General features: G+C 40.9%; 5 protein-coding genes and 3 long non-coding RNA genes across 24 annotated transcripts in view; 3 read left to right on the top strand and 5 right to left on the bottom strand.

Annotated features, from left to right (window-relative positions):
• RBPJ (recombination signal binding protein for immunoglobulin kappa J region) overlaps positions 1 to 3,198 on the top strand; it is a 215,287-nt gene extending 212,089 nt beyond the window's left edge. For all 7 annotated transcript variants that reach the window (XM_015072420.3, XM_015072417.3, XM_015072423.3 and 4 more), the window contains one exon: positions 1 to 3,198. This exon is cut by the window's left edge and continues 1,056 nt beyond it. The gene's annotated coding sequence lies outside the window, so the exon portion shown is untranslated.
• Positions 3,199 to 9,398: 6,200 nt separating this feature from the next.
• Positions 9,399 to 47,037, top strand: LOC128314576 (uncharacterized). Of its 2 annotated transcripts, XR_008296374.1 has the most exons (5): positions 9,399 to 11,041; positions 13,367 to 13,500; positions 39,455 to 39,640; positions 45,775 to 45,884; positions 46,879 to 47,037. It is a non-coding gene; the product is annotated as an uncharacterized LOC128314576 (long non-coding RNA). The 2 variants fall into 2 exon arrangements; XR_008296373.1 differs by lacking the exons at positions 45,775 to 45,884; positions 46,879 to 47,037 and adding an exon at positions 43,817 to 44,211.
• CCKAR (cholecystokinin A receptor) lies at positions 40,483 to 54,653 on the bottom strand. Of its 6 annotated transcripts, none has more exons than XR_008296372.1 (7): positions 54,198 to 54,645; positions 53,237 to 53,488; positions 50,012 to 50,273; positions 46,562 to 46,689; positions 44,710 to 45,202; positions 44,342 to 44,548; positions 40,483 to 41,184 (listed from the first exon to the last, which is right to left on the bottom strand). XR_008296372.1 is itself a non-coding variant. In XM_053217491.1 (7 exons), the coding sequence occupies exons 1-6, from the start codon at positions 54,307 to 54,309 to the stop codon at positions 44,369 to 44,371; spliced, it is 1,113 nt and encodes a 370-aa protein (XP_053073466.1). In that variant the 5' UTR covers positions 54,310 to 54,652; the 3' UTR covers positions 40,483 to 41,184; positions 44,342 to 44,368. The 6 variants fall into 6 exon arrangements, 5 of the variants coding, with proteins under 5 accessions (XP_053073466.1, XP_053073467.1, XP_026907463.1 ...); XM_053217491.1 differs by having other exon boundaries at positions 45,024 to 45,202; positions 54,198 to 54,652; XM_053217492.1 differs by lacking the exon at positions 40,483 to 41,184 and adding an exon at positions 42,340 to 44,144 and having other exon boundaries at positions 45,024 to 45,202; positions 54,198 to 54,653.
• A 78,058-nt stretch (positions 54,654 to 132,711) lies between these two features.
• On the top strand, positions 132,712 to 278,116 carry TBC1D19 (TBC1 domain family member 19). 4 transcript variants are annotated; one of them, XM_015072411.3, is made up of 21 exons: positions 132,712 to 132,959; positions 157,676 to 157,748; positions 158,713 to 158,758; positions 164,729 to 164,804; positions 176,516 to 176,590; positions 177,834 to 177,897; positions 179,090 to 179,136; positions 183,605 to 183,715; positions 191,430 to 191,502; positions 197,977 to 198,015; positions 199,714 to 199,826; positions 211,617 to 211,691; positions 215,075 to 215,137; positions 246,047 to 246,131; positions 249,000 to 249,044; positions 259,351 to 259,383; positions 262,759 to 262,868; positions 265,083 to 265,174; positions 271,734 to 271,849; positions 276,804 to 276,874; positions 277,907 to 278,116. In XM_015072411.3, exons 1-21 carry the CDS (start codon positions 132,861 to 132,863, stop codon positions 277,979 to 277,981), a joined length of 1,581 nt encoding a protein of 526 aa, XP_014927897.1. In that variant the 5' UTR covers positions 132,712 to 132,860; the 3' UTR covers positions 277,982 to 278,116. The 4 variants fall into 4 exon arrangements, with proteins under 4 accessions (XP_014927897.1, XP_053073458.1, XP_014927898.1 ...); XM_015072412.3 differs by lacking the exons at positions 157,676 to 157,748; positions 158,713 to 158,758 and having other exon boundaries at positions 132,811 to 132,959; XM_053217484.1 differs by lacking the exons at positions 132,712 to 132,959; positions 157,676 to 157,748; positions 158,713 to 158,758 and adding an exon at positions 169,556 to 169,680.
• LOC128314575 (uncharacterized) lies at positions 164,647 to 173,259 on the bottom strand. The gene is made up of 3 exons (XR_008296371.1): positions 172,775 to 173,259; positions 170,648 to 170,746; positions 164,647 to 165,001 (listed from the first exon to the last, which is right to left on the bottom strand). It is a non-coding gene; the product is annotated as an uncharacterized LOC128314575 (long non-coding RNA).
• Positions 215,614 to 232,874, bottom strand: LOC106975116 (uncharacterized). Of its 2 annotated transcripts, none has more exons than XR_008296370.1 (4): positions 232,824 to 232,874; positions 230,734 to 230,917; positions 228,312 to 228,636; positions 215,614 to 215,833 (listed from the first exon to the last, which is right to left on the bottom strand). It is a non-coding gene; the product is annotated as an uncharacterized LOC106975116 (long non-coding RNA). The 2 variants fall into 2 exon arrangements; XR_008296369.1 differs by having other exon boundaries at positions 215,617 to 215,833; positions 228,312 to 228,788.
• On the bottom strand, positions 218,202 to 222,788 carry LOC128310911 (endogenous retrovirus group PABLB member 1 Env polyprotein-like). The gene has a single exon (XM_053217485.1). The coding sequence runs from the start codon at positions 220,866 to 220,868 to the stop codon at positions 219,447 to 219,449; it is 1,422 nt and encodes a 473-aa protein (XP_053073460.1). The 5' UTR covers positions 220,869 to 222,788; the 3' UTR covers positions 218,202 to 219,446.
• LOC128314574 (small ubiquitin-related modifier 2-like) lies at positions 222,792 to 223,731 on the bottom strand. Its single transcript, XM_053217486.1, has one exon. The coding sequence runs from the start codon at positions 223,362 to 223,364 to the stop codon at positions 223,077 to 223,079; it is 288 nt and encodes a 95-aa protein (XP_053073461.1). The 5' UTR covers positions 223,365 to 223,731; the 3' UTR covers positions 222,792 to 223,076.
• Positions 278,117 to 288,358: the final 10,242 nt, after the last annotated feature.

The following is a 288,358-nucleotide window of genomic DNA, read 5'->3' as shown; positions in this document are numbered from 1 at the left end:
GCAAAAGCTTTAAAAAAAATGCCTCTGCCTTGCCTGCAGTACATGCAATGTATGTTAACTTAGTCTCTATTCTCAGACACTGTTGGTAGTTCTTTCCTTGTTTTCCTTTTTTTGTTGTTGTTCTAAATGTATTTATAGTGGTATTCCAAGAGGTTCTAAAATTTCCGTGGAATTAAATGTGGCCATTTAGTCATTAATGAATTCATGGTGCAGAACATGTTGGTATTTGAAGTGTTCTCTCCCCTTTGCCCATGTGTAAATGTATCTACATGTTCCAGATTCGTTCAGGTCCCCCGCCCCACTCCTAATCTTGTACATAACTTGTATTATGTGTAAGTTAAACATTTTATTTTGAACTTGGAATGTTCCCAGTGATCTCCTTCAGCAGGGTTTTTTCCGCCTTGTTAGCATAGGACAAAAAAAAAAAATATCATGAAAAGTATTTGCTACCAGCTGGTAGATGGTGCCCTTATTGTATAATGAGAAAATGTCAGCAAAAGCATGTGTTTGTTTACTTATTTTTTTTATTTTATTATTATTATTATTTTTTTGGTAGCCTAGGTCAAAACATCATTGTAACCTTGAAACAAGATGCTTTTATTAGATGACCAACTCAAATAGCTTGGAAGACAGTACTTTAGAACAGATAGTGTTGAGATTGTAAAACTGAAAATGCAATTAATCTTTTCATCTCTCTCCTGACTCCTCTGTCTTCTCTTCCCCAGTGCTGAGTGTCTCCACAGATGTCTCCTACTCAGAAGACATTTCTTTTCCATTCAGTTAAGATTTCGTGGCATTCGGGTTGTGCGTTGGCCCTTCCATGCTGTAGGCTCACCGGTTTTTCCTTGCTTCCATTCCTGCACTCTGGTCAGGCCTTTGTTCAGTTTCTTAGAAATTGCAGCCGACTCACTGGGCTACATTTAGTACAGGAACCGTGTGTGTGATGTTCTAGGACACAGTCTAGTACTACAATCATTCTTTCTAGAGTTCAAAACTACCTCTAGAGTGTGGTAAGCTTTTACTGTCCCATAAAACAGGAGCCACAAGTACCTTATGAATGCAAAACTAACTTCCCACAGTGTTGCCATACAGAACATTGTCTTTCTGGTGTCATGGGCTGTTTTGAAAACGTCTTCATGGGTAGACTTTGTAAACATTAGTAGCTTTCCCCCTCTCCCCAGCTTTGTTATCTTCATCACTCATTCTTTTGCTCAGACTGTGTCATTGTAAATACAATTCCTAACTTCTCTAAATCACCTTTTCCTCAGTTTTCAAGGAGGAAGTCACTTGTAAAACACATTACTGGTTAAATCAGAGTTATTGTGGTTTTATCGTACTGCAAGCCTTTTTAATTACTCACAGGCTGCATTATTCTATATGTATAGCCTTCTCTTCAGATCTGCTCCAGTCACTAGCTTCTCCCGTAAGCTGACCCTGCCTCACACTTCAAATCTGATCCAGTGATCAAGGGCAGAATTGTGGCCTTACCTTTCTTTGTTTTAACTGTTTACTAGCTTCTTCTTGCAAACTTGCTTATTTCTGAGTAGTATTTATTCTTCTCTGTTGAGTCATGGAAGTAATCTTTACACTGCTTTTTGTTCGGAGCGTGGAAATATTTTCAGTGCCGCTTTACTTCCAATGGGCCACAAGTTTCCTCCACTTCCCAGTTTGATGTTTAGTTACATACAAAACTGTGTTAAATTAACCGATAACAGATGAGATACTTTTGAAGAACAGACTATTCCTTACATAGCTTTGCAGCTCAAATTAATTCTTCAAGTTTATGGCTTTGTTAAAATGAACTTTGCTTTTTTACTATTTAATTATACCTTATTTTGGCTGTTTGTTTCTTTTAATAAGATAATTTTGAAATAACTAGACTGTAAAGCCTTTTCCTGTTTGTTTTTTGTTTGTTTGAAAAGTCCACGAATGTACTTCTACAGACATTTCCCTTGCTATTTTATGCCATTCTGCATACCACAAACTAAAGACTGAAATGATTTCTGTTGTAGCTTATTTTTTTTATCAGTAGTTCTTATGTCAGCTGCTTTAAAAAAAAAATCTTTATGGATTTGTAAATCATTTTCAGTGTATAATTTATAGGAGCCTTGTCCTCTGGTTATAGTAGAATACAGCCCCTTCTCCGATGGCATTATTAGAGATGCTAGATGCTCTTCTTAGAATGGTGACCACTTCAGTTAGAAAACATTCGAGTTTTGGGTTGTTTCTGGTTTTTTAAAATTCTGTTTTAGAAGGGTATCTTGTGCTCTCGTGAGCTATGCAATTTCTAAAAATATGCTAGAAGCTGAGTCCATGATCCAGTCTGTTTTTTAGTTCCATTGAATTGATCACATAGATTGGGAAGGCAGTTAAAGGCTTTAAATGTAGAATGCCCTTTTGATTTTGAATGATTTCAGAATCGAACACTAGTATAATATTTAACCTGCTGCTGACTTTTCTTCAACTGTGGCAACTAAAGGCATCCTCATATATGTGTTAGTGAAATATTTATCCCTCTTCTGCACAGACTTATTTGCGATCATAACTGGTTAGTTTTCGTTTTCGTTTTTGTTTTTAATGAAACTGGTACCATCTGTGCCCTCACAGAATATTCCCCATGCAATTTTTGAGAACTAAACTCGTCCTGTTTAACCAGATAATCCACGGGGTGGGGGAGGGGGGTTCCTTTTTTAAACAAAATGCTATTCAATTATTAACCAAGTTACTTACTTTTGATTTCAAAAGCAGCTGTGTTTTCTAATGAGTGCTGAACAAATGTGTGTTCGGTACTTCTGATTTTGTTTTCAAGCACTGTAATGTGGGCTGGATGATTAGAAACAATAATATATTAGGGTTTCTATTTAACCCTTTCAGGACTGAACTGTATCTCCTATTAATTTTTCCCTGTGTCGTGATAAATGTTTGCCGGCATTCAGTACTGTGTTGGTCCAGACGTAGGTTTATATGCTCATTTTTAGCTTATTTCTTGTACCTTGCAGCATGCTGTACGCATTCAGTCCTTAAGGGGTTTATTTTACAAACTGTGCGCCTGTAAGGTTTATTAGCAATAAGATAGAAAATTGAGCAAGTTTATACCATAATTTTGTAGAAAAAAGAATCTGCTCAGTTCCATATTTCGCCCATGAGAAACCTGCAATACGGGCAGTTTCAAGGAATAAATAAAAAAGGAAACGCAAACCATTGTAAAGTCTTCTGTTGGCTGTGCCTGATGCACGTGTTAGCGTCTTGGCTTTCCGAATAGTTCATGAAGTAGAATTAAATTACATATCACAGTTTGCGTATTAAAAATCTTACCTTGCTGTCTATATCACGTCAAAGCGATAGCTATGCTCTTTTTCTATTCAGTATTTGTAACTGTGTAATGCTTTCCAGAGAGATAGTTTTGGGGGTTTTCTCCATGTAAATAATAAATAAGGAAAGGGGCTTTGTCACCCAAGGGGCAGATCTCCCAATCCAGGAGCATTTCAAGCTAATCTCAACAAGATTAACGAGTATTATTTAACAGCAGCTTGCTTTTCCAATATAAAGTTGGTATTTGGTTTGATGCACAGAAGAACATACAATGATGGTTTGTGCTTTTTAGTGGGGCCTCCTGATATGGAGAGAGAAGATTCTGTGTTTAGTACTGAAACAGTTAAAGGGGACGTTACATATTTTTTAAATCCTAGCACGTTTGTTTTTTATCTGACTTCTCCCCCCTTCCAAGAAAAACATGTTATCAGAATTTTTCTAAAGACCTCTTGCTCTAAAAATAGTGATTGTTAAATAAGAGACAATTAAGTCGGAAGCTTTTAAGGCTTGAGATTGATAGTGATTACTTGATTTAGAGTTCAGAAGAGAATAATAAATGTGTATTCCTTGCCATAAACAGTATGTGAGCCCTTTCCAAGCAATCTTACCAAAGATCCATTAAGTGTATCTTACTCTTTTTGTCACTGCACCTCCAGATGATTGCCATTTACGGGGATGGAGAGGGCAGGCTACATCAGGTTCTAGCAGTAAGTGGTCACAGAAGGGAGTCTTTCCCTTTAAAAAAAAAAAATCTAGAATGTTAGACTAAAAAGAAATCCTTAAAAAAAGTTCAGTGCTAGGAAATCATGAAGGAGACCGATGTAGCTGATGTATATAAAGAGGTTATTCACCTTGACCTAAGGGTTAGAGCCTAAAGCATAAGGTCAAGTGATGGCCCTGTAAGTCAAGGCCCAGTCAGAACCTGTAAGAATGTACTTTATACATGTAGTTTTTTGTGTTCAGGATAAACTCGTTTGAGTGCCTGGCACAAAGCTGTTACTCTCACACATGTGGAGTTCATTGAAAAGGCGGGTAAATACTCTCAACTACAGAGAGGGAGAGGGTTTAAACTACAAGAAACATCCATACCAAACACAAATAGGTTATAACTATTGGAACTTACAGAATGGTTTGCTTTGAGGAAGTGGCACTTTAAACTGTGCCGTTCTATGAAAAAATGTCTCAAGGTAAGTATGAAGCTTGGGTGTGTGTCAAGTTCATTCTGGCATTATGACTGTAGTCCCTGCTTTTCATTTCCTTACATTCTGCCCACCTCACTTTAGTACAGACACATAGGTCAGTCATTTCTGGCACCTTTACCTGGTTGATAATTTCTGCTGGGGCTGGACAAGTAGGGTTACTGGTATGTATTTAAATCCCACACTGTCGACCTAGAAGCACCCACCTTCGTCATGCAAAGGAGGAAATAGCGTGACTGGGTGGTCTCCATGGTGGCCTCTTCGGTGACTTGACAGGGGTTCCTTTTACCTAGAACTGGCTTCTCCTTGTACACCTCCTCTCTGTTCTTCTCACCACACAGCACAGAGTAATGATGACTAAGTTCTTTTTTTTTTTATAAAATTTATTGTCAAGTTGGTTTCCATACAACACCCAGTGCTCATCCCAACAGGTTCCCTCCTCCATGCCCATCACCCACCCACCCACCCCCTCCCTCCCATCCATCAACCCTCAGTTTGTTCTCCGTTTTTTAGAGTCTCTTAGGGTTTGGCTCCCTCCCTTTCTAACCTTTTTTTTCCCCTTCCCCTCCCCCATGGTCTTCTGTTAAGTTTCTCAGGATCCACATAAGAGTGAAAACATGGTATCTGTCTTTCTCTGACTGACTTATTTCACTTAGCATAATACCCTCCAGTTCCATCCACGTTGCTACAAAAGGCCATATTTCATTCTTTCTCATTGCCAAGTACTATCCCATTGTGTATATAAACCACAATTTCTTTATCCATTCATCAGCTGATGGACATTTAGACTCTTTCCATAATTTGGCTATTGTTCTTAATATGGCATTCAGATGGTTAGATGATACAACGAAAAGTTTTGGGGAAAAATAATTGTGACTTGGCGGACAGTGATGATTATTTTAATCACCAAATGTCCTAGAGATTTCACAAGCTGAGAATTTGCTGGTAGATTCCAAAGGTGCAAATGGTGTGATTGGGGGGAAGAACTTCAGCTGAAGGATAATGGTATATGCGGCTATTTGCTTGGAAGCATGAATCTCCATCCTTATTTCTGGGTAATGCCGGAAGTTAGAATTTGTTAGGACATAAGTGGGAATTTGTAAATGGCCAGGAATATTCTAGGCTCTGAGCTCAGTCAGGGTGTGGCTATTTCTGAAAATTTCCACTAAGGGCTTGTCTTCGTGTGCTCCAACTGCCATAAGAAAATACCATGGACTGAGTGGTTACAACAACAGAAATGAACTTTCTCACAGTCCTGGAAGCTGGAAGTCAGATCAGGGCACCAGCCAGCCTGGTCAGGTTCAGGTGAGAATTCTTCCTGACTTGCAGACAGCCACCCTCGCTGTGGTCTCACATGGCCCAGAGAAAGAAAGGGAAGACTAGAAGGAGAGCTGGGTCTTTTCAAAGGCCACAGTCCTATCTGACTTGGGCCCCACTCTCAGGACCTCATTTAACCTTAATGAACCCCCTGAAGGTGCCATCTCCAGATGGAGTCACACTGGGACTTAAGATTTCAACATGAATGGAGTAGGGGCACAATTCAGTCCATAGCAAAGCTCATCCTAAAAACCTTCCAGGCTGTAGTGTAAATGACAACGCGGATGTCCACCTGTGTGATGGTATTTGGGTTTACATCATTGTAAGTCCCGGTTGGGGTTTCTCAATAGTTAGCTAAGATGATGAATGGACTGGAGACTGAGGGACAAGAGGTGAGGCAAGATTGTGGGAGAAGTCACTCTGGCCACTTCTAAGTTGTTCGATGGGCACTGTCTAATCCTCACCACGACCCTATGAGCTCATGCCTGTTTTAGAGATGAAGAGACAGGCCCGGATGTGCCCAAAGTCATGTTAAATTTAGCAGAGCTGGCATTTAGATGTGGCCTCACGGGCCCAGGATTCTGCTTCTGAGTGCCACACTAGAATTCCCAAGTCACAGTCACCAAAGGATCTGAGGGACGCCGGTTACTAGGGAGTGCTTCTGTGACAAGTTCTGTCGTAAGGAACTTCATAGGGCATAAGCCCTTCCATTTCAATCCTCACATTTTCCAGTTGAGAAAAACAGCCCTAGAGAAGGTGAAAAATCCAAATGTAGTTCTAGGTTGAAAATGCTTTATGAACTCAAAAGTGCTATTCCGTTGCTAGGTATTAATTATTGTCACTATTTATTATTACTGTTACTATCATGTTAATATCTCCTGGCTAGTCCCCCTAGCCAAGCCTTCCATGTAAATGATGTGCTACATTTCATAGTCCTGGAGGGAATGATCCTGTAAACTTCAAAACATTTTCCATGTTCCAGATGAAGATAATGGGTCTTCTTCATCTCCAATAGGTTTAATGGCCAATTGTAGCTTCAGGAATTTCTGGACCTTCTATGTGGGCGTTAGGGAGACCAGGGTGTGAAACAATGACCTGAGTGGCGCTCAAATCGTAAACCCCATTCTGCCATTGATTTATCTGGGTGGTGGATTCTGCAGCTCTCCACTCTTCCTTTGTCCCATTTGTAGGTGGGGGAAATAACATAGTTATTAGGAAGGGCACTAAGGAAAAGCCCTTAGCTGTGGTCCTGGCTCTGCTTAACCTCAAAACCCAGATACGTGCTGTGGTGTCCTCAGTCGGGTTCAGGAGCCCATTTAGCTTGGTCTTTCAGGGTCAGTGTGAGTTTTGTTCTCAAGCCTGGTTTTTGCTTATTCATTCAAGAAAACAGTGATGTGACTGTTTTGCATATACTACCACAAAGATTTAGAAATGTACACCTTCACTGTGATCGTCATTATTGGAGTTAAAATAGGTTTTAAAGTCAGAAAGCAAGGCTGGTTACTAGGGAAAGGGGATTTGGCAAGAAAAGCGGAAGCCCACAGGATTGAAGGGAAGCCAGAATCATGTTTAGGACTAGAACCCTGTGGATTAAGGAGCCTCCTTCGTAAGAGCGGTCTGCTCAGGGAGCCCCTACCCTTGTGCATTCCCTCTCTTATCCCTAAGTCACCTGCTCCAGATTCAGTTTTGCAGAGAACAGCAACTGGTCACGGGAGCCTAGCCCACTCCCACTCCCTGCATTTACAGGAAGGGTCGGTAAAAAGGAACCTCTCGGGGCTTTTTGGTTCCTGTGCTGAGGCCTGAATTGACAACCAATGGGGAAAGAGATCATTACCCACAAAGGAAGTTGAGGTTGCTACGATGGGGAACAGACGCTAGGCAAGTCACTCTAGGGGGCTACAAACCATAAATTCTGGAATAAAACGTATTAAGTGTATTCTATGTGCCAAGGCGTTTACATGAAAACATTTCTTATTCCTCAAATTCCTATGAGCCCATTTAATAGGCAGTTTTGAGAAGGATGCTCAGATCATGAGGAACATTATGAAAAGCCCTCCCATCTCTGGCCTTTTAGCCTTCTTTAGAAAAGCGCCTTCCATGAGATGGGCTCTTGGGAACTGTGTGCTTGTTTTTACCCCCATGGTAGCTGATAGGACCCCTGAAAAAGCTTCCTGTCAAGTTGCGCCGGAAGGAAATAGGAGATCACGTGGGCCTTGTTTTCAAATAGGAACTGACCTGCGACGTGAACTGGTTTGCAGGGAGAACGAAACAGACACCCCCATTAAAATGAGAGCACTCCCATTTCTAACCCCTTACTGATGCCCAACTAGATTCCTGCCCTTGGGTTCCTAGAAGCAACCCATTATCCTTACCATTTCCCTTCAGTGCCAGAGTTAACTTGAATAGGATTTTATTACTTGTAACTGGCATCCTAACAGGTAAGTGTTGCTGTTGTTACCTTAATTTTACCGATGAAGAAATTAAGAAAAAGGAAGGCAGTTTTCATTTCCAGGACTCCACAGTGTTAAGTGGCAAAGCCATGGTTCAAACCCAGGCCCACTGGATTTGTATTAGTTGGGGGAGTTAAGCGGCTTGGAGGCAGTACGAACATCAAGGAGAGCGTCGAGAAGGTAGCATTTCAATAGTGCTTCAGAGAATGAGGACATTGAGGATTTCAACGGGTAAAAACATGCTGGGGTTTGGACTAATGGAAGAAGGCAAGGAGCTGGGAGGGTCTGGGTATTTCCTGGGTCTGGTATGTCTGGGTCAAGGGCAGGTCCTTCAGTGTAATGGGACCACAGGGTACTTACTGGACCATTGGGAATTGGTTAGTACATGATATTGTATAAATATAATTGTATAGATATAACAGGTTCCCAGGGTCAGATAGGTAGAATCTCCCAACTATGTCTGTTAGGGGAAAAACAGATCTCTGTGCCTCATGTCTCCCCTTGTGGGGTGGAGTGACCTTCCATGAGTAAGTTGTTAGTATCCTTGGCCTCTGTCCCTTACTCAGTATTAATAATCGTGCTGAATTAGTATCCTTGGCCTCTGTCCCTTACTCAGTATTAATAATCGTGCTGAATTAGTTAATTTTGCTCTATATAGCCGGGCACCGCAGATATGGCAACAAATAAAGCTCCACTTACATAGAGCTTCCCTTCTCTATGTGGAAGAAAGGCTAGTGGAGAGAGGCTAGATGTATATATAAAAATCTATTCACACACACATATTGCCCTAATAAGGACTCCTACTGAAAATGTCACTCATTTATTGCTCAGAGGTCATGGAAACTGACCATCAGAAGAGCCCAGCAGCGTCCAGGAGAATCACTGTTGTATCCTAGAGGTACTGAGTTCCGTGCACTATAAAGATCTGTGGTCTTCGATGAGTACTTGACTTTGGACCGCAGCGGGGTGCTGTGCATGCACCACAGTCATGGGAAGCCGCCTGCGGAACCTGTGCTTCTCCCGGCTGTCTTACGGTTTGTCTCGGCCACCTTGAGGTGGCCCCCGGGGTGCTGTTGGCTGGGCAGGGGGAGGTGCAGGGGGACTGCAGGGGATGGGGAGAGAGGGGTGTGAGAAGCCCGTCAGGAAGCAGCCTGGGACCCTGACTTTGCAGACAGAGCGCCCCTCCTTAGGGAAGAGCCGACCCAGCTGGAGGCCGGGATGGAGGCCGAGACTGAGGGGGGGCTTGAGGCCTGTGAGGACCCCAATGCGGCTCGGCACACGGGCCCAGGACGCTGTCTAGGGACCCCACTTTGAGTAGCAAGGGCCTTATCCCCAGACAGAAATGGGAGTGACTGACAGACTCAAGTGCCTCTTTACTCCATAACAGTGGTTGTTTAACATCATCATCGTTTCTCAACTCATTATGAACTCATAATGGTTTGACAATAAGCCTTACTGGCGTCTCTTCTTAAGTAAGCTCTACACCCAACGTGGGGCTTGAGCTCAACCCCAAGATCAGGAGTCACACGCTCTACCGACTAAGCCGGCCACGGGCCCCAAGCCTTGCTGTTTTTTTTACGCAGAATTAAAATCTCTCTTTACCCTTGAGAAGTTGTTCTGTACCAAAAGGCAGATGCTTGTTACAGGGCTGCCAGTGGGGCCTGTCTAAAAATGGAAATGTTCTCAGGCATAGTCAGGATGCACAGAAGACTTGATCACCTAACCCTGTGTCACCTAACCTTGAAACACCCAAGAGGAAACCGCTGTACCCAGAAGTTAGAGGAATGTGGAACAACTCCTGAGTTTAAAACAAACAAACAAACAAAAGAATCCGTTTGGGGGGGCACCTGGGTGGCTCAGTCCGCTAAGCGTCCGACTTTTGCTTTCCGCTCAGGTCACGGCTTCATGATTTCGTGAGTTCGAGCCCCGCGTCGGGCTCTGTGCTGACAGTGCGGAGCCTGCCTGAGATTCTTTCTCTCCCTCTCGCTCTGCCCCTTCCCTGCTCTTGCTCTCTCTTTCAATATAAATAAATAAACTTCAAAAAAAAAAAATCTTTGGTTTGAAAAAAGGCCAACACCCTTCACTTCTAAGCTCCTTGACTCGTGAGAGCAGTTCTGCGAGTTGAGGCCGACTACGTTACGACAAAAACCTACCTGAGCGGCATCCTCACCCAAAGTGGCCAAGCGGCTCCGCGCGGGAACTTTAGGGCCTGGCTCTCAGAAGGCCGCGTTTTCTTCCCACTGTGATTGCAGATCCCAGCGAAACCAACAATGCGCAAGTTCCCGGTAGGGAAGGGAATTGGAGGCGCAAGCCGAGCAGAGAGAAGCCAATAGGAGAGGTCCAGAAAGCGGCCCAAAGGCAGACCCACGCACACCCAGCCAGGGTGGGCCACCACTGTCCCCACAGCCCTGCTCCGAATGCGATACGAGACCAGGAGTCTCTCTCTGGAAGGTGATGGTTGACGTTTGCTGTCACGTGACCCAAACGCGGGCTAAGCGTGTGAGGGGCGGAGCTTCGGGCCAGGGCTGGAGGGAGGCTCCCCGGCCAAAGCCGAGAACGGCCGCACCGAGGTCGGGAGCCTCGCGCGCCCTTGGAGCTCTCTGCTTTTCCATGCCCTCCTTTCTAAGCCTTGTCACCGAAGGGGAGCTGTTGCAAAAGACTGAGGCATCCGAAACACTTTGTCTTCTGAGCTGTTGAAGAACGTTTGCAAACCCACCTCTTTTGAGCTGGATGGAAGGTGCCTCCTTACGGTGTGGCCTTAAGGTATTGCGCCTCTTTTTACTCACTCACGGCTGATGATGGCTCTGGTTTCAGAAACCCTCTTTCACTTGGCTTCCAGGACTCGAGCTTTCCAGCAGCTCTCTGTCAGTCTGCACCATTAATTCCTCCTCCGCTCCCCCGGCCTTCAAACCTGGGGCAGCCCCAGCACGAAGTCCTGTCCCCTCCTCTTCCCCAGCTACATGCCCCGCTGTGGTTGATATCTCCCCATCTCACGTCTATGTGGACATGACTTCCCAGTTCCTGTGTCCTGCCCAGACTTCTTGCCTGCCCTCCAGAACTGTAGATGTAACTGCTTCCTCGGCATCTGAAGGTTTAACTCGTGATTTCCTCCCTTCCCCAATCCCAAACCTCTCCCCCGCTTCACCGGCCCGTCTTGTCCTTTCAGTAAATGCTGCCTCCATTCTTCCAACCGCTGAGGGAGAAACCTGGAAGTCCATCTTGATCCGTTTCTTTCTCTCCCATCCCACATTCAGTCCATCAGTAGAGCCAGTCAACAGCTCCTTCCAAATGTATCCCAACTCTGACCACTTCTCATCACCTCCTACCATTACCGCTGTGAGCCAAGCCGCCATTGGCTGTCAAGTGGGTTGTTACGGTCACGTTCTAACTGCTCCTCCTGCTTCCTCCCCGGCCCTCTTAGAGTGAGTCTTTGAAAATGTGTCCCTTTGCTGCCTAAAGCCACCCATTGACTTCCCATCCTCCTCAGAGTAAAACCCAAAGCCCTCCCCATGACCCTCACCAGCCTTGCTACCTCTTGGTCCTGGGTCCTCTGTGTTCCAGGCACACTGACTTCCTCGTCATTCATTCCTAGATTTCACCAAATGGGCCCTCACCTCAGGGCCTTTGCATTGGCCGTTCCCATGTCTGGAACAGTATCTGGTATTTTTGCCGTATCTTTGCCATAGACGTACGCAAGTTCCCTGTAGGGGAGAGAATTGGAGGCACAAGCTGAGCAGAGAGAAGCCAAGTAGGAGAGGTCCAGAAAGCGGCCCTTATGTCTTTGCTGCACAATTAATTGGCTGTAAAGCAATTTTGCCATAAATTTCCAAAAAAAAATTAATAACTGGCTGACAGTTTGGTTCGACAGTTTGGTTTCATTTCCCCATTGACTTAGTACTCCCATTTTAAAAAAAATTAAATTTATTTATTTATTTTGAGAGAGAGAGAGAGAGAGAGAGTAGGGGAGGAGCAGAAAGAGAGAGAGAGAGAGGATCCCAAGCAGGCACTGGGCTGTTAGCACAGAGCCTGACACGGGGCTTGAACTCACAAACAGTGAGATCATGACCTGAGTCAAAAACCGAGAGCAGACGTTTAACTGACTGAGCCACCCAGGCGCCCTGACTCCCATTTTTATATTATATAAATCTGAGCACTCATAATGGTCTATACAGTGGCACAGAGTTTTGAATCGGCATTTCCCATAAATCTTTGGGACATACGACAGTACACCAAGAACAAAACAGTGTAGAGAGTTTTCACAATGCCGTACAAAACCAGTTACAAACATGCATCCTAGTACTTGAAAACTGGTATCTCTCTTAATGAAGGAAGGAACTTTAATGGGGAAAAGAAAGTGCAATACTGAATGAGATGAATCAACAAACAAAAAACAACGTAGGATGAACAAAAGGCTTCGACCACAAGAGCTTAGGCAGAACCCACAGCATAAAATCTGATTTTCGTGTGGTATTGCCATGAACCCGCACACATTTTAAATGTACTCCGGTCTTTTGTATTTTGCAATGAAGTTTTTTACCTTGTTCGTTTTTCACGTTTCATTTTGGTTTTTTTTAATGAATGTCCCTCTCTGATTTTTCATGATTTTATCTCTTCTGGCAAGATTGCCTTACGGCCGTTAGCTCTGTGGCAAAAACGCTTGCGGCAAAGACGCCTAGCAGTGAAACTACCGCAAACCTTCCTTCTGGAACACTCTTCCTCTGATGGCCCCAGGATCTCCGCCTTCGCTGTCTGCAGGTGACTTATGCAAATTGTGCTTCTATTCCCACTGCCCCTCACTACCTCTGGCCTGTTTTGTATTCACAGTGCTTGTCATCACCTGGCACTTTGTGGATTTATTTCCTTGTCAGCTGGTTCATTTCTGCCCTCCAGCCAGCGTGAGAATTCCTTGAGACCGGGAGCTGTGTTTGGTTCCTTGCTGTGCTCCCCAGGCCCTAGCACAGTGCCTGGCCCGTAGTAGGTGCTCAATAAATATTTGCTGAATGGATGATGAAGTGTTTCTTCGTCACACCGTGGGGATGGTGCGTCCGATCTACCTTGAAAACCCAGACTTACGCTTTAATTCCGCAGCTTGATAAAGAATGACTTACTCTGGACTGCTGCAGTGACAGAGTATCTAGGTGTGACAGGAAGTGCTCAAGACCAGAGACAAGAATATAAACAGTGGGCGTGAAGAGATTCTGGGCAGCCAAGAACACAGGGTGGTAAAAGACGGATATAGTGTTTTTTGTGTGGGTTTGTTGTTGTTGTTGTTTGTTTGTTTTTTCAGTGAAGAGTTCCTTATTCGGTAAAAGGAAGTGGGCAAGACTTAAGAGCTTTGGTGCTTTGGTGGAATTTTCTCCAGTGTGATTTCTTTGAAAGTTCCTTCCCCTCCATTGTCTCTTGTTCTCTCTTTCCAGAATTCCTACCAGTCAGACAGATCCAGTCAGATGACCCTCCCAACCCCACCACCCCCATTCATTCTTTAATTTTCTTATCCTTTATCTTTTTTTATTCCTTTGTCTTTTTGTTTCATTTTTCAGAGAGACTTCCTCTACTTTTTCTTTTAGCTCTCCTCTATGTTCTCACTTAACTCTTTCCTTTTTTCCCATTTTCAAAAGCTCTTTCTTGTTTTTTCATAACATCCTTTTCGTAGTGCATTCGATGGGTACAATGTATTTTTTTAATCTCTCTGAAGTATTTATTATAAGGTCGATTTTAAAAGAGCTCCTGACTCCAGAAGTCTAGGTTGAGCCCAAGAAATTGCATTTCTAAGAAGTCTCTGGGTGATGCTGATAGGATCCAGGGACCCCACATTTGGAACCAAAGGTCAAGAGGTATCGGCCACATCTGTCTTTCCTTTGTAATTTTTCCTCAATCTCCATTTGGTATCAAAGAAAGGAAGAGTTAGGGAGGGAGTGACCTGGAACGCATCTAAGAAGCTTAGAGGCCAAGACGTAAAACCTTCCTTTCTTCCAGAAGTGGGCTTTGATGAACTTGAACCTGTGGCTGAAAGCACGAACACGGATTCAGGAGACCTGCACTGTCAGTCCCAGTCTGTCGCTCACACATCGCCTGACCCCAGGAAGTTCCCCTAAACTCTGTGGCCTCTGTCCCCTCAGCTGTAGAGCGGGGGGTTGCAATAGGTGGTCTTGAAGGTGCTTCTTGCTGGAAGACTCCATGGCCTGACTATCACCAGAAGCTGGAAATGCTGCCACCGGGCATCAGACGTCAGCACTCTTTGCTGAACACTCCTGCGCCATAAACCGCCCTAAGCGCTTTTCCTGCCCGGTCTTCTGTTTAAAGCGCGCGACAACTCTGGGCAGAGGACTTATGATTCCCATTTCATAGATGAGGACGCTGAATGTCCAAGAGCAGATTGTCAATTATGTCAGAGCTGGGGAAGGAAGCACGGTGAGGACAGGAGCACAGGCTTGCGCTCAGACTCAGGCTCCGTGTCCTTTTTTAGCTTACAGCCTTGAACACCTCACTTGATTTCTTTGAGCCTCAGTTTCCTCATCTCTAAAATGAGGATAACGAGATCTGCCTCCCTGAGACTCTTGATACACGTAAAAATGCAGCTGACCATGCCAAGTGGTTGGCATAAAGGAGGCATTTGGGTGATGCTACATTTGATTTGGGTCACGTAGAAACAGCCACGCTTTTAGGCGGAAGGCAGGCTGCTTGGAAGAAAAAAGACAGACCTACATTATGTTTGAAGCCGACTGGATTTTCCTCCCACTGAAATTTATCAGCTGGTGGGGGCACAGGGGAGGGAGTTACCTGTGTCAGAACAGCCTTGGGAATTCTCTGGGAGGAAGGGCCAATGCTCCCTGTTCTCAGCCTCCCAGAAACCACGTCTGTCATCCTGAATTCGGCTGCACGCGATTCGGAGGCGCAGAGAATAGAGAAGCGGAGCTGGGAGGAAATTCGGCAGACCTCTCCATCTCTGCTGTGGAAACAGAACTGTTAGGATTTTGAATTCCTGTAAACACGGAGGCACTTCGGCCCACAGATGGTTCTTAGTTTTTATTTATTTTTTTTTAACTTTATTATTTTTGAGAGAGAGAGAGCGCGCGCGCCCAAGTGGAGAGGAGCAGAGAGAGAGGAGACAGAGAATCCCAAGCAGGCTCCGCACTGGCAGCACAGAGCCCGTAGCGGGGCTCGAACCCATAATCATGAGATCATCACCTGAGCGGAAGTCAGGAGTCAGACAACCCACTGAGCCACCCAGGTGACCCCAGCAAGGTGCTTTTTTAAGGGAAAGAAGGAATCCTGGAGGGAAAGGATCCAGGGGAAAGTCGTGACCACTGCACAGCAGTGACGGGCTGAGTTAGCGCCACGGTGTAGCCAGGAGGTCAAGGACGTGGGAATCACAGAGCCTCTGAGCCAACAATGGGAGCAGCAGGTGGAGACCGTATCGGGGCTCCGCGGTGAGAGCTTCCTCACCTGCAGGGTAGGAGGCTGCCTTCCCCGAAGAGCAGGTAAGTCCCCAGCAAAGCCATTTTTCCAACCAATCCATTGGCTCTTACAACTCCGGCCGTTCGAAGGTCCCCTCGTCAGTGTGAGATAAGCAGCTGTTTGAGGGTCACACAGGTGTGCAGGACCTCACAGACGCGGACCGGGTTAGGGCCCCGGCATCCGGCTGTTCCCACACCGGGCAAGGACAAAGCAGAAGCCAATAGTTACACAAACCAAAAAAAGTTGCAAAAGCAAATGTTGACGTTAAACAGAAGACTCCTTTGAAGCGACAGGAGGACACGTGTAGCCCAACAGGCCGGGCAGTTTGAGTTCCTGCGTCGGCGGGGGAGGCCGAGGGGACTGGCGCTGAATGTCCAGGGGACTGTTCATTTACTTTTTGAGACAAGGCGATTACAGGTGGATTGTAGAAGGGCATCTCCGCGGGTCTGTCTGGGCCCGCCGGGCTGTGATCCCGGGGACGGCTGGCTAAGGCGCACACAGCCGAGGACCCATCTGCCTGTGGACTCGCCAGCCAGGCCCTGTGACAGAAAGAGAAACTGTCACCTCTGAGCCCGGAGCCTGGTGCAAGAGAAAGCAGGCCCCGGGGGAATGAGATTCCGTCCAGGGCCCTGCTCGGGCTCCTTCCTCTCTAAAAGCCCATTTATATACATGTCCTGACTCTGGGAGGACAGGGGCCTGGGGTCAGGGGACGGGGCAGGTAGACCAAACCTGAACTGGCATGAGGCCGGGGCAGAGAAGAAGACTGGTGAGAGCTGGGGCCCGGGGCCTCTGGGCATGGCCACCCAGAGGTGGACAGAGAGACGGGCCACCTCCCTTTCTTGAAGCAGCTCCTGCGTTACGAGGTGAAGGAATGACCCCCTAATCGCACGCCCAAGGAAATGAAAGCAGAGCTCTGTGCAAAGACCTGTGGGGGTTTAGAGCAGTTGCGTTTATGTCCCCACCCCGGAAACAACCCGGATGCCCATCATCTGGCGAAAGAATAAACAAACTGGTCTGTCCATAGGTAGTAGGTTGAATGGTGCCCCTCCCCCCACCCCCAACTTACATCCACACGCTAATCCTTGGAACCTTGTGAATGAGACCTTTTGTTGGAGAAAGGGTCCTTGCAGATGTAATTAAATAAGGGTCTCGAGTTGAGATCATCCTGGGTGATCCGAATTGGGTCCCCAAATCAAAGACACTTGAAAGTGACACACAGAGGGAGGAGACGGCCGTGTGGGGACGGGGCAGAGATTGGAGTGATGCAGGTCCCAGCCATGGAAAGCCGAGAGCCACCAGAAGCCGGAGGAGGTAAGAAACTGAACCTCCCTGGGTGCCTGGGTGGCTCAGTCGGTTAAGCATCAGACTTCGGCTCAGGTCATGATCTCACAGTTTGTGAGTTCGAGCCCCACATCTGGCTGGCTGCTGTCAGCGTGGAGCCTGCTTCGGATTTCTCCGTCCCCCTCCCTTCATGCCCCTCCCCCGCTTATTCTCTCTCTTTCTCTCAAAAATAAATAAACACTGAAAAACAAAACAAAACTGAATCTCCCAGAGGCCTCCAGAATTGTGAAAGAATAAATTCTTGTAAAAAACTTTATAAGAAATAAACAGATTTGTGGTAATCCATCATACAGTGGAACAAACGACTGATTACTTAGGAACAAACTACTGATAACATAAAATAATTGGATTGATCTCAAATGCCCCTTGCTAAGTGAGGGAAGCCATTCACAAAAGGCTACAGACTCTGATTCCATCGTATGACCTAGAAAAGACAAAACTTTGGGGACAGACATCAAAGCAGTGGCTGTTGGGGACTGAGGGGGTCCAGAGAACGTAGGGGGGTAAAGGAAATACTCCGTATCTTGATTGTGGTCACAGATAACCCTATTTTTTTAAATTTTTTTAAATGTTTCATTTATTTTTGAAACAGAGACAGAGCATGAGCAGGGGAGGGGCAGAGAGAGAGGGAGACACAGAATTCAAAGCAGGCTCCAGGCTCTGAGCTGTCAGCACAGAGCCCGACGCGGGACTCCAACTCACAAACCGCGAGATCATGACCTGAGACGAAGTCAGATGCTTAACTGACTGAGCCACCCAGGCGCCCCCCGCTTTTTTTTTTTTTAATTTTTTAAAATGTTTTATTTATTTTTGAGACAGAGAGCATGAGCAGGGGAACACATCTCTTCACCCAACCCATAGAACTATGCACATAAGAAGATTAAATCTCACTGAATGTAAATGTTACCTCAGTACATCTAATTTTTTAAAAAGTGAAGGAATGCTACAATACCGTTCTCAAAATTGTGGTTTATTTTAATTTTATTTCTAAATGATTATTTATTTTGAGAGAGAGAGACAGAGAGACAGAGAGCACACGCATGCCCTCGTGAGCCGGGGAGGGGCAGAGGGAGAGAGAGAATCCCAAGCAGTCTCCGCAATGTCAGTGCAGAACCTGATGCGGGGTTCCATCTCATGAACCACGAGATCATGACCTGAGCTGAAATCAAGAGTCGGACGCTTAACCGACCGAGTCATCCAGGCGCCCCTCAAAACTGTGGTGTATTTAGAGTGTTTACATGGGTCAAATCAACACTTTTGTCACACCCAGCATAAAAACAATGATAGCATACAGCTTTTTGTGGAGTCACGTTGGAAGTCTAAATCTGTGGCAATGAGACTTGGGGTGAATGGCCTTGTGACCCCCCTGCTCTGTCACAGGACCTTGCTGGAGGGCTGCTAGGGGGGCTGTGGGTCACGTCCACGGACTCCCATGGGATGCTATCTTCCTTGGAAACACTAGGCTCCAGGTCAAACATTAGGGGCCTCATCTGGAAGGTACCCCAACCACTAGGATGTGAGGCAGATGCATTTGGCCTTCGATGCCCTTCCTTCCCGGAATTTTGGAGGCTGACTGGCTTGTCTTAGACTGATTCTTTAGGCTCAGATTTCTTCTCAGTGGGTCTTTCATGCCTCAGTTTCTCCCTGGGACTCTAGATCTGGCTTGTATGTGGTCTTTGCTTATGTGTGATATTGTGATTTATAATAAGAAATATATATTTGGTCTTTGTCCTCATTTCCGTGAAACTTGAATTTAACTGGACATGTGTGTGTGTGTGTGTGTGTGTGTGTGTGTGTGTGTGTTTTAAGTTTATTTATCTATTTATTTAGAGGGAGAACCAGCAGGGGAGGGGCAGAGAGAGGGAGGGGACAGAAGAGACAAAGCAGGCTCTGGGCTGACATCAAACCCCATACGGGGCTCAAACCCACAAACCGTGAGATCATGACCTGAGCCAAAGTCCGAAGCTTGACAGACTGAGCCACCCAAGGGCCCTCTTCTCATTTCTGGCGCTGAGTTCCTAAAACCCTTGGAATTTCCTATGATAAGAGAAGTAAATGTTTCTTTTGTTCTGTTAATGAGATGACTTTTCGAAGGCACTTAAGGCTGGGGGCTGGTTACTAGTGGAGCCAACTGTGTGATTGTGAACCTTCAGGTGTGAGCCAACCCCACCCCCACTGCCAGTCCCCCTGTCTGGACCCCCAGGGAGGGGAGAGGGCCTGGAGGTGTAGTTCAATCACCAATGGCCCATGATTTTATCAGTTGTGCCTCTGTCACAAAGACTCCATAAAAACCCCCAAGGAGGGTTTCGGAAGAGTTTCCAGGTTGGTGAATACAAGGAGATCTGGGGAGAGTGGTGCATTCAGAGAGTGGGAGAGAGAGAGAGAGAGAGAGAGAGAGAGAGAGAGAGAAAGAGAGAGAAAGAGAAGAGAGAGGGTGGGGGCAGATATGGAAGCTCCAAGCCCTTTCCCCATACCTTACCCTTTGTATCCATTTGGCTGTTCCCGAGTTATATCCTTGTATATGATAAGCTGGTGAGCTAGTAATTAAATGGTTCTCTGAGTTCTGTGGGCTGCTCTAGGAAATTAATCAACCCCAAGTCGGAGTTCTTGGAACCCCCAACCTATAGCTGGTCGGCGGGTCAAAGGTGATGAGGGATAGAAGCAGAAACATGTTCCCCTTTAGCCCAGAAGGCTGACCTATATAAACCTGCACGGTGCTGATTAGGATCAAATATGTGCCGGATGCTATGTTCTTGAAGGGCCTCCTGACTGCCTGTCTAGGTCACCGATAGCTGATATTGAACTGAATGATAAGCAACAGAGAAATCTTGAGAAAAGAGTTTTATGGGCAGAAATCCGAAGAAAACATTGGTGATCTAATACCTCCTGCGTGTCCCCTCCCCTTTGAGCACTAAAGCTCTGACCTCCAGCTCCATACAGCAAAAGTGCTGCCCTCCTGCTCAAGAACTCTCTCTTCCTTTCTTGGCTGTTGTGCTGGATGCCCCGGCGACAGAAGCACAGGTGATAAACTGGGGTTTGCAATTGACTTCGAAAGTGGGGAGGGCGTAGGGGTGCAGTCTGGTAGGGCTGAGCCCTTAACCTGTGGAATCTGATGCCACCTCCACATCAGAATTGAGTTACCTTGTAGGACAGCTGAGGTCCCAGAATTACTTGGTAGGGGTGGAGGGGTGGTGAGGCCACAGGAGTACTGGGTGCAGCATCTTATTATGACCGCGTCTACTTCTTCTGGGTCTCTGGGTGGGGACCTTCACCTGCATGACCTACACCCATGACGTACAGCTCTCACGGACACTTCTAGGGTATCTTCATCTGTCTCCTTCTCCGTCTCCCTCTGTATTTCGCCAGCCGTCAATCCACCATCTTTGCAGAAAGACATAAATGGTGGGCTAGGTTCCCTCGAAAACCAGAGTCAGAGACCATAGCTTGCAGGCAGAGAGCTTATTTTGTGAAACGATCCCCGCCCTCCCCCCCCCCCCAAAATCAGTAGCGGGAGACTGGGAATGGTGTGCACAGTAAGGGGGGAAAGCCGTGTGAACGTGCGCCGTAAAGCTGATCGCTGCCGTGGGCAAGTGGGGTTCATCCCACTGCGCACCATCCCGAGAACCAAGTAGAACACAACTGTTTCCTTGCTGCGGTGGGGAGAGAGGATAACACTGATCCCTCCCCTGTTGGCCAAGAGGTCACGGGATTCCCTTGTAGCGATTCCAATCAAGACTCATTGGTTCATAATTGTAGATAACCCTCTGGAGCACCTTAGATGTGGTAACTGTGTTTTAAAAAGGTGACCACCTTGGTCCTCTGTAATTCCCATAGGGAAAGGGGTGCCGGGAAAGCCCCAGGGCAGGGGTGTAGCTGAGGTCAGGTGCTGTCACCTGGCTCCTGCCCCAGGTGGCTGTTACAGCAACAGCCAAAGTAAACGGGGGGGGGGGGGGGGGGGGGGGGGGGCGGAGAGGAGGGACCTTGGTGCCACATGGATACAAAATGTTGCATTGCTAACCTAGTTAATTACCCAATGTAACACTCCAATACTTTTTATTCTATTACGTTTTATTTAATACAATAAAATATAATGTGCAAAATATATAACATATACAATAAAGTATCATATTTTATTATATTTGGAAATAACATAGATTTTCTCACTTGGCTAGGATTTTGGGGTGTGCCTGGTGATTGCCAAGAAACTGACAATTTGCCAATTAAATGTATTAAACATATGTGAAGCTAAATAATTCGAAAGGCAAAATTATAAGAATCCTTAAATTTTTTTTTTTTTTTTTTTTTTTTTTTTTTTTTTTACTTCAGAACCATGTTTCTTTAACGTGGGATGTGGGTATTTGATATGAACGTGGGGCATGGCCTCCCAGAAGAATGAGTACCTAGGGCCTAAGACGTCTTACAATTGTTCCGGGTGGGAAGGGGGAGACGAGAAAATACGTTTCTGAATCTGCTCTGAACGCATAGCTGTCCTGCTGTCCTGTGCCCCATGTCCGTTGGGGAGAAGCCCAACTTAGTTCCCATCCCTTCCATCACCAAGTCAAGAAATTTTCTTTTGGCTTCAACCCGGAAATTTTCTGCCCCCTTGGGACAGAAGGTCCTACTAGGCCGTCACACACATCACACATCCATAAAACACCTATTTCTTGAGTCCCTGTACTAGCCCGGACCTAGGCTAGGAGCTGGGGGGGTGAGGGCGGGTGGGTGGTGTGTGAGAGATGACGGCACTGTTCTCAGGAACCTTGAGTTCTAGCGTGAGACAGTAAGACCCAGGTGCTGGCTCCCTCCGCCCCCACCCTCACCCCCAAGGGCTACCCTTTGTCATGGGGCTGTTCATCCTCTGAAACCCCAGACCCACCATGCCCTTGACCTCTGCTGCCACTTTCTCAGGGGAGGCAGGGACGCTGGGGGGGGGGGGTCTCCACTCCTCCATGACAATGCTCTGTGGGGCTGCACAAAGCCATCAGACTCTTCAGAGAAACCGGGTAATTAGGACCCATGGAGCTAAGCGGAGAGGAATTGAAAATGATGCGTGAAGGCAGTCCCCACAGTAATACAAGAGAAAACATAGAACATAGCTTACTGGGGACCCACACTGGCACGCTCTAGGTCCGCGTTTTCGTTTCCTGTCGGCTGATGTGTCCTCTTCTGTAAGTCTCCAAAAAAGGAAGGAAGAGCCAGCCTTTTGGCTGGGTCCTGGACCCACCCTCCACCCCTACTCCCCACCCCACAGGACACACGGTTCTTTCAGGTGATACACGGCAGGTTTGCCTCCTCACATAATGCAGGTTTTTGAAGAGTCTGCACTCCACAGCCAGACTACCTGGGTTCCTTGCTAGCTGGATGACCTTGGGTAATTTCCTTAACCTCTCCCAGCCTCAGTTTCTTCATCCGTGAGATGGGGATAATAACAGGACTTCTCGGGGGGGGGGGTTGTTGTGACGATTGGTTGAGGTTACGCATGTGACGTCTGTTCTGTTGGTTCCCCAAACAGGCCAGGAGGTTTCCACCTCTAGGCCCTCTTCTGCTGTTCCTTCTTCCTGGTTTGCTCTTCCCAGATCTTGGTGTGGCTGTCTCCCTCAGGTCCGCACAAATAGCAGCTCTCAAAGATGACCACCCTAATGAATCTCTCTCCCCCAGCCCCCGAGTTAATTCACTCTTCGTTGCACTTCCTGTTTAATTTTCTACGTAGTACTTATCACTCCTGCATTTGTGACCTTGGGTGCTGCCTCAGTCTCCCACTAGCAGGCGAGACCCTAGAGAGGGGAAAACTGTCTCATTTCACCCCTGTATTCCCAGGGCCTGTTACGGCCCAGCAGATATTCACTGGATGAGTTTGTGGAATGAATGAGGCTATATATATGGCGGCTGCCCAGCAGGTCACTGGGTAGGATAGGGAGGTGCGGGGGAAGGGACTTGGGCAACCCTGCCAGGGAGAAGTTGTCCCAGAGGCAACTCTTAAGCATGCACACACAAAACACACCTGTTCCCGAGGAAAAACACCTAATTCTCCGAGACTCTAAATCTGTTTTCGAGGAGGAGGAATCTGTCCTGGGCTACAGATAGTGTGCCCACCTGTCCCTGAACGGACTGGGCTTTTTGTGGTTCTGTGAGGCAGGGGCCGCTCTGACCAGTCTGGAGAATCAGTCACCGGACGTGGGGTCAATCAGCGTATAAAAATCAGGGCCCATTTCAGGACCGTCGACTTCTTGGTGGCTGTTCCTGAGCCACTTGAGTCTTGGAAGAATCTTGGAAATTAAGAATGCGTGTGAGTGTATGTGTCTGTGCCTTTTCTTTCTGGGGAAATTTTATTTATTGGACCACACTTCCTTCTGATATGCAGCAGGAATAGTGTAAAGGGATCTATTTCTCTGCAAGTGCCCCTCCATGACAGATCAGATGTTTTTTTAAAAGTATAGTAAATTCTCTCTCTCTCTCTCTCTCTCTCTCTCTCAGGGAAAGGAAGATGGGCTTCCTGGCATATCCTCATAAGCAGGCTGTTGCACCTGCCAGACTTCCAAATCTCTCCATTTCTGGGCCTGAGTGTCTTCAGGAGACACATTCAGACCCAATTTGCTTTTTTTCCAAACTCACGGACTGTGAAGGGGTAGCCATAAAACCCAGCAGAAACAGCACCTCCAGGGGCACCTGGGTGGCTTGGTCGGTTAAGCGTCCGACTTCGGCTCAGGTCATGATCTCACGGTCCGTGAGTTCGAGCCTTGCGTCAGGCTTTGGGCTGACAGCTCAGAGCCTGGAGCCTGTTTCAGATTCTGCGTCTCCCTCTCTCTCTACTCCTCCCCTGTTCATGCTCTGTCTCTCTCTGTCTCAAAAAAATAAATAAACGTTAAAAAAAATTTTAAGAAACAGCACCTCCATCATACGAGGGTATAACATAATTTATTGCTTGGAAATCTCACTGAGCTCTAATTTATAATCTAAGCCTTTAAAACGCTTCATCCAAGACAGTTTATACTCGTTCTTTTGAAAATGAAATCGTACTGCCAAGTCTTCTTAACCGATCTTGTTTCCATAATTTTCTGCGAACGTTGTAAGTTTCACATGCGCTTAGTTAAAATGTCAACGTACTCAGGTAAAGGTAGTGCTACGTTTTGGCCAGTAGATGGCAGCAAGTTCGAACTCGGCCTGGGAACTAGATGTTCTCGTTCCACGCGGTAGAGGATGCGGGCCCCGGAAGCACAGACAAGGCTCACAGGCAAATGAACTGGGTAAAAGCAGGATCCACACGTGGCCTCTGGTCCTCATCTCGATGAGCGTCTTTCTAAAGTCCATTCACACCTCTATGCTTTATGACATTCATCAAGCGATGTAAATCGAATGCCCACATCATGCTAGGCGGGGTGGTCGTGGCAGGTGGGATCTCTGCCATGCTGAAGGTGTGTTTCAGCATGATTACTTAGCTTATCATTCCAAAACAGATGGTCTCTAAGTGATTTTTTTTTGTAAGTTTATTTATTTTGCGAGAGAGAGAGAGAGCACGCGCGCAAGTGAGCCGGGGAAGAGTACAGAAAGGGGGAGAGGGAGAACCCCAAGCAGGCTTCGCACGCTCAGCGCAGAGCTGGGAGCAGGGATCGAACTCAGGAACCGTGAGATCGTGACCCGAGCCCAGATCAAGAGGCAGTGGCTTCACTGGCTGCCCCACCCCCCCATCCCTCTAAGTGAGTTTTAATACCAGGTGTATTGAGATGCAAAGCAAAGGTGTTACAGGGCGGTCTGCGAGGCATTCTTGTTTCAGCCCACCGGACAGGCCCGAAATAGTACAGTCACCAAGAATGAACAGCAGGTATCGCGCCTCACTGAAGTCAGTTCTGCGCCCATAGGAGAAGAAAATTTAGTTTCTGGACGGTTTGATCATATCTTAGAAATGAACAACCAAATTTTTTGGCACCCCGGGCTCTGAGTTGATTGATGAACCATGAGCATAGATGGGCCTGGAGAATGTTGGATGGCGTAGGGGGGATCGGTCCTGTGAGACGTCTATCTTTAACGTTTGTTTATGTGGTTGGTGACTCAGCAATGAGGCTGCCTTCCAGCCATTCAGCATCCTGTCCTGCTGTGTTTCCTCAGGCCTAGCAGGGAGCCAGGAGGATTGCAGGGGAGAGAAGGTGTCTCTCGCAGGGAGCTGGGACACTGGTGGGTGAGCCAGCCAGGCTCATGTTGCCATTTGGTGCGATGCTAACTAGACCAGCCCGAGCCCAGCTGATTGGTCCAGCATGGACATCTAATGGGGTGGTCGTCCATTCACTGGGGACTCAGCTAGGAGTAGCAGGTGTTCAAAGCATGACAACCAGAATGGGTTACTGGGGACGTGCAGAGGCCCAGGCAGCAAGCAGCAGAGGGAGAGGATTGGACTCCATGTGTTTGGAACAGTATCAAGGAGATGGGACCTTGGAATGGAGCAAGTTGAAACCATCCCAACTGTTCCTTTGATGAGAATCACCCAGGATGAGGGGCTTGGGTTGTGCTTATTTTTTTTTTAATTTTTTTTAAACTTTATTTATTTTTGAGACAGAGAGAGACAGAGCATGAACAGGGGAGGGTCAGAGAGAGAGGGAGACACAGAATCTGAAACAGGCTCCAGGCTCTGAGCGGTCAGCACAGAGCCTGACGCAGGGCTTGAACTCACGGACCGCGAGATCGTGACCTGAGCCGAAGTCGGACGCTTAACCGACTGAGCCACCCAGGCGCCCCTGCTTATTAAATATACAGATGACTTGGCCTCTCTTCCAGAAACTCTGATTCAGTGGGCCTGGGGTGTGAGTTTCTTTATTTCTAACAAGCTCTCACAGCATACGTGGTGGGCTAGTCCTGGATGACACTTTGAGTAACAAGGGCTTAAAGTCTCTTTCAGTGGGAAATTCTACAATGGGTTCGTGTCTCTGGAACAACTCTTGTTTGTATGTAGTACAGAAAAGCATTTGGTCACCACCATTTCTGTAGGAGTATCCTATGGCAACCTTGTGCTGGGCTCTATCTCATTTAATTCTCTCAACAGCCATCCTTGTGATCGTCTTATAATTTCTACTGTACAGAAAATGAAAGTGAGGATCAGAGAGGTTAAGGAACTTACCCAAGGTTGAACAGGTAACAGCTGAAGGATTTGAGATTCAAACCAACATCAGACTGGTCCAACACTCATTGGTGAATTAAACTAATTCACTAATCCAAAAAGAACTGAATATATCTACGAACTTAGCACTGTACGAGGCGTTAGGACACAAGAGAAGGAAAACAGGGGAGGCACTGGTGCTCAGGGAGCTTGTAGTTTAGCAGGAGGGGTGATGTTGAGATGGGAAATGACACCAAGAGTGAAAACAGATCCCCAAACTGCCACCTGTCGCTGCGCCCATTGCTGCCACCCTGGTCCGTGCCTCCCTCAACGATCTCGGCCCCTCACTGGGGACACTCTTCTCCAGATCTTTACATGGCTGGCCCCTTCCTGTTACTCAGTTTCAGCTCCAACGTTGCCTGCTCTGTGAGGCGGTACGTTGCACAGAGGGCAGAAGGGCGGACTGTGGCCCCAAGACCCGGCCGGTATCCAACTCCTCCACCCTCCAGCTCTGTGATGTAGGGAGAGTTACTTTGCTTCTCTGAGCAGAGGCGTCCTCATCTGTAAAAGGGGAATGATAGTACCTGCCCCATCGGGTTGCCGTGAAGCTTAAATGAGAGAATGAGAATTAAATGAGAAGTCCTTACAATAGTGTCTGTCACAAGGCAAGCAGCATGGAAGCTTCTGCCTCTCTTATCCCCTAACGGCCTGATCTCATTGTAACGCACCCCGTTATCCGCATGTATCCTGTCGTCCTGTTTTGTTTCCTTCACAGTCCTTACGACCGAACAACCATGTGTTTACTTGTGTGTTGTCTGTCTCTCCACCTGCAGAATCTAACCAGGGAACCGGGGCATTGTCTGTGCTTCATGTCTCCGGGTCCTGGAGCGGGGCTTGGCACATAGAAGGTTCTCAACAACTCTTCACTAAAGGAATGAATGCGCGAACATGGCGTCTGGGGCCCCTGGCAGAAAACGTAGCTGTCTGTGTTCTCAAGCCCAGGCCAGGTAGTCAGGAACGGCTGCCTTCTAAGGATCATGATTTCGACCCAACCATGTACTTTATCTGCGACCCGCAAGCTACAGCCTTTGCCATTAAGAACAGATGATGGAAAGAAATAGATGGGCTTTGTTGGCCCCCATTGACCCCTTCCTTGAGTAGTTTGAGCCTTCCCGGAAAATCTTTAAGGGATTTAAGCCTGGAAGGCAAAACTCAAAGAACATGTAGCTATCGAAGTTTCGGGCCAGCCGTCTGTGTTGGATCATGTTGGTCTGTGTCATACCCTTGACATTATATTTAAACATGGATTTTTGTATTTAATAAACAAGAGGGCCCTGAGAGATGCTCTGGAGCCTTCTGCCAACATTAATCATCTTCCTGAACACATGCTGCCATTTGGACTGGGGATCTGGCCAAACTTTAAGGGAGGGTGTGGAGGAAGAGAAGTCCTCATACACTCAGCTGGATTTGCCAACCCATGCTTCAACTTTTTCAGGGCAAATGATAGAATGAAACATATGCCTAGCTTTGCCAAGCCCTTCTTTCAGTATTTCGAGCCTTTCCCCCCCTAAATCAGGTACATGTTGGGGTCTGCCCACCCGTAGCCTGCTAGGACTGTGATGTCAGGAGACCTAAAAAAAGTTCTCCCAGTCTGTAAATGCTTTTCTCACCCGCTAGCTGATTCCTGCGATCCCAATAGCAAAGTCCTTCTTTCACAAAGAGACGGTCCTTTGAAAAGCACATACATTTGGGAGGGGCAGCCATTTTAGGTTAGAAGACTTTGATCGATTGAGGGAGAAGACAGAGGAGAAAGGAGGAGACACATAGAGAGAGGTGGTAGGCAACACGGAAAGGGTGGTGTGTCAGCTATCGCTACGGTAGTGTTGTGTAACAAATCATTAGAAACTCAGTGACATAGGTTAAGCATTTGTTTCTTGCTCAAGTGCCTGTTGGTCAACTTGGATTCAACTGATCTGTGCTCCGCTCTGCTAATCTTGGTTCTAGATCTGCCCCTGTGTCCATCATCTTTCTTGGATGAGCTGGAAACCGAGGAGCGGATGGAAACACCCAATGCTTCTTCCGTCTTAGGCTTGAAACCTGCTCACTACCGCTGCCCCCCTCCCAAATTCTTTTGGCCAAGGCAAGTCACATGCTCAGTCCTAATATCTACAGGGCAGGGAAGTACACGCTTCCCATGGAGGGGACAGTGGTGTCGAGAGAAAGGATATTTGCCGAACAATAACTTGACCTTCTACAGGCAGCCTGGGTGTTGAAGGGAGCCCTTTACTGACCTCACCATGTCCCTTACATGGCGCTGATCCCTTTCGGTTTTACTGGGTTCTCACACAATTAGGACATTGAATCCCAAATGGCGCTCAGGGTCTTTGAGGCATGTTACCTTCTCATGCACCATAATTATATTCTGCAAAGGACTCCCCTCTCCTCATGGTTCCTCCCCTTTCCACCACTCACCGCACGTGCCAAGACTCCAGGCCCCACTTCTCTATTTCTTTGCGCTAAAGTGGATCCGATTCTATTTCCCTCTCTAGGCCTTTTTATTACTGCTTCAGACCCTGAGGGCCAGGGTGAGGCCAACACCACCACCCTCCCCAACAAAAAGAAAACCACCATTGTCGAGGATAGCAGAATTTCTCAAACTTTCCCCGATCCCCTGTAAGAGGATCAGGAGCTAGAGTTTCCGACTCACTTGAATGAGATTATCTTTCCCACCAGAAATTCAATAATAAAGGTTATTTTCATAGTTAATAAGTGTAATTTGTTATTGCCAAGGTAAAGATAAGAATCTGACAGATCAACACGGACCACATCAGGCCTAAACGCCTTTTCTCGTGTGCCCCGCAGCACGCATGCACAGAGCCTCTCACCTTTGGCTTCGCTATTGCAATGTGCCAGCAGCATGGCACCCATTTAGGTAACCAGGAGTGATGGGAACGGTCAGGGGCTGCAGGACAAGGGGCAGCACTTTTCTTACTCTGGTGGTGCCGGTTCTTGGCTACAGTGGGTGAGACCAGTATGTCTACTGCCCATCCCAGACCCTAGTCTATCAGCGGGACCCAGTTCACATCATGAAAACTCACCCAGTGGGGGAGAGTCCTGCCTGACGCCTGGCAGGGGCAGGGCTTTCCTCCTGTGACCTCCTCTCCTTCTCCAATAGCAGCCCAGCGTTCTTGCACTACTTGGTGGTTGGGTGAGAAAGGAGGGTGAGGTCACACTGTTTACCAGTAAGTCACTGGAGTGAGGGAGCCTCCGAAGGAAGGAACAGCAACATTGGCTTTCCAGTGTTTTGGGGAATGAGAGCCTGGTGAGTCCACCTTTCAGGTTTCAGGGGGCGGGGTAGGGAAAACGATATAACTATCCCATGGGATCCATTTCCATCTGGGCTTTTGTTCAAATGGCTTGGGGGCTGGTTGGTGTTATTCACACCCCTCTTGGGCAACCGCTGTACAGAGGACACTGGAGTTCAAAGGGCACCAGGCCTGCCCTGATGATGCTTTGGATTTAAGGGTGGAGACAGGAACGGCAAGCAAGGTTTGCAAATGCAAAGCAATGCTGCACAGAACCCTGTGAGGGGTCAGATGGCGCAGGTGGGGGTGCAGTGGGGGACTGTTAGGTGGAAGTGGATCAGATGGTGGGGGGTCAGATGGTGGGAGATCAGATGGCGGGGGTCAGAAGGTGGGGGTCAGATGGTGGTGGTTAGACAGTAGGGGGTCCAATGGTGGGGGGGTCAGATGGTGGGGGTCAGATGGTTAGGAGTCAAATGGTGGGAGACCAGATGGTGGGGTCAGATGGGGTGGTTAGACAGTAAGTGGTCAGATGGTTGGGGGGTCAGATGGTGGGGGTCAGAAGTGGTGGTTAGACAGTAGGGGGTCCAATGGTGGGGGTCAGATGGTGGGGGTCAGATGGTAGGGGGTCAGATGGGGGTCAGATGGTGGGGGTCAGATGGTGAGGGTTCAGATGGTGGGGGTCAGATGGTTAGGAGTCAAATGGTGGGAGATCAGATGGTGGGGGTCAGATGGGGTGGTTAGACAGTAGGGGGTCAGATGGTGGGGGGTCAGATGGTGGGGGTCGGATGGAGTGGTTAGACAGTAGGGGGTCCGATGGTGGGGGGTCAGATGGTGGGGGTCGGATGGAGTGGTTAGACAGTAGGGGGTCTGATGGTGGGGGGTCAGATGGTGGGGGTCAGATGGGGGGGTCAGATGGTGGGGGTTCAGATGGTGGGGGTCAGATGGTTGAGAGTCAAATGGTGGGAGATCAGATGGTGCGGGTCAGATGGGGTGGTTAGACAGTAGGGGGTCCGATGGTGGGGGGTCAGATGGGGGGTCAGATGGGGGGGTCAGATGGTGGGGGTCAGATGGTTGGAGTCAAATGGTGGGAGATCAGATGGTGGGGGTCAGATAGGGTGGTTAGACAGTAAGGGGTCAGATGGTTGGGGGGGTCAGATGGTGGAGGGGTCAGATGGTGGGGGTCAGATGGTGGTGGTTAGACAGTAGGGTGTCAGAGGGAGGGAGTCAGATGGTGGGGGGTCAGATTGTGGGGGTGATGGGGTGGTTAGACAGTAGGGGGTTCAATGGTGGGGGGTCAGATGGTGTGGGTTAGATGGGGTGGTTAGACAATAGGGGGTCTGATGGTGGAGGGTCAGCTGGTGGGGGTCAGATGGTGGGGGTGAGATGGTGGAGGGGTCAGATGGTAGGGGGTCACATGGGGGGTCAGATGGTGGGGGTCAGACAGTAGAGAGTCAGATGGCAGGGAGTCAAATGGTGGGGTCAGATGTCTACAGAAGATTCTTCTTCCTGCTTTTGACTACGTTACATCCTGATCAGTCCCAGCCTGTGACTCAGTTGCCCACAGTGGCTCATGGACAGAGGCCTTTGGTAAGATCAACAGGGATTCACACCTGAAGAACAGAAAGCTCCAGAGCAGAGATTCTGAAAGTGTATCCTATGAGCCATGGCATAAATATCACCCGGGAAGTTTGTGAATAATGAATCTGCCCGAGCCCCACACCAGCCCCCAGGGATGAGGCCCAGGAATCTGAATTTGTATCCAACTCTTCCCATGTTCTCTTACAAATGAACACTTAAGAACACTTTCTTCCTTTTACTTTTTCACCAGCGTGTCCGTGCAATATTGCCTTGGGCTGGGAAAGTGGCACCATCTATCCAGTTATAAGGGCTTACACTTTCAGAGGGCAGGGTAGGGTAGCATCCGGGAGCTGAGAATAGCAAATGCCAACCCGCTGTGTCTGTGACCTGTGTATATGTCAGGAGTGTGACCTGTGACTTATTTTCTTCTATGGGCACAGGGATAGGTCCCTCTGTCACTGGAAGCTGGCCCCCCCTTACGCTCATGCTTCCCATGTATTAGTCCACAGCCAATTGTTCTCTGGCTGCATCACTTCTTGCACCTCAAAGAATTTGCCAGAAGACTGAAGCACTCACTCAGTTCCCTACAGGGGACTCTGTTTTCCCTAAGGGACTTCCTTTGGTGGGTCCTAGTCCTGCCCCTTGCTCACTTATCCCTCTCTGAGTCGTGTGTGTCTCGCGTGGGACCTCCTGCTCTGTCCTCATGAGTAATGCGGCTCTCGGAAGGTCTCTCGGTGTCTTACTCTCAACCTTAAAATGAGGTTAAGAATACCCACCTCAAGGATCTGTGAGGACAGGAAAGAGATATGCCCATTGAAACTGCATTCTGATGTAAGCTGAGCAACCAGAGGGTCATGCATTGACCTAATCCAATATGCATGCGTCCTAATCCAATATGGCGGGAGTCTTAACAGAAATGGGAAATCTGGGTACGGAGACCTGAGCACAGGGAGAACACCGTGTGAACACACAGGGAGAGATGGGGTGACACATTTACAAGCCGAGGACTGGAGCAGATTCTCCTTCTGCCACAAAAGGAACCGACTTTGCCAACACCTTCATCTTGGACTTCCAGCCTCCTGGACGTTGAGACAGGAAATTTCTGCTGTTTAAACCTCCAAAGCTGTGGTGCTTTCTCACAACAACCGTCACAGGCACAGCCACAAAGATTCTAAAGGGTTGGAGTCCCAGCAGGGGTCTTCAAACAGAGCTGTCTCGAATGGACGATGTAGGTCTGGCTCAAGACTGCCCCTGGGCTGTGATCTTGAGAGGAAATACATTGTGCCCTCTCGACCCAAACCAAGCGAAGCGTGGCAGAAGGTAATATTTGAGGCAGACTTAGAGTATCACAACTGTCCCTACAGGGTAGACCCAGGAGTGTATTCAGAAGGGACAGACCCGAGTGTGTCTATTTTCGCTTCTGATCTGTATTCCCGCTGCTGGTGCTGCCTGTGCCCCCATCAGCCGTTCACGGCCACGCCTAAGGCTGAACCCCTGGAACTCAGCACCTTGATTTGCCAGCACTGTCTCTGCATGTACCGAGAAGCCCTGGATCCTGGTCAAACCCTTTTGTTTTCCCAACAGTAGCCTTGATTGATAAGGTGACACGTGTTGGGGGGAGAAACACCGTGGTAGGAAGAACAATGGCCCCACAAAGATGTCCACATCCTAATCTGCAGAGCCTGTGTGTGTTACCCAGGTGGACCAATGCCATCACAAGGGTCCTTAAAATTAGAGGGAGAAATGAGAGGCAGAGAAGGAGGGGGGGTACCATGGAGGGCAGAGAGAGGGGGGCGGGGTTTCATGAAGCTAAAGCTGCTGGTCTTGCAAATGAAGAGGCCACGAGCCAAGGAAGGCAGATGGCCTCAAGAAAGCAGAAAAGGCGAGAAATGAGTTCTCCTCTAGAATCTCCAAAAGGAACAGTCCCACGGACACCTTGATCTTAGCCCATTGAGACCCATCTGGGACTCCGAGCTCAAAAACTAGAAGATAGTAAATATCTCATAGGTGGCTTCAAGCCATTAAGCCTTTGGTAATTTGTTACAGCAGCAGCAGGAAGCCAATACAGCAGGGATTCTTGGACTTGACTCCAAATTAGGGCTGCAGGACTGGGACCAGCCAGAGACACATCACCCAGAGGCACTCCTTTCCTTCTTCCCAAATTGGCTCAGCGCCTATTATGCGCCCGTGTCTTCCATCGTCTCTGGGTGTGCAGTGCCCCATCCTGTTTGATTTCTCCTCTCCTAATCTCCTGACCTACCCCATGGCGTTCCCTGGATGCGGTTGCTAGCTGTAGCAAACAAAAATACCACGCAGCACGGGACACGCTTCTACCGAAACATTATTCATTGCGCATCTGAAATTCAAATGTTAGTGGCCTCTTGAATTTTATCTGGCAGCCTTAACCGGAAGGCGCCCAGGAAAACACCTGCTGAATTAGGTCTTGGGGTCCGTTGGCCCCAGCCCAGGGCATTTTTCGGCTGGGCTCAAAATCCATCATTTGCCCATCTCATTCATTTATCCCCCGACCAGCTGTTTTCTGATCACAGCTGCTGCTTCTGTGCTTGAGGGATGAAATGAGAGCCCAAGGGGGAAAGACAGAGCAGTTGAGGGGTGGGAAGAGGTCTGGGAGCAGGTGCAAGGACTTAGCCCAAGCTCCATGGGCTCTGGCTGGTGCCCATGGAAGACCATTTCTGAGGTTCCATCTTCTCTGACCAGCTAGGGCTGGTTCTGGGCCGTGGGCAGGAGCTGGGCTCTGTGCCCTTCAGGGAGGGAGATGTGTTAGTCAGCTAGGACCGCCATGACAGAATATAGACTGGCTGCCTTAGACAGCAGAGATTCATTTTCCCACAGTTCTGGGTCAAGAGGGTTCATCCTCCCTCGGGAGATTCGGAGACTATGAAATCACAGTCCTCTAAATGCAGGGGTAGAACCTGGTTGGGGCCTTTATTTTTCAGCTGGGAAGACTGGAAATCTCCAGCCATCCCAGCTGGCTTGAGGAGCAGTGTGATGGCTGCCCGGACAGGCCGGCCTGGGAAAGCTGGCTCTTAAATGGGGCAGGGCGTTGTTCTGATGTAGGAGAGAAAAAACCCCCAGGCCCCGGTCAGACACCCGGGAGCAATGAATGAACCTCTGGCAGGAAACCACCCAGGGACGGTCTGGTGGCATGGGTCTGATGCGCCGGAAGATTGCGTGAAGGCGCTTGTAATTGAGAGCCTCACGGAAAGCGGTCTGCTCATTTGGCAAAGCCAAGGGTGCAGCAAGTCTGGGAGTGAAGGCCCTGAACTTGTGAGGCCAAGCTTTATTTAAGTCACTGGCTAGTCCTGAGGGAAGACAGGCTGATACAGTGCAGGTCCTGGGATAATAGATTGTTAGTCCCAGAATGGAGCCAAATTAGTGGTTTTCAAACCAGGTTCCGTGGAACCCAAGGCGTTCCACTAAGATTTCAGGGAAGTGTCTCAAAGTCCCATTCCTTCACCTGGAACAGTATACCATCATCCCTTTCCTATTTGGGCCTCCCAACAGAATTGCTTGGGGAAAAAGCAAGAGGTTTCTCTGGGTTAAAATTTAGAAATTTTAATTAGTAATTTAGTAATTTAGTCTAAATATTTTATAGATAAGGGATTCATTCATCAAACACGTTTTGAAGACCTTCAGGTATGATGCTCTGTGCTAGATTTGGGGGCTGTTTGTTGTTGAAGCGTAATGCAGTAAAAACCGACCCAAGAAGTCCAGAAACCCCAAGCCTATTTCCCCTTACATTTCCTTGGTGTCTCAGTCTATGTAGCTGCTATGACAAAAATACCATAGACTGGGCAACTTAAAAAACAAACGTTAATTTCTCATGGTTCTGGAGACCATGGGATTAAGGTGAATTAGCAGATTCAGAACCACTTCCTGGTTCATAAATAGCCGAGTGTCCTCACATGGTGAAAAAGACACAGGAGCTCTCTAGGGTCTCTTCTGTAAGGGTGCCAATCCCACTCATCAGGACTCTGCCCTCATGACCCGATCACCTCCCAGAGACCCCACTTCCAAATACCATCACACTGGGGCTTAGATTTCAACATATGAATTTTGAGAGGACACAAACATTATGTATTTAATGATTGGCTAGAACCTGTGATGTGTTCAAATCGGCTTTTATTGGCCTGCAAGAGGCAATTGTTAAATTTCCAGGAAACTTGGTAATAAATACCAAAATGCATCACTTCCTAATTATTTTACTACACTTAGCTATTATCTACACTTTTGATGTTATTGTGTTGGCCCGGTGGAGATACTATAAAATGGCGTGCTACTGCACATCTTCTCTAAGTCCCACGTTCGATAATGTCTCGCTGGTAACCTGATATTGGCCATGGTGGGATAAATGGCACCATGGAATCAGCAAACTTGCTACAAATTAAGGCGCTTGTGTGTGTGTGCGTGTGTGCGCACTTGTGCGTGTGTGTTTTACCTGGAGGGCACCTTGTTAAACATGACAGCAGTTAGCCCTAAACCAATAACCAACAAAAGAGAAGGAGTTTGCCGTGTTTAGCATAGCTCAACCATGATTTATTCCTTAGAACTGGGCTTTTCCCCCCCTGGACATTATACCATCGCTGCCTGTATATGAGGAGCAGGTGGGAGAATGAGGTTTTGTTGGACAACTAAAGGTATACAAAGGCAGTGTTATGGGAGCTCAGAGGAGGGAGAAATCCTTTCCACTGGAAGATTTTGGAGGTTTTTCGGAGCAGATAATGTGTGAGCCGACAGGAAGAATGATGGGGTTTTATCAGGAAGCTAGAGAGAAAAGGAGCACATCACAAACAGGGGGAGGCACTAATGCCAGGAGGTGCTTGAGGGAACAGCAAATCATTCTATTCTGAAAGGAAGAGCAGACTGACTGATAAGGAAGGAAGTCGGAAAGGAGGGTTGACTCAGTTGTTGGGGACTTTCATGCCAAGCGAAGGAAGTTGGGCTTTTAGGCAATGGGAGAGAGGGCTGAACTGCAGCGGGGAGAGAATTGGGGGTTGGGAGGTCAGTTGAACAGCTACTGTGGCTTTTGGGTTGATAAGTACACAGGTAGTTCTGACTGGAGTGTTCTCAATGGCGACTGGCTACACCAGCCAGACTGGGCTAATAATTGACCCAGATGTCTTAGATCTCACTAATGATGGTGAGCATTCTTTAAGTGCATCCTATTTGCCAGGTACACTTCACATGTAACACAAGTGTTGACAGATTTGGATCAGTCAGGAAACTGCTTCATTTTTCGGTTTCTGTCTTCGATCTCTATCTGCTGGATCGGCCACACCCCCCGGCCCCACGCCCGCCATGATTGTCTCCGGCGGCTCCCCCACCTTTGCTGTCTCTTTCCTGTCTCTCTTTTTCTCTTCATTAGAACAACTTGATTTTTAGGTATTAAACACAATATAAATCAAACCTTTTCTCTGACATCCAGTTTATACCTTCCCTCTAAGTCAGACTGGTCCCAGGCAAGACATCCATCAGGAAAGAAGAAGCTGGTGGTCTATCCCCTCCCCCCTCCTCTTTCTCTCTTCCTTACCTCATCCCTTCTTGAGGATATCAGGAGGGGTACGTGGTGAAACGGCAAAAGCGATGCTGTTTGTGGTTCTTCTCCAGTGGACCAATCAGCTTTGTCAGGTCTTTGTCAGCTTTGGCTCTTTCCCTTGTGGGGCAGCGTGGTGGGTTTTCCAGAGCCTTCCACCCTCCTGGGATATACCCGTCCCCCCCAACCACCTTCTGTGGGGGGCCCCGAATACTGCATGATTTTCTGAGGTTGGTGACGCATTCTCAAGCCAGCTCCTGTCCTGCTGGCACAGCTCACATGACCCTTTGTGTCCCAGGACGAGCAAGCCTGGCTGTTCTCTTTGATGTCTGCTGTGTCCCTGGATCCAGGCCCTCTTCCCTCTCTGCTATGGGCTGAATACTTGTGTTCTCTCGAAGTTCACATGTTGAAGCCCTAATCCCCAGCGTGAGGGGACTAGGAGGTGGGACCTTCGGAAGGTAATTGGGGCATGAGGGTGAGGCCCTCCTGAGTGGGATTCGTGCCCCTAGAAGAAGAGACAGAGAGTCCCTCTCCTTCCCTTGGATATATAGCAAGAGGGAATCCTTCCTCATACCACGGAGAGGGGCTCGTGATGAACCAAGTCAACCAGCACCCTGATCCTGGGTTTCCCAGCTTTCAGAACTCGAGGAATACATTTCTGTTGTTTAAGCTACCCGGTTTACAGGATTATTGTCACAGCAGCTCAATCCACCTAGGACACTCTCCATCCTTGGAAACCTGGTTCCAGCCTAGCTCTTTTTTTTTTTTTAAACCCTTTACAACATTAGATACAAGAAACACATCCTGAATCCAGGAGACACAGGTTCCCTTGGAACTATTCCCCCAGATTGAGGTCCCATGAAGAGAAGGGCGAGGTGTTAGTTTTCCCCCTTCTGACAAAAATTCCTCCTTCTCCAAATGTTTCTGGAAGTCTCTCTGGCTTGGTTCTACGGTGAGAGGAAAAGCCAATGACACGGAAATCCCGACCCACTCGGTTTACAACGCTCTTCAGAGAAATCCCCCCTCTCTCTCTCTTTGGTATACGGGCAGGAGAAAGGTGAGGAACTGTGTGTTACAGAAGAGGCTTGGCAAATCATGGGACTGCGGCTGGTTCTTCTTCCGGAATGTTGGCCAACTTGCCACTTCCCTCCACCGCCACAGTCTGAGTCTGAAAGAGTTTCCTTTCATATCCTCTAATACTATTTCAAATTTGGTATCATGAATATCCTTCACACCCCTGATGTAAATACCACGGATGAGGACAGTATGCATGGTGGCTGACCTGCCATCCCAGTGCTGGCGAGTCCTGGGTCTGGGAAAGGAGTTCGAGTATTCCTGACGTCGGAGTCCACGTTCTCTACTGCTCTCCGATAGCACCTCGTCAAAGATGAGTCAGGTCTCGAGTCCGAGAATAACCTGAGAGGGTGAGGGTCCAAGAAGCAGGCAGAGAGAACCGGAAGTGTTGTAGGATGGGGCAAATGGCAGTGTTACAGACGTGACGAGTTTGGGGTTGTGGGGGGGGGGGACATCCGGGCATCCTAGCCGTGGCCTGTGGGTCACAGTAATCTGCCGGTGTCACCAGGGAAGGGTGACTTGGTAAAAAGGGAACAGGTGGAGGACCGAGGCAGGAAGCTTTTCGCGGCAGGCGGGTGGATAAGCTGGCCAGGATTTGCCTCCTTTCCGACGATTCCGAGAAAATAGATCTGTCTTAAAGGTGTCGATAATTTGCAAAGAGGTGAAGGCTTGTTTACTGACATTATCTCTCGGCTTCCCTGTGAGGTGGCAAAGCGTATTATCTTTCTTCTAAAAATAAACATAGGGATAACGGCATCCAGGGCACAGCGTACAAAGCCAGCTTTTAAATCTTCCACATTCAGAGAGCTCAGAGAGAGGACCAAATGTCCGTTGAGGGAGGGAGGAGAGGGGGACACGGACAGGATTTCTCTTCCTCGGGGTTGTTATGGCACAAGGACCGAGAACTGAACGGCGTCACGGGAAACGAACCTGCCAGCTTGACTGCTTAGACTCCTAGCTGTCACCTAATCTCAATAGCAGCCTGGTGGCATTAGGATGCGGCCCAGTCCCGTCTGTCATTTACTAACTGCCTGACCCTGGACACATCACCACCTGCTCTGAGCCTCGGTCTCTTCACTTTTGAGAGGTGGCAAAGGATGCCTCACGTACTTTGCTTTGAGAATTAAACATGCAGGCAACATTCATTCATTCTTTTTTTTTTAAATTGTTTTAATTTTAATTTTTTTATTTTTTTCATATGAAATCTATTGTCAAATTGGTCTCCATACAACACCCAGTGCTCATCCCAACACAGTTATTTATTTTTGAGAGACAGAGACAATGTGAATGGGGGAGGGGCAGAGAGAGAGGGACACACAGAATCCGAAGCAGGCTCCAGGCTCTGGGCTGTCAGCACAGAGCCCGACATGGGGCTCGAACTCATGAACCGTGAGATCATGACCTGAGCCGAAGTCGGCCGCCTAACTGACTGAACCACCCAGGCGCCCCTTTTCATCCTGTTTTTGAGTGTTTATTGTCACCTGCTGTCAGCGGTGACTTGTATGGTGCAGAAAACAGGCTTGAATACATGTTGCTTCCCTCTCACGCAGGCCGAATCTATTTTGGGAGTCGCTTCGTATGCCTGTGTGTCAGTGGGAAGGGGGCTGGCGTTCCAGCAACTAGCTTCCCACAGTTTGCTCTGGGCAGCTGTGGCCTAGAAGGGGCTCAGGGCTTGCAGATTCCTCTCTGGGACCTTTTCTCTCTTGCTCTGGCTGCCTTCTCCCAGAGGCGTTCCGGAGGTGAAGGGCTTCTTCCAAGGTGGTTATGTGCTTGGGTGTCAGGCAGCTTCTCTGATTGCAAGTTCAACGGGGAAGCCAACGAAACCAAAGAGCAGGTGTGGGATAATGAAAGAACCTCGCACATTCCGAGCCATTCGAGTCACACAGCCTCAGAGAGGGATCGACGACCTTGCATTTTGCACCGATACCCAGAGAAGGGGTTGTGACTTGCCTGGAGCCGCACAGCAAGTAAGCAAGAGGGCTACGACTGGGACGCAGGCTTCTGGACTTGGGGTCCAGAGTACATCCGCTTTACCCTCAAAGGAGGCGTTACGGTCAGCGAGCTTGAAAGCGGGATTGGCCAGACGTCACATACGCGTGTATGTGGCCCGTGAGCCACATCCTCTGCCAAGCACGACCGCACACTCAGTGCAAAGTGCTCCCCCCACCTCCAAACGGCCGGGAAGGAAGTAGCATCCACGAACAACTCCCTTCAAATGCATTCGTTCGTTCACTCCTCCATTCATTCCCCCCAAACACTTACGAGCACCTGTATGTGCTCTGGGCAATGCCGGGTGCTGGGTGATCTCTGCTTGTCTGACCTCTCTTCCTGGGCGAGAAAGAAGGAGGAGCTAGAATTCCTCCTGGGCTGGGCTTGTAAGAATAGGGTAGGAGGCTGCTGGCCCTTGCGGTGGGAGCTGGTTTAGGAAATCTGGAACCGATGTTCCGCTTGAGGGTGGCTGGGAAGCCAGAGGGACCAGGCACATCCAATCAAGGAAGCAGAGGAAGGAGTGCCTTGGTTGCAGCAGAGATGCTGTCACAGGCTTCGTACAGGACGGCAGTGGAGGGAGCGAACAGCTAAGGGCGTCAGGTGGGCGCTCATAATGTCAACAGCCTTAATGAGTGAGCCGGGGACTTGGGCATAGGCATCAGGATTGTTGTGATGGTTCTTTACTCGTCCCCTCAAAGCGAATGAGGGCAGAGAGGAGCAAAATCAAGGGATGTGAGAGACTAGTAGTTGCCACCCCCCCCCCCCCCCACTTTTCCAGTTTGCAAAAAAACACGTGATGTTAAATCGACCATCGTAACCATTTTCATTTATTTTTTTAAAAAATTTTTTCAACGTTTATTTATTTTTGGGACAGAGAGAGTCAGAGCATGAACGGGGGAGGGGCAGAGAGAGAGGGAGACACAGAATCGGAAACAGGCTCCAGGCTCTGAGCCATCAGCCCAGAGCCCGACGCGGGGCTCGAACTCACGGACCGCGAGATCGTGACCTGGCTGAAGTCGGACGCTTAACCGACTGCGCCACCCAGGCGCCCCTCATTTATTTTTTTTAAGCTTACTTCTTTTTCGAGAGAGTGAGAGCCAGAGCACGCGTGTGCGTGAGGGAGGGGCAGAGAGAGAGGATGAGAGAGAATCCCAAGCATGCTCTGAGCTGTCAGCATAGAGCCCAACGCGGGGCTTGGACCCACGAACCGTAGGATCATGACCTGGGCAGAAATCAAGAATCAGATGCTTAAAGGACCGAGCCACCCGGGCTGCCCCACATCGTAGCCATTTTTAAGTGTACCGTTCAGTATTGTGAAGTGGTTTCAGGCTGTTGTGCAACAGTCTCTAGAACTTTTCATCTTGCAACACTAAAACTCTACGCTTGCTGAATGCCGAAATTCCCCGTCCTCGCACCCCCAGCCCTGGGTCACCAGCTTTCCACTCTCCGTTTCTGTGATTTTTGACCACTTCAGATACTTCACGTGAATGGAATCATACAGCATTTGTCCGTTTGCTTGGCCCTTTTGAAAAAAAAAAATCCGTGTCTGGCACTGTTCACAGGCACGACGACCTCCCACTAGTAAACATCTCCAATTGTGCACACACACGCACCCAGGAAAAGAGCAAAGGGAAGCGAGAGATGGCAGCAAATACTCACACAGCCACCTCTTGGGAGAGGATCCACATAGAGTTGGAAAAAGCCCTCTAGAAATTCTGATGCTCCCCCAGGAATATGCCCCCTTGCTGCGAATCACTGCTGTGGATAGAGAGAGGGTTCAGCTAACCCTGGGAGCAGGGCAGAGGTCGGCTGTAACATTTATTGGGCACTCCCAGTGGGCAGAGTGCTGGGCAAAACACTGGAAGGCATTGCAGCAGAGGTTCAATAGCTATTGCCACGTGCCTCGTGATTATATTTTAACTAAAGGGAGGGGATACGTGTTAAGCACACACCAGCATGTGTGACCGACACGTAGATATATGCACTGTGCATTCACCACTGCTAGTTTAGCGTGAGAGGTTACCGCAGTAACCAGGGCACGAGAAGCCACTGGGACACACGGACTGAGTAAAGATCGAAGACACATTCCAGCGCGCAAGTTGTAATTTACCATTCTGGTGATGAGCGGAAGCTACCTGAAAACACTAGAAAACTTGGTGTTTTCTTGGTGAACCTATTTTCTTAACCATACAGGCCGCTTGAGTTCACATTCAAATTAGTAGTCCAATTCAGCATGAAATAAAGGCAGTTGACTCAACAATGTACTAGAACAGCTTTATGTTAATAAAAAATGGTTTTTTTATTAAAAAAAATTTTTTTTAATGTTTAGTTTTGGAAGAGAGAGAGAGAGAGAGCAGGGGAGGGGCAGAGAGGAAAGGAGACACAGAACCGAAAGCAGGTTCCAGGCTCCGAGCCTTCGGCGCAAAGCCCGACTCGGGGCTTGAACTCACGAACCGTGAGATCATGACCCGAGCCAAAGTTGGATGCTTAACCAACTGAGCCACCCAGGAGCCCCTAAAAATGTTTATTTTTAAGTAAGATCAGCCTGTTGATAGTACCGTTCCCAAAGGTCAGACACAGATTCTGAAAGTTAATAGCATTTTTCCTCTTGAAAAAAAAAAAAAAGCTTCCATTAAGTTAAAGACCTTCCAATAAATTTAGTGAACAGAGGCATATGACTGTCCTATATCTGGGAAAGTTTATTTATATTTTTATGTACTTTTTAAATTATTTTAAAGCAGGGTTGCCAGATAAAATACAGGATGTATGTTAGTGCATGGGGCATGCTCATGCTAAAAAAAATTATTCGTTGTTTATTTGAAATTAGAATTTAACTGGACATCCTGTATTTTTATTTGCTAAATCTGGCAGCCCTATTTTAAGGTTAATACACTTTTGGAACTTCCAGAAGTTCCTTCAAAAGGGAGGGAGGCTGATTTATCTTTATTTACATGCTCACATAGTCAGAGGGGAAGGCTTATCCCTCTGGCAGCAAAACTGTAGATTTTGTAGAATTGACTTAAATGATGGAGACAATTTCATTTCTTACTTCTTTTATCATGTAGCAGGACGTGCTTTAATCGGTTGAATTTTTACCTTGAAATATTTGAGATGACTGGTTATAAATATTAACATTACGTTGCAGTCTCAGAAATAGAAAAACTAACATCTGGCTTGAAAAGTCCCCCATCATAAATAGTTATGTCCTCAACCTTCCTTCCTTCCTTCCTTCCTTCCTTCCTTCCTTCCTTCCTTCTTTCCTTCCTTCTTTCCTTCCTTTCTTCCTTCCTTCCTTCCCTTCTTCCTCCCTCCCTCCCTCCCTTCCTTTTTCTTTCTTTCTTTCTTTCTTTCTTTCTTTCTTTCTTTCTTTCTTTCCTTCTTTCTTTTTCTTCTTTCCCTTCTTCCTTCCTTCCTTCTTTCCCTTCTTCCTTCTTTCCTTCCTTCCCTTCTTCCTTCCTCCCTCCCTTCCTTTTTCTCTTTCTTTCCTCTTTTCTTTCCCTTCTTCCTTCCTTCTTTCCCTTCTTCCTTCTTTCCTTCCTTCCTTCCTTCCTTCCTTCCTTCCTTCCTTCTTTCTTTCCTTCCCTTCTTCCTTCCTTCTTCCTTTTTCATTCCTACACTGATATGTACAGTTGTTTCTGTCAAAAATGTCTGTGTCAATATATTGAAACAGTCAAGACAATGTTACCCTGAAAAAGAAAAAAAGAACAAGAAAGAAGTGCTTGCGGACTAGATTGATAGGTTCTATTCTAGAAATGCACTTACCGCGATCTAAATTTATAGCTCATGTCTCATTTTAATTGAGATTTCTAAATTAGAGGAGAGAGGTTTCAATCCTAATTTTGCACAGAAAAGTTCACATGAAACCAGCTGTTGTGCAGGAATGTAGAATGATAATAATTACTGAATTCCAACATCCATTCCTACTCGTTTTTTCTTATTTTAAACACCAAAGAATATACTTCTATGTGAAGAGCATACTTATATGTTTGCTTTATACTTATACATAAAATGAATACAATTATTAACAAATGCACAGATTGTATTTGATGGCACAGACAGCTTTGACACTCAAAGCTATTTGAGAATGGAGTCCAAGCATGCCAGTGTTTATTCTGGGACTGACTATACATGTTTCTGTTTCCTCCCTTGGACAGGAACACATCGGTTACAACTCACCTTTGTACCTGGAGTCTTTCTGGAAAGGAGGAAATGCCAGATGAATATGGGAAATCAAGTTGAGGCAAAGAAGCCACGGGGTTCAATATAATACAGGCCATTAAAGTAGCAAAAAAAATGTCTATGTACCTTCTGGCTCTTAAATATTCACTATGGGAGGATAGCACTCCATCCAGCTATTTGCCACACACCCCTTTTCTTTTTTAGAGACATAAATTCCAAATTCCATCTTTTAGACAACAATCCGTTTGCTGTTTTGATGACAGTGATGGCGTAAGGTTGTGTCTCTGAATGTCCTTCACCAACCTCAAAAAGAAAGAGCCAGGCTGTTGGCCAGAAGAGTCTCTGTTTCATGTTACCTTTTGTGATGGTGGTGAGACGGTTGGGTACGGTATGTGAGCCGTAGACTCTCCGGGGGGAGGACAGCAGCCTCCACAGTCCTGCGTGGGCAGATGAGGCAGAGCATAGAAGTGTGTCCCTATGGGGAGTGAGAGCTCGCTCACCTTGGATGTTCTGGAAACTTCTAGAGCTTAAGTAAGGTCCGCATCACCATTTTGAACGTGTGTTTGGCAGTTGCGTTTGTAACACGAGCCTTGCTGGACTCCTGTTACTGGCCTGTTGAGGTTTTTCTGATGGTGAATGTCACTGAGCATTTCCTGCCTCCAGTCGCCCAGAAACCGAGTGCGGGCCCCAGCCTCCGTAGACTTCCCCTGGAACCCGGATGAAGGATGAAAAGCAGACAGTGAACAATTCCCACTGGAAATGGAACCCTCCTTGTCATCTCCCCCCTCCACCCCCTCCTGCGGAGGCATTGGCGCCGGGGACAGCTCACGGGGGTGGGGCAGAGGCGCTCATGTGGCTGTAGGAATACCTGGACAGGGAGGCCCCCGTGGTCCTGCCTTCCTCCTCCTCCCCCACCTCCCCTCTCACCCCTGGGGGACCGGGGTTGGGGCAGCAGGGGAAGGTGGCCATGAAGCCGAGGCGGAACCGTTTGTTCATGAAGCAGTAGATGATGGGGTTGACGCAGGACGAGGTGTAGGACAGCAGGAGGATGAAGGAAATGGGGGTCCCGGAGAGGCGGCGCTCGGCTGAGGCCGTGTCATAGGCCCGCCAGGCGTTGGCGCTGAAGATGGGCATCCAGCACAAGAAGAAGAGGACCACGATGACCATGAGCATGCGAATCACCCGCTTCTTGGCCATTAGGTTGGCCGCCGAGCTGCTGCTCCTGACGCGGTTGACTCTGCTGCCGCCCCCGCTGCTGGACAGCTGCTGCAGCTCCAGCCGGGTGCGGGGCCTGGGCTTCTGCAGGTAACATCCGTCACTGTCCTCGTACCTGCCGCCGCTGCTGCTGCTCGGTTTCCTTTCTGGGGGGGGGGGGGGGGGGGGGCAAGCGACATCACTTATTGTTGGGGATGGGTCACGCGGGACAGAGGGCGCGGGAGCCCCGCCCCCTCCATCAAGGGGCTCAAAGCAGACTTGAACGGAAGAGCTAGGCAGCCACCCTTGGGCCCACATGGTGGGGGTAAGTAGCCATCCATAGTAGTCCTTTCCTTCAAATGAAAAGCTACTTAGGGGCACCCGGGTGGCTCAGTTGGCTAAGTGTCCGACTTCCGCTCAGGTCATGATCTCCTGGCTCATGAAGTCAAGCCCTGCCTCGGGCTCTGTGCTGACAGCTGGGCGCCTGGAGCCTGCTTGGGATTCTGTGTCTCCCTCTCTCTCTCTCTGCCCCTCCCCTGCTCTGTTCTGTCTGTCTCTCTCTCAAAAAATCAATAAACATTTTTTTAAGAAAGAAAAGCTACTTAAAACTAATACAATAACACATCATCTATTGTATGCATAGTATATGATCACAAAATAATATTTCATGCATGTCAATTGTAAGGATAAAAAAATTATGAGTGCACGAATCTGCACACTTTTTCCTCCCTTTCTCCAGACCCTAAGGGGAAAGGGTCTCGCCTGCTGGGTAAGCCTCCACAGTGCATTTACTGAGAAACCTGGATAATGATCAGAAATCAACAAAAACCAAAGAAGCTATAGAGACACGTAAGTTACACACACGATCAAAGAGCTGACCGAAGGGGTAGAGGGAGAAGGGCAAGAAGTTATGTCAACAAGGGTGTCGGCATACATTTTAGTGGATAGCAGATTGTAATGAGTGGGGAGGAAGCGAGGCCTTGTGGCAATTGTAATGTGACAAAGAGGGAGAAGAGAGGCGCCTGGGTGGCTCTGTCAGTTAAGTGTTGGACTCTTGATTTCAGCTCAAGGCATGATCTCAGTTTGTGAGATTGAGCCCCACCTCAGGTACTGCACTGACAGTGTGGAGACTGGCTGGGATTCTCTCTCTCCCTCTCTCTCTGCCCCTCCCCTGCTAGTTCTCTCTCTCTCTCTCAATAAATAAATAACTAAAGAAGAAAGGGAGAGAAGATGGGGGAATTACAATCCACTTCAGTTGCTGAAGGGGTCCATTTGAATATAACAGTGCAGTGAGTGTGGGACACACGGGCCCTCAGCTGATAATCGGGTATGTGTGTATTATGTCAGTTTCTCCATTTCAAAGATGAGGAAATAAGGACACTAGGTCTCATTGACTGTGCCTCATGACGCAGAGTCCCCTAAGAATACTTTCAAAAATCGCCAACATACACCCTCGGTGTATCTATGCTACGAGCAACATGCTTTTGTGATATTTTGGTGTAAATGTACAGCTAAAAGATAGTTACCCCTAGCAGACTTCTTCTGGATAGCATCAAATTTTATTCCTTGGTAAAGTTCCAGAGAGATTAATCCATAGGCCACCATCATCACGATTCCAGGAATAAGAAACAGGATGAGTAACAGGAACGTGTGCCTAATAAAATAAAAAGAAATTCAATAACCATCAACTCCAGTATTTCAAACTCAGATGGGATAAATAGGGTTCATCTCCATTTTAACTGATCTGAGCAAACACATTAATTACTAGTATTTAATTGCCTTAGAAATTCCATGTCTGGTGGTTCAGTCATTCAAAGTTGTTTACGTCTTTCCTTTTTTTCAGATAAAGTCTTTTACGAAGGACTAGTTAAGTTGGAAAGGGTTGGTGTAATTCTGTGCCTGAAACAAGCCTTCATGCAAAACCAAGAAGAACTTAACAACGACAAAGAGTATGTGAACGATCTCAATGTAGCTATTACCAAAAATACCAATAAACATTGACAAGAGCTTACATTTATGGAGGACTTAACCATGCTACACACTAAGCTAAGTGTTATGTATATAATATTACATACATTACATATACATATATGTGCATATATATGTATATACGTATGTGTATGTGTATGTATGTGTATATATGTATATACGTATATACATATATGTGTATATATGTATATACATATATGTATATACATGCACATATGTGTATATACACATATGTATATAATGTATATAATATTACATAAGTTACATATACATATACATGTGTGTATATGTGTATATACATATATACATGTATGTATATATATGTATGTGTATGTGTATGTATGCGTATATATGTATATACGTATATACATATATGTGTATATATATGTATATACATATATGTGTATATGTGTATATACATGCACATATGTGTATATACACATATGTATATAATGTATATAATATTACATAAGTTACATATACATATACATGTGTGTATATATGTATATACATATATACATGTATATATGTACACATATGTATATATATGTATATGTGTGTACATATATACACACACATATATGTATATATATGTATATATAATTAGATTTAACTCCCATAAGAATGTTTGAGGTAGGTACTGTTTTCATAATACCTTAGGTGAGGAAACTGAGGTGTATAGAGATTAAATAATTTGTCCAAAGTCACGCAGCTAGTGAAAGGTGGAATTTGAACCCAAGCAATATGATTCTAGAACCTGTGCCCTTAAGCATCACGATAGACTATTCGTTGACTTTATCACAACAGAATCAATTCTCTAAAATTTTTTTATTAAATTAAAAACATGTTTATTTATTTTTGAGAGAGACAGACAGAATGTGAGTGGGGGAGAGGCAGAGAGAGAGAGAGAGATACAGAATACAAAGCAGGCTTGGTGCTCCGTGCTGTTAGCACAGAGCCCAGTGAGGGGCTTGAACTCACGAATCATGAGATCATGACCTGAGCTGAAGTCATGCAGCCTCCCCGTAACAGCAGAATCATTAAATGCATAGGTAGGAATGATGGAAAACCTCTTAGGTTTTGCAAAATACAGTATTCGGGCGGCTTCGGATGCCTGGCCTGGCAACACACTTATTCTAGTGCCTGGTGGGGCAGAGCTATGCTCTCTGTAAACATGTTTGATTCCTGAAGCACCACAGCCTCCTTTATGAGTCTGGCCCCTAAATCATTTTTTTGCACTCTGGCATGTGTAAGGTTACACGATTAGGCCATAAAATTGTCAGAGGCTCACGGTGGCTGGGCCATTTCTCATTTCAATTGGACATGTTTTGATAAGATTCCTTTTCAAGTCTTGGAAATGTTTCTCTCATTTGCAACGTAATTCTTGTGTGTGTGTGTGTGTGTGTGTGTGTGTGTTTGTTACTTGGTTGAAATGAAAAAGGAAGGCAGAGAAAGCAGAGGTTATCTCCGTTTTGAGCCAGTTTTGGATATCGGGTTCCCTGATTCTAAAACATGCTTGGTATTAGTAAACGTAATACCCTGCGTTTGTGAGACTTTTAAGATATTTTATGACATTTTATACATATACTCTCATTCGAATCTTACAGCCACCCAATGAGGTAGATAAAAAAAAATCTATATTATTAAATCCTTGTATACATAAGGAACCTGAACCTCAGAGAGGTTACTTGAACTTGTCCAGCGTCAGTCAGCTAGGAAGCAAAGAAGGAGATATTAGAATCTCGCCTGTTTCTTTTTTTTTTAATTAAAAAAATTTTTTTTAATGTTTATTTTTGGAGAGAGAGAGAGAGACAGAGCATGAGTTGAGGAGGGGCAGAAAGAGAGAGAGAGAGAGAGAGACAGAATCTAAAGCAGGCTCCCGGCTCCAAGCTGTCACAACAGAGCTCCACACAGGACTCAAACTCGGGAACAACGAGATCATGACTGGAGCCAAAGTTGGACACTCAACCAACTGAGCCACCCAGGTGCCCCTCGCCTGTTTATTTCTAGTGAGGTGTTCTGTTCAAGCACCATAACAGCAGCTCTAAAAAAAACCACATGGGATTTGGGAATCATTCTCTGCTTTAACTTCAGGTTTCATTTATTTAGTTTTTTAATAAATTTTTTTTTAACATTTATTTATTTTTGAGACAGAGACAGAGCATGAATAGGGGAGGGGCAGAGAGAGAGGGAGACACAGAATCCGAAAAAGGCTCCAGGCTCTGAGCTGTCAGCACAGAGCCCGACTCAGGGCTTGAACTCATGGATGGTGAGATCATGACCTGAGCCGAAGTCAGCCGCATAACCGACTGAGCCACCCAGGCACCCCTAACTTCAGGTTTTAAAAATCATGGGTGGCTCACTCGGTTAAGTGTCTGACTTCGGCTCAGGTCATGATCTCACAGTTCATGAGTCTGAGCCCCACATCAGGCTCTGCGCTGAGGGCCTGGTGCCTGCTTCGGATTCTGTGTCTCCCTCTCTCTCTGTTCCTCCCGGCTTGCGCTAGCGCATGCACATTCTCTCTCAAAAATAAATAAATAAACATTTAAAAAGTTTAAAATTAAAAACTTAGAAAAGAAAAGAAAATCATAGCCCTCCCAATCCTCTAGCCAACTCCGCCCCCTCTACCCCCACCCAGACCATCCAGAGGCATTGTGCAAAGCAGGTAAGCAGAGAGGCTCTGTATCTTCTAGTTTTGTGACCTTGAACGACTCACTTCACCTCTCCATGTCTCCATGCCCATAGGGACAAGAATAGTACCTACCCTATAGGGTTTTGAGAGGATGAATTAATTAATATATGCATGGCATTTAAAACAGAACGCTAGGTGTTTGGTATCACTAGCATCCTAAAAGGAAGTTAGAATAATCCTTCTCCGGGTCTCCAGGAAATTGATCCCCCAGCCACCCTGGACAACACATTCCAGTTTTTATAAAAACCGCGAGCTTTAACGAGTTGTCACACAAATAAACACCACACCCCCTTACCAGGACTGCTGCATCATATCATTCGGCAGTAGGAAGCGGCACATGTTTGCGGTCTGGTTGTTATTTTTGGTAAAAGGCACCAGGTTGCTATAAATTGGGTACGGAGTCATGATGGTAAAGGAGAGGCACCAGGTAGTGGCGATCACCTTCAAAGCATGGGATTTTGTCTGCCAGACCCGGGACTGTAAGGGTTTGCAGATTGCACCATATCTTTCCAGAGATATGGCCACCAGATTAAAGGTGGAGACACTCACCGAAGTGCCTGGGAAAGGAACAAAGAAGTCAGTTACGATGGCGCTGAAATCCAGAGTTTATTTGCACATTATCTGCTCTGCACGGGTTTCATATCAAGGGACAGCACTCAGTATGTGCAGACTCAAATGTATGTATATATTTTTAAAAATCACTTATTCTCAGTTTCGTTTCAAAAAGGATTTAAGGCAGTTAAAGAAATCTATTTACAAATACATCTTCTTTCCAATTTTTAGGTAAGTTGATTGAACTTTGATTACAACCTCCCTCCTGCTTAGGCTAATTAATAACCACGGGGATGGACTATGTTCCTATCCCACAGAAGAGGTGTTGGACTCAGCCACAGAAAAGCTCTAATTTTCAACATAACCTGAGGTTAGGTTGACCTAATAACCCAGATTTGTAAGGACTGTGACCCTGAAAGGTCACTGGGGTCTGAGCTGGAGGCATTACAACTTTCTGAAAATTTCTACCACAGACTAGGATTTTTAAGAATGCAATGTTATACATTTTAAAAAGTAGTTTGTGGAAAAAACACCTAGTGGAAAAACACGAAGGGGGGGATTCCACACCGTAACTAAGGGTTGCTGTGTGTGGGAGGACGAGAGCTTCCCTTCCCGTTCTGTTTTGCTCTCCTGTATTTTGCAGAAGGAGCATGCGTCATCATTGAGAAAGACACCAAAACACCTTCTTTAAAATGCTCTTAGGCAGAGTCAAAAAACCCCTTAATTTTCTTTAATTTTTGTATTTTGTGTGTGTATACTTATTATCATGTCCTCTCCCCTTAAAATTCCCTTTCATGACTCATTCATGGATTCTGTCAATTTTTCTGATTATCGTTACCATGATTTCTTAAACCTTAGAATTAATCTAAGCTTGGGAGAACAGACTCTTAGCCTGGGCCTTTTATGGATAGAAATAAATTCTCTGAAACTATATATAAAAATATTCTTTTTTGGGGGGGACTACCTCCAGGGTTCCTTAGAGACTTGAAGGAATCTGCAACCCAAAAGCCATTAAATAAAAACTCATGTTCTGAGATGGGAATACTGTGTTTTCCTGGACATCACCCCAAGGAATTGATGACATTTAGGCTATAGAGTGTAGTCCCGAAGTCCCGGAGTCAGGGTCTGGATAATGAGCCCACCGTTGTTATAAACCTCCTACCAGGCAAGCACTCTTTCTCTTTTTCTTTTCTTTCTCTTTCTTCTCCTTTTTTTTGACTGCATTTTAGGAGATTAATGAATGTTAACTGTTAGGAATAGTATTGAGGAGAACACAAAATCAAGGGAAGAATAGAAATCACCAGATCTAGAAATCCAACAAAACCATTACGATGTTGCAAACACTTTCAGAATTATCTTGCTTTCCATTTTTGCTATTTTTAAAAACATTTTTTGGGGGGGGGGTGAAATTCACATAGCCATTTTCAAGCAGGCACGTCCGTGGCATTTAGCACATTCACTATACTGTGCAATCACACAAGCGCTTGCTTTAAATCTCCTTTCACAGACCCTGGTTAAGAGTCTTAAATCGTATTATCGTTAAGATACATATGGATGGGCCTGGAAAGCTGGAAGCGCCACGAGATGCTAGTAATTATTACCGCTTCATTGTTTCATAATGATCCCTTTCACTGGTAAGTCCATTTTTCTTTTCAGAGTTCTTGGACAAGGACTGACACTTTCTTGGTTGTTTGTCCGTGGCACACAGATCAGTAATTCATCATCGTTCGGTCAGGGTTAGATCCCGCTTCGTCAATTGGGAGAAATAAAGGCTTTGAAAGCTTTCCGGTCATTACTGCCCTGGCCCAGCTCAGCTCAGCTCCGCACATTTTGCAAGGCTTAGGTCAGAACAAAAAAGAGCCCTCCCTCACTTCCCGGCCTCCTCCTCCCCTCAACTAGTTCTCAGAGTGGGTAGGAACGCGACAGTCTGGCAGACAGGGAGACAGGGGACGGAGAGACATCTTTGTTCGGCCTCAGGAGAGCCTCGGCAGCTGGCAAACTGAGTCAGAGTACTCACGCACCACGGTGGTGGCTACCGATCTAGGTTCAAATCTCTGCTCTGTGCTTTACCACCTGTGTGTCCCTGGGCGCATTATTAACCTCTCTGTGCTTCTGTTCCCTCGGTGAGGCGGGGAAGAATAAGCATCTTAGATTTCACAGGGTGGTTGGGAGATAGGATCGTGGGAGTAAAAAAGCACTTAGTACAACATCTGGTGCATAGAAAGTGCTCAAAAACATCAGCCCTTGTGATTTTTCTTTGTCATCGTCATCATTTTGATTGGCAAAGGCAGAGGGCTGCCTATCCCAGCCAGTCAGGGTGAGCTGAATGACCCACAGGCTCCGGGAGCAAAATCAACTCCTCATTTAGTGCCAGAGGCCTCTCTCCCTCTCTGCCTGAGATGGTCCCAGCCCCTGGGGGACCAGGCTGGGAAGTAAGTCCCGACACAGGAATCTAGAGCCGGAAAGAAACGGGTGTTCACAGTAGCCCCTGTTCCCTGGGAAGGCAGGAGCAACAGTAGAAAGAACCCTCCACCCCCCGCCCTCCAACCACCACCCCGAAAACTGCGCCTCGGGTTGGGCAGAGCCCCGGAATACGACCAACGGCTTCCAGGAAGGGGCTGAGCCGCACGAGTGCCTCTTTCTCTCTAGCCGAAGCAAGCAAACCCCACCTCTTCTGTGGTTTCTTAACAACTTATTCCACCCTGAGAAACTGACCCCTGAAACGTACGACTGGGGACTGAGTCCTGGGCGCGCACGAGGACGGACCTGCCTGAAAGCCGGTGCCTGCACCCCTGCGCTCAGCCCCACACAGCCAGGTGTTTTGGGGGGTTTTTTGCACTCAGCAGGACTCCTCTGCTGAGGCTGTCAGGGAGCGGGGGTGGGGGGTGGTGGGGGGGACAGTTGGGAAGGTCTGGGGCCCAGTGGGGTCTGGGGCGAGCTCCAGAAATAGTCACCGGCAGCAACTCACCCATGAAGTAGGTGGTAGTCTTGCAAACAGCACTCCCGAAGATGAAATCCTTGAGCAGGTTGGGGATGAGGTTGAACGGCATGCAGAAGAGGCAGAGCATGAGGTCGCTGACGGCCAGGGAGAGCAGAAAGATGTTGGTGACAGTTCTCATCCTCTTGTTCCGAATCAGCACCGTGATGACCAGGGTGTTTCCCAGCACGCTGAGCAGGAATATCAAGGAATACAGGAGGATCTGCACAGCCAGCTGCCACTCTGCACGGAGCAACAGGGACGAGACAGAGGGGCGGGCGGAGGTTATGGGAGCAGAATGTTAAATCCATAGCCCACGACACCAACGGTTATTTCTTGCAGATTTTTTTTTTCTTGCAAGGGTGCACCTCCTTGAACCCGACTATTCCTGTACTTGACAACGTTTTGCAGAAACCAAGTGAGGAGCCCACAGGGATTCAGTGGCTTCTAAAATGTTGGTTTTGTTCAAGAATCTCTCCGGGAACCACTTTTTCCTCGGAACAAAGCTTCCCCAGTGCATGGTGATTGCTTCCTTTCCTAGCTGCTAAGCATTATTTTACTTTCATCACTTTTTCACGCCGGATTCCCCGCCCCCCCCAAGAAAAGGTGACAGCTGGACTGCCAGAGCACCTTTTCTGTGATGCTGGTAAGTTCCAGCTTCGCCACGTGTGCCCCTTTCTTATTACACTTCGGCTCCTCCTTCCTTGGATTTGCCCCCCCCACCCCCACCCCCGAGTCCTATACCTCCATCTCAACTCTCCCCTGGGGAACCGTAAGGGTATTTGACTCAGTTCTGCTTCTTGATGTGTTATCCAAACTTGTGAACGCACGACTTTCCCCAGCCTTGTCTCCCGAGGACTTTGTTACATTTTCTCTCTCAGCCTCGCCTTTGCTGATTTCTCCCTGAGCTCAATCATTTTTCTGAATGAAAATAACAGTGTCTGACACCTACCTTGGGAAGAATGGGGCTGATCCAAGCAGAAGAGCGTCTCATTTTCGATTCCCAGCTCACAGGGAGGGGTGATGTTGCTCCCATTCACGAGAAGGCTGTCGACCACATCCATCCTTGCCTGCTGTTCTCCAAGTGCCGCGAGCCGGGGAATTGCTCATTCCTCTGATGACCCGAGAGACCAAATGCGACCTGCCGTGGAGGGACAGGGAGGGAGGGGTCTCCAGGTGCGGGCTTTTCCAGCCATTCCTGAAGGCGACGTGCGCTCACCACGCTCGGTCCAGCTGGGCGAGCATCTGCACTCCTGTCTTGGAAAAGGCAGCTCTTGTGAGCCAAGCCAGCTCCACCTTCCGAGCTCACCCCTCCCGTTCCCGGGCCAGTCTTGGGGCCCCGAGCACAGATAGCCTGACTGTGAGTTAACCCTTCCCAGAGTGTCACTGCTCTCACACACCCTTGTGCACACACGGACACACTTGCACAGACACACACACAAACACACACGCTTCCCCGGCACCTCTCTCCTCTGTGTAGGAACCTGTCACCAACCCAGACGTATGCAGAATAAAGCCCGGACTGGCTGTGTGAGACAGGAACAATTAACACGGTAACGGATACGATAATGCAGAGCGTCGTCGGGACTAAAGGACACGGAGGGACTGTGTTTCTACCTCCTTATATAAAAGCAATTAGTGCCTTTTTAGCTTTGGAACCATGCCCGGCAATGTGTGTAGATATAACTGTCCCATGGCTGTTGTTACCAACCACAGTGTTATTTCTTGCCATCTCTGCCCTTGTTAACCGAAAGGAGAGGGGTGTTTTTGGATATAGGTTTCTGGATCCTTAGTACCAAAAAAGTAAGGAAGGTTTTCCATTCATTCATTTATTCATTGGTCCATTCATTCAGCACATACTCGTTGAGTCAACCATCTGCCAGGCACTTTCTAAACACATGAGCAAGGAATGAACAAGATCCTTTCAGATAGTGTTTAGCACCATGAAGGGAGTAAAGCCAGAAGATGTAATGGAGAGGAATGGATTGGGGGTGCTGATTTAGATGAGGTGGTCAGGAAAGACCTCCCGAGGGAGGGGACATGATCTGAGACCTGGAAGACAAGGAGGAGGAAGCCTGGGAAGATCTGGCTGGGGAGAGTGGCTTCTTCTAGGCAGGAAGAACAGTATTTTTGGCAGAGGTCATGGTAAGTGCAAAGGCCCTGTGGTGGAAATAAGCGTGGCCCCTTTGGGGAACAGGCAACAGTAGGAGTGAGTGGGAGGCAAACAGTGAAAGCTAAGGTTAGAGAGGAAGACCAGCCTGGGTGTCTGGGTTTTCTTCGATGCCCTGTAGCCCTCGAAAGCCCCTCTGTATCCACCCTACAGATGGTCTCCTTGGTTCAGACCTTTGAGGAAGCAGATGACAGCTGTGAGACCTGTGTTTTGGACACGCCACTTGGCTGGGCTGAGATCCATTCTATTTGCTAGACGCCTGCGGGGCCCTTGTGTACTGACGGGGCTCTCAGTGGACAGCTATGCACATCTTTGCTGGACGCGGATGAACTGGCATTTTTGCTGGGGAGGCTCAGGCTGTGGGCTGGGAAGACAGAGTGACGCCTGTTTTCTTTGAAACTACGATCACGGACACTAGAAGTGGGAGGAAGGTTGGAGAAGCTATCAGTGGTTATTAAGAGGATAGGCCTTGGCATCAGACAGGCCAGGAATCAAATCTGGGCTCCACGGGTCATGTGCTGGGAACTACCAGGCAAGTTTCTTAACCTAAGACTCACTCCCTTCTGTCAAATGGGGATCAGAATGGCTTCATAGATATTTGTTATGAAAACTGACTGCCTTAAGGCAATGTCAAGGCCTGGCACACTAAAAGTGTTCACCAAATCACAGATCGCAATATTAATAGCCATCAGATCATAGTTGTTATTTTCCTTCTATGCAGGAGGAAACAGGCTCAGAGTGGCTACGTGAGTTGCTGGTGAAACCCAGGGCTGCATACCCGCGCCTGGACCCCGCAACCCCATCCCCATTCTACTTCCTGCAGCTTGGAACCTTCTTTGTTATCCTAGGATCACGCAACCCATGTGTTGCCAGGACCCTCGTCTCTGCTCCTCCTTCCTGCCGCGCGTCCTGTTGGCTGAATCTTTCCAGGATGTGGACCCTGCCCCCGAGGTGGGGGCCCAGTGCAGCCCTGGGGCGGGAGAAACATTCAGGTGTTGAGCCCCGGCAACAGCTAAATTCCACCCTACTGCTTGTTCCCGGCAGCTGGCTGTTCAGCCACTTCAACAGGGCAGACATCAGCAGCCACTGAGGAGGCTCCTGCTGAGGTACCTCCCCTCCATCGGCAGCTGTTCTGGCGGTGGGAGGAGTGTGCTTCAGCAAGTCCAAGGGCAGGAGAGCAGCAGGCTTGGGCTGACCTGCCCTGAACTAACTTCCTTCCTCCCTTCCTCCTTTCCTTCTTTCCTTCCTCCCTCCCTCCCCTCTTCTTTCCTGCCTTCTTGCCTGCCTGCCTTCCTTCCGTCTTTCCTTCTTGCTTTTCTTCCGTTCCATTCTGCCTGCCTTCCTTCCTTCCTTCCTTCCTCCCTCCTTTCCTCTCTATTCCAATTCGGCTCAGGGTATGGCAGGAAGTGAGGGTGGAGTGTAGGAGGGTGGGTGCTAGAGATAATTGTAAACCCACAAGGAGTGAGTGTGGCACATCTGAGTGCTGTCCTTTACAAACATTAGTGCACATCTGAAACACCTAGGTTAGTGTGTTAAAAAAAAAAAAAAAATGAGGATTTTTAGGCTTCCCTCCCAGGGATTCTGACCCTCCAGCCCAAGACGTGGGAATCTGCTTTTTTATCCCTGGGGATTTGGAGGCCAGTGATCTCAGGGTCACCTCTCGGGCAGCTCCCTGGAAGCCATTAAGAGCGTGAGCACAGGCGTCAGACTACAGGAACCCAAGCCTGGCCTTCACCATTGGCCAGCTGTGGAACAGGAACAAATTACCTAACCTTTCTGAGCCTCAGCTTGCGCATCTATAAAATGGGGACAACATAATGCTACCATAATGCTACCCATAAACAAAAACGTGGAAAGCACTTAGAACAATGCCTCACCATTAGTGGATCAGATCAACTCTCAGGGTGCTCTGTTTACCCCCGTGATTGCGGCCTCAGGGGAACGAGCCACGAGCAAAGTTAGTGGGGACCCTGTGCTTGTGAAATCCTCAGTCTGCTGTGGGAGACAGGTGATAATAAACTGGGCAAAATGGGAGTGCCCTTCTTACCTCCGAGTCTATCCCGTGATCGGGCATGAGTTCTAGGCGAATCGATAGTAATGTGCTAAATTGAGTTGAAATAGTTTAAGTGCCCCTCCTCTCCAAGGCACGCACCACCGGGCGGCCTGAGCCCGGCTGTCTCCTGCACCCCACGAAGCCCTTGGGGTCACGGGGACTCTCTTCTCTGGCAAATTCTAGAAAGCCACAACTCGAGCATCCTCACCTGGTTCTTAGGTAAAGAAACGGGTGGCTGTTCCCTAACCCATTCTCCACTTGATCTTAGCCAAAAGGCCGAGAAGCGATATCCCTAACCCGTTCTCAATATTAAGGAAGAATTGTTCTCAAACACACACACCAAAAATGTATGTGTGTTTTTTCCCCCCTCATTGTCACACCAATCCCATGGTCGTTACAAATTTTGTAAAGCAACAGAGATATGTAGAGTTATCGTGAATTTCAGGTCCCGTCATGGTTCACTCTCGGTGCTGTGCCACTTTCGGAGACACAGTCCGGAGTCGGTGGTCCGTAACAGGTTTGTTGTGGGGGCACCCAGTTCACAGGGTGGCCAGACGCTTCTTAACGTTCTCGCGGCTCTGCTCTGAAATTCTCCCCCCACTCTGCTGCTCTGAGCCCTGCTCTGTGGCCCTCTCTCAATTTCTTACTTGTCACTCTCTTCCCAAACAGCCAGACTGCTGCCTGCTAAGCCTTCCTTCTTGTACTTCCTCTAACCGTCCAGGCTTCTGGAACTGGCGGACGGCTCTGGGTCATTCTAGGGGTGGACACGCTGATATGGTGGCGCACCCCTGCTCCCTCTCCCCCCCCTCCCCCACCCCCCCCTCACCGGGAATGCATGCGTCCGCCCCGAAGGTCCTCGCCCTCTGGCCATCCCTGGGGAAATCCCAGTGGCTCCTTTCTGATGAAGGCAGCCGCCTTCGTGTCTGTTGGATGAGGCAGTTGCTTGTCAAGCCACAGCTGGGTTGGGCAAGTTGCTTTGCCTCTCTCACACTTTGTTTCCTCACCTGGCAAATGGCTTCACAGTGGTAGCCCCCAGGTCAGAGGACGGCTGGGACATTACCTGTCACAGTGTGTGTAAAGCATCCAGGGGAGTGCTCGGCATTTCAGGAAGGTCCAGCAATTACTAATAACATTTATCATATTTCATATCGATAGAAATATTAAAAGCGTCCCCGGGGCGCCTGGGTGGCTCAGATGGTTGAACGTCCAACTTTGACTCAGGTCGTGATCTCACAGTGTGTGAGTTCAAGCTACGCATCGGGCTCTCCGCTGTCAGTACGGGGCCCGCTTCAGATCCTCTGTCTCCCTCTCTCTCTGCACTGCCCCCCGCTCATGCTCTCAAAAATAAATAAACATTAAAAAAAAAATTTTTTTTAAAGCTTCCTGAAGGCCGCTGCCTCCAGGTAACATTTGTTCATGGTTAGGCGGAGATTTTTCTAGCCTTTTCCTCAAAACACATCTTTTGAAAAGCAAATTTGGAATCATACTCTATGTATGGCATTCATCCCACTTACTGCTTTCTGAGCAGGTCGGTTTTTTTTTAATTTTTTTTAACGTTTTTATTTATTTTTGAGACAGAGAGAGACAGAGCATGAGCAGGGGAGGGGCAGAGAGAGGGGGAGACACAGAATCTGAAGCGGGCTCCAGGGTCCGAGCTGTCAGCCCAGAGCCCGACGCGGGACTTGAACTCATGGAGTGTGAGATCATGACCTGAGTGGAAGTCGGACGCTCAACCGACTGAGCCACCCAGGTGCCCCTGAGCATGTAGTTTTAATGACAATTTGGAAAATGAGAGATATACATTCTGAAAAAATGTGTGTACTTTTTAAACAGTTAAATGAGAAGAAAGTAAAAAAAAAAAAAAAAAATCTATGACCCCATTACCCAGAGAATTTACAAAGGGTTTACATACATACTATTTTATGTATTCATCTTTTTTTACCTAGTATTATTTCATTATCATGTGTTAGCTCTCCAGTGTTAGGTTAGGGGATGTCGGTTCTTTCATTAAGAACATATATTCCAGGGGCGCCTGGGTTGCTCAGCCGGTTAAGCGTCAGACATCTGCTCGGCTCATGATCTCATGGTTTGTGAGTTCAAGCCCCAGGTTGGGCTCTGTGCTGTCGGTGAGGAGCCTGCTTTCCATCCTCTGTTCCTTCCCTCTCTGCACATCCCTAGTTCACTCTCTCTCTCTCAAAAATAAATAAAACATTTGAAAAAAAAAGAACATATACTCCAACTTACTAAGATATTTCCATACAGTCGGATATTTGGTTATTATTTTTAGCCCTCTGCTTTTTTTTTAAGTTTATTTATTTATTTTGAGAGAGACAGCGGCAACACTAGTGGGGGAGGGGCAGGGGATCAAGGATCCCAGGCAGGCTCCTGGCCAGCAGCAGAGCCTGACGTGGGGCTCGAACTCACAAAACTCTGAGATCATGACCTGAGCCGAAAGCCAAAACCAAGATCTGGGCACTTAACCGACTGAGCCACTCAGGTGCCCCTAGCCTTCTGTTTTTACATACTTACACACGTATTTTTGTGGCATTTGATGTATGTCGGTGACATCGGGGATGACATCAGCCAGCTCCAAGGGCAGCAATCATGCAGGATTCGCTGGCACGTCTGGCCCCTGGAGCTGCCAGTGCAGAGGGCACCCCCTCCAGGGACTGGTAGCCTGAGGCCTGGGCAAATCACTTCCCGAAAGACAGCACTCATTTGTAAGGCTGCTATTTATTGTAAGGCTGGTTTCTTACACTTTTATCAGCATTTGATGTATTGGGTAGCATTTTCCTTTTGCTAATAATTGAAAAAGGCACCTCATTGTTGTTGGAATTTGCATGGCTTTGCTGCTTTATTTTATTTATTTATTTTTAATGTTTATTTCTTTTTGAGAGAGAGACTGAGGGCAAGCAGGGGAGGAGCACAGAGAAAGAGAGAGGGAGAGAGAATCCGAAGCCGACTCCAGGCTCCAAGCTGTCAGCACAGAACGCGACGTGGGGCTCGAACTCGTGAACCATGAGATCATGACCTGAGCTGAAGTTGGTGCCTCAGAGACTGAGCCCCCCCCCTCACCCCACCCCCCCCCCCCCCCCCGGGTGGCCCATCTTTGTTTTAATTTGCATGTCCTTTAGAAAAGGTGCAAATTTGGAGAGATGCTCCCTGTTTTCCCTGGGTTTACTTACCGGTTGTGTTTCCTCTTTTGTTATTTACATAAATCTAAGATAAGCCGAGGTCCTTTATGAATTATTTACGTGCTCTGCCCATTTCTCTATCCAATCAACAAAAGCTTACTGAACTTCTACTACGTGGCGGGAACCATGAAGGTGCCATTCACAGCAGTGAGCTCCCTTCACTGAGCTCTCCGTCTAGCAGGGGACGCACAATAAACACATAAATAAGCAGAGTACTTGATGTCAGACCGTGATAAGTGCCGTGAGGAAAAAAACAAAGCCAGACTAGGGGACTGAGAGGGACAGGTGATCAGAGGCCTTTCGGAGGTGTGGCATTTGAGCAGATGTCCGAATGAATTGAGGGAATGAGTCTCATGTCTCCAGGGGAGAAGAACATTCCAGGCAGGATATCTATTGTGGTCGTAATGTTTTCCTCATTACTTGATAGGAACTCTACTTAAAGAGGTAATGGTGTTTAACTAACAAATTACGGTCATGAACTGCTGGATGGACCAGAGACTGCTTCCCTTTCCCCCCTTTTGTATAGTAATTGGATCCCCAATTTGTAATTGGGTACATGGCTGTCTAGAATTAATGCAATGTTTTCCAGCCTCCTCTGCAGCTAGATGTGGCTCTATGACAAGGTTCTGGCCAATAGGATGTAGGCAGAAATGAATGCGCAGCTCCTGAGAAGTATCTTTCCGGAGAGCAAACATGCCCTTTTCTTTCTCTTCGATCCTGGTTAGGGTGAAGATGTGATCCCTGGAGCTGGAGCAGCCATCTTGTATTCTGAGGTGAGTGGTCGGGTGTAGCAGAACAAGGGACTAAAAGGAATCTGGATCCTTGATGGTCTTAGAATCTATACACCAGTCAGTCCTGGACTACTTACGTTTACACTTCATTTATGTGAGAAAGAAAAATAAATTTATTTTAGTAAGCCAATGTTGTCTGGGGTTTTCTCCCTCTTGCATCTTAACCCTAACAAAAGCACTGTGAATTAGAGTCCCGTGTTTTAGTTTCTTACATCTTCTCAGACTACGCCTCACCTGTGCTCAGAGTACGTCGTCGTAGCTTTCACGTCACTGACTTTGACCGTATTTCTCCGGCCCGCAGTGTGCCCGTCCGATTCCTTAGCACCTAATTGGGATCTACCCCTCTTGAGGGTAGAGGTGGACCCTTTACCCCATCTCCAAGCAGCATTCTCCAGCCCTCACTGCTCTGCCTCTTTTCCTAACTGCCACAGCCCTGCCCCCTACCCTACTCTCTGGGACTTAACCAAATTGTCTTGTTGTTTCTCAGGTTGAGGATACATTTCTGCCCAAGTTTTCCACTTCTCCCCATCTGTCCTTCTCTGCTGGACCCCTAGTCCACGAGACCCTCATCTCTCACATGGAGAACAGTTAAAGCCCCATAACTGATCTCCCCAGCCTCCCTTTGACTTCTCCAGTCTCTCTTCATGCACTAACGTGAGTGGGGCTTTCAGAATGCAGATCAGAATGTCACCGCCTACCTGAAACTCTCCAACCCAGTAAGGCCCTGAATGGATGGCACCTTCCTTCCTCTGTGGCTTTGTCTTCCCCTCTTCCTCATCCCCTCCCCCACTCCGTGGGTCAGACATACTTCCTTCTCCCTCCATGTCATGCTTCGGGGCCCACTTTCTTCCTGGACCCCCAGGGTCTCTGCCCACCTTGTCTTCTCAGCCCGTGCTGTGCTGCCTGCTCCCTCTCTCTCATTAGGCTCCACCCACCAAGAAGGCACCACAATCTCCGAGAACTCTCTCTCCCCTCGGACCCAGACTACAGCAGACTTCCCCACCGGATGTTCGCGTGTCTCCCGGGTCTCTTCTTTTCATTTATTCTGCTCTTACACTGATGATGGCTTGTAGTATTACATTCATGTGTTTGCCCCACGAGCCTGAAGCTTCACCGAGACAAGGGCTGTGTCTGTTTTGTACATCAGTGTTTTGTAACTCAGTGTAAGCATCCAGGACCATTCCTCGTGAAACCGTAGGAAGTTATGCCTCTGTGTTATTACAATTTCCTTTTGCAGAAATTAATGCTGAGGCCTGAGTGAGGTCGGTGCCAACATCTATACTCCTTTCGTTTCACAGCTCCCCCATCAATGCCACCCTAACAACTGTCAAGTCTGATGGGAACAGAGGCCAGTAACTGGCTGACTCCCTGTCTCACTGGGGTCTCTGCACAGTTGCTGAGGGGCTGGTGTGCCTTTAAGACTCAAGGGCATGAATCTCAGAATGGAATTTCGTCGCGTATGATAGACACTGGGGAAGATACTTGTGGCCAGACGTTCTGGTAACTTGAGAGTGAGCAGGAAGACAAAAATTAGCTCAGAATTCCCCCCACCCCTCTTTTAAGTTTATTTGTTTATTGAGAGAGAGAGAGAGAGCACTGAAGGGGCAGAGAGCGAGGGAGAGAGAGAAATGCAAACAGACCTCACACCATTAGCACAGAGCCCCACGCAGGGCTTGAACTCACGAACTGTGAGATCATGACCTGAGCCGAAATCAAGAGTCAGACGCTTAACCGACTGAGCCACCCAGGCACCCCAGAATTTCCCCACTCCCTCTTAGGGTCACTGAGGACCGCTCAGAACAGGACACCAAGAGGCAGCTGCTATGAGGTGAGCAGGCAAGGACCTAGGGGTGTCTTTACGGTGCCGTCTCCACGATCTGGCCTCCACTGGGTTCCACCCTTGCCCTTCATCCCTCTGAATTTCCAGTTTCTCATCCACAAGGTACTGATATACTATGAAACTCACAGAGTTACGTGAGGATCCTTGGGAGGAGGCATTTGTTTGGAAGTTCTGTAGGCACTGTAAAGACCTTTCTGTGTAATACAAGTACCACTTCCTCTGAGCACCAATGTTTCTTCAGTGCCTTGTCCTGTCCGAAGACCCACCCTGGCCCTTCACCTCCCTGCTCTCCTGTGGCGCTCCCCCATCCAAACCTCTTTCTCCTTCCTAAGTTAAAAGACAAAAGCCCCCTGGGTGTGCTTCTCTGGGGGGGGGGTGGCGGCCTGTGTCCCAGCTCTGGGGGCCAAAATGTCCCATTCATTATCATTATCATCATGTCAGTAAGTCTTCCAACGGTCCCAGGACCAGGTCGCTGCCCACGGTTAGGTCACTAAAAACCCGAAGTTCACATGCCTCAGAGGTGTGGGGAGCCAGAAGCAATCCTCTTACGGGAACCTTTTAGAGACTTGAGCCCGCCTGGCATCTGACCCACCCACGTGTCCACTCGCTATTTTGGGATTGTAACAGCTACCAAATCCATTAACTAGGCTAAAAGTAAAAGCAATTGGAAGCACAAGTGCCTTGAAATGTTTAAGCACCATAACGCTGAGCTGGCCTAATGACTGCTGAAAGTAGGGTCAGAAGGGAACCCTTGATCTCCGCCCCCTTCGTGGCCCAGTAGAGTAAAGGAGACACGTCAGATTTAAGGCTTAAAAAATAAAATGTCTATGCCTGTTGATAATAAAAGCTCCAATCTGAAATGCGGTTGTCTTAGGAAGCCCCTAACGGGTCACAGAGTAATTATAGCACCTAAGTTCCCGGTATCAGAGCTCACTCGGCCGAGATGCCTCCACCGGGGGCCCGAGCTCCTGGGGGGCAGGGCTCCTGTCAGCCATGTTTTCTGCAGTCACATTTCCAGCTGTTCCTACAAAGTCTAGCACATTGTAAGCATTCACTGAATGTTTCTTACGTAAAAGGATGAACAGATGGGAGGACTTATGTCACTGAATGTCATTTTATCGTTCTTAGGGGTGGAAGAAAATTTAGTAGGAGTCTGAAATTGTATTATTTTCAGACCGGATGGAATCGTCTCCCTAATTTCGCTTCTGATACAACTGTTGTGAGAACTCAAGTCCCTTGAATGAGGCGCTCTTCCCAAGCCATCAACAGTAGCAGCAACAATGAAAGCAGCAATAATACCTACTGTCCTTTGACTTCCGTTTCAAGAGCTTCATCCACATCAGCTCATGTAATCCTCACCTTAACGTCATGAGGCACCAACTGCTATGAGCCCCATTTTCCAGAGAAGCTGAGGAACTAACTCTGCCAAGGCCACAACAGAATAGGAACATGTTCTCTTAAGGTGGTTCTTGACCTCCGTTTTCCACCTGAGGAAAAATGCACACTCCTCAAAGCACATGGTTGTGCACGCTGTTTGGGGAAGTTCCCAAATTTGCTGAAATCTAACCACAGACCATAGATTAAGAGCCAGTGTGACCATGTCCTTAGGCTCTGGAGTTCAGCTACACCTTGTTTCTTTCTCTTAGTTTAAGTATTGTTAATGAAGAAGTCATACAGGAGTACATTTTCTTTCCTTTTTTTAAAAAAATGTTTGGTTTTAAGAGAGAGAGCAAGAGGGGGAGGGGCACAGGGAGAGGGAGACAGAGGTTCCAAAGCAGGCTCTGCGCTGACAGCAGTGAGCCCGATGTGGGGCTTGAACTCGTGAACTGTGAGATCATGACCTGAGCAGAAGTCGGATACTCAACCGACTGGGCCACCCAGGTCCCCCAGGAGATTTCTTTTAGTGAAAACCCAAACATTAGAGGTAATGTCCCTTTGACCAATTCATTCCAAGACCCTTCCGGGGCGCCTGGGTACCTTCGTTGGTTAAGCGTCCGACTTCGGCTCAGGTCGCTATTGCACAGTTCGTGGGTTTAAGCCCCACGTCCGGCTCTGTGCTGACAGCTCAGACCCTGGAGCCTGCTCTGTATTCTGCGTCTCTCTCTCTCTCTCTGTTCATCCCCTGCTGGCACTCTGTCCCTCTCTCTCAAAAATAAACATTTAAAAAAATTTTAATTCCAAGATCCTTTCTAGAACTAACTATTGTTACCAGTTCATTTCATATCTTTCTTTTATCACTAAATATCCATCCATGTACCTTTGGAAATTACTTGGTATTGTTTGTGTTATTGGGTATTTACTCAAATGATACTGTCTTGCAACTTTTTCTTTTTTCACTTTAGAATCATCTTAGAGGCTTTTTAGCCTGTGTAGATTTGACAGATTCTTTTAAACTACTGTGTAGATGGATGTGCCAAAATTACCATTTGCTTACTAAGTGACTTTAGCTTGTTCTTAGATGTTTGTTCCTGCAGACAAAGCCACAGTGAACACTTTCATACATACTTTTCAAGCACACGAGCAAATGTTTGCCTAGAAGAACCCCCAAACCTGGCATTGCTGGGGCACAGAATATGTGCATTTTTTAAAATATAGAAGATACCACCGCATTTCCCTGCAAAATGTGGTGCTCATATGTACTCTCTTAAACAATGTACCAGACCCATATTTATCCACATTCAACCTTTTCTATTATCAATCTTTTCAATTTTTATTTCCGATGAATAAAAAAAGGTGTATTATTTTGTGCTGAGTATTTTTTTGTATTTGATTGGTCTTTGTACTTTTTCTTTTGTGAATTACCTGCTTATTTCTTTTGCTAACTTTTACGCATTTTCTTTTTGTTATTGATTTATGCATGCTCTACTATATTCTGTTCCTGAACAGTTACTAACTTTGTTACAAGTATCTTCTCTCCATCTACCTCTTGTGCTTGTAATTTATAGACCTGGGTTGGATTGCTGGCATTAGCATGGATTTTCTGGATGACTTGAATACAGCTGACCTTGAACAATGTGGGGATTAGGGGTGTCAGCCCCTTGTGCAGTTGAAAATCCAGTTATAAATTTTGACTCCCCCAAACTTAACTCTAATAGCCTACTGATTTTTAAAAAAATTTTTTTTAACGTTTATTTATTTTTGAGACAGAGAGAGACAGAGCATGAATGGGGGAGGGTCAGAGAGAGAGGGAGACACAGAATCCCAAACAGGCTCCAGGCTCTGAGCTGTCAGCACAGAGCCCGACGCGGGGCTCAAACCCACGGACCGAGAGATCATGACCTGAGCAGAAGTCGGATGCTTACCGGACTGAGCCACCCAGGCGTCCCCTACTGATTTTTAAAAAAAAATTATTTGCGAGAGAGAGAGAGAGAGAGAGAGAGAGGAGGGAAGGGGGGCAGAGGGAGAGAGAGAGAATCTTAAGCAGGCTCCACACTGAGCCTGCTGTGGGTCGATCCCACGATCTTGGGATCATGACCTGAGCTGAAATCAAGAGTCAGATACTCAACTGACTGAGCCACCCAGCTGCCCCTAATAGCCTACTGTTGACCAAAGCCCTACTGAAAACATAAATAGTCAGCACATATTGTTAGGTTATTTGTATTATATACTATCTTCATATAATAAATTAGAGAAAAGAAAATTTTATTAAAAATCATAAGGAAGAGAAAATACATATATATAATATATAATTTATATATATAAATTTATGTGTGTGTATATATACATATATATATATAAATTAATGTACACAGGTCAAACTCTTGCTGTTCAAGGGTCAACAGTAAATTCTGTGACTATAAAAAAATGACTTTAAAAAATTTTTCTAGGTGTGAGCAAAAATAATGCCTACCTTCAACTTCTGCCCATTGGTTATAGACCTATTTTCTTACAGGAAAACAAAAATGAAAGTCTGAAAGATCTTTTAGGATGAATAGTAGGAAAAAAATCACGTCTGATTTTGGTCTATAACTTCCACAACAGGTCTGTTTTATTTTCACTTCCAGCCAATGTTGTAGAAATCAAATTGTTAGCACAGCAGGGGAAAGCTTGAATAGAAGTAAAATTCAGTTTTCATTGAAAAAATTTTAAAGCAAATTTACAAAAACATTTTTCAAAACAGCCTGGAAAGATTCAGAGACTTCCTGTTTTCTTCTCCCTGCTGTAATGTTACCTACAAAATCTTTATTCTTAAAACCACCCATTTTTTCTGAGACAGCAAGGAGCTTCTTCTGAATCTGAATGATCGTTAAGACTCTTGTATGACCATGTTCTATAGGTCACACGTCTTCTTATAAACTTAATTCCCCAAACAAGCCTCTAGAACAGATGAGGCTGGAAGAGCTGTTTCTTCCAAACTTCTAAGTGAGGAAACAGAGGCTCTGAGGGCAAAGCCATCTTTGACCTTCCCAGTGTTACTTGGGGTCCCCTCCTAGGTGTCTCTATCCCACCGTTGTACATATCTCTATGAAACCATCTTAAAACCATGGATATAAGCCTGGATTTCCTCCACTGGATGAGTTCATTATGAGCAGAAACTCTGCCTTCTGTCTGTGCATTCGTAATAGCTACCTGGCATGAATGCATGGCTCACTGATGGGTGATGGGTGAATGGATGAATGAATGTCACCTGCCAAGAAGTGGTACCTAGGTCTCCAAAAGCCATATCAAGCACTCCTTCTTTATATGTATTAAAGAATTTTTTTTAAAAAAAGTCTTAAATCATCATACTGTACAATTGAGTTTTTGGGGGTGTATATATAGGGTATGTGTGTATATATGTATAGGGTATATATACAGGAGATATATATATATGCATATATATATATGGATATATATAGAGATATATATGTATAAGGTGTATATATAGGATATATATATGTATAGGGTGTGTATATATATGTATAGGGTCTATATATAAGATATATATATGTATATATATATGTATAAGGTGTGTGTATATATATATATATATATATATATTCCTACACTCACTGCCACTGCCACAATCAAGTGGCAGAACTGTTCCATCATCACAAAAAACCTCCTTCATGTTGCCTTTAGTCACATCCTCCCCTACCCCAAACCCTGGCAACCATTGGTTTGTTCTCCATCACCTTCCTTTTGTCTCTTGATAATGTCATATAAAAGGAATTATACAGTATGAACCTTTGGAGACTGGTTTCTGTCACTCAGTATAATGTATTTGGGGTCCATTCAAGTTGTGTGTATCAGAAGTTTTTTTTTTTTTTTTTTTAAATCACTGAGCAGGATTCCCATGTACCATCAGGATGTACCCATTCACCTAGAGAAGACAATTTAGGTTGTTTCTACTTTGGTGCAGTTATGAGTAAAGTTTATAGGACCATTCATGGACAGGTTTTTATGTGGTCAGGTTTCATGTGAACCGAAGTTTTAATTTCCCTGGGGCAAATTCCCAGGAATGGTATTGCTGAATCTTAGGGTAAGTATGTGTTTAACTTTTTAAAAAATTGCCAGACTGTTTTCTAAAGCGACTATATCAAGCATTATCACCTTGGTGCCAGACAGCCTTTTAAAGAAACTCTCTCATTTTATTTGTCTCTTGAGATAGGATCTTTTTTCCAGGCTTCCCTGAGCTCTGGGCCAGCGGAGGCAGCCACCCACTGTGGTATGCAGTAAGGAAGCTTCTCCTCATGGCTTTCGAATGCCTTCTCTTTCCCAGAACCAGATTCTATCTTTCATTCTTGTTAAAAAAAAACAAAAAACCAAAAAAACCCAAAAAACAAAAAAACAAAAAACCCCAAAAAACAGATGATCAGCATGGGGACCGTGCTGGGCTATCAGTCCTATTCTGGTTAGAACAAACCACATTGGCATGGGGTGGGGGGCTGGGGTGGAGTCTAGACTTGGTTTAAGAAAAGGAGCAACCAGGAGCCTGTTTGTCATCTGGAGGGAATGGCGGGGGCGGGTGGTAGAGGGGGTCCCCAACGTCGTTTCAGCGTCTGGATCCAGTTTTGCTCACTTACACTCCGACTCTTGGTAATGGGTCCAGGCAACCTACGCCCCACCCTTTCTTTTTCCTATGGGGTCACCATGATGAACACATCACTACTGGTTCCTTTCATGCCACCATTTGCACTGTTGTGATCAGCACAGAGAACCAAGCTAGATGCCTTTAGATTTAGTTAGATCCCATATCGTGGCTTCTTTCTTTAGGCCCAATTATGTATCCTTCCTAATTCACCGCAGTGGTGTGTGTGTGTGGGAGGGCAAGGCAGTCCTGATGTAACACAGGCCATGAGATGGAAGGTGGTTCTGGCCCCTAAAACTTTGGAAGAGACACCACAGCCACTTAAAATAATCTATGTGTAATATTTCAAGCCTCATGCTCTTTATTTTATCTGTGATTTTAAACATAGCCTTGGCAATGAAGCATGATTATGTCAGACTTCATGGTCACAAATTGTGATGCTATTTGAGTTGCTTCATTCTTCCCCAACTTCATAAACACAGAAAATGGAAAGAAGAGGCTCGCTTTGTCTTTCTCTTTGTGAAATCTTGATATAATGCAGATCTACATTCTTCTAATGGGCCTTGGGTCACCGCCGTGGTGGCATCCATCAGTGAAGCCCACCCTGGAGGTCCTCCGTGTGAAGTGGGGAGGGCCTCGTGGGCCCCCACCTGCTGGTCCTTGTGCCCTGGACCTGGTGTTTCTGGTAGACCTACCCCACTGGTCTTGTCTGCCCCACCTCCTCTTCTTGTCTGCCCCACCTCCTCTCCTTGCTGTTGCACTCCTCCCTGACTGGCCTGCTGGGTTGTCTTCATTTCCGGAAGCAAATTGCTGATAGACTCCTTCAGGCTGCGGCCCCTCCTTGATGGGCTGGGAGGTACCAGCCAGGGAAGCTCTTTGCCCCCACCCACCTCCAAGGCTTGGCCTCCTTACCTTTGCCCTGGGACTTATAGACTAGGGAACAATGAGGAGGGAGGACCTGGGTGTGGGATGGGGAGTGTCATGGGGCCATGATAAAAAACCCAGTATGGGACAGTGGCCAGCAAATGCTGACCCCCTGCTCTAGGGAATGATAAATAAGCCAGAGAAAGATTTCCTGTCCCTATCTTATCAGCTCTGGATTACTTATATTTAGTCTGTTAGCTGAGAGAGAAATAAATATCTGTCTTGTTTAGGCAGCTGTTATGTGGGCTCTCTTTGTTACAGCAGCCTATCCTCTGCTAGCTCGGCTCCTGCCCTCACTTTATTTTAAACTTGTACTTGAATGCCACCTTCTGAGAGGAAGCTTCCCTGACCACCTCATCTAAAAATAACACCTTCCATCATCTCTAGTCCCTTGACCTACTTAATGCTTTGTTCCTATTACTGTATAACATTAAACATTATATCTATATGATATCAAAGATATATCTGTATCTCCCAGTAAGTTCTAAGACAACAAGGAAATTCTCCATCATAATGTTGTATTCCCACACCTGGAACAGGGGCAGTCCATAGTAAGCACTCAATGAATATTTGATGAGTGAAAGATTGAGAATCAGAATAACCTTAAAGGATCTGGAAAACTTGAAATATGAGAGACTCAAATTGGTATCCAAACTTTTCTTCAAGAACTTTTTTTAAAGTTTTTATTTATTTTGAGAGAGAGACAGAGAGAGCACAAATGGGGGAGGGGTAGAGAGAGGGAGACACAGAATCTGAAACAGTCTCCAGGTTCTGAGCTGTCAGTACAGAGCCCGGCATGGGGCTCGAATTCGTGGACTGTGAGATCATGACCTGAGCTCAAGTCGGCCACTTAACCGACTGAGCCACCCAGGTGCCCCTAAATTATGTAGGAATTTTAAAAAGATAAGATGGAAAAAAAAAAGAAATAGAACTTCCTAGCCATGAGCCATGAATTGTCTCATGTCCCTACTGAGTCCATTGAATTAGAGGTGGTGATAAGAGAAAAAAGCTGAGATAAAAGTTGACACTAGGGGAGGAGGGGAAATGCAGTTACCAGCAGTGATTTATTGGCTCATCCGAAAGATCTCTGAAGGCGATGACTTCCCTCGGATCTTTGCTGATGCTACCTCTCACCCGGGTGAATGGTTCAAGTGGTCAACTGTTCTTAACAACCAATGTAGAATCTGCGGGATGACCTCAGCCACGAAACCACAAAAGCATATGCACAGGTTTTAGAACCAACAGGAACAATTTTATACTTTAGTGGAGGAGCTTGAGGGTGAGGGTGGTCTCTTCTAATTTTCAAACTATCTAGAGTGAACAAGTGCTACTTTCATTTTGAATAGACTATCTCTCATTCATTTATCAAATACCATCCACATGCCAAGCACTGTGCTAAACTGGAGGCTAAATTAAAAAACAGACTGATGGTTGGAAGGGGGATGAGCAAAATGGGTAGAGGAGAGTGGGAGATAACAGGCTTCCAGTCATGGCATGAGTAAGTCACAGGGATAAAATGCACAGCATAAGGAGCACAGTCAGTGGTATTGTAATAGTGCTTCAGGGTGACAGATGGTAGCTATATTTGTTGTGAGCACAGCATAATGTATAAACTTGTCATATCACTATGTCATACACCTGAAACTAATGTAACACTGTGTCAACTATACACAAACAAAAAACCAAAAGAACAAGGGTCTCAGAACATTGGAGGCATAACCTTTCTTATGAATGAGGGGGTGAAAAGCCACAGAAAAGCACAGACATGGAATGATTCTTAACGCTTACAGAGCATAGAGAGAGCATTTTACAGGGCACTGAACATTCTAGAACCTGACCTCGGTATTGTTAGCATCACAGGAGTGGCGAGCAGTTGCTTTCTTGAATATTTGCCTTGCTATCCCTTTGGCCTCCTCCAGCTCCTGTGTAATTGGCAATTTGCAATTTGTAATTGGCAATTCTCTTGCAGGATGTGTCTACCCAGGCCATCCCAGCCCGCTCTTGCTTCTCACAGCACCAAGAGGGGCTTTATTTGTGATTAACATTTTCCACACTGTGTCTGTGCTCTGGATGTCTTTCCTCTTCGCTTTATTAACACTGGATATACTAACACTGGGGGTTTTTATCTGCCCTAATATATTGAGAAACAGCGTGTTATTATACTTCCTTCTTCCGGGACTCAGGTGTGAGTCCCAAGGGGCTGGTCAAAACGCAAACTATGGAAGTGACTATGGAATCCCATGCTGGGTTCCAGCTCTCCCTCCATGGTAACCCTGATGAGATTGGATCACATCTGCTCCCTTCACTGTAGCCTGGGATGAGTGTTTTCCCAAGAGGATCCTCATTCCTTGTGTAAATAGGATCGTGATGTGATTCTTCCCTACTCTTCCAGGTGCATCTGAATCTTAGAGTAAACACCCGTGGGCGTCTTCACAAGCACATTTACACACACAGTGTGTACCCTGTTTGGTTGAAATAGCAAGGGCTTTGCAGTCAGCAAGATCTGGAATTGAAAGTGGTTTCATCATGTTCTCAGTGTGTGACCTTGGCCAAGTGACTCAAACTTCCTGAGCCTTGGGTTTCTTATCTTCATGCAATACAGAAAGAAGTAAAGATATTAGATTATTAATGTTAGCACTCTTCTACAAATACACACACACAAGCACACGCACACACACACAATGCACATTCCACGTTATAACACACTTGAAATGAGCAAGGGTCTTTGCCTACTTAATCAGGGCTCTGCCCGGGTTTCATCACGGTGAGAGGTGGAGAGGAAAATTAAAGAAACAACCAAGGGAGGCCAGATTATTTAAGAAAGATATGAAGGGACACTGGAGAGCCAGAAAAAAAGCAAATGGGAGGCTTTTTCATGGCCAACTACAAGGACACGGGAGCTTTGGAGTCGGGCCTTGGAAGAGGTGCCATTTGGATCTTCCATGAAGTGGACACCAAGATGGAATTAGAAGTACAGAAATTTACTGGGTGGAAACATCTGTAGGCTAGAAAGGAGAAGAAGTGGAAAGAGCAGGAGAGAAGTCTGACCTCTGTAAGGAAAGAGGGAAGGAAGGAGGACTGAATAAAAAGAGTTTCAGTCGGCAGTGCAGCTCTGTGGAAGTCTTGGCCTGGGTGATGGGGAAGCCCAGGTCAAAGACTGCCCATTAGAAGAGTCCCCTGTTGGGCAGGAATGGCTGGGCTCTAGAACACCCGCCATGCTCAGTCATTGGCTGGGAGCAGCCCAGAGAGGAGGTGTCCATGCTGTAAATGTGATGGATGTTATAGGTGCAGCCCCTCAAGGCTGTCCGCTGTGACACTCACCACATATCACACTAAGTTGTCTCCTAAAGTGAGATTAGAGACTCCCGTGTCTGCCACGGACGATGACGTAAAGATGGCTCCACCCTATATGCCATCATGGCTGCAGGGTTGGTGGTCACTGTTGCTGTGTTAGTATTCTATTGCTGCCATAACAATTACTGTGCGCTCAGTGCCTTAAAACAACACAAATTTATTACCTTACAGTTCTGTAGGTTAGAAGTCAGACGAGAGTCTTGCTGGACTTGAAAACAAGTGTCGGCAGTGCTATTTTTTTTTTTTTTTTCCTGGAGACTCTAGGGGAGAATCTTTGCCTTTCCAAGGTTCTGGAGGCTTATGGCCACTCTCCTCCTTCTTCAAAGCTGGCAACAGCAGACAGAGTTCTTTTTTTTTTTTTTTTTAATTCTTTTTAATGTGTATTTATTTTTGAGAGAGAGAGAGAGAGCATGAGCAGGGGAGGGGCAGAGAGAGGAGACACAGAATCCGAAGCAAGCTCCAGTTTCTGAGCCATCAGCACAGAACTTGACACGGGGCTTGAACCCACGAACCGTGAGATCATGACCTGAGCCGAAGTCAGCCACTTAACCGACTGAGCCACCCAGATGCCCCAACAGCAGAGTTCTTGCATTCGATCACATGGACCTTCCTTCTTTGGTCCTATCTCCCTCCTTGTCTCTCCATTTCTGCCTCTCTCTTCCACTTTTAAGGACCTTGTGTTTATGTTGGGCCCACTCAAATAATTCAGGATAATCTCTCCACCACAAGGTCCTTAACATAATTGCATCTGCAAAATCCCATTTGCTCTGTGAGGTGACATCTTGGCAGGTTCCAGGAACAAGGACGTGGACCTCTTTGGGGAGCCATTATTCTACCAATCGTGGTGGCTGTGGGTCTTCAGTTCTGATCATGTGTCCCATCGGAACACATTCCACAGAGCCAGCCATCTATAGAGAGGGAAGTGATCTGTGCGGCAAAGAGGTGAACTCCATATACATCATACAGGAAGTTAATGATGGAAAACCTTACAAGTCATTTCCTACAGATAGGTTTGCTTAGTCAAAAACTGGAAGGGGGGGCGGTGATCAGTTTGAAGGCAGAGGTAGCTATAATGAAACTCCTTCTGTGAAAAGAACAGAAATGTAACAAGTTTGAAGGATTCTTTCAGCTGAAGTGAGCTGTTTCTGTCCAACACCTTTCTCCCACAGGGAGAACACATAACTACCATCCACAAGAAACACATTTACAATGAAAGCTAAAGCTACCTACGCAAGAAGGACAATCCGGAAATGTAGTGAGTTTGACAAGGACTTAATTATTTTGCTTCAGAGCAATAATTTCATTCTGCATGGAAATTTGCCGAGAGTCAGGATGGTGCCATGGCCCTCATCAATGTTCACAGTTTTATCAGCGTCACAGAATTCATAATGGAATAAAAAGCTGTACATGGGACACATGGAGGGAGGTGTTTAGCCCTGGCTTGGGTCTCAGTCAACATCAAGGAATATATGCTGGGGGAGAAAATGCTCTAGATATAATAAATGTGAGAGGCTTTTTAGCCAGTGCTCAGTGTTTACACTCCCCTGAGCAATTCATGCTGCGGTTGAAGCCTCTAAGTATAATGGGTATAGAAAGGCTTTTAGCAAATCCTCAGACCTTACTGGGCACCAAAGAATTAATGCAGATGAAACCTCTGAGTAGACTCTGGAAAGCCAGGTCTTCGACCAGGATGCTGGCCTAGCGTAGAGTGACAGAATGCATATTGCAGAAAAGCCTGTGGATGTCATGGCTGTAAGTCGTCCTTCAGGCGGAGCGCAAACATCCAACAACATCACAGAATTCACACCTGGGAGAAAAAGTCCAGGTAAGTAATGAATGTAGAGATGCCTTTACTCAACATTGGCGATTCATACACTGAATAAGCCCTAATAAATGCAAAGAAGGTGGGGACATCTTTAGTCAATGTCACTCCTTACTCATTTCAGAGAATTCAGACGGAAGAATGAAAACGGAACTTACCTGACTTATAAATGTCACTGACATAACGTTGGAAATTCACAGCGACGGGAAACATCTGAGTTCAGCACGGTGTTTTGCCATAGCTCACGTTTATTGACAAGTGAAGAATTTTACTGGGGAGATATCCAAATCACAGAACAAGTGAGTAATTTGAAGACCTAGGCAGCAAAGCATGAGAAGTGGGAGGAAATTTACGTATCCATGTAAAAAAAACATGGTTTTCATGATCATTTCACAGTAAACATTGGTAATATTTTGTCTTGGATTAAAAATTAATTGAGACAGGGGTTGAAAATGAGCCTCAGTTCGTACCTCAACAAGCAGAGAGGCAGTTTCTTTGTTATAAGGAAAGCCTATCGCATATGTCTTTAAAGGCTTTGTCTTTTAATAACTTCTATGGTAGGAATCATTGATGTGTTCATTTTTTATTTATTTACTTATTATTTTTTTAATGTTTTTTTTTTATCTTTGAGAACAGAGAGAGACAGAGTGTGAGTGGGGGAGGGGCAGAGAGAGAGAGAGAGAGAGAGGGAGACACAGAATCCGAAGCAGGCTCCAGGCTGTCAGCACAGAGCCCGACACGGGGCTCGAACTCACGGACCTCGAGATCATGACCTGAGCCAAAGTCGGACGCTCAACCGGCTGAGCCACCCAGGCGCCCCTGATTAGTTCATTTTTAATAGATAAAGCTATGAGCCTATATTTTAAATGGCTCTGAAGAGACATGGAGGAACCAATGACTCCAGAATTTAAAGTCTCCAGGTGAGTGAAATGAGGGGCTGCCCTTTTCTGATGAGGAAGGTAAAAAGGAAGATGTGGGACGAGCCTACAAGAACCCGGTGACTTTAGAGCAGGTCGTAGAGTCACGGTGGTGATGCGAATTGACTCATGGGGAGAAAAAATAAGGATAAGCGTCAAGATGGAGGTGTGTGGAATCTACGGGAAATGTTTTTCCTTCAGTGTCAGGACCCACGTAGAGAAGCAAGTGAGACCAAGGCAAATGGGAATAAAGGGCCAAGGTCCTTGGGGGGAAGACTGCAGCGAGATTTGTATGCAATCCACAATGAACATGAGAATTTGAGGTTATGTTCCTGCCTCCCTTGATGTCAGTTTAATATACTGTATGAGAAAAAATAATTTTTGTTGAAAAATTGGAAAATTTTCTACAATGGGGACAAAAGCTTTGAGAGTAAACAGGGCAGTGGACCAGGGAGTGCCAGGTGGCTAAGAAGGTCTGGTGTTGCAGAGAAGGAGAAGAAGCGGGAGGTGAGTGGGCAGGACTGAGGGGTAGGGTTTTGAGTTATGGAAAGAGGATGTGTGCAATGTAGTTCCTCGCTTCCCATCACGGACCTCCGCACCTTACTCCCACCCCGATACCATGTTCCGTGAGCATTCACGCTGCCTTCAGTGCCATCAGGTTGGATTTGTGCTTCTTTGAAGGTGGCCTCATTTTATTTGGGTTATGTGTAAAATGGCAATACATCTCCCTTTCGGTAGTAAAAGGAATAAATAAAGCAAATCGACGTGGAATTGCGTGACGCGCAACCCAATGGGCCCTTAATGTGTACCTGGCACTATTCAGTGTGGTCAGAACAAAGCAATAAACAGAACAGATAGAATCCTGGCCCTCGTGGATCTTATTATGATGTTTTATAAGTTACATTCATGGCTGTATTGTTATAGTTAAAATGATAGAAGCTATAATTTTTCTTATCTTCCTTTTCTTAATCTCCGGGGGCATTTCATGCAACCAAAAGGAAAGGTTGGATCTCATTGCCATCCTGATTTCACACCTGCTTAGATGAGCATTCTCCTTGATTGACATAACGATATTGACTAGTTACGATAATAATAATCTTAGCTAATATTTGTTGCATGTACTTTAGTGTCCATGTGTTAATGCACCGAATCCTCACAGCATACCTATAAAGCAATATCTGTGTTACCCCCATTCTAGAGATAAGATAATTGGGCACAGAGGTCTCGTTTTGGCAGAAGTGGGATTGAAACCAGATGTTGGCCTCCGAAGCTGCTATTCTACCGAGCCATCATTCTACCACGGGAGTGAAAAGTCCTACTCCCTGCGGAGAAATAAGCATTATCTAATGACCCTGCGCAGGTAGCCCTTAATAAGTTAAATGTTGGACAAATGTTTGCTTTGCATAAAACAAACCTTAATGCCTTTATCTTTCCAAACGTGTGTAGTGCCGACTCAAGGCCATTCAGGGAGCCAGGGAACAGAGGCAGGCCGAGTAAGCCTTTATTTACATTTTGAGAAGAGTTCAGCATTTTTCTTGTCTACAGAATAATGCTAACACCTGTCTTTGGGGCTCATTTTGGGTTCTCACTGCTGTTTGCTACTGCTGTTCCCAATCCCTGGCTGCCAAGGCCGTGCACTCCCCTTCGTCTCAGAACGCTGAGACTTCCCCGGCTCCCAGTTCCAGACAGATATTTCTTTCCTATGCTGATGTCAGGAGTAATTCTTCAACAAATTGTCACGTTGCTCCTTCATTTTTAAGTTTGTGGCCCGGGTTGATTTTTTTCACTGCCATATTAATTTCTCTTATATATGACATCCCTTTTTCTGGATTCATTTGTTTTCTTTGCTTAGTTTTTTTTTTTTTTCTTCCCATTACTCAAGGTCAATAGTGATATTAATACCTTATATTAGAATAGTGCTGTCTGAATTACAAGTGCTTTCATTTATATAACTTTAATCATCTCGACGGTTTCATGAGAAGGGTTTTTACACGCATTACGCAGACGAGAAAACTGAGCCTTGGGTATTTTTGGTGATTTGTCCTATGTGATGGCAGTGGACATTTGTGGTTCCTCTAGCATTGCCCCGTTTTCTTAACACCATCTCGATTTCTGTTGGAGTCAACCTCCCCCGTCCCAGGGCGTGAGGTCCTTGTGAAGCTGAGTCAGCCAATGGTTCCACAAGTGGACCTGAGACTAATATACCACAGGTGCAACACGGACAACTGATCAGTGACCCCGTCAGAGCCACCAACGTCATCCTGGGAGCTCCCTTCAGAAAGACCTCCTCTTACTGGTCCTTAAATTTTAGGTGGGGCCACAGGAGATGAGAGGTGATGGAAAATGGAGTGGATGCGTAAATGGGGACAGTTAGATTGGATCCAGCTGGAAGTTTCAGTTGAGAGGCCAGTTCTCCTGGCTTATGCCAGTGAGCTGGGTTTCTGTGGTGATGTTCTGGTCATAACCCCCGTGCTCAAAAGTGGCACAGCTGATGTCACTCAGCTCACTTGATTGCGTGACTAGTGTGTTTGCCCTGCCCAGAGCCACCTTCAGAGGGCCAGCTGCTCTGCCCATCGGAATGTGACTGGCAAGTCTAAGGGGGCCACTTCATTATGAAGTCACTCCCCCCGTTCCCCCCTAGAACTTCCTGTTTATCCCAGAAGCTGCATTTCTACTTGGTTAAGGATCTTCTCTAATACATTTCCAGTGATAAAAGCAGAGTTTAAAACGTCCAGCCTGAACACCTGAGGTCATCCTTTTTTCATTTTGAGGAGAAGCGTGATCTTTCTCATTTTCGAGAACTTCCTCAGTGGATGGCTTCGCAGTCACATCTCCCCATTCCCTGAGTACCTTAGAATCTATGCCATCCAGCTTGATTGATTGAAGTACATTCTGCTTCTAAATACTCTCTGCCATTCTTCCTATTTGTAGATACAGAGATCAAAGAGAAAACCACAAAAGCTGCCGACCTGAGGTTGGTAGTGTTTTGTGGATTTCTTTTGCCTTTTGTTCTTTTCTCTGATTTTATCATACAATTCATACAAACTTTCTGCACCGATTTCAAATAAGGAACATAAAATTAAAAACATACTCTCACCCTCCATTAACCCACTTTTCCCAGCCCAACTCTCCAGAAATAATCGCTGTTAACAAATTATATTTGAACCTTTCCTGGTTTTCTTTATGCATTTCAAACATATTCTCTCAACAAAAAGTGTGTGTATGTATAAAAAATACTCTCTTTTCTCATTCTAAATTTCTGCTTCCTTGGGGTCACAGTTGGGATTATTTCACATTGTTCCGCAATGGTTTTGATTTTTACTTAAGAGTATATGATGGACACTTCCCAGACCAGCATCAACAGCTCTATCTCGTTCTTTCCAAAGGCTGTGCAGTAGTTTATAGTCTATTTCTACCATAGTTTATTTAACCCTTCTCCAACTGATGAGCACTTATATCTTGTCTGTGTTTTATGATCATAGATAACAAAGCAACAAATGTCCTCCTATACATGTCTTTACACATTCACGAACTACTTCTAAAGGTTCACCTCTAAAAGTGGGGTATCTGAGTTGTGGGTTAAACACATGTATTTTTGACAGCTGTTATGAAATAATACTTGAAAAAGGCTTTATCAGATTATACTACCAAAAAGTGTACAAAAGTGCCTGTTTCTTATCATCCTGGGCAACACCAGAGGTAATCAATTTTTTAATGTTTTTGCCAGGCAACAGGTGGAAAAGGCATTCTTGTTGCTACTTTAAACACTTACAATTAGTAGGAATTGGCCCCTTTTTAGTATTTACTACCCATTCATATTTCTTCAGTGAATTTCCTTAATATATCACTTGACCATATTTTTATTGAGTTGTTTGACTTTTTCTTAGTGATTTGGTAAGAACTCTTTATATATTTCTGTTCCTTTGTTTATGTCACATCCCTGAAAGATTTCAGAGTATTGGAGTATTTGTATCATGACCTATGATAACTCACTGCGCTCCAATTTGCCAAATAGATTTTCTCCCATTTTTATGCAGTCAGATTTGTCAGTTTTTCCTGATAGAATGATCTTCCTGGTTGCATTTCATCATGAGGCAAGTCAACTTCAATCCATAACTGATTTTTCCCCAATGTATTTGCAGCCCTTTTTAGTTTATTTTTATTTTATATGATGTGAAGAAGGAACTTAATTTTAATTTAAGAAACTGGTCGCCAGTTATTGTCACATGTTCTATTAAATACCAGTTCATCATTTTTCTTTTGGCTTCAAATAACATCTTTATCATATGCCCTACATCTGTCTTTATTTTATTTCTGGATTCCCTGTTCTGTTCCAGCATCAATGTATTTGTGTATTCTGAACCAACATTACAGCCTACCTATGGTCTAAGTTATTCAGTATATACACTATGTGGTTAAAAGCATAAGCCTTGGTAGGGCGCCTGGGTGGCGCAGTCGGTTAAGCGTCCGACTTCAGCTCAGGTCACGATCTTGCGGTCCGTGAGTTCGAGCCCCGTGTCGGGCTCTGGGCTGACGGCTCCGAGCCTGGAGCCTGCTTCCGATTCTGTGTCTCCCTCTCTCTCTGCCCCTCGCCCGTCCGTGCTCTGTCTCTCTCTGTCCCAAAAGTAAATAAACGTTGAAAAAAAAAAAAAAAAAGCATAAGCCTCGGAATCAGACTGCCTGGGTTCAAATCCCGACTACGCCACTTACTAGCTCCATGACTGTGGGCAAGTTACTAAATCTTTCTTGGTCACACTTTCCTCATCTGGAAAATGTGAGCAAAAACAGTATCAGTTTCATACCCTTGTTGTCATGGTTAAATGAGACAAGACAAGACAAGACATGTTTGCCTGGCTCCTTAAAAGTTCTGCGTTTCCAGAGAATTTCAGCTCTGAGAGCTACCCTGTGTGATGTGTTCCCTTTGTGGATATATGTTTTAAAATCTCCTTTTGTAAAACACGAATAAAATTCAGAAATAGTAAGAAATTTGCCTCGCGTGTGATGTGGTGGGATCATGGCTCTGAACGGTGTCTCATTAGAAGACATGGTCTCCTTCCACTATATTTTCCTCCTTTTAAACAGGCACTGTGCAATGCTGATAATTGGGGACTCATTTTCTTACGTTTTCTGGCCAGGATATTCTTACTTTCAGTCCCCAGTGTCAGAAATCAGTTTTCCCCCAAACCATTGCTTTTTACTCTCCCTGGAACCCTCTGGCTTCTATGCTGAGGAAGGATGCCTGTGTCGAAGTTAGTTCTCCTGAGGGATTTCTTACCTACTAAAAATTTTGGGGGAAAAATGAAACTTTAAAACAGTAATGCAGGGGCGTACCTGGGTGGTTCAGTTGGTTATGTGCCCGACTTTGGCTCAGGTGCTGGTCTCATCATTCATGGGTTCGAGCCCCGTGCTGGGTTCTCTGCTGTCAGCGCAGAGCCCGCTTCGGATCCTCTGTCCCCTTCTCTCTGTCCTTCCCCCACTTGCGTGTGTGCGTGCTCTCTCTCTCTCTCAAAAATAAACATTAAAAAAATAATAATAAAACATAGTGATGCATTTTCTATTCTGGTGATTTTCCTAACTCTATTACCAAAAATAATGTTTAGCATAGGTTATTGGCCATGCTTTAAAATTATTTCAATGCCGCTGAATTTAAAAATGAGATTCCCGGAAATAGACTTGGTCAGTGTGATCTTGGTTTGCCCTCCACTCCGAATTCCCAGGACATCCCATACCCTGCCACCCTCTGCCCTCTGGCAATTTGTTGGACATCGTCTTCATTTAGTTCTAGCACTTTTGGGATTGTTCCTTCCTAGGTCAAGGGCTCTACATGTTAAAAACTCACTGTGCAGAGACTGGTTAGATGTTCACCAATCCAATTTCCTCTTCCTAGACACATGGGAAGATGATACTCCCCGGCTTTCCTTGCGGGTATCAGTTACACCCACAAGGTATGTGTGAGTTATGGCCAGCGGAATGTGGTCAGAGGTGATACATCCTACTTCTAGGTCTAACAATGAAGTACACTGTGCATGATGGTTAATTTTATGTGTCAACCGATTGGGCTGAAGTGCCCAGATAGATGGGCAAACATTATTGCAGATGTTTTTGTGAGGGTCGTTTGGGATGGCATCAGCATTTAAATGGATAGACTTTGAGTGAAGCAGATTGCATTCCATAATGTGGGTGGGCCTCATCCAATAAGTTGAAGGACTGGCGCTCCCGCAAGCAGGGGGGAATTCTGCCAGCAGTTGGCCTCCAGACTTGAACTGCAGCATTGGCTCTGTCTTGGCCTCCAGCCTGGCTGCCTACCCTCCAGAGTTGGGAATTGCCAGCCTCCATAATTGCAAGAGCCATTCCCTTAATTTTTTTTTTTTTTTTGCAATATACACACACATCCTGTTGGCCCTGTTTTTTCTGGAGAACCCTGCCTAACACACTGTGCCATTTTCCATGCTGTTTTGTTCCTTAGCTGCATGGCTGGAAGCAAAGGTCTCTACACATGATGGAGCCATTTGATAGAAGGACCTGGGATCCCTGAGTCACCATTGAAGGCATTCTGCCCAGTAGCATCATCTGACCTCTATCAGACTTTATGTGAGCTGGAAATAAATGTTCTTCTGTGAAGCCACTGAGATGTGTTACAGCAGCTAGGGTTCCTCGTCCTAATATAAACACTTATATCACTATTGTCTAGAAAACCCAATGAAAATGTCTAACTTTTCCGATGCCCTTCCTTGAAACTAGGAATTTTGCTCAAAAGATATCCTGGCCCTGAAGAACTACCACACTTGAGTGATAATCCTAGGGCTAAACTGTACAATCTTAATAATCTTGTCATAGTAATTGTCATTTGCTATAGTTGCCTAATTAAGTGATTTACAAATTTTACTTAATGATTTGTTTAATAAGTAATGAGTAATAGATACAGAGTATCTATTAAATTCTAGGCACTGTTGAATCTAGTGATCCTGTTCAGCAGTGAACAAGATACACACAATGACTGCCCCATAGAATGTACAATCTGGTGAGGGATTTATGTCTCACAAAACCCTGCAAATTCACATTACAATCTCTACTTTACAAATGAGCAAAATGAAGCACACAGAGGTCAGGTGCTGCTTAGTTCTTTCTTATTAAAGAGACCTTTCTCTTTAACTCACCGAGCCACTCTAGATGTGGGCCTCCAGTGAATAGTATGTATTTTTGGTTTCAGCTTCAAGTAGCATTTGATTCAGGAGGAAGCACCGTTCACCACTGCTCATGCTTGTTTTTTCCTGAGCCCGTCCACTTTCCATGCAAAATTTAGGGTCCAGCATGCTGTGGCAACCCTGGGTTCCATGTGCACTGATGCGCACATCCAAATGTATCATCAGAGCTTTTGTTTGTAAGAACTTGAGTTTGGTAACCTGGGCAGGAAAGGGAGTCATTAGAAAGATGTTGTACTTCTAAGAGAAATGATGGAAGATTCAGAGAGCCAGTTGGAAAAAGTGGCAGGAACCCAGGTTAAGAGAAACATGGCTATCACCACAGCTCAGGAACTTCTTGGCTAGGCTACCACTGGCACTGTGGCCACTGGATTCAAAATTGCCATTTCTGCTATGAACACTGTCCCTGTGTCTTTGTATCACCTTCTGGATGGAATAATTGAGTCTCGAAATCTGGGCCCGGTGTCCATGCTATAGGAGCCAGGAATCAGGGAGAGGAATTCCTTTGAATAGAAGGGGTAAGATGTGCAGATTCGGGATAGCCAAAAGTAATGAATGCCCACCCCATTGAGGTGGCCCCAGGTGATAGCGAGGTACGGAGGAAAGGCACAGTCACAAGAAACTCTGGGCATTGGTGACCTCAGAAGCCAGGCACTGGCGGGACTTTAATTCTGGGGGAGAGGGGATCCATCAAGTTTGGAACAGGTAGTAATCAGGATTCTGGGTTTCAAGAAATTGAAAACAAACTCCAATTGCCTTAAGCAAAAAAAAAAAAAAAAACCAAACTACTTGCCTAATGCAATTGAAATGTCCAAGAGTATTTTGGCTTTAAATACGTCTTGATCCAGAGATTCAACTGCTGTGGCTAAATCCAGTCTTTCCATCTCTGAGCAATACCCTTCTGTGTATTTGCTCCTTTTCAGGCTCTGCGTGGCAGCAGGATGGCTATCAGAAGCTTCAGGCCCAGACTCTCCCGGGTTCACAATCGGCGGAAAAGAGTGGGTGCTCTTCTCTAGGAAGTCCCGGCAGAGCCTAATTATGTCTCATTGTCTTGTACTGGGTAACAGGCTCATCCCTTAACTCGTCGCTATGGCCAGGAAAATACCTAATTATAAAATATCGCGGCACATGCCCACCCTAGAGCTGGAGAAGAAGTTAAGTTTACCTATGGCCCTAGGACAGAAAGTGAGGGAGGAATTGGGCCTTCAGAGAAAATCCGGAAGAGGGCAAATGCACGTTACCAGCAAAAGCTAGTCTGGAACAGGAACCCGGGCAGTTGTGGAACAGGTTGGCTAGAGTGGCTAACCTCATGGATAAGCAAGGGTTTGGTCTAAGTGGGGTTGCTTATTGAAAATCAAGGAGGTGGTGCAGAAGGGACCTGGGAATAGAGCAAGCACGCAGGAGGCTATGGACCAGAAGCTGACCTGGCAGGCCGGAGCTTTGCTAGGCAAAACAAATACTTCTGCAAAACAAATTTCAGACTCCGGCTGCAGGTGGGCATCAGCTGACTGCCTTGTAAACTGTCAGCTCAGAGCTGCATAGGAATGAGCAGCTTGGCCCCTGTAGACCTGGAGAGGCTGAGACCCAATCCAGTTCACTTGGAATTTATCCTCACAGAAATGGGAGGGCAGTGCAGGTAGCTAGATTGACGCCAGAAGCAGACTGTCTCTTCTGCCCAACCTCCTTCGTTCCTTCGGCTAAATTCATACTTCTCCAAATATCTCTGCCCTTCTGATTAAGCTTGCTAATATTAATATCCTCATTTCTCATATCCTCATATCTCCATCCTGCCTTATTTCTCCATCCTCATTTCTCCATCCTGCCTTATTTCTCTGTGGTGGGCTGGGTTTCTTGCTCCCCTCAATGACCCCTCTGGCTCTGACCCATCACTTGTGTTGGCTCCCAGGCAACCAGATCAGAATGCAGGAATCAGGCACCGACCTCAGCCAGGCTCTCGCCTTTGATCTTTATAGGATAGGGGCACAAATCCTATGGATTGAATAGTGTGTCCCCCCCCACCCCCCGACCAACCACATCCACCCAGAACATCAAAATATGACTTTATCTGAAAACAGGGTCTTGGCAGATTCAATTACATTAAGGATCTCACAGCGACTCCATCTTGGATTTAGGGTAAGCCCTACCTCTAATGACAGATGTCCTTATAAGACTCAGAGAGGACACAGAGACACATAGCCAAGAAGGCGATGTGGAAACGGAGGCAGAAATTGGAGGAGTGTGTCTATCAGCCAAGGAGCACCAAGTATTACAAACCACAACTAGAGACGAGGAGAGAAGCACGGAACAGATTCTCTCTTAGAACCTCCAGAACAAACCAACCCTGCTCACACCTTGATTTCAGATTTCTGATCTCTAGAACTGTGAGCAAAAATATTTCTGTTGTTTCAAGTCACCCAGATTGTAGTGATTTGTTAAGGCAGCCTTAGAAAATTAATTCAGACCCTGCTGTGGCTGTCTCCTGCCTACACAACCTGGTGCTCAACACCATATCAGTGGTAGAATGGGATTTGAACCTCCGTCCTTATGATGCCCAAATTAAGACTCTTTCCTCTACTTCTCTAGCTTGAGGCTAGGGGAAGAGTGTGTGTGGGAACACGTGACTGAAGGGGAAAGTGAGGCAGCAGGGAGCAAAGAGCCTCTGATACCATCCACTCTGCCCATAGACCTACTGGTTCAGTATACTTGTTACTTCATTTCTGCGCTTCTTACCAGGAAAAGCAGAGCGCTGTCTGCACTACCTGTTACACACGGTGAAATGGAAAAATTCTGCGCATCGCTCCAATTTTTTATTTGCTAGTCCCAAACAGCTAAATAGCAGAATCCTCTAACTGCCGTCAGGATGTTTGTTTGACACAGGTGTGGAGAGGGTTAGACATCTCCACAGTTGGCTTTGTGGATGGAAAAAAAAAAAATCAAGAGTGGTGTCTCAGAATGTAAAAATCGTATTATGTTAAATGATACGAATAGCAGTCAAGGCAAGAACACAATTATCTGTAGGTAGACTCAGAAAACAGAGACCCACTGTCACTGTCTATATCAGGGTTTGTGGTTGTCTGCTTTCCTTCCTTTTCCAGACAATTTAGCTGACTGTTGATCTGTCAAACGTAGTCGACACTGGGCACAGATACCCCAGTGGCTTTAAGGAAATCAAATCGTGTCTTAGACTATTTGGGCCAGGTTGCTGCAACAGAATACCATTGACTGAGAAGCTTATAAACCATAGACATGTATTTCTTACTGTTTTGGAGGCTGGGAAGTCGAAGACCAATTGCCAGCAGATTGGTGTCTGGTGAAAAACCCCTGCCTGGTTGAGAGATAGTTGTTTTCTCCCTGTCCTCACATGGTGGAATGGGTGAGGGCACTTTTGGGGGTACGTTTTATAGGGGCACAAATCCTATTCGTGAGAGCTTTACCCTCTTTTTTTTTAACATTTATTTATTTTTGAGACAGAGAGAGACAGAGCATGAACAGGGGAGGGGCAGAGAGAGAGGGAGACACTGAATCCGAAACAGGCTCCAGGCTCCGAGCTGTCAGCACAGGGCCCGACGCGGGGCTCGAACTCACAGACTGCGAGATCATGACCTGAGCCGAAGTCAGCCGCTTAACTGACTGAGCCACCCAGGCACCCCAAGAGAGCTTTACCCTCTTGACCTAAGCACTCCCCAAAGGGCCCACCTCCAGATAGCGTCGTACTGGGGATTTGGATTTCAACATATGAATTTTAGGGGATGGCAATCATTTACTCTACAGCAGATGGCATTTCATATTAGTTGGGGGAAAATATGATTATTATTAAACAATCTGCCATCACTACCTCTGAGATCTGGAGCTCTGTACCACCACCCTCTCCAGACTGGAATTATGGAGGTCCCTACTCGGCTCATCACTGTGTTTTATTTATTTATTTATTATTTATTTATTTATTTATTTATTTATTTATTTATTTATTTTCAATATATGAAATTCATTGTCAAATTGGTTTCCATACAACACCCAGTGCTCATCCCAAAAGGTGCCCTCCTCAATACCCATCACCCACCCTCCCCTCCCTCCCACCCCCCCATCAACCCTCAGTTTGTTCTCAGTTTTTAAGAGTCTCTTATGCTTTGGCTCTCTCCCACTCTAACCTCTTTTTTTTTTTTTTTTCCTTCCCCTCCTCCATGGGTTTCTGTTAAGTTTCTCAGGATCCACATAAGAGTGAAAACATATGGTATCTGTCTTTCTCTGTATGGCTTATTTCACTTAGCATCACACTCTCCAGTTCCATCCACGTTGCTACAAGAGGCCATATTTCATTCTTTCTCATTGCCATGTAGTACTCCATTGTGTATATAAACCACAATTTCTTTATCCATTCATCAGTTGATGGACATTTAGGCTCTTTCCATAATTTGGCTATTGTTGAGAGTGCTGCTATAAACATTGGGGTACTAGTGCCCCTATGCATCAATACTCCTGTATCCCTTGGGTAAATTCCTAGCAGTGTTACTGCTGGGTCATAGGGTAGGTCTATTTGTAATTTTCTGAGGAACCTCCACACTGCTTTCCAGAGTGGCTGCACCAATTTGCATTCCCACCAACTCATCACTGTGTTTTAAATTGAAATTCCAAATGGATTGGTACAGTCTCGGTCACATGCCTGTGCCCTATTTGCAAAGGCAGCTGCACATCAAGTTTCTGGCTTCTGCCCTAGGGGAGGAACGAACAGACAAGGTGGGAACACTCTTCCCCTGTCACCACGTACGTACACATGATGGATGTGTCCAAGTTGCTGGTCAGCCAAACATGTACTCTATGGTCATTACAGTACTTTAGAATAAATTCTCGGAATTAAAAGGTTAATGTGAAAAAGAGCGCCTTAAAAGGACTGGACGGAGATATAGGCAAATATTGAACCAATCGTGGAATAAGGAAGGACTTTCTGAGCATAAAAGCAACAGAAGAAATCACAAAGGAATAGATCAATAGATTCAACTCCTTTAAAATCCAATGCTTACATCAAGCAAACCATGCACAATTTGACTGATCGCCCCATGGCGTGTGCCTCTTTTAAAATATGTACATGCATGAGGCCAAAGGCAACTGAACAAAATATGTTTGGAAGGTTATCAGAAATCACATAATTTGAATCCAGATGAAACTATTTCAGACCTCTCAGGATTGCCTAAAAACCAGCTCTGTTCTACTCCAGACAATCATTTCGATTTCTAAGGAAGCAGCTTTTGTTTTTCCCAGTCTCTTAAGCATGGCTCTTACATATTTGGAAAGTTTAATTATTTTTATTGTCCAAATTACTCTCTGTCTTTTAGAGGAATTTAAGTTAATCCATGTCTAGACTTACGAGATTCTTTTAATCAGCAAGAGGAATGACTTGGGTCACAACGTAGACTTTTCCTGCAGTTCCCTCAGCTCTGTTTACAAGGTTATTGCTGAATGTATTACTGCTTAAGTGGAGGCTGACGTGGGGCAGTTAAAAAGAATCCTCTTTATTTCTTTTCATTACAGCTACTGGAGAATGTTTGGACTCGGCTCTTGTGGCTAGCTAGGATATGACAATCGCTTTTTACTGGCAACATAAAATATATTGCTTTTTGATTTCCCGTCAGATTTTAAATGTACCACTCAGATGATAATAAACGTAATCCGCGAAGAAAATGAAGGGAGGAAGAAGAACACACCAGGGTGTTGACACAGAGATGTGTTGATGGGTGTAATGCCGGTAACCTGATCCTGGAAACAGCATGGGTGTAGGGGGCATATCCACCGGTCTGTTCCTATCCTACTCCCTCGGGGGTGGGTGAAGGGATGAACAGTACTGCATGGGCAGCGGGGAGAGAAAGAAGTCTGATCAATATGATCTTAATTGTTTTGGAGTTTGGGTTCTAAGGCTCAGCAAAAGAGGCTTCTTGTAAGCAGATATGAAAATTAAGGTCTATTCCTAGTCAGTCAGTGCCTTTCATTCTTTGCATTCTCACTCCTGTAAACCTACTGATGCGCCCATTTCATTGAAAGAAATGGAAAAAGTCAGTAAACTTCATTCTGGCATTTACATGCGGAACACTCTGGGTAACAGGAAAATCACTTCGCTATTGGCAAGCCTTTTGCAAGATGACAGGTGTGGTGGATGGGAGACGCGCAGATTCTTTGCCCCTCCTCCCCTTAATGTGGTTGGCTCTGGCTTTGACCAATAGAAAGTAGTGGACGTCTCCGGGGCACCTGGGTGGCTCAGGTCATGAGTTCGCTGTGAGTTCAAGCCCCGCGTCAGGCTCTGTGCTGACAGCTCAGAGCCTGAAACCTGCTTCAGATTCAGTGTCTCCCTCTCTCTGCCCCTCCCCCACTCATGCTCTCTCTCTCTCTCTCTCTCTCTCTCTCTCTCTCTCTTTCTCTCTCTCTGTCAAAAATAAACATTAAAAAAAAGATTTTTTTTAAAAGAAAGAAAGTAGTGGACATTTTTTACTGCAGAACCTCCAAGCCTGTGCCTTAAGAGAGCTGTGGCTTCTGTTTCCAAGTGCTGGGAGTGCTCCCTCCTGGAACCCAGTTGCCACACCGTGAGAAGCCCAAGCAAGTGGCGAGGCCACATGGATGAGGACTGAGTTGCTCCAATTCTGAGGGTCAGCACCAACTGCCAGCCATGTGAGTAAACCATCTTGGACATTTGGCTTCCTTATGACTCTCAGGCTAGTCGAAACCAGGCAGAGCAGAGGAACCACCAGGCTGAGCCTCATCAACCTAAAGAACTAGGAGAGGTATGCCTGGGTGATTCCGTTGGTTAAGCGTCTGACTGTTGATTTGGGCTCAGGTCATTCTCATGGTTTGTGGGGATGGAACCCTCCATCGGGCTTCATCAGTCAGTGCAGAGCCTGCTTGGGATTCTCTCTCTCTCCTTCTCTCTCTGCCCTGCCCTCACTCCTGTGCATGTGCTCTTTCTATCTTTCAAAATAAATAAATAAACTTAAAAAAAAAAAAGAACTGGGAGAGATAATAAGTGCTTGTTGTTATCTTATGCCAGTAAGACTGGGGGTAGGTTTTTTTGTGCAACAATCTATAACCAAATAATGAGTTCTGCTAACATAAGGGGAGGAGCTCTGTGTCTCAAGTTTGCGTGTATTAGTGTAGAATTCAGAGCTGACTTAGAGCCAAAGCAAATGGTAATAAAAGTTTGACAGAGTTATAGCTGCAAGAGCTTGGAGGGAGAAAGATTCTAAATGTTGAGAGTATGGGGTTTGGGCAATAAAGAGGACGGAAAAGGAGAAAGACAAGGGGAGAGAAGGACACAGAGAGAGAAGCTCAAACCATCACTCCACATGACCTCATCCCCTCTTGAGACAGGCTAGCAGACAAGGGAGCTGGGGGAACAACATTAACCCATTTGCTACGGTGAGTGATACGCAAAGCTCTTCTCCATGACCATACACAATCTTCAGTAAAGTCTATGTTGCCGACAAGTGCTTCTGTGCAAGTGCATTCTTTGGGGAAAACTAAAAAGTGATTTGAGTTCTGCACACGAGTGAGTGAGAAGCAATCGGACATGGTGGCTGCCCACAGTGGCCCAGGAACCAGAGGACAAGAAGGAAGAGTGCAGGGCACAGGCGTTATTCAACATCTCATCTTGTCCGCAATCCTGTGAGACAGGGATCATTCAACTCATTGGCAAATGAGCAAATCAAAGCGTCAAGATGTGAAGTAATGTTTCCAAAGTAGTGCAGCCTAGAGGGGCAGCAGAGGGGATCACACCCAGCTGCAGTGTAATACCATTGCTTGAATTCTTTCCACCCTACCTTGTTTTCTGTGTCTCTTCTCATCTTTTACGATTCAGGTAAGCAATGGTCAGACTTAAACGAGGGTTTCGCGTGACTTTCATACCATGGTTTCTTAAGCGTTTTATTCTCTGTAAGTGCAGTGCCCAATGCTGTTTGAGAAACTATTCACCTAATGGTCATATGCATAGATTCTGGAGCCAGAAGACCCTGGTTCAAAGCTCAGCTCTACCAATTACTAGCTTTGTGCTATCGGGCAAGTTCCCCCACCCTTCTGCGCCTGGGTTTCCTCAGCTGTAAAACGGGCATGATGTTTTCACCTCTTCAGTTTGTTCGGAACTTTCGATGAGTTAATGCCTAAAGGTCTTATTTCAGTGCCCAGCACATAGTAAATGCTACACAGGGATTGGCTATTGTGATTATGTTCCCTGCACCATTTCAGACCCTTTCTGAAGATGGAAAACCGATTTTTCTTAATTATCTTGGAGCTTGGTACTGGTATTCTTGGTCTGTATGGGAGATGAGAGGTTGGATGCCGTCTTTTTACAGTGAGTCTGCACTGTCTGCTCCCTGAAGTAGTCAGGTTGTCCCCATCAAGTGGGGAGTTGTGTCCCAGGATGGCAACTGTGGAACCAATGAAGTCCACTTATGACTTTCTTTTTCTCTATATTGAATGAAAAGAAATAAGTTTCTCCAAAATTCAAGGAGACAAATACATACCAAAAGAACAAATAAACGAGTTTATTAAATAAGAACCCTAAGGCACAGATTTTTGGATGACACTAATTTTCCTCCATTAAAGGAAAAGAGGCAGTGACTTTGGTTGACATACCTTGCTTAAGGACTTTATTTATAAAGGACACAAAAATACTGATTTGAAGGGGCACACGCACCCTGATGTTTATAGCAGCATTATCAACAATAGCCATATTATGAGAAGAGCCCAAATGTTTCCATGAGAAGGAAACAGGATTACAGTCTCATGCAAAAGATGTCAGATGAAATTGGGGATTTATTTCTATGCTTCTACCATAAAAAGAAATGTACAAAAAAAGTTCCAGAAAGCCATTCAATAAAATATTAATGGAAAGAAATTTGAAGCTTTCCCACTAAGATCTAGGCAAGGATGTCCCCTCTTCTTTTCACCATCGTACTGAAAGTGCTAATGCAATAAAGCAAAAAGGAAATAAAGCGTATATTGATTGGGAATGAAAAAAATAATAGTATCTTTGTGTGCAGATGACACAATTATCTATGTACAAAATTCCAAAGATTTGACAAAAAACTCCTAGTAAGCAATTATACAAGGTGGCAGGATACAAAGTTACTATACAAAAGTTGATTGCTTTCCTAAAATGAACAAATGGAATTTGAAATTAACAACACAATGCCATTTACATTAGCATGCAAAAAGAAGATTTCAAGTTAGGTAAAAATCTAACAAAATATCTACAAGATTTATTTGATAAAAACTACAAAACTCTGAGAAACAAAATCAAAAAAGAACCAAATAAATGGAGAGATAGTCCATGTGAATGGATAAGAAGACTAAATATTGTCAGGATGTCGGTTTTTTCCCAACTTGATCTGTAGATTCAGTGCAATCCCAATCAAAGTCCCGGAAAGTTATTTTGTAGAGATTGACAAACTGATTCTAAAGTTTATATGGAGGGGAAAAAAAACCCAGAATAGCTAAAACAATACTGAAGGAGGACGAAGTTGGAGGGCTGACACTACCTGACTTTAAGGCTTACTAACAAAGCTACAGTAGTCAAGAGAGTATGGTATTGGAGAAAGAATTAACTTTTAAATCAACGAAAATTTTGCCGTTTGCAACGACATGGATGAAGCTAGAGAGTGTAATGCTAAGTGAAATAAGTCAGTCAGAGAAAGACAAATACCATGTAATTTCACTCATATATGAAATTTAAGGAACAAAACAAAGGAGCAAAGGGAAAGAGAGAGAGAGAAACCGAGAAACAGACTCTTAACTATAGAGAACAAACTTACGGTTACCAGAGGGGAGGTGGGGGGGGGGGGAGTGATATAGGAGATGAGGTTGATTAAGGAGTGCACTTGTGATGACCACTGGGTGATGTATGGAAGTATTAAATCACTATATTATATACCCGAAACTAATATCGCACTGTGTTAACTATATTGGAATTAAAATTAAATTTAAAAAAAGAAAAAAGAAATCAACGGAATAAAATGGAGATTACAGAAATAGACCGTCATAAATACAGTTAACTGATTTTTGACAAAGGAGCAAAGGCAGTTCAATGGAGCAAAGAGTCTCTTCAGCAAATTAATACTAGAACAACTAGACAGCCGCATGCAAAAAATAATTAATCTAGACACATTAGGAGAAAATCTAGATGACCTTGGGATTTGTGATGCCTTTGTAGATAGAACATCAAATACACAATTAGATGAAGGAAATAATTGATAAGCTGGACTTTATTCAGTCAAAAAAAAAAAAACCCTTTTGCTCTGTAAAAGAGTATCAAGAGAATGAGAAGACAAGCCATAGACTGGGAGAAAATATCTGCAAAAGACACATCTGATAAAGGGCTGTTATCCAAAATGTACAAAGAATGCTTCAAAGTCAACAATAAGAAAACAAACAGCCCGATTAAAAAATGGGCCAGAGACCTTAACAGACACATCACCACAGAAGATAAACAGATGACAAACAAACATATGAAAAGATCCTCTACATCGTATGTTATCAGAGAAATGAAAATGAAAACAAGAATAAGATACCACTACATACCTGTAAGAGTGGTCAGTATCTGAAACTGAAAACTACAAATTCTGGTGAGGATGTGGAAGAGAAACTCTCATTCATTATTGGTAGAGGTGCAGCATGGTACAAGCACTTTGGAAGACGGTTTGATGGCTTCTTGTAGAACTAAACATACTTTTACCATACAATCTAGCAATTGTACCCCTTGGTATTTACCCAAAGAAGTTGAGAGTTTACGTCCACACAAAAACCCACACGTGGATGTTTATAGCAGCTTTACTCGTAATTGTCAAAAGTTGGAAGCAATCAAGGACATCCTTCTGCAGGTGCATGCATAAAGAAATTGGTAATTCAAACAATGGACTACTACTCAGTGCTAAAAAAGAATGAGCTATCAAGCCATGAAAAAATATGGAGGAAACTTAAATGCATATTACTATGTGAAAGAAGCCCATCTGAAAAGGTTATGATCCAAATATATGACATCCTGGAAAAGGCAAAACTATGGAGACAGTAAAAAAATTAGTAGTTGCCAGGAGTTGGTTAGGTGGGGGGTGGAAGGAATTAGGCAGAGCACAGAGGATTTTTAGGGCAGTGAAAATACTTTGTACGATATTATAATGATGAATGGATATTATAATGATGGATGTATGTTATTATGTATTTTTACAAACCCATAGAATGTACAACACCAAGAGTGAACCCTGAGGTAAACTATGGACTTTGGGTGATTATGATGTGTTAATGTAGGTTCATCAGTTATAACAAATGCACCATTTTTGCGAGGGTTGTTGATAATAGGGGGATGCTTTACATGTGTGGGGCAGGAGATGTATGGGAAATCTCTACACCTTCCTCTCAGTTTTATTAAGAACTTCAAACCCCTGTAAAACCAAGAGTCTTAAAAAAAATTAACAGCGGCCATCACTTGTCGACGGGATTACAAGCCCGCTTAACTTTTTCCTTTGCCCTTTTCTGTATTTTCTCATTTTTTAAAAAGAACATGTTTTGCTTTTATTGTCAATGGAAACAAGAAAGCCATTTCAAACAACAACAACAAAAAAAATCTCAGAAGTCAATATTAACTTGGGATTTATAGATTCACCAGGAAGTTTCAACTTTGGTAATAGTCTTTGCATTACTCCCAGCTCAAGCCGTCTATCGTTGGTTGACAGAAAGAATACCTACTCATAGCTCTTAATGATGGTCTCGCCACTTATTGGAAGTCTATTATTGCTTTTCCTCTTTCCTTGAGGAAAATTATGCCCATTTCGTTAGTCTTTTCTCTTAGTGCCGATTTTCCCAACCCTTTCATCGTGTTAACACTTCCCCTTGGCAACCCCACCAACTATGAAAAAAGCGACATCAAAGCAGGTTGACCGCATCCTGGAACAGAAATTTGTAGGGTCTGAAACGAAATCTTACCACATCACTTGTGGTCTGAGAAAGGGCTAAATAAGACCTATGACTAAATAGGGCTCTGGTGTCCTCCAGAAATCCATCACTTCTTCTATCACTAGCACACCTTTAGTTGTTACTGGACCCTGCCCCCCGACCAGGGCAGGCTTTATCAGGAGGTCCTAGAACTGGAATGCACCAGTGCCAATCGTTCTGCCTTAATAATAATAGTTCTGGGGTGCCTGGGTGGCTCAGTAGGTTGGGCATCTGACTCTTGATCTCGGCTCAGGTCATGATCTGATGGTTTGTGAGTTTGAGCCCCGCGTGGGGCTCTGCGCTGACCGTGCGGAAACTGCTTGGGATACTCTTTCTCTGCCCCTACCCTGCTCGTGCTCTCTCTGTCTCAAAATAAGTAAATGAATAAACCCAAAAAAGAAATACTTCTGATTACTGTATCATTAATCATGACCAAATGACCATATTGGTCTCTTACTGTGACGGCTATTACTACGGTCGATTCTCATTATTTACAGCAGCTATGTTCTCTAAAGCTGCCCACCACTTTAAATTAGTTGCTACGAAACCATTATTCCTAAGGGAAAAGAAAGGTTAGGTACCTGCAAGACCCCTGTCACATCATGTTCATCAGTCGATCAATACATACCTTATTTCATGTGTGACACGTGCATTTTTGAAACTTAGCTGACACCTGTATTTTTTCTGCAAGGCACAGCACAGCCTTCTCGCACTTAGGCGCACTGGAGAGCATTTTACACCTTTACACACGGGGGCTATTTTCAACAGGGAAATCACTAACCAAAAGCAAAAAATGCAAAAAACTGTATACAGACTGCAAAAGGTCGCTTGTTTAAGGTAGAACTAGAAGAAGAAGGCAGAGCAGTGTCAGTGTGCCTTCGACCTCAGCTGGGAATGTGTACCAGATCCTGATTGAAAGAGACAAATAGGTATCAGAAGAGCAAATAAATATGCTTGCTGAAAACGAAGTCTTTTGCCTAATCTTGCATTTAGCTCAGAACTTCTTGAGTACTGGCACATACCCCAACCCACAGTAAGAGCTTGATCAGAGCCCTAAGAATCTGAAACAGCTGAAATTTCCATCTCTGACTTTGGAAATTATCTGAGCTCCCCATTTTTATGCACATCCAATTTCCCAGAAAAGGGAGATGCTTTATACAGCAAACTGCGAGAGAAACCACCCAGCAGGGTACAGTAACCCTGAGGCTTGGCTTGTGATTTCATTGGACTCTTAGATACCCCAAGAGGTTGGCTTAGTACATCAGGACCACCCATGTCCCTGTTCCCTGTGCAGGCCAACTTGACAGGGCTCCCTGGTTATGTCAGGACTAAATATCACCCAAACACTGACCAGGAACCAGATTTCCCATTGCAAGCCAGAAGTATTTTCTTTGTTTTGTGTTAGAGTATATTGTCGGTCTCCCCAGGGCACTGGGTATTCAGAAAAGCTCTTCCCAGGAAATAGCTTGTACTGTTTGGCAGTGTGCATATAGGACTGGGTTTGGGGGTGGCTGAAGTGAAGGAAAAATCTAAACCTTGTTTTCATTCCACGCTCTTAGTTTAAATGAGCGGCAAACTGCCCACCAAATAAGAGCACCCAACCTGGAAGAAAGGGTAAGTCTAGGTTGGTTTTCTAGCACATTCGTCCTCCTGTCAGGGCCTCTCTTGGAAAGTCATTTGTTAATCTCAAAGAGAAGTCTAAAACCATTACTTGGTTTTACAGTTTAGAAACAGGCTGGACAGCTTTCCTCTAGGATAGAACGAAGATCTTTCTTGTTGAACCTTTAGTTTGTCAAGCTAGATGCTTCCTCGGATAATGTGAAAACTTCACTCTGTGAACTTTTGGCTTCACATTTTAATGGTAAAGGAACGAAGGTTTAAACCTGTAGTAGAATTTGCCCACAGCAGCTCAGTTAGTAATGAGAGAACCAGAAGGACAATCAAAGTTTCTAAGACCAGGAATGGGCTAATAATTTTTTTTTTTCTTGACCCAGTATCAAAAAGAATGACAAATTAGACTATATCAAACAAACAAACAACGGCAAAAACCTTTCACATGGCAAAAACACCATAAGCAAAACCTCTGTCAAGAACCTCTACATTCCTGGGGCGCCTGGGTGGCTCGGTCGGTAAAGCGTCCGACTTCAGCTCAGGTCATGATCTCGCGGTCTGTGAGTTCGAGCCCCGCGTCAGGCTCTGTGCTGACAGTTCAGAGCTGGAGCCTGCTTCAGATTCTGTGTCTCTCTCTCTCTCTCTCTCTCTCTCTCTCTGCCCTTCCCCTGTCATGCTCTGTCTCCCCACTTGGCTCACATGCTGATCCACGTTGCCCAGGACATGGGTAAGAAATAAATGTTCACTGTTAACCCACTCTCGTTGGGGGTCGTTTGTGATTATAGTTAGCGTAAATCTGACGAGTATGTTCTGACACCTAGAAGACACCATTGCCGGATTGTATCTGTGACAACCAACCAAGCCTTTTCCTGTCCTTACCTCTCTTTCCCCCCTTCCCCTAACCCCTCCCAGCTTTCTAACTTGGGGGAAATCGGAGGCTGACTCAGCCTGGGGCAGGGAGGAGAGGAGCCTAGAAGGAAAATAAACCCCTTCCTCTACTGCCAACTTCCAACCTGTGTTTGGGGAGAGGGGACATTCTTAAATAGGCTAAGAATAGGACAATTAAAAAAATTTTTTAATGTTTATTTATTTTTGAGAGAGAGACAGAGACAGAGCATGAGCAGGGGAGGAGCAGAGAGAGAGAGAGAGAGAGAGAGAGAGGGAGACACAGAATCCGAAGCAGGCTCCAGGCCCTGAGCTGTCAGCACAGAGCCCGACGTGGGGCTCGAAGTCACGAACTGGGAGATCATGACCTGAGCCGAAACCAAGAGCCAGATGCTTAACCGACTGAGCCACCCAGGAGCCCCGAGAATAGGACAATGTTAATATTGCCTCAGACGAGATATCTAAGCTCGTACAACAGGGCCGATGTTGTAATAAAAATCACCAGAGACATTTTTATTATCTGAAGTGTCTTGGGGAAAAAAATACGAGAACAGCTTGTGATTTCATCCAGGGGCAGAAAAAAAGCTAGCCCCACAACGAGAGACAAAATAAAGTTTTTATTATTCCCTATTAGAGTCAAGCTCGTTTAACACAAAGGTCAACACATTTCGATTGTTTCCAGTTTGCAGACACAAACAACACTTCTGTGGATAACCTGGCACGTAACACAATTTGATAGGCTGTGAGTCTAGCTGTATGATGAAGTCCTGTAACTAGAATGGCTGCTTCAAATGATGGATGTGTTTGAAATGTTGATGAATATTACCAAATTGTCTTCCATGAAAGTCACGCTCTAATTTACCACCCACCAGTAATGGGTGAGGGAATTCGTTTCCCCACACCCTCAATTATACAGCTTTGTATTCGTTTTCTGAGGCCACCATAACAAATTATCACAAATCTGATGACTTAAAACAAAACAAATTTAGTGTTGCACAGTTTTGGAGGTCGGAAATCTGAAATCAGGATGTTGGCTGGGCCATGCTCCTTTCAGAGGGTCTGGGGGAGAATCTTCCTTCCCTCTTCCAGCTTCTGGCGGCTCTGGGGGATTCATGGGCGTCCTTGGCTTGTGGCCGTGTTACCCCAGTCTCTGCCTCCCGTCTTCACAGGGCTTTGTCCTCGTCTAGCTGTGTAACATCGCTCTACCTCAATCTTTTTTTTTTTTTTTTAATGTTTATTTATTTTTGAGAGCGAAAGAGAGAGCATGTGTGCATGAGCAGGGACAGGGCGGAGACAGAGAGAGAATCCCAAACAGGCTCTGAGCTGTCAGCACAGAGCCTAATGCGGGGCTCTATCTCGTGAACTCTTGAGATCGTGACCTGAGCCGAAGTTGGATGCTTCACTGACCGAGTCACCCAGGGGCCTCCTCTACCTTGATCTTATAAGGATGCTTGTCTTTGGCTTTAGGGCCCATCTGGGTAATTCGGGATGATCTCTTCATTTTGAGATTCTCAACCTAATTAACATCTGCAAAGACCCTTTCCCCAAATGAGGTTAATTTCACAGGGTCCTGGGATTAGGACATTGGTACATCTCTCTGGGAGCCACCATTCAGCCTGCTCCAAGTTTATTAAAACTTTCTAGTCTTTTCTAATCTTATAGATGAAGAAGTAGTTTCTCTGGATAGTTTTATATCCCTTCCTTCTTAAAAACTCTTCTTCCTTGATTTCCATGACACTGGTCCGTCCTGTCCTGTCCTGGCTGTTCCTTGTCAGTCACATTTGTGGATCTGCTCCCGTGTCCTTGTGTCGCTCCCCGGGATGCACTCTGCCGACCCCTTACTTCCTTTGTGTTCATGTTGTTCTTCCGTGTGAGCTCAACCAGTCCCGGGGTTTTAAATACGTTTATTTGCCCACGCACCTATATTTATATCTCCTGCACCCCAGACTGCACGTCCAGACACCCCCTTTCCACTCAGATGCTGTGCCCTGCTAAGCATATTGGGGTATAAGATAAAAGAAAACATGCGAGCCTTTATATACGCTTATCAAAATATCCTGCATATTTTGAACCAAGTGTAAACGGCAATGGAAGTTCTACATTTAAAAAAAAAGTGACAATGTGTAAAGCTCTATGTTACCTAATCCTTCTGAAGGCCATCAGTCATCAAGGAGAGCAAGGGGTTCCATCAGGAACCATAGGCTAATGCAATGCATTAGGCTAATGCATAATAATAAAGGGCCATAAACAGTAACAGCCTATCTTTACATTTTTGGTATTTTGTTCGGCATCAATTTTTTGCATTGATTTTTATTTTTTAGTTTTTTAATGTTTATTTATTTTTGAGAGAGAGAGAGAGAGACAGAGAGCACAACCGGGGCGGTGGGCAGAGAGAGAGGGAGACAGAGGATCTGAAGCTGGCTCCATGCTGAACGCAGACAGCCAGATGCAGGGCTCGAACTCACGAACCTTGAGATCATGACTTGAGCCGAAGTCGGCCGCTTAACTGACTGAGCTGCCTAGGCGCCCCTCGTTGTGTGTTTTTTTTTTTTCTTTTTAAGTATATTTAAAAATATTTGTCCTCTTCTAGCTGTGTAACATCGCTCTACCTCAATCTTTTTTTTTTTTTAATGTTTATTTATTTTTGAGAGAGAAAGAGAGAGCATGTGTGCATGAGCAGGGAAAGGGTGAGTTTTTTGGTGCCCCTTAAATTTTCTGTCCAAGGCAAGTGTCACAATTGCTTCACCCTGATCCTGGCCCTGCTTGATATCGCAAAACCAGACCCCCAAATCCCCACCCCACTCCACTCCACCGCCATCGCAAACCTGTTCCTTGCTCATCTCAGTGAAGGTTAGCTCCCGCTCCCAGCTACTCAGGCCAAAAGCTCTGAATCCATTTCGGTCCTTCGCTTTTTTCTGTCTTCCATATTGAATCCATCAGTGCATCTTGTCAGCTCTGTCTCCAGAATTACCTACAGTGGGACCCTTTCTTTTCACTCTCTCCACTACTCACAGTCTAAGCCATGCCATTGTCTCTCGACTGCATTACTGCAAAAGCCTCTTGGTTGATCTTTCTGCCACGACCCTCCAGATGCTTCCCAGCCTCCTCGGAACAAGATCCAAAGCCGTTCTATGTCTGGCAAGACCCTAAGTGATTTAGGAATCCACACTCCTACCTCACCACCTCTCCGACTTGATCTCCTCCTTCTTCCTTTGCCCTTCCCCTGCCCCATGCTGTAGCCGTACTTGCTGTTCCTCAAGTATGTCAGTGTTTCAGGGCCTTTGCACTTGCCGTCCCTCCCCCTCTCCACCCCACCCAGAAGTGTTCCTACAGATATCCGCACAGTCAGATATTTCACTCCGTTAAGGTCTCATTTCAAATATCACTTCACAAAAAAGGTCTTCATACCCATTACTTCTAAAATAATGCAATCCCTCTATCTCCCACCCCCATTCTTCTCTCTACTATTACCTGATTTTTTTTTCTTCATAATGATCAGTAGCCACCTAATGCAATGTATACATTCCTATGTTTATTTATTTTTTTGTCTGTCACCTCCCACCAGATTGTAAATCCTTGAAAGCAGGGAGTTTTTATTATTCAGTCATATATCCCCAGTGCCTACAGCGGGATCTGGCTGGGAGTAATATTTTGGAACTAATACACTTGAACTTGGCTCCTACCCCTCCAAGGCAGTTAAATATTTTATCCTTGGTTTTATTTCTAGCTACCTAGATGGCCTATTCAAGTTTATTCTGGATGTCTCTCTGTGTAAGCAAGATCAGGTCTTTCTGGTGTTCTCCCTCTCTCCTCTTTATTACTGCTTCAGGCAGTTAATAAAAATCTGTTGATGATAATGATTTTCCTCATTAAATCAGGCAGATGTGGTATCAGTAGATTGACAGGTGACTGCAAGTCACCCTGGGGAATCAGGCTGATTGGTACTCCACACGTTAGAGGTCAAAATGATTTAGTTCTTATTAGATGAATGAAAACATTTTAAAAGCTTGTTTATATGGCTTGTTGATTATTCTGCTGAGCCTTGTCATTAACACATTGGGGAAAATAAATGTAATTCAAAGTCACCTTTGCTAAAGAGAAAATGATCTATCAAGAATAAAAATAAACTTGAAAAGGAACAAGTGAGACAAATTCTGAGGAGAATGAACGGCAGCGACCCAGGTTGTGAAAGGCTTGACGAGACACGGGACAGACGGAGGCCTGGCCTCTCACCGCGATTCACGCTGGACCAAACACCATCCAGAGATAGCACTTGGCATGCGTTGGGTACTTGTAAGAGACCGGGCACTGTGGCATCCTATAAGACAAGGGAGATTAGCATCCCCGCTTTAACTGATTAGCAAACTGAGCTTCCCAGAAGTTAGTAACTTGTTCCAGTTAACAGCCAGCCTGGTGCTCAATATACACGAGGAAACCAACAAAGCTGTTTAATCTGGAGCGCGAGCTTTGGGTCCCAATTCATTGTCTCTGTGTTACAAAGAATTTGACACAGTCCTGAGAAGGAGCCAAGAGAAACGATTTAAAGGATGGAACTGGATGTTGTATGGAAACCAATTGGACAATAAATTTCATATTAAAAAAAAAAAAGAACTGTGTGAAGAAAGCTAAAAGCCAATCTACTCATGTTGAAGAAGGAGAAGGGTTGAAACAGTCTTTCCTACACTCTCCTCCTCTCAAATGATTTACTTTGCAACTGAGAAAGAGGCATCCTGATCGATTACTTGAGTTAAACTTACGAATGGGTGTACAAGAGAACAGGGGAGGGTAATTATTAGATTTTACGAACTGCTTTGCATTTTAAAATAAATTGTTCATCTACACCTTGGGGGGAGTTGGAAGACGAAGGCAAATGCCACCAGAACAGTAATTCTCTGTAAATGTTAAACTAAAAGAAATAAAAAAATAAATGTTTATTTACGTATTTTGAGAGAGAGAGAGAGAGAGAGCAGGAAAGGGGCAGAGGGAGAGAATCCCAAGCAGGTTCTGCGATGTCAGTGCAGAGACTGATGTGGGGCTGGATCTCAGGAACTGAGAGATCATGACCTGAGCCTCAATCAAGAGCCAGATGCTTAACCGACTGAGCCACCCAGGTCCCCCGGTTCTCCATAAATTTTAAATAACAAAGTGAAATTGGGGTTATAAGGTACTAGTAGAATTACCATACCCTCTTTATAGTTTTGTCATTGCTCTTGTCGTACTGTATGGAGCTATTTGTTGTGTTTTTCCTGTTGGCTGTGAGCACTGTAATAATTGCATCCACTTTCTTCCATCTCTGTAGTTCCAGCGCCATATTGTTTGTTGATTTTACTTATAATAAGTAATGGCCACCATTTTTTCGTTAATTAAAGACACATTAGACCCCCTCAAAAATATCTGTTTGTGAATTGGGGTTGAGCCAGAATGTATTTTTTTTTTTTTAATTTTTAATGTTTATTTGATTTTGAGAGAGAGAGCATGAGCAGGGTAGGGTCAGACAGAGAGGGAGACACAGAATCCGAAGCAGGGTCCAGGCTCTAAGCACACGGGGCTCAAACCCACGGACCACGAGATCATGACCTGAGCCAAAATCAGACGCCCACCCGACTGAGCCACCCAAGCGCCCCCAGAATGAGTTATTAGTTAGCACTCTGTTAGCTGTAAGGGGCAAAACTTTAACTCAAATTGGCTGCAATTAATTGTGGCTATTGTAGTCGTTCACAAAATTAATGCAAGTTTTGCAGGAATTATGGCAGCTTCAGGAGCATCTGGGATTGGGACTGGACCCTAAGTGCTCCAGGACTCTACATCGTCTGTCTGTCATATTTTCTGGTCTCTCTGTTGAAGATGGGCTTGTTTTGTTTTGTTTTGTAGGGAAGAGGGCTAGAGAAACGCTGAGTTGTTGGGGGAACAGGGGACTGTAGCCTTCCACAGAGGAATGGCTGAGTGAGCAGGGAAGGGGTTACGAGGGGGCTATCACTCTATTGGAAGGGGAAGATGTGTTCTCTACTTGGGGAAGATGTGCTAGGGGAGGAAAAAACCACAGTCAGCTCAGAAACGTTTTGTTATTTGGAGAAAACTACTGCATCAATAGGTAATTACTGAGCTTTTGAGGCTTGGTGCTGAAGATTGGGAATAGCAAAAGTTGGAGACCCAGTGTCTTCTCAGGGAGCTCACACATCAGTTGGGGGAGGCTCAAGGCCATCACACACACGGGTTCCACCTTCTCAGCCTTCAGATCTGGGCTCAAATGTCAGTTTCCCTAATCTCCCTGATGAGAGGCATCTCTTTGTTCTACACTCTTATAGAGCTCTGTCCTTGTCCTTAAGACAACTTAAGGCAGTTATACATTTGCTTGTGTGCCTTTATAGATTGGCCTCCTTCCCCTGGAGCATAAGCCCTGTGAGGCAGGGGCCATGTGGATATAAACTCACCATTGTATCATGAGCCAGAGCACTTAGAATACATAGAATAAAGGATGGCTGTAATCGCTGAAGATATCATCATGAATAACCTATTTGAGGAATTGTGAACACAAAGCAAAGGTAAGAGCCAAGGACTGAGCCTTGGGGAGGGCCTACAGTAAATCAAGCGAAAGGAAAAAGAGGTACATGATGAACCAAATAGAGGTGAGCCCAAGGAGGGAGATATGGCTTACCTAGCATTGCTCTAGTCAAGATAGAATAAAGTTTCCATGAAAATGGAGAGATGCAGTGCTACTACAGTGAATCGGAAAAAGGATAAAAAGTTCTTTAAAGCCCCCAGGTTTGTTCTAGAAGATGAGACTCAACCCACTGCCACAATCCCTCTTGACCCAAATTTGAACTGGTCTCCGCATGGGTTAGGGAAAGCTTTCCCACTTAGAAAAAGCCCGAGCACCTAGCCTTGACCCGAGGGACTTTGCAGCCTTTAAAGAAAATGAATAATTTCAAAGCTTCTGCTTGTTATTTGTTTTGTTAAAGGTCACAAGTTGGGATTTGCTTCTGGTGGAGAAAGGAGTGAGTAGGTGTTTAGCTATGCAAAGAGGAACGCAAACTTTTATGGGAATTGAGAAGCAGACACAGTGAGCAGAGAGCTGGGATTTCTTGGCTCTGGCTGCACATTAAACCACATGGGGAGTTTTCAAACACAGCCATCTCCTAGCCCCAGTTAAGAACACATGAATCAGAATCTCAGTAGGTACAGTCCAACCGCTGGAATTCTTAGAAAGCTCCCCAGGTGACTCTAGTGTTTAGCCAGGATTGAGCATCACTGAACTAAATTGTCTTATATGCTGAAGAGAAAGTATGGTTTTCCTAGGAGCAGCGATTATATGCGACTTTTAGAAGTTCAGCCTTTGCATGAGGTTAGAGATGGGGAGTCAGAAATCGGGAGAGAAAAAAGATGAGATGGGGTCTTTGATCTGGTTGAGGAATGTCCCTCTGCATCATGGTGGCTGGCCTAGGGCTAAGGAGGTAGACAGCCAGTATGGGCTGTCCCCCCCCTCCCCAACTGCCCCTGCCACTCATTTCACCACCCCTTCCCCCATGAAAAGCACAGCCTGTGAACTTCAGAGTTTTTGGTATCTGACTTATGACTGATGTCATGTTTATTGTTATGTTATGTTATGTTATGTTATGTTATGTTATGTTATGTTATGTTATGTTATTGCCTTCTGTGGGAATCCCTCACAGCAAACTTGTGTTAGCAGGGCCACGAGGAAAATGAGGGAAGGGGCTGTGTCCACACTTGGGCGAGGGTGGCAAGATGGTAAGCAGTGCCCAACAACGCAGCCTGGTACAAACATCTTGAGGGAGGTGACAAGCATCCCTCACTCAGTAATCGTCAGCTATATCTGCCAAGGCACTGGATTTCTTGTAATAATGCAGAATGAGGGTGAAAGATTTTATTTGTACCCAGTTTTTAACAGTAATACCAAAGGGCAATAGATTTGACCGGGGCCAAGAACGCCAAGGACCAAGGAAATATTTTTAGATTCGCAGTAAGATCTGTGGGAACATCCAAGCCACCAGTTTCCGAGGCACATCTGTAGGGTCTTACAAACAGGGCTCTGTGTGTGGTGTGTATGCTGGGGACGGTGGTAAGGAGGAAAAGAAGCAATGCAGGTGTAAGTATTCAAGCAACAGAGGCATTGCTGACACCCACTTAGGGCAGAGGTTTGGCAATAAAAAGGAGAGAAAGGGAATCTCAGCTAGAGGAGGGGACAGGATCAAATGAGGACGCTGTTACGTGTTTCATTTCGAGCCAGGATGGAGGCGTGTATGCTTTAACAGAAAGGAAGAGGCAGCAAAGGGAATTAAACATGTCGGACAAGAAGTGCATAGATGTGATGCATAGTCAGACATTTTTAGGGTGGTCTTGACATTTCGGATTGTGTGATTCCCACGGGTAAACCACTTTTGAGGGTTCACCTCGAAATCAGGTATGTTTACTTATTTTCAAGTCACTTACATATGCCGCTGTTACACATCTTTTAAAATTGTGCAGGATGGATCTTTTAAAATGATAAAAAACTAAAATAGCATTTAAATAGTTTTATTTATACACATATGCTTTGAATTTAAAATTACTTATATCCAGCACTACATATTATTAAGTCTAACGGTAATATTTTTAGTGGCCGCGAAGTGATCGAATGTGCTCCACTGTTTTTGAAAATCTTGACTTAACATTTTGTTAACACTGTTAAATTCAAAGGTCTGCTTCTAACTTCAGCTTATTTTGATACTTGGTTTTTGCGTCTGTATGTTATAGCTGGAAAAGATACCTCACAACGATATGCAGATGTGACTGGACGCAGTGTACCATTGGCTTCGCTCAGAAAATCATGATGCTCATTTTTCATTCCTACCCATCAATTATGCAAGGGTTGTTACGGAAATTTAGCTAGGAAATTTCCATCTTTCCTGATGCCAATCATGCGTTCTTGCAAATTCACCATAAGGTGTTTCTGTCTCTCTATTTTTAACAAGTGGGTTTTAAAAAGCATTGAAATTCTTTGTTTGGGAAAAAAATCTTTTTTTTTTAAATTTTTTAACGTTTATTTATTTTTGAGACAGAGAGAGAGCATGAACGAGGGAGGGTCAGAAAGAGGGAGACACAGAATCTGAAACAGGCTCCAGGCTCTGAGCTGTCAGCCCAGAGCCCGACGTGGGGCTCGAACTCACAGTCTGCGAGATCGTGACCTGAGCCGAAGTCGGCCACTTAACCGACTGAGCCACCCAGGCTCCCCAAGGAAAAAAAAAATCTTAACTAGGTCATGAGGGTGTGACATAGAGCCTGGCAACTAGAGCTAATAATACCACATTGCATATTGGAAAGCTGCTAAGGGAGTAGGTCTTCAAAGTTCTCATCACGAGGGAAAATAACATGTGTGATGATGGATATTAACTAGACTTATCGTGGGGATCATTTCGCATTATATGCAAATATCAAATCATGTTGTACACCTGAAACTAATATGTTTGTGTCAGTTATTCCTCAATTAAAAAAAAATGGAAAAAAATCTTTTTTTCTTGAGTGACAACTTACAGTAAGATACACTGGTCTTAGGCTCAAAAGAGGATTTTTAAGCAGAAGAAAATTCAGTTTCCAGGTTTCTCAAGAGGGCAGATGTGGCTGCTTTTATAGGTAGCAAGCACGAGTCGCTTGCAGCTGCCACATGAAGTAAACTGTGGAAAACTTCCAGCATCAGTTTGTACACCGATCTTTCTGTCGCATAAATATATCTTTAAAAACAATGACTTTTTTACTCATTGTGAAAAGTCACCTTTACCGTGAAGAGATTAAACATACCAAAATATGGCTGGCATATTTTATATGCCAAAATATGGCCGGCTATATGCCAAAATATAGCATTCTAGTGACATTTATTGGCCATCACAGGAAAGGTCAGCAGATCTGTAATACTTACGATTTGTGTAAAAAAAAAAAAAAAAAAAAAAAAAAAGAGTGTCATCTTTAAGTTTGACAATGATTTTACCTTGAGATAACTGCTTTGCGGGGTGCCATATTGTCTACTACTGCCGGAAGGACACACGACTATGGACGTATGGCCGATGGCATAGCATCATCTCCTGCTCACGGGTCCAGGCGGACTCTGCTTCTCTGGCTGCCGGTGACCGAGCTTGGCTCTGGGCTGCGCCGACCGAGCCCAGACTGATGGGCGGTAGCAATCCGGAGCTAGTCTTCTCCTGGTTACAGCAAGTCAGCAGGGACAGGCTGGTGCACTTTAAGCCTCTGCTCACGTAACAGCGTCTAACATCCCACTGGTCGAAGTGAGACACACATTAAACCCAAAGTCTAGGGGCGCCTGGGTGGCTCAGTCGGTTAAGCGTCCGACTTGGGCTCAGGTCATGATCTCACGGTCCGTGAATTCGAGCCCCGCGTCAGGCTCTGTGCTGACAGCTCAGAGCCTGGAGCCTGTTTCAGATTCTGTGTCTCCCTCTCTCTGACCCTTCCCCCGTTCATGCTCTGTCTCTCTCTCTCTCTCTCAAAAATAAATAAATGTTAAAAAAAAAAATTATAAACCCAAAGTCAAGAGTGGAAAGAACAGTAGGCCCACCATGAATCTGTGTCGAGGGTATGAAAATGTAAGTTTCTAGCAGGAGAATGAAGAATTGGGACCAATCACGCAGTTCACCATAGGTTCCTGAGATTTTTGTGGTCACTTCTCATTTTGCTAAAACGTATTACACAAACTGCACCACAGGGAATGTTATCTTTGTAACTCCCCCCCCCACCCCGAATGTCTTTGTTTATTCCTATCAAGGCTCTTGCCCCATTAGGAGTTACACTGACACAGCTTTTAACTAAGCTAAAACCTTTTTTTTTTTTTTTTTTTTTTTTTAATGGGAAACATTCCTTATTGAATTCCCTATTGAATTCTTCTACTGGACACCTTTCCTGCAAGGTTCTCATGCACACACAAACATCCTTCTTCTCTTTATTAGTGAAACCCAAATCTGAAAGCTATCAAGTTGAAGCATGCCTGAAACGTCTGTCGTTTCTTCCAACAGAATCACAAACTTCCAGGGGCACCTGGGTGGCTCAGTAGGCTGAGCACCTGACTCCGGCTCAGGTCATGATCTCACGCTCGAGAGTTCGAGCCCCGTGTCAGGTTCTGTGCTGACAGCTTAGAGTTTGGAGCCTGCTTCGGATTGTGTCTCTCCCTGCACCTCCCCCCCCCCCCCCACTCTGCCTCCCTCTCAAAAATAAATAAATGTTAAAAAAAAAAAAGAATAACAAACTTCCCAAGCTGTTTAACTTGTACTGATATCTATTCAATGCTGCAGCTGTTTGTTTTTTTTTAATAGAACTTCCAGCATTATCTTCTGACAGATAAATATGCATTTGTTTTCAACCATACTGTTTTCGATGAGCCACTTTCACAGCCACAGGAAGAACAAGTTTTCCCACTGGTGGTTTGTTTCCTTTGGTTTCAGTCTTAAGACATCTCATATGAGCACTCTAAATATTTACCCTTCAATTCAATGAAATGTTGAAGCATACTGGGTTGATATCACAGTATTTTAAGTATTGCTGAGAAGTCAGTTGGGCTCTTTCATGTTTTGTCTGCTTGAGTTTTTGGTTTGTTTTAAGGTGACTTGGTGTACTACCAAAGGAGAATCGTCACAATATCTGAAAAGGATATTAAAACACCCCTCCCTTTTCCAGTTACCTATCTGTGTCATACTGGAGTTTTTTCATCAACCACAAATAACACGGTACCACAAATTTAACTCCACAGCAGACTGAAGAATCCAGCTATCTTTTATTCCCCCAGACATCAAAGGGATTTGCAGAAATCTAAAGCAATTCCTCTTTTCTCACAAATATTTGTTTCTGAAAATGCAGGTTTTTAAAAAAATGTTTTATGTTTATTTTTGAGAGAGAGAGAGAGACAGAGCGTGAGCAAGGGAGGGGCAGAGAGAGAGAGACACACACACAGAATCCGAAGCAGGCTCCAGGCTCTGATCTGTCAGCACAGAGCCCAACGCAGGGCTTGGACTAATTGTGAGATCATGACCTGAGCTGAAGTCAGACGCCCAACTGACTGAGCCGCCCAGGTGCCTCAGAAAATGCAGTTCTTTTTTAAAAAAAAAAAAGTTTATGTATTTATTTGGAGCGAGAGGGAGAGAGAAAGAGAGTGGGAATGCGGGGTGGGGGGGGGTGGAGAGAGAAGAGAGAGAGAGAGAGAGAGAGAGAGAGAGAGAGAGAGAGAGAATCCCAAGCAGGTTCCACCCTGTCAGTGAAGAACCCAATGTGGGGCTTGATCTCATGAATGGTAAGATCATGACCTGAGCTGAAATCAAGAGTCAGATGCTTAACAGACTGAGCCACCCAGATGCCCCTGAAAATGAAGTTCTTTTAAATAAAAATATTTAGGTTAACTTTTGATGGGTTTTTTACTGTTATTTTATTTTATTTTTTAATGATTATTTGTTTTTTGAGAAGAGAGAGAGACAGAGTGTGAGCAGAGGAGGGGCAGAGAGAGGGGGAGACACAGAATCTGAAGCAGCCTCCAGGCTCTGAGCTGTCAGCACAGAGCCCGACGTGGGGCTCGAAGTCATGAACTGTGATATCATGATCTGAGCTGAAGTCAGGTTGGACACCTAGCCAACTGAGCCCCCCAGGTGCCCCTGTTACTGTTATTTTAAAATGGATTAGTAAGCAATATTTTTTGGTGGTAAATATACATTAGATCAAATGTAGCGTCTTAGCCATTTTTTAATGTACGGTTCAGTGACATTAATATTCACATTGTTGCACAGCTCTCACCACCATCCACGTCCACCCATCTCCAGAACTTTTTGCATCTTGCAAAACTGAAACTCCACACCCATCAAATAGTAACTCCCCATCCCCTCTCTTTCCAGTCTCTGATGATCACCATTCTCTTCTCTGTCCCTAGGATTTTGACTACTCTAAGGACCTCACATAAGGGGAGTCAGAATAACGTTTGCTCTTTTTTCTGCCTAGCTTATATCACTTAGCATAATGTCTTCAAGATTCATTTGTGTTGCAGCACGTCAGAATGATCCCATTCATCCATCAGGGGAAGCTTGGGTGCTTCCATGTTTTAACTATTGTGAATAATGCTGATGATCATGGGTATGCAAATACCCCTTCAACACTCTGCTGTCAATTCTTTAGGGTATATACCCAGAAATAGGATTACTGGGTCCCATGATAATTCAATTTTTAACTTTTTGAGGAACTACCAACTGTTTTATACAGTCATTTTATATCCCACCAATAGTGCACAAGGATTCTAGTTTCCTTTTTAATTGCTATAGAATCAGTAGCAATGTCCCACTTTCATTGTCAATTTTAGTAATTTAAGTATTCTCTCTCTCTCTCTCTCTTTTTTTTTTTTTTTTGCTCATCTAGCTAAAGGCTTGCCAATTTCGTTGATTTTTTTCAAAGAACCAACTTTTAGTTTAGTTGATTTTCTCTATTATTTTTCTCTTCTCTATTTATTTTTCTTCGAATCTTTATTATTTCCTTCCCTTCTTAGCTTTTGTTTAGTTTGTTCTTTTTTCTTTTTTTTTTTTTATTTTAACGTTTATTTATTTTTGAGAGGGGTGAGGGGCAGAGAGAGAGGGAGACACAGAATCCAAAGCAAGTTCCAGGCTCTGAGCTGTCAGCACAGAGCCCTACGCAGGGCTCGAACCCACAAACCGTGAGGTCATGACCTGAGCCAAAGTCGGACACCCAACAGACTGAGCCACTCAGGTGCCCCTGTTCTTTTCTCTAGTTCAGTTGTTGATTTGAGCTCTTTCTTCTTTTTTAATGTAAGTGTTTAAAACTATGAATTTCCTGCCTAGCACTGTTTTCTTATGTCCCATAGGTTTTGGTATACTGGGTTTTCATTTCATTTACCTCTAAGTATTTTCTAACTTTCCTTGTGATTCCTTAGATCCGTTGGTTGTTTGAATGCGTTGTTTAATTTTGACAAATTTGTGAATTTCTAATTTTCTTTCTGTTATTGATTTCTAACTTCATCCTGTTGTGCTCAAAGAATATATTTCATATGATATCTATTTTTTAAACATCTTTGAGACTTAATTTGTCATCTAATATATGGTCTACCCAGGAAAATGTCCCATGTGCATTTGGAAAGAATGTGTACTCTGTTGTTGATGGATAGAATATTCTGTATATGTCTGTTAGAGCTAGTTGGTTTATTGTGTTGTTCAAGTCCTCTATATTCTTACTTATCTTCTGTCTGGTTGTCCAATCCATTATTGAGAATGAAGTTTCCAGCTATTACTGTAGCATTGTCTAGTCTGTTTCTTCTTTTAATTCTGTTAGTTTTTGCTTCAGATATTTGATGGTCTGTTATTAATTGTATAAATGTTTATAGTTGTTATCTTTTCTTGGTGTATCAAAACTTTTACTAATACATAATGTCCTTCTTTGTCTCTTATAACCTCTTCTGACTTGAAGTCTGTTTGTCTGATATTATTACAGCCACTCCTGCTCTACTTTGATTACTGTTTGCATAGAATATTTTTTTTCAGCCTTTTCACTTTCAGCCTATTTGTGTCTTTGGATCTAAAGTGAATCTCTTCATTTTTCCAAAAAAGACATCCAGATGGCTAACAAACACATGAAAAGATGCTCCACGTCACTCATCACTGGGGAAATACATATCAAAACTACAATGAGATACCACCTCATACCTGTCAACATGGCTAAAATTAACAACACAGGAAACAACAGGGTTTGGTGAAGATTTAGAGAAAGGAGAACCCTCTGAGAGTGTTGGTGGGAATACAGAATGGTGCAGCCACTCTGGAAACCAGCATGGAGATTCCTCAAAGAGTTAAAAATAGAAATACCCTATGACCCAGCAATTGCATTACTAGGTATTTACCCAAAGGATTAAAAAAATACTGAATCGAAAAGATACACGTACCCCAATGTTTATAGCAGCATTATCCACAAGAGCCAAATTATGGTAAGAACTCAACTGTCCATCGACAGATGAATGGATAAAGAAGATATGGTATATATATATATATATATAGTATATATATATGTATATATATATGTATATATGTATATGTATATATGTATAAATGTATACATATATGTATATATGTATATATGTATATATGTATATATATATGTATATACACACACACACAATGGAATATTGCTCAGCCATAAAAAGGAATGAGATCTTGTCATTTTCAACTATGTGGATGGACCTAGAGAGTATAATGCTAAGTGAAATAAGTCAGGGAAAGACAAATACCATATGATTTCACTCATATGTGGAATTTAAGAAAACAAATGAACATAGTGGGGTAAAAAGAGAGGCAAACCAAGAACAGACTCTTAACTTTAGAGAACAAACTGATGGTTACTGGATGGGAGGTGGGCGAGGGCATGGATGTGGGGGGTAACGGGTTAAACAGGTGATCGGTAGTAAGGAGGGCACTTATTGTGATCAACACTGGGTGTTGCATGTAAGTGATGAATCACTAAATTCTACACCTGAAACAAATATTGCGCTGTATGTGAACTAGCTGGAATTTAAATAAAACTTGGGAAAAAAAGAACTATCAAACTTTTTTTAAAAATAAAAATAAAGTGAGTCTCTTGTAGACACCATATAGTTGGATGAGGTTTTTTAAATCCACACTACCAGTCTTTGTCTTTTGATTAGAGAATTTAATCCATTTACATTAAAAGTAATTACTGATGAGTTACTTAATTCTGTTATTTTGCTCTTTGTTTTCTTTGTGGCTTATAGCTTTTTTCCCCTCATTTCCTGCATTACTGTGCTTATTGACTTTTTGTGTTTAGTTGATTTTTTTGTAATGAAATGTTAAATTCCCTTCTCATTTCCTATTGTGTATATTCTATAGCTATTTTCTTTGTGGTTACCATGGGGATTTCATTTAATATCTTAAAGTTATAGCACTCTAATTTGAATGAATACCAGCTCAGTTTCAATAACATACAAAAGTCTGTTCCTTTACAGTTTCCTTCCCAACGCTTTTGGTTGTTGATGTCAGAAAGCTACATATTCATATGTCATGTTTTCAAAAACACAAACTAATAATTGTTTTATTTTGTTTTTAAATGAATTAGACTCTTAAGTTGGGTAGAAAACAAGATGTGGAGTTACAAATCACAGTTGTAATAATACTAGTTTTTATAATTTCCCATGTATTTATTTTTAATGGGATTTTGATTTCCTTATGCAACTTTCAGTTACTGTCTAATGTCCTTCCTTTCAACCTGCAAAACTCCCTTTAGCATTTCTTACAGGGAAGGCCTAGAAGTAATGCACTCCCTCAGCTTCTGCTTACCAGGGAATGTCTTAAGTTCTCCTTCACTTTTGAAGGACAGTTTTGACAGACATGGGTGGATAGGTTTTTTGGCTTTTTGTTTGTTTGTGTGTTTGTTTTCGCTCTTCAAATACATCAGCGCATTGCCTTCTGGCTTCCTAAGTTTCCGATGAGAAATCTGCCGATAATCTTACCAAGGATCCTTTGTGTGTGATAAGTTACTTCTTTCTTGCTGCTTTAAAGATTCTTTGTTTTGGGGCACCTGGATGGGCTCAGTCGGTTAAGCATCTGACTTCAGCTCAGGTCATGATCTCACAGCTTGTGAGTTCGAGCCCCACATCGGGCTCTGTACTGACAGCTCAGAGCCTGGAGCCTGCTTTAGTTTCTGTGTCATCTTCTCCCTCTCTCTCTCTCTCTCTCTCTGCCCCTCCCCCGCTCACATTCTGTCTCTCTCTCAAAAAAAAAAAATAAATGTTAAAAAAAAAAGATTAATAAAACCCCTGGAAGTCACTTCAGCTGGATGAGGAGTGGCTTATAACAGCAGAGGGGGTACAACAGCAGGAGCTGTCTACCTTTGTGTCTGCACCTGTGGGATCAGAAGCGGCCATCAGCCATTAGAATTCAAAGCCCTGGTATCTGGAGAACGTGACTTTTATTGCCCCCTGGCTCCCACAAGCAGCCTGCAAGCAGCTCCAGAAACATGTGCACAGTTGTGTGCCCCGAGTGGGGAAGTAGCTATCGAGGAGCTAAAAGCTAAAACTGATCCAAGTGTACCATTTCAGCCTATCCCTGGAAGTTGCAAGTCTTCAACTGACTCCAGAACTCCAAAATAGCTACATGAGACAGAGTCTACCAGTATGATTGTTGTCTGAGTGGAGAGCCAGATTCCTGATGCTTCCTAGCCTGTCATCTTTCCAGGATCCTCCTTGCCTGCTTGATTTTTAAGGGTCTTGTAAATTGTGCTGCCTCCATGCTATCAATAAGTAATATCCAAACCACAAGGGGAGGGTCATTGTTTATGAGAATGGATATAAACCTATATGTTAAATAGGCCTATTAATATTTGCAAGGAATATGGCCAACTTTTAGCCATATCATTTTTTTAAACAATATTTTACATTGGCACATGATTACAAAGAGCTTGTGTGAGTAGTCACAAAATAACGGCTTTGCCTTTATGGTTTATTTGCAGGTATCTTTTGTTGTTGCTTTGTTATCATTGGCTTGTTTCTAAGGGTTGGTTTAATTGAAACATGAGCACACAATCTGTAAATCCACTTCCCACGGCCCAAATCTTGTGTTCCAAACTGTTGAAAAGTGAAATGCCTGAGACTACCATGGTCAGCTCCTCTGAAACCCTTAGCCCAGGACACCTCCCACCTTGAGTGTGCAACATGGCCAAAGGAGATGTGGAATAAGTGTGGGCAAGCTTTTTACTAAATAACACTGAAGCACAATTTTATTTTCATAAGATAAATGCATAAAAATAGTTTTAGTTCTTAATATTGATTCCATAATCCTATTTTGGAAACCACTAATTCAGGCCAATAATTACATGATGGTAAGGCCTCAAGAAGCCTGCTTCTCTTTCTTGGCTCTCTGACCCTGTTAGTAGATATCCTTCATAAGGGGCATTTTCCAGTAAGGTGAGTAATTTTCAGTCTAATTCTAAGGGTTTAAACCTTCCTTTTCAAAGCTATGTTATCTTAGTGACCTAAACAAAATATAATCTGTACAGTATAATACAGAGATGTCATGAATTTTTTGTGGTTGGTTAAAATTTGCACCTCTGAAAATGGGCTGTGGCTTTTCTTTGTTGTCTTATGGCAGAATTATTATTTTGTTATAATCAGCTCTGACAACATTGAGAGAGCCATTTAAAATTAATCATTTTTTAGGGGCGCCTGGGTGGCGCAGTCGGTTAAGCGTCCAGCTTCAGCCAGGTCACGATCTCGCGGTCCTTGAGTTCGAGCCCCGCGTCAGGCTCTGGGCTGATGGCTCGGAGCCTGGAGCCTGTTTCCGATTCTGTGTCTCCCTCTCTCTCTGCCCCTCCCCCGTTCATGCTCTGTCTCTCTCTGTCCCAAAAATAAATAAAAACGTTGAAAAAAAAATTAAAAAAAAATTAGTCATTTTTTTCTTTCTGAGCTTAATAGACACCTACTAATGCAAAGGCAGAGAGAGGATCCTTGCATTTCCAGGAAACAGTCATGAGACTGTGCAAATAGCGGTCTGAGACAGCACAGTGGCTAACAGAATTTTATGCCATTCAGGAAATGGGAAAGCAACATGAACAAGGTAAAGAGCAAATTATGAATGAATTCCTTTTTCTAACAGACTGTCCAAGGAATTAGACAAAGAACATTAAATCCCATAGGAAGAATGAAGAACAATTTGACCTGTTGAATTAGTAGACTGAATCATCAGGAAATGAACAAAATTTATTCTTAGCCATCCAGCCTCTCCCTTTATTAATAATCATCTCTAATATTTTTACAACACTTCGCAATTTACTAAAGCTCTTCTTGTTGGTGGCGCCCTCCTTTTCCTGTTCTTCCCTGTTCCCATGGGCTTTCATCAAATCTGATCAACTCATTTCCAGGAAGCAACTTCAAATCCTTTATGGAATAAGGCAGGGTCAAATTGGAAACAAAAATCATTCAAACAAAGGTAAAAATGACTGATAATGTTTAATGCGTGACCTTTCCAGAGGCATTTGTATTTTACCAGATGATAAGGTCTTAGATGAATCTGTAATTTTATAAATCAGGCAGCAAAAGAGGTTTTCTGGGGGAAGGGAGGGCATAGGACTTGCAGTGTCCTTTTTGATATTTCTGCAATGAAAATATTTAGGAAGTCATTTTGCTCTCTGGCAAGGTATTCCTCTCCCTGAGTCTATATATCTGATAGCACACATTTCTTAGATTAGTTGAATTTAATTAGAGTCCGGATTTTCATACCATCCAAAAATACAGACTCTCGGAATTTTAGAGATCAAAAGAATCTTAGAGTTATTTTGGCCAAACCTCTTACCTTGTAGATAAGAAAATTGAAGGCAAGAAAGTCTAAATCATTCTGATTAAAGCTGCAAGATCCAACTACATTAATAATCAAGGAAGCTGATAATACAAGGACTAAACATTGAATTGATCTAGATAGTATCTTGAAATGTATTATTGTTTTTTAGACACAGGCCAAGCATAGTATGCTTGGACTATTTGTTGTTGTTGTTTTTCCATAAATCTGAGTGAACCATATTTGAGCAGTGGGAGATGTTACTATTCCCGTGCCTATTGTGGTGTTGTTTTGATCTGGTATAATCATTACCTTTTGTCCCCATATTAATCATTAGTACTTGCACTGAACTTTTTAATTGTCCACATATTCATGAAATTTAATATATAGAAGACTACTAGAAAAGTCAACAGGTTCTTTTTAATATTGGGTTCTTTCATCACATTACCAAAGATGTCCTTCCTTAAAATACAATATTGTTGAGCTGCTGGATTCTTTGTTAGCTTTACACTGTCATAGATTTTGACGGAAAATCTTTAGAGGTCATGTTGGTCAGCCACACACATCATCTTTTCAGATGAGGCACTAACATCCAAAGGGCCACATACCTAATTTGTAGCAGAACCAGAATGAGAGCCTAAATCCCCTTAATCTGAGTCCAGACCTCTGTCCACCATATCACATGGCACCATTTTACAAGCCCAGAAGTCTCTGGTGGCTCCAGAAAGACACTTGTTCCATATACTTCCAACCTAGAGAATACTGACTGGCATGATTCCTTTGTTGTAAATCCAATTCTGGAAGAGGAGAGGAGATGAACTTATTCTCCCAGGCTTCCTGAGATCATGGGAAATATTCACAAATGATGTGTGAGCCTCTAAGAGTTTGATTTTTCCATTCAGTTCCCTCTTGTTTTGCTTGGCCTTCTGAGGAAGGAAAATGTGTAACTGAGTGATAAAGTCAATAAAACCTGAATTGGCTGTTTGTTTTATATTTCTCTCATTAGGTATTCCCATTTTGTGCTTAAAATTCAGAAGCTCATCTTAAAGAGCAAAAGTTACATTCAAGACTAACGTCAAAGAATTTCTGGGAAAACCGAGAAACCAAGATCCTGGTCCTTGGAGGAACTGTTCTTTCTCAGAAAAGCCTGATGAGTCATGCTGGTTGTAGAAGTTTCTAATCTGCCATGAAAATTGGGCATTTACGATTCAAAGATTTCGTTGGCTGCATCTGCCCTGAATCATCTGGAGGAAAATTGGAAAAATCAAAACACGAAAAACAAAAGCAAGTATTAAATGACTGCCTGAGGTTTTTTTTCCCCCCAAGTTTTGATTTAAATTCCAGTTAGTTAACATACAGTGTAATATTAGCTTCAGGTGCACAATATAGCGATTCAACACTTCTATACATTACCCAGTGCTTATCACAGCAAGTGCACCCCTTAATCCCCATCACCTGTTTTACCCATCCCCACCCCTCCTCCAGTAATCCTCAGTTTGTTCTCTCTAGTTGTTTCTTGGTTTTCCTCTCTTCCCCCCACCCCCTGCATGTCTGTTTCTTTTATTTCTTAAATTCTACATGTGAGTGAAATCCTATGGTGTTTGTCTTTCTCCGACTCACTTATTTTGCTTAGTGTAATACTCTCTAGCCTGAGTCCCTTATCATCCAGATTTGCAGTAATGGACACCGTCAAATTCACACCTGTATTAGCATCAAGGAACAATTCAATTCTGCCTGGAATGTAATTGGAAATTTAAGGCGCAGATTTTGATGATTACTAACTTAATGAAAGAACATGGTTTAGTTGGATATGCGACACACAATCAAAAATCACCAAGATTTGTTGAAAATTTTTGGTCAAAAATTTGTTGAAAGGAAAATATCAGGTATGAGAAAGGACTGAAGCGATCCAATGTGACTTTGTAATCAGAAGCCAGCATACTGTTGGCATGATATGGTGTATTTTAAACATAAATGCTCATTAAGACCATTGTTGGAGAAGTTTTGATAGAATAGTAGTGTCTCTGGAATGCTAAGCTCTGAGTTCTACTGATTCCTAATAAGAAGGAACATCCATCCACACATAAGTTGCAGTTTCAAGGAGTCACACTCATTTAAGAATTCAGCCAAGAAATCCCTGGTGCCTAGAAAATGGGAGAAAACATACACACACACACACACACACACACACACACACAGGAGATTGTACCAAATGAAGGAGATCTGTTCTTAGCCACACCTCTTCTTTGGTCTTCAGAAGGTTAACTGTTCACAGCTACCAAACATCGAACCACTAGCAGCTTGTGCTTGCTTCTTCACACAAGCAGTAATTACCTTTAAGCTTATATTAATTACTGGGATGATGAATATAATCTGATGCCAATGACTAGATAACCTGGGCCAGTCTTGTCAAGTGTCACCGCCTCTGAGATGCCTTCTCTGACTACCCAGTCCACCTATCAGACACCTCTGCCCACCACAATATTTTGGTTTTTTGGAAACAACCATGATTATCTAAAATTATCCTTTCTTTTCTTCTTCTTTTTCTTTCTTTCTTTCTTTCTTTCTTTCTTTCTTTCTTTCTTTCTTTCCTTCTTTCAAGTTTGGTTACATGTTTACAGTCCATTTCCTTGTAAGCACTGTAAGGTCATTTTTCTTGAAGATCAAGTCCACTGCTGGATCTCCAGCATCTAGGATGGAGCCTGGGACATGAAAGACATGGGATAAATATTTGTTAAATGAAAATCCCAAAACCAAAGGCAGATGGACTTAATTATGTTTTTTTTTCTTTCCTTTGGAATGAAAGCTAATGCAAGGGAGAAACTCCTCTCAGACAAATAGAGAAATCGGAAAAAGTTGGAAATGACTAAAGGAGAAAACTGAATTTAAAAAAAAATGGAACCAGATGATTGAAAAATAAAGAGTAAAATTAAATGATTATTAATTTTTATTAAATGATTTAAATGATTTTATGGGGAAAAATTCAAAAGTAAGCAAAATGATGAAAAAGTAGAAATAAATTTGGCAAAAAAAAAAAAGTAAGGCATTGGGTGGAAGGTTTGAAATGCAGGGTTGGGATTCCCTGCAGTTGTTCCTCAGGAATTAGAATCCTGGATGAATCAGAAGAGCAGACGATCTGGATCTTCTTGACACCAAAAATAAGAAATTGATCATTGGAGACAGCCCAGATTCAAATCCTGGAAAGTGTAGATAATTCTGAATTGAGGCTTAAAGGAAATAAACATGTAAAGGTCTTAGCACTGAAACTGCTGCTTAGTGAGTGTTCGAAACTCTCACCTTTTATTCTGTGTTTAAAAGCAACCACCAGGTTGCTCCTGAAATCAAAGGAGTGGAGATTTGTACGGAATGTCAGCAACCTTCCTGCAGGCAACATTTTGTACCATCTCTCCCCCTATGGTTGGGCATTTGAGTTTGCACTAGAACTGTACCCCTGGAAACAAAAGGAGAATTAATACGAGTAAGGATTCCACTTACAGTCTCTGTATAGACACATGCATCAACAAAGGCTCACCTCCATCCTGCACTATATTATTACCATAATCTGCACCTACTTCCGTTATTGCTCTCGGAACCTGCAGCTGTGTTCATACCCTTTTCTCCTGGAGGAAAGTCTTCCAAAGAAGAGGTTTGTCTAAGTTATTGTTATGGACTGAGTTGTGTCCCCTCCCCATCAATTCATAGTTGAAGTCCTAACTCATAGTGTGACTGGATTTGGAAATAGGGCCTCTGAAGAGGTAATTAAGACTAAATGAAGTCATGAGAGTGAGGCCCCAACCCAATAGGACTAGTGCCCTTGTATGAAAAGTTTACCAGGGATGCACACTCACAGATATAAAGGGCTAAGTGAGGTCCCAGGGAGAAGCAGCTATCTGGAAGCCAAGTAGAGAGGCCTCAGGAGAAACAAAACCTAACAACACCTTGATCTTGGACTTGTAGCCTCCAGAACCATGCAAAGTAGATTTCTGTTATTTAAGTTACCCAGTCTGCCGTTTTGGTCCTTTGTTAAGGCAGCCTTAGCCAACTAACACATTTATCTATGATGGAAATGGAAGACTGGAACTCAGCATACCTTCCAACTTCCTTCAAGTATGTCTTCTTGTACTATAGAGACCAGAGAGCTTAAAATATTCTCTTCCGGTCTCAAACGTAAATTAGTCTCACCGATTAGATGCACCCAAGGGACATTGGAAGGTGGAAGTGAGGCAGGGCCTTCTTCGGGCTGCTGTGGGTGTTGCTGGGACAAGTACAGTCATGAAGTGCTGGAACTCAACAGTTCCTGAACGGGATCTTCTGATTCTCCGACACCTGACGGTGGCAGGGTGGCGGCCATCTTGACAATGTTCTGAGAGTCATTTCTGGAATCCTGGTCTAGATGTAGCTCCTCAAGTCTCTCCTACTATGTCATAAGTATCTAATGATCTGTAGAAAATCTCTTTCTGCCTAAGAAAGCAAGATCAGTGTCTGTTTTTTTGCAACTGAACCCGAACTGATGTAGTCTTTTCTGTGTCTTTGGTATTGAGCACAATGCCGGGCATACATAAATGGTAAACCAATCCTTATCGTTGTTGTTTAAACCAGTGGTTCTTCATCTTGGATGGGTATTATCATACCCTATAAGCCAATAAAGAACATGAAGGTCCAGACTCACTGAGGGAGAATAAGTCCCTAGTTTTTTATTTTTATCAAGTTCCTTAGGAGATTCTAATGACCACCAAAGTTTGAGAAGCTCTGGTTAAAAATTCTCTCAGGCATACCAGGACCAGCAATTTTCTAAGCACATGATACTCAGTGACTCTTTTTTTTTTTAATTTTTTTTAATGTTTATTTATTTCTGATAGAGCATGAGTGGGGGAGGGGCAGAGAGAGAGGGAGACACAGAATCAGAAGCAGGCTCCAGGCTCTGAGCTGTCAGCACAGAGCTCAACACAGGGCTCCAACTCACCCACCGTGAGATCATGACCTGAGCCGAAGTCGGTCCTCAACCGACTGAGCCACCCAGGCGCTCTCAGTGACTCTTTTTTATTCTCATATAGACCTTATGAAATAGGAAGTCATATTACCCTCATCTCTTAAATGAGAAAACTGAGGCATAAAGAGCCTTGGAAAAATACCCAAGATCACACAGCTAGTAAGTAGATCTTAGCATCTAAACCCAAAACCCAAAGGACTTAGACCATGAGCCCCCAAGCTCATGACCACTATACTCTTATGCTTGGATTCTCTCCTCTTGGAAGGTCCTAAAGATGAATCTCATTTAAATTTAAATCAGATTCCTCCAAATAAGCTTTTAAAACTTAACAAAATCCCAGTCTCACTGATAAGGTCATTTAGTTAATAAAGGAAAATATTGGGATAACAAAACTTTTTTTAGCCAACCAATAGTCTCTAGGGTAGATGCCAACAAGCTTCAAAGTCTAATAAAATTTATTTAAATCAAGCAATAGCTTGAAGGAATAATTGCTTTCAGATACCAAACTAATAATTCCATGGATATTATTATTATCTTTGAAGTGAAGAATAACAAACTGACCCTTAGGTCCCTCCATTCATTATTAGAAAAAACATACATTTTCAAGAAGAATAGATCGAAATAGTACTATTTAGCTGCAGAGTCCCACAGTCCTTTTTTCTTACTAATTGCATTTCTTACATTTTCAAGATTGCATCTCTAAAATTTAATAAAATCATATTCTTCTAATGCCTAGAAATTAATAATGTAGAGGAAGATATTGGAAGATGTTCAGAGGTACCTCTTATAGAGATGTGCAAAAATGCACAATGAATAAAAGGAAAATATCCTCCCCTTTTAAACTTTGTAAACTCTTTGGTCAATAGAAGTTCTCAATTTTAAGTTTATCATTGAAAGAGAATACTTCTGAAAACTTCTGAAGTTGTCATTTTTATCACTTGTTGAGCTTGTAAGACAAAAGTGGGACCTAAACATTTTTAAGGCAGAAATTACTCTCATTTATCCCAGAGATGAAATCTGTTGTAAAAGAAGCTGGGTTCAAATCCCAGCTCAGTTATTATGAACTTTATTGTGAATTTTGACAAGTTATCTAACATTCATATTATTTTCTTAATCTGTAAAACTTAGAGAAAATAACCCCTACCTTATGAAGTGTTACAAGGGCTAAATGAGATCATTTTTTTCCCTCCATGTTGAATCTCTGCAGCTCTGGAGAAGAAAGAAAGAAAGAAAGAAAGAAAGAAAGAAAGAAAGAAAGAAAGAAAGAAAGAAAAGAAAGAAGAAAAGAGAGAAATGAAGAAAGAAAGAAGGAAAAAGAAAGAAAGAAATGAATTAAGAAAGAAGACAATGAGACAATGACAGCAACAAACCATAAACACCAAAAGTAACATTCTGGAATCAAGGGAAAGCATGAAATGAATTATTAGAAAGTTTGAGTATGAACTTGGAGTTCTGCCTCCATTTTGTGTGATGTGAAGCAATTATCTTAATTTTACTCTTGGAAAGAACAAATTTCACTCTTATCAAAAGGAAAGAGAATTTTTGACTTCCCAGATTTGTTCTAATTCTGACAGTCCATGTTGCAAGAATATAAAAAGTAATTCTTAAAATTTATGAAAACGTTTACATCTTAACTCATTTACTGAGTACCTTAAAATGTGCTCTTCAACTCTCCACATTTCCTATTCACTTCATTTATTTTTATTGTCAAGTGAAGTTATTCCAGCATATGAGTCATTTGAGATGGAAATACTTATCTGATGTAATGTGTCAAAGATATTCTTTTAAAGTGTTTCCAGTATGGTTAGATATTAAGTCACACACACACACACACACACACACACACACACACACACACACAAATGGTCTGTCTAAAATACTAGTGGTGAATCACAGCCTCCCCTCCCTTCCTCCTTGGGGCTGAAGTTTGATTTTACCACTTTCCCTTTCCCTTAACAGAAGTGCTATTTGACATATGTTTCATGTTTAGTTCTATGAATTAAACTTTGTATTATTTTGGGACTCTGGAAAGAATATCACATATTATTTGGGACCCAACAGAATGGACCACTCTGGACCCAGATGCCAGCCAAGGGGTACTCTTCGAGGGCCTCTAGACCCAGCTCAAGAGACCAGTCCACAAGAGTGGAGTCTAAGTCAGCAAGGACAAACCAGGAACAGAAGAATAAGGCAGCAGGGTAAAGGACCAAAGAGCCCCATAAAACAGAAACTCAGAATAGATGTGTGGTAGAGACAGTCAAGATATAAGGGAGACAACGAGGGGTCAAAGTAGAATAAGAATCTGTGGATGATGTATGACTAGGACAAAGGCTTTTGAAGAATGATGCTAACAAGATAGGTACCTCTTGTGATGGTTAACTTTATATGTTAAGCTGGTTAGACTACAGTGCCCAGTTGTTTGGTCAAACACTAATTTAGATATTACTTGTGAAGGTTTATGGTAAGTATGGTTAGCATCTACAATCAGTTGACTTTAAGTAAAGCAGATTGCCCTCCATAATGTGGGCCTCATCCAATCAGTTGAAGACCTTAAGAGCAAAAATGGAGATTTCCTGGAGGAGAAAGAATTCTGCCTCAACACTGTCACTTAGAAATCTTGCCTGAGGGGTGCCTGGGTGGCTCAGTCGGTTGAGCATTTGACTTCGGCTCAGGTCATGATCTCACAGTACATGTGTTTGAGCCCCGCATTGGGCTCTGTGCTGATAGCACATTGGATTCTGTGTCTCCCTTCCTCTCTGCCCCTCCCCTGCTCTGCCTGTCTCTCTCAATCTCTCTCTCTCTCTCAAGCATAGATGAACATTAAACAAACTTAAAAAAAGAAAGAAAGAAATCTTGCCTGAGTCTCCAGGATGCTGCCCTATGGATTTTGGACTCAAGACATCAATTCTTACCTAAGTTCCCAGCATGATGACCTGCCCTATAGATTTCATATTGTCCAGTTCCCACGTGTGAGTTATTTCTTAAAATAATTCTCTCTCTCTCTCTGTCTCTGTCTCTCTCTATGTCCTATTGGTTCTGTTCCTTTGGAGAATCCTACTGTGGAGAATACCTCTGTTGTCATTCTTCTTCTCTAATGCAAAAAAGTAAGGTTTGGAAGACTCTGCTGGGCTGGGCTTTTGGGGCTAAAGCTGCAAGACTACAGCCAAGCAGTTCCACCAGGAGAAAATTGAAAATCCTCATTCTTTTTTCGCCCACTTCAGGCATACCTGCTACATTCCTGGCATCACATGAAGTACTAGGGGTAGGTCAGGTTCCCCCAGAAGTAGACTCTGAAATAAAAATTTGAGTGTTCGTAGTGTATTCGGGGAGATCTCAGCAAACACATGTAGCACAGTAGGGAAGTGAGACAGGGCAAGGGAGAAAAAACAGGAAATGTTAATGAGTGGGATACAGCTAGCTGCCATGGAGTATGCTGACAGCCAAGGACAAAGCGGTGTAGAAGTTCTGTGAAGGCACGGAGACCCTAGATGGAAGAAATGGCAGCAGCACATCAAGTCCTCCTTTTCCCCCTTGATTTCCCACTTGAAAGACCTCCCCTTGCCAAGACGCCCACTTTGTTCCAGGCTCCCTGGCTTTGCTCTTTGCAATGCACAGAGTTTGTGTCGGGCTTAAGTCATGGTAACAGACGTGTGGGTCCCTTCCCTAGGACCCCTCCTGTTAATGAGTGCCTGTGGTGGGGGCTGGTGGTTATACACTAGAGTTCCATGCTCTGCTCCTAGATAACTAAGCTTGTGACATACAGGTTTTGATCTTCTTTCTAGGCCTGGAACTTAATCCTAATTCTCCGTACGCATCCAGATGGACAAATTTTACCTTCCCTGATGGACAAGGACAGGCCCCACTGCAGCCTTCAATTTGATCTCAAGTAATTAATATCGCAGCTGTTCTAGTCTCATATATGTATTTGCCCTGTACATGTTGCTATGCCTTCAAGAAAACTGGAAACAAACAAACAAAAAAAGAATGCAGACTGTGTGAGTTTTCCAGGAGGCAATGGAGGAAAGGCCATACAAAATAAGAAAGAACAATAAAAAATGACACATCGTGGAGTGGAAATTGTGTGTGTGTGTGTGTGTGTGTGTGTGTGTGTGTGTGGTGTAGTTTGGCTGGGGGAGGTGAGAAAGCAGAGCTATGATTAGAGAATTGAGGAGAAAATGAGACAAGTAGATCTTGCTCTACTGTGTTACCCAAAACCTAGAGGAAGTGTCTGGAGAAAGTAGGCCATCCATCACTTAGCAGCAGTAAGCTTCTTTTGCTCCAAGCAGTATAGATTGCATTAGAGAATAAGTTATTTCCAGTGCTCACTTCTGCTTGTACAACCAGAGAGAATAATCTAGAATTCTAGTAGAGTGACTTCTAGATACAGGAAAGTGTTCACTGAAAGTCATTTATGAACAAGCTGTTTTCTTCACAAGTAATCAGATGTTTTTGTCTTTTTAAAAAACATAATAACACAAAAATTCTGTTCTTGTCACATAATCTTTTACTCATAGGCCTTAGTTTGCAAATGGGTCAACATTATTTATTTTTAACTTTTAAAATGTCACCATAATACTGAGAAAAATGCCACATCAATAAGTACTATAATTTAGATTCCAGGTTCTGAACATCACATGACCAACACTCTGAATGATAAGTGATCCTGATATTGCCCGACTCTACTTTAATTTAATTGTGGTCCAATTGGCTCAAATGTCAGTCAGGAATGCTCACTTACAAGTGTTCATATCACAATGCCAATCTGACACCAAAGGTGTTTTGGACAATATGGTAGAATCAACAGGCCATTCTTCTCCATCTTTCTCCCAGAATTGAGGATAAAATATCAGATCATTTCTTGCCCTTCTATTGGGGGATAAAGGTGGTCAGGTGACAGGTGACACAGCTTTGGGCAATACGATGCATGGGAAAGTCAGAGAGAGACTTACACAGTCATTGAGAACTCTTTTGCCTTCTTCCTGCCTTCCTTTGTAGACAGTGGTAGAACAATGTCATATTTGGATCTGCAGCAGCCACCTTAAGACAGAGTCAGTAAACTGAATGATGAAGACCAACTAAGAATAGCAGAATGGGAAAGAAGGAAAGAGCTTAGATTTTTGATGATGTTGTTGAGGCATTAATCCAATGTTTGTACATTCCTTCAGACTTGTTGCTAATAATAAATATTCTGTTATTTATACCACTGTTACTTGGATTTTTCGTGTGCTTTATATTTAACATGAAGCCAACACAGTCTCTGAGATTGTTCATGAAATCAATAGCCCCAATCCTCCCCACTGACACAAAATAGCCTGGGGCCAGAGGTGAGAAAGATGGAGAAATGGAGTATAGTGTAGGGGCATAAAATTTTTTCCTCTTCCATTCTAGGTTCTTTGGCTGGTCTAATAATTAAATTGATATGAGTCAAATTAATGGGAGGAAAACAAACAAAACGTCATGGATAGTGAATCCCTCAAAAGATATGAAGACTCAAGGACCGCTAGTTAATTGAAGCTTATATAACATTCTGAGCTAAGGAAAGAGGTAGGGGTTCGGGGATACCAAGGGGAGGAATATCATTCACAGGGAGGCAGAGAAGATGTTTAGGAAACAAAGGTTGTCCTCATATGCAGATAAATTTTTTAGAGAAAAAGATATCTCTGTTATAGCTCTCTTCCTGGTACAGGTCTCCTTTCAATACAAACTTAAGCAGTTGAGTAAAGGACTTTTCCTGAATCTGCTGGCTAAATGCCTAGGTCAAAATAATCTTTATGCCTAAAGACATACTTTGGGGTAGCAAAATTCGCTTTCCTCCAATAGCATGCTCTGATATTCAGCTTGGATTCAGAAGCCAGATCTGACCTCCTTGTAAAGAGAGGTGGCAAACAGAATCACAAGGGGCTTTGTTCTTGAGGGTTTTTCTGAGCCTTGGGATTCAAGCAACTCTGGGCTTTTGTAGCGATGGGAGCACCAAGAAGCAGCACGCTGGACAGTAGCTTTGAGGGGTTGGATACCACGAAAGCAGGCAGGGCAGATCACAGACTTTTTCCTAAGCCCATGTATGCCACTTCCTGACGATTCCCAGAAGTATCAGGAAGAGACTTTGAAGAGGAGTGTGAGATCCTGTGCTGGCATGTGGGGGCTAACTATCCGGTGACAGACAACTGGTATCACAATGAGCTCATTTGTTACCAGACAGGAGGCCTGTGGCATTTGTGGTACATGCAACACACAGAATACTTGCTATTTATTTTAAGTAGGCTCTTGACAACATAAAATTAAATCTATTCTAGTACAGCATGCTCATAGCAGTGTCTCCTGAAACAATAGCTGAAAATACTTTCATTGTGGATTCTGCAGTTTATGCAAGCCTCATTTTTGTGTTCGGCTCACAAGGTTTTTTTGTGTTTGTTTGTTTTAAGTTTATTTTTTTTTTTTTTATTTTTGAGAGCGAGCAAGCAGGGAAGGGGCAGAGAGAGAGAGAGAGAGAGAGAGAGAGAGAGAGAGAGAGGAAGAAACAGAATCCCAAGCAGGCTCCACGCCATCAGTGCAGAGCCTGACACGGGGCTCGAACTCACAAATACACAGGGTGTTTTTGATGTGGTCCTCGTTTTTGCTCAGATGGCGCGACTGGTCAGTGGTTTCCTCCCACCCTCTTGCCCACAGTGAAATCTGTCACAATGTTATATACAAAATAAATCAAAGCGGAGCAGATCTGAGAAAGGCAGACCTTTACACATGTTGGTCCGGAAGTGCCTTTGCTTTGAATTTGAGGTGGTTTTGAGGAGAATTCAATCTGCATTTATTTTACTTTTGTTTCTCTTTGTATAGTTTTTTTTAAATGTTTATTTATTTATTTTGAGAGAGAGAGAACAGGGGAGGGGTAGAGAGAGAGAGAGGGAGAGAGAGAATCCTAAGCAGGCTCCGTGCTGACAATATACAGCCCTCCATGGCCTGATCCCACCAATTGTGAGATCATGACCTGAGCTGAAATCAAGAGTGGGACACTTAACCGACTGAGCCACCCAGGCACCCCCTGTTTGTATGGTTTTAACTACTCAGATGAGATTGCATTCATTTTGTTATTCGTCCATTAGGTTGGGTTATAGTTCACTCTAAAGTGTCAGATGAGGCATCCGGGTGGCTCAGTGGGTTAAGCATCCAACTCTTGATTTTGGTTCAGATCATGATCTCATGGTCAGTGGGATAGGGCCATGTGGGGCTCTGCATGGTGACAGCTCAAAGCCTACTGGGGATTTCTCTCTCTCTCTCTCTCTGTCTCTCTCTCTCTCAAAATAAATAAACTTAAAAAAAATGGCAGAACAAGAGTGTTTTCCCAATTCCCTCCCACTCTCAGTAGAGTAAGGATTTCTAAGGCAAAGTTCTCATTGTGTGGTGGAGATGGAAATCTACACTTTCTGTTTCTACAGGGACAATGACTTTAATAAAATTTCTGGGGTGCCTGGGTGGCTCAGTTGGTTTAGTGTCCAACTTCGGCTCAGGCCATGATTTCACGGTTTGTGAGTTCAAGCCCCGCATTGGCTCTGTGCTGACAGCTTGGAGCCTGGAGCCTGCTTTCGATTCTGTGTCTCGCTCTCTCCCTGCCCCCTCCCTCCCGTTCTCTCTTTCTCTCAAAAATAAATAGTCAAAATAATTAAAATAATACAATTTCTAGAAACACGGATAGGAGTCTAAAGGGATCTGTCTACCACTGTAGCTCTTTTTGTGCTGGCCTCACTATCTCTTTGAGACAGAATTTTTTGGGAGAAAGGACCATTTCTTACTCATCTTTGTATTCCTTGCCTTTCTTAGCGCAGAGCAGGTGTTCTGAAAAGTTTTGTTAAATTGAATTGGAAAAAGAGAACAGAGGGCATTCTAGAATTGAATTATAACCCAACACACCTGCTTCTATGTATGTAAGAAACAAATCTTCAATACTAGGATTAAGAAGTTTTGTTTTTATTTTGCTTGGGCAGGTCTTCCGAATCAAATCCCAACTTCTTAATTGCTGCTTTAAAGACTGCAAATTGTTCTCCCCTCAGAAAACAAAAACAAAAACAAAAACAAAAACAACCTTAACAATTGTTTTTTTAACATTTACTTTTGAGAGACAGGACATGAGTGGGGGAGGAGCAGAGAGAGAGAGGAAGACACAGAATCAAATGCAGGTTCCAGGCTTGGAGCTGTCAGCACAGAGACCTATGTGGGGCTTGAGCTCGTAATAGTGAGATCATGACCTGAGCCGAAGTCAGACACTTAACCGACTGAGCCACCCAGGCACGCCTTTAGAAAAACTGTTTTAAAGCCTCTATCTGTGCAAAAAATTGTACTCGGCACTTTCACATACATTGCTACCTTTATTTACCTATTTCCATTCCCTTGTCAATAGCATTGGACATTATTTTTATTTGCTCATCTCAAATTCAATATTTATTAATATTTACTGATATTTTAATACTAGGTACATCTTTCCCCATAGTGTCCCCTCAGGTAGGTATTTACCTTCCTGTTACAGACAAGAAAGTTGAAACTCTGACAGGGGAAGGGACTTATGCAATTTTGGGGTCCATAGCAGAGGGAGCTCCGTTATTTTCTGGCTCTAGGTACTATGGCTTTCTTCTGCTCCACAGTTTCATCTTCTTTCCTTTATGTGCTTTAAGACCCTTCTCAACCTAAGCATTCTTTTTTTTAAAGTTTATTTATTTATTTTGAGAGAGAGAGAGAGAGAGAGAGAGAGAGAGAGACCCAAGCAGGCTCTACGCCGACCCTGGTCTCCATCTTATGAACCATGAGATCATGACCTAAGCGGAAATAAAGAGTCAGACACTTAACTGACTGAGCCACCCAGGTGCCCCTCAACCTAAGCATTCTTATCTCTTTAATTATTAATCACCTCACCCCTTTCAGCCTCAAAAGAACTCTCTCCATGGTTTTCTTTTTCTGTTCAAAGTGACGTTTGTGCTGGAGATTTATGCATGGGTTGGGTGTTGGGATGGAGAGGCTCTAAAGGGTTGGGGACATTTACTCATCTACAAGTTGGAGAAATTCAGAGTTGCGGGGGAATGTTTGTAGAGAAACGACATGTTTTGTGGAGTCTGTCATTAATTGCTTTTATATACTTCTTTTTCCTGCCTCTTTCCAAAGTTGTTTTTAATAAACAAACGTGACCAAATGGGTTATTTGGAATCTGTATTTACCATTACAATATTCTGAACAGTAGTATTAGGGATGCCAGGGCGTGGTGCAGAAATTCCAAAGGTCCAGGCCTTTTTCTGTCATGTAGAATTTCTATCATGTACCTGCTCTAGTCCTTTGCTACTCAGAACATAGTTCTTGAACCATCAGCATCACAATCTCCTTGGAGCGTGCACCCCAGAAATGCAGATTAGTAGGTCCTACAAGAAGCCTATTGAATCAGAGGATCTGATTCAATATTCCGTTGAAGTTTAATGTAGTTAGGCTAGAGTAGTTTTTGCAGTAATCTTGGTCTGTTTCTTTGGAATCTTTGCTTTGCTTAAGGTACATGCATAAACACATTTGAAATTAATTCTGGATTGTTTTGGTGAGGTTATTCTAATGTTGCTATTATTCCATAGGGATTTTTCCAGCTGTCTTTGGGAATGCCATTCAATTAGTTAAATCAGTTTTTTCTAGATCTACTAAAAATCTTTGATATGTTTCTTTGAAGGCAAGAACCCAGTTTTATTTACCTTTGTGCCACAGTTTCTTGTATGTAAATGCTCAATAATTGAAAGCTGAATGGATTTTCTTTTTGAAAGCTGGACAGATTTTGAATAAATGATTGAATGAATGAATGAATGAATACATGAATACATGGACGAAGAGGAATCTCGATGGCACATCCCTTGGACTGGGGCAATGTCTCAGCCGTCCTTGAATTGCCAATGCTTCACAGAAAACCTATCAATAAATGCTTCTTGGTTAAGTTGTAGCTGTTTGATGAAAAGATGTTGTCTATTTATTCCCGGTATAAGACCCCAGAGAATAGAAACAGAAGTGGAAAGAAAATGAAGTACTAGCCACCTTCACAATTGTTACCTCAGCCGATCATCACAACATCTTGTGAACTGGTATTATTTTACAGAGATAGAAACTGAGTTCTGAAATGTAAGCACCTCACCCAAGAACCTGATAATCCTTGGGAGTAATTTTTCCACGTAACTGTGTGCACAGCCCTGTTTCTGCAGAGACTGAAAGGTGGAAAGGAAAGGATCCATTATAATAAAACACAAAAATACACGACTCTGAGTTCCCCTTGCGCATCAGAGGCGCTGCAGCTCTGGAAGAGGTACAATAAGCAGGAACAATGGCATGAGAAACTACCCCCAACCGGGACGTTTTTCCGCCAGCGGAACGCAAGCGCCGGGACCTTGAGCCGCCGGGGGGACCAGAGAGGAACGGACTCACGGCCCGGCAGTTGCCTGGTAACGCCCGCTGAAGGAGTCCCGGCGTCTGAAGGTCCCGGAGAAGTGTCACTGGCCCCGAGTGGGACCCCGTAGTCCGTTCTCTCCGCGCCAGCCTGTCCCCGCGGCTTGGCGGGCTAGGGCAGGGGAAATGTTGCAGGAGGAGTCGGATCTTTCTCTCGTTATTGCCCAGATAGTCCAAAAGCTCAAGGGCTCCAATTTGTACGCTCAGTTGGAACGGCAGGCCTGGGTGAGTGAGGCCGAGTGGGGAAGGATGGAGACGGGCGGGGCCGCGGCGATGCCTGGTCTCCTGCACCCCGCTCGCCCAAGCCGGAGCCCGCCTCTGGTCTCCCCAGCTCGGCCCCCGGGCACCGAGGAACCTCCCTTGCAGGTGTAAACTCCACCGGCTCAGCCTCGCGCGTGGTGTAGTGGATTTTTAAAGGAGGGTGGGGCGCATCCCGCCTTTCTTTAGGCCGGAGAGCGCCGAGGCTCTTCATTCATACTGCAGCCCTTTCCAAGGTCTAATTTTTTAAGCTGCTGGAATCAGTAGCGATGCGTTGGACCACGTCTTCTCTCACATTTTTCGTCCTGTGGGTGGGTTTGGACCCCCCCCCCCCCCGGTGCCTTTTTGCTTTCCGGTAATCTGTCACCTTCTTGCACTCTGTCCTCTCTGCAGTGATTTCTTACTTTATCGCTCCACCCGGCATTTCCTGAGTATTTTCTAACGTGCCAAGTTCTTTGGAGGCAGAGATTGATCAGGAGATCTTTTTGTGTGAATGTCTTATAAATGGAGTCGTACAGTGTGTAAACGTGTGTGTCTGGTTTCTGTCATTCGGCATAAGGCTTTTGAGATTTATTCACATTTTGGTATTTCACTAACTCTGTTCCTTTTGATTGTTGAGTAATATTTCAGTGTTTGGATGTACTGTTTGTTTATCCGTTCATTAGTTGCTGGGCATTTTCAGTTATAGTTGTGGGCCGTTTTCGGTTATAGAGATTATGAATAAAGCGGATATATACATTCTGATACAGCTTTTTGCTTGAATATCTTTCTTTTCTTTTGGATAAATACCTAGGAGTGGAAATCCTGAGTTCCATGGTTAAGTGTATGTTTAATTCTGTAAGAATCTGCCAAACTTTTCCGGAGTGGCTGTTATCGCTTTGCATTTCCACCAACAGTTATGAGGGTTTCAGTTGCTCTGCATCCTTGCTAGCACTTGATGCCAGTTTTTATTAATTCATTTTTACTTATTAATTACACTCCTCTGGTAGGAGCATAATGATATCCTGTTGTGGTTTTAATTGCACTGCCTTTATGACTAATATTGAGCATCTTACTATATGTTAATACCTTCTTTGATGAAGTAGTTTGTGCAAATCTTTTGCCCGTTAAAAAAAAATTGTTTGTTGGGGCGCCTGGGTGGCTCAGTCAGTTGGGCGTCCGACTTCCGCTCAGGCAATGATCTCACAGCTCGTGAGTTCGAGCCCCGCCTCAGGCTCTGTGCTGACAGCTAGCTCAGAGCCTGGAACCTGCTTCGGATTCTGTGTCTCCCCCTCTCTCTGCCCCTCCCATGTTCGCGCTCTGTCTCTCTCTGTCTCTCAATAATGAATAAACATTAAAAAATTTTAATTGTTATTTCATTGTTGAATTGTAAGTATTCTTTATATATGACACAAGTCTTTTATCAGATAAGCATCTTGGAAATATTTTCTGTCAATCTGTGGCTTCATCTTTTCATTTCCTTAACTGGATGTTTCAAAGAGCAAAACTTTTTTATTTTGATGGCAATTTTTTTTTTATCAGTTTCTTCTTTTGTGGTTTGTGTTTTTGTGCTGTGCCTATGAATCTTTGCCTAACCCAAGGCCTCAAAAAGTTTCTCCTAAGGTTGGTTCTAGAAGTTTTATGGTTTTAGTTTTTACATTTATATATGTGATGCATTTTAAGTTAATTTAAAAAAAATTTTTATGTTTTATTTATTTCAGAGGGAGAGAGAGAGAGAGAGAGAGAAAGAGAGAGAGTGCTAGCAGGGGAGGGGCAGAGGGAAAGGGAGACACAGAATCCAAAGCAGGTTCCTGGCTCTGAGCTAGCTGTCAGCACAGAGCCCGATGTGGGGATTGAACCCACCAACTGTGAGATCATGATCTGAACTTGAAGTCAGATGCTCAACTGACTGAGCCATCCAGGCACCCCTTGAGTTAACTTTTTGGTATAGATAGATAGATGTCCAATATTGTACCTATTTCCATTACCTATTTGTTGACCACCTATCCTTTCTCCACTAATTTCGTTGGTTCTTTTGTTGAAAATTAACTTAGTAACACACACACACACACACACACACACACACACACACACACACAACTGTTTCTGGCTTTTTAATCTGTTCCACTGATCTATTTGTTTTGATTTTTGTAACTTTAAAGTGAGTCTTGAAGTCAGATATTTAGTTTTCCAGCTTTGTTCCTCTTTTTCAAAATTGTTTTGGCTATTCCAGATCCTTTGTCTTTCCATTTAAAGTTTAGAATCATGTTGCAAATTACTACAAAAAGTTTACTGGGGTTTGGATTGGGAATATGTTGAATCTGTAGGTCAATTTTGGGAGAATTGACATGTTAACAACATTGAATTTTCTGCCTATGAACACATTTTGTCTCTTTATTTCTATTTTCTTTATTTTCTCTTGTTGGTGTTTTATAACTCAGTATACAAACCTTGCACATATTTTGTTTAGATTTTCCCCTAAGTATTTCTTGTTTTCTTGATGCTATTATAAATGCTATTATAAATTCTTTCTCATTTCATTTTCCACTTGTTTGTTGTCAGTATGCAGTAACATGATTGATATTTGTATATTTACCTTGTATCTTGTGACCTCACTAAACTTGCTTGTTAGTTATAGTACCACTTTTTGTAGGTTGCATAGGATTTTCCAAGCACATGTGTCATATGTGAATAAAGACAATTTTACTTCTTCCTTACAGTCTGTATGCCTTTTCTTTTTTCTTTTTTTTTGTCTTGTTGCACTGGCTAGTGCCTCTACTGCAGTGGTATATAGATGTGTTCTATTAGGTTGAGGAAGCTCTCTTTTATTCCTTGTTTTCTCAGAGTTTTATTATGAATGGATGTTGAATTTTGTGAGATACTTTTCTTGTGTCTGTAGAGATGCTCATGTTGATATGGTGAACAACACTGATGGGTTTTGAATGTTGAACCAATTTTACATTCTTGAGATAAATTCCATTTAGTTATGATGCATTATCCACATGTACATTTTTTATTCAATTTGTTAATATTTTGTGGAAGATTTTGTGGATATTTTCATGAAAAATATTGGTGTATAGTTTTATAAAACTTTGTCTGATTTTATCAGGTAATGCTGATCTCATAAACTGAGTTGGGAAATGTTCCCTCTTTCCTATTTTCTGGAAGTATTTGTATAGAATTAATACTTTTCCTTCTTAAATATTTGGTAGGATTCCCAATAAAGTCACTGGGGCCTGGAGTTTTCTTGGTGGGAGCATTTTTAATAAAAAAGTTAAGTAAAAAATATACTCAGGGCAGTTCAGGTTATTTACTTGTTGAATATTCCATATGTATTTGAAAAGAATGAGCATTCTGCTCTGGGTATTCTGTAAGTGTCAATTAGGTCAAGTAGATTGGCAATTTTGTTCAAGTGAGTATGGAGGCTTACTGAGTATGGAAGTACAGTGGGGGTCAAGCTAGGCTTGGGTTTTGTTACTACTGTCAATAGCTTCAGTGTACGATAGGCTTCAAATTTGGTGGGCTGCTGTAATCTTGTGCTTAGAAAGGGTTCTGGACTACTGGAAGTTTTTCTCATTGTACTACATCCTGTGCTTTCATCTGCCTCTGCTTGCTTGTGCCACGGAGAAAGGTCTCTCTCCCTACTCTTATCTTTCTCTTAGCAGTAGAAAGTTGTTACTCAGTCCTAAGCTCATGGTAGATACAGGCATTCTCTAATATACAGTCCATTTGCCTTGGGAATGGGTCTTTCTCAGTGTTCCTTCTTCTCTTCTTGGCAGCCAAACTCTGCCTTGTATCTGTGGCAGATGATGGAAGAAAGAGAGATTCCTGACCCTCACTAGAGCTGGCTCCCTTCTGCTTTGTACTGGTGTAGGATCCTGGGTCCAAGAGAGTTGGATTGATTGATTGATTGATTGATTGATTTTTACCTTACCATGAGTAAGATCATTTTGCGTCTATCTCACCCCCAGAAACAATTACTGCCTTGTCGTTAGAATGGGATGTTTTTGGAACCCTCTCTCAGAGGTTTAAGGTCATTTCCTCATGTGAGAGGAGAGTTTAGAGAAGGTAGCATGGTTTTATTCCTGTGCTGGAGTGACAGCTTATCCCTTCTGTGCACCTGTATCACGAAAAAGGGCTCTCTGCCCATTCTCTGCTCTGCCCCCATTCTCTTGGGTGGGAGACCCATGGAAAAGAGCATGAAAGTGAGTGTAAATTCCCCTGTGTTTTGAGCTCCTAGTTATTCTAAACGGACATATTACCCCACATGCAGTCTACTATAGTTAAAATTTTAGCTGTATTTCTTCTTGCTTGTGTGGTAGTTTCCTTTTCCTCCTATGTTCTGCCAAAGTAAAATAGTTTGGAGTCCCATCTGTCCTTGGAAGGACTTGTTATTCTTTGAAATTTAATTCATTTGGTTGTCCTACAACCTCAATTTTCTGGTGGGTTCAAAAGTTATGATTGGGTAGATTATACCACTTTTTTTCATTGTTAGGGTGGGAGAGGCATGCTCTTGTACTGGCTTTCGACATCCTGTGTATTAGAACTCCGATAATAAATGTTGGAGGATTGCATCTATGTCCATGAGAAAAATTGCTCTGTAATTTTCCTTTCTTGTAACGTCTTTGACAAGCTTTATATCAAGGTTATGCTGACCTGATGAAATGAGTAAGAGAAGAGGTCCCTCCTTTTTTATTTTTTGTTTGCTGTAAGAGTGTTATGAGACTGTATTCTTTCTTTCTTAGGTGTTTGGAAGAATCCTCCGGTGAAGTCGGTGTCTTAGACATCCTTTGGGGAAGGTTGTTTTTTGTTTGTTTGTTTGTTTGTGTTGTTTTTTTAATTAGCAGACTTTATTTTTTATTTTTAACTTTATTTTTTAAGGTTGGTTGGTTGGTTGGTTGGTTGGTTTGTTTGTTTATTTATTTATTTATTTATTTATTTATTTATTTATTTATTTTGAGAGAGAGAGCAAGCACACAAGCTGTCAGTGTGGAGCCCGATGTGAGACTCAAACCCACAAACCAGGAGATCACGACATGAGCCAAAACTAAGAGCTGGATGCTTAACCAACTGAGCCACCCAGTAGCCATTGTTTTTTTTTTTTTTTTTTAGAGAAAGTGTGAGCAGAGGAGTGAGGCAGAGAGGGAGAGAGAGAATCTTAAGCAGCCTCCACGCTCAGTGCAGAGCCCTGCTTGGGGCTTGAGCACATGACCCTGGGATCATGACTTGAGCTGAAATCAAGAGTCGGTCACTCAACCCACTGAGTCACCCTGGAGCCCCTAGCAGACTTTACTGTTTAGAATAGTTTTAAGTTTACAGCCAAACTGAGCAGAAGATAACAGAATTCCCATATATTCCCATTTCCCTTGCACACAGTTTCCCCTATTATTAACATCTTGCATTAATGTGGTACATTTTTTACAACTGGTGAATAAATATTGATATACAATTATTAAATAAAGTCTGTAGTTCATATCAGGATTCACTCTTTGTGTTGTACAGTTCTAATGGTTTTGACAAATGTATAATGTCATATATTCACTATTTCAGTATCTTGTAGAACAGTTGCACTGTCCTAAAAATCCTTTGTGTCCCACCTACCCCGCCTCCCTCCTTTCCTCCCAAGCCCCTGGTGACCACTGACTTTTCTGTCTCTATAGTTTCACCTTTGAGAATGTCATATAGTTGGACTCATGCAGTATGTAGCCTTTTCAAACTGGCTTCTTTCACTTGGTAATATGCAATATGTTCCCCTATGTCTCTTTGTGGCTTGATAGCTGTTTTTTCCCTTTGGAATAATATTCTATTATGTGCATGTATCACAGTTTATTTATACATTCTATTGAAAGACATCTTGGTTGCTTCCAAGTTTTGGCAGCTAAAACTGGTAAAACATTCCTGTGTAGATTTTTGTGTTGACATAAGTTTCCAACTCACTTGGTTAAATACCAAGGAGCATAACTGCTAGACTGTATAAGACTATGATGAACTTTGCTGGAAACTGACAACTTATCTTTTAACGCGGCTGTACCATATTACTCTCTCATTAGCAGTAAGTGAATGTTTCTGTTGCTCCACATCTTCACCAGCATTTGTGTTACCCGTGCTTTAGATTTTAACCATTCTGAAAGATGCGATAATCTTATTGCTGTTTTAATTTGCAGTTCTTTAATGACATATAACACTGTGGATCATTTCAGATGTGTATTTGCGATCTGTATACCTTCTTTGGTGAGGTGTCTGTTCAGATCTTTTGCCCATTTTTAAATTGTATGTTCTTTCTTATTGTTGAAGTTTAAGAGTTTGTTATATATTTTGGGTACAATTTTTTTTTTGTATCCGTTATGTGTTTTACGAGTATTTTCTTCCAATCGGGGGCTAGTCTTTTCAATCTCTTAACAATATCTTTTGCAAAGAAGATTTTAAATTTTAATGGAATCCAACTTATCATTTTTTTCTTTTATGGATTGTGCTTTTGGTGTGTCTAAAGATTAATTGACAAACCAAAGGTCAGTTAGGTTTTCCCTTATGTTATCTTTTAGAAGTCTTCTAATTCTGGGCTTTGAATTTAGGTCAGTGATCCATTTTGAGTTAATTTTTGTGAAGGGTATGAGGTATGTATCTAGATTTTTTTTTTTTTTGTATGTGGCTGTCAAATTGTTTGAGGACAACTTGTTGACGTGTTGAAAAGACTGTCTTTGCTCTTCAAAAAATAATTCAAAAAATTGCATTTGCTCCTTTGTCATAGATCAGTTGGCTATGTTTGTTTTTGTATTTCTGGATCTCTAATCTATTCCATTGATCTGTTTGTCTAATTTTTCACCATTACCACACTGTCTTGATTTCAGTAGCTTTGTACTAAGCTGAAGTTGGGTGGTGTCAGGCCTCCAACTTCGTTCTTATTCTTTAATATCATATTGGCAAGATTTTTAATAACATTAAGTTTTAATAGATATAGGAATATTAAGATTTTCTATTCCTTTTATTGTGAGTTTTGATAAGTTGTGTTTTTCAGGGAATTTGCCTAAATTTTTTTATGATAAACTTATATTTCTTTTTTTTAAACTTGTTTTATTTTTTATTTTTTAAAATTTACATCCAAATTAGTTAGCATATAGTGCAGCAATGATTTCAGGAGTAGATTCCTTAGTGCCCCTTACCCATTTAGCCCATCCGCCCTCCCACAACTCCTCCAGTAACCCTCAGTTTATTCTCCATATTTATGAGTCTCTTCTGTTTTGTCCCCCTCCCTGTTTTTATATTATTTTTGTTTCCCTTCCCTTATGTTCATCTGTTTTGTCTTTTAAAGTCCTCATATGAGTGAAGTCATATGATTTTTGTCTTTCTCTGACTGACTAATTTCACTTAGCATAATACCCTCCAGTTCCATCCACGTAATTCCAAATGGCAAGATTTCATTCTTTTTGATTACCAAGTAATACTCTATTGTATGTATGTATACATATATACCACATCTTCTTTGTCCATTCATCCATCGATGGGCATTTGGGCTCTTTCCATACTTTGGCTATTGTTGATAGTGCTGCTATAAACATGGGGGTGCATGTGTCCCTTTGAAACAGCACACCTGGATCCCGTGGATAAATGCCTAGTAGTGCAATTGCTGGGTTGTAGGGTAGTTCTATTTTTAGTTTTTTGAGGAACCTCTATACTGTTTTCCAGAGTGGCTGCACCAGCTTGCATTCCCAACCTTATATTTCTTTTTTTTTTTTTTAATTTTTTTTAACGTTTATTTATTTTTGAGACAGAGAAAGACAGAGCATGAACGGGGGAGGGTCAGAGAGAGGGAGACACAGAATCTAAAACAGGCTCCAGGCTCTGAGCTGTCAGCACAGAGCCCGACGCGGGGCTCGAACTCACGGACCGTGAGATCATGACCTGAGCCGAAGTCGGCCACCCAACCGACTGAGCCACCCAGGCGCCCCCCAACCTTATATTTCTTTTTAATGTCTGAAAATTATATTACAATTTCTGATAGTGGTAATTTGTGTGCATGCATGTGTGGTGTGTGTGTTTGAACAGTTTTGCTAGGAGTCTCTCAGTTGATTAATCTCATCAAAAACAATTTCGGCTTTGCTGATTTTGCCTTAAGTTTGTATCATATCTTTATTATTAATTGCTTCTCACATTCTTTAGGATTGATTTGCTGGGTTTTTGTTTTGTTTTGTTTTGTTCTGGTTTTGGTTGTTTGGTTTCTGTTGTTATTAGTTTCTTGAAATGGAAGTATACATCAAGGACTTGAAACCATTCTTCGTTTCTAAAATATGCATTTAAGGTTATAATTTCCCTCTAATGCACTACTTTAACTGTATCCCACAGTTTTAATGAATCATATTTTCATTATCCTTTCTTTCAAAATATTTTATAATATTTTTTGTAATTTTAAATTTGACCCAAGGGTATTCTAAAGTATATTGCTTAGTTTCTAAGCAATTGAGATATTCTATTTATGTAAAATTTTAGGGACTTGCTTTATAACCCAATATATAATCAATTTTGCTAAGTGTTCCATGTGCACTAGGAAAAAATGTGTATACTGTCACTGTTGGTTCAATGAGATATGCCACTGAGGTCTACTTGTTAATTATGCTGTTCACCTTTTCTATAATCTTACTGAATTTTTTCTGCTTATTTTATCAGCTATTGAAAGAAATATGTTAAAATCTCCCACCGTGATTGTATCTTTGTCTATGTCTTTAACACTCAGTTTTTTGCTTTCTATATTTTAAGGCTATTTTATTGGTTGTATAAGATTTATATTGTGATATCTTCTAGATGGCCTAACCCCTTAGTCATTATGAAATGTCCTTTATTTCTAGTGAATTTTTTGCCTTAAAATCTGTTTTGCTGATGTTAGTGTACCTATACTAGCTTTCTTTGGTTAGTGGTTGCATAGTATGACTTTTTCCATACTTTTATTTTCACCCTTTCTGTGACTGTATTTAAGATGTGTTTGTTGAAACCATTGGCAAAATATAGTTATTTTTTAAATCCAGTCTAATAACCATTGTCTTTTTAAAAAATTTTTTTAATGTTTATTTTTGAGAGAGAGACAGAGTGAGCAGGGGAGGGGCACAGAGAGAGAGGAGGTACAGAATCTGAAGCAGGCGCCAGACTTTGAGCTGTCAGCACAGAGACTGACGTGGGGCTTGAACTCATGTACTGTGATATCATAACCTGAGCCGAAGTTGGACGCTTAACTGACTGAGCCACCCAGGAGCCCCACAGCCATTGTCTTTTAGTTGTATTGTTTAGTCTATTTACATTCAATGAATTTACTGATATATTGCATTTGTATTTCCTGTCTTAATATTTGTTTTTTTAATTGATCTATTTGCTTTATATTATGTTTTCTTTATTTTTCTGATTATTCAACTGTTATTCAAATGTTTTATTATTTTTCTCTCTGTTAATGTGTTAGTTACACATTGTTTTACTGTTCTTTAAATAGCTACCCTAGATGTTACAAAATTTATTTTTGATTAATCTCATATCAATTATATATGTAATGCATAAATCTCAAATAAATTATTACTTTTACTAGTTCCCTTTTATATAATTCTAGAACTTAGAACACTTTACTCATTTATGGCTTTTTCCTTTTGTTATTTTTGCCATGCCTTTTGTGTGTAATTTAAATCCCTCAAGACATTGCTATTATTGTTTTGTAGCATCAATAGTCCATATTTACTCATATTTAACCACATTTTTATCCTTTTTTTTGCTCATTTCCTTCTATATTTCCATATTTACCCTGAGATTATTTTTCTTTTATTATAACTATTTTTAGTTTCTTGGTGATGAATTCTTCAGTTATATTTGTCTGATGATGTCTTTATTTCATCTTCATTATTGAAGGATTTTTTTATGCATATAGCTTTCAAAGTTGGTAGTAATTTTTTTTTTCAGCCATGTTGAGACTTTTTTTGGGGGGGATTTTGGTGTCTGTTTTATGAAGTCAGACATTAATTTTTTTGTTATCCACTGGTATGCCCCCCACCCCAGCATACCCTGACTGCTTTTAACGTTTATGTCTTTGGTGTTTGGTAGTTTTGTTAAAATGTGCTCTGGTGTGTTATTATTATTTGTTTGTTTTATTATTTGTTGTCTGAATTATTGTATTGTTGTTTATATTGTTGTTTGTATTATTATTATTTAATTTATTCTGGTTTGAGTTTGTGGGGCTTATTAAATCTGGGGTTGATATCTTTTCACCAGTTTTGGAAAATTCTTGGCCATTATCTGTTCCAGTATTTATTCTGCCACATTTTCTCTCTCCTCTCTTTCTGAGACTTCAATTTATACATGTTAGACTTTTCACTGAATCCCACTTGTCTCCAGTACTCTTTTTCTGTGTTTTGCATTTTGTTTTCTTCTCTGTGCATCAATGTGGATCTTTTCTTTTCACCCTCCACTTCACTAATCCTGTTGAGGCTATTTTCACATCTCCTGGTGAATCCATCTAATGCGTTCTTATTCACATGGTGTATTTTTCAGTTCAAAATTTCCAGATGTTTCTTCTTTATGGTTTCCAATTCTCAGGTGAAATTATCTGCTTTTCATCTCTTTTGTCCATTTTTTCCTCTTTTTCAAAAAACATATAATTCATAATTATTTTAAAGTCCTTGTCAGTTAACACCAATATCTAGATCACGTGTAGATATCTGTTTATGGTGTTTTCTCTTAGCTTTGTTTATTTAATTTTGTCTGTTGGTGTGACTAGTAAATTTTTATTTGATGCTAGACATTGTGTACAAAAAACTGTAAAGCTTCTAGATGATATCTAACTTTGTTGAGGGTTCACCCTCTTTTCCACTGGGGAGATAGTCTTATGACTGGTTACCATAATCCAATTGGGGAATGTTCTGTATTGAGGCGGAGTTTTAGACTCTTAGGCTCAATCTTCCTCTATTTTTTTTTCCTGGCTCTCCAAGGGTTTCAACTAAGAATTTGATGTATTCTAGAGGTCCTTTTCCCTTTGGGTCCCAACGTCTAATCTTTTTCTTGTCAGACTTAAAAAAAAAACTTTTCAGAGGTTTCCTGCTTAGGTTTTTAGCTTTCTACTCTGCAGAATCCCAGTATTCAAAAAAATTTCTTGAGGACAAATCAAAGCTATGTGCTTAAGATCTCCAAGTCTGGGGCAAAGCTCTCCTTATTTCTCTGTCCACTGTTGGTAGCCCTACTTTGCACTGGGTTTGTATTGATTCTCAGCCTCTTGTCTATGCTCAGAATGATTCCAGGGAAGACATGGCTATAGACACCAGTTCATCTCTCAAGATGTTTCCCTTTCTGTTACTTTAGTTCTTGTTCTCTCAGCAACTCTCTTCTGCCTTCAGATAGTTGATTTTGCTCGCAGGATTTACTAGTTGTTCTCTGCAGGTCTGCTGATCAGCTCCTCCATCAACTTGGAAATATAAGTCTCATTTGTGAGGATTGAACAAGATAATATGCCTAGCACATAGTAAGTTCTCAGTTAACATAAGCCTGAGCATTCCTTGAAAGTCCAAGTAAGATTGCTTAACACCCTCACTGCTTATTAGGGCCCTTCGAAAAATGTTCAAAATCCTTGATTATGCCTACAAAGCTTGGTGATACTGTTCTTCACTCTACTCTTTCAGCCATGACCATCCAAACTTTGTAGGTCTCACATAACCTCCCAGTTTAGTGGCCTGTAGTACCTGGAAGTTTCTTTTTTGTAATATTTATCACACCTGCATTTATTTTTTATTTTATTTTATTTTTTGGTTTGTTTATTTTTGAGAGAGAGAGAGAGAGAGAGAGAGAGAGAGAGAGGGGGGGGGAGGGGCAGAGAAGGGGACAGGATCTGAGGCAGGTTCTGAGCTGACAGCAGAGAACCCAATGCAGGGCTCAAACTCACGAACCAGGAGATTGTTACCTGAGCTGAAGTTGGATGCTTAACTGACTGAGCCCCCCAGGTGCCCCTGTATTTATTTTTGAAATGTCTGCTTTCCTCATTAAAGTGTAAGTTTCATGAAAGCAGGAAAGAGAGTATGGCTGCATTGTTCTGCTCTATCCTACACCTAGCAAAATGACTGCGTGAGCCAGGTGCTCAACATGTATTTAGGAAATAGAATAAATCTAGAGTTTTCTTTTTAATATTTTTTAAGTTTTATTTAAGTCCAAGTTAGTTAGCAGATAGTGTAATAATGGTTTCAGAAGTAGAATTTAGTGATTCCTCACTTACATATAACACCCAGTGCTCATCCCAACAAATGCTCTCCTTAGTGCCCATCACCCACTTAGCCCATCCCCCACCCAACACCCCTCCAAGCAACCCTCAGTTTGTTCTCTTAAGATTCTCTTACAGTTTGCCTCACTCTCTGTTTTTATCTTATTATTGCTTCCCTTCTCCTATGTTCATCTTTTTTGTTTCTCAGATTCCACATAGGAGTGAAGTCATATGATATTTATCAGATTCTTCCTTTTTAATGTTAACTTGAACAGCATATGTGGAGTAGCTACTATGTGCCAGATACTTTACTGGGCGATAAAAGATTGCTGAAAGCATCTTTACTTATAAGGAGTTCAAAGTCTTACACGAGACTCTGCTTTTCTTTGAAAATGTGTTTCCTGTAAGGATTTTTTTTATTCAAGCTTGAGCTCTGATAAGTTAATAATTGTTTCTTAATTTATAAGAAAACTTCAAGTTCTAGAAAATAAGCAATGATGACAAATTCTTTTTTTCAAAGCTGTTAGTATTTCAGAATTGCAAATAAGAGATTCAAGACCTGTGTAGGATATAACCTTATTTGGAGATTACTGTCCCAAGGAAGTATTTTTGTCTCTTTCTATTTTGAACTCCATTGATATTAATTAAATACAGTTTTTTTATTTGATTATTCAATAAGTATTTATTGAGCATTTAGTATATGTTGGGCACAATTCTACTCCCTGGGGATACAACAGTGAATAAAATAAAGTTCTGCTATCATGGAGAAGTGATAGTATTACAAATAAATACAGGTCCACAGTCTTTTATCTAAAACCCGGGGCCAGATATGTTTTGGAATTCAAATTTTTTTCTAATTTTATAAAGGTAATTCATGCATATTCTATGTTATTTACTATCCCTACCATGGTCTTGTAGCACCTTGTAATTATATAAATTAACATTTCTGCAGCAAAATGTGTGAATTTTCATACTAAGTGTGATAAATAAGGACTATAAATAGTCTCATGTCAATTCAGGTCGGATCAGATTTTTGCCACTAAGTGAGTTCAAGTCAGGACCCATTATGCCATCAATTCAGTTATGAAAAGACTTTGTTTTTCAAAGCTTTTCAGGTCTTGGAATTTTAAATAAAGGATAATGTAACATCAGTAAATTGCTTCGGTATAATAAAAAATAGGGCAAGGTAAGAGAAAGAAAGATAAAGCAGGGTAAGGAGATGATGAGTTCATGGGAACTCAACTTACATTTGGCTGGTTCTTGTGATACATAAAGTAAAAGATGTAATGTTATAGATTTATACTTTAAAAGAATGTAATTATAGATGCTTTAATATTAAAGCAATCTTGGACTTGAAAAAATATGTAATAACAACTTTCCCTTAGCGTATATTCTCTACTGCAGACATTTAAAGAAATAAGCTAACTCTTAAAAGGCAACTTGACAATCAGTTTTAATAGCATGCTTTTAAACAAGTGACTGTTTATTTGTTACGTGCCTTTACAGTTTTAACCATGAGGGCAGTTTTCTGCCCCCAGCATTTTCCGTACTGTCTTCATTTTGTCTGAGTATACTCTGGAAGTGCTAGAACAGTGTTGCTTCAACTTAATTAGAAAATTAAAATCGCACAGAATATTTCAAAGACAAATATAAATGATTTTTAGACTTTCTTTAGCAAAAGAAAGTCTACCATTAGCACTTCTTTTTTAACATTATAATTAAAGTGCATTTTAATGTATTCTTTTGTAGATTAAAGTTTAATTATCTAAGATCTTAGCATGGTAACATGGAATTTTGTGTTTCTGGAAAGAGGTTATGTTTTTTGATTTCTGAGTTTCCCTGAGTTATTTTGTTATAAAGTCAACCTGCACCTGTTTGGTTTTTTGGTTTTTGTTTTGTTTTGTTTTGCTGTTGGTGGTGGTTTTAAGAGCTAGAGAGTGCGAGCAGGGGAGAGGGGCAGGGGTAGAGAGAGAGAGAGAATCTTAAGCAGACTCCACACTCAGCATGGAGCCTGATGCAGGGCTTGATCTCACGACCCTGAGATCATGACCTGAGCCAAAAGCAAAAGTCGGATGCTCAACTGACTGAACCACCCAGGCGCCCCAGGTCAACTTCCATCTTAAAATTGAATTTGCTCGCTCATCCTCTAGACACTAGAGTGATAGCTTAATTCAAATTTGATATTTAGCACCAAGATCAACATTGTTATTTTGTATCATTCATTACTTGTATTTAAAATGGATGTTGTGTAAAACCTCAAATGTTATTTCCATTCCATTAAGTATTTAATAAGTCTTGTTGCTCAGATTGTTATTATGAATAATAGAATTGTAAAAGGAAGGAGACTGAAAGAAGATAGGCTTTGGAGAGGGAAGGAATAATATAACTGATAGGATGTTGTCATAAGTTCAGAACCCCAGAGCATTTCAGTGCTAGTGTCCCTCACTAAAAACCTTATGGAATTATATCTCTAATATTGTTTTTTATTTATCATTATCAGAAATATATACATATATAGAGAATTTAGAGATCATAAAAAGGAGAGAAGGAACTGACATTCATTTATCATTTATTATAGAGAAATGAATATTTTGTGGATTTAAATCGATTTTAATTAAATATATTTTCTTTAAGACATGCATAGATAGAACATATGTTGGAGTTGATAGGCCTGTGCCATGAGTAGGGCTTACTGTCTTCTGTCTTTTTTTTTTCCCTCTAGGGTGGGATATGGCATATATATGGTTAAGCTTCAGATTGGACTACTAGAGTTGATATATAAATTAATAATTTAGGGACTCTGATGGTGTTTGGTGTGTGAACCAGGGAAGAGTATCATCCTTACCCATATCTGTCTTGGCGTTTGTTGTATCCTTTAATCCTGGAAAGTAAGACAATTGTAGGAGTGATGACAATACTGACTCCATCTTTGGCCCTTCATTTTGTTCATGTTCACTGGATCACCTCTCCTGGGGTTACGTGTTCCTGGCCCCTTGGGGATTAATATGTAAAACTTAGAAATGCCCACCAAGGCTAGGATGAGGGGAGGGTTGCTTTGACCTCTCATGAATCCATTAAAGATAACATAATTTTTCTCTTTCCCGATGCACAGTTGTGCCACAAGATCTAAAGTTTAGCTGTCAATTAGGGGCATGCAGACTCTTTGATCTCACTACAGTGTCCTACACATCCTGTTACGCTATAAAACCTAAGGTCACACTAAGGTGTAGACTTTATGGAGAATAAATATACAGCACCTGAATCGTCGTCTGCCTGATCCACCCTGTCAGTAAGTTACCCGGTAAAACTCTGTGTAAACTTTGTGGGGTTTAATTTCTGTTCTCAAAGTGCCTTCTCAATTTGGGGGATACTTTGCTGTCCCTCCCCTACCTTCTAAAAACAGTGAAGACATGAATTATGGTGTATAGAATTTCAAAATAAGGAACGTCTTACAGAATTGATGTACTTGAGGGGTAAGATAACTATTAACATATGGGTTTGCTTTGAGTAAGTATATCTCTTTGCATTTTATTTCAGCACCGGATTGATTAGAGACGATCATGTAGGGTTTTTGAATTAGGGAAGGCCAAGCTGAAGTGAGAGGGAAAAGATTGGTTACTAAATGTGAACCGAAGACTGGTTCAGTCATTAAGTGTATTATGAAAGGAAGCTAACAAGATATGGAATAAGGGGGATAAGACACCCAGTGGTAGCAGAGAAGTGAGTCAGCTGTGGGACGTCAGCAAAAGAAAACCAAGGAGGGCTACATCTTCAGGTGAGAGAACCCAGAGCAGGGCTTGAATTATACAACACACCATGTAAGGCATGGTCAGCTTGCACAGAGCCAAAATTTCCAATTTGTAACTAAAACTCATTCCTGGCTACAATGCATGTCCACTGGGACTACTTGCATCTTAGAAACAGAGATGGTCTACAGTTTCGGAAAGAACCAAAAGTGTTAAGGAAGGACTGGGGATACCCAATTCAACATGTTTTAATCAAACCTCTCTTCTGTGGTGATGGAAGAAATTAGATAAAATTTAAAACAGTGATATTAATGATAAGCATGTTTGCAGATTGATGTGGGAAAGAGCATTTATTTATCACACTTTTTCTTAGCTTTTTTAAAAAAAAAAATTTAAGTAATCTCTACACCCAACATGGGGCTCAAACTCATGACCCTGAGATCAAGAGTCTCATGCTCTACTGACTGAACCAGCTAGGCACCCCAGCTTTTTATGTCCCTCAATACCTTGTGAGTTCCTTGAGTGAAGGAGAATGATGTCTTTTCTTTTATGTTCAGCAACTGGCACATAGGAAGTGTTCAATTAATTATTGAAAGAAGACTGTAAATAAGTAGGATATAAATATACTGAAAGGACTGAAAAGACACAGCTCAGGACAGAGAAGGTTTAGGTAGCACTCAAGATGGAAAATTGGAGTGAATTCCCAATGTAGGCACAGCAAGAAGTTTTCTGTTGTAGGACACTTCCTGAGAGTGAAGGAGTTCAGAACGAGTCTCTCCAAAATGTGCCGCATTGGTACATGGACTGTTTTGAGCTGAAGACAGTCAAGATCTTTCAGGCTCAAGAAAAACTTTTGCCCCTCCCTTGACTACCCAGAAGAATCTAAATTGGGTGTCTTTTCCAGAAAAATAGTTATTACTAGGGATACATTTTATTGGAGTGACTCATCTGTATGGCAGGGCAAATATCTAATTGTGAAAGACAGCTATCCTCAAGAAAGCTAAAGTCTAGCACAGTGGTTCTTAAAATATGGTCTGTGGATCTCCAGTGGCCCCTAAGACCCTTTCAGGTCAAAATTAGTTTATATAATACAACCATTAAAAAGCTTATTGTGCTAACATTTGCATCAGCACAGAAGCAATGGTGATGGGTTTAACTGCCAGTGTCTTAGCTCAAAACCGGGAACTGGTACCAAACTCATTCCAAAGTAGTACAAAGTAGTCATTGTATTCTTCACCACTGAATAGTCACGGTTAAAAAAAAAAAAAAAGTCAGTTTGACTTGAATGTCCTTGATGAAACAGTAAACAATTATTAATTTTATTAAATCTCATTCCTTGAATACACATTTTTACAATATTCTATTTGAGGAAATAGAAAGTATGCATAAGACACTTCTACTGTGTATTGAAATATGATTATCCAGAAAAAAGTATTCCTGCCGTTGAGATGCAAGCTGAATTGCCCAGCTCCTTCTACTCTTTTTTAAGTGAAACACCATTTTTACTTGAAAGAGCAATTGACAAACTATTGTCATTCGGACTTGGGCTGATATTTTCTCTAAAATGAGCAACATGGACCTGTTATTTCAAGGAAAACTATTATCTCTTCCCAATGATAAAATTCAAGCTTGAATCCACCACTGTGACCACTGTGAAATTGATGGCTTCCCAATATTTAAACACTTTTCTGATGATATTGATGGTGATGTTAAAGAATGTTACTTTTTGATGTTTTTTGATAAAGTGTTTTTGATCTACTGCATCGCTTCATATATTCAAAACGATCAATGCATAATGTTATGAAATCATGTATAGGTAGAAGAATGGTTTAAAGTACAAGGCAAAATGATGCATGTTTATGTAATAAAACATAAAAAGTTTATTGATGTTCAGATTCCACATTGCAACTAATTTTTAGGTAAATACTAGTCAAATTTTGGTATACTATTTATACTATTAAAGGAGAATATCTACAATATCTGAAAAGGATATTAAAATACTCTCCTCTTTCCAGTTACATCTCTGTGTGACACTGATTTTTTTCATAGACATCAATCAAAATAACAGTGCCACAGATGGAATATCACAGCAGATTGAAGAATCCAGCTGTATTCAATTAAGCCAAACATCAAAGATTTGTAGAAATGTAAAACAGTGCCTCTTTGTCTCATGAATTTCTGTTTCTGAAAATACAGTTTTTTTAAATAAAAATATTTAGGCTAATATATAATGGGTTTATATTGTTATTTTTAAATGAATAAGTAATTTTTATTGTGGTAAAATATGCATAAAATTTACCATTTGAACCCTTTTTAAGTGTGTAGTTTGGTGACATTCATTAATTCACATTGCTTTGTGACCATCACTAAACCATCCATCTCTAGAACTTTTTCATTATCCCAGACGAGAACTTGGTACCCCTAAACGCTAACTCTCCATTCCCACCTTCCCCATCGCCCCTGGCAACCACCATTCTACTTTCTGTTTCTATGAATTTGACTTTGTTGACTTTGAATTTGTTGTAAGCACTTCATATATGTAAAATCATATAGTATTTCTCTTTTTGTGACTGGCTTACCTTCACTTAGCATAATGTTCTCAAGGTTCATCCATGTTGTAGATGTGTTAGAACTTTCTTCCTTTTTAAGGGTTGGGTAGTATTTCATTGTGTGTACATATCATATTTTGCTTATCCATTTGTCTGTGGACACTTGGGTTGCTTCCACATTTTAGTTATTGTGAATAATGCTGCTATGAACATGCGTGTGCAAATATATGTTCAAGTCCCTTTTGAGTATATACCCAGAATTGAAATGGCTGCATCATGTAGTAATTCAGTTTCCAATTTTCTGAGGAAATTCCATAATAATAAACAAATATGTTTTTTTCTGTTTTAATTTCTTATGCTATAAATATCAGTTGATATCATCCACATAAAGTACTCTCAGATCCTCAATTTTTAAGAGAGTGAGGTTCCTGAGCGTTAAAAGTTTGAGAATCAGGGGTCTAGTGGAAAAAGCAAAGTAGAGAGGTCAGTTAGGAAGTTATTACAGTAGTGGACTGTTTGCACTAGACTTTGCCCAGAGAAGAATGGGCAGGGTGGTGAGAAGAATCTGTCATATAAAGAGAACTTGGAACATCTGTAAATATATGTGACCTTGATAAAAGAAGCTTTTAGGGAAGACTCAGTAGTTTTCTTCGAATATTTGAGGGTCTCTTACAGAAAAGGGATTAGGCTTATTTTCTGTGACATGATGTGTGTGTTTGTGTGTTTGTGATGGTGGCAGATGGTAAGAGTAGTCAATTTTAGCTCATAATAAAGAATTTTCTAATGGAATAATTCAAAGATGGAATTGGCTAAGATAGGGATGTAGTGAGTTTCTAAGCTAGAAAGCTAGTTTAGAGTTTCTGAGTTAGAGTTTTTAAGCTACAAAACCCCTTTGAGAGGACAGTCAGCTATTAAATGGTTAGTTGACCTATAAAAACTCTGTAGATTGTTTTAACCCTGAAATTCTGTGATTCTTCAGACACAGAAAGATGAAGTCCAAGATTAGCGTGGTGGCATAGTGAGAAATGGATAGGCTGGGGCCTCTTTAGAGGGAATTAAAAGATCACTGGAACCCTCTTTGTAGACCTTGCTGTGCCCTGGTTGTTCTTCATGGAGTATCTAGTCTCACCTTACTTCCCAGTTTCTTTGACTCACCCGCGACATTAGCCACTTGCTTCTCCAATTTTCTTTACTCACCAGGTTTAGAAATTTAGGATGGCCAGTGGCTAATGCTTTGGCTTAAGACTGTTATGGTGGACGTGGAAAGAAACTGGATTTGTGTGTGTGTGTGTGTGTGTGTGTGTGTGTGTGTGTGTGTGTCAGGGGCAGAGGGGGCAGAGACAGTCATGTGTTTTTACAGTGCAGAATGGTAGAGGATGTCAGAAATGTCAACATAAATAAATGGGTGAAGGATATATGCGGGGCAATGTACACTCTCATTAGATTATATTTTGATCATATTTTTGCCAGCTCTCATAGTGAGCTAAAGGCATTTTGTTTAAAGAAAGGCTTAAATTTTGTTGTAGATTTAAAAACCTGTACCTCCAGGCACTCCTTCCCTGGAAGTCTTTTACATTTAGTCCACTGCCATCTGGACATCTCTTATATTTTATAACACAACTTTAATCTACACTGGACTTCAACAGCCTAAAAATAACTTTGAAAATTTTTTTTTATGTGAGTCTCACAATAACCTAGTTCAGATATTACTTTCCTTATTAGATAAAGAACACTGAGAATAGAGAATACAGACAGGTTAAATGACTTGACCAAGATAATAAATAAGGCTGAGAGAATTCTAGGTCTTCTGATGCCAAATCCTATCCTTATTTAGTCCCAAGTAGTTTCAAAACTGTGCTCGGATATATCCAAGGACTCAGGAAATGTCCTATTCATTTAAAAATTCTTAATTTAAAAATATATTAAGAAGCAACACTCTTTCAGATGCATTTTTATATTAAATACTTCATAATCCATTGTCGTGCTTCCAAATTAACTTGTTTCTAAATAGGTCCCAGGATAAAACCCTATTGCTTTCATCATCTTCAAATGTTAAGGACACTTAGAAATGTGTCGCTGATGAGGAAGGACATAATTCTGCACGAGTCTTTCAGAATATTTGGGCGAGGATCCTACTGCAGGAGTAGGAAGAGTGTAGGTGCACCTGCTCAACAAGGCTCCCTTCGTGGTTGACTGCTGCGATGTGGGACAAGCCAGCCAGTGACATATCGTGTGGGAACAACATCATGATATGTGTAGGTTTAGCAGTTATAAGCATCAGAAGCTTGCCTGATTTTTGTATTTATAGTAAATGATTTCGGGATTTGTTTTCAAAATGAAAAGTTCCCATTACTTTTTTGATTTCCTGCAGCAGTTTAATTTGTGAGTGTGCTGACATGGCCAGGAAGGCTATTAAAAGTGAAAGCACTTGTCTCTGTGAATCAAGACTTTTTCCTTATATTGAGCAACCAAAGCAAAGTGCAAAAACAAACTGGATTATTGAGGCTATAGCATAATAAAGATATACATTTTTAATATAACTATACCTTTGACAATGAGAAAACACTCCTTTGCGTTATCTACTTATATCACTTTCCATGTATTTTATATAGTACGGTTTTTCATTGGGTTCAGATTTCATTTGGAAAAAGGATTATGCTGCTATACTAAAACATGTTTGAGAACTGTCTTACCATGTTGTCCTCCTATCAGTGACCCTGCTTTTGGTTTTCAAATTTCTCAAGATTTTTATAATTCTGTTGATGATTAGGAATTTGGTTTGCCTTTGATTAAAAAAAATATATCTAGGAAGTCTAGCAACCTTAAAATATTTGAAAATGTTTAGAAGGAATGACCAGTTTTTTGTCTTGAAATTCTTTAAATTATGTGACTTCTGAGTCATTTCCAAATATAGGCTTAGTAAAAGAAAATCTACTTCCTTTTGCTCTAGTACTTTTGAATGATGAGCCAGGTTTTGCAGCTTTTAAAATCCTAGGAATAACAGAATGGAAACCAGTCTTTTTAGTTAAAACATAGGTTTTATGAAGCTCCTTGTTTATTTGGGTGAAAATTGGTTAAAAAGGCTAGGACATGGTTGGATCGATATAATTTTGTCACGCAACAATTACTAGAGTTAATACTTGATATGCAAACATGAATTCATGATCCTTGCCTTTGAATTTAAGAGTCAAAAAGAAAAATAGGTGAGCTGAAAATTACAGTGTAATCTGATAAATGCCATCACAGAGAAACGGAGTGTACTATCTTTGTAGGCAAGGGGTGGGGGGGGGCCTGGAACCCTTAAAATATATGGCAGTTGGGGGATCAGTGAATGTAGTTCACTGTGACTAAGGAGTAGGGTGTTTTGAGGGAAGAGGTGTAAGAAAAGACAGGATGTTGTTAGCTTGGTGGAGGGGCAGCTGATAAATTTGGAGACGTAAGTTGGTCTACATCGTGAAGGGCAAGTGTGCCCTTTCGAACAGTTTAGACTTCCTGTGTATGCTGTGGAGATTTGCAGTCAGGAAAGCCTTGTTTGGGGAAGAAGACGCTGGAGGATGGATTTAGTAAAGGGAGACATTGGTTCATGTATTCAGCAAACATTTATTGAGCACCTGCTGTGTGAAAGTAACTATTCTAAGCACTTGGGATACAGCAGTGAACAAAAAGATAAAGACCTCTGCCTTAGGGAGCTCACCACTTCTGGTGAATGATGATAGACAGCATGCCAATAAACACAGTAAATACATGAATCATATGGTATATTAGGAGGTAGTGAATGCTAAGAAAGAAGAAAAAGTAGGCTAAGGGAGTATGAGAATGCTCCCTAGGGAGTAATTGGAATGTAAATAAAGTGGCAAGATGTCCGGTTCAGAAGCTGTTACCTTGACCCAGATGAGGAATGGTAAGGACTTAGGCTTACTTGTGGGACTTTATTTAGAATGGAGAGAGAATAAATTGGGAGATGTAGTTTTCTTTTTCTCTTTTGACGCTGGAAACACAGATAGAAACTTGATAAAACAGACCTATAATGTAATGAACTATAAGATGAACAACCTTGTAACAACCACCCTGGTGAAACAATGAAACTTTGCCACACCAGAATCCCTTCCTTTTGCCCCGCTCATCACAAACTCCTCCCTCCCCAACAACCTGATTTTTATGGTTATCACTTTCCTGCATTTCTTGATAGTTTTATTAACCAAGGGTATATCCCTCACACTGACACCCTAACTCAGTCTTGCCAATTAAAAAATTTTTTTGTTATTATTTTTTTTAATCTACTGGTTTTTTTCTTCTTCCTTTGGTTTTCTTACACTTTATTAACTAAAAAACAGAGCCATTTGACCTTTAGAATTTCTCATCTCCTGGATTTTTGTGATTGCGCCCTCATGGTGCACTTAACATGTTTGTCTGTCCTTTACATGACTTATAAATTGACAGCTGGACCACTGGCTTGATCAGACTGTCTCCCCTGTGGTCATCACTGCTGGCATTAGAGTGTTCTTTCGTTAAGAAGCACATAATATCTGGTTGTCTTTTGTAAAGCTAACAGCTATTTCTGCTCAGTGCCTAGAGTTAGTAATATGTTAGAGGTTGCAGAATGGTGATATTCTGATGATATCACATCTGTTTTAGTTATCAGCTAGAATACTTTTTATCAAGGAACATTTCCCCTTATCTATTACGTAATTACCCTGTGGTGCAGTTCCTATAGGAAAGGCAAGATACATGCCTTTTCCTTTATTTACCACTTTTCCAGGCAATCCATTGGTTCCCTGTCATCCTCAATTTTTATTACTCTATCAGGATTTTCTCCTTAGTGTGACCTTGTCTAGAAAGGGGGCGCTGGTTGGTCAGCGTCAAGAATTCATAGCCGCCCGGCTGCTCCAGTCTCTTCAGACTTCATCTGCTGTATTCAGTTGGGCAAAACCCCTCCCAGTTTTAGCTCCTCTTCTAAAATTGGCTCATCGTATGTTCCAGTGAAAATAGTGTTGGCTATTTTGGGGTTCTCCTGTTTTCACATCCATCACATACCACACTGCTTACTTCCTTCTGCTTTTTTCCTGCACAAGCACTAATACCGTACAAGTCTTGTGGCTATTGGTTTGTCCCCAACCGTTTGTATTTTAAGTTTGTAGGGGATATCTTATCACCAAGTTTTGTTGTAAATGTTTTCCATGGGGTTTTGGTTTTCCCGTTCAGTTGCTTGGTCTGTTTTTATGTGGAAATCAGGGAGATGAAAAAACAACAACAACAACAACAACAGCAAAACCCCAAACCAAACAATAACTCACTGTCTCCAATGTCATGTTTCATGTTCCCAGAAAGGGGTTGGTGCCTTGAAGAGTTAGAGTAGAATTATGAATAAGTGAAGTTTCTGACTTAGAAGATCTGGTACATGGTCATTTCATAGGTGAAGATTAAAAAATAGAAGAGAAGGAGCAAAGTAGTGAGTGGAAGATCAATTTTTGATTTCTTAACGTTTGAAATGCTTATCATGAGTTAACCCTAATAGAAATGCCTTCTGAAGCACTATGCTTTTAAAATTTGATAGAAAAAGCTAGATGATGAGAGATCAACACTTTGAAAATTACAGAAGCCATTATAAATTGAAAAAACTATTACTTTTGGTAAATATTACAGTGTGAAAAATGAATAGAATAGAAAGCATGCACGTGGAGATGAAGGAGACACGAATACGTATTTTGAACTAGTAATTTTATGTGTTTTCTGTAATTACGCACAACAAATGCAGGTTTGCATTGAGCAGCAATCTGACGAGGAAAAATCCATCTATTAGGGATGCAACTGGGTTTTTGGTCATTAGTTGTAAATGCCACTGTATATGTTTGACACAATATTAAGAGAATGGATTTATAAAAGCTGAGTGTTCTGCCTGCTAGAAAAATAGATATTAAGATTCATAAAGATGAAAATTCTAGATAAAAATATTAAATATTCCTAAGCTATAAGTTTTTATATGTGGAGTAGGCTGCAGTGTACCATCACAGATCCTGTATTTTAAGAATAGGTGAAAAAGTCTTCTTTCTTATGAGCTGTTCTAGATAATTCTGAGGTGCTCTGACTTCAAAAAGGAATTTTTAAAATAGTGTGCACGTTTGGACACTCCTTTGTAAATGACTGACTTTTGACCTCTGTCTTTTCCTTTCTTCTTTTTCTTCTTCTTCCTAAAATTAGGCCAGTCTTCAGAGACCTGAGATTAAACTTGAATCACTAAAAGAAGATATTAAGGAATTCTTTAAAATATCAGGTTTGTAAGTTGCTTTTTTTCCTCCTAATTCGTTAAGGCAAAACAAAGAAATACTTTATTTGGAGGGAATATTTTATCACCGGCCTTCCAGTTACTCATTCAAAATTGTGAAACAGTGTCTGGATAGGTTTCTAGTTGAGGAGAATTAGAACTTTCAGATATTTCTATAAAATGCTGCAAAAATTCAGGATCACTGTGGGAATCACTGCTTTGCAGTAACCAGTTTTAAATACCGTTTACTTCCTGATCAAAACACATCCTGAATGTGTGAAGAATCTCCCTCGCTAAGCACCTTCTCTTTTACCTTTTGTTCAGAGCTGTTTTTCCTTCTATACTTCCCCCCCGCCCCTCTTCTTTTCTGTCATTTCAAAGAAAAGGAAATCCTAATTTTCTTGACAGCAAGAAGAGAGGTTCCCTATCCTAACCCTTGCACATGGAAATTGAGATGTTAAGTGGTTTACTTTTCCAGAAAAGTTCAAGTTGTTAGAGGCCAGGCTAACCGGTCTGGGGGTACCTCTAACAATGTTTCTGTTGTTCAGGAGTTTACGAAGTAGTTAGTTGTGACTGCTTACGATCTGTCTTTGTCAGGTGCCTGGCTGTTTCTTGCCCTTCCCTTGACACATCCCCCGTAGCACCAGCAGTGCATCACTTAGCTCTGCTTTGGCGTTCATTGAGCCCCTGAGCCGTGGAAGGGGCAATGGTCCTCCCATCTGGAGAAGATGGTGCGGTAGTTCTGCTTAAAAGACAGTATGTTGAGAATTTTGCTACTCAGTGTTTGTCAATGGACACAGTGGATGTGTAAGAAATAATTCCTTAATAACACTGACACAGCAATTGACAATTGATAAAGTTCTTTCACAAATGAATATGATGTCAGAGTTTCAGTGAGATATGCTTTATTACAATGTATGCTTATTTTTAAAACTAATATATTCACATGTTTTATTCTTTTTTTAAAAAATAGGTTGGGAGAAGAAACTTCAGAATGCTGTTTATAGTGAACTGAGTGTGTGAGTTTTTCCTACCTATTTTGAGATACTGTTACGTTTAGCTGTATTTACTTTGTAAGTAATGAATATAATATTGCTATGTACACTCATTATATTATTATTTCTCATTAGTATTTATATAACATTTCACATAAGTTGTTATATTTCAAAATTACAGTCTTGCCTGAGAATGAGTAATGACATATGGGGGTTTTTACCACCAAAATTTTTATATTAATAACTCCTTTATCCAGTATAGTTAGGGAAATAAGTTAATATTTCAGATAACTGAAGCTTATCAACATTCTTTTTATTGGTGCCATTTTGGATATTACCCTTTTTCTCTCTTTATAAAGCAACCATTCAAATATAGTTAACTTTTTTTTTTCAAAATTGGTGTCATTCTTAAGAAAATCAGTGTTTTTTGTTAATCTGGATTTGTCTTCAGAATCTGTTGTGGTGTGTAAAACTATTTCTTTCTACAAAGAATATAGATCTAGAGTGTTAGCTTTTGTAGTTTATTCAATACTGCATTATTCATCTGTTATTTATTACCTACCATGGGCTAGCACTATGCTAGGCACTGGGAATATAGTATAGAACAAAAAATCAATTCCTACCCTCATGGAGTTTATAGTCTAATGGAGTTCTTATGTCTGCTGTCTTTTTTTAAAACTGCTGTTCAATGTGCCTGTGTCTCTAGCATTTTCTAGTTTCTAACACTTTTGTTTCCAACTTGCCCTTTCTAATCTGCTGTTAACTAGGAAATAAGATAATCCAGTTTATCAGAACTGTTTCTAAAGGGACTCAGACGAAGGCCTGTGGATCTGTGCTTAGACACACATTTTAAAAATCAGTATTTGCTTCTCTGCTTATCGCCATTTTCCCAGTTGGCTTACGAATTCTTAAATAACATCGTGTATAAGTGCTATCTGTCAATTGAAGTTGACCGTAATGATACCCCTGATATCATTCCTCCAAGGAATAGATGTTTATCATGACAAATAAGGTTTTAAATTTACAATAAGTTTAGAGATGCCACAGGTTGCTTAAATGTGAACATGAGGATTTATGTGTTTGACTGTGACATAGAAAGCGTATAACTGTGTGGGTCTGTGTGTCCAGTACTGGTGGAATAAAAGCATCCGGTTGTGTGTAATTCCAAACAGTGAATTTTTATCTGAGGAGATTTGACTGACGATTGCAATTTTTGTAGTGTAATGCATTCCTTAAGATGGTGGTCTGACCAGTGAGTGCCTGTTTACTTGATGGCAGGGACAGAGTTTCATTCACTGTCTTATTTCAGTATCCTAACAATAGACATTAAGTATTTTTGTATAATCTGTTGAGATTTTTGAAGGAGTAAGTAGTACTACCTTTTTTGCTCGCCTGGGTTCTGAAGAAATTGAGAAACAAGCCCAATAGGATATCAAAATCATACTTTTATTACTGATAAAGACCAGATAAAAGGTTGTAGCTTAGTGCAAGAGCAAAATGGGTCCTTTAACTGAACTCCAGACTTAACTAGACTTAACCTTCCAGTTAAATAGCATCAGTGAGCACGTTCCGTTTATTATTCCAAAATTTAAAAGTCGGATAAGGCACTAAACCTCTTCTGTGGCAAGCGAGAAAAAGCCCTGGGGAGAATCTAAGAATATTACAGTAAGGGAGCTCTTTTCACAGGGAAGACACATCCAGAGTGGGGAAGTGTTTTCGCTAACATAAGTCAGAAGAATAAAGAGGACTTGGTATACTGTGCTGCATTTTTCATTGACAGAAACCATTAGATGGACAAGTAAAGAAAACAAAAAATAAAGTAGAAGAATTTACTAGGTTAAATAATCAGAGTAGAAAAAAAGATGCCCTCTTACCTCATAAAGGTGTAGACACATGAGCTATTCAGATGATACCTGAAAATTGTTCACTTCCTTTTACCTATTTTGGTAAACACGCCCAAGATTTTTGTCCGATTCTTGTTTAAAAGAGAGAGAAAAATTTCTGTATTCTGTTATTTACCTGAAGCTTGTAATTCTAGCCGAGGTTAGTTCTTCCCACTTAAGATTGACTACTTTATTTAATTATTGTTGTGTTAATATTTAATAGATCGTTCACATTGATCGAAGGAGTATTTTATGCAAGCACTGTGCTAAGCAGTTTAAATTCATTGCCTTGTGTAATGTAATCTTCACAACAACCCTATGATTGTGGAATTCATTATTGTAACCATTTTACAGAAGAGAAAACGGAGGCTTAAACTACTTAAATAATTTACTGCAGATCGTATGGCTAGTAAATGGTAGTACTAGGTCGTAACCTCCAGCTGTCTGATTCCAAAGCACATGTGTTTTACTGCATCTCACATATGTTTATATTTTATCTCTCACCTGGATTAAAAATGTTATAAGACAAGAATTGAATTCTATATTTCTTTTAGTACCTTCTAGAGCATCAAATAAATGATTTGGAGTCAACAGATGCCAATGCTAACACGTGATAAATATTTGTTGAATTGAAGAAACTCAGTTCAGTTATTAATCCTAAACTTACTAAAAAGATTTAACTAAGACAGTCTTTACATGGAGCATGTACCTTTTTTCCCCTTAGTTTTCATTGTACTTTGTGTAGAACAGTTTATTAAGAATTAGGTGACCTATCACTTTCTTTTAAGGAATATAAATTAAAGAAGTAAATAATCCTTTTTAAAGTCTTTCTATATAAATATATATTATAAAAACATCCCACAGTCTACTGTTATAGTAGATATATGCAAATGTCCACCATACCTTGGAGAGGTATGAATGTTGAGCAGTAGTGGACCAAAAATGGGAAGATTTTAGATAATGGGTTTCTCACACTAGACCACAAGATAGAGTAAGTCTTTACAGATATTCATGGCATTTGTTGGAAGACTCCTCAGGCAGTACACCAGAGCACTCCCAAAATGTCCTAATCACCGTTCTTCTTTGCCTTCTTTTGAATGTTGCTTTAAATGTACTTGGTATGTGTTATGCACTGATCTAGGAATTGAGGATAGTGAATAAGCTGGATAGCCTTTGCTTTCCCGGAGCTCACATCTCTGAGGCACACACGGTTTAAGAAGGCAATTAGAGCACAATTATAGTATAGTATAGTATGGATAGTACATAGTCCAAGAGGTGCTGTGATGGGCCAGACAAATGGGGTAGGCACTTAACTCAGGTCGGGGATGTCATGATGGCTTACCGAAGGAAGCAATATTCAGATTGAAACCAAAAGCTAAGGTAGAGTAAGTCAGGGGAAGGAGTAGAGAAGAAAGGTGCTTTAGAAGGGAGCAACGGGCTCAGAGATTCAGAATTGGGAAAGTGTGGCACATTGGAGGAACAAAGTTCATGGCTGGGTGGTACAGGGCGAGGGACATGGTAAAGGACGATTCTAGATACGTGGGTAGGGATGTGCTGCTTCTTCAAGGCTTTTTAGGCAGGATCCTAAGAGCATTTGGGTGTCATTTTAGAATTTCAAGCAGAGTGGTGACACGATCGTGTCTGCGTTTTATATTCACTAAGCAATGTACTGGTTATCCAGTATGTGCCAGGCGTTATGCTAGACACTGGAAATAGAATCATTGGTGAATAAGGAAGACATTGCTTGTGGCTATACAGCCAGGCAAATTGGCTAATAGGCTGAAAATAGTGTGGAAGCAGGGGAGACTGCTTAAGAACCTGTTGGCTGAATACAGGCAGGAGATGTTGGTTGTCTAAAACAGTGTCAGTGGGATGAAAAAGGATGAGAAGGATTTAGAGGGATTTCAGGGACAGGAAGAGAGAAGAGTCAAGAGTGATGCCCCAGTTTCCGTGCTTTGTTCTTACCTGTCAACCTTCATCTCTGCATATAACTAAATGTGAGCTGCACAACGACAGAATTTTAGCCTATTTGTTTACTATTTTTATTACCGTAAACACTTAGTAGGTTCTTATTAAATACTTCTGAATGAATAAAAATCTAACTTTATTTTGGTTTTATATTAATGATTTTGGGGTTGCCACCTCTTGTTCCCTGTTTTCAATTAAATGTCTTTGTTCATTAAATAACTTAAGATTATAAGTAAGTACTCTCAAGTTTCAGTCCTAAATTAAGTTTTATTAAATTTGGAAATAACTATCATTAATGTGAAAGAATTTAAATTTTTTTTTATGTTTTATTAATTTTTTGGAGAGAGGGAGAGAGAGACAGCATAAGCAGGGGAAGGGCAGATACAGAGGGAGACCCAGAATCTGAAGCAGGCTCCAGGCTCTGAGCTGTCAGCGCAGAGCCCGACACAGGGTTTGAACTCACGATCCATGATATCATGGCCTGAGCCAAAGTCGGATGCTTAACCGACTGAGCCACCCAGGTGCCCCATAACGTGAAAGAATTTTAAAACAATTTAATTCTAAACTACGTCCCTTTACAAATGATATATCAAACAGTATGAAGTATATAGCTTTTTTTTTTTTAATTCAAGTTAGTTACCATATAGTGTAGTCTTGGCTTATCTTGCATATAAACAGAAGTATTGAGGTATATGAAGATCGTAATTTTTTTTCATTTGTGAGTGGGGAAAGGTAATTTATTTAGGTACACAGAGTACAGATTTTAGTAGAAAAAACAGTTAGCTGGAAATAATTAGTTAATACAACTGTTTTCTAGGTTGGGTAGACCAAGTTGCTTTTTCTATTCCAGAAATGTTTCTTACGGGCATTTGAACATTTTACACTTAGGTCTTGGGATAGGTGCAGTTCAGCTTGGTATATCATAAACACTTTACATGTCGATGTCCCACTTTGAATGAGGTACTTCTTGAAAACTCAGTGTATGGTTCTTGATTATTGGAACATGGTTGCTTTGCTGTAGGTACAAGTGTTACGACTAATTTCAATAGGAGTTATATGTTGTTGTGAAAAAGACTGGAATCTCTAAGCAAATGTTGAACTGTTGTGTTTTCCTATTGCCCTCTCTCTCTGTGATTTCATGTCACTGTGTGTCCATCATTTTATTTCAACCACTGTGGCTTTTTCTGATTTTTAAACACTCCAAGTGTTCCTAACTCAGGATCTTGTGCTTGCTGCCTTCCTGCCTGGAATATCCTTCCCCCACATCTTTGCCTGGTTGGCTCCTTCTTCTCAGTTAGGTCTTAGTTCAAGTATTGGCTCCCCTAGACACCTTCCCTATCCTTCCAGATCACTTCTATCTCATTACCCTGCTCGCATCTTCTCATGGCACTCATTACTCTCTGATATTATTCTATTAATTTGTCCCTTTTTATAATTATTGGCTGCCTTTACTAGATGTTAAGTATATGAGAACAGGGGATATTGTCTCAATTACCATCATATCCTTAGTACCTAAAATGGCTCAAATATTGTTGAGTCAACAAATGTTTTCTTAATAAAACCAGTACATTTGGAATACGAAGGTAAACTTACTTAGAAAACAGAAAGAATCCATGAGACATTAACATTTTTAAATTTTATTAAATTTGTATCTATTAAAACATGACTCTTATGGAAGATAGCACTCATATTATTTCAACTATGTTAAAAATATATAGCGCTATGGAAAAGGAAATTGGGAGAAACGAAAAGATATGTTGTGAGTTCACAGATTTTTTTTGAACCTTAAAAAATCCCTCTAAGTGTTACAATATTTATGTGCTAAAAATAAGAGTTCTGGTAATTTTTACATGAGCATTTACTAAGCTAAGTAATTTTAAAATTCCCCCAATTTATGAATTCAGATTATTGTGCAATTCAACTTTTAACGAGCAATTAAATTGCTAATCTGAAGCTACCACGCTAGTAGGATAAGACTTAAAGTTTTATTATGTTGTTATACCTTCTGAAAACACACAGGTTTGCTAACAGATATTCTGTTTCACATATGACGTGGACTACAGAGGTGAGTAATTTCTAATGAAAAGAATTAATTACTTATCCAGATAACGTATAATATTTAGCTGCCTCTTTTTGTCCCTAGGTTTCCTTTACCTAGCCATCCTGCTGCACCTCCTGAACATCTCAAAGAACCTTTGGTATACATGAGGAAAGCACAGGTTGGCTATTGTTCATTTTTCACTTTATTTTGCCATGCCAAGTTACATAATGCAGAGTGAAAAGTGCTTGTTGGTATCAGGAGTGTATGTCATTCATTACATGGAAGCCTGGGTAAGAACCCTCCAGCACAGTGTTTGCATGCTCTTCCTTTTTACTTTCAGTGACCGAGGATCACACCTGTTTAGCTGCAGTAATCCTGAAAATGTGTAGAAGAAGGAAAAAATCATGTACCGTACTGGCCTGAAATTTTCAACGTGATAAAAGTATTATGTGGCAATTTATTCCTGATGCTCTGAGATATTAAAAGAATGAGATGGGAATGAACTGACTCACTCTTCCCTTAAAATTTTGGCCGTGGAAGCCAGCGATACTGATACTGTATTTGAAATATGTTTGTCCTCACAGCAGGCTGCTACATGCTCTGTTCTGTCACAGAACTCAAATGAACCTGCTATCTAAAGTAGGCTGAAACAACTACAGTTCACTTTAAAAAATGAAGTAAAATGACGTAAACAGAAAAGCTGTAAAGGACTGTTTAAACAGGAGGTTGGTAAGTCCTGTCACATGCCCCTGACGCTCAACTGTCCGCCTCAGCACGGCCTGGTGCACCTGCCTCTACGAGGCTTCCTTGCGGTACAGGGTACGACTCTGTCGCTGCTGCCGCCAAGGGGCTTAATGGACACCACAGAGTTGACCTCTCTCAATCACGGTGTCAGAAATTATCATGGAAAATTTCAAATATACCCCAAAGAATTCCCATAAACCCATCACCCAGCTCCAGCAATTATCATCGTGGCTCCTTCTGCTACTCCTGAGAAATATCCTGCTGCTTTGAGTTATAACATTCCAAGCAATGCATGTTAGGCAGCTTTTTATTATTCAACCATTTTTATTTTCACTTTAAAAACCTTCAAAATTAGATGGTGAAAGGAAGCAATGTAAACAAAAATCATAGAGATATTTTAGGAAATATGCCATATATTTCTATCTCTAGGTAGTGCATTTAGGTCTAGCAATCAGACAGTATTATCAATATGTCTTAAAACATAATCATTAAAATGATTCATGTATGAAAGAATTGTTTGATCTTTTGTTGTAAAGACATAAACTCAAAAAAAAAAATAAAAGGGTTGGGTCTAAATATTTTTTTGGTGAAGTTTGAAAATTTCTCAAAGGTGTAGAGAAAGTATCAGTTCTAGCATATTAGGTATAGGAAACATAACACTAAAGTTGTTTACCCATCATGACTGGAAAGAGGTAGAGAGGGAAATAATAGGTCGATGTTTCAAGCCTACCGCTGGTTGCTGAGAACACATGTGAACGGTAAGTGTATGCGTTGTATATGTACATGTATATACACACATGCCTACTACTCTCCTCTTTTTTTTTTCCATACTTACCCACTAACTCGGGTTGACGCACTATAGTCCAAGGGCCAAATCTGCCCTGCCACCTGTCTTTATACAGCTGGCAAGCTAAGAATATTCTTTTACATTTTCACCTGGCTGAAAAACCAGAGGAATAATGACATCTGTGGCCCATGAAAATGATAGGAATTAATAAAATACGTCGTATTGGAAGCCTTGTTCCTTTGTTTACTTATTGTCAGCGGGTGCTTTCGCACTACAATGTCGAGAGTTTAGTAGTTGCATAGAGACCTTATGACTTGCAAAGTCTAAAATATTTACTGTTTGCCCTTTTACAGAAAAGTTTCTCAATCCCTGCACTACATTATTCCTTCTTTAAGAGCAGGGACTGTGTTTTTTTATCCGCAACGTCTAGCCCAATGCATAGCCCCTGGAACGCTCAAGAAGTGTTTGTTGAAATAATTGATTCTTTAACTGTGGCCACGCTAAATACCTCCTCTGCAGGTTAGTGTCCGCCTACCTGTCCCCTTGTATTTGTTCCTGTCTCCTTGAGTCATCTAGTTCTTAAGCTCCCTGATCTTTTGGCAGTTCTTTCCTTTTTGCACGAAGGCTACTTAGTCTGGATGGCGTAACTACCATGCCATCAGCGTGCTCCCTTGCACCTCGCAATCTCTTGCCCCATAGACTTCTGTTCTGCCTGCCATTCCAATCCTTAGCCTAAGGCTACCTCTGCCATCTACTGTCTTTTCCCAAACTGTGGCATACTTGGGAGGAAACTCACATGAGTTTTATGTTTACCGTGAATTCAGTCTAAATCCATTCATCTTTCAGTGGATTCATTTTGCTGCCTGTCAATCCTTTTACGATTCGTCATTCATTATCTGCTTTCCAGTGAGGTTTTCCCAGAGTTTTCCATGCTTGTGTAGCCGCTGATTCTACCTCCCTCTCACTCATTTTTAACACACGCCACTTATTTTATTAAGAACATTCAGGTCATCACATTCAGGTTTCCACAGCTTCCCTCTTTGCTGCCACATCTTTTTTGCCTCCAGTCCTCTATGATCAACTATCTACTGTACGTGTCTTCTGTGAAATCAAACTCAACATGTTTAAAACTGAGTCTATGGCATTATTCCTAAAATGAGCATCTCGTCCTGACCTTCCTATTTCAGTTAGTTTCATCATTACTTATAGTAATTTAGACTTGAAATATCTTTGCTATTTTCCGTATCCAAATAGTCACTAAGTTCTATAAATTATTTCTTCCCGTGGTCTTACAGCTTTCTCTTCCTTTTTATTATTAAGGCCATTACCATAGTGATCACAGTGGTGATGAAGAGGAGGATGGCTATCTTTTATTGAGTGCTAACTTTGTTTCAGACGTTAATTCACATCCTTGTCTTATACTGACACCTCCTGATTTTCAACTTATCTCTTTCCCCATCTTCATATGTACTCTTAACACAATTAACTTTAGCTACAAGCAGATGAAACCTTATAATACATGCCACTGCCTTTTCACAAATCTTCAGTGACTACCAATTGCCCAACAAGTTCCTACCCCAAAGCGCAACATTTAGGAATTTTTAGTTTGTCCCTAACTTTCCCTTTCACTTTATCAATCTCTGCCATCCTATAACTGTCCTTTGTGCCCTTCCAGGGGAATCATTTTGAGTTTCCCTCTTGCATCTTTTAGAAAAGAAAAGAAAACTTTTCTTATTTTGTTTTCTTGTCCTGGAAAGCTCTTTCTGCCTGCTTAGCATTAGGAAAATCCATCTATTTTGTGAGGGTCAGCTCAGATGACATCTCTTCTCTGCTGTAGTTATCAGCCCTGTTGAAAAGGATCTCTCCCTCTTTTGGAAGCACACTGTCTTTTAGCATGCTGTCGTTTTATGGTTCTTATTACAAATCGCACTCTGTGATAGCAATTTCTGTACACATCTTTTTTACTTTAGTTATAAGCCTCTTGAAAGCAGTACCAATTTTAAAACATTTTTGTAGACCCATTATATCTAGCATACTGACCTTTATGTAGTAAGAACTCAGAAAGTTTGTGTCAGATTAATAGTAAAGGCACTTGCCATCTCTTCTAGCAATTATTGTGATATTCAATTAAAAGATATTTACTGAACAGAAGACCATGGGGGAGGGGAAGGGAAAAAAAAAAGGTTAGAGAGGGAGGGAGCCAAACTGTAAGAGACTCTTAAAAACTGAGAACAAACTGAGGGTTGATGGGGGGTGGGAGGGAGGGGAGGGTGGGTGATGGGTATCGAGGAGGGCACCTGTTGGGATGAGCACTGGATGTTGTATGGAAACCAATTTGACAATAAGTTTCATATTAAAAAAAAGATATTTACTGAATGCCTGCTAGAAGACAGTCTACCATGTGATCTGGAGATTCAGAAATAAATTAGATAAAGATTCCACCTATGGGTAACTCATGGTTTAATCACTGAAAGTGCTGTATGCTATGGGGGAGATGGCTAAGACGTTCTGTAGAAGCACTAGAGAAGACCTGGACATAGGGGATTCTTTATTAAGTTGTTCTTTGCTCTTTACAATCAAAAGAACTTAAAATAAAATCCAGTGAGTGTTTCCTTCTGCTTTTATTCAGTAAAGCAGGTTGGCAGAAAATATTTTGGAACTAGAGCCAGGAAAAAAATGTGATTCCCCCCCCATTAAAGTTTCATGAGTTATTTGAACTTCACTTAGCTCTTGATTGTGTCTTCAGAGTTGGGATGTAAATCAACTCTCTGCAGTTTTTGGCAGGCTAGATTGGTGTTCAATTTTCTGGGCTGATGAGGGAAACAGGCTTCTTACACCGCATCAGCATTTCCCAGAGTATTTTCTGCTGAATGCTAGCTCTGAGAGATGCTCTACAAAAAAGGGTTCCATGGACAAATAAGTTTGGAAATTGAGGCCCACACTGCCTTCCTCTTGGTGAATTACTGTTTGTTTGTTTGTTTGAAAATTCGTGTCATATATTTTTATTTTTTATTGAGGCGTAGTTGACACACAGCACACTTTCAGGTGTACCACATGGTGATTTGGCAACTGTATACATTATGCCACGTGCACCACAAGGGAGCTGCCATCATCCAGGGCTATTACGGTACCATTGACTGTGTTCCCCACGCTGTACTTTTCATTCCTAGAATCACAGTTTACGATTTTTTTTTTACAAGGGTTTTAGATGTACAGAAGGATTGAGAATATATTACAGAGTTCCCATAGATTCCACACCTAGTCTCCCCTCTTATTAACATCTTAAGTTAGTGTGCTACGTTTGTTACAATTAGTGAACCAATATCAGTACATTATTATTCGCTAAAGTTCGTACTTTATTTCCTTAGTTTTAACCTGATGTCCTTTTTCTGTTCCAGGATCCCAACCAGGACACTACATTACATTTGGTTGTCATATCTCCTTAGGCTCCTCTTGGCTATGACAGTTTCTCAGACTTCCCTTGTTTTTGATGACCTTGACAGTTTTGAAAAGTACTAGTCAGGTATTTTGTAGATTATCCCTCTGTTGGAATTCGTCTAATGTTGGTCTCATAATTAGACTGGGGCTGTGGGTTTTTGGGAGGAAGACCACAGACAGAAAGTGCCATTTATACTCATTGCATCATATCAGCGTATATACTGTCCACATGGTTTACTACTGTTGATGTTGACCTTGATTGCCTGGCTTAGGTAGTGTTTGTGAGGTTGCCCCACTGTAGAGTCACTCTTCACCCCCGACACTCTTGTGTGCTCTACTCTTTGGAAAGAAATCACTATTTATGGTTCACACATAAGGAGAGACAGTTATATCCCACCTCCCTGAGCTGGGAATCTCTACAGAAATTATTTGGAGTGTTTCTGCATGGAAGAGTTCTCCCTCTCTTCCATGCAGAAAGAGAACTGGGGAGTTATTTGTAATAAATTTGTTTGTTTGTTTGTTTGTTTGTTTGTTTATTTATATCACTATGTTATTTATTTATGTTACTATGAACTTGTGGGTGTTTATTTTAGTCTTTGCATTTTAATTTAATGCTTCCTTAATTTTGTTGCATACAATTTATTTTGGGATGCTAAGGCTCAGGGATGTTCTGCAGTAAAGAAACTGTTTAATTTTATTTAATCCAGTGTTGTTCAAATTTATGTGACCACAGAACCCTATTTCCATGTAAAATAATTTGGGAATTCTTTTGCCACACCTTTTAGAGAAAGGAATATTTGAAGAAACTGATACACAATGGGTGATTAAATTATGATTTTTTTTTTACGAAATAATACTAGTGAGCACACAGAGCTCTAATTATGTGCCAGGTACCATTCTAGTGCTTTACAACTATTTACTCATTTAATATTCATGACAAGCCTAGAAGGTATGTTACTCTTATGATCTTACATAGGTCCAATTTCACAAAACTAGTAGGTGGAAAAGTTGGGATTTCAACCTGGAAAGTCTGGCTCTAGAATCTGTACTACCTGATGATATTCAGCGTATTTCTCTATCCAGTCCAGAAATGCTCAAACTCAAGATGTGCTATTGATTGGATTCACCCAGTTCTCTGTCAGTCTAGGAACCTAAACAAAAAAGAGAATTTTGTTGGTTTTATGTGACTTCAATTCTCATCCTCTTCCTAATTAGTCTCTGTGCCTTCTGTATTGTCACTCCATTTCTTAAAACTTCCCAGACTTTTAGGATACAACCGCAACTCCTTATTTTTGTTTACAAGACTGTCAACGACCTGGCTTCCTTTTACCATCCGAGTCTTACGTGTCGCCTCTTCACACTGTTCCTCACCATCCTGCCAGTCCCCTGCCCGCTTCCGCACACATCTGCCTTCTCGCTTTAATCATACTTGACCTCCTTCAGTTGTTCCCCCAGGAGAACTGTTGCACATGCCATTGCTTCTGTGTAAAACTGCCTCCCCACAAATCTCACGTATTTCTGGCACATTCATAGGTGTCAGGTGACATGATGCCTTCTTTAGGAAGGCTTTCGACGCCTGAGATCTCAGATTCCCAGGTACTTTTTCTGTGTCTCTATTCCTCCGTACAGGAGGCACTCTATACTTCCTACCATAGTACTTGGGTTGTCTGTTTATCATCTAGATTCTGCAGTCTCTGGGAAGCAGGACCAGGGTCTCTCTTTTCACTACTGTATCCTCAACATCTGACATAGTGCCTGCCTCATGGCAGATGCTCAGTAGATATATATTTTTGAATGATGAATGAATTGAACACAAAAAATAGAAAATGTTCCCCCTTAAAAATATGTACACCCCTTTCCTACTAATTCCACTTCTAACATCTAGGATCTTATCTAAAGGGAAGAATCAGGGAAACACAGAAATGTACGTTCGTGATGATATTAAAAAATTTAAAAGAATCTAAATAACAATAGGGTTTGCATATACAGCAGGGTATCTCCAAAAGACAATGTTCTACGGGCATCAACAATGTTATTTTTAAAAGAATATAATGAAATAGGAAAGTATATGATATTATCTTAAGTGGATACAGCAAAATATAAAACAATATAATTCCACTAATTAAATATCTCAATCGTACACATACATGCATAGAAAAAATGAAAGAAGAGAACAAAATATTAATAGTAGTTATTTTTGGCTGATGAAAATTTATGGATGCTTATTTATTATTCTATTCTTTACATATTGTTTTTTTTCAAATTATCTTGAATAAATGTGTTACTTTTATAATCAGAGAATTACTAAAATCTTCCATTAGAAAGCTGGGTTATAACTATTTGCTTTATTTTTTCAGAGTGAAGGAAATAATTTTTTAATTTTATAATTTCATAGTTTTTTACATGCTACATTAGATGGCTTTTAAAGACTTCTTATTTACGTTCATTGTTATAAAAAAGTAGCAAGGCAATCAGTAATACCCAGTTAGAGATTTCAATACAGTTTTGATTCTTGTGTAAAGTTTTTGCCTCTCATGGTTTAGAAATTAATTTATTTATAAAACTCTTGAAGTCCTTTGACTTAATACCATAGATTGCAATTATTAGGGAAACTGATTTGAAGGCAACAGTAATTTCATTTGGAGAGGATATGGGTTTGGGTAAAAGGTAATGTCTTCCTATTAAACATTTTAAATGTAAAAGGGCATTCATTTTCCTTTTAAATAACATTTTAAAGCTTTATTTTGTGAGTCTTTGGGCAGAAACCATTATTTTCTTTGTATCTTGTATTAGTGCACTGTCATTTCTCAATAGTTCATTTGCCACTTTTACTTCTTTTTCTGTGTGTGCTGAAGATATGTTGACATTTGTATTTAAATAATAGCACAGGAATAACTGTGATTTTTTTGAGCACTTATTTTTGAGACTTAGGGAGTATTTAGTCACCTCTACAGACAGAGCCTGCGAAAAGTTTAGTATCTATAAAACTGGAGTTGAAGTGGACCCTTCAGGTTTATCTCATTCAACCTCTGGAGTTCATTTCCTTTTGCTCGAGTACTTCTGAAGACAAGGAACTCACAATTTCACTAACTTAAGTCATTTTGGTTAAGCCTTTCTACTTGTTGGAAAGTCTGTTTCTTGTATTAAGCGATCATAGGCTCCTTATAACATTTACTCACCGATCATAGTCCTGTGCTTGACACGTAGAAAGCACTCAGTACATGTCAGTTAGTGAGGCAGCAAGTAAACGAATGAATGAATACCCTGAAATAAGATTCAAGTTCTGCAGGGAACCCACAGGGTGACCCAGCTTGCGAGCAGCCACTTGCTTCACTTTGGATTTCCCCTCATTGTCAGGAAATTCTATTCCCCTTTCTGATGTCTATAGAAACGACTTCTCTGACAACTTGGGATTTCTATGGAGATAACTTCTCTGACCATCTGACTGAAGTTCTTGCAAGGGGTACCTTGGAAAAGCCCTGCTATCCTTGTCATTGTGTCATCAATATGGAACGGGGAATGGGGAAGACGTAGCGAACCACTGGAGTTACTTTTCCTTCAATGTTTTTAGACTTTTAAAGGAAGTGTTATGTGCTCCATTAACAGCTAGAAGTTTTGACACACTCAGCTTCCTGTTTCCTTGCTTATTCTTTTAAGTTCTTTCTATACGTATGGCATATGGGCTGATAATAGCCCTCGTGAACTTTTTGAACCTATCTCATGTTACTTGTGTATCTGTCTTCTCTTCCCCACCCCCACCACAAAAGTGATGTGGTTCTTAGGGACAGGGATGCCGTTTGATTCATTTTTACTGACATGTGTTTAATAGGTGCTCAGTAAATGTTGAATCAATATCTTTTCACTAGTTGAATTTTCAGGTATAACACCTCATGTCCCCCTGTTCTAGCCCCAAAAGTCCAATTTTTCTGAATTTAATATTCTTTTCCTCTTTCCTTTTCTCAATTTTTAGTCATTCTCTTCTCTTCTGGATGATTTCTAAGTTCCTGCTTCAATTACAGAGCACATAGAAATGATAATTGAATAAAGATCTGCTCAATATTGCTTCAATTCTTAACACTCTTTTTCATTCTACTTTTATGTGTTCTTTTTGAAAGTTTCCTCATTCATGATACATATCTCACAGGATTAATAAAGCAATGTATGTAAATTTTGTAGCTCTTTTTCCAAACTCTTTCTAACGTCTGATCTCTTTTCTGTGTAACTTTTTTTTGGTAACTATTTTCTCTTTCTATTACATCTCTAGTTACATCTAATTGAATTACATTCAATTTCAAGTTGGTGAATTGAAATATTTGGTAGCCTGGGATATCCATTTAGGAGAACTATGATTAATCATTTAAAAATTGTACTTTATAGAAAATACCTGAATGAGATGTTTTTACCAAAATAAATATTTTTAAATGTTTATTTTTGAGAGAGACAGAGTGAGCGAGCAGGGGAGAGGCAGAGAAGGAGGGAGAGAGAGAGAATTCGAAGCAGGCTCCGGACTGTCAGCATGAAGCCCGACATGGGGCTGGAACCCACAGAGCGTGAGATCATGACCTGAGCCAAAATGAAGTTGAATGCTTAACTGACTAAGCCACCCAGGAACCCCAACTTTTTGTTTTTATTTCCAAGAATTATTGTCTTTTAATCAGTTCAAGAGCCCTTTTTATGTGTGGTTGAAAATGAGAGTATTTGGAATCATAATTCAATAATAGCAATTTGGTTCTTTATATATTAAGGTAAATTATACAAATCCAGGGATTGGATTTTTAATCTTCATGCAGATTTTATTTTTATATAATGATTGAATTAAAATTGCTTTTATTATTTTTTTTAAATAAGCTTTCTTATACCTCCTTCCCCCACAGTCTGGAGTGGGGGAAGCAAGTGACAGAAGGCTTATTAGAGAAAATAGTATTTCAACCTGAGACTTGAAAGTTCAGTAAGATTTATTCAGATAAATTGAGGATAAGGATGTTGGAGGTAGAAGTAGGTTATGTTGCTATAATTAATGTTTGATCGTGAATAAGTTTCTCAAATGTATTTTAAGTCTTGAATCTAAGAGAAATACTCACAGAAAAGAAAGAAAGAAAGAAAGAAAGAAAGAAAGAAAGAAAGAAAGAAAGAAAAGAAAAGAAAAGAAGCCAGTAAATGGGGTTAGTTTTGTGAGTATTTAATAGAATTTATGAGGAGTATTCTTTTATTCCTAAAAATCTATTTCTATATATTTAGTAGACTAAGGCTTATACACTTCACACAGCTCTGTATTTCTCCTATAGATGAATGCTTTTTTGTTCATTCATTGCTTAGGCCATCGTATCAAAAATTTTTTAAACGCTTTCAATATTACTTAGAGTAGAAATCTGTGTAATCATGTAGCATCTATTATGTGCTAGACAAAGTGTGACTATGTGCTGTGATGGGTGAAGGAAGGGGCCGAGAGAGACTATAAGCACAGGCACCTGATACCATCTGGGGTGAGCGACCAGGAACAGAAGGCTTAATAGAGGTGAAGATCTGAAAGGTGAATAAGGTGTATTCAGATAAAGTAGGAGTAAGTATGTTGGGGTTGGGAGTAGAGCATGGAGAGTATATTCCGGGTAAAGAGGGTAATGTATTTAAATATGTGTGTTAAAGAGGGAACTATGAACAATGAAAGCTATAGTAAAGCTATCAATTATTGAATGATTATTATCATTATTAGGTCACTGTTCCAAGCACTTTACATCTTTAATCTTTATAACAACCACATAAAGGAGCTATTATTATTATTATTCTACTTGTATTGACTGGATGGGCTGTAACTGTACATTATCAATAATGTAATATATAGTTCTCTTCTTTTCTCCTCTCTTGGTCTAAATTTTGGAGCTTAGGTATTATTTTATTTTGCTTTCAGTGAGTTAGAAGTAGCCTAAAGGCATATTTTAGTAAAAAGACCAAAAAATATTGGCATTTTACCTTGGTGTTAAAAAGAAGGATTTACTAAAATATGGTATATGTGGATAATCAATTCATGACTGACTATTAAAAAGAACTCCTTTTTTCAAGTTTACAAGAGATCTAGGGGATAGATCTTACTGTGAAAAAACCAGTAAGACAAATCCATATCGTGACACATTCTAAAAGATAACTGGCCTGGAGTCCTCAAAAAAGTCAATATCCTGAAAAAGAAAAGGACAAAGAGACTCTAGATTCAGCTACATGGAAAGAGACATAACAACCAAATGTAATGTGATGCATACATTTTTAATGGATTCTGGATTTTAAAAAACTATAAAAGATATTTTGGGGACAACTGGAAAAGTTTGAATGTGGGCTGAATATTATGTTATATGAAATATTATTGCTAATTTTCTTAGGTGTGATAGTGGTATTGTGTTGATGTAGGAGAAGGTTCTTATTAGAACATTCATGCTGAAGTATTTAGGACTGAAATGTCATGTTAGGGAAAATTACAGTATAATAATTTCTATAAAGTTTTATTTTCACTAGGTTATTAGTGGGATTTCTGAGTATCAAACGTTTACAAAATACTTAAATGTAATTTACCTTTTTATTATCTGCTATTTTTTCTTAAAATGTTTATCACCCTATGACTTGCTGATTTCTTCCTCTTCCCCCCCCTTTTTTTTTTTTTTTTTTTTTGATCTGTCCTCATTTCCATCTTCCTCTAGAAAGTCAGTTCCGTGAGAACTGAGACTTTCTGTTCATGGCTTAATTCACGGCACCAAGGGTAGTATCTGGCACATAGTAGGCAGTAATTAACATTTGTTGAGTGAACTAATGAATGAAGATAACCAATCTCAACCAACCTTACCATTTCTATATAACTCATAATATCTTTCATTTTTTAAAAATTCGTTTTGGTATTGTTAACCAGAAACAATAATGAGTTGTTCTCTATATTTCAGGGAAGTTGGGAAAAAAGAATTTTGAAGAGTTTAAATAGTATGTGCACTGAACTGAGTATCCCATTGGCACGAAAGGTACTTTTATTTTTATTTTTTTTTCAAAAGGTACTTTTAATATTTAAATATTTTATTGTGAATTGAGTGCTAGAAGTACCACGAAGTTGTAATTGTTAGGCAGATTTATCTCTCTTTAAACAGTATTATCAATTTGTTTTGAAACAAAAATCTGTAAAAGGCCAATTACGTGGATGTATTGTATATAGATTTCTATTATGTAGGCTGTAGTACTTTTTGTAATGAACATATCTTGAGAATAAATAAAAATACAATATATAATCTACGTATAGATTATTTAGAGATTTGGCTGTAAAGGTTATACATGTTATAAATGCACTTGAAAATTTTTAATTACCTTTGGTCTCCTTATTTTTGGCTAATCAGCACAATAGCCATGTGTTTTGAATACAAGATGGAGTTTAGGCACGTTACCCTCTTATAATAGCCAATATGGTACCATCTTTCAGTGTTAACATAGGAAATGGAAGGATGATTGGTCATCTCTCTGCAGAACTATTTAGTTCTAATAGTAGTATCATTAGATCTAAAAGATCAAATTCTCAACATTTGTCTGTCACTGTGGGCTTTGAGGGGGAAGATAAAAAGGGAGAGAAAAGCCACTCGAGGAATGCTCTGGATTCTTTTTGGCTGCTCACGAGTAGGAGAGAAGAAGTTTCTCTTCACTTTATTTTCCCTACCTGCTATTCATTCCTTGCTAGTAGACAGGATATAGTGGATGAGCTTTAGATAATCTCCAAGGACAAGTCACGGAAGGCACCAGAAGGATGGTATTTTCAAAAAGGATAAATTTCTATGGAAAACTGCCTAAGTATGTAGTATTGTGTAATATACTGTCTTTCATGTAGGAAGATGATGCTACTGACCCACAGTCATACTCTCTTGGCCAGTCCCCCTTGCGATGCATTTCTGAGGTTGCTGGATGGGGTAAGAGATGTAGTATGTGGCTAAGGAGCAGTTTTTCTTTATGAAATTTACTGGCCTATAGAGATCATTTCTCTTCTTTTCTTGGACTCTTTAGCACCATATTCTAACTGAGCCATTGAGACTAGATATAATATCATAGTTAAATAACAAAAGTTTAAGAATAATTCCAAAAAAAGTTCACCATGTGCGGTGAAGTGATTTTTTTCTTATGTTATGGTAGCTTATTCAACCTTTTAGATAAGTTATTGATTCTTATTTTTCAGCTGCATTGCTAAGCTTCACAAAATGAAACCAATTTTAAAATTACCTTTTTTAGAGGCCAGTTGGAGAACAGAAAGAACTTCTCAATAAATGGAATGAAATGGGAACTGATGAACCAGGTATATGAACAACCTTTTTCAAAATGTGGTAGTAGAAAAGATTGCCTTCTTAATTGTGGATCCAAAGCAACAATATTAGCAATTCTTTTGGAAAGATAGCCATTCTCCTTCCCCACTAATTACTGTCATCTACTTTGTTTGCTTAAACTTCTACCGTGCAGTTTAAAAATCCCTATCTTTGGGGGCACCTGGATGGCTCAGTTGGTTAAGCGTCCAACTCTTGATTTTGGCTCAGGTCATAATCTCACAGTTCGTGAGTTCAAGAGCCGCATCAGGCTCTGTGCTGACAGCATGGAGCCTGCTTGGGATTCTCTCTGTTTCTTTCTCTCTCTCTCTCTCTCTCTCAAATAAACATTTAAAAAAATTTTTTTTAATTCCTAACTTTCACCAGTGTTTTATAATATTTTGAGAATATTTAAGTCAATTATCCTTTTTAAAACAGCATTTGAAAACATTTTTATAAAAGAATAGATTAAATCATTCAATGGATTTCTTAGATTCGTAATTAAGGTAAATATTTTTCAAGCTTTAATAACATTGAGATGTTAAAAATAGGTTAAGTGGTAAAAAGTTTTGAGACTTCTAAAATGTTTTTAAGAATTTATTTTGGCTCATTTTAATGGTTAAAATAGAGTCAATTTTATAAACATATAATGGGTGACAGCTGTGTCTCATTTACTGTGATCAATAGATGCATAGAATTGTATTGGTAGACATGTACATAATCCCTCACCACTCCTCTTTAAAAATAAGCATGGGGAACCAGGCAAGAAATAAGTACTGTAATAGAGAAAGCAGTGTGTTATAGAAATTCAAAAGGGAGAACAGTTTAATACAACTAGAGGAATTCGCTAAGAGTGTATTATTTGTATTCTAGGTACTTTGAGAATTCTCATATAGAACTTTGTTATGCTGACATTGTGTTTTCAATTCAGTTATAAATTTATTATAAATTTATGAGGGGAGACACTTAATTTCTTCTAGAATAGGTCATTTAGGCCGTCAAGGGAAGAGATTGCCCTTTCATTTTTGTGTTCCCAGTACTTAACACAATGTATGACAAATTATTGATACTCCGCAAATGTCTGAATTAATACAGCTCCACGGCCACATGTGAAAGAATCATTAACGTTGTTATTAATAAGGATTCTTATATTAACTGAAATGTTGTTCCAATCTATCTTAATTCCAGATTTAAGCCTTTTCAGACCTGTTTATGCACCCAAGGATTTTCTGGAGGTAGGTTGTATTGGATCAATATAGGTATATTAATGGGAATAAAGTGGAAGAAATGATATGAGGATGTCTCCAGGCAGAAGAATCACCAAGGACAAAGCCCTAGAACCATAGAATGACATGATCAGATTTGTGCTTGAAAATTGCTTTTGGAAAATACACTGGAATGTGGAAAGATTAGAGGCAAGTAAATCAATTAGGAAGATTTTGATTAAAAAATACTAACTGTAAATCAGGTAGCTTGTAAATCAGGTAGCCTGCTGCCTAGCACCTATAGATGCTCAGTGAATCTTTTCCCATTTTAGTCCTTCCCTGTTCTAGTAGTTTAGACAAGACACGAAAAAGGTCTGAACTAAAGAACAGTGTTGGAACTGGATAGAATTCAACAGATTTGCAAGGGATGTTTAGGAGGGTTTGGGAACTGATTAGATGTGGGGAGTATGAGAAAAAGAAAAGATAATGAAGATCTTTAAGTGTCTAGATTGGGTAACTGGGCAGAGAGGTACTACGTCCTTGGGATAGAGAATGCAGGAGAAGGAACAGGTCTGTTAATAAAGATGATGAGCTTAATTAAGTTTGAGAAAGCATATCGAAAATAAAGTAGGTTAGAGCTCACTAATTATTTTAACGGACTTACCTTTGATTCCACTCTTTCTCTTGTACCTTGCACGTAATCAGCAAATCCTGTCACTTTACCTTCAACATGTATCCGGAATTCAACCACTCCTACCTCCATCCTCCTAATGTCTTCCTGCTCTACCCTTGCCCACCTAGAATTTGTTCTCAGTGCAGTTTCCAGAGGAAGCCATTTCAGTACCATTCCAAATAAGCCATCTCTGGTATCCGGCAGCTTCCCATCTCATTCTACTTAAAAGCCAAAGTCATGACAGTGGTGCGAAACGTGCTATTTGATCTGATACCCCATTACTTCTCTGAGTTCATCTCCTATTACTTTCCCCTGATTTGTTATACTCCATTTACTTTAGCCTCCATGCTTCCCCCTGGCTTCCTGCCATCTGAGGGCCTCCGCTCCTCTTCTCTGCTTACCGTGCTTTTTCCCCAGATACTTGTCTGCACGTTCCTTCACTCCTTATGTCTTTGTTTAAATGTCACTTTCTCAGCAAAGCCTTCCCCCGCGGCTCCCTGCTTGGAACTCCTTTTAGCCTTTTCCTACTTTGTTTTTCTTTATAGCATTTATCATTATATAACATATTCTTTTTCTGTTTTCCTTATTGCCTGCCTTCTCCTATTAAAAGTAAGATTCACGGGGCGCCTGGGTGGCTCAGTTGGTTAAGCATCCAACTTCGGCTCAGGTCATGATCTCGCGCTCTGTGAGTTCAGCCCCGCGTCGGGCTCTGCTGACAGCTCAGAGCCTGGAGCCTGCTTCAGATTCTGTGTCTCCCTCTCTGTCTGGCCCTCCCCCATTCATGCTCTGTCTCTCTCTGTCTCAGAAATAAATAAACGTTAAAAAAAAAAAAAGTAAGATTCACAAGGGCAGGAGCTTCTCATTCTGTTTTGTGCACTGTTGCAACAGTTACAGAGTCCGATAATTGAAGACTCCACAAGACTTCACAGGATGCAGCCACAGAAGGCATTCTTTCAGCAAGAGAAAGAAAGCACATGCAAATACGAAGAGATCCAAACTTCTAGGCTCAGCTCCCAGGGCTCTTTCTCAGTTGCAGAGGATGAGCTTTGTCTTTGGAGTAGGAACCGCTAAGAGACAAGTGAGATACACTGGTCTTGGGAGTCAAGGCGCAAGGAAGGTTTCCCAGGGGTTTTTATATCCCCACTGGTAAATCAGGAGAAGCTAGCAATCTGTGCATTTTCAATAAGCAATGTGAAACTGATATGGACTGCCTCCCTGGGACATTAAGTAGCACATTATAAATGACTAGTTCGTGTATTTCATCCCATCTTGGCCAAGGGTCACCACCAGACATCCAGGTGTCCCTGGAGATAAGCATGGAGCTACCACAAACCAGCTGCAGGTTAATTGCTGTATCTCCAACAGATAGAACGGTGCTTAGCACATAGCTGCTCAACAAATAGGTGCTGAATGAACGAGTAAATGAATGAATGAGTTTTTCACATTTTACTTTTATTTCTTTTCTGAACTGTTGTCTTTGAAACTAGTTTGCCAGCATAAAATATACAGTTGATGCTTGAACAACACGAGGGCTCTGACCCCCTGCATGGTCAAAAATCCACATATAACTTTTGACTCCCCCCAAACTTAAGTAGCTAAGTACTACTGTTGACTGGAAGTCTTACTGATAACACAGCCAACACATATTTTGTATGTTAGTATGCATTATATACTGTATTCTTACAATAAGTGTGCTAGAGAAAAGAAAATATTAAGAAAGGCATAAGGAAAAGAAAATACATTTACGGTACTGTACTGTTAAAAGTCTGCATTTGAGTTGAAGTTCAAACTTGTGTTGTTCAAGAGTCAACTGTCTTCTTTTAATTCTAAAGAGAAGTTAGTTTGGTCAGAAACTGCCTTTATGGTGATGGCATTATTTCTCTTAGCTTGTTAAAGATTTCTCCCAAACTCTTCCCTTTTCTAGCACTTCAGGGCTGAAATTTCATGTAATTTTTGTATGACTATCTTTAACTGTTTTCTCCTTAATGGTCATAACGTTCTGTTTCTTTCGGGACTGTTGATGAATTGATCCTTTTATTATTTATGCTGAAATTCTTCTTTAACTAAAGAACATTTTCTATAATCATATCTGTATAGCTTCTGCATTTCTAATATTTTCTCTTTTCTATTACCCATGTGTTCATAGTTTCCCTTTCCTATCCTACGTGTGTGAGGTTTCTGTGCAGTATGATACACGATTTATGTTATTAGGCTAAAATTGCATTGTTCCCTATTAGTCTGCATTTAGCGCTGTTGACTCTTTGCTATATTTGTATTTTTTTTTTTTTTTAACAAATACTATTGACATTTTTAGCCTTAATTTAGGGCTTGCAGTTTTGGGAAACTGTTTTGGCATTTTAGCACATTCCATTTTATCAGTGATTAGTTATCAGCTCATTAATTCCTTCCTCAGATGTGATAGTGTTTCTGTCACCATAATCTCCTTTGCTGTATTCTTTTTATTTTTTTTAAGTTTTTTTAAAAAATTCAGTTAATTAACACACAGTATAATATTAGTTTCAGGTATGTAAAATAGAGAGCAGCACTTCCATACAGCACTCAGTGCTTATGACAAGTGCACTCCTTAACCCCATCACCTACCTATTTACGTCATGCCCCCACCCGCCTCCCCTCTGGTAACCATCAGTTTGTTCTCTGTAGTTAAGAGTCTGTTTCTTGACTTGCCTCTCTCTTCTTCTTTCCCTTTGCTCCTTTGTTTTGTTTCCCAAATTCCACAGACGAGTGAAATCGCATGGTATTTGTGTTTCTTTGACTGACTTACTTCGCTTAACATAATACTCTCTAGCTCTGTGCATGCCATTGTACGGGATGCTTGATTTCTTTTTTCTCAAGAGTTTCAATTTAAAAATATTTTTTATTATAATTATTCTTTCCCCGAAATGCATGTTATTGTTAGAAAAACAAGAAAATATGCATAAGGAGAAAACTTTTAAAAAAATTACCTTTAATGCCGTCACATAGCAAAAACCATTACGTTACTACACATTTTTTAACTTCATATATTGTGAATATTTTTTCATGTTATTATATATATTACCTGTGTTAATAGAGGCAAATTACATTATAGTTTATTATATGAATTAACCACAATTCATTTAAGTAACTCCCTCTAATGGAATGTTTAATTTGTTTCACATTTTTCTGTAATAAATCGTACTTCATTAACATTCTTTCTGCACTGTCTTTGCAAACATCTTAATTATTTGTACTTATAGAATTATTTGTACTTAATTGTACTTATAGAAGTGCAATTCCTACATAAAGGATATGTAAATATCTAAGACTTTTTTGACCTGCCTAATTTTAAAAAGTATATAAATTGTTAGTTTGGCTTCTGAATTTTTTTTTCCTTGTGGGTTTGATTTAGAGGCGATACTCTGCAATATTATTCTACTATTTTTCTAAAAATCTTGTCAATATCTGTTTTTTCAAAGGGCTAGAATTGATTCTGAAATTTTTTCTGGCAAATATTACAATCAAGCAATTTTGATCTTTCTGTCACCTTCCCTGGTTAAATATTCAAGCAGCTTTGATTTTTTATTACCATCAAAATGTTTTTCATTCTAACTAAATTCTTCTAGACTTTTATATGGTAGATCATCAGAATATTAAATTTAAGGCATGTTTATGATATTTTAACATTTCAATATAATTTTATAGTTTTTTAGAATGTAATTAAAGTACATACATAGCCCCAAATAGTTTTTAATTTTGTGGTGATACACCAAGAATATCACTGCCAATTTTATAGGTGTAAACAGCCTATAAAGAAACTAACCAATTCTGTTGGATTTGTTTTTAAAGGTGTTAATTAATCTTCGCAACCCAAATTACGAAAATGGTGATTCTCTTAGTTTCAGGACTCATTTGGGTTTAATCCAAGTTCCTCTGAAAGTAAAAGACATCCCTGAATTGGTAAGTATCAGCATTTCAAAATATTGCATATTTTAGAAGACAACCATTAGAGAAACATTTTAGTGCTGCAAATATCTAAAACAATAGGGCTGTCTGCTCATTAAATAATGAAGTGAAAACTTCTTTTTTATTGTAAATATGTTATATAGAGAGTGAGTTACTTTGCTAGTAGGACTAAAGATGAGTTTTCATGCATTTATAAATGCTTTTGCTTTTTCCTCATTTTAATCAAAAACAAAGATTTATAAGACAGCTTGTTGGGATTTAGGTACATGATATATGACAATAAAATTGATTGAGGGTCGCCTGGGTGGCTCAGTCGGTTAGGTGTCTGAGTCTTGATTTTGGCTCAGGTCATGATCTCATGGTTCATGAGTTTGAGTCCCACATTGGGCTCCGTGCTGCTTGCACGAAGCCTGCTTAGGATTCTCTCTCTCTCTCTCTCTCTCTCTCTCTCTCTCTCTCAAAAATAAACTATTAAACTTAAAAAAAACTGATTGAAATAAGTTGTGAATTTTATTAAGAATATTTAAAGAATGTACATTGTATTTAATTCAACCAACCTGTTATCAAAATGAGGCACTGAAGAAGATAAAGGGAAAGGAAGATGAGTTAGAGATGGTCTTTGCTCTGGAAACTGTCACATTTTGGTGAGGAAGTTAGTTTTAAAATAGAGCAATTATAGAAAGGTGGGGAGAATTCCTGAATGGAGCTAAGAAATTATCACTCCTGGGGCACCTGGGTGGCTCAGTTGAGCATCTGATTCTTGATTTCAGCTCAGGTCTTGATCTCACAGTTTGTGAGATTGAGCCCCCCTCCCTGTCCCAGCCCAAGCTCTGCACGGACAGTGTGGATCCTGCTTGGGATTCTGTCTCTGACTCTCTCTGCCCCTTGCCCCCTCGTGTGTGTGTGTGTGTGTGTGTGTGTGTGTGTGTGTGTGTGTTCATGTTCTCTCTTTCTCTCTCTCTGTCTCAAAATAAATAAACATTAAAAGAAAGAAATACGAAATTCTCACTCCTTCTTTTGTTAATCACCCAAAACAATAAGGAGCACAGAAATTTAAATACCGCCTTTGGTGAAACTAGCAAACAATGTGTAGCTCTGTTAGCGTGTCAGGTTGGAGAACTGGGGGGAGAGTGGTACGTGGCTTAAACATGGAGGAAGGTCAAGCCCTACTGCGTCTCTCTAAGAGGTGGGAGGTGCGGGTGAGAGGCATGTCAATAATCACTCAGCTGTACATCTTCCTTGTTTTGCTTTATTATGCTGGAGTTGGATCTTACAGACATTTTTCTTTCACTAACTGGCTTGATGTTAGGCTTTATCAATAGAGGGTTCTGGAGGGACACCACAAGACTGTAACCAGAGAAAGGAGCTTCCCTTGCGGTCCCTGTGTTCAGAAGCCAGCAGATCAGCATGCAGAAGCCAGCTCCAGACTGTACCCTCTGACGAGTTTCTTCACCAACCTCCCACCCCTGCACGCATTTCCTGGGGCAGCCATTTTCTTTCCTTGAAAGACTGAATCTCATGGAATCTAAAAAAGAAAACAAACCAACAAAAACCAGAAATAAACTCACAGATACAGAGAACAAACTGGTGGTTGACAGAGTGGAGGGGGATGAGGGGGTGGGCAAAATAGGTGAAAGGGATTAAGAGGTACAGACTTCTGGTTACAAAATAAATAAGTCACAGGGCTGAAAAGTACAGCATAGAGAATACAGTCAGTAATAGTGTAATGACTTTGTATGGTTACAGATGGCAACTACAACTTATGGTGAGCATTTCATAAAAAAAAAAGTCTAAATCTCCGTCTTGAGGACAAGGAGAACCCTTTCCTGAGTTGTTGGTTCCCTTTTCATCAGTCTAGAAGTCATAGTTACTTTCTGCATCATCTAATTTAATTCTATTTTTCCCTGTTCACATTTCTGGGATGATTTCTATTTTCCGGCTGGATACTGACTGATACAAGAAGCAAGATGATTTTCTCCATAGAACTTTGGAAAGCCTCAAGACCACCACATGATATAGAAAGCCTTGGTGAGCCACAGGGTTGAAAATGAGACTGTGTGAAAGTCTATATCAGGAGAGAGTAGACCCCCATACTCCTACCAGCTTGCATATTCAGGTGACTTCTTCCCCACGGGAGACCAGAGACAGGTTCTTTAGAGAAAAAGAATCATAAAGGCTAAGAATTTAGCCACTTCAGATTTAGAGCAGTACAAGAATGAGGCACTGTTTTGAAAACAGAGAAATTAAGTGAGAGTTGACCAAATGGTGGGCTAATATCCTCATCCCCTACCTCCATCACTATGCCTGCAATTCTCTCCCCACCCCTTGCATCTTATGCCCAATCCTTGCAGACATAGCTTCCAGTCAGTTTATTGCCTCGTTCCTAAATATGACCTACCAGCCCAGGATCTGCAGATATTTGAAATTTTCCAACTTGAAAGGCAGACACCAAAACTAAAAAAAAAAAAAAAAAAATTTAAAGCCAGTTTAGGGAATGAGTACTTATCATGAGCTTTAATAATGGTTTCAGGTTTGAATTTATGTTCACACTCACAGGATACAATAGGTCATAACCTGGCGTCAGATTCACTTAGATTTGTAGAATAATACAGGGCAGAAAACAGCATGTCAGTATGTCAGGTAGCTTTTCTCCAGGAGTTCTTACAGCCAACCCTATGCTGCCTCCAGCCCCCACAAGGAATGCAGGCAATTGTAAGTGACGAAATTGCCTAGGTACAACAAAGGGACGTCTTACACAGGATAGGAACTGTTTCTTGTAATGCACGTGGGCATAGCATCCAGGGCCTCTCAAGACACCACAGCAGGCAGCTAAGGCCTGTGTTTTCCAATAGATTTTTATAGTCCACTCAAAGTCTTCTGTTTCAGATGTAATTTATCATCAAGGGTCATATTTTTTTCAGAAATTGCATTGCTTAGTAATGTAGCTGGCATTCCTAGCCACAATTCGTGTGTGTGTGTGTGTGTGTGTGTGTGTGTGTGTGAGAGAGAGAGAGAGAGAGAGAGAGAGAGAGAGAGAGAGAGAGAGCCAGCACATTTTCAGGGCAACAGTGCTGGGAGAAGGTAAACCCAGGGTCATCTTCACATGGACAAAGAGGTTAGCCTGTTAACCATTTCTTCCCAGTAGAAGATTTAAACCATTAATATTCAGAGAGAAGATACAACTCATGAAACAAGAATTACACAAGAACAGAGTTTCATTAAAACAACAAACGAGAATAAGAAAGAACTTTCATAGGGGCGCCTGGGTGGCTCAGTAGGTTGAGCGTCCGGCTTCGGCTCAGGTCATGATCTCACGGTTTGTGAGTTCGAGCCCCATGTCAGGATCTGTGCTGACAGCTCGGAGCCTGGAGCCTGTTTCGGATTCTGTGTGTCCCTCTCTCTCTGCTCCTCCTTTGCTCGTGCTCTGTCTCTCTCTCAAAAATAAATAAATAAACATTTAAAAAAATTAAAAAAAACTTTTACAAATCAAAAATATGGTATGCAAAAAAAATCAGAAGAGTCAAAAGCAAAGCTGAGGAAATCTCTATGAGACGACAGAACACAAGGAAAAAAACCAAAGAGATGAAAAGTAAGAGGGAAAATTTTGTTTTTTCACTTAGATAATCAATCCAGAAGGGCTAAAATCTGACCAGTGGGAGTTCCAGAATGAGAAAACCGAAGTAATGGAATTATTAAAATCCCCAAGACGTGAAAGATAAGAATCTCCGGTATGAAAAGGCCCACCCAATGTCATGAATGAAAGAAGACCTGTATCAAGGCTCCTGAAAAGAAAACTAAAAACTTGTCATAGAAGGAAGACAGAATACATATAAAGTGTCAGAAATGAGAGTGGCATCTGACTTCCCGGCAGCAAAACTGGCAGTTAGAAGATTTTGAAATAATCTCTTTAACAATCCAACTGATTTCAAGCCAAGAATTCTATATATAACCAACAGTTAATCAAATGTGAAGTTGGAGTAGACATTTTCAGATATTTAGGTGATCTAAAATATCTACTCTTATTTGGGGAACTGTTGGTAGAAGTCTCCAAAACAAGCTCATAGATACAGAGAGCAAAGTAGGGGACCCAGAAACAGGGTTCCGACCTAAGAATTTCCAGGATGACAGTGACAAGCAGTTTCAGGACAAAGGGTGTGCAGCAGGACCAGAGCGATTCTAGATTGGAGCAAGAGGCTGGAGGGTTCCAGGATGACCACCTGCAAGAAAAGTTGGTACAGACTTGTTAGGTTTGCAAAATTATATGGTGGAGGATCTTTTCAGAGTTCTTGAAGGGTATAGGAAGAGATAAATGATTAGAGAAAATTATATTAGTGAAAAAAATGATTTCATTATCAGCTGCGTGTACCAAAAAAAGTAAAATAAAGGAAACCGATTTATAGCATACGACACGGCTCAGCACTGAATAATATTTAAATAGTCATAATGCAAACTTTTAATATGGATTTAATCAAGAATTGATATATAATTATATTGGAACGTTGGACGGAGGAAAAGCGAATGTACGTGAGCTAAAATACTTACAAGAAAAATCAATAGATACCTAAAATTGATAAGAATAGCAGTCTATATTTGTTAATTGAAATCTGGAGATAAATACCAGAAAAAAAGCTGAAAGTGGTTGTTTCTGGATAGTGGCCAGTTTGTGTGTGTGTGTGTGTGTGTGTGTGTGTGTGTGTGTGTGCGCGCGCGCGTGCGGACACGCACATGCATATATTGGAGGAATTGTTGTTATATATTTTTTAGCTGACTTGACTTCTTAAACTATTTGCTGCATGTGAAGGCAGTATAGCATGATGGTTAGTTGATTATATTCTGAAGCTACCTAATTGGGGTTTAAGTTCTTGCTCTGCCCCTTACTGGCTATATGACCTTGAATAAATTTTCTTGACCTTGAGCCTTAGTTTTCTTATTTGTAAAATAAGGATAATAATATCTCATAGAAGTATTGTGCAGATCAGTAAGTTAAGATCAAAATTATGGGTTGAATTGTGTGCCTCAAAAAGATATGTTGAAGTCCTAACCTCCAGTACTTGTGAATGTGACCTCATTTGGAAGTAGGGCCATTGCGGATGCAGTCAAGCTAAGAGGATGTCTTATCAAAATAGGGTGGGCCCTAACGCCAATATGACCAGGTTTTTATAAGAAGAGAAGAGACACAGAGGAGAGACATACAAGGAGAGTGTCATAAGACAGTGGAGGCAGAGATTGGAGTTACGCATTTATAAGCCAAGGATCACCAAAGATTGCCGGCAATACCAGAAGCTGAGAAAGGCTTGGAACAGATTCTCCCCTAGAGTCTTCAGGGAGAGCTTGGCCCTGTTAACACCTTGATTCTGGACTTCTAGCCTCTAGAACTGTGGGAAGACATTTTGTTGTTGAAAGCCACCCAGTTAGTGACACTTTTTTTTTTTAATGGCAGCACTAGGAAGCTAAAATAATATATAAAGCATATAGACAGTACTTGGAACTTAGTAAGCAGTACATAACTATTAATCGTTAATATTACAACTTTGTTAAACAATTTTTAAGAAGTTATTTTTAAAAAGTGTTAGAAGTCCTTTTAGTAGCAGTTTATACAAAGTGTACAGAAAAGGAAGTGGCAGCTTCTTTTCCTGAAAGTGGTGGGAAGTCTCCATAAGGGTACTGCCATTTGGACTAGTTTGAAGGAGTTTTCTAGGTAAAGAAGCAGGAAAAGGATACTGTATGAAAGGGTCAGCATGTGCATAAGTGGGACTAATTGTGTCTTCTGTCTGATGAGACCCAGAACTGATGTGGCTTCATTCTTAGCTATTGAACAACCAAAAACCTGTGGCTAATTTTCAAAAGAAGTGTGGCTATACCCACTAAGAGTATGGTTAGTCCTTGTCTTCCTGCTCTCACTAGTTGTTGTTGCCCTCCCTGAGTCCTGCGGCCTGGCGATAACAATTCTGACTCGAGGTTTGGTTTATTTGAGACCTTGGTCTCTATATGAGTATTAAACTTGGTTGTGCTCACTGAGTCATACGATCCTATAATAGATGGCTTTCAAACCTAGTTCACAATGTTATGTAGTCTCATCCATGTTAAAACGACATTTCTTTTTTAAAACAACTTGAAGTGAAGTTGTCAAGTCATTCCTATTTACTAATTCAGTCACGTAGAGGCAACCGGTTGGAATAGAGCTCAGCGGTGTGGTTTATTCAGTATCATTATTGAGCCCCTCTGCTACATGTCACTGAGCACTGTGCCAAGTACTGGGCGTGCAAATATGTATAAGAGACAGTCCTTATATTCTCAGAGCTTCAGGTTCATGGGGAGATGAACAGTAACAAAATTATGTGATTATGTACTTTGCTAGAAGTTTATAAAAGGTAATACATGTATATAGAGAGTTGCTTATATCAGCCTGGAATATCAAGAAAGGCATTCCAGAAGGCCTAATACCCAGGGGGAGTTTGGAAAGAAATCTGAGATTAGGGCCCAAGTCTGGTGATGTTGAGTGAAAAGTAGTCCAGAGCAGTGAAATAGAAAATGGATATTCAGAGTTCTATTTCTGTGCCTTAACATGTCTTAGCAAAAGTAAAATTCTCCATTGTGATTACAGAAGGTAATATCGAAATGTTTTTGGACCTAAGTCCCTTCTCTAGAATAAAGATGAAGACTACTAAATAACCAAATACCTTATCATTAATTCTAATGATTTAAATGAAGGAAGAGTATTTACAATAAATAGAAGATAGTGGTTGAAAATGGATGAATAACATTACATTTTTGCCTCTTTAGTCATTAAAAATGGGACACATAAATTGAAGTCTAGATTAAAGACAAGTTTAGTTTGTCTTTACAACTTGTCTAGATTAAAGCCAAGTTTAGTTAAAAATTGAGGTATAACATCAGTTACATAAAATCAGTACAAAAATGAAACGAGTGTGAATGTTAGGCTGGATAACTGTCTTATGAGGGACACAAATAAATCACTATTTAAATAATACATAATTATAAAGGATTAAAACTAATTCCATTTTTTAAAGAAGGAAGTTTGGTTTTAGCAATTAGAATGGTAACAAAACACTGAGGCAAATGTTAATAGAAATATTTAATTACTTAGGGAGTAAACATAACGTGAACAATATGGGGTTGTGTTATTTAAAAAATAACAGACAAACATGATTACTTTCACTAGACATTACTAGATAAGTGGAGGAAGTCTGGAGAGTAAATCTGATTTATTTTTAGTTTAGCAGAACACTTGATAGTCTAATTTTACTTAAAAATTAATTTAAGTTGTTTTGGATATTTGCAGTGTTTAGTTGATTAAAAGCAGAATGAAGTACAGTACCACAGAAAACACAGGTAGAGAATCATATTGGTAATTTTAGATGATGAATTTAGAAATAAAATTGATGAATTCTACACATATTGTGTGTTTGTGTTTGAGGAATGATTTTAATGTTATTAGTTCTTTACTCACAAGTATAATTATCATGTCTTTACTGAATCATCTATTACTTAAAAAGGCAAAATTTTGAACTAATGCATCACTACTGAAAAGTGCAATAATATCCTTTTTTAGATATTTAAATGAAGCAAAAATGCATTTTACATTGTGATTTTTTATTGAAGCTGATGTTAAGATGAGGTGACTTTTGTTTCTACTGTATGACAAACCACTGAGATGTATGTTAATTCTATGTGTGTTATTTTCCAGAAAGAATTCTTTGTAGAATTGGGCTTAACTACAGGACAGCTGGGTATAGATGATTCTACACAAGTGCCTCCTGGTGAGTGTTGCTCTCAGATGGCATATAATTAATGATAAATGAGAGTCAGTTTAAGGCTCATCTTTTCATTTCCAAATTAACCTAGTAACTCTTCTACGTCTGAAAACTAAGCATACTTTGTGATTCTCCTTGATTATTGTTAATTATTGAATAGAACTCTGTATGTTGCAATGATCAGAATTCAGCTAGATTTTGTATTTTTGTTTGAAGGTCTTTAAAGTAATTTTTGAAAAGTCATTAGACATATATAAGTCAGTTTTTTTTGGCAAAATCCTCATTGGCAGCACTTATATTTACATTTACTGGCCATTACCATCTATTTTTATTTTTTGTATCATCAAGTTAATTGAATACTGATATTCTACCTAGTGTAAATTTAGGGTATAAAATTAGTATCTTTTAAATATTAACCAAACAAAATTTCCTTAGCTTTTATTTTTTTGTGTGCATAATACAATGTGTTTTTCATAAAAGATCGGATTGGTATTTAGCTATAATCAACAGGAAGTAAAAATTGACTTAAAATATGGGAGGCCCATCTTGTGGAATTGTTCTAGTCTTTCCTCTGCACTGGCTAGCTGTGTGACTTGAACAAGTCACTTTACGTTTCTGGACTTGCTTCTTTCTCTATAAAATAAGGAATTTGGCTATTTCTTATTGTTAATAATAATTATAAACCTAATAAACAGTCATCGAGTACATTACTATGTGCTGCATGTGTATTATCTCATTTTAACCCTAGCAGCTCTAGAAAGTATGTATTATTACCATTTTTAAAACTTTATTAATGTACAATGCATATAGAAAAGCATAGGGGGTGCTTGGCTGGCTCAGTTGGTAGAGTATATGACTCATGATCTCTGGGTTGTGAGTTCAAGCCCCATGTTGGGGGTAGAGATTACTTAAAAAATTTTTTAAAAAAGAAAGAAAGAAAAAGTACATATACTATAAGAGAATGGCTCGTTGGATTTTTATGATTTGGGCACACCTATTAAAATACCACCCAGATCAATATACTGAGGCCCCCTTCAGTCTTTATCCTCTTTGTCAAAAATAACCACTATTCTGATTTCTAGCAGTATGGATTAATTTTGCCAATTCTTGAACTTAATATGAATGGAAGCATATAGTATCTACCCTTTGATGTTTGACTTCTTTTGTTCAATATTATATTTGTGAGATTCAACCATATTGTTTTATGTATTTGTGGGCCATTTTGTTTTGCATGATAGTCGTTCCACTGTATTAACATACCACACATTTATTTATCCCTGCTACTGTTGATGAGTATTTGGGAAGTTTCAGGTTGGCGGCTGTTACAAACAAGGCTGCTATGAACATCCTAGTATGTTTCTTTTGGTGAGCACGTGTATACTCCTCTGTTGAATACACACCTGAAAAGGCAATTTCCCTCTCCCGAGGTTCGCATAAATTCATTTTTAGTAGATAACTGCCAAAGAATTTTCAAAACTGGTAGTACCAGTTTATACTTCCACTAACAAGGTATGAGAGTAGAAGCTGGCTCATATGTTTGCTAATGCTGGATGTATTCCATCTTTGTTTTAGTTATCCTAGTGACATATAGTAGCACTGCATTATGGTTTTAAATTTTTTAGTATTGTGTAAGGTAGAAGTATTACTATCATTTTAAAGTTAAGAAGTGAAGATGTTAAGTACTTGCCCAAGTTCACAAAGCTAATAAGTGCTGGAATCAAGATTCAACACTAAGCAGTCTGCCTCCAAAGTCTGCTGCCTCCCCTCCTGATCCCTTTGATAGTCTTTTCTTATTTTGTAAGAAGATATCAGACATCTTACAGAATAAGATATTGCTATGGTTTGAATGTTTGTGTCCTCCTGAAATTCATATTTTGAGGTCCTAACCCCCAAGGTGATGGTACTCGGTGAAGTCTCAGGAAAATGGTTAGGTCAAGAGGGTGTGCCCTCACGAATGAGATCAGTGCCCTTGTAAAAGAGCTCTCTAGCCCCTTCCACCATGTGAGGACACAGAGAAAAGTCAGCAGTCTACAGCCCAGAAGAAGAACTTCACCACAACCCATCATGCTGGCACCCTGATCCTGGACTTCTAGCCCCTAAAATAAATTGCTGTTGTTTATAAACCAGTCTGTGGGTTTTTTGTTGTAGCAATCTGAACAGATTAAGGCAGATATCCTATATTTCTGTTCATGGCCAGTGATAGCCATATACAACAAAAGGAAAAGGAAATAATAATACAGCCTTGAGTGATATTTATGTTTTTTACTTTTAAATTATCCTTAAGAATTGCTTAAAGTTGTTCTAAACTCTATAGTAGCTATGCTTTAGAAGACCCAATATTTTTCTTAATCTAGAGTATAGTTCTTTCTTCTTTGATTCACAAACGTGAGACCCTGCTAACGGCCAGGGACTAGTGAACACATAGATATGACATAATCTTTACTCTTAGGGAAGGTATAGTAGAAATACAGATATAGATAAGACTCAGTGTGGTATTTGCTATTCTTGCATACAAGGGGCAGTTGGAGCAGAGGAAGGAGCACTTATATCTGCCCAGAGGAGATTGATAATCTCTTTAGTTGATGCATTTATTTTTACTCTCTACTTCTCAAAGCAATACTGCTAGAAATTGGATTAAATTGGTGTCTATCCAATGAGATTGATTTCAGTGATATAGTACTTGGATTTTTACATGATTTGAGAATTGCTAACCAACAGTATTACTTAGAAAGAAGAACAGGGTTATAGATAACTACTTTTGCCTAGAATTCATTGGTATTTTTAATGTTTTGGTCTATGTCTGTGGCTTTGGTCAAACTGGAACTGTGCTGCTAACGGTTTGAAATATTGCCAATACTTGTGTCTGGCTAGAGGCAAGTTTTATATTTAGGATTAGGTGTACTCTGACTTAAAGACACTATATCCGTCTTTAAAAACCTGTGTCACCTATGTTTTATCAATACTCTTAACTCAATTTTCATATTTGAGGTACATATCCTACTTACTAGCTTAACAACTTTTACATAAATAAGAGTCAGGAGAAAAATACTTACCTTCATAATATGGAATCCAGATTTTAAAATAATCTAAAGTTAGACATGTCCATTATTCCTACAAACTCATGAATATTCATTACTTTAAATACACATATGTACACATCTACATACTTAAAATGGAAACCATGTAGAAGACTCATGCTAGAAGGATAAGCAAGATCAATACTCTTTCATAAGGCTTTTTGATAAGGGGGGGGTCATGTGTTTGATATTATTGCCTGAATATACATACTAATGAACTTATGAGATGGGATTTTGCTGAATAGACATTTTCAACAGTTTATTATTTCTAAAAGAAAAAGCAGCTTTAGTTGGCTTAGCATTTTCTGAAGTGTGTTCCATGAAGCATTCATCAGATAGATGTCCTGTGAAACAGAGGATCTTACTGCTAAATAAGGTTTGAGAAAGGCTGTGTCATATACATTTTTAAGATCTTTAGTTTGTGTCACTATCTTTAAGACTATGAGAAATCCTGGGGCGCCTGTGTGGCGCAGTCGGTTAAGCGTCCGACTTCAGCCAGGTTACGATCTCGCGGTCCGTGAGTTCGAGCCCCCCCCCCGCGTCAGGCTCTGGGCTGATGGCTCGGAGCCTGGAGCCTGTTTCCGATTCTGTGTCTCCCTCTCTCTCTGCCCCTCCCCCGTTCATGCTCTGTCTCTCTCTGTCCCAAAAATAAATAAAAAACGTTGAAAAAAAAATTTAAGACTATGAGAAATCCTAAGTAAACTTCTAGCTTAGAATCTCCCCAATTCATTTCACCAGAGCACTTTTTTTCCGAAGCAAGATTTACTAATATAGATGTATTTATTAACGTAGTCAATAACAGCATAACAAGCATTTTTTAAGTAACGGATTGGAAATTCTGGTTCTGACTTTTTTTGGCTTCTCATTCTTAGACTAGAAAATAGCACTTACAAAGCAAAGTCATTGTATGTCACATGATTGAATAGTTAAATTCTATAAAGAAGTTTTTTTAAATTTTTATTTCCTACTACTTTTAGTGATAAAGCACTATTACCATCCAGTAGTGTCATCCATTTTTACAAGAGACAAGAATTGGCTGACAACATTTGCTTCTTTGGTCACTGAGCTTTGACAGTTAGAAGCTAATGGCAGCTAATTAAAATGAAACTGGTATTGTTATTTTATATACAGGCTTTGGAGTAAATATATTCAAATACTTTAGTCATAGAAAATGGTTGTGTGTTGGCAGTCATCCCAAACGCTTTACTTGGTCATTGTATAATCTGCTCAACCTCAGAGCCATTAGGAATAAAATAAACTAAAAGAATAGAGTACTCTGCTTCAAATATTGTATTTAGTAAAACCAGCTTTATGGTAATTTTTTAAATCTAAAGAAAATATCTAACGCTGAAAACATTAACACATGGAAGAATGAAGTAGAGTACCATTTTATATTGGTCAGCTGGGCTGACCCCGGGGATCACAGAACAGGCTTTTTAGAAAACTGCGTTAAAATATGAGGCCAGGACAGGTCTCCGTCTCCCTCAATGCCCAGGTCTGGCCACCAGCAGGCCACTGAGTTCAGATAAGAGCTCTGAAGTGTCTAAGCACGAGCATTCTGCTCAGGAGGGAATCAAGTGCCAAGATGGTCACCAGGTTGCCGGGAGACCCAGGTTCTACTTACCCAGACAGTCACTTGTTAAGTTCATGACCCTTAACACACCATTATCCCATTTGTGAGAAAAGGTGAACTAATCACTGTTGTAAAATCTAACAAATCCAATTAACAGCTCCTCCTTTGTCAGATTGTGAGTAGAGGAAGAAAGGAAGTTGACAAACGGATTTTCTCTGAGATGGGGAGAAGAGCTAAAAGTTTTCCCCTTATAGTGTCAGTATCCTTTTCTTTTTTTGCTCTTAATTTTTAAATAACTTATAGAAGTATAGTGTACATAGTGAAAAGGGCACAAATCATAAGTATACGGATCAGTGAATTTTTACCACGTGAGCACACTTATGAAACCTCTGACTCCATCAAGAAATAAGAGTATTACCAGCATCCTAGAAGCCTCCAGGCACACCTCCAGTCTCTGCCACCTCCGTGGGTGACAACTATCCTGACTTTTTTAAAAATTTAATTTATTTTACTTATTTTTAATTTTAATTTACATCCAGGTTAGTTAGCATATAGTGCAACGATGATTTCAGGAGTAGATTCATTAATGTCCCTTACCCATTTAGCCCATTCCCCCTTCACCATCCTTCCAGTAACCCTCTGTTTGTTCTCCATATTTAAGAGTCTCTTATGTTTTTGTCCCCCTCCCTGTTTTTATATTATTTTTGCTTAACTATCCTGACTTCTAACATCATAGGCTACTTTTGCCTATTTTGTACTTTGTAGGTATGGAATCATACTGTTGATGAGTTCTACTGTTGATGATCAGTTGAGTTGTTCCCACTATTTGGTTATTACCATTATTGCTGCCATGAATATTCTAGTATATGTTCCTTGGTGCACATATGCATGCATTAAGGTGTACACCTGAGAGTAAATTGCTAATTGTTCTAGGATGTGCATGGTTTTCCAAGTGGCTGCACTAATTTACATTCCCACCACCTTTGTACGAAAAGTTCATTTGCTCCACTTACTTTGCATTTAGAATTGTCAGGATTTTCATTTTAGGCGTTATGATGGGTGTATATTTCATAATGGTTTTCATTGTGTTTCTCTGATGACTAATGTGGTTGAGCCTCTTTTCATACTTTACTGGTCCTTTGGGTCTCCTCTTTTGTAAAGAACCTGTCACATATTTTGCCTATTAGGTCAGATAGTTGTCTGTCTTTACCAAGAGTTCTTTACATGTTCTGGATACAAGTCCTTTGCCAGATATGTGTATTGCACAGATACTCTCCCACTCTGTGACTTACATTTTCACTCTCAATGGTGTCTTTTGATAAAGAGAAGTTTTTTTTAATGTGGTTTAGTTTATGAGTTTTTTGCCATTATGATGGGTACTTTAAAAGCCAATCTTTGTTTCTCCCATATAATCTTTTAAAATGGCATTTGTATAGTGGGATTTTACCTATAATAGCATTAAGGCTTTATTTTTTTAGCTATGCTTTCATGGCAGATTAGAGCAGCAGTAGGGCTTTGCAAATGAAGCTGTCAAGAGGAGTGGACCTTTTTTCTGTTGTGAAAAGATATTCTGTTTTATTTTAACAAAGGAAAATTAGTTATCAGTTTCTTCTTCTGATTAAATGTACTTAACTCCCTTTTAATTTCCATAAACTTTAAACAACTTACAAAAAAGATTTTTCTATATATAAAGGTAAATATTCTTATAGTTTTATACAGAACCATTCAGCTTTAGAAATAATTAACAGTATCAATACCAGAAAAAAATATACCTATGTTGTTATAAATGTGGTTGATCATACTTGTGTCTAATAATTTTATCATTTTTAGAACTTTTTGAAAATGAGCATGTACGTATTGGGCAAAAAGGTAAGCTTTTGATTCTACTAATTATGATTTCTGAAAATGAAACAGTCTTAAGTAAATGTCTGCATCATGTACCTCCAACTGAAATTCAATCTCTGGAAAGCTAAAAATCTAAAAAAGAGTACTATTTAACTATGTAGGTAATATAATGGGAATCTTTATAAAGAGGAGGAATGCATCATTTTGGCTTCATCAATAAATGTTAGATAAAGAAGAACACAGATGGTTCACTAAAAAGGAAATAATAAATGCAGACACACATTCTTCGAAAATGTGAGCTTAATCCATTCAGCAGAATTTCATTTTAAAATCAAAGAGGAAGGCTGTCTCTTTCATGCGCCCACACACTTCTCATTAGCGTTAATTGGAATATGCCCCTGCATTAGGAGAAGCTGTACTTCTCAATGACTGTTCACAATGGTAAGACTTAATACCCAAAGCGGCCCTTAGTGTTCTGGGGAATAATTTTTTCCCTATCTTTTGAAGATTCTTCTCCTTGTTTTTATAAATCTTATTTTGTCTTTGAAATGTGAAATGCAGATAAGTCTTTGTGTCAGAATGTACCTTCTAGGGCGATTGTCATGTTCTAAACTCCATACTTCAATTTTTCAAAATAATATTTATTCAAGACATCATCATTTTTTACTCGTATGTTTGACGTTTTCATTAAACAGAGTTGCAAATTAAGGAATATGTCTCATTTCTTTTTTTTTTTTAAGCTTATTTATTTTTGAGACAGAGAGAGACAGAGCATGAATGGGAGAGGGTCAGAGAGAGAGGGAGACACAGAATCTGAAACAGGCTCCAGGCTCTGAGCTGTCAGCACAGAGCCCGACACAGGGCTCGAACTCACAGACAGCGAGATCATGACCTGAGCCGAAGTTGGACGCTTAACCAACTGAGCCACCCAGGCGCCCCATGTCTCATCTCTTTTATATGATCCCTTTGTTTCTTTTGGATATGTCATTTTCATTTAGTACAAGTTTTTTCCCTTTTCTTTTAAGAAGAAAATAGAAGAAAATAATATATTAGACAAATATCGGCAGTTGTCTGATATGTCTTTTTTTGCTTTTATTTTTATTTTGTGTGTTTTGGGAGAGCCTTTATTTTCAGACTTAATAGCTAGTATTTTAATTAAAGAAAATAAAAATGAAAATGAAAGCAAAAGCATAATATCTTAATTTTGTGATCTTGGCTGATTATAAAGAGCTTTTGGCCTTCTTAAAAGATTATTAGTTCTTTTCTGTTTTTAGTTCTTTTTTAAAAAAATCTCTCTCTTCTGTTGATTTTGGGAACTAGCTAAGAAGTCATCGAATTCTTTATAATTCTTAGCCATAATACTTCAAATACCATAGTACTTCAAAATACTAGAACATTCCTGACTTAGAGAATATGCCTAAGAAATTTATGTGTCTATATCACTAGTTTCAGATCCGTGGAACAAAGTGATTTCAAAGTACCTACATTAAAAATTTTTACCAAATTGGGTGGGAGGTAGAGGAATTTCAGACTCAACATGTATAGGGCTGTAAACAGGGCCACATCAAAATTCAGAGAGTACAAGAAGGCTGTCAAGACATGATGTAATTATGTTAGATATAGAGATGAAATATTAGCTTCCCCAAAGATTTTTAGTTAAAATATTTCAGTGTTGTCTTACATTATGAAATCTGTAATGAGATTTTACTCTACTTTTGACAGTTCTAGCAGAACAAGATAGTGCTGCTGCTCAACAGTATATCAGACAAGGAAGCCCCACAGCACTGAGAGCAGAATTATGGGCTCTCATTTTGAATATTTCCAGTCAACCTGAGGTAAGAGTCAAAGAAGATAGGCTAAATTTGAGCTCATTGACATTTATTCTTCAATGACCAGTGATTCACATTGTTGTTGTTTCTTTTTAAATTTTTTAAATGTTTATTTATTTTTGAGAGAGAGAGAGGCAGAGTGCGAGCAGGGGAGGGGCAGAGAGAGAGGGGCACACGGAATCCGAAGCAGGCTCCAGGCTCTGAGCAGTCAGCACAGAGCCTGATGCGGGGCTCCAACCCACGTACTGTGAGATCATGACCTGAGGCAAAGCTGGACCCTAACTGACTGAGCCACCAGGTGCCCCAGTAACCAATTATTCAAAATAGAAATACTTTTTTTTTTAAATTTTGGTTTCTTAGCCTTATATATTTACCCCCTTTTTCATTTACAAAAATCACTGTACTTTTGAGTTCTAAGACAAGATTAACATAGAATATAATCACTGTGTGCTTAACATAGAAGTTTTTGTTACAATAATTAGTTGGATATTTTAAACTTATAGGTAAAAGAACAGTAAATAAAATTTTAAGAAATGGAGTCTGCCAGTGGAGATCAGTGAAGACATGTGAAAGAACTGGGATATTAGAATAAGGAGAGATAAAGGACCACTCAGTATATGTAAATGAGCGCTTTCTCCCTACAGTTGCTTTTGAAACATGCACTATTTTTAGGGTTCTAAAAACTGACAGATTATGTGGCAATATTAGTTTTCTTAGTACAGGAACATTTTATTTTAGGAAATAAAATGAATATGAAGAGAAATCACCAACAGGCAAGTAACAGATTCAATAAAGAACAATTATATAAAACATTGATTCTTTTTGAAAAAAAATTGTTGTTTTGCTTAAAGCCCATTGATCATATAACCCATCCATTTAAAGATTTTTAATAAGTAGTGAACTAATAGCTCCCTGGCCTAGTGCTTAAAAGCATGGGTTTTGCAGGGGACGCCTGAGTCAGTTAAGGCATCTGACTCTTGATTTTGGCTTCAGGTTATGATCTCATGTTTCATGAGATCAAGCCCCACGTTGGGCCCCACGCTGATGGTGTGCGGCCTGCTTGGGATTCTCTCTCTCCCTCTCTCTGCTCCTTCCCCACGTGCACAAGCACTTTTCTCTCTCTCTCAAAATAAATAAACTTAAAAAAAAAAAAAACTTGGGTTTTGGAATTATATGGACCTAGTTTCAACTCTAAGCTTACTTAAAATGTGCCATTGAGTGAGTTAAATTTCTTGAAACCTCAATTTACCCATGCTGAAATATAGGTAATAATATTTATATCATAAGGTGGTTATGAGAATCAAATGAAAGGATATCTATGTCTTCTAACACAGTGCCTGACATGAATGGTCAACATTAATGATAGTAATAAAATAATACTTACATGTTGCATAGTTTTATGTTATAAATTAATTGTAATTTAGAGTAATGGTTTTTAAGAAAATCAACTATTCATATTATTATAAGAAGTACACCTCTGACTTTTGCAAATTATGTTACATGTGTGCTTTTCTGTGTATGTGTGTGTTTTAAATTTCCCTCTGTGAACATCACTGTCAAAAATTACTTGCTTCCTTTCTGAAAGAATAAACCTTGTGATTGAGTTCCAAGAAGTTTTAGACCAAGTGATATTGGTATCTTTTGTGGTGACACTAGAAGTAAGTTTACAGAACAGAAGTGAGTGTACATTGGGCATTTTGGGGGAGAGTATCAACTCTTGGAGAAGAGATGGTAACTCTTGTCGATCTAACTGTGTAGGTGACCTGCCAAGTTCACTCATCAGGAGCTAGATTAACAAAACTTGTCTCTCCAGAGGAACTAATTGCTACTATTTTAGAAACAAATTTAGAATTTTTCCAGAAGTATCATCCTAGAGGGGCACCTGGGTGGCTCAGTTGGTAGAACATCTGACTCTTGATCTCAAGGTCTGAGTTCAAGTTCCATGTTGGGCATGGAGACTACTTAAAAAAAAAAAAAAAAAGTGTCATCCTAGAATAAGAATAGTAATCCCAATTAAATTCCAATAAAAAATGGTTGTTTATTATAATGTTCAAAGGCAGTTTTCACACTTGAATTTTGGAGCTAATAGTCATCTTTATTTTTTTTGTTTATTTATTTTGAGAGAGAGAACGAGCATGAGCAGGGGAGGGTCAGAGAGACAGGGAGAGAGAGGATCACAAGCAGGCTCTGCACTGTTAGCACAGAGCCCAACTCAGGGCTTGAATTCACAAATCATGAGGTCATGACCTGAGCTGAAATCAGAAGTCGGACGCTTAACCAACTGAGCCACCCAGGTGTCCCGTCATCTTAATCTTTTAATGCACAATGGCAAGTCTGGAAATAGAAATTAATATTTGCAGAAAAGCAACCTTGATTTCATTGAATAAAACACTTTCCATCACTTTCACTTATTTTCAGGTGTAAAAGTATGACCTCAACAAACTAAAGCAGTTCCAAAATAATTGTTGTAGGTGGTAGGTACATTGGGTGGGTGGGGTGGGAGGGAAGAATAGTCGTTTCTTATCAAGAATACTTTATCAGAACTTTTTTTCAATCACTTAAAATACGCGACACGTAGAAATGCATCATAATTGAGGAGTTACAGAGATAAGTGGAATATTTCACATTTCACACCCATGAAGATATTTTTAAAAATCTTATCTCAATAGATAAACTGGATTTAATGATTTAAGTTCCTAGTAATTAATTTATTTCACTAGAACATTATTTACTTCGATGTTTTTTCTCTTATTAAGGAAATACGTCATACATTTAAAAAGATTGCTTTTGTATATTTTCTTATATGCAAATCTCTAGGTGCCCATCAGGATATCCATATTTAGTAAACATTCATCCTATTTTAAAATTTTTTGCTTAATTTAGTTTGCTAAAGAATTCTGAAAATTCTTCTCTACTTTGTTATAGGTACTTGCTTACTAATAAATAGCCAGGACTAGTATTAATTAAAATTTTCTTGAGTGAGTTCATAAGTTTCTCCACAACCTTCCCCAGGTCGATAACAATGCCTGACCTTCCTAGATTTTCCTGGTCAGCTCATTCAGTCTTCATAGTGCCCGTTTCTGACTTTCATTCTCCTCAACACTTCTTTTCAGAGTCTTAGCAAAACGCCTCATCTTCTCCTTCCTGGAGAAAACAGAAATCATCATAAGAGACTCGCTCAGATTCCTTCCACCAAATCTGTAAACTTATTTGCATCAGCACCTGTTCTTGCCTCCTGTACTTTTATAGCAAAACCTTCTGAAAGAAAAGTCTGTGTTGGAGGCATCACTTCCATTAATTACTCAGTCTACCATGGTCTGGCATACACCCCACTACATGACTACAACTGCCATGGCTAAAGTCACCAAAGAACAGTGGATACATTTTAGCCTTTACGTCTACTGTGTTTGATCCTCTTGCTTACTCTGCCCTTGAAGTATTCTTGCTCTTTAATTTAGTTTGCCCTGTTTTCTTAGTTCTTCATTCTCTTTCTTTCTTTCTTTCTTTCTTTCTTTCTTTCTTTCTTTCTTTCTTTCTTTCTTTCTTTCTTTTTCTTTTTTTTTTTTCATGTCCATTTTGAGTTCCTTTGCTGGACCTTAAGGGCTTGTATTTGTAAGAATTCCATTTTGATCTTCTTTTCATTCTGTACTACATGTTGCCTGGCCTGTCTTACTTACAGGTCACTTATTCCCTAATGGCTTTGACTCTGGGTTCAGCCAAACTCTCTCTTACGCCTAAAACTTTAATTTCCAGTTGCCTACAGAACTCCAATATGTGTTCTGAAATTATGCCAGACTCCTGATGTCTAAAAGAAAAGGCATAATTACCTCGATGCGTTTGTGGTTCTTCAGGAGATGCTGTTTTATCTTTCTTTGCTCCCTGCAGTTCTCATCCTGAAAAAACCTCCGCGGACTTTTGTCTGCTTGGAAACGCCTACTCTTCTTTTAGACGCAGCTTGTTCTGTCACCTTCTCTGAGAAGCCTTCCTACCATTCTCTCCCCTACCTTGTCTTCTCCCAGCTCCATCACCACTACAGTTAGACACCTTTTTCTCTCTCTCCTGTCTTAACCAGGGCAGGAACAAAGGCCTAAAGACACAGAAACACATACCATACTTCTTCTTTTCTTTTGTTTTTTTTTTTCTTCTAAGTTTCTTTCTTTATTTTGAGAGAGAGCATGCAGAGGGAGGGGCAGAGAAGGAGAATCCCAAGCAGGCTCTGCATTGTCAGTGCAGAGCCCAACATGGGGGTTGAACCCACGAACCGTGAGATCATGACCTGAGCCAAAACCAAGAGTCGGACACTTATCCAGCTGAGCCACCTAGGCGCCCCGCATATACTATACTTCTTATTCATTTGGCTGCTGCAGTTTCTAGGTCGAATACCTGAGGACAAGGATTTTTTTTCCTCTTCACCATCTGTAAATGTCAGTATCTTGTACAGTGTCTGAAAATGGTAGGCTCACATAATGTTTAATGACCTACAAAATGTTAGGAATGTTCTTTGGAGTCTTTCATTTCCTGTGAGTATATTTCCTTTTTTCTTTAGTTAAAGAGTGTAAGTCTGCATAAAGTACCAAACAAATATATATACTAAAGTTTAAATATCCTCTGATGCTAAAAATTTGGGCTACTTTGTTTTTCAGAGATGGCTTTTTATAATTATAATTTATTACTCTTAAATATCTATATTACTGGAGCTTAAAAATATCCTGTTATATTATTAGTAATCATTGCATTTTCTAATTGCTTATATATTTTATAGACTATAATTAAAATATTAATATAAAAATCATCATTTATCACTATAACATAGTTATAATTTCAACTTTATTATCCGTGTTTTTCTTTCATTTTATATGGATAAATTACACTAAAAATTACTGAAACCAAACATCCTAGATTGGAATTAAGAGGACTAGATGAGTCACTAGCCAGTTCTGTAAGTTTGGCTAAGACAGTTAACTTGGCCAGATCTCATTTCCTTAATGTTCAAATAAGGCAAATAGACTAGGTATTTCCAAGGTACCTTCTAAGTCTCAAATTCTCTGATATGTTTGTATTTTTCTCTTAATTAAAAGTAGATTTTTGTCAGTAGCACTGTTACATGCCTAAAGTTATAGATGTTAAGTTATTCACAGCACTTTGAAGATATACTTCTTTATGGAAGCATACTGCACTAAGATTAAAAATTTAATGACTTTCTTTTACTGAAATATTTATTAGTTTCCTAGCATTGGTTATGAAGGGTATTTATCATTAATTTATAATAAAAAAACATTACAAATATGATTACAAATTACTACTTAGAATAGCAATTAACATGAAATTCCCTATGGGAATTTGTAAATTATAGGCAATAATGTAAATATGAATACATGAAGGTATGTAGTGGTATTTCATTGTTGTTTTCATTTACATTTCCCTCATGACATATGATGTGGAACATCTTTTCATATGCTTATTTCCTGTTTGTAAGTCTTCTTTGTTGAGGTGTCTGTTGAGCTCTATAGCCCATTTTTTAATTGCGTTGTTTGTTTTCTTGTTGAGTTTTAAGAGTTCTTTGTATATTTTGGATAAAAGTCCTTTATCAGATATATCTTTTGCAAATATTTTTTTCCTGGCCAGTGGCTTGTTTTCTCATTTTCTTGACATTGTCTTTTGCAGAGCACAAGTGTTTAATTTTAATGCAGCCAGCCCATCCATTATTTCTTTTTATGGATCATGTCTTTGATTATATCTAAAAAGGCATCACCATATCTAAGGTCATCTTGGTTTTCTCCTGTATTATCCCTATGAGTTTTGTAGTTTTGCACTTTACATTTAAGTCTGTGATTTATTTTGAGTTGATTTTTGTGAAGGGTGTAAGGTCTGTATCTAGATGATGGTGATGATGATGATTGCATGTGGATGTCCACTTGTTTTATCCTCCTTTTTGTAAAGATTGGTTTTTGGTTTTTGCTCCCTCATATTTCCTTTACTTCTTTATCAAAGATCAGTTGACTATATTTATGTTGGTCTGTTTCTGGAATCTGTTTTGTTCCACTGATTTGTCTATTCTTTTGCCAATACCACCTTGCCTTAATTACTGTAGTTTTATAGCACGTCTTGAGGTTGAGCAATATCAGTCCTCCAACACTGCTCTTCTCCTTCAGTATTGTGTTGGCTATTCCGGGTCTTTTATTTCTTGATATAAGCTTTAAAGTTTCCTCTTTCTCCTTCAGTATAGTGTTGGCTACTTTGGGTCTTTTACCTCATGATAAAAAACTTTAGATAATCAGTTTGTCAGTATCCACAAAATATCTTCCTGGGATTTTGATTGGGATTGCATTGAATCTATAGATCAAGTTAGAAAGAATACATATCTTGTACAAGATATGTATTGACATATTGATTGACAATATTGGTTGTATTGACATATGATCGACAATATTGATTCTTCCTATCTATGAACATGAACTGTCTCTCCACTTATTCAACTGTTCTTTGATTTCATTCATCAGAATTTTGTGGCTTTGCTCATGTAGATCTTACACATATTTTGTTAGATTTATATCTAAGTTGAAATTATTCTCTGGGGGGCTGGTGTAAATGGTATTGTGTTTTTAATTTCAGATTCCCCTTGTTCATTGCTTGTATATAGGAACATGATTGGCTTTTGAATATTAACCTTTTTATCTTGCAATCTTGCTATAATTGCTTATTATTTCCAGGAGGTTTTCTTTGTCAAATCTTTTGGGTTTTCTACATAGACAGTCATGTCATTTGCAAACAAAGACAGTTTTACTTCTTCATTGTGAATCTGTGTACCATTTATTTCCTTTTTCCTGTCTTATAGTAGCTAGAACTTCCACTATGATGTTGAAAAGGAGTGGTGAGAGGGGACATCCTTACCTTGTACCTAATTTTAGGGGGAAAGCTTTGAGTTTCTCAGCATAAGCATTATGATAGCTGTAAGTATTTTTGTAGCTATTCTTTATAAAGCTGAGGAAGTTCCCCTCTATTTCTAATTTATGAGAGTTTTTATTATAAATGGGTGTTGTATTTTGTCAAATGCTTTTACTTTTTCTATTGATGTAATCATGTTTGGTTTTTTTTCTTGTTAACCCATGATGTGATAGATTACATTAATTGATTTTTAAATGTTGAACCAGCTTTATAAACCTGTGGTAAATCCCATGTGGTCCCGGTGTACAGTTCTTTTTATACATTGTTGGATTCAATTTTGCTACTCTTTTGTTGAGGATTTTTTTTTTCTATGTCCATGAGTGATATTGGTCTCTTTTCTATTCTTGTGATATTTTTGTCTGTTTTGGTGTTAGGGCAATGTTGACCTTATAGAATGAGCTAGGAAGTATTTCCCCACTTCTGTTTTCTGACAGAGATTGTAGAGGATTGGTAGAATGTCTTTTTTTTTTTTAATCTTTTTTTTTTAACGTTTATTTATTTTTGAGGCAGAGAGAGACAGAGCATGAACGGGGGAGGGTCAGAGAGAGAGGGAGACACAGAATCTGAAACAGGCTCCAGGCTCTGAGCTGTCAGCCCAGAGCCCGACGCAGGGCTCGAACTCACGGACCGGGAGATCATGACCTGAGCCGAAGTTGGATGCTCAACTGACTGAGCCACCCAGGCGCCCCTCAAATGTCTTTCTTAAATGGTTGGTAGTGAACCCCTCTGGGCTTAGCACTGTCTGTTTTGGAAGGTTATGAATTATTGAATCAACTAATAGATATAGGCCTATTCAAGATTGTCTGTTTCTTTTTTGTGTGAAGTTTGGCAAACTGTGTTCTTCATATAATTGGTCCATTTCACCTAGGTTATAAAATCTGTGGGTATCCAGTTGTTTATAGTACCACTTTATTATCCTTTTAACGTCCAAGGATCTGCAGTGATATTCCCACTTTCATTTCCAATATTAGCAGTTTGTGTCCTCTCTCTTTTTTCCTTATTAATCTGGCTAGAGGCTCATCAGTTTTACTAATCTTTTCAAAAAACCAGCTTTGGTTTTGATGATTTTTCTCTATTGATCTTCTGTTTTCAATTTCATTTATTTTTGCTCTAAATATTATGATTACTTTTTTCTGCTTACTTTGGATTTAATTTGCTCTTCTTTTTCTAGTTTCCTAAGGTGGGAACTAAAATTATTGTTTTTAGATTTTTCTTGTTTTCTAATCTATTCATTCAGTGCTATAAATTTATCTTTAAGCACTACTTTCGTGCATCCCACAAATTTTCATAAGTTGCATTTTCATTTTCATTTAGTTCAAAATATTTTAAATTTATCTTGAGAGCTCTTATTTGACCCATGTGTTATTAGAAATATGTTGTCTAAGTATTTGGTCATTTTGCAGTTGTCTTTCTGTTACTGATTTCTAGTTTAATTGCATTGTGATCTAAGAGCAGACATTGTGTGATTTTTATTCTTTTAAATTTGTTAAGGGTGTCTTATGACCCAGAATGTGGTCTGTCTTGGTGAATGTCCCATGTTAGCTTGAGAAGCATTTCCATTCTGCTGTTGTTGGATGAGGTAGTGTATAGATGTCTATTATATCCAGCTAATGGATGGTGTTGTTGTATTCAACTTTATCCTTGTTGGTTTTCTACCTGCCGAATCTGCCCATTTCTGATAGAGAAGTAATAAAGTTTTATTTCAGTTGGGGATTTATGGTTTATTGAATAAATGATGCTGATAATTAACCATCTTTCTGAAAGAAAACAGACCTTTTGCTTATCATATATAAAGATAAGTTACAAGTAGATTATAAATATTTAAATAAAAATAGTAATTTTAGAAAAGATAGAAAAATATTTGTATAAACATATGGTAAGATAGCCTTGCCTAAGCAAAAAACAAACAAACAAACAAACAAAAAACCCCAAAGCTATAGGGAATTTTTAAAAAGTTGTCAATGTATACCATAAACAAGAATCAAACACTTTTTTTTTGAAGAAAAAGTATTTGTAATTCAAATGACAAAGCATTAATCCTCATTATAAATAGACTGACAAATTAATAAAATAGCTATAACCTAATAGAAAAATGTTATGAAAGGCAAATCATTGAAGTAGAAATTCAGATGCCCAGTAAACAGATGAGAGGATGTTCACCTTTATTGTTATTTGGGAAAGTGCAAATTAACACAACAATAAGACACCCATTTTTCATCCGTGAGAAATTTAAAAGAGGTGAGGATATAGGTAAACTTGTGCATTCATGTGTGGCTGGTGGGAATCTGAATTGATGATTTTTGGAAAATGGTTGGGCAAACTATAGTCCAGCTAAAGTTCTGTATAACCCTCAGCCTATAATCCTTTCTTTGTCAATGTATTCCATAGATACGAAAGCACATGTGCATAAGGATATTTATTACAGTGTTATTTGTGGTGGCAAGCAACTTCAGTATTCATCTACAGGAGAAAGATTAAATAAATTATGGTCGGTCTATGGCACAGCTTTAAAAATATTACAGTGTATTTAGCTATTAAGAAGAAAGACAGATGTATACTTGCTGACATAGAGGGATGACCATGATATGTCTAAGTTAGAGAAGCTGAATGAGTATAGTATGATTCCAGTTTATGTTAAAAAATGACAACCAAAACCCTTACATATAATTATATATTTGTACAAATGTGGAGAAAGCTATGGAAGAATACAAATTACAAATAATGTTATAAATACAACACAAATAACATTCTTTTCTTTGGGAAAGCAGAATGGAAAAAGAAAGGATTATTAAACTTTTTCTTTATCCAGCTGTAGATTGTTTCACTTTTTTTTAACAGTCATATATCGGTTTGTGATTTTTTTATTTATTTTATTTTTTAAAAGAGGCATAACTCTGAATTTCTTAGCTTTTCCACCCCCGTTGCTAGGAAATATTAGAGTATAATGCTAGGCTCTTTGCCAGTTGTCAAGGGTTGGTATTTGAATTAGGTACTATTCCTATCTTTAAGAATTTTCTTTTATTTTAGTGAGAGAAATGGATTCAATAGGTACAATGGAAGTTAAAATAATAAAATAATTTTGCCTTAGTTAAGAAATCAAAACATCATAAATAAGAGCAAAGTAAGACTTTTTTTAAAATTAAAATTAAAACGACTAAAAGTAGCTAGTAAATCTCCAGATTATCTTTAGGCAAAGAGCACTTTCACACAAATCAGAGCACTCTGTATTAAGCATCTTTCAAGATTAAGAAATTAATTTCAGGGGCACCTGGGTGGCTCAGTCAGTTGAGTGTCTGACTCTTGATTTTGGGTCAGGCCATGATCCCAAGGTTGTGGGACAGACCCCTGTGTCTGGTTCTCTGCTGAGGGTGGAGTCTACTTGAGATTCTCTCTCTCTCCCTTTTCCTCTGCCCCACTCCCCAGCTTGCTCACTCTCTCTCAAAAAAAAATCATATTTCATATTTCAGGAAACATATGTGCACACACACCTATTGTGTGCAAGGCAGGTGCACACAATAGATACTCTTTGTCCCGAGCAACCCTGTCCCACAGCTCTTACCCGTCTGAGGGAATATCTTCAGAAAGATTCATACAGATTGGCGTGTACTAGTGGAGCCAAGCAGTGTTTGGATATGGGCAGAAACTAAGACTAAAGTGCCTAAGAGATGACTGGAGGGATTTGGAGGAACGTAAGGGTCAGCTAAAACAATGAGTTGCTATTTCCATCTGTCTTTAAGACAACTACTGCCACTTGATCCTTACCTTCATTCTCCTCCTCCTCCCCCCCCTCCTCCTCCTCCTTCTTCTTCTTCTTCTTCTTCTTCTTCTTCTTCTTCTTCTTCTTCCTCTTCTTCCTCTTCTTCTCCTTCTTCTCCTTCTCCTCCTCCTCCTCCTCCTCCTCCTCCTCCTCCTCCTCCTCCTGCTGCTGCTGCTGCTGCTGCTTCTTCTTCTTCTTCTTCTTCTTCTTCTTCTTCTTCTTCTTCTTTTAATGAATGTCCTGACCAACTATTAACCTGATGCTTAACTGGATTACAGTTTCAAGCCCCTCCTCCTTTTTTCCCTTCCTCCCTCCTTTCATATTTTTCCTTTCCTATCTTTTTCTCTACTTTCCATCTTCCCTCTCTTTTTTCTATGTCTTATTCTCTATTAACTTAAACATTAGCCTAATCTTTTCACTGTATACAGTTAATCAGATTTTATAGTGTTATGGAACCATATTCTAATATTAAAAAAACTGACTTCTTTCGTATGCTCTGTGATTGTATTTACTAGCAGAGATGATTTATTATGTTTAACCTTTTTATTTTATGATAATTTAGGTACTAGAACAACAGTACAGAGTAGTCCTTCTGGGTTTTTGAAGGACTTGTGGCCTTGGACAGCAAGTTTTGTGTGGCTTGCTTTTGTGGCCTTGGACAGCAAGTTACTTTTTTCTCTGTGTCTGTTTCTCAAATATGAATGGGAATAATAATTTTTAAAATTGGAATAGTAATCACTGAACTATTTTATTTTTTGGTATGAGATTAAATGAGTTAACTCATGTATGGTGGGTAAACAGTTTCTGGCACCTAGTAATTAATAAATATTTGCTATTAAAGTTAAATTACAGCTCATTAATTTAGGAAGCATTGATTGAATACCCACCAGGTGCTCAGATCTTATCCTAAGTGATGGGATTAAGTATATTTATTAAGTGTCTCATTAGCTAGGCATGGAGAATGTAGTGAATAAAATAAAGTCCTCCTAGAGTTCATAATACTGTTAATGATTATTACTTATTAAAATTTGAGGCCGACTGTATAAATGTGATTGACCTTTAATTTTATTTGTTTGTTTTACTTTTAAATCTAGGATATCTTATATTATGAGCAGCTCAAGACCAATGTGATACAACATGACCTTTTGGTGGATAGTCTAATCTATAAAGTAAGTAAAAGTGTATAGTTTTTTCATTTCAGAAATACCATTTAACAATTACTGAGAGTCTTGAACATGCAGGGCCTGATTTTGTATGATAATATAGATTAACCTTGAAAAATAATTGTAAGTGGTCATTGTACTTGTAAATTTAAGGTTCATCTTCAAAATTTGTAGTCTCCAGTAAATATTATCCTCTTTCCTTTGGAAGTTGTCCTCATGATACTTTCCTGGTACTCTGATTTTTTTGATTAAAAGAATGGTAACATTTCTTATTCCTATAAATTCAAGTTATCCACAGAGACCAATAAAAATGCAACTGAAAGGAAAATCAGAGTATATTTTTCAAAGTCAAAATCAGACTGATATTTTTATCTTATTTATCATGATTCTTTAGGGCCTACTTGTTTATTCTCTTGTATTGAAGTCATTTTTCATTTTTAATTTTTTGTAGTTTCTAGCCATGTGGTTAAGCACATCTCAAGTTTCATGATAGGGATACACTGAGTTTTTGTGTCCAAGCATCTGATACCAAGTTGAGGGTTGAGATGTAGAGGTATTAGCATGATATAGGATATGACTGATTCTGGATTAATAATTGGGCTATTTAAAAGACTTGTGTTTTTTTTAATTTAGAACTTGTAAGATAGAGAAGGAGGGCATATTAGTTCATCTCTCAGGAATGGGGGAGAGAAAGTTACACATGGAGTATCTGAAGATTTTTGTGGGTGGAACGTGACCAAGGTTAATAAAAATAGTAGCTACTAGCATTTAATGACTGTTTACTATGTGCCATACAGTGTTCCAAACTCTTTATGTAAATTGTTTAGGATCCAAAAACTACCCTTAACAGTAGCAGATACCAGCACTTAGGTATCATTTTTAGATAAATGCATTCCCCCCGGCCCTGGGGAAAAAGCCTTACATTCTGTAAAATCATGCATTAAAGATAATAGAGCTTATGGGAAAAATAGGATTGAGGTAATTTTGCAACTTTGTAACCAGAGTACTAACAAAAACAATTACTGCTAGTTTGGAAGATGGATTAGACAACTCAGACAGGCTGCTCCTAGAGAAGCTATTGAAAATGTACAAATATAATAAAGTAGAAATGCTAAACTAATGCAGATGGAAGTGGTGTGCTGGGCCCCGGGGCTGCTGTGAAGGTGGGCACAAGAGGGAGTCTAGCAGCTAAGGGATGTGCAGGGCCAGGGGTATGGCTCTCTGCAGAGGGATGCCCTCGTATAATCATTCGTTTTGAATTTTCTGGAAATACGATTATGAGGGCTCATGCCTGTACAGCAGTTGAGCTGAAGGCATTTTTCCCTTCTGGCTGAAGGCTGTAATTCTACTCTTGCCATCCTGGCTCCCCTGTTTAAAAGAAAAGTTGCATGTGAACCACCACAATTTCCATGTTGTAACAGACAGCGTTCCCTTACCCACCAGCCACATGTTGACACGCATTATAGCAAAATAGGAAGTACTGTTATTTTACTGTTTTATAGATGAAGGAAGTGAAGAAAGATTAGGGAGATTAATTAAATTCCCATATTAAGTAGCAAAGCTAAGATTTGAATGGAGGTGATCTGACTTCACAACCATACTTTTTAAATCACTATTCTCTACAGGAAGCAAAGTCTTGACTCTCTCAGAAGTTTTACGTAGATTTGGATCACAGGTACTATTGTTAAGTTTAAGGTCAAAGAGTCATGCTCAGGGGATTATTTTAGCAACAGCTTAAGAGATCTTTTGGGCTTTAAGACCTTTCAACCTCTTTTCTATTCAAATGAAAGAAGCCCAAAAAGGGAAGAAGTTCAGAAAATCAGGGAGTGCTAGCTGAGGATTCTCTTTGCTGCCAACATGAGTTTCAGTTTGAATCAGTAAAGAAAATCTGTTGTGAGAAAGAGGTAAACAGTTTGTATCTGAGAAATGGATGTAAGTTTTGGTAGAATCAATCCTGACTGTCCACAGCATGAATATTTTTAGGAAGATACCTGTCTCTGGTTGTTCTGACTTGTATGTGTTGAGCTTTGCCGATCTCGTTGGAGCAACTCCAAACGTTATTAAAGTCAGCTTTTAAGGGAGTGGGCATTTAAGATAATTATTTGAAATTTCATGACAGTTTCATATGGCAAACACTAATTTTTAATCTATCAGAAAATAAAGTAAGATTATGTTAGTGGTTAAAGGAATGAATGGAACAAGGCAGCACTAAATTTGGAACATCATCAAACCTTCCCTAAGCTAAATTATTAAATGGTTCTCTCTGGACTATATTTTTTTTCCCACAAAAGTTGTGTGGTAGCCACACCTTCTATAGTTTTCCATCATTTACTATACCAGTTTATACCAGTGTTTCTCAACCTTTTCTTCATCATCAACTCCCTAAAGAGAAAACATTAATTTTTCTCTAATATAAAAAAATTAAATACCAAAGAATAAAATTTTGTTGGACAGAGACAAGCTTTGGAGGTCCATAAACCATTATAATATGTAAAACTTTTTGGCTTCCGAGAACTAATTCTCACCCCCTTAGGGGCAATATCATCCCCTCTGCCCATGTTGTCTTCTGACTTAGAAGACTAGCCTCTTTCTTTCCTCTTAATTTGTGTCTTTATAATTAACTTTTTTAGACTTAGAGCGCATTCACGCCTTCCAGAGGCATCCATGACCCATTTCCTCCTCCCTTAATGGATCCTTTGCTCAACAGCCTGGTTGAAATTTGTAGACTGAGCAATATTATCTTGGATTTCTTTAATATTTCTTTGTAACTGTTCCCATATTTTTACTGTGTGTGTATTCTTGCTGGTAAGACTATAGACTTCTTGAAGATAAACATTTGTTTGGTGGGTAATATGCAATGACTTGCAAATGAATAATCACAAAGGGGTGGAAGATGTTTGGTATTTCAAGGGAATGTCAAGAATGTAAACTTGAACAGTAGAGGGTGGTTTGGGAACTAATTTCGGGCCAGATTGTTATGATTACTTCTGGATGTTATGATTGTATCTGTTTTTCCAACATTAAGACACTTAAATACTAGATTTAAATAAGATTAAATATTAGATTTAAAGAAGATAAATATTGAAATAAATAATAAGGAATTACTAATGGAACCTAAAAGGTTGTAAGCAATTTGAGGTGTAATAATGTGTCACATGTATTAGTATATGTATAAAGTATATAAAGTATACTTATATACTTATAAGTATAAATTACTTATAAAGTACATATAAAGTATATTTATAGCAATGATGAAATCTGATTGAGACATTTATCATCATACATAAGTAAGATCATTGCAGTATTGTTTCTAGATATTGCATTTATATCATAGTACTGTAGACCTATACCTTTAGGTTCTTTTCAGGACTCTCTACCTTTAATTATAGGATGTGAAGTTGACAGCAAGCAATGATGATTATTATTTTGTATTTGAAGACTATTTATATCAGGTAAGTTGAAAAATCAAAGCGTCTAATGTTCTTGTTTTAAGTGCTCTAACTCAGCATACTTTAGCTGAATTCTCTGTTGTTAGCTGAATTCTGCCAAAATCCAAGCCATGTTCATTTTTTTATCAAATGTCGTTAAGTTTAGAATCAGGTTAACTTTTTTTCTTATATGGGATTGGGTGGGAGAGTAAGAGTTCTCAAGTGAGTGCGTGGACTGTTTGTTTTGGTCCTATCTGCTAGCACAAGGACTGGTACAGGCACAGATTCTTAACCTAGGGGTCACATTCATGCTGAAGCCGTCCCACGGTGTTTAGAAACAACATTTTACATGATACTTTTCTGTTAAAAGTATTGAATAAATAATTAAATGTTTTGAAGTCAGTTTGAAGTGTCTTGATTACTCTTTGATCACCTCACATGCTGATGTTGTAGATGTTCGGGTCCTTACCTAAGTCTTTTTTATATCCAGTGAAACTAAAACATCTCATTATAGGTAGAAAAGAAGTCATGATATAGAATTGCGTAGATGATATTCTTTGTTTTTTTTTAAAGATCACACATCTATATTAATAATTTGATTTTGAGTGTCAAAATAAATGCCATGGAGAAGATATATAGTTTTCACATAGTTAAATATAAATCAGTTCCAGCTGTTTGGATTAGCAGATTTCTGTCGATGATAGTGGTGGTAGTGTGCATCTGTTTAAGAAAAAGATAGAGTTAAATAAGAATTTCTCAAGTTTTAATTAAGTATTCATTCCCAGAACTGAAATCCAAAGACTTCATTTATAAAATTAATATTTGTAATAACCTAAAAATAATTTTAAGAGAACTTTAATGATTTCAAATATGTGATAAAAAATAAAGATCTAAAGTTCCATTTTAATATAAAAATAGGTATTAAAATTTAGAAAACACAAAAGTCTGAATTTATTTACTTATGTGACTGATATGTACCCCAGTGCCTAATTGTTAGTAATCAGTAAAATTTCAAATATACAGGTAAAGCTAATGATTCGTTTATATATTAATGTTATTTTACTGACAACCTCTAACCTTAAGAAAATTGAGTGGATATGATCACTTTTGGAATGGCAGCATAAGGAGCTCCATGGAACCATCCCCAGCAGAAAAACCATAACTAGTGAAAATTATCTTAGGAACAAAAATATTTAGGGGCGTCTGTTAAGTGTCTTACTCCTGATTTCGGCTCAGGTCGTGATCTCACGGTTTGTGGGGTCAAGCCTGCGTCTGCGCTGACAGTGTGGAGCCTGCTCGGGATTCTGTCTCTCCCTGTCCCTCCCCTGCTCATTCTCTCTCTCTGTCTCAAAATAAACAAATGTTTTAAAAAAGGTTTAAGGTATCTGAAGACAGTCCTAAGGTAATACATCAAGTCAGGAAAAAAAAAAAAAGATTCAAGAAAGGCTACTAAATCCCAGTAAGAACCGTCTCTGTCACTTGAGCCATGACATGCTCTCTGCCTCCCCTTGCCCCCAGATCGACGTGACAGAAGCTTCAGTTCATCTGAGCATGACCTAGAAGATGGGGTTACCTTCCCCTCTAACTTCCAGTCAAGGGCTACAGTATCTCTACAGAAAGTGTAGGTGGCCAGTTTTTCTCATATCCTTTAGCTCTTTGTTGCAGATGCGAACTTCCAGAATATTGCTGGCAAGAAGTCAGAGGCTCCCTTCTTCCACCTAGCCTCCACTCTCAGGCAGGCCTCGGCTCCAAATACGCTACCTGCTCTCAACAGGCTGAATATACTGGGTCCCCACTGCCCTCGCCCCGGTTTGCTCATGGAGTGGCAGTTCCTCACTGGGAGAGGCAAGCTGAGAACACCAGACGTTCCTGTCCCCAGCCAGAGGTTACTGGGGGGAGAGTCTCTCTCTCTCTCTCTCTTTCTCTCTCTCTCTCTCTCTCTCTCTCTCAAACATTAAAAAAAAATGGAACGTGGGAAAGTGCAAGCCTGATGGGGTTCTCTAAAACAATGGAGATTTTAATGATAGACGATTAAGAGGAGGCAATTAACTTCATACGAGCAACTAGCTAAACCAGAAGCCACCTCGTTTACCAGAGAAACAGAGAAAGAGACAGCTAAGAAAAATCTTGCTGGGGTTGAAACATGTTTCAAAGACTGGCCTCAAAAATGACTTCTGTAAAGGATTCAAAATTCAATGGGATCAGACTGGTACAATTTATGCCTCAGGATGTTGTTAAAAACAATAGAGCAATCACCTGTCAATCAGTAGAGCCTAACATGTGGTTGTGATACCAACAGGAGCAGAAAGCTTAGCAGAGGGGTCAGAGAAAGAGACCATTAAGGAGAACCGTGCTAAAACCTGTGTCATCGAGGAGTGACTGTCCACGCAAGACTGTGCCCTCTAAGATACATCAGAGGTTGCACACTGGAGAGAAATAAACGTCAATAAAATATTCCAACCAAGTCAGTAAACAAATAAGTAAGCAAACTCAGCTCTGATGGAGTCTCATTTATTTTTGCTTTTGTTCCTTGTGCTTTTGGCATCATATCCAGGAAATCACTGCCACGACCAATGTCAAGGAGATTTTCTCCATATATGTATTTTTTAAGTTTCTTTATTTTTCAGAGAGAGAGTGAGAGTGAGCAGGGGAGGGGCAGAGAGAGAGGAAGAGAGAGAGAATCCCAAGCAGGCTCCACGCTGTTAGTGCAGAGCCCAGTTCGGGGCTCGAACTCACAAACCGTGAGATCATGACCTGAGCCGAAGTCGGACGCTTATCCAACGGGGCCACCCAGATGCCCCTCCATGTTTCTTCTATGAGTTTTATGGTTCAAGTCTTAAATTTAAGTCTTTCACCATTTTAAGTTCACTTTTGTGAGTGACATAAGGTAGGGTCCAATTTCATTCTGCATTGTGATTATCTGGTTTCCCAGCACCATTTTTTGAAGTACTTACCTTTCTGCATTGAATATTCTTGGCTCCCTTGTCAAATATATAGGGATCTACTTCTGTGCTCTTGATTCTGTTCCATTGGCCTATGTGTCTGTTTTTATGCCAGTACCATATGGTTTTGATTATTGTAGCTTTGAAGTATAGTTTGAAATCAGGAAGTGTAATGCCTCCAGCTTTGTTGTTCTCTCTCAAGATTGCTTTGGCTATTCAGGATCTTTTGTGTCTCTATACAAGTTTTAGGATTGGTTTTTCTATTTCTGTAAAAAATGCCATTGGAATTTTGACAGGGATGACATTGCATCTGTAGATGGCTTTTGGTAATAGGACATTTTAACAATGTTATTTCTTCTGACGAATTAGGGGTATTTTTTTATTTGTGTCTTCTGCAGTTTCGTTCATCAAAATCTTACCGGTGTACAGATCTTTCATCCACTTGGTTAAATTTATTCTTTAGTATTTTATTGTTTTGGATATTAATGTAAATGGGATTGTTTTCCTTATTGTTTTCGGATGCTTTGTTCCTAGTGTATAGAAATGCAGCTGTTTTCTCTGTGTTGGTTTCTGTTTCCTGCAACTTTACCGAATTGGTTGATTAGTTAGCGCTAGTGGTGTTTGGTGGAGTCTTCAGGATTTTTTTATGTATAAGTTCATATTAATGCAGGCAGCCTGGGCCTGAGGACCCAGAAGGGGTCCCACAGGATAAGCTAAGAGGGTCCCTGGCTTCACACAGGATGGAAATCAAACACAAGCCAGCAGGAGGTGAAAGCAGAGTTTATTGAAGGGAGGGAGAGAGAGCAGATACACACGGAGTGTCTGCGAGACTCAGAAAGGAAAAGAGGGAGTCTTTGCTTGGGGCCTTGGGTTTTATTGACGACTGGGATCTGGTGCACATGTCTTCTCAGGCATCCCCAAACCGGTCAGAACGAAGACAGGGTCTAGGCGACCAGCATAAATCACTTATTCCATGGAGCCGGGGGGGTCTTGGCATCAAGGTATTCAGTGACAGTGGTCTGGCATATGCACATAATGGCCTCGCCTGGTCACTCCTTAGATGTTATGTATTGTGCTAGAAGACTCCAAAGAAATCATTAACTCTGTGCCTTACAAGGAGGACATACATTAAGGCAGGGCAGGTCCTAGCAAGAACAGAAGCCCGAAAAAAAGCAAAATGAAAAAGAAAACCAACTTTTTTCTCATGGTATCCCTTCGGTTTCCTTGTCTCATTGCCTGCTATGGGATTTTTATCCTCCTTATTCTTAAGGGGTGTTGAAGGGTGAAGGTCTCGTCTTCTGTAGCTTCTTCAGGCTGAAAGGGATCGAAGACCCTACCTACTGGGAGGTATAAAAATCCCAATTAAATGAAGGGCCCCTAGTTGTGGATTGTCAAAGGTGTATGTGAGGCTTCAACCTGGGAATAAAATGGCTCCTAAAGAGCACCCGTTCTGATAATTTTTCTGACATATTCATGCAGAGCATGCAACAACAGTAGCCCCCACAGCAGAGAAAAAACGCTAGCATAACTACTGCTATTGCTAGTAAAAGAAGTTTTTTCCACCAAGCCCATATACCTCCACTAGACCAGGAAGAAATCCAATCATTGAGGGAACCAGAGGCGTCAGACATTGCTTCAATTTGGGTGCGCATGTCAGCCAAAACGTCGGATATGTTAGCTGAGCTATCTGGGATGTATACGCAGCATTCAGTTTTAACGATAGCACAGGTTCCTCCCTGAGCTGCTGTGAGTATGTCTAAGGCCATCCTGTTTTGTAATACTGCCTTTCTCATTAATGTAACTTCAGAATTTAACAGCGACAGTCCCCGCATAGAATCATTAAGGGCTTTTGTGGTATAGTTTGTGAGGGCCTCTACATGCCATATTATGTCTTCTATTCCCAGTTGAGGCACGAAAATACTTAACAGGTGATCATACCAGTGGAAGACTGACCGTGTCCAGCGATGAAGTAGATAGGGATAATTTGCAGGCTTCGGTATTTCTTTATGCCAACTCCCTTGCATCCAGGGAAAGCCCAGGGTACAGCGCCCTATCCATCCAGGAGGTAGCCAGGGCCACAAATTTGCACCACACAGCCACTGAGTTCCATTAGGCGCCAACCACCTGATGCTTGGCCGTCTGAACCAGTCAGTGGCAAACCAGTCAGTTGCTTGTAAAACAATGGTATGGGTACAGTCTTTTTGGGAGAGCCATCCTAATTCACGGGTACTGTTAGGCCAGGCATCATAGGTATGATTTCTTTGCTCCCAACACAAAAGAGCTCTCTGATTTAAGTGACCTATGGTAGGAGTAAGCCACATAAATTCATCCCATACTTGAAAATAGCCATCATCAGTATATCTCATATTGTTAGGCTTAATTGTTCCCCACAATGCTCGTTTATTTTCAATATTAGCGTTGGCATATTCATTCATGATTTTGGCAGTCTGGGTGTAGGAAAAAGGTCTTTCATGGCCTGGAGAATTCCAGGTGGTATTTACCATAGGCCAATAAGAAACCTTTCTGTTAGTGATAGAGATGTCACTATATATGCTCGTATTTGGGCTGAAAACCATATCTTCTATGTATTGGCATAAGTAATGCCAGTCTGTGCCTTGCAAAGGAGAAACCCACCAAGGGAGGCCTGAGGTACTGGATAAAGGGAGGAGGCCACAAATCCAGCAGGAACTTTTCTGTAAATTATCAGCGTAGTTTTGAGCCCATTGCAAAAATAAATTGGGGCCGTTTAATTTCCCTAGAGCTAGATACGGAAAGAGTAAACTCAGAAAAGTGAAAGATTTTAAAAGCTTCATCGAGCCTTACTTATTGGTCCTTCAGAGCAGCAACTTGGGGTTCTTCCTCGGGTTCTCAGGAATGGGTAGGTGCTAGGAGCTTCAGGTAGACACTGCAGCAGGTATATTCTTGAAAAGATATTTTAAATCGTTGACAGACTCACAGGCATATGTGTCTCCTTCTTCCCTTGGAAGCGGTATCAAAGTTGGCTCCTGTAAAGACTCAGGAGAGATAGGTTTGATTCTGGACAAGTGAACCCAGCTGGAGATAGTTTGACTCTACTGCTGTGGGGGTGCTGAGTCAAACTTGACAGGGCCCTTCCCACCGTGGTTCGAGCTGATCTTCAGTTGACCCCCTTTTCCTTGTTTTGAATGGTACCTTCCTGCTAGTATTGGCACAGACTGCTTGTCTTCAGTGGGATATAGAAGTATTTTATTTCCATGCTTTTGGAGAGACTAGTACTTTACCCAGACTACTAATATATTTTAAAATTTGGTTGGTTTCCTCAGCAAACCATAGAGCTGCAGTGAGAAAAGGTCTTCCATATTTTAATTTAAAGGGGCCCAATTTAAGACTCCTCCTTGGAACCACTTAGCAAAGCATCAGTAACATCTGTTACCATGTTTCACGAGTTCGTTGGCAGAGTCTTGCCTGAGTTCGTTTAAGGATATGGTTCATTTTGTCCACTTTTCCTGAGGATTGAGGCCTACATGAGGCATGGAGTTGATAGCAGATCCCTAGAGTTACTGATAATTGTTGTGTTATTTTAGCAGCAAAAGAGGGGCCATTATCACTTTGCAGATTCTGGAGAAGTCCAAACCTAGGTATGACTTCCTTTAATGAGGTCTTTTTTTTTTTTTTTTTTTTTTAATATTTGTTTAGTTTTGAGAGAGAGAGAGAGCGCAAGCTGGGGAGGGGCAGAGAGAGGGAGGCAGAGGATCTGAAGCAGGCTCTGTGCTGACAGCAGAGAGCCTGATGCAGGGCTCAAACTCACGAACTGTGAGATCACGACCCGAGCTGAAGTCACTTAACGGACTGAGCCACGCAGGCACCTCTTCAAAAAGGTCTTAGAAACCTCTAAAGCTCTTTCTATCCTACAGGGAAGGCCTCTACCCACCCTGTAAATGTACTCACATAAACCAACAGATACTTATATCCCAGATAGGGTGGCATTTGAGTGAAGTCAATTTGCCAGTCTTCCCCAGGGTAAGTGTTTGTATGTTCAAATGGCTTAATCAAGAGGAAAGGCATAGGATTGGACCTTGGGTCATTTTTGACACAAATCTCACATGCTCTGGTAACTTTTCTTATAGTCTTGGTTAGATTCTTTCCTCTGAATACTTGATGCAATAGATTTTCCATAGTGTCTCCACCAAAGTGGGTGGAGTCATGTATTTGCTTAATTCTTTTTTTTTTTCATTTTAAACAAGAAGTTTATTTAAACAACAAGATGCCTTGACTTGAAGGGAAAACTATCTAGGATCCATTTCTTTAAAAAAAATTTTTTTAGTGTTTATTTTTGAGACACAGAGAGACAGAGCATGAATGGGGGAGGGTCAGAGAGAGGGAGACACAGAACCCGAAACAGGCTCCAGGCTCCGAGCTGTCAGCAAAGAGCCCGATGTGGGGCTTGAACTCACGAACCGTGAGATCATGCCCTGAGCCGAAGTCGGAAGCTCAACCCACTGAGCCACCCAGGCGCCCCTAGGATCCATTTCTTTTAGAGTAGTTTATCCCTACTTAGAGACAGATTGCCCTACATGTAATACCTACATACAAAAAAGTTATAAAATTATCACTGCTTTCACAATCACAAATAAAGGGCATTAAAATTCTTCAATCGCACGATCGTGGGCAAAGATTTTTATGTTGTTCTTTTTTTGTTAAACCACGAGAGCAAAACAACTTACTCGAATATAAAGATAAGAGCTGAAGGAGCATGCTACTAATGGAGAAAAGGGATATTTTCACGGAACCAGTATTTTTCGCCACTTGATGTCAGTCAAAACATACCATTGACCGTTTAGTTAAAAACAAATGCAATGTGGTTGTGCACATACACAGTTGCTCTATGTACAATAAAGGAACGGGGAAGGGAAAATGAAGGAACAGAGAAAGCTGTACTGTAGTAGTCATGATGTGGTAGAACCGAATTGTGGTTTTCTAATTGAGCCTATCTTCTTGGTCTGGAGGAACCGAGTTCTAGAGTAAAGTGGCGGGATCCCTGTTTAGTAGCCACCTCCTGTCTGCTGCTGGAACACATCAATTGTGTCTTCGTCCTCCATTTCCAGCTGTGCAGGTGTGTCCGTTTCCTTGATCGGGTGCCCATCGAATCGGAACCTGACCTGCCTCATTGACAAACCCTGCCGATCACAGTAGGCTTTCATCAGTTTACTGAGTAGCGTATGCCTCTTAATCTTAAAGTACACCACAGAACCATCCTGCCCTGCCACCTTCAAATTAATATGATCATTGTTCTTAGTCGTGACTTCTTGCTTGGGCTTTTCGTTGGCCATGGAGAGCGCCGGCGTCCCCTCAGCTGCCGCTTCCCCCAAGAGGTACTGTGTCCACACCGAGCGAGCACACAAGCAGCACCGGGAGTGGCGGAAGAAGGCTTAATAATTTTCCATTGCGATGCCTTGGGGAGTACATACATGTTATTCAATATATACCTTCCCTTTGAATCCATTTCAGATCCCTCTGTGAGGTGCATTGAGCCTCAGAGGGAGTATAGTTTGGGCTTATTTCTTGCAGAGGAGTTTTCTGGAATTAGAGCTAAGACCCGTGTAGCAAGCTCTTCCTTCCTTGCCGGCACTCTTGCTAGTCTATCCACAAAATTGTTTCCTTTACTCATCGTGGTTTGGTCTGTTTGGTGTCCTTTACAGTACACAGCTGCCATCTCCTAACAAAGCCGTATAGCCCCTAATCATGTTAAACATTTTCTCTTTGTGTTTTATAGGGGAGCCTTTTGAATTTAATAGTCCCCGTTCTTTGCAGATGGCTGCATGAGCATGAAGTATTAAGAAGCCATATTTAGAAGCAGTATATATACTTAACTCTTTACGTAGTTGTAGTGCTCGGATTAAAGCAATTAGTTTGGGCTTTTGTGCTGAAGTCTTTTGCCTCGGTCATACCCTATCGGCTGATAATAGCCTACCTGGTTTTTCTGGTTCCCTCATGCATAAAGCTCCTTCTTTCTGGAGGCCATTCAGCCTCTGGGTTGGACAAAGTTTTGTTCTTTAAATGAGGCCGGCTTGAATACATTTGTTCTGTAATATCCACACAGGTATAGATTGGAAGCCCCTGCTTGCCTTCATCGGGTAATAGAGTAACTAGGTTGAAACCTTGACACAACCTGAGGGTTAGTTACATCAGGGGTGTCAAGGAGGAGGGCTTGATACCTCAAAAATCTCCCTCCTCGTAACCATCCATGTCCTGACCTCTAAAACCCCTTGGACTTGATGTGGGATCATGACATCCAGATGTTGTCCTAGCATAAAGTTGCTAGCTTCTCCAGCTAGCGGGGCAGTCACAGCCACTGCTCATAAACATCCTGGCCAGCTTTCTGCTACCAGATCTAACTGTTTGGGGAAATAAGCCACTGGTCTAGCAACAGGTCTGAGTTTTGAGTTAGGAGTTAGGACGCCCAAGGCTCTTCCTCTCCTTTCTCACACACGTAAGATGAAGGGCTTTCCCAGGTTTGGGAGCCCCAAGACAGGAGCAGTGCTCAGCATTTTTTTTTCTTCAGACCTTTGAAGGCTTGGTGGCAGTCATCATTCCATTCCAGGGGTTCTAACTCACTTCCTTGTAATACTCAATAAAGGAGTTTGGCCATAAGGCCAACCCCGGGAATCCAAATGCAACAAAAAGCTACCATGCCTAAGAAGGCTCTTAACTGCCTTTTGGTTTGAGGTACTCAAATATACAGTATGGCCAGTTTTCTGTCCTGGGCTCATCCATGTCCGTGCCTCTGGAGTGAGAATGTAGCCCGCATGTTGAACCTTCTCCTTAGAAGCCTGGGCTTTCTGGGGAGACACTCTGTACCCCCGCTGTCCTAAAAAGTTAAGGGTGAGGGTTGTGTTTTCGTCAGAATCCTCCTGTTGGGCTGGCAGTCAATGTATCATCCACACGTTGAAGCAGCATTCCATTAATCAGTTGTAAATCCCCTAGTTCCCTTTTTAAAGTGCTCCCAACAAATTCGGGCTGTCTCAGAAGCCCTGAGGCAGCCCTGTCCAGGTCAACTGGGAAATCTCACAAGTATCAGGGGTAGTCCATGTGGAAACAAAAAGATTGGAGTCAGGGTGTTCTCGTGTGCAGAAGAAAGCACACGATCTTTAAATCTAAGATCATAAACTAGTTTGTATCTGGAGGAACTGGAGTCAGTATAGCATAAGGGTTAGAGACCATAAATCCTGGATAAAGCATTTCACCCCATTTGGCTTCTTAACTAATAGAATGGCGGTATTGCGGGGTGACTGACGAGGGGTTAATAATCCATATTTCAAATTTTTCTTTTTTAAAAAAAAAATTTAATGTTTATTTTTGAGAGAGAGAGACAGAGCACAAGCAGGGGAGGGGCAGAGAGAGAGGGAGACGTGGAATCTGAAACAGGCTCCAGGCTCTGAGCTGTCAGCACAGAGCCGCACACGGGGCTCAGACCCTTGAGCTGTGAGATCATGACCTAAGCCAAAATCAGATGCTTAATCGACTGAGCCACCCAGCACCCCTCAAAAATTTCTTAATCAGAGGCCAAATACCTTTTTGTGTCTCTGGTCTTTGCCTTTTCCAAGGATATTCTACATGTGGTCTTAGGGAGATAAGAACGAGTGAAATATTACTGGCTCTCCCAGGAACTTCTGTTTCCCATTGCATCAGGTATTATTCTGATTGCAGTATGGCGTGGTATACTATCTGACACATAAATGTTATTTCCCACTGGCCTGTCTAGGCGTCTTCATCGTTATAAGCTTTGTTTTCTCTGCATTTGGTTCTGTCAGTCCTATTTGGATGGCAGTTTGTGGCTTAGCAAGGAAGTCACTCCCCGGTAAAGGAGTAAGGCACTTAGCTATCCGGAGAAAGCTTTGTGAGAGCAAGAGCGAGTCCATGCCACAAGCTAGTAGACAAGTAAATGGTCTCACCTGTGGCCATCTATCTATTCCAGTAACTGTACAAGAGTGCTGGGACAGAAGCCCATTGTGTTGAGTCAGGACAGAGTAAGTGGCTCCTATGTCCAATAAAAATTAAATTTCCTTACTTGCCACATGAGGGATCACCCGAGGCTCCTGGCTCCTGATATGTTATGTTGAGATGTCGGGGATGAGCCATAGGGGAGGTTGGGCCCCTTCAGTCCTCCATACCTTTGGCCAATAGAGGTTTTGGGACTGGACCTATCTTCCTTTTGGGGTGGGAATGATCCTTTCTCCAGTGGCCGTCCATCTTACAGAAGGCACATTGATTGGGGCCTGGCTTTTTGTGAGACTTTGCCAGACTCTGGCCTCACAGGCTTCCACATGAAGTGATCCTGGAGTGCAGCGTTCCCCAATGCCACGGCCAAAAGCTGAGCATGGCATTTATTTTGGACAAATTCATCCTCCTTCTCTGACCTGTCTCTGTTATTAAAGATGGCAAAAGCCGTATTCAACAGTTGGTTCCTAGGAGTTTGGGACCCAGTAATTGCCTTCTGTAATTTTCTCCTGATGTCTGCTGCAGATTGCAGGATGAATGCACAACCCACAATGACTGCTCTTCCAGAGAAATGGGGTCTGTATTATACTTCTGGAAAGTCTCCACCAGAGGACCTCCAGAGAGGCTCCAACGAGAGCTGGGTTTTCATCCTTTCCTTGAGTTACTTCCCCTTATCAAAATAACTGACTTAACTATACATGGTCTCATTCCCTTCTCTACAGTGCCACAATGAGACAATAAGATCTGTAGGTTCCCCCAAGTCAGATCAAACACCAGAGTCAGTTCCATGATGTCAGGTGCCTCTGCTGATTTAGGAATTGGGGCCATGCAGCCTTTATATTGTCCTTTGGGATCCTGATACAGGACCATAAAGGGTAACATAGAAGGCACTTCATTCCATTTCCCTTCCCTCTTACAATATAAATCAAGCTGTAAAATGGTATTGTAATCCAAAGTCCCATTTGCTGGCCAGATTTCTTGGTCTCCCAAGCGGATATTGGGGCCAAGCCTCATTACAATAGAATATTAACTTCTTCTTTTTCAACTTATCCAACATAAAGTGTGCCTAATTATGTAACAGACATCCTAACAGGGAATCCGTTGGAATGCTCACTGTTGCCCCCTTTGAGGACCATAATCAAGGAGTCAGGCTGGGGCAAAGGGAGGATAAGATTCTAGGAAAGTGGTGTTCACAATGCCAGAGATCTAAGGCAGAGCATGGAGTCATTGGCCACAGTGGCCCCAGCCTAATGAGTAGCATAGAAGTCATGGAGTTTCCTAGAAACCAAAAGGGGAAAAATCATCTCTTAAGGATAGGGAAGCCCGCTAATGCAGAATACTATGGTCAGAGAATATAGTTATGTAGTGGCAAGGAGAACAATTTAAAGGGCAAAAAAGGAGAAAATTCAGAGGGGTAGAAAGAGGTATAGCAGAGTGATAGGGTCAGGCATAGTGAGCAAGAGGGTGCAAAAGATTCCAGCTTGCCACATGTCTCCTCCCCCATCCAACAAGGAGACATCACGTGGCAGTGACCAGCCTGCCATGTGTCATCCCTATAAGCGGAAAACCCAGTGCAACTGGGGGCACCAGGACCACTTCTTTATTCTAAGATTTGGGTCCTCAGCGGGATTGGCTACCAGTCCCCAACACCATTCCAGCATCCCAGAATTGCCACGAGGAGACATCCACCCGGCAGTGGAAAAGAGAGCGAGCAAGTGAGCGAGAAAAAGAGAGAGATGGAGAGACGATTTGGACTCTATTCTAGGAAAAAACCTGTGGTGGATTGAATGTGGATCGAATGTGGATCAGCTGCGGGCCTATCTTCCACTCTTTTCTGCTTTGGTTTCTCCCAGTGGCAGCCCAGAACCACCATGGGGGCTCAGAGCCTTGGATGACCAATCCACCTGTGTGCTTCCTGGGGCGAGCCAAAAACTACTGTCGTAGGAGGGGGTGGTTTCTATGGGACCACTATCTATCTCGAATAATCTGTGATACTTCCCTTGGCCCTTATTTGCCTAAGAACACCTTTCAGCGGGGAGGAACGTGCATCCCTCTTCTTCAGAGCTGAGCAACTCAGTCTCTCACGACAACTAACAGCCTTGAAGTTGTCTGGAAGCCAGAGTAAAAAAAGTTGCAGAGCTGAGAGAGAACGGGGAGTAAGAGAGCAGGTTTGCAACCAGTTTTTCCAGTTTCCCTTCCCCACTGGAGAATGGACCAGTTACACACTGACAAAAATTACATCAGCGTTAAACCAACTGTTTCCCAGAGGAGGAACTTACCGGTTCCTGAAAGCCAAATTGTGCTTTGCAGACTCAATCTGAGGATACTGCTGTTCTTCTGAGGGTCCCTTTGTGGTCACCAAGATGATGCAGGCAGGCTGGGTCGAAGGACCCAGAGGGAGTCACACAGGACCAGCCAAGATGGCCCTTGGCTTCACACAGGATGGAAATCAAACTTGAACCGTCGGGAGGTGAAAGCAGAATTTATTGAAGGAATAGAGAGAGAGAGCAGGTACAGTTGGAGTACAGGAAGTCTTTGCTAGGGGTCTGGGGTTTTTATTGATGCTTGTGGTCTGGTACACGTGTCTTCGCAGGCATCCTGGAACTGGTCAAAACAAAGACAGGATCCAGGTGTCTGTCATAAGTCACTTATTCCCTACAGCCAGAAGGTCTTGGCATCAAGGTGTTCAGGGACAGTGGTCTGGAACATGCACATGACGGCCTGACCTGGTCATTCCTTAGATGTTATCTGTTGTGCTAGAAGACTCCAAAGAAATCGTTAACTCTTTGTCCCTTATAAGGAGGACTTACATTAAGGCATGTGGAGGGCAGGGGTGCAGGCCTCAGCAAGAATAGAAGCCAGAAAAGAAGCAAAGGAAAAAATTTTTCCTCATGAGGTCCCTTCGGTTTCCCTGTCTCCATAACATCCGCAAATAAAGACAATATGCTTTTTTTCTTTCTTCCTATTCAGATATCTTTTATTTCTTTTTCTTACCTGATTGCTCAGACTGGTCTTTCAAAAACACCAATCCAAATGCCACTTGTGTGATGAAAACCAAAAAGATTAAAATCCCTCCTGGGGCCTACATGACCCTATGTCTCTGGCCACTTCTCCAGCGCCACTGTTTACCTGTTCTGACATTCTGGTACCCTGTATTTCACCACCCTGATCTTTTCACTGCTCAAATTCCTTGTATTCCTTTCTACCTCAGGGCCATCAGACCTACAGTTCCTTTGATGTGAAAGACTGTTACCTTCTCCTCTTCTCCAAGGAAATTCCTCTTTTTCCTTCAGCTCTCAGCTAAAATATCCCTTTCCTCACATAGACCTTCCCTGACCTACTCCCTACTTCCCTACACAAACACACACACAAGGTCATGGCCATCTACAGTGTACTTTTAAAGTATTGTGTCGTACTTTTCATACCTTTTATTTATAGCTCTTATTATGGCTCATTTGATTATTTTATGATCGTCTCTTCCATATAAATTCAGTAAGGGTTTTGGTCCCCACTGTTAATTCTAGCGCATGTCATGCTATAGATACTGAATGAAAACGTTTATTTTAACATCAGACTTTTTTTCATTGATGAGGTTTGATTTTTTTTCATTGTCGAGAAAGAAGCTTTCTTCTTTTATCTGAAAGCGTAATTTTAGTAATTATTGGCTGACCAAAGTTTCACTGTCATTGTATGGGGATCTAGATTTCCTTAAATAGAGTTTAGTTCTAGATGTGGTGGATTTTTTTTATGAACTCATTCCTAAGGGAAACAGATTAGTTCATGTTGCTCAGTATTAAAAACATAAAACAGGGGCACCTGGGTGGCGCAGTCGGTTAAGCGTCCGACTTCAGCCAGGTCACGATCTCGCGGTCCGTGAGTTCGAGCCCCTCGTCAGGCTCTGGGCTGATGGCTCAGAGCCTGGAGCCTGTTTCCGATTCTGTGTCTCCCTCTCTCTCTGCCCCTCCCCCGTTCATGCTCTGTCTCTCTCTGTCCCAAAAATAAATAAACGTTGAAAAAAAAATTAAAAAAAAACAAAACATAAAACAAATGAAACCAAACAAACTAAATGCTACGTGACAAAAATTTTAACTAGCTAAATTTTTTTGGTCCTTCCAGTGCTAATTATTTTGATCCTGTTCACGAAACTGTTATGACACTAAGCATGATACATAATAATATCAGCTAAGGGTCAGTGATGGCATGATTTATAGCATGTTGACCGCTCTGCTTCAGTGTGTGGGGAGAGAAAGTATAAAGGTGACAATTTCATCCCATTTGGTGACTGGACAGAAGAGGATTGTCGGTTTTAAGTTACAATTGCAAAAGCTTTTTGGTGGTGGTAAAGGGGGCTTTACCACCAGGTAACAGGTAACCAAACTGCCTCCTTCAGTGAAAAGAATTAGTAAGGGTATCCTTTTAAATGAGACTGGTAACAGGGGTGCCTGGGTGGCTCAGTCAGTTAAGCGTCTGGCTCTTGATTTCGGCTCAGGTCACGATCTCACAGTTGTGAGATCGAGCCCTGCATCAGGCTCCGTGATAAGCGTGGAGCCTGCTTGGAATTCTCTGTCTCTCTCTCTGGTCCTCACCCGCTCTCTCTCTGTCTCTTTCAAAATAAATAAAAACATTTTTTTTTTTTTAAGTAATGAATGAGGGTGGTAACAATTTCTTGAAATAAGGGCCAGAATGAACCCTTGAACGTACCAGCCTGCTTCTCCACAGTTTCGCTTTCCATGGTTTCGGTTACCCATAGTCAGAGGTAGTTCAGAAGCAGATGATCTTCCTTCTGATGTACAGTCAGGAGATCGATGGTAGCCTGAGGCTACATCAACTGCCTGTCATTTCCTTCACTTTGTTTCATCACGTAGGCATTTCATTATCTCACATCCTCACAGAAAGAAGAAAGTGAGTATAGTATGAGACATTCCGAGAAAGACAGACGATATCCACATAACTTATTACAGTATAGTGTTATGGTTGTTCTACTTTATTATTAGTTATTGTTCTTAATCTCTTACTATGCCTTAATTTATAAATTAAACTTTACCGTAGGTATGTATATGTAGGAAAAAACATAGTATATATAAGGTTCCATACTGTCTGTGGTTTCAGGCATCCACTGGAGGGTCTTAGAATGTATTCCCTGCAGATTAGAGGGGACTATTGTGTATTCATTTTGCCTCTCCCACCCAAACCTGGAAAACTTATAAGTGACTGAGTCTGACAAACAGGATGATTTGATGAACAATGGATGTATTCTCTGAGAAAAGCAGAATGGTCATTGGTAAATATTTATTGATCTCTATATTATATGTAAATTATATTACCTTTGATGCTAGCTAAGGAGACAAAACAACATAAGAAATGTTTTGCAATTGTTTTAATGTGTTTGTGTAAAACATTGGATATTAATTAATGTCACAAAGAGTAATATTGTAGGAATGTGCTTTAACCTTTATTTTCCATTTTTATCAATATTTTAGTCCAATTGTTTTATTTTTTTTTAGACTGTAAATAATTTTTTTCAGTCATAGATCTCATGGCCTTTGCTACTTTTAGTACTTCAGTAATAACGCTAAAATAAGCTTTAATGTGGATCTTTATCCCTCTAACATAAAGAAAAGGATAATTATAATGCCTAAGCTTTGTGTTGGGAATTATGCAGAACTAAATTTTCCTCATGTTGACAGTTATTAAGGAAACACTTTCCATGAGCATACCTTTTTTAAAAAAATTTTTTTTAATGTTTATTTTTGAGAGATGGAGAGAGAGTGTGAGCAGGGGAGGGGCCGAGAGTGAGGGAGACAGAATCCGAAGCAGGCTCCAGGCTCTGAGCTGTCAGCACAGAGACCGACGCGGGGCTCGAACCCACAAACCGCAAGATTATGACCTGAGCCGAAGTCGGATGCTTAACCAACTGAGCCACCTAGGTGCCCCCGTGATCATACCTTTTAATAATTTATTTTACAAGTAGTCTGACTTCTAGAGAGAAGTTCATTTTGTGTAATAAAATTGTATGCATTGAAAACAATATTATCAGAAATTGAGTTCTGATTTTTCTCTGGGAAAAAAATTTATTCGGATATGTGCCTGTTTGTGTCTGCATGAGAGAGAAATAAAACAGAGGGAAGTTTGTTTTATTGTGCGTTTTTTGTTTGTTTGTTTGTTTGTTTGTTTGCTTTTTAATCATTAATTACAAGCTTTCCTTTGGCAGAACTGCTTAGGTACACAATTGCTTTATGAGGAAATTGTTGGTAATAATGGAGCAAATTTAATGTTTCTGGCCATGCCTTAGGACATAACCCATTTATTGAGTTTTGGGACTAGACTACAAAATTAGATGGCAGGGGGCATTTCTGTGTCCACAGATAGATGAGAAAACCTCCAGTAATCCTTCTTCAAGGAAAACCTGGGTCTGTGTTACAAGGATGCACTAGGTACTGCCCCTGAGTGACCCTAAATTAGTTAGTTACCTAAATTTTATAGGCAACAACCCTGAATATTATAGAAATAATGTTTTGAGTAATAAGTCAACTTTTTAGTATTCCAAAGTTTAGTTTTTAGTTTGCATGAAATTCTTAAAAATGCTTTCTGATACTGAAATTTTTAGATTGTCAGTTTTAAAATGTGTTCGGAAGATGCCCCTTAGTCTATGTAAGTAAATGGGGAAGTTGAATCATTTTGGGGTTCTGGTATAGCATGACAACCTAAAAAAGTTAACATATGGTCCAAAGTGTATACAATATTCATAAAGAAGAATTCCTATATAGTAAAGGGAAGACATGGGGACTTACTCTGTTGTGTGGTAAGCCTTCTATCATGTGCCTGGTTGATCTAGCATGTGCTCAGCAGTAGTGACATATAAGAATATGTCATAGTTAACAGATATTTCAATGCCACTGAATGGCGTTTAAGAAAGGCCCAAGGGCAATCAAATATCACTTATTCATGTCTCCATATCACACCATATCAAGTGTGTTCTCTTGCAGGTACTGTGTTAGGTCCCGCATAAAAAGATTTTATGAAGCTCACATTTTAGTGGAAAATGAGGGGAAAGGCAGTTGCACGGTTATAATTTGATAAATGTTCTGATATACGTTTATGTAATGATCCATGCAAATAGAGTTAAAGCAGATACAAATTCTAGGAGTAGCATCGTATACAGTTTAGTGGTGGCTTCGGAATAGAAATGTTGTAAGAAATGTCTGGTTCTTAAAGGCAAGGAGTTTGGAGGAGAATGGGGACAACAGAAATGAACACCAACCGCGTGCAGACAGTAACTGGTGAGGACAGATTAGCTTGGCATGGCAGTGAACAGCTCGAGCGGTTCAGGTTAGCCTTAGTGAGCACCTGATACAGAGCAAGGTCAGTGTGAGCTGACAGGAGAGAACAAATAAAGATGTGTCAATGCCATGATCTATCTTTATAATCGCTTCCTCTTGAATACGTGTTCAACTCCCTTGCCTTCCTCCTACTTTCTAATAGTCATTACCTGACAAAACCTTAACCCCGCTGGAATACAATTCTCCACCAATTCTGTGGTGGCGGTGTGCATTTGAACGTGGCTGGAGGAAAACACGCAACTAGCTGTGCTTCATTCATTCACTCATTTATAGTGAGCACTAGCAGGGGAGAGGGGTAGACAGAAAGAGAGAGAGAGAGAACCCCAAGCATGGGACTCGAACCCTCGAACCGTGAGATCATGACCTGAGCCGAAACCAAGAGTCAGACGTTCAACCTACTGAGTCACCTGGGAGCGCCTGTACTTTCAATTCGTGACCGCTAACCTCCAGAGAGTTGTTCCTTCTGCCCAGATATTCTACTTCATTTCCCTAGCCCAGTCATCCATCCATTCTGTTATCTAGCCAGTCTCTTCGATGACTTTGCACACTTCCCGAATCTTCATACCCCCACCTCTTTTTCAGATGATGGCTTTGAGTCCTCTTTCTGAAAAAAGTGAAAGCTCTGAGAAGAGACCCCCCACCGCCCCACATATTCCCAGCACCATACGTACTGTACCTGCACCCATATGCTCAGCTTTTCTTTCATGTTACTAGAGATAAACTGCCCTAGCTTTTGTCTATGAGAAAACCAACATCTGCATCTGGACACTAAAACTCATGTCCCTTTGGCACTCAAAAGCAGTGCAGTTGTTAGTTTTTCTTTTCTTCTTCTTCTTTTTTTTAAGTTTATTTATTTATTTCGAGAGAGAGAGAGAGAGAGAGAGAGTGCACATGGGAGCAGGGGGAGGGGCAGGGAGAGAGAGAATCCCAAGCAGGCTCAACCCCGTCAGCGCAGAGCCCCCACGAGGACTTCACACTCACAAACCATGAGATCATGGGTCTGACGCTTAACGGACTGAAATCAAGGGTCAGACGCTTAACGGACTGAGCCAGTCGGGTGCTCCTATTAGTTTTTCTACTGTCAATTTTCCCCTATCTATTGGATCGCTCCTCTCAGTGTACAAATGTGCTGTCATCCCTCTCATCTAAAAAACAAAGCAAAATAAAATGAAACAAAAATCTTTCTTGATCCCTATTCTTCCAGCTACAACCCCATTCCTCTGTTCCCTTATTCAGCAAAACCTCTTTTAAAAAAATCCGTAGATATTGTTTTCAATTTCCATCCTCCTATTCTGTCTTGAATCCTCCTTTATTTCATTTCTTTTTGTCCAACTGTTCCACTAAAGTCACAAGTCCACTAAGTCACAAGCGACTTCATATTGCAGAATCTTGTTCCCACTTCTCGTCTTACTCGTTTCATTCAATTAATCACCCCCCCCTTTCCTTGTCTTCTCTTTATTCACTTGTCTTCTAGGATATTGTGTGTTTTAGTTGCCTTCTCTCTTACCGGCTGGCATTCTCATTCACCTTGTCTGGTGTCTCATCTCCTTGTCTTACCCTGGAGTACCCCAAGGATAAGTCTCTGGACCTCTTTTTTTTTCTCTTTGCATTTGGTGATCTCATCTATTCTCACAGTTTTATATCATCTGTATACTGACAACTCCCCATTTTATATCTCTTTCTGGACCTCTCCCTTAAATTCTAGACTTACCTATGTGCTTCCAGGGGGCTTTTCTTCTACCAAAAATCTTATTATCCCAGGCTCATTTCCTGACCACTTCTAGGTCCCTAATTTAAGTAGCAAACTTCTCCCAATGTATGTGCCTGCATTATCTGTCTTGTCTGCATTATTTTTTTTTCCATTGCACGTAGCATGTGACATACAATATTATTTTGAACAGTGCCTGCCACACAGTATGTGTTCAGTAAATATTTGTTGGAAGGAGAGAGGGAGGGAAGGGAGAGAGAGAGAGAGAGGGAGAGCGAGCAAGCCATCAAAGGTAGATTTCCGTAACTGGCTAAATATGTAGGTGGAGAATCAAGAATGACTGGATTTTCCGGTTTCGGATAGTTACAAGCATGGTGGCTCCGGGAATTCAGATTAGACACTCAGAAAGAATGTACAGGTTGGAAGTCACACAGAGAAGGGGAAGGTTTTAAAAGTTTGTTTTTTTCTTATAAGAATGTGATAAGAAGATGAGAGCCCGTGCCTAAGCAAGAAACTAGACCAGAAAGAGGCCTTTGTTTTTGTTTTTTTTTATTTTTCTCCCAGTATTCTCCAGTCATTGCAAGTGAGATTGTTAGCACTGTTATCATCTATTTATGTATGGCCTGTTAAGTTCCAGGATCTGCTGCAGATACTTTATTTACTTTAAAAGGAATTCTTATCTGCAAGGTCAGTTTATTCCCATTCTACGGATGAAGAAGCAGAGACTCAGAGCCGAGGCCAGATCTGCCCAATTTCAAAGCCCTTGTAAGCCACTTTGCCCTTTCATTTATGAAAATTCAAATCAAGGAAGAGTGTTTTAAGAATCGTTTTTGCAAATTTATCATTTGAAATTCTCCACATTGGTGTGAGTAAAAATGCAAGAGCCATAAGTGAAAAAAATTGTGTAATAGTTCTAAGTGATTTCCAATTGATACCCATTGTTTCTTATGTGCTTTTTAATAACTTACTTCTTAGAAACATTCACCATAAATTTTTTCAAGACACTAAAGAAAACTGTAGGCTCGAGTAAATCTTTTGTAGCTATATATAGACATTTTAGGTGTAATTCCGCTATATAAACCGTAGTTGAGACTTACACATGCAAGTTCTTACAGCTCTTCTAAATAAAGTATGTCATTACTATGTGTGACCTCATCCTCATCAAGTTCAGTTTTCACTTAATTACTGAATGAATAATCAAAGTTAAGCTTTCTAGTTAATTATCTAGTTAATTTCTGGTTCACTGAAATTGTCATCTTTATATAATCACAACTTTTTTTAAAAAGTTCATTTATTTTGAAAGAGAGAAAGAGAGCACGTGCGAATTGGGGTGGGGCAGGGAGAGGGGGAGAGAGAGAGTCCCAAGCAGGCTCTGCACTGCCAGTGTGGAGCTCAACACGGGGCTCAAACCCAGAAATCATAAGACGATGACCTAAGCCAAAATCAAGAGTCAGACGCTTAACCGACTGAGCTACCCGGGCACGTTCACAACATTTTATAGGAAATTTACATTTGAACTGTTACTTCCTTACAGTTACCAAATTGGTATCTCAGAAGCTAAAACAACTCTGGTTAGAATGGAAGTTGGCAGATCTTCGCTTGCACACGAGGCTGGCACACTAGTGCATAATGTCTGACGTATGACCTCTCTCTGGCAACATCCCTTTACAGGCACCAATATTCTCTATAGAGTGGTCTCAAATATCTTGTCTTCTCTGCGGCAAAAGACTTGAGGAGTATATATTTAAGCACAGAGCTTCTCCTGACATTAGTATGTTCCCACTAGCCTGCTAAGGGAAAGTTAATGAAAACATTTCTTTAGGAATTGTTTTCTCTCCAGACAATGCTAGAAAGATATGTGTAGGAATATTTCTTTTGCATTATTTTATTTTACTTTAATTGTATTAGTTTATTATTGGTTGTTTTAATTTATTATTATATTGGCTGTATTACTTTATTAGTTATTTTAATTGTATAGTTTATTAGTGCTGCTATAACAAATTACCACAAATTTAGTTGCTTAGAACAAATATATAGCTAGTTAGTTAGTTAACATGCAGTGCAATATTGGTTTCAGGAGTAGAATTCAGTGATTCATCACTTACATACAACACCCAGTGCTCATCACAAGTGCCTTCCTTAATACCCATCACCCATCTAGCCACCCATCTAGCCCACCTCCCTCTGTCAACCCATAGTTTGTTCTCTATCATTAAGAGTCTCTTGTGGTTTGTTTCCCTCTCTTCCTTCCCATTCCCATGTGTTTATCTGCTTTGTTTCTTAAGTTCCACAAATGAATGAAATCACATGGTATTTGTCTTTCTCATTGACTTATTTCGCTTATCATAATACATTCTAGCTCCATCCATGTCATTGCAAATGGCAAGATTTCATTCTTTTAGATGGCTGAGTAATATTCCACTGTAAATATGTGCATCACATCTTCTTTATCCATTCATCATTTGATGGACATTTGGGCTCTGTTCATAGTTTAGCTATTGTTGATAATGCTGCTATAAACATTGGGGTGCATGTATCCCCTTCAAATCTGTATTTTTGTAACCTTCGGGTAAATACCTAATAGTGCAATTGCTAGATCATAGTGTAGGTCTGTTTTTAGTTTTTTGAGGAACCTCCATACTGTTCAATTTCTTTTTATAAGAGTGGCTGTACCAGTTTGCATTCCCACCAAGAGTGCAAAAGGGTTCCCCTCTCTCTGGATCCTCAATACCTGTTGTTTCCTATGTTGTTCATTTTAGCCATTCTGACAGGTGTGAAATGGTATCTCATCATGGTTTTGATTTGTGTTTCCCTGATGACTAGTGTGGTTGAGCATCTTTTCATGTGTCTGTTAGCCATCTGGATGTCTTCTTTGGAAAAGTGTCTATTCATGTCTTTTGCCCATTTCTTAACTGGGTTATTTGTTTTTGGGGTGTTGAGTTTGGTAAGTTTTTTATAGACTTTGGATACTAACCCTTTATCAGATATGTCATTTGCAAATATCTCCTCCCATTCTGTACACTGGCTTTTAGTTTTGTTGATCATTTCCTTCATTGTTTAGAAGCATATTATCTTGACGAAGTCCCAGTAGTTCATGTTTGCTTCTGTCTCCCTTGCCTTCCTTCGGCGATGTGTCTAGTAAGAAGTTGCTCCGGCTGAGGTCAAAGAGGTTGCTGCCCGTGTTCTCCTCTAGGATTTTGATTGTTTCCTGTCTCTCATTCAGGTCTTTCATCCATTTTGAATTTATTTTTGTGTATGGTGTAAGAAAGTGGTCCAGTTTAATTCTTCTGCATGTTGCCATACAATTTTCCCAACACCATTTGTTGAAGAAACAACAACAAATGGGTCCATTTCTGGGTTTTCTATTCTGTTCCATTAATCTATGTGTCTGTTTTTGTGCCAGTACCATATTGTCTTGATGACTACAGCTTTGTAATATAGCTTGAAATCCAGAATTGTGATGCTTCCAGTTTTGCTTTTCTTTTTCAGGATTGTTTTGGCTATTTGGGGTCTTTTGTGGTTCTATACAAATTTTAGGATTGTCTGTTTTAGCTCTGCAAAAAATGCTGGTGGCATTTTGCTAGGGATGGCATTAAATGTGTAGATTGCTTTGGGTAGAATAGACATTTTAACGATGTTCTTCCAATCCATGAACATGGAACACTTTTCCATTTCTTTGTTTCCTCTTCAATTTCTTTTATAAGTTTTGATAGTTTTCAGAGTACAGATCTTTTACTTTTCTAGTTGGTTTTTTCCCTGTGTATCTGTTTTTGGTGCAATTGCAAATGGGATAGATTCCTTGATTTTCTTATTGCTATATAGAAATGCAACCGATTTCTGCACATTGGTTTTATATCCTGCAACTTTGCTAAATTCATGCATTAGTTCTAGCGTGTTTTTTTTGTGTGTGTGTGGACTTTCTTTCAGGTTTCTAGAGTATCATGTTATCTGCAAATAGTGAAAGTTTAACTTCTTCCTTGCTGATTTGGATGCCTTTTATTTCTTTTTGTTCTCTGATTGCTGAGGCTAAGATTTCCAGTACTATGTTAAATAGTAATGGTCAGCGCGGACATCCTTGTCTTGTTTCTGACCATAGGGGTAAGGGTCTCAGTTTTTCCCCATTGAGAATGATATTAGCTATGGGTCTTTCATAAATGGCCTTTATAATGTTGAGGTATGCTCCATCTATCCCTACTTTGTTGACGGTTTTTATTAAGAATGGATGATCTGTTTTTCAAATGCTTTATCTGACTCTATTGACAGGATCATATGGTTCTTATTCTTTGTTTTATTAATGTGATAAATCATGTTGATTAATTTGCCAATATTGAACTGGCCCTGCAGCCCAGGAATAAATCCCAATTGATCACGGTGAAAAATTCTTTTAGTTACTGTTGAATTCAATTTGCTAGTATCTTGTTGATAATATTTGCATCCATGTTCATCAGGACTATTGGCCAGTAATTCTCCTTTTTAGTGGGGTCTTTGTCTAGTTTGGAATCAAGGTAATGTTGACTTCATAGAATGAGTTTGGAAGTTTTCCTTCCATTTCTATTTTTTCTGGAACAGTTTGAGGAGACTATGTATTAAGCTCTTCTTTAAATGTCTGGTAGAATTTCCCTGGGAAGCCATCTGGCCCAGGACTCTTGTTTGTTGGGAGATTTTTGATTACTGATTCAATTTCTTTGCTGGTTATGGATCTGTTCAAATTTTTTATTTGTCCCTATTTCAGTTTTGGTAGTTTGTGAGTTTCTAGGAATTTGTCCATTTCTTCCCGATTGCCCAGTTTGTTGGCATATAATTTTTCATAGTATTCTCTTTAAGTGTTTGTATTTCTGTGGTCTTTATTGGCTGTGATCTCTCCTCTTTCATTGGTTTTATCTATTTGGGTCCTCTCTTTGACAAATCGGGCTAAGGGTTTATCAATTTTGTTAATTCTTTCAAAAAACCAGCTCGTAGTTTCATTGATCTGTTCTACTGGGGTTTTTGTGTTTGTTTGTTTCTATTGTTTATTTCTGCTCTAATCTTTATTATTTCCCTTCTTCTGTTGGGTTTAGGCTTTATTTTCTGTTTCCTTTCTACCTCCTTGAGGTGTAAGGTTAGGTTGTATATTTGGGACCTTTCTTGCTTCTTCAGATAGGCCTGAATTGCAACATACTTCCTTAGGACTGACTTTGTTCCATCCCAAAGGTCAAAACCTTTGGTCTGTCACGTTTTCATATAAATTGGAGTTACAGATGTCAGAAAGAATATAAAATTATTATCAAGTATAGATGTATAAAAATTCAAAGGAATTAACTGCAAGCTATTAGAACTAATAAAATAATTCAATTAAATGCATATTTATCAAATAAAATATTAAAATTATTTACTCTTGTAAATTCTATTCTATTTATTATATTTCTATGTATTTGCCCTACAGAGATACTCATATGTGTATGAAATGACACAGTAAAAGGCAAATTATTTTGGCACTGCATGAAATAGCATAAAATTGAAAATTATTCAAATGTTCTTTTATAAGGGACTAACCCATTCAATAAATTATGGTTTATATTTATAATGAAATGCAAGGTAGCTCTTAAAATGAAGCAGCTCTATATAAAGTAGCAATGTGTTCATATGTACTGGTATGAAAGGATGTCTGAAATTCATTGTTAACTTTAAAAAAAACACAAAAACAGCGGCGCTGGGTGGCTCAGTCGGTTAAGCATCCGACTCTTGGTTTCGGCTCAGGTCATGACCTTCCGGTTCGTGAGTTCGAGCCTCCCGTCAGACTCTGTGCTGCCAGTGCGGAGACTGCTTGGAATTCTCTGTCTCCCTCTCTCTCTCTGCCTCTTCCCTACTCATGCTCTTTCTCTCTCTCTTTCAAAATTAATTGATTTAAAATATATATTTAAAAAAAACAAAACAGATATGTTCTACCTTTGGCGCTGACACTGCTGTTGGGAAGGTTCCCAATAACTAAATCCAATGACCGGTGGTCAGTCCTCCTCTTAACTGATCTCTTAACAGCATGTGACCCAGTTGTGCCCTGTCTTCACTTGGCTTTTAAGACACCACACTCTTTCTGGTTCTTCTCTTACTTTACTGGTCACCAGACGCAAATCTAGCATTTAGGGAACCTGAAGCTTATATAATTTGGGAAACCTTTTAAAGATAGAGAATATAATGTTACAAATAAATCATAATTAGGTAAGAACACACATAGTTCTTTAGAACAAGGGGAAAATCATGACAAATTATTAGAACAGTAAGAAGTTCAGGGCCCATTTTTCTGAGATCATATTAGGCAGTTTATTAGAAATGCATACATAGAAACATTTTCTGATCACAGCCCGATTTGCCCTCCTTATTTAGAGCATGCTATACCTCCCAGCAATTCCCAGTACCCAAAGGGACCCATGCTAATGAGAGGTCCTAACGCCCCTTTATTAGCATCATGGGAAATCTACCTCTCTTGGTTTTCCTCAATCTCTAAGACTCGTTCCTTCCCTTCTCCTTCATATCTTAATGTTAAAGTGCCTCAGGTCTCAGTTCTTGGTCTTTTTCTAGTTATACTCACTCACTTGCTGATTTCACCAAGTTCAACTCTCTTGTGATTTTCATTATCATGTGTATGTTGATACCTTCTAAATTTACATCTTCAGTCCAAACGTCTCTCCCAATCTCCAACTGCCTATTCAATACCTCCACTTAGATTTTTGGAGATATCTCGAATTTGGTATGTTGAAAACTGAACCCTGATCTCACTCCCAAAATTGTTCCACTCAACTTTCCCTATTTCAGTTGATAGTAACTCCATCTTTCCAAGCACTAAGCACCTGGAACAGTGCCTGGTACATTGTAGAAACAGAAGGAAAGAATTAGTGAACTGATTTTTAAAAGATAACATCTGTAGAAGTCATTCAGAATGGGGCACATAATAAAAGTAATTAAGAGATATGGCAGGTTGAGTAAGTGTAGCTCAGTCCTACGTGTCATAGGAGTCAAGTAGAAGTGAATAGAGAATGGGGCAAAGGCATCATTCAAAAAGATAATGGTTGAGAATTTTCCAGAAATGTGGATAAACAAAATTTAAAGTTGAAGAAACACGACAGTCGTGAGCCATATAAATAAAAACAAATCCCAGGGGTGCCTGGGTGGCTCATTCGGTTAAGCTTCCAACTCTTGGTTTCAGCTCGGATCATGGTCTTGCAGTTCGTGAGTTCAGGCCCCACACTGGGCTCTGCGCTGGCAGTGCGGAATCTGCTTGGGATTCTCTCTCTCTCCTCTCTGCCACTCCCCTACTCGTGTGCTCTGTCTCTCTCTCTGTTTCTCTCTCTCTCTCTCTGTCTCTCTCAAACATAAATAAATAAACTTTAAAAAATAAAATAAAATAAAATAAAATAAAAACAAGCCCCAAATTAAATATGCAGTGGGGAAAATACAGAGTATAGAATAAAATTAAAATAATAGTAATGGTAATAGTAATTGCAGCTAACATTTTAATAATATTCACCATTTGCTAGGCACTTTTCTACACACTTTATGTATATTAATTAATCCCACAATAGCCTCTGATGTAGGTATTCTTAGGGTCTGCATATTACACGTGAGGATATTGAAACACCAAGAAGTCTGGTAACTTGCCCAATGTCACACAGCTAGTAAGTAGTGGAATAGAATTTCAACTCGAGTGGTGCAGTTTCAGAGTTCCAAATGGGTTAATGCATTTACCACAAAATGAATTTATCAAAAATGCTAGCCAAGTGGCAAGATTTCATTCTTTTTTATGGCTGAGTAGTAATCCATTGTATTTCTATACCACAACTTCTTTATCCATTCATCTCTCTTGCCATTTGCAGCAACATGAATGAATCTAGAACGTATTATACCAAGTGAAACAAGTCAGACAGAGAAAGACAAATGCCATGTGATTTCACTTATATGTGGAGTCTGAGAAAACAAAACAAATGAACAATCCAAAAAACAGATTTATAAATACAGAGAAAAAACTGGTGGTTGCCAGACTAGAGACGGGTGAGGGGATAGGCAAAATAGGTGAATAAGAGGCATAAGATTCAAGTTATAAAATAGATAAGTCATAAGAATGAAAAATACCACATAGGGAATATAGTTAAGAAAATAATAACTTTGTATAGTGTTAGGAGGTAACTATACTTAGCAAGGGTTGCACTGCTCAATGTATAGAATTGTGGAATCACTATTCCGAAACTAATACAACATTGTATATCAACTATACTTCAACGAGAGGGAGACAGAGAGAGAGAGAGAGAGACCTAGAGGAGAGAGAAGAAGAAAAGATATGTGAATTTGGAGGCTGAGATTAGAGCTGTACAGTTTCAAGCCAAGGAACACTTGGAGACACCAGAAGCTGGAAGAGGCAGGGAGGAATCTCCCCCAGAAGCTCTGGAAGGAGTATGGCCCTGCCTCTACCTTGATTTTGGATTTCTGGCCCAGTAGAACTGTGAGAGAATAATTTTTTATTGTTTTAAGCCACTAAAAAAATGCTAGACAGAATTTCCTGTTTGAGTCAGGATGCGCTGGGTTATACTGTGATAACATACAAGTAAAAAATCTCAACACAGGTTGAGATTTCTTGCCCGTGGTCATGTCCCTCTGATAGGATGGGACCTAGGTCTGTGTCATCCTCACTCCAGAACCTAGGCTGATAGAGTAACCACTGTCTAGAACACTGGCGGTTGCCATGCAGAGGGAAAAGGAATGTGGTTACTGCTCCAATTCTTGAAGCTTTCATTCAGAAATTTTCAAATGACACGTATGTATTTCATTGACTGAAGAGCAAATCACATGGCCACACCTAATCCCACAGGGGCTGGAAAAGACAGGCTGACATATACCCAAAGGGGAATAACCAGAAATATTTGATGAAAAACCCTAAAGACTTTCATAATCTAGGTGAATATACAGAGAATATTTTAAACGTGGGGAGGAACTTTCTAAGCATTAAAGTTTTGGGAGATTTGAGCACATAAAAATTAAGAACATCTCTGTGTCAGGGGGCGCCTGGGTGGCTCAGTTAGTTAAGCGTCTGACTTTGGCTCAGGTCATGATCTCATGGTTCGTGGGTTCGAGTCCTACATCAGGCTCTGTGCTGACAGCTCAGAGCCTAGATCCTGCTTCCGATCCTGTTTCTCCCTCTCTCTCTGCTCCTCCCCCACTCACACTCTGTCTCTCTCAAAAACAAACAAACAAACAAACAAAAAGAACATGTCTGTGTCAAAATAAATTGTTTGAGCAAAGCCATTTGAAACATGTAATTAGACCAAAGGTCAGAATTGTTAATATACAAGAAATGTAAACAAATCAATAATTTTAAAAACATCTATTTTAAAATGGACTAAGATGATGAGCTGGAAAATAACAAAATAAATGCAAACGGAAAAATGTTCAACCATATTAGTAATTAAAGCAAAATGCTGTTTGTACTTATAAGATGCTGATAACCTGTTTTGATGAGAATAAGAGAAAAAGTACACTGTCTTATTGCTGTATTATTGAAAACAAAAACATGACAAACTCTATCTAGAGGGCAGTTTGACAATGTGTATCAAAAGTTTTAGATTTAAAATGCCCATTGCTTTGACCAGACAGCTAGTTCAGTTTTAGGAATTTAAGTAAAGGTGTACATAAATATTTAGCTATAGGGAAGTTTACTTCAGCACTATTTATAGTCGGGGAAAAGTGGAAGTAATTAAATGTTCAACAGTAAAAGACAGGCTAGGTAAACTATGTTTATTCATATAGTGGCATATTCTGCAACATTAAAAAAATGTGGACTTGGAATATTTATTATAATACTGAGAGAAAATAGATTATAGAACAGTATGCCTAACTATTGTTTGAAAAATGTATGTATGTATGTATATATGTATAAGAGCAGTCTGAAAGATATACATCAGAATATTAACACTGATGGGCTTGTAGGTGTTTTTTTTCTCCTTTTTTGATGATCTGTATTTACAATTTTTACCATAACCGTGTATTGCTTGCGTAGTCTTTTAAAATACAATAAAAGTCAATCAGTGGCAATGGTTGGTACATTTCGCCATTGGTCCTCACTGATGCTTAATCTCCATATCTATTCTTTTTCTAAAGCTGGGCCCCCTTTTTATGTCCTGGACCCACAGCTTCTCCATTGGCTCCTGCTTCCTAGTCCAACCCTGACCTTGTGCCCCTGTTCTGTTAAATGGGCTTCTACCTTTTCCTGTCATTCTCGATTCTTTTCTCAGTAGCATCTTTTCGATCCCAGGACCCAGATTTCCTGTCACTAATCACCTTAGGATTGACCTCCTGCCCCCAAGTTCCAAGCTGGTCTCAGCAACCCGGTCCCTCCTAAGGACATCATTGATCCTGACTTTCTGCCCTTCCTATTTTCATCTCCAGGCCGACTTGCCCCACCGCACCTGCTGGTCAGGACAACCAGCTTCTGACCTGTATTAGCTCTTTAGCTCTCTCTCGTTCCGCTGCTGCTGTCCCTTCTAGATACCCACGAGTTGCTTTCCCTGACACACCCACCTGTCTGCTCCTGCATCCCCGCAGAGACTCTAGTTCCAGCTTCCTGCACTTCCCAGGCTGCCCTGTGGGCCACGTAGTTACCTAGGGTCCTCCTATACATTTGTCATCGTGTCAAATGTCTCCCAGCTACTTCTCTTTTCCAGATGGAAAACAGAATAAGAGAATCAACTGGTAGTTAGTAGCTTGTTCAAGATTTACGGGGCCCACAGTGAGAAGTCTTTGGGTGAACTTTGGCCATCGCATTTGGCATCCCCTGTAACACTTAGTGCAGGTGCACCAACAGAGGGCACTCCTCCCATTTCCAGGCACAATACTGAACTGGAAAGATTCTACCTCAGTGCCTCCTAGGAAGGAAATAGCGATGAATTAATTACCTGTTATAAAACAGTGCTTAATTGTTTGTTTCTTCCCCTGTTGTACCTAGGTATTACTTTGTTTCTCCCGGGATACATCTGTGTTGGGTCATTTTGCGTACAACAGCGCTTCACCACCGAAATCATACATCAGAGGTAAAATTTTAGTTACATAAAGGGAGTATTTTTTAAGACTTACAAAATCATAGCAAGACTGTTACATTTTATAGCATATATTAGTGTTGTTAATTTTTTTATTGTTAATGAAATTCCTCTCAGATCGTTGTAACCGTGCTTTCACCTCCTACTCAAATCACGGGTGAACAACTCAGCACAATCAAAGGCGGGTGGTTCCCAGAAGCAGCACTTAAAGTTACCTCCTTTATCTTTCGTGTTTGCTCGCTCCTCTATTGCTGTTTTTGTCATATCTGTTGACCTTTATTTTCCCCCCTAACTACGAGTTAATCACATGAATTTGCTTCTTCTGCTGCTTTTTTTAACTTCTCTATTCCTTCTCTCAAAATGTTCTACAGCACTTAAAATTTGATGTAATTTATATGCTATTAGCGCGCTAATTTCTATTTTAGTGCTTTCTTCCCTTCTTTATCACTAGCTGCCTAGCAGATATTGCTATTTCAATATCCTGCTATTACCTGACAGCTGAACTAATTTCAGCAGGAAGCCTTTCTCAGTTTCTCCTTTTTATTAAGTGGTGAACACCAATCACTGAAAGCTTATAACCCTATTGTGTGTGATCATTCTCTGTTCCCATAAAGAAATAAACTCTTTCTCCCATATCTCCTGAGTCTGACTGCCTGCCTGATTGCTGTAACCCCTGCCCTAGGATGAGCCTATATTACCTGGCTGGGATCAGGCTCCCCCTCCCCAAACTGGGGGGCTCTCTTAATTCCACTGCTTCTAAACTGAGCTTATAGAAACCTTTGGTCTGCTTGTTTGTTTCTTTAACATCATTTGCTAAAAAGCTGACTGTAGAACTTATTTAATGGGTTCACTTCTAAACTCAGCCAAGATTTTAAGGCCCTCTATCAATTTTGTCTTAACCCAGCTCACTTTGATTCCCTGATTATCCCACGTGACCATATTTATTCTGGCCTATATATATTCCCTACATGTGGAAGGATTCCCATTCCTCCCCCACAAAATCATAGGTCCTTGAGGAACTAGGCTATATCTTACTGTACCAGAAAAACTTATTTTTCCTTCCTGTGTAGGGAAAAATCCAGTTCTTTCCTACTGTGTTTCTCTACCATGTGTATCATTTACTACTCACATAAAACACTCCACTTCCGACACCAAATATATGGGAATTTTCCCTAAAACAAGAAACAAGTCTCCGACACCACCTGGGCATCCTACAATTTAACTCAGTTCTGCACTGTGTACCCAGAGATAGCCTCAGATCCCACAGACTGAGGGCTCAGTCCCATGAGACTGCCATACCCCTCACACACATACACACACACACACTCTTCTGATGACAGTCAAAACCCCGTTTATCACCTGTGCCTCTGACCAACCAGCTATAGATTAGAGGTTCCAACAACCTGCTTCTTGGGTTCAGTTAATTTGCTAGGGCAGCTCACACAACTCAAGGAAACGTACATCTACCAGTTTATGAAAGGATGTGATAAAGGATACAGATGAACAGCCAGATGAAGACATACATACGGCGAGGTCTAGGAGGGTCCTGAGCATAGGAGCTTCTGTCCCCATGGAGTTGGGGTGTGTCAGCCTCCCAATATTGATATGTTCACCCACCTGCAAGCTCTCTGAACACCTGACTACTTGGGATTTTATGGAGGGTTTCTCACATAGGTACGATCAATTACTAACTCCATTTCCAGCTCCTGTCCCCTCTCTGGAAAATGGGAGATGGGGCTGAAAATTCCAGGGTTCTAATCATGACTTGGTCTTCCTGGTGACCAGTCCCCATCCAGGAGTCCACCAGAGTCATCCCAATAGAACAAAAGATTCTCCTAGTCTCTTATCACTTAAGAATTTACAAGGGTTTGCACCTAGCCCCATATTTAGTACCCAGCTAGTACTCTCTATCATCTCCCTCTCTCTGTCTCTCTTTCTCGCACTTTCTCTCTCTCTCTCTCTCATCTATCTTTCATTATTCTATTCTCCTTACTCACAGGCTCAGTGCTTGTTGTCTCCACCCTAACCTAAACTGCTCATTCTTCTTATTTGTCACCTCTCTGCCACCACCCCCAACAAGAAGAGCAAAAAAATTTTTTAACTAAAAACCTTACCTTAAAGCCAAGTGCAAGAATGCATGAGACTTTTCAATAGAAAAGTCAACGAAAGGTATTAGAAAAAACTGTCAAGATAAAGGCTATCTAAAGATATTCAATGGAAGGTTGCGGGGGGGGGGGGGAACCTCAGAACCTTAAAAGTTAAGGGAAAGCTATATTTTTTTAAAGCTACTTTAAACATTTGATTATAGCGAATATACTTTCATTTTCTGAAACAATTCTGCTTTCCAATATTTAGCCTCATTCTTGGACCACATGAACTGTTTTAGGATTCAGAAAATATTACCACTATATGGTTTAAGACATTTATTTACTTTTTAACTTTTCAGCACATTCCATAAGAATGTAAAACCAATGAGGCGCTGCAAAGCTTAGGACTTACTTTAATGAACAGATTAGAATTATTCATAGTTAGCAAAACAATTCTATGCTTCTAAATAGATGCTTCTCTTCTTAAATGCTTAAGGCACTTGAAAGCATTTGTTCTTTTAATTATTTTGTATCAATTGCCTCACACTTAAATTTGTATTATTGACTTTAATTGATGAAAGGATTTGCTAATATCAAAAGATTAGCTGGTATATTTTCAAATTAATTCCATTTCCTAAAATGAAGTTAAAGGATATCGTACTGTGCCTTTTAAAATTGCATTATTAGTACATCCACAAAATAAGTTAATTTTTAAAGATTTATTTTATTTAATCATATTGAAACCTTCTATGGTTTGTTTGTTTTTTTCTTACAGGAAAACTAGGACTAGAAGAATATGCAGTATTTTATCCACCAAATGGTAAGAGTAATGCTATTGCTTCCTCTAGTGGGAAATAGGGAAATTACAGCTTTTATAACAAAATGTGACACTATCTTTAGATGGATACTTATTCATTGTCTAAAATAAACCTTGTATGGAATAGCTCTTTTAATTAACTTTTCTATGTTTGTGGTAGGTTTGTGTTAAATTCTGTACATCCTCCCTGGTTTTCCTTCAGACCGGTAGTAGTGTCTGCGAGGAAACTAAGTGGACTCAGGTCCAGGGTGTTTCATTTTCCTCTGGGGGACACTGACAGGGTCCATCCAGGACCTTCCTTCTGACTTCCTGCAGCAGAGCTCAAATCGGTTGAGTGTATTGCCTTGTGTTACACTTTATTGTTCTTCTAATTTGACAAGGGTGGTATTTATGAAGTAAAAAGATCTTGAAGAAATACATCAGCCAAATCTATTTTAACTGTGTAAAGTGATCAAATGTATAATGATCTCATCAGATATTAAATATCCCTCTGAGATTATGGGATAGTTTTTAAGATCTGCTTTTTGGAAAAGCAATCTAGAGCATTCCTTATTACAATAATATTGGGTTGCATCCTGAAGAAGTTCTGTTACCCCAGCAGAATTAAGAACATGGGCTTTGTAACCCAGCCGACCTGGGTTCAGATCCCAGTCCCGCCAGCTCGCCCTATGACCTTGGTAAGTTCCATGGCTTCGCTGAACTTCAGACGCATGCTCTAGGGCCCATGGATCAACTGAGACACAATGTCTAAAACGTCACAGTGACTGATATGTAGTGAGTGCTCAAAAAATGCAGCTGTTACCGGCGTGTTGAGCTTTTTTGTTGATCTCTCCATGTGAAAGCCGTGCTTGGCTTTCATGGCGCTGTTCTCTCCACGCACCTGTCAGAGTGATCTCGCGGGTTCTTTCACGGGCCATCCTCCCCTGCCCCTCTGTAAGCACCAGTGTTCTCCAGTGTCCCACCCCACCCTTGTTCGGCTGCCCTTCTTTTCATACATGTTCCCATGTACCTGCTTTGTCGGCTCTATTTGTTCATTACTCTAAAATTTTTATATACAGTTCTGACCTCTATAGTAATTAACTCAGGCTTAACATATCTCAACTTAAATGCATTCATTTCTGTTCCAATACCCACTATTCAAAAAAGAATAAAATAAAATACAAAAATAAAAAAAAAAAACAAATAAAGACCAACAAAATAAAGACCAACAACAAAAAAGCTGTGCTGCTTCTCTCACAACTCACTGTGCTCTCATCTAACCAGTAATTCAAGGCCTAAACCCTGACTCCTCTCAGCCTCGCATCCCTCTCCTGTGGTAAGTCAGCAGGGCCAGCCGGTTTTATCTTCAACATGCATCTGGGACTTCGCTGTCCCTCTCTTCCTCGCCATAACTGCCGCCTTGCCCTTATCCAGGCTTTTCCATCTCTGGCTTATTAATTGCAACAGATACCTAACCGGTCTCTCTTCTTCCAGTGTTTTCTAGCTTTGCCTTGTCTTTCACAGTGCTGCCTGAGTTACACATCGAAAAGGAAAATCTAAAAATTGCTTTTTTTCCTTCAAGTTGTCTTTTCTGAGAAACAGAGAGGGGGAAGGGGCAAAGGGAGAGCGAGAATCTTAAGCAGGCTCCACACCCAGCTCAGAGCCCGATCTCACAACCATGAGATCTTTACTGAAATGAAATCAAGAGTCGGAAGCTCGACTGCCTGAGCCACCGAGACACCTCTCCCCTGAAAGTTTTCTTAATGGCTTCCCATCTCTTCCCAAGTGATGTCCAAGCCTCTTAGCCTGGTGTACGAGGACCTCTTTTGACCCGGGCCTGTATTCAGTCTGACTCCTTGCTTTGTATTTCACCTTTTCCTATCTCACTGTCTTTTATCATAGCAATACCAAACGATTACCTCACACGTGCACATGCACCCCTGCCAACTCTCTCAAAGCAACGTGCAGGGCTCAGCTCAGGCATGATCCTTTTCATGAAGCTTTCCCTGAGTCCTCGGGTTTGGTTATGGTCCCTTTTTTTTTTTTTTTTTTTTTTTTTAGCTCCCATAGTATCCAGTGTGAAAGCCTTTGGTATCTATTTTATTGTCACGACATTATTTGTTTATGCTTTATCTTCCCCTCTAGATTGCAGGCTTCTTAAGGTGGAAGGCCATGTATCTTTATTCCCTCAGTACCTAGCTGTAGTAGGAGGTTAGTGAGTCTTTATTTGAACTAAATTAGAGAGGATTTTTAATTTGAGCATTTACTTATGTTTATTACCTCTGCCTCTTCAGAAACTTAAATTTCAGATAACTTTTTGTTTATCCAAGAATCAGGAAACCAGGGGAAAAATACCTCTGAAGAGCCAAAAGAGGTGTCCACGGAGTCAAATTCCTGCTCTCTCCATGCCTAGGAGAGCTTTTACTTAACACACATGCCTAACAAGCTTGGTTTACTGGTGTTTATGCCCCCCTACAAAAGCGGAAGCATAGAAAGAGGCCGACACAGATGGGGAAAATGACTAACAAGAGCAGAACGGCAATCAGAGGCTTCACAAAGGAAAATAGAAGAACTATAATAACCAGCACATAAGAGCGCTCCAGAAAATCTGCCGGGGACCATTTTATGTAAAAGCCAGTAACCTTGTGACTTTTTAAAGAGTTACGGCGCACGTGTATGTACGTAGTTATAGTATGTACTATAATAATTTAAGACTTTTATTAGGCACTTGAGACACCAAAAAACAAATGGCCGTAATAATAGCCATGATGGCAGTCAGGGCAGCGGCAGCTAACGTTTTGCAGGCAGGACTCTGTACCAGGCAGTGTGCTAAACGCATTACGTGCGGCAATCCACTTGGTCCTTACAAGGCGTAACCTGCCGAGGCAGGGACTAGTGTTATCCCTATTTCTAGATGAAGAAGCTGAGGCACAGAGTGTCCATTTGCTCCGCCGGTGAGGGGCAAAGCCAGGCTTTCAATCCGAAGCACTTTGACTTCAGTCTTCTTCATCACCATGCCCTGTTGCCTCAGAAAATGTTACCGTGTACATTAGAGTGGCTTTTGGTAGAAAAGAAAGGGGCTGATATGTTGAAAAAGTGGATGTGTAGAATAGGTTCTAGAAAGATTTTCATTCAGAATGAAAATAGTTTAATACTAAATGGGGTGACCCCTATAGCCGCTCATAAACGTCATTCTTCAGAATAATTTTTTCTTTCAGGTAATTTTAAAACCTTGCCAGAATCAGAGAGAGCTCTCTTCTCTGGGCATTGAGTCCAAAGTTGCAGAACAAGAGGAGACAAAGACTAGTCAGTCTGTTTTCCCTTTATTCTTTCCTCAAGGCAATACTAAGCAGCACTTGTATGTTATCCATTCCACTGCTGCCCCAAATAGGATTACTTTAAAATCTTAAGGACACCTCCGCCACTGACCTCATTTGAGGCCTTGTCGGTGGACAGACTTTCTGTAGCAGATTCACTAAACAACTGGTAGGCAAAATTTCTGAGCTGAAGAGAGTTTTCGTAGGAATTATATAAGCTTCTCTTGTTTTTACTTTTCGTTCAACTTATATAACTTGTTTTCATTTATTCATTTAATACTTACATAGTCCTGCTCTGGCTCCCTCTTCTAGGGTGGGTGATCTGCAGTAAAAAGTACCTACTGTCAAGAAGCTTACATTCTAGTGAGGGAGACAACAAGCAAGTAAATAAATAACCAATGAAAATAATTTCAGAGAATGTGATGTGAACCATGAAGGGGAACAGAAATTGATAGGGAGGGTGTGGCTTTAGGTAAAGGGCTTTGCCTTTAAGTAAACTAAGGCTTTAGGTAAGGTCACCTTTAGGTAAGGTGATCAGGAAAAGTACTTCTGAGGAGGTAGAATATGAACAGAGACCAGAATATGCAGAGTGAGCTGTGCAATGAAGTAGGAGAAGAACATTCCAGAGGGAATACATAGCATGTTTAAAGGCCTAAGACGGGAACCTGCTTGATGGTTTGAAAGAACAAGATGGCCGGTGTGACTGGTGACAGTGAGCAAAACATAACCTGGTACTAGGTGAGACAGGAGACTTAGGGACCAGGTCAGATAGGGAGACAGTTGATCTGTCTGGGCTTCCTCAGGAATAGTTTCTGTTAATCTCTTGTTTTCATGTGAATGGGCTATACTTACCTTTTTTTTTTTTTTTTTTTTCTAATTTTAATTCCAGTATAGTTAGCATACAGTGTCATGTTAGTTTCAGGGGCACAATAGTGATTCAACTTTCCATATATTACTCAGTGCTTGTCATGGTAAGTGTACTCTTAGTCCCCTTGAGCTATACTTTCTTATTTCTTTGCATACCTAGTAAATTTTTTGTTCATAACTAGATATCTTGAATATTATAGTGTGGTAACTCTAGAAATCAAATTGTCTCCCCTCCCCAGAATTTGTTGTTGTTGCTTGTTTAGTGACTTTTCTAAACTACTTTGTCAATATTGTGTTGTTTTTTTGTATGGAGTGCCCACTGAGGTCTCTGTTCCATTAGCCTAGTGGCCAACTGGTAATTTGACAGAGGTTTCCTTAAACATCAGAAACCAAAAGAAAAAAAATCTATCCCAGTCTTTGCAGGTTGGCTGTATGTGGAGGTACTCCGTGGAGGCTTAGCCAGGCCATTTAATTTTTTTTTTTTTTTAATTTATTTATTTGGAGAGAGAGAGACTCTAGAGAGCGCAGGGGGAGGGGCAGAGACAGAGGGAGAAAGAGAGAGAATCCCAAGCAGACTCCGCTCTGTCAGCACAGAGCTCAATGTAGGGCTTGAACTCATGAACCATGAGATCATGATCTGAACCAAAACCAAGAATCAGACGCTTCACCGACTGGGGCACCCAGCCGGCCCTCGCCAGGCCATTTAGAGTTCTACCCTAGCCTTCACTTCCTGCTTGCCCAGAGCTCAGAAGTCAGGCAGAGGTGAAAGCTGAAGTACTTCTCTGATCTTTTCTAGATTCCCCTGAATACAGAGGAGTTTTTCAAAGCCTTTATATCTCCATATATATCCTTCCACAGCCTCTTCATTTCCAGGCTTGTCAGTCTGTCTGCTGCTTGCCTCATCTGTTATCCTTTGCTGCCCCAGGAAGCTTTAGCTAGTATATTTGCACCTAAATGCTTTCAGTAAGCGGGCAGGCCATTTCAGCCCAATCCATCAGATAGTTACTAGACAGGTCAAAACACACAACCACAATTTTTCGATTCACGATCCCTATTGCCAGCAAGCTGCACCAGGAACATGGGTGCAGGAACATCTTCATAGCTGCCTCCAAGCTGGAGAATGGGCGATGGTAGGTGGGTAAATTAAAATACCACAATGCTTTCTTTCCAAAATTCAGCAGCTTCGTTTTTCATAAAGGATTTCCTTGGTTGTAATTTTTTTATTTTTTTGTTTTGTTTTATTTTATGTTGTTTTTTTTTTTAAACAAATTACAGAACTCAAAAAAAGTTGACCTAACAGTTCTAGCCAGCTTAACCGTTGCTTTAGCGGAAGGGCAGAATTTTGGAGTTCCCTACTCTATTCTTCTCAGTGACATCTCTTCTCTGATTCCTGACTAATATTTTTAAAAGATCATGCTCACTACTGTGTAAAATAAAAGTGTCACTCTATGGGGTGCCTGGGTGGCTGAAGCATCCGACTCTTGATCTCAGCTCAGGTCTTGATCTCCGGGTCATGAGTCCAAGCCCCACGTTGGTCTCCATGCTGAGCATGGAGCCTACTTAAAAATAATAATAATAATAATAATAATAATAATAATAATAATAAGTAAAGTGTCATTCTAATATAAGCTCCGAGAGAACAAGAACCTTTTGATGACCAAGAGATCTAACACCTAGAATCATGCATAGCGTAAAGTCACTGCTCAGTAAATGTTATTGAATGAGAGAGCGAATGAATGAGGGAATCAATGTGGAAGAACACAGAGGAACAAGAATAGAAACAAGGGAAGGAGACAGGAGAAGTACACGTAGATCTGACTGAGATTTAAATACACAGCACAATATACCAATACCATTTGTTTCCTATAAGACAAAATAACTAGTTGCTAATGAACATTAGGTAGAGGCATTTTAGGACTCTACTTCAGGGCAACCCCATGCCCCTCCCCCCACCCCCCTCCCCATCCCCAGGAAACATTGTCAATGTCTGTAGACACTTTTGGTTGTCAGAGCCAGGGGAGGCGGGGTTTTACCAGTGTCTCATGAGTAGAGGCCAGGGATGCCATTAAACACTCTACAGTGCACATGGGGCGCCTGGGTGGCTCAGTCGGACTTATGCGTCCGGCTTCAACTCAGGTCATGATCTCGCGGTTTGTGGGTTCGAGCCCCGCATCCGGCTCTGTGCTGACAGCCTGGAGCCTGGAGCCTGCTTCAGATTCTGTGTCTCCCCTGTCTCTGCCCCTCTCCTGCTCATGCTCTGTCTCTCAATAATAAATAAACGTTAAAAAAAATTGAAAGAAAACCGACAACAACATTCTACAGTGCACAGGACAGCCCCTCACAACAAAGATTAGGAAAGGCTCTTGGAAGCAATAGTGAAAATATGTCATTTTAAACCTGCTCACAAGTGTCCAGTTGATAAATAGCAATGTACTTTGTCATCTATATTAATTAAATAAAGTAAAAACATCTCATAATCCAAAATTTATTTGATGTATAACTCTAGACATAAGTTGAAAACCTAATCAAATTTGTATTTAAAATACAGTTTTCAGATTGATACTTCAATATGGCTATGTTCTGGTATTTGGGAAATTTTAATTGCTGAAATAAAGTAACAGTGATATTCTGAAGTTCTGATGCAGAAAGACAACCGAAATAGCTAGGAAACAATTTAACCATTGCCGTATCCCTACTCTTACTGACCTGTAGGCTACATGTAGAATGAGAATAAGCAAAGGAAATGATTATTTCAACAAATGAGTTAAACTTTACCAAGTAATCCCACATGAAGGAGTGTAAAAATTTGGAATGATGTTAAAGTCAATCAGACCTGAAAGCTGTGGTACAACTACAAATGCTGAGTATTAACAGAGACAGTGAGGAAATGAAGGGAAAATATCTAGTAAGTGTGAAGCATGTTGATATTTGGTGTATTTTCTGAGTCATATTTACTATTTATATCTTAATCTAGTTCAAGATTTATTTCTGTGGCCGATGTTTACCATTCTGAGCTATGTCAAAGGCCCATTAAATTATGACTTCAAAAAATTATTCCTACTCAATGGAACAGGCAGTTAATATTTTAGACTTTCTTTAGATGGCCAAAGGATGGCTGGGCTCTTAAAATAATCTGTTGTGGCAAACTTGGAGGACTCTAAGGCCAGAGGAGAGCTGGTAGCCCAAGCATCCCGCTGCCTGTTAGAAGTATACTCTGGGATGGTGGCCACGTGCATGAAACTCGACCCTTGAAACACTTGAAGCGATAGGAGGCAAAGGGAAGGATTTGGGGAAACTGGCCAAGAACGCGACACCCTCTGCGATCAAAGAACTGTTCTAGGTGAAGTGTGCCCTAGAGCGTTAGTGGATTCTTCACTGCTTCTTATGCCTTCTACTTTTGTTTGCCAGAATTTGACTTTGTCCTCCTTTAACAGAGCAGACAGTGCACCCTTTTCTGGAATCTTAAGCCCTGGCTAATCTTGATTAAGCTGAAGTGAACCCTTATCTAATACTGACAAAAAAAGAAGTTCTTAGGTTTAAGCCGATACCTAACTGTGTTACTGCCTCTTGTGAGAGCGTAAAATAGCTCTGATTGCCGACCATCTGCTGTGCCCTCAACTCTGCACTGGTGCACATTGAGGACATTAACTCACCGGTGCTTTAGTACAACTCAGTGAAGTTGTCTTGTTCATCTCCATTTTCAAAAATGAAAACAGAGACTCAAGAGAGTGTTGGTAACTTGCCTCGAGTCACACAGAATTCCAACCACATCTGTATGAGTTCGTTGGACATTCGTAATTTCAATACTGAGTTATTAAGAGCTTCCTATTCTATGTGTTAATTACTTATTCATAAATTAAAATTACACTTCAATATTTTTTTTTACTTGACAAGAATTTTTAGGGGTGCCTGGGTGGCTTGATATCAGCTCAGGTCACGATCTCAAGGTTGTGAGATCGAGCCCAGCATGGGGCTCTGTGCTGGACATGAAGCCTGCTTGGGATTCTCTCTCTCCCTCTCCCTCTGTCCCTCCCCTGCCATGCAAACACACTCACTTTCTCTCTCAAAATAAATAAATAAACTTAGAAAAATATTTTTTATTGGAGTATTGTTGACACACAATGTTACATTAGTTTCAACTAACCAACATGGTGATTGGACAAGCCTATACTATTCTGTGCTCACCACAAGTATAGCTACCTTCTGTCACCGTAGAGCACTATTGCAATACCAATGACTATATTCCCTCTTTTATCCCTGTGACTTATTCATTCCATAACTGGAAGCTTGTATCTCCCATTCCCCTTCACCCATTTTGCCCACCCCCCAACTTTCTCCCCCTAGCAACCATTAGTTTCTTCTCTGCTGCGCTTTAATATTTTATTTATAAGCTTTGATCATATCTATAAAATGCTCCAATTTCCATCGATTTGTATCATTTGTAGAAGATACTGCGGGCGCTGAAGGTATTACACAGTAGGAATTGTGTCCCTTGCCTCAAATAGCTTATGACCTAGCTGCTTCTAGAGCAGCTATAAATTTCAGAACTTGAGGGAGATGTGGGGAAAGTGTAACTAAGCCCAAGTCACCCTAATATTGCGTCCCTTTTTGCTGCTTGACGGTTCACGAAGTCATTCACTGTAAGCTTCCTAATTAAAAGTGGCTTGTCCTGACTAGGATAGTCCTATCCTTGGATCCTTAATAAATATTTGTAGAAGATGAAAATCATAATAGTAACACCTTCACTCCTGACTACCCTCACCTGCTTGTTCAAATGTTGCAATAGCTTAACAGAGTAAAGAAAAAGGGGTTTTGCAGGAAGAATATAAGGGTTTTGGGGGCGCCTGGGTGGCTCAGTTGGTTAATTAAGCGTCTGACTTCGACTCAGGTCATGAACTCACAGTTTGTGAGTTCGAGCCCGCACCAGGCTCTGTGCTGACAGCTTGGAGCCTGGAACCTGCTTCAGATTCTATGTCTCCCTCTCTCGCTGACCCTCCCCCACTCACACTCTGTCTCTGTCTCTCTCTCAAGAATAAACATTAAAAAAATTTTTAAAGAATATAAAGGTTTTATATGATAGCAACCTGCTTTGAGAGGCAGTATTTAGAAAGATACAATATATACTTACATTTTTGTAGAACATCAAAATATGCCTACTGTCTATTAACTCATTTGTCTCTCGGATTTTTTTTTTCATATGTCAACAATTTTATCGTAGAAAAGTTAGAAAAGACAGACTTGTTTTTTTATTTTCTAAAAGCCTATAATCAGGAAAGAAATAAAATTAAACAGCAGAGAGGGAAGGTAGAAAAAGATGGTTGTTCCTAAGAAGAAAAAGAGACTCAACCAGAGATATAAACAGAGAGAGAGACTTGAAGAAGGAAGGTGGTCCTTCATCTAAGTGCTCCGTGCAACTCAAGCTGGTGGCTATCATGTCATTAGGAATGTTGACTACTCTTATAACTCTAATCTGGTTTTGAATTTTCCAGTTTCTAGAAAGCAAAAGACCTTAAAGTTGGTTAAGAATCTTGCCACTGGAAGATCCTTACATGTCCGGTTTTCTTTGGATCTCACAAATTTCTCTGCATTTACTCTAGACATGATTGTTAAACGTAGAATTTTAGAGCTAGATGATATTTCAGAGACAGTGTTAGTTCCTCTGCATGACAGGCAGTTAACTAAAACTCAGGAAATTCAGTGACTTTCCTGAGGTGACCCATCTGGTTTATGTAAGCTGGTCACTTATCTTTTTAACAGATTGGATTCTAATATACAGGATGAAGTTGTTTCAGGAAGGACATAATCTGCTGACTTTCTGAGACCATCCTAATTTGTTCTTAAATTTAGTTTTGCCATCTGCCCTGTTCTGTTTTTGTAACATATTCAAAGTTTTAGTTTTTTAGCATTATCAATAGAACGTTAACTGGATATATATCAAAAACTTCTAGTTTGTTTTTCTCCAGGTATTAAAAAGCATATATTTTTTTTTATTGGCTACCATCACTAAGTCTTTCTGACAGTCATGAACAGAGTTGAAGCAAAAATAGCAAACCTTTCTATTTTCGTTTTTAATCCTCTGAAGCTTACCTAATAACTCAGTGGGTATATTAATTGAAAAGAAACACTTTTTTTTAAATCTTTTTTAGGTGTAATCCCTTTTCACGGATTTTCAATGTATGGTAAGTTGGGCTTTAAAATATTCACTGTTTTTATTACACTTAAAATTAAAGATGAAGATCACAGTTTATACCACATCACCCACACGCTTACCAAGTAACTGTACACATTTTTAAATATTGAGTTTAGTATTTGTTTATACCGCCAATTAAACTTTTTTAAAATAAAGGGTCATCATACTTTCTCAGATGATGACTCTTGGCCAATTAAAGTTAGAAGACAATGTGGAAGTGATTTTGTGTTTACCATTCTCTAATCCAATGGAAACACGTGGGTTTTTAGTTCTGACAGGTGTAAAATGAGGTTGCTGAAATTCCCGAACAAATTTTAAACAAATAATAGGTGAGAAAGGATGTGAAGGGAGGGCCAACATTAAGTCTGGGTTTATGATTTCTCTAGACTAGTCCCAAGGTACATGTGGAAAACACGTGTGCAGGCTTAACAGCCCCGAATGCCTTTCTGGCCTCAAATGAGGCATCAAATGAGGAACACAGAAGCTTAATGAAGCTTAATGAAGATTAGCAAGAGTGCTCTACACCTTAAAACCACTTAATTTTTAAATTTTCACACATTACATAGAAACCTGTTGAAGAGCGTCGTCGCCAAAGTCGCTACCCACCCCCCCACCTGTACGCTAAACAGAAATACTTTAACGTTTTCCTTTTGTAAGGAGAATCAGCAACACATTAACCCTTTTCTTGGTAAAAGCCCCTCAGTGTTCAACATCAGACAATAATGGTGAATGACGTAATATAAAACTTCTAAGACCAGCATGCAGTGAAAAGGATTCAGAGGACCCAGGAACTTTGTACTATGCTACCCTTCGTGGTGTTGATCACAAGCTTCCATTATGGGGCACTCTGCTTTATTCTCTTGAGCAACCAATGTTCCATAATGTAATACATAATGTTACGATGTTTCAGCATACTTCTCTTTTCTAAACACATGAGGAATTTAAAATAGAAAAGCCCCCAGAAAGTTACTAAATGTTTACATCTAATAATAAAAGTGCTGTCTTTTTATCTATTTCAATTCCAGCTGCAAGAATTTTTCAAGTAAACAGCTTTTAAAAAGTGAACTTGAATGATTTGGAGGACATTAATGGTGTCAGGAAAGTTTAAATCTTCTAGCAACTCTTAGGGAATAAAATACATCATTGACTCTGAGTCTGCTTGTTCACACTTCTGGTCGCTTAAGTATTGGCTAAGGTTTATACACCAGAGGGGAGAATGTTCACTAAGGAAGTAGATGACGCAAAATGTTTGGTACAGAGTTTATTAACACTCTCTTAGAAATATGTGGTAAGCACCCACAAACACCTGGCAGCAACCACCCATTTAGAATACGAGAATAATCACATACCATCCCTGAGGAACTATAGTTAGTACTTTGCCACCTCAGTGTTAGTTACTGTAGTGCTTCAAAATTACAATACTTATCTCGTTTAAAAATGGATTTAAACTGGCCTTCCTCTCTCCCATTTAGGCAGATGAATGAAGTTATTGTAGGTATAGCATATCATGACTTCATAAGTAAATTCCTATGGCACAATATTTAATTGGATAAAAAGACAATGCGCAAAGTCATTTTTACGAAGGAACCAAATAGGGAGATGTGCTTTCGATAGAAAATAAACTCACGTAGATTTTTTTTGTATATTGTACATAATGGACTAAAGCATTTCCATTTCATGGAGAATTTCATAAGGAATTCAACACAAACGGTAGTGGTATCTTTAATAATAACTGATTGCAAAGGTTTTTGTATTATACATGTTTGTAAAAAAGTGCTCATTGAAAAATTCTTTTATTCCTTCACTGGAAATGACCTTTAGGGTTGCTGAACCCATAAAATCTTAAAATTCAGATTATAGGTTTTTACATATCAGTATCTTTAAAAGTTGAAGGAAAAAATATGCATAAAAAGGTAAATAAATTTCAAACCTTCACCTTGAACTTATAATAATACCATGTATTTGTGCCACATTGCTTTATCTTACGTTGTTATAATTAGAATATGAGTTAGTCTTTTTAAATATATAGAATACCTTTTTAAATATAGAGACTACCTTAATAAATAGCAATTTATTTTGGTGGTAAAATAAATTTTTAAAGTTTTTAAATGGAAAGTCACGGCTGTCAGCTTTTAAACATCTGTATGTATATAACATAATTTTTTTCTCTCTGTATATAAAGTAGGGGTTTTTTTAGACTCCCCTAAAATTGACCCTTCAGAAAAAAGTGCAGTCTCTCCCTTGCAACACTAGTTTTCGCTGATTCACTCGTCTGTAATACTGTGCACTGCCATGTAGCCCAGATCATTGAATGTTTGTATTTGTAAGAATTTAAAATTTATCATTTTTCCTTTCACTTTGTGAAAAAGAGGTGAGTTGCCTCATTGGTTTCCCTGATGACTTAAAGCCTCCTGCTCCAAGGGCATTACTGACAGATTATGGAGCCTGAGAATTTCTAACCTGTCCATTTTACATCATAGCTGAAATTACCCAAAAAGTAAGTCATCTTGTGTTAAAATTAATATTTAGGTAATACAGTTTTATGTGTCTGCATTATAAGTGCTTATGCTGCCTGAAATTCTTGAGGTTTGAAAAGATGAAAAGCACAACCATATCAGTCCAGAATAATCCTGTCTTATCAGCATCTGAGATTAGGACTTCCTGACATTCAGTTGTGGGGTCTCTGATTGAGTTGACCCACCCATGTTTAATTGCCAAGAGTTGGGTGCAAAGGAAGACGTAATTCAACATTCATTAGAGAAATGAATCCTCTGCCCGAGGGTTGGTTTATTGTGAATCTGTGAAAACTGTTTACACGATGCTGAGATATGGACCGATAGTCTATAAACTGTTCATCAAAATCTTTATTTTCAAACTGAACTAGTTGAAGACCATGATTCTACACACTAGTCACGAATTATCTTCTATTTTGCTTACCGGGCTTCCAAAATAAAAAACTTTGCAAAGCGGCCTGGATCCTTTGTGGAACAAGTGAAAAATGAATTGCCTGATTGTCACTCTTTACTATTTCAATTAAAAAGAAGAGAGACTTGACTTTCCGTAGTTTTTTCAAGTTACTTTGAATTTTTCATATCCCTAGAAGTGTAATTCCATTGTGCCATTCTTGTAGTCAGTTGGGATTACAGTAGTTTTTAACTACTCCTTTCTTTATAGCTTTTAATGACTGAACTTTTTACACGTGTATATGTTTCCTTTTCAACACGATAAAACTACATATGATTTTAGACTTGTTGTTGAATGAATATTACCATAATATAGATTTATTCTTTCATGTTTTGTTGACTTATTTTCTAAAATTTTAATAGTTCTACCATGCTATTGATTACTTTCTTTATTCTTTCAGTTGCACCGCTTTGTTTTCTGTACCATGAACCTTCCAAACTGTATCAGATATTCCGTGAGATGTATGTGCGTTTTTTCTTCAGACTACATTCCATCTCTTCTCACCCTTCTGTAAGTTCATAAACATTGGATCAAATTAGACTCTAATCTGTTTTCTTTCCTTAAGGAAAAGTCCCCTACTCGGTTACATTGTGAAGCAACACATTGTAATTTGTGGTTTTAAGCAACATATTTCTGTAGAATAAATGAAAAGAAAAAAATTGATATTTAAATACTTTTGGTGATAATGAAGGAGGAAAAAAGCCTTTATCAATTGCACTTACATTATCTTTTATATGTTAACAGAAAAAAAAAACATATAAAAATGTCTGTATTATTCACTTGGACAAGTATGCCTTCTTTGCACGCTGGTGTCCCCATCTAGGAGACGAGCTTGATATATTTCTGTAGTGCTCAGGAGAAGAGCACTTGGGTAGTCCTCGGCTCATGGCAAGTGTCCTGTAAATAAATGAGTGCTGTTTTTACTGTTGTTGTTGCTGCGATTATCATCATCATCATCTCTTCTTTGTTAATGAAAATCAAACATTTATCTGTCACTTATTTTTCAATTTCACATTTGACTAGTTATCAGTTACCATACTGATATTTTCTTTGTGTTTATTCAGTAGATAGCTCCGTTGACCTCAAAGTCAAAGAGGAGCATATCGGGAGTTGAACATTTTTATCTGTTTTATTTGGCCAGTCCTTTATCATATCTTTTTTTCCACCCATGAGCTTGAGTAAAAGCAGTATTTATTTTATATTTTTTTTCACCTTTGGGCCTGCTCTGGTTTACTTGTGGGTAATCTGACTGACTCTCCAGAAGAAACAGTAAATTAGAACGTATCAGGGCTAGCAGATTTCCCTAAAGAGAAGACTCTGTCCCTGCTGTTAAACTGAATTGCTGTTCTTTATCCCACCCCCCCAGTTTAACCCTGTGTATTCCTGTTCCACTTTCCTGTGTCTCCACCTTTGCTCCCATACATTGCTCATGAGAGCCAGCAGATAACAGAAATCCAGGATGTCTCACATGAACAAAGGAGGCACCACCAATTATCTTGGGTTTCTTCTCTCCGAGACAACTTGAGTTAGTGCTTATCTCACATTAATTTTTAGTCTAATCCGAAATATGCTAACAATTCTATTTTCTAATTACCTCATTTTTAGCCTCAGATTTCTTACTCTCATATTCTGTACCATTTTACGCTTCAGAGTTTAAAAAAAAAAAACAACTTTTTTTTAAGTGGCTGCCCGTTACACACCCACAGTGTCTGTCCCTGTGCAGAGCACTGAAGCTTGACGCCCAGCAAACCCTGGATATTCTTTCTCTGTCTCCGTGCTGACCCTGAGGTGTCCTTTTTCAGTGAATTGGTTGGGCCATCCCTGCCTCTGCCCTTTCTTTATTCAGTGGCAGTCATCTCCTTTTCTGGCTTGCAGCCAGACTCAACTATTTGGAACCACGACAGCCTTTTTTCTCTAGAAACTCACAAAGAGGATCAAAACTTCCTTACAAAGATCAACCCTGCGGAATGCTGAGCTACAAGAAAGACTTTATTCAGAGTTGTCAAGTAATGAACACACTTGAAAAGCCATCTGCTTAAATCGGTTACTTCTTGTCCTCTACAAATAATGCCCTTATAAAGGGTAGATTTCAGATACATACACAGATGTATAGTTCAGGCATAATGTGTATATGTCTTTATACTAAGTAACCAAACATTCTTGTTCGATAACTTCCTGATGCAAATTTCAAGCAGTCAGTAGTCCCTTTTCCCCTGGGGATGGATTTCAAAGAAAGTGAAAACAGCAGGAAATACTTTCCTTGATGGGTGAGGCAGCTAGAAGGGAAAGGACACACGGAGGCATAAAGTAAAGGGTGTGACTATAGTACCAGAGAAATACCTGGAAACTGGAATGGATCCAGAAAAAACTAGTTTGCTGGACCTAAGTGATAATACCGGGCTTACAAAGTAGCATGTTTTCTATAAAATGATGTTTTTCCTTGGACTCTGAGCATTATACACCAGATTATATAGGGAACACATTGTGTTAAAAAGGAGGTTCCTTGGCATATCTGTAATAGTAAGTATCCGTAAATAGGGAAAAATTTATCTTTAAACACAGTGTTAGAGATCATTAGTACATTTCCTGTTTTTGACTCTTAGACAATATACAAATATTTATGTTAATAATCTTTTCCTCATTTCCATTTGAATGATTTATTGGCAGAGTTCATTTTTAAATACTAAAATATATTTTTCTTTTGTGTTTTGTTATTATATCCAGGGTATTGTGTCCCTCTGTCTGCTGTTTGAAACTCTTCTTCAAACTTACCTCCCCCAGCTCTTTTATCATCTACGAGAAATTGGGGCTCAACCGTGAGTACCTTTCTTTCCTAATTGAAGAATAGATTGTTTGACATCAGAAGGTTCTCTTATATCATTGTAAAGCACTTTTAAAGATACAGTAATTCCTCAGAGAAATTAAACTAACAGTTTCTCCAATGAAACAGTAATTATCCGGTAGTAAAGTGTAGCTGTACAATGTGCCAAAAATTTTTGGAAGAATTCCCAAAATCCTGATAAATTTTTATTTGCGGGGATTTTTATGCCTGGTACAAGAAGCACCAAAATGAACTTATTTCCATTTATAATGAGAGGTGTTGGCCAAAACTGAGGCAAAAATTTGTGGATACAAATATTACCCAAGAACTGTGATAATAATAAAATTAAGTCAGTTTAGGCTAAATTTATCAGAGAACAACTTATTAAAGCTATATAAATTAAAGTTTGCTGTCTTGTTAAAGGAAACAGGTAAATTACCTAGCAATGACTAGTGATTTTTTTCATTCCAAAATTTGAAGATTTGTTCATTTACCTCAATATTAGTTATCAGTGAATATATAGGGTATCTCTGGACTTCCATATTATTGGTTCTCTTCTCTTTTTGAAATAACAATGTCTAAGGCAACAGAAGTTTCTAAATGATTGATTAATATTTTGTTACTGTCTTCCCCTTCATGCAACCAGTTTCCACTATTGGGAGGACATATTTGAAAGATGCATTAACTCTGAGATGGCAAAAGTAGTTAGTGGGAAATACAACAGTTTAGTATTTGTCATCCCCACACTTGAATCCACATCAGGTGGATGGATGGATGGATGGATGGATGGATGGATGGATGGATGGAGGAGTGGGTATGTTTAAGAGACAGACCAGGGTTTAAATTCTGTCTACTAAACTGTATAATCCTAGTGAAGTTAGTGAATTCATCTAAGTTTCATTTTCTTTCTTTAAATCAAGATAATTCAATTTCCTCATCTTTAGAATCAAGAGAATTCCTACCTCATGAAGTTGTTTCAATAGTGAAGGATTTTATATATATTCTTTCTGTAAAGCACCATTGAATTTCAGACATCTTAGATCTTAGAAATGCCATTTATAAAACAACATTTCATATCATCCACTGATAATACTGAGCTTATATCCTTTCCTTCGTAGCCAGTAAAAAACAGGATTCTGTTAATGTTTAATATTATAAAACAAGAATGTGCCAGAAATATTTTATATTGTACACAGGTCTCTTTTTTTCTTAAATTTGTAGTAAATTGACTTTTGTTTTTACTCTTGTGGAATGAACATTTGAATATAATGATGCTTTACCATGATTAAGATGTTTAGTTTACTGCTAGAAACTAAAATCTTAACTTTTTTCTAGCCTATTTATATACTTTAATCATTAAAAGGAACAAATTTATTTCAATGACTCATGATAAACATTAAAATTCTTATGCAGAAGAAAGTATTAAAAATTAATTATCAAGCTAGAAATACATTCTTAAAAGGCTTTTATGAATTGAAGGTTTTTAAATTAGAATTTAATTCTTTAATAGATATAGGACTATTCAAGTTATCGATATCTTCTTGAGTAAGCTTTGGTATTTTGTTCATTTTATCTAAGTTATCGTATTTATGGACATAAAGTTATTTATAATATCCCCTAATTATTATTAATCAGCCTTTTACTAGAATCACAGTGACAACACCTCTCTCATTCTCGAGATTGATATTTGTATCTTCTCTTTTTCTTGATTGTTTGGCTAGAGGTTTATTAATTTTATTCTTTGAAAGAAACATGTTTTGGTTTCTTTAATTTTCTCTCTTGTTTTTCTGTCTTAAATTTCATTGATTTATGCTCTTATAATTTCCTTCCTTATGTTTGCTTTAGGCTTATTTTGCACTTGTCTTCTTGTTTAAGGTTAAAGATCATTAGTTTGAGACCTTTCTTCTTTTCTGATATAAGCAATATTGTTGTAAATTGCCTTCAAAGCACTGCATTACCTCCACACAACAAATTTTGATATGTTCTGTTTTCATTTTCATTCAGTTCAAAACGTTTCTTAATTTCTCTTGTCACTTCTTTTTGACCATGGGCTTTATTAGAAGCATGTTGTTTAATTTCTAAACAGTTGTTTAATTTCTAAATATTCTAAATATTTCTGTTATTGATTTCTATTTTAATTCTGTTGCAGTTAGACAACATGCTTCATAAAATTTCAGTTTTTTACAACGTATCGAAGTTTGTAACGTGGCCCAGAATTTGATCTGTCTTGGTGAATATTACAAATACATTTGAAAAGCATTCATGTTCTGCTGTTGTTCAGCAAAATATTCTATGAATGTCAACAAAGTCAAGTGTTTGGTAATGTTCAAGCCTTCTATAAACTTACTGATTTTCTGTCTACTTTTTCTATTAATTTTTGAGAAAGAAATGTTAGTCTCCAATTATAATTGTGAATATGTCTATTTCTTCCTTCATTGATACACATATTTTACTTCATGTATTAGAGGCTCTGTTTTTAGGAGAACTGATCCCTATATCATTATTAATGTCTTTATTCCTGGCAATAAGTCTACTATATTTGATAAGGCCATCGCAGCTTTCTTTCAATTACAGTTTGTGTGGTGTATTCTTTCTGTCCTTTTACTTTTAACATATCGATTATCTATGTCTTTATTTTTTAAATGGCTTTCTTGTCAAAAGTGTAACTGGGTTTTCCAGTGTGTCAATTTGTCTTTTTATAATTGGTATGTTTGTTCCACTTACATTTAATAATTGATATTATTAGATTATAGTAATATCAATTGATACCATCTGCTATCTCGGCAGACGTTTTCAATTTGTCTTTTTTCATTCTTTTTTCCTTTTTTCCTGCATACTTTTTAATTGAGTATTTTTTTAAATAATGCATTAATAATTTTTAATATCTATTAAATTTTGAAATGATAATATTTGAGATATACTAAATTAAATAAAATACATTGTTGAGATTTAATTTACCCATTTCTTTTATTTATTTATTTATTCATTTATTAACGTTTATTTATTTTTGAGACAGAGAGAGACAGAGCATGAACAGGGGAGGGGCAGAGAGAGAGGGAGACACAGAATCTGAAACGGGCTCCAGGCTCTGAGCAGTCAACACAGAGCCCGACACGGGGCTCGAACTCACGGACCGCGAGATCATGACCTGAGCCGAAGTCGGCCGTTTAACCGACTGAGCCACCCAGACGCCCCTACCCATTTCTTTTTACTTCTTTTAATGTGGTTGTTAGAAAATTTTAACTTACATGTGTGGCTTTCATTATATTTCTCTTTTTTTGTTTTAATATATGAAATTTAGTGTCAAATTGGTTTCCATACAACGCCCAGTGCTCATCCCAAAAGATGCCCTCTTCAATGCCCATCACCTCCCCTCCCCTCCCTCCCACCCTCCATCAACCCTCAGTTTGTTCTCAGTTTTTAAGAGTCTCTTATGCTTTGGCTCTCTCCCACTCTAACCTCTTTTTTTTTTTTCCCTTCCCCTCCCCCCTGGGTTTCTGTTAAGTTTCTCAGGATCCACATAAGAGTGAAACCATATGGTATCTGTCTTTCTCTGTATGGCTTATTTCACTTAGCATCACACTCTCCAGTTCCATCCATGTTGCTACAAGAGGCCATATTTCATTCTTTCTCATTGCCACGTAGTACTCCATTGTGTATATAAACCACAACTTCTTTATCCATTCATCAGTTGATCGACATTTAGGCTCTTTCCATAATTTGGCTATTGTTGAGAGTGCTGCTATAAACATTGGGGTACAAGTGCCCCTATGCATCAGTACTCCTGTACCCTTGGGTAAATTCCTAGCAGTGCTACTGCTGGGTCATAGGGTAGGTCTATTTTTAATTTTTTGAGGAACCTCCACACTGTTTTCCAGAGTGGCTGCACCAGTTTGCATTCCCACCAACAGTACAAGAGGGTTCTCACGCCAGTCAGAGTGGCCAAAATGAACAAATCAGGAGACTATAGATGCTGGAGAGGATGTGGAGAAATGGGAACTCTCTTAATTGAGTATTTTTTATTCCATTTTATCACTACTGTGGGATTATTATTTATACCTTTTTTAAAACATCTTTTTTCATAGATACCTGTCTTAGTTCAGTCTGCTGTAACAAATTACCATAGACTGTGTGGCTCATAAATAACAGAAACTTATTTCCCACAGTTCTGAAAACTAAAAGTCCAAGATCAAGGTGATAGCATGGTTCAGTGAGGACCCTCTTCTTCAGTGAGTTCCAGTGAGGACTCTCTTCTAGGCTGCAGACTATGGACTTCTTATTGGACTTATTCTCCACGTGGTGGAGAGCAGAGAAGAGAAACAGGCTCTCTCACGACTCTCATGAAGGCACTAATCCCAACCAAGAGGGCTTCATCTTTTTCCAATTACCACCCTAGGGCTCCCCCTTTTTCCTAATGCCATCACATTGTGAGGTAGAGTTTCAACAAATACATGGCGGGTGGGAGGACACAACCATTTAGTCCATAAGAGTGCTCTGGGGTTTACAATATACACTCAAAAAAATTTGTTTTAATGTTTATTTACTTTTGAGGGAGAGAGAGAAAGAGAAAGAGTACAAGCAGGGGTGGGACAGAGAGAGATGGGGACAGAGGATCTGAAGTGGGCTCTGCACTAAAAGCCTGATGCGAGGCTCAAACTCACAGACCCCGAGATCATGACCTGAGCCAAAGTCAGGTGCTTAACGGACTGAGCCACCCAGGAGCCCCTACAATACCCTACAATATGCATTTTTAATTAATTACCTTCTACCTTCAAATAAACTCCAGCATGGATGGCTTTACTGGTAAATTCTGCCAGACATTTCGGGAAAAATGTTTTTTTCATCAGCCACTATCAAGATCTTTTCTCAGCAGCTTGATTCTGATGTATCTGGGCATGGATGTCTGTGCTTGGGGTTTGCTAAGCTTCTTGAATCTTTAAGCTTGTATCTTTTGCCAAATTTAGGACATTTTCAATCATTATTTCATCCAGTACTTTTTTCTGTAACATATTTATTCTCCTTCTCTTCTAGAATTCCAGTGACACAAATGTTAAAACTTTTGGTCTTATCCCAAAGGTCCCTGAAACTATTCACTTCATTTTCAATCATTTTTACTCTATGGTTCCGATTAGGCATTTTCTATTGATCTGTATTCAAAATCACTGGCTCTTTTCTCTGTCATTACCGTTTTGCTGTTGGGTCTATCCAGTGAGGGTTGTTTTCTGTTTTTTGTTATTTTTCAGTTTTAAACTTTCCATTTGGTTCTTAGGAAAACTCATAGAACTGTGCACTAATAAGGGTAAATTTTACTATCCATAAATTATACCTCAATGAACTTTATTTATAATAAACTAATTCTGTGCTGTACATAGAGGGGGGGAACAATGTGTGGTGCTGTTGTTCTATTAAGACACTGAAAAATACAATAAAATGAAACTAGTTGATCTTGATCATTTAGACATAAAAGACAAATGATCTTTTTTTAATTTAAAATATCTTGTGGCCAAAAATTACTCTGGCATTCATAAGCAGATATTCTTAAAGCCAACCAAAAAGTTTGATTTGTCAATGCTACTCCCTTTGTGTACCTTGGTATATTAGAATAATAGTTATCTAGTATTGAGGAATTTCTGAAAACTTGGGGGTCTTTTTGGTCTTAAGAGAATTAATACATCAAGAAAGGCAATCTTTAGATTCCTTTCTCTTGTTTTAAGAAAGTAGCACAGATATTTATCTATATAATATTGTAACAACTCCAGCAAAGAGTTTGGCTAACACTTCTCAGGAGCAGTTAAGTGATGGTAAGAATAGATAGTACAGAAATGTGAGGGAATAGTTTGTCTCTTAAAGCACCAAAGCTAACGAGTTCATTTCCTGATTTCAGAGATAAATTATTATTGTAACATAACCTACTTATAAATAGTGGGGTCTTGTATCTCTTAGGATTTTTTTTTTGTCAGTCAATTGAATTCTCCGGTTGTTCCCCTTTAAAATGAAGGGTTTGAAATCAGAAATTTATTTCTAAGGTCCCTTATAACTTCACAACTATTTGCCTTCAAAGACTCCTACTTCTTGTTTTATTTTATTCATCCTATGTAGCCTTTTGACTGAAACGTAGGAATACAACTTATTGAATTGGAAAAGTATGCAGCTACCAAGCATTTTTCCAGTATTTTGAATAAAAATTCAAATAATCATGATTCGAATGATTCAAACTGTTAAGTACTGTTGACTAGTAAGATCACCTCATTGATAACTAATTAGTAAAGACCCTGAAAAATAGCACATAGAAGTGAGTTTTCTAAAGGCTGAACTGTGACATAGCAGATATACATTTTCCCTCTTGATACATTGAGACCACTAATTTGAAGACTCATGGCTTCTCACCATTGCAGTTTTGCAGCTTTTAAGAGAGTACTTGAGATTTAAATGCTGAGGTGATTTCTAAGACTCACAAAGAAGTTAACTTAACCGTGGAATTGGTTGGCTCTTCTGACATTGTAAGAAAAAAACATTCACTGGTAAAATTTATTTTCTTTTTTCTTTGCCTACAGGCTACGCATATCCTTTAAATGGATGGTTCGAGCTTTCTCTGGATATTTAGCTACAGATCAACTCCTGCTTTTGTGGGATAGAATCCTAGGATACAACTCTCTGGAAATTCTTGCTGGTAATAAGTGCTTGTTTGTAAAACACATGTTGTTTCTATAATAAAGCCCCTTTACTTTCTTTTTTTTTTTTTTTTTTTTTTTTTTTTTGAGACAGGGAGAGACAGAGCATGAACAGGGGAGGGTCAGAGAGAGGGAGACACAGAAACTGAAACAGGCTCCAGGCTCTGAGCTGTCAGCACAGAACCCGACGCCGGACTCGAACCCACGAACTGTGAGATCATGACCTGAGCCGAAGTCGGATGCTCAACCGACTGAGCCACCCAGGCGCCCCAAGCCCCTTTACTTTCTGACATTCACCATCTGTAATTGCAGTTTGAGTCTATAGGTGTCTGTCATTTCTAATTCCTAAACATTTAATAGATTTACCTGCCTTAGAAGACAAGTACTGAAGTTCTGAGATCTAGATACTTCCGTGTAACTGCCCAACACTAGTGTATCCCGAGTCTTTCTTCTTTGCTCGGAGGAAAGTCCATTTCTCCTCCCCTGCTTTGCGTTTCGCCAGGGCTTACTGTCAGCTGCTGTGAGGTCAGCACAGCAGAGCGTAGGGATACGTCAGTCCTACTCCTGGCGTCTCTACCTTCGCACGTGTTCCGAGCCCCTTCTCAACCACGGCCTAAAATCTAAGCTGACACGGAGCCTCCCTGCGAAGTTGAAATCTCAGCTCTTCTGGACTTGAGTTTGAGTTCTGGACTTGAATGCAAAACCTTTTCCTTTTCGCTAACACCCTCTGACTCCTGGTGGTTGAGTGTCCCCTTTTAGGTATTCTCTTCAGCCAAAAAAGATTTCATCTGTTTTTTCAGGAAGCCACAGATTGATCTCTTATTATAATTAAGCGGGTCTTATAATAGAGATACAAGACAACTGTATGATAATTCATAGGGCACAGATTTCTTGTTAATTATATTATTTTGCTTATCTTATACAAAATAATCTCAGTTATTTTAATCATTGGGATTATTAGGAAATTCAAATAAATAGCACAAGGTTTTCACAACAATGGATGGAGAGCAGAAAAGCTGGCAGAGTGCCGGGTCCAACCTTCTCCAGTTGTGTATATTGAATAAATTATCTAACCTGTGTGAGTCTTCATTTCCTTACCTTATATTGATAGCATTATCAAGATCCCACTCTGGGTAATTGTGGAAACAATGCTTCATTGAAGAAGTCCCTTTTCTTATAGAAGATTCTTTAGGTGCCATATTAACATATTCTTGAATGCTGAGAGGTCAAGAATAATAGTATGTTAATTCAAAAAGCAAAATTAGAGTAATAATAAAGTTTCTTGAAGAAAAACATCACCCTTGGTGTAACCAGAGACACCACTTAATGGTGCTGCTAACAACTCCCAGTATCCTTCTGTCTCAATTGGATTTTGAGCCCATACAGATAGGCGTGAGGAAAGAAGGGTCTGCCCTCAGCTGTCTTGGCTGAATGGCAGTGATGTATAGAATCTACAGGGAGAGGAATCCTAGAGGGCATCAGGTATGATTCTTTTAGATGTTTCTGACAGGCGGTCCTCACCCTCTGCTTAAACACTTCAGTGTTGGGTTATCCTTGTCTGACGAGTTAGCCCATCTCACTTCTGGATGACATGACTTGCTAAAATGTACTCCTGTTAAGCCAGGGTTATCATCATGTTTTTTCTACCCTCGCCTTTCCCCAGAGCCTTCTACTTTCCAGGCTAAGAAGCCTTGTTTTCTGCTACTGTTTCTCAGGCAACAGGATTGTAGACTTTCCAGCAAATAAATCTCCTCTTGGTGTATTATAAATTTTGAAGAGTGTTGTGTTTAGTTGCTGTTGTTGTTGTTTATCATTTCAAAATATTAGAGCATGTTAAAGAAAGGGGGCTCAGTATAAGAAAGTACTTTCTAATAATTAGGATTTTTCGAAACTAGAATGGGCTTTTTAATGGTCACCTGAAGGTTAAGAGGTTTTCTACTGTGAAAGAAATGTGGAATTGAAAGACCTTTAAGCCCTCTAACAATTTAAATGTTCTCATTCTGGGACTTATCACCCCTCAGCAAACTTATGTGAAAGAGAAATAAATGAATGTAGGCTAACGCATTTCCTCGAAGCTAGGCACCCTGCTGGAGCTCAGAACATTAATAAAAACGTCGTTACTGATGAACAGGTAGAAATGCACTCTGCACCGGTTTCCTACTTTCCCTGAACGGTTTTTAAAAAATCAGCAGGGAAGAATTACGGAACATGTAGAAATGGAACTAGACTCCCCTCCCATGAATTCAGATCAAGAGCCAGAGGATGGATAATTTCATGTAGGGGTACCCAAACTCATTGTTATTATTTCAGACATTTGGGGGGATGAATATTTTGGGACCACCTTTTTTGCCCAAGTTAGTTATTATATAGCCTTTAGAAGGTTTTAGTAAATATTACTAATTTAGTAAGTATTACTAAAAATTAATTATGAATTCATGAGGGTCTTTTGAGGAACAGTTTAAAGCAAAGGTGCCTGAATGTTTGTGATAGAGTTGCTTAGAATTAACGAGCATAGCTTAAACGGCCAAAAGTAAATGTTAGAGTCTCTCTACTTCATGTGAAGCATGGTTGCAGTTGAAAATATCCCAAAGTGGAGAGCTTTTCTCCTTGGCAAACAGAAGTGTTCTGCGGAAAGGCTGGGCAAATCAAACATGAGGCAGACGCAAAGGAACTTCTGTGATGTGACACCAAGATAAATAAAGGTTATGAGCACATAAGCACTTGGATGCTGAGGTCAATTAGTGGCCTGATCTTTTTTCCCCCCTCTTATCTACCTTTGGAAAAACAATTTCCCGCCATGTAAAACTCTTTCCTGCTACAGCAGAAAGTTTGGCCATCCTGTCAAGCCTTCACCAACTCTGTTAAATTATACACAAAAAAGGAAGTAGCCATCATACTCCTTAGCTTCTCAAATGTCTCCATTGTCAAAATGATTCTAGATATTAGGAAAACTATAGAGAAGTTGCTGGTCGAAAGAAATTATTTTCTTTGATACTCTTATAAACATAGACACTCAGTGATGCTAAAGTACTTAAGTTTTCTCCTTTTCAGTTAAAAGGTAAAAGTCTTTGTCCCTGATCTCTTGCATCCCTTGTTACAAATTAAATAATCCCATCTGATTTGGCTTTTTTAAGTTTTGTTTTACCACTACCATCTTCCCCCCACCCCCCACCCACCCCCAGAATTTTCCTGCCTAACTAGTTGCAATGCTTTTTTTTTTTTTTTTTTTTTTTTTGCCAGACTGTCCAAAATCTGTTGTACCCTAAAAAATGCCTGTGTTTCCCAGTCTGGTCTGGTTGCTCTGTGCCTCTCTCTGGGAAAATTAAGAGGTCTGGATGTTGACGTCTACTCCCAGGATCATCATAGCTTCATCCTTCAGGCCATCTCTGGAAAACCATTCCGAAGGGCAGCAGAGAGGACTCATAGGAAAGCACCCAGATTTTCATGTCAGGGAAGACTCATTACTACTTACCTTCAGTCTAAGTGCTAAGAGTGGTTAGATGCTTAGGCTCCAGAGCCAGGGTTAAGTTCTCACTCCACTGTTTTCTACCTGTGTGGCTTTGAACATGTCATCCAAACTCACTGGGCCCCAGTTTCCACCTTAATACAATAGGACTGGCAATGGTTCTTAACTCAGAGTTGGTATGAGAAGTATCAGTAGCACTGTTGTGATTCCCACAGTAAAAATGTATTTTAAATTTGTTTTTTCAACATTTATTTATTTTTGGGACAGAGAGAGACAGAGCATGAACTGGCGAGGGGCAGAGAGAGAGGGAGACACAGAATCGGAAACAGGCTCCAGGCTCTGAGCCATCAGCCCAGAGCCCGACGCGGGGACTCGAACTCACGGACCGCGAGATCGTGACCTGGCTGAAGTCGGACGCTTAACCGACTGCGCCACCCAGGCGCCCCTAAAAATGTATTTTAAAAAACTATCTATTTGGATTAGCTCTGCCAGAAACTCAGGAGCCAGTCTTTCAAATAATTTTGAAGATTCCTTACCATTGATTTCCTAAATTTCAAGGACTTGTGGGGTAGAGAATAAACTACCACCACTGGTGATGGAAGAGAAAAAAGGGGGGAGAAGTCAAGAGCCATCCTTAGGCTTGTCATCACCTTGTCAGGGCACCCACCTCTCACATGGGTCCTTTCGCTGGCCATGATGATGCACTCCCACATGTGGGGCTTTGTGGCAGATTAGGTAAGAAGAAAGATTACACGTTAGCCTTACTTTCTTTTCATAGGCATATGCAACGCACGCAAACGTTGCTTTCCACTCCATGTACATTATTGACCTTCAAGGTGTCCTATAATTGGTTTTTCAAAGTCTCAACTTCGTTTTCCTACAGCCAACGGTAATGTAAATTTCAGGATCAGTCCACAGCAGCTGTCCCCACGCACCTATCCACTTATGACACTCTAAGAAAGTCAATGCTGACTGTAAGAGTATAACAAAATATTATAAAAATATTTTTTTAAGAGAATGCTTTATTGCCACATTTCTATCGGGACCTCTTGAGACATATGAAACGTGATCTGATAAACTTGAAAATACAGTCTCCGTATAACTTTTCAGAATCCTGTTGCGTTAGTAAAAAAACACCTGCGTCAAATAAACCTTTAATTGTAAGTAATCATTAGATCTCCGTGCCAGTTAAAAGCTTGTAATTTAAGTTACAGGCATGAAAGAAATCATTTCTAAAAACGGCTCTTTTAAGACCACTGAATTTTCCTTTTTCCCCCAAACTATGGGATTCGGCTTATCTATCCGCCGGGCACTCTGTTCTCCGGAGGAGATCATTTCCCTTCGTCGCAGGACCTAAACTGCAATGCATGCGTGCAAGTCACGTAAAGCGCCAGTTCTGGGCTCTCCTGGGGGGTTGCGGGCACAGCAGTAAATTTGTCGGGCTGATGAGTAGGTCAGCAGTTGAAATAGTGTGCATTCTTTTCCAGTCCTGGCAGCTGCTGTGTTTGCTTTCCGAGCAGTGAACCTGATGGAGGTGACATCACTGGCTGCAGCTGAAGTAAGGATAAGTTTCACTGGGACGGGATGGAAATAGTTCCTGAGAGAGTGCCAGGCTTGGGCACTTCAGTCTCAGATGCATAGGACACACATCACTCATAGCCTCATTTCTTCACTTGGGTAAAGCCTATAAGTTTCGAGCTAAGGAACATTAAGTATTCAAGATTCCTTAATTAGTTGAGAACAATCTTCTTGTGAAGGAGTCACACACAAGATTATATAGGAAACCATTATAACTGTTACGGGAAACCAGACACCCAGCAGTTGTGGTAGAAACTATTGGAGCCCAAGTTGCAGTTTCTTATTGCACACGTCCACATGTTCTGCTAGAACAAAGAAAATCTAGTCAGGAGAGTTAAAGAGCATGCGTTTGGATGATACAGTAAAGATACGTAGGCGCTTTTTTTTTTTTTTTGGTCATTTAAAATAATGAGTTAATGTTTTAATGTTTCTTTTCAATGGTATAATTTATACCTGACACACAGTTCAATTAAATAGCGGCTTACCATATTACTCTATTTGTTTTTTCTCATAGAAATTTAAATGATACCCTTAAAATAGCTGCCGACATTCTTTGCTTAAAGGGAAAAGGATGTTTATGCGTCTTGCAACTGAATAAACATTAGTTCCGTCTCAAAAACGATTTCCTAAAGCCAGATACTCCTTATACTAGTATAACGGGACCAAGATTCATAATGTACGTTTATTTATAGAAGCAAGTTGAAATATTAGACCTCTTATAAACTCATGCTACCTTGTATATTTGAAGAAGGCTCAAGGCAAAAGTCCAGGTTGTTTTCTACTGCACGTTTTAGCGTTTTGCACATGTTCTAACATTAAGATATTGAGAAAAGCGAAGGGAGGTCGTAGCTTCAGGACAGGTTTTTAGGACGAATGTGAAGAACTCAGAAAGTGTGTCAAAGCCAGAATTGCATGGCAGTGGTGTTTCTGTTGTGCTGTATTTCATAGGCTTCCTTTTGCCAGTTAGAATACTGACATTAACAATTCTTTTTGTTTTGTTTTTTTGTTCCAGGCAGTTCTTGCTGACCTTTCTACCTTAAAAGTTATGCCTCTTCTTCAGATTTTTCTGTTTGCTACTGTCACCTGATCTCCTTCAAGGTCACTGACAACACATCTAGTTTTTTTCATTAGAAAATAATCATGAACTATGCAAACTCTGCATAAAACCAAAATTAAACTTCGCATATAAGCCAATAAAGATCATGTTCCCTCTTCAGTTAAACCTAAGTCGTTTTTCACTTTTTGAAACAAAGCTCTGCGCACCAAATGTTCCACTGCATGCTGCTGATTTTCAAGAGAGAAGCAATAGACATAACTTCTGCTAAACTGAGCATACTATATATATAATCCTGACTTGTAAAAGGCATGTAACGATATATGCAATAAGAACTAAAGATACTGTAATAAACTTGAAGAGGTAATGTAGCCTCTGGGACAATTTTCTTCCGTCAGTTTGTAAGTTTATCTCTAGATAATGTATCATTTTGTCTTATGAATTGTTCTTCACTCAGAGCCAGGGGTGGAGTAGAATGTGGGAAGACTGGAAAAAGGTAATGGAATGCAAGTGTGCTTTGGTGTTCTTAACACCTTTTGTCTCACCAGTGATCTTCTAGATCCCTTTCCACTTTATTTCTCCCTTAAAGGTCTCTACTGGGGAAGGTCAAATAACAGTTGTCTCCATCTGACAATATTTATTCATCACTTTCCGAAAAAAGAAAATTACGGAGTGATCCCTTCAAACTTCTCAACCTTCCATCTCTTGCCTTGAAGACTTGACCCTGCTGAGGCCTGTTGCCAGGTTCTCCCACTTTGGACGTGCGCAAAGAGGGCATCACGGATTCGATGAAGGGAATGAAAAATCAAAACCGTATCCAATTTTGCTGAATCTTTGTTTAACAAGATTTGCTTCTAGGGCAGAGCATCTGAGGAACTAGAAGTAGGTACTATACGTTCATTTTGGAACTGAAGACGCGGGGTGCCTAGGTGGCGCAGTCGGTTAAGCGTCTGACTTCAGCCAGGTCACGATCTCGCGGTCCGTGAGTTCGAGCCCCGCACCAGGCTCTGGGCTGGTGGCTCGGAGCCTGGAGCCTGTTTCCGATTCTGTGTCTCCCTCTCTCTCTGCCCCTCCCCTGTTCACGCTCTGCCTCTCTCTGTCCCAAAAATAAATAAAAAACGTTGAAAAAAAAATTAAAAAAAAAAAAAAAGAACTGAAGACCTTATGCAAGGCATCAGTCTTATTTTTGGTCTTTATTATAAGTGAGTCTTTATTATAATTATTTTATATGACTTGCAAAAGACCTACCACATCTGTCATTCAGAATAATAGAATATGAAAAAAAAGTGTCCAAATTCAAGATGCTGATCATTCCAACAGAACTTTGAATCAATAGATTGATATTCTCACTGAATGCTTAGCATTGTATTTTGTCCAAATGTATTTCCTGAGTCTTTTATTTAAAGAGTATGTATTAATTAGGAAGTGAATGAGGTTTAGCTCAGCCTACAGGTATGCCGGGGTTTGATATAACTAGTTCTTAATTTGAAAATCTTTATATATGCTTTATTCATCAGGTACCTATTGAAAAGAAAATCATAATTTCTTATTCAGGATCGATTCTTAAGAAAGCCCATTTCAGTGCTTTGGCAAGTGATTCAGTTATAATCCTATGCTTAGCCATGCGCTGCGTGCAAATGCACATTCATCACGAGGATATAAGCACACCCTTTGACTATTCTCTCTCTTTCTTCCCTGTTAGGGAGAGAGCGTTTTAAATGATTAAGGTCAGATGTGTATAGATATGCTCATTGTCGGTTTATTTAAGAGAATATTCATAAGACTTTTTAAAAGCAGCAATGTAGTGGTCTCATAGAAAAACTAGACTGAGAGTTTTTGTCCTGGGTGTAAATCCCTAGATAATTTAATCTCTCTTATCTGTAACTGGGGGGGGGGGGGGGGGGGGGGCAGGGAGCGGGGAGGGCCGGCAGCAGGAAATTATTTGTTTGTGTTTACCTTACCAGGTCGAGTAAGACCAAAAGAGAAAATATATTTGAAAGTGATTTTTTTTTTTTTAACTGCAAAGCACCAAGCAAGTACAAGCTGTTGTTGGTAATTAATTCTAACTATGACATTTTAAGGCCAAGTGGCGGAAGATTATATATGAGGAATGCTTGACTTCATTTGCCTCTGTCTGACTTTAGTTGATCACTGGAGACTGGGACCACACAAGATGAAACATGGAGCGTGGCATAGCCGATCCTTCCATTTGAAGCAGGCGGCTCTGGCCCGTAGTTCTGAAGCTGAACCCCAAAGCTTCTGCACGTTTCGCTGCTGTCACAAACCCTCGGCCAGGCTGCTCTTAGCTTCTTGTTAAAAAATTGCATCAAGGGCAGTCAGGCTGTCTTTCCCACTCTGCCTCTCGCTGCACTCTGCACACGGCTCCTCTTGGCTTTCTTCCTCCTGTGTCCTCCCCACCCCGCCGCCTGCCAACCCCTGAAACCCTCCACATATGCTCCGCTAGGGTCACAAGGACCTAAGCGACCAGGGCTAACTGTGTCGTCTTTCCATCTGTGGCATTCACACTGATGGTGAAATAGCCTAGTAGACATTGTATTTGGCTCTTCTGGATTTCAATTCACCTACTAATGTCATATGTATGACTTTATATTATGGAAGACTTTATCGAACAGACTTTCTGATAGAACTTTTTGGTAATAAGACGTTCCAGCTAACTGCAATTTCCAGCTGGTCTTAACTGCATAGCACCCCTTACACTCAGCATGTACTCACTCTTCCTATTTTGTAGAGAAAATAAAGACCACTAGGGTTGAACCCCCTCAGTATTCCACTTGAAAACTTAGCTTTATTCCCCCTATGCTTATCTCCTTCCTTCTTTTCTCAGGAAGTGTCTAATCTATGCCTACAGCTCTCTAAATACAGGTTCGGTTTGTCACTTCACGCATAAAAATTAACACCCTATTGCTTAAAGGATAAAGTCCAGGCTCTGTAGCATAGCAGGGAAAATTCACCACAGCTTGGTCTTTCCCCTCTAGGCCCCCACTTGGATCCATTATCCTATCCTTAAGTTTCACCAGGTTACTTGCTGAGCCTCAGCCAGCTATGGCCATGCACCTTGTCTCTGGCAGAAGGACCTCCAGACTTCAAGGCCCATTTCAAGGCCTATTGTGGAGTATCCTGGAGTCTATAAACTGGAATTAATTATGCCCTTGTCTTTGTGCTCATAAAACTGTTTATCACTAATACAGGTGCTTAGAATATTGAGTGACAGTTTTTTGTATGTATGTTGATTCTCACATTATTTTATCCTGAAGGCAGTTTTCAGTGACCAGGCAGCCTAAGTATGAAGGACGAAAGGCAAATTTTCCATTTGTGTGTGTATCCCCTGACTTGTTCCAAGAATTGTTGAGATCTGTTTTTCTTGAAACTTAATTCCTTCTAAGTATCTGCTAGTCTCCCTTCTTCCACAAAGGCTCTAATTTTTATTTGGGAATTCCTTCCCCTCCTCCTCCCCCCACCCACCGCCCCCACCCCACATGCTTCAAATGAGGCTGACTCCATCCCAGGACCTCTGGGTCCTGGCCAAGCCGGTCACCACATATCCCTCTTGGCCACAGGGATTGCTTCAGGATTAGTGCAAAAATCTAAGACCAATGAGGACCAATGAAACTTGATTGCAAGACTTTGGTTTAATCTTTCAGGAAAGCGGGGTGTAAAAAAGAGAGGATACGGGGCACCTGGGTGGCTCAGTCAGTTGAGCGTCTGACTTCGGCTCGGGTCATGATCTCATAGCTCGTGAGTTTGAGCCCCGCGTCGGGCTCTGTGCTGACAGCTCGGAGCCTGGAGCTTGCTTCCTGCCCTCCGCTGCTCACACTCTGTCTCTCTCTCCTTCAAAAATAAATAAACATTAAAAAAAAATTAAAAAGAGAGGATATAGGGTCTGGAGCTCCTGCCTAGAAATGGAAAGAGTGAAAAGCTGCCCTCTTGACCTGGTTGATCCCCCAGTCACATTCTACCAGTCTGCTCCCGGACCGGCGCGTTATGTGAGCCAAAAGATTCTCTTTGCAACAGAAAGGATCCTAACTGAAGGAGTAGTTACCTTAACCTTTTAGGTGACCCACTACAACATGGGTATCATTACTCGGTACGGGATTCCTGTCTACGTACTGCTTAAACTGGAGGAATCTTTTTTTTTTTAACCTTTTTTCAATCAAGACACCACATGACCTTGTAAGGATAAATTCTGGGTTTCAGACCTACTGAGCCACCCGAAGCACCTTAAACCCACGGTGTGTCTCTCAACTTTGGCCCTTCGTCCATATAGCACCCTCTGCTGAGAATGCCTTCTCTTCCTTCTTTACCTCTTACTTGTACCTCAGAACCCAACTCAGGTGTTGCATCATCAGGGAAGACTGCTCCCTTATCAATCTGCCCCATACCCCAAGTTTACACAAGCTGGGTCATAATCATATATTAGCTTTCTTTCTCTTGTACTAGACTCCTAGTGACTCCTTAATGGCCGAAATGAATTCTTTTTCAGCTAGAACCTGGCATTGTGCTTGCCCTGTAGTGGGCTGTAATAAATATTTATTAAACAAACAGCTGAAATCATCTAATTCACTCATTTTACCGATAAGGAAACATGGGCAGTTCAATGACTTGTTCAGTGTTACGCAGCATTTTACCCACTAAGTTGATTTGTGGCATTGTCCCTACAAGAGAGGATATCTTCCAACGGGGAAGGCTATCTTGAGAGAAAAAAAACACTTCACAAACAACTTACAAACACTTCAGCTCACTCAACTTTTTTCATTTAAAATCACTTTATTAAGGTATAACTTACGTGCGGTAAAATGTACGCATTTAAATGATATAGTTCCATAAGGTTTGACACACATCACCACATCACCATCTGCACCTCGATCATTTGCGGTGTAGAACATTTCCACCACCTGAAACGTTTCTCTTTAATCCCCTTCCCATTTGATCTCCCATATACACCTTCATTCCAGGCAGCCACTCATCTGCTCTGTCCCTGAAGTTTAGATTGGCCTTTTCTAGAGTTTCATTTAAACAGAATGGTACGTATGTACTCTTGTGTCTGGCTTCTTGTGCTCAGCATGTTTGACGGTCATCCATGTTGCCGTAGGATTAGTTGTCCTTTCCTTTTTTATCACTGAGCAGTATTGCATTGTGTGACTATTTCATACAGTTTGTTTATCCGTCATTGTTAATGGGCATCCACGGTGTTCTCATATTTTGGTATATTATGGACACAGCTATTATGAGCATTTGTGTGCAAGGCTTTCTGTGGACCCATAGCTTCCTTTTTTTTTTTTTTTTTTTTTTTGGGTAAATACCTAGGAGTAGAATGGCCGAGTCATACGTAAGCATAAATTTAACTTTCTAAGAAACCTCTAAACTCTTTTCTGAGGTAGTTCTACCATTTTGCATGCCCACCAGCAGTGTGTAAGAGTTCCCCATGCTCCAAACCCTCACCAGCACTTGCTGCTATGATGTTAATCATCCTAATAGGTGGTTTTCATTTGCATTTCCCCAATTACTGATGATGTTGAGCATCTTTTCATGCTTATTTGCCATTTATACATATTCTTTTGGAAAGTGTTCAAATATTGTGCCCATTTTTAATTAATTATCTTCAGTTGTAAGAATTTCTTATTCTGGATACGCTTATGGTTTTAAAATTTTCTCCCATCCTGTGGCTTGTCTCTTAATTTTCTTAACTATCTTTCAAAGAGCAAAACTTTTAACTTTGTTGAATCAGTTTATCTTTTTTCTTTTTATGGATCATATTTTTTGTGTCCTATCCAAGAAATTTTTCCATAACTAAAGGACACAAGGATTTTTTTCCCCTATGTTTTCTTCTAGAAGCTTCGGTTTTAGCTCTTAATTTAAGGCTATGATCTTTTTTTTTTTTTAAGTTTGTGTATAGTACAAGAGTTAAGGATTGAAAGTCATGTTTTTGCATATGCAATTGTCCCAGCCCTATTTGCTAAAACACAAAAACAAATGCAATATGCAATATGCAATTGTCCAAGCCCTATTTGCTAAAAAACAAAAACAAAGCTATCCCTACTATGTCAGCCCCTCTGTATAAAATTAATTGATCATATATCTGTTAGCTTATTTCTGGACCCTTTCTATTCTGTTCCATGGATTTATGTCTGTCCTCCAATGCCACACTGTGTTGATTCTGCGGCTTTAGAGTAAATCTTGAAATCAGGTAGTATCGGTCCTCTAATTTCGTTTCTATATCAAAATTATTTTTGCCTGTTCTAAGTTCTTTGCATTTCTAAATAACTTTTAGAACCAGCTTTCCCATTTGTACCAATTTTTTTTAAAGGTGATGAGATTTGTATTGAGATAGCATTGAATCTCTAGATCAGTTGGAGACAATTGATAACTCACCAATATGGAGCATTACAATCCATGAACATGAGATACCTCTCCATCTAGTTACGTCTTCTTTAATTCCATTCAGTAATATTTGGTAGTTCTCCATGTAGAGTCCTTATACATATTTGTCAAAATATCCCTAATTATTTCACATTTTATGCTATTGTAAATGATATTTTTAATTTCAATTTCCAATGGTTTGTTAATATAGAGACAGAATTGATTTTTTTAATATTGACCTTGTATCCTGAGACCTTGCTAAACTTACCACTTCTAATATCCCTTTTTGTAGCTTCCCTAAGATTGTCTACATATACAATATGTCATCTATAAATAAAGACAATTTTACATTTTTTTCAAATCTATATGCTTTTTTTATTCACTGACTAGAACTTGCAATAGAATATAGATTTTAAATTAAGTGTACCTCTTTCTCAAATAAGCGCAATAAATATTTTAACTATGTATCAGTGTAATAGTTTGGTCAATTTAGCAATAAAACAGTGGGAGGAAATGAAACAGACGCAGAAGGAGGTGGGAGACCTATCAATACACAGCGAAGATAAATTTGGTCAGTTGTATGTCACTGATCATCCAAATGCCTTCTTCAAATTATTCCTTTTAATGTAGGCAGCTGGCCTCAGATATTATCAATGCCTTTTTTCCATTAATTAGGCAATTGTTTTCGTATTACTTCTTCAGTTGTTCTTAATCCTTAAAACTTTGTTCTTAGATAATGCAGTGTGTATATTCAACCTACATTAAATCCTTACTCAGAACACGGTATCCTGCTGAACATTCAATGTTTCTATGTATTTGTATGCTTGCTTTCTCAGTAACAAATGTGGTAAGAGAAAGTCCTTCTTATGTAAATGGAATACGAATACCTCTTTTTGCAGGCAATGGTGCTGTCCTTCCTTTGGTGGGAAGAGTAATGGTCCGCCATGTCCCAGTCCCTGAACTCATATGTGACCTTACATGGCAAAAGGCACTTTGCTTATGTGATTCAGTCAGATTTTGAGATGGGGAGATTATCTTGGGTTGTCAGGTGGGACCAATGTAGTGACCAGGGTCCTTCGAAGGGAAAGAGGGAGGCAGGCAGACATGTCTGAGTCAGGGAGGGATGTGCTACTGGCTTTGACAATGGAGGAAGGGATACAGGTTGTTGTAGTAGCTGGAGAAGGCAAGGTAATGGGTTCTCCCCTACAGCCTTTAGGAAAAACCCAGCCCTGTTGACACCTTGCTCTTAAGGCTTCTGACCTCCAGGACCATAAGATCGTAATTTTGTGTTGTTTTAAGTCACTAAATGTGTAGTCATTTATTGCAGCAACAACAGGAAATTAATCCACCTCCTCTCAGATAAATTGGATTTACCATATCAACTGTAACATATGATAGTGAGTTCACATTGCTTTAATTCTCTTACCTATAAAATAGATGACTCTACATGTCCAGTGCCTCTCATGTGGTTTTTATAATGATCAAATAAGATAAAATGTGTAAAAATATTTTGAAGGCTACCTTCTGCTCTGCTACTGATAGGGAAAAGACCCCACAAAGTTGGGCTATTACAAGACAAGCATAACAGAGGAAGAGAGGTGTTGGGGGAAATGTATTGCCAAGTCCTAACATTTCTTTCCATGTGGAGGGAGTTCATTGGTGTAATGCTCCTCACTCCCTCTTCCCATGGAGAGGAGTAAATTATATTATTGATGATGTTGGGATCAGTGAGTGGGGATACAAAGCCCACTCCTTTCTCTCATATTTCTCTTGGGATCCAGGAACCCAAAGCAAGCATATGTTCTGCACTGCTCCTCCACACCCTGGCTTTAGAAATCTGGATCCCATGGTATGGAAGGGGAGGGTGGTGGTTAGACGGGGTGGCTACAGTTGTTCAGTGCATCGCTGAGTGCATAAGTTTTGAAAAGCCTGTCCTTGCTGCAAAACTAAGTCACACTCCGGGGGGTTAACTTTATCAGTAAGAAAGATGATATATCTTCATCAGCTTTCATCTGCCTAGGTTTTAATTTTATCTCGCAAGCTCTCAGAACTCGGGCAGGAAGACAGGTGCTGTTCATTGGACCTCCAAGCCTTATTCAACTGGGCCAGGAAGTTATGGGTCACAAGGAAGACATGACAATGATGGGTCATGGAATCTAAGCTAGAAAAGAAAAGAAATGAAGGATAAGTACGGGATGGCGATAGATATGGAAACAGGGGTAGGAGGAGAGTGAAAGTAAAAACAAAAAACAAGTAAAAGCATTTTTAAAAAATATCTGTTTTTTTAGAGAGAGAGTGCAGAAGGGGCATGGGATGGGTGGGACAGAGTTTCCAAAGCAGGCTCTGCACTGACAGCCGAGAACCCAACGTGGGGCTCAAACTCACGAACCATGAGACCATGACCTGAGCCAGAGTTGGACGCTTAACCGACGGAGCCATCCAGGCGCCCTGAGTAAAAGCATTTTTGAAGGGAAGGTACCTCAGCAAGTAACTTGGAAGGATAATGTTTGTAACCGGAAGGAGATATTTGCATTCGAAATTTTGAACTTGGTGCCAATTTTGTTGATGCCAAGATCTAAGGCATGGTGGATAGCTAAGGCAGAGTAGGAAAACATCGTTGACAGTATAAGGAAGTCAGGAAACCAAGAGTCCATGGTGTTGGATGAATCATCAGTATAAATATTGAAGTCACCAAGAAGGATGACAGAAATAGGGAAGAAGGAAACAGACTTGCGAGTTAGTTTTACCGAGAATCAGAAGGAAAAACTCAGAAACTACTAGTTAGTAACTGTTAACTTGGAGGAGGAAGAATGGTGTGAGCAGATGGTGTGAGCCTCAAAGGAGCAGAAGGGGTTTGCAAGAGGGAAGGGGGAGTAAAACTCAAATTGGCATTGAGGAGTAAGGCTGGTGCTGAATCACTTTGGGTGTCAGAGAAAAGAAAGAACCCATTTGAGAGCGCTGCAGGGAACCGTGTCCCCAGGATACAGCCTGCTTTTAGTTACATGAACAGGGGCAGAGAACCTTCAGGAAAGAGGTTGAAAAATACAAGAGTTTATTGATTTCACCCTGGGAATTGGGAATTCCAAAGACAAAGGGGAGTGCTTCACTAGGGAGGGGAATAAAGACTGGGGTGGGGATTAGGTCGATTAGAGGAAGGAAGTTTAGATAACTGATGACTGAGAGGCTTGGAATTCTGAGGGAGAGTGCCGTAAACAAGGCTGGGTGGACGGCTGATCCTCCCAGAGGTGACTGAGCGGCCTTCCGTTCTAGTGCTTCGGTCCACACCGTTTCTTCCCGATGGGGCAGCTGCTCCCTCAGGCAGCCTGAGGTTGGCAGCTAATTATAGTCAGCTGCAGTTGTGGTTGCCTCTGACATAGCACTGCACTAGTTTGGTGACTTAGCTATTTTTTTTTTTCCACATCTAGTGAATTTGGTTCTCCAAATTCTTCATGAAAGTCTTCATGAAATAGAAAGCTACAAATTATCTCCAGTACGCAACTTAATTTGCACCCCTAGCATGTACAGTGATGAACTGACCCAAAGAGAGAGAGAGAGGGGTGGGGCGGGAGGGAATGAATGAATGAGTGAATGAATGAGGATTACGAATGTCAATAGTAAGGGCCGCCTGGGTGGCTCAGTCAAGCCCTCCGACTCTGGCTCAGGTCAATATCTTGCAGTTCGTGGGTTCAAGCCCTGCGTCGGGCTCTGTGCTGACAGCTCCAGAGCATGGAGCCTGTTTCGGATTCTCTCTCCCTCCCTCTCTGCCCCTCCCTCCTCACACTGTCTCTCTCTGTCTCAAAAATAAATAAACATTAAAAAAAATAAAAGAAAATAAAGAATGTCAATGGTAAGACTCTATAGGGAGAAATAAGCAGGTTTTTCTTTGTCCCTCTGTCATCTTTCAAAGGACTGTAAGCCTTACCTTCAAAAAAGGGCATACGATTTTTTGTGTTGTTGGGCATCCTCCCCTAGTGTAGACGAAAACTGGCTGAATGATAAAGCATTTCATGTGTGAGAGCCTCAAGAAAAGAA

The sequence above is a fragment of the Acinonyx jubatus genome, chromosome B1 (genome assembly GCF_027475565.1).
Source record: "Acinonyx jubatus isolate Ajub_Pintada_27869175 chromosome B1, VMU_Ajub_asm_v1.0, whole genome shotgun sequence".
Taxonomy (NCBI): Eukaryota; Metazoa; Chordata; class Mammalia; order Carnivora; family Felidae; genus Acinonyx; species Acinonyx jubatus.
This window is presented reverse-complemented; position numbering and strand designations above follow the sequence as displayed.

What these genes read in the sequence shown, in the direction of transcription:
- LOC128310911 (XM_053217485.1), bottom strand. Translation starts at nt 220,868, where the DNA reads ATGAAGCTTTTAAAATCTTTCACTTTTCTGAGTTTACTCTTTCCGTAT.
- TBC1D19 (XM_015072411.3), top strand. Translation starts at nt 132,861, where the DNA reads ATGTTGCAGGAGGAGTCGGATCTTTCTCTCGTTATTGCCCAGATAGTC. An exon ending in TTCTACACAAGTGCCTCCTG is followed by an intron (nt 191,503 to 197,976) that starts GTGAGTGTTGCT and finishes TATCATTTTTAG; the next exon opens with AACTTTTTGAAAATGAGCAT. An exon ending in TTGAAGACTATTTATATCAG is followed by an intron (nt 215,138 to 246,046) that starts GTAAGTTGAAAA and finishes TGTTGTACCTAG; the next exon opens with GTATTACTTTGTTTCTCCCG.
- LOC128314574 (XM_053217486.1), bottom strand. Translation starts at nt 223,364, where the DNA reads ATGGCCAACGAAAAGCCCAAGCAAGAAGTCACGACTAAGAACAATGAT.
- CCKAR (XM_053217489.1), bottom strand. Translation starts at nt 54,309, where the DNA reads ATGGATGTGGTCGACAGCCTTCTCGTGAATGGGAGCAACATCACCCCT. An exon ending in TCAGCCCCATTCTTCCCAAG is followed by an intron (nt 53,489 to 54,197) that starts GTAGGTGTCAGA and finishes TGCTCCGTGCAG; the next exon opens with AGTGGCAGCTGGCTGTGCAG. An exon ending in GATATGATGCAGCAGTCCTG is followed by an intron (nt 46,690 to 50,011) that starts GTAAGGGGGTGT and finishes TTATTTTATTAG; the next exon opens with GCACACGTTCCTGTTACTCA.